We start from the raw sequence: 237,478 nt of genomic DNA, 5'->3' as shown, positions 1-237,478 counted from the left end.
ATTTCCTCTCGGGACTCCTCTGATTACCTGTCACCCCAACAGGCAGATAAATGAGCTAAAAGCAGCACTGTTTCGAAAGGGGAGAGGGAGGGAAGCAGAGTGCTTGCTCCTTGCACCCATGCCCCATGGCAGTCACTGAGGAGGCTTCTGGGAAGGGATGGCAAGTCTGAGGCCATTGCAAAATAAAAGCACATGGACAATCAAAGGGAGCTTCAAAGTGCCAGATATCTTTTTAAACCTTGAAGTGAAATGAGATTGATAGTAACTTGGAGTGGAGAAAGAAACTGAGGTGTCATTGGGATAGTTAATGCATTTCTTTTGTCTGATCAAACCTTAGCAAAGGCTGTTAAGATAAATTGCCATTGAAATTTGGTTTTTAAGATAGTGTCACTTCATATACATCCTTCAAGCAATTGGATTGATTTTTACTGAGACTGTTTTAAATTTGGAGTCTGCTTAGGTGGATTACACAGAGATTTCTTACTGTTATCAGGGTAAAGATGCAGTTATTGCCTTGATGTGTTTCCTGTGTCTGATTAATTGTTGGTGAGTCTCCTTTGGTAAGGGACAAAAAGCAGCTGAGTTTTGAGAATAAGAGAAGGCAGCCCAAAGTTTCTCATCCTTCTTTAGCCATGGAAAACCAGCTGCTTCTCCTTTCCAAGTCAAAACAAACAAGAGCATCTCTTTTTTGGGGGGGGGAGGGCTGTCACTGTGTGCAGATAAGGAAAGTGGTGTGGAAGAGATGCTGCCTTCCCCCTGCATCCAGCCCTGCACCACCCAGATGCCTCCTCTTTCCCTTTTCTGCTCTGGACCTTTACCCACTCTTGTACAACGGCACCTCGTTATCGAACCTCCAGCAAATACTTTGGCAGGGACGAGGCTTTTCCACTGTGTCACATCTGCTCTGGTATCTCAGAGCAGATAGTGACTTGTTTGTGCCATTTTCCAATAAGTACTTACATAAACCAAACAGTTTTGGAAACTTCTAAGCTTTCCCATTCAGCATTTGAATTTAACGTTATTCACCTTCTCTTCTGTACATCATACTGGTTGTGAAGGATAGAAGAGGGAAAGATTCCCCATCTCAGGGAGAAAGACACTGGCAGTGCACTCAAGGATGAGGTGACACGAGGACACAAATGTGAACCAAGGGCAACGTTGGAGCAAGATCAGGGCAGGCTAAGAGGTTCTACATGTACTGACTCCCACTGTCTCCCCTCCTTGCTTTCCACCACCTTCCTCCCTGCAGGGACACAGTTATTTCAGCAAACTCTGGTGTGAGTTTTTCTGATTACCGCTGTCATTTGTCAGTTAGTTCCTAGCAGAGACCTCTTCAGCAGCAGGATCCAGCTCACTCTTGGCTCCTGTTTTAGAGATTCTCTAAAAGATGGATTGGGGCAGCTATCCCAGCAGGGCTTCCTCAAGCAGGGAAAGAAAGACTTGGGTTTCAATTGTTATTAAAGCCGTGATATTTTGCTTGTCTCTCTGCCCTGCTCTTGGTGGCATCTATTGCCTGAAAAAGGGAGGTACAGCTGAAATTCAGTTCTTGGTGCTGCTCCCTAGCGACTGTCTGAGGAACTGGACTCTGCGGCACAGCAGCATCCTGTGGTCACGCACAGCACAGCTCATTCCTCCCAACTCTTCTGCAGGCAGAGTGGCAGCGAGGCCCAGAGCCAGGCTGGGGAGAGCAGTATCCCAGGGCATCGCTGGGGCACCTGGGGGGTGCAAAACGAGGCCCTGGGAGATATAGAATCACAGAATGGTGGGCGTTGGATGGGACCTCTAGAGCTCATCCAGTCCAACCCCTTGCTAACGCAGGTTCCCCTCAATCAGGTCACACAAGAACATCTCCAGTCGGGTTTGGGAACATCCAGAGCAGGAGCCTCCACACTCTCCCTGGGCAGCCTGTGCCAGGGCTCCCTCAGCTCAACAGAAAAGAAGCTTTTCCTTATGTTTAAATGGACATTTTTGTGTTCCAGCTTATGTCCATTACCCCTAAATTACACAGTGGAGAGGTTGGGCAGGGCTGTTACAATGGACTGTGGGTGTCCTCAGGGCCCTGACAAACATTTGTACCAGTGTGTCAGAGTTCCTGGTTTTATGTCACATAAAGCTAAAGTATTCTGGTTTTGACAAAGCAGAAGTGCCAAAAGGAGAGGGACAAGCGTGACAGTACAGGAATACGCTTAACAATGGCTCATTAGGTACTAACTACCACACTGTGCTGACAGATAAAGAGGCAGGGGGAGCAGGGATGGTAGCCCTTCTGCTCATTTGGAAAAGGATGACTCTCAAGGCTGGAAAAGGTCTCTGGAAAAGCCAGGCTGAGGATGGCAGGGTGGGAGGTGAGCAGGGCACAGCCCCAGGGAGCTGCAGTCAGGGGTAGCTGGGAGCTGCAGCCTCCCTGCAGCAGTGCCCACACCAGCACCACCTCCACACCACCCCCTACCAGTTAGGGTTACTCAGTGGATGTCTGTCCTGACTCTAAATAGCATTCTGTCCTACTGCTGCCAGATGCTACAGCACCAGAACTTGTCTCTGGCTCAGTTCAAATGGGACCCAGACAGCACAGATAATTCTCCAGGCTGGACTTGCTCTTCAGGTCTTCCCACCTAGGAGTGAGCACTGGGTAAAACCCTGTGTGTAGGCATTTTCCTTTACTGTATCCACAGAATACAATGTGTTGTGAAGTGTTAACAGATTCATTGATCATATGTGGGCAGGCAACTTCACACACCCTACCAGAGTTTACTGCACCAATGTCAATTCCATATTGTATCTGTCAGTGTTGTGAATCAGCCAATGTGTGACACTAATTATCTGCATCTATCACTGTGCAAACTGACAGAATGACCAATTATGGAGTAACACAGCAGTAACTGTTTACTGAAGCACAGAACTCATCCCACACTTTTCTGAAATATTCTGGAGTTAGCTTGTGCATGCTTTATATGCACAAATCCTGTTTATGTCCAAAGGTAACACTTCCCCACAGCTGAGAGGTGCAGCATGCACAACTCAACATCAGCTCCAGCAGCGATGCCGCGTGCAGGTTCCACACACGGCTCACAGATTCTTTGCCAGTTCACCTCTTCTTGCAAATGTTGCTCTCTGAAGTTCCCAGGAAATTGCTTCATGCCTGTCTCACTTCCTTTGTTCACCCATAACTGGAAACTTCAGGTATTTGTCTTGCAGTTCAGATGAGCACTTTCAGGAATGCGTGAAAATGAAGTGTTGAAGGAACGCAGGACGGCTGGTCTAAAAAAAAATGGTACATAGGCAGAAAAGCACCTTCCAGAATGAAAATGTCTCTGGAGACAGGGGAAATCAAGCCTTGGTTCCTCAAGCCCACTGAAAACAGGGAAAGAAAAAATATTCTAGGACAAATATTAGGAAAAAAACCCCCTAATTATACAAAGCAATGATTCTTGGAACAACACAAGAAGGTTTGGGCTTCACTAGCCAATCTGTGACTTTAGGATTCAGAGGACTGTCTTAGGAGAGAGTTACAGAGCTGGAAAAAGCCCTGTGGCCAGCCATCCCATCCCATCCCATCCAATCCCATCCCATCCCTCAGACACTCCTTAGGCAGAAACAGATTTGTTGTGCTCAAAAGGTATTGCAGGGCAAAGGAGTTCCACAGCAGCTTTGGAGAGTAACTCCCAAGGAATGTCTTTCATTGCATTTTCAGAACTGGGGTTTCCCTCTGTCCTTGTGCTGAATTCAGCACAAATAGGCCTTTGAACAGCACTAACACATCTCTAAAAGCCATTCATTTCCACGTAGAGGAATGAACATGTCCCAAGCACTCTTATCTGAAAAGCAAAAGAGACAGGCTGTGGAAGCATTTTGTCTGGAAATAAATCTTTTGAATAGGAGGCGAGTCTGGATGGATTGTATAAAGATTTGTGTTTGTTCATTTTGATGCTGTTTTCAACTTTGGCTAAATGACAGAACCATTTTTTTTAAAGTCCAGACTGGGTTTTAAAGGAAGTATACAAAGCACATTAATCAAATCTACCACTGCAGTAAGTGGCACCAAGGCTGATTTTACTGAGTGCAGTTTTTACTGTAGTAGCTGCCTTGGTCTAATGCAACTGGAAGCTGTAAAAATACTTCCCTTGGGCTAAATCCACCTCAATCAAAACCTGTATAAATCTCTTAATATGAAGAATCCTACAGCTGCAAAACCCAGTAAGTACTTTGGTTACATCAGGCAAGACAAAGTGATGGGTACTCAAACTCAGTGTTTTGGTTTGTTGCCACATCATTGTATATTAATACACAATGTGTATGTGTGTAAATACCAGAAACAGGTATATAGAAAGGTGCAAATGTCCATGCAGAGAACAGGCATGTGTCTGCCCATACACTGTATCACACCAGGTTTCTGTAAGCAACAGAGGCCGCTGTAGCACAGGACAAAGCTCCATTTTGGCATCCACTACAGTCATCCCCCAGGCAGTCCCACATCAAGCACCAGCACCTTTTGTTATGGCATTAGCTGAACATCAGTCATGTTTCTATGACAGTGATGGAACCAAGACATAGTCACAAATAGCTTTACAGGAAATGTCCTTGTTTGGGAAACAAGTGAGCACTTGCTCTGGAGATGCTGTGCTACCAGTGACATGCCCATGGTAGCACCTGGTAACATGAAAACTCTTTCTGTGAACCCAGTTTGCACTGGGCCTTTATACACATATCTCTCCGTGCTTTTCCCTGCTGTCTTTACCAGAAACACTTTCACAGAGCAGGCCAGCCCTCCTCTCTCCCAAATCCATTCATTCATTCATCACTTAGGGCTCATTTTGGCTACCAATGAACCCAAAGGTTCTGCAGATAGGTTCTTTTTCTCTAACCAGCTCTTTTTCCTGTCATTCCTTGAATGTATTTTCTGTGTCTGGAACATCAGAGGGGCATAACACAAAAGAAGGCCCCACTTACTTGCTACAGAAGACTTTATTTACTAGCCTTTCTTTCAACACTACAGCTCTCCATTTGCTTTTGCCTTTCTGTAGTTAAGGGGAAAAGATGGCCTTGTTCCAAATGTAGGTTGTTTCCACACCTCTAACTGATTAGGAGTTCAGTATGAGTGTAACCTGGTGTATAGTGCTGAGCAGAGGTGTTAACCAGTACTTTCTGCTGACTTACAAAGTACACACAGTGCAAAGCTTTCATACATGACTTGACCCTCAGTTTTTTTCATGTAACTAAAGTACATACCAACATGAGATTGAAGCCAAACACATGCCATTCATGTCAACAAAACAAGTTATTAGGACATAAAATGAAGATGAAATCCACATTTTCTGTGCTTTGTACTTTAGCAAAGAAAAGATGTCTGGCAGCTCTAGAGGACAAATAGTATATAGCACATTCTTCTCCCTGATCTCTTCCCTTAATCTTTGGCACTTACTTAATCATTTAGGTCTTTTTTTTCTGAACACAAGCAGCCTTTAACATGGAAGATATCTGAATGTGGAATCCTATGTACAGTAAGCTTCACCTTAAAAAAGGAAGAAAAGAGACACATTTTTGTAGCTTGTAATATCTGTTCAACATTTGTGCTACTGTCTGACTTGCATTTTTAGCTAGCTAATTAAAAATGCCCTTGAAATAAAAGTGCTCTTAAGAGAGGTTAGGTCCTAGGTCCTTTTCCTTGCCCAGACCGGGTTTGTTTTCTTTAGATTGCAACAGCATCTGATGACCTCAAGTTTCTTAGCAAAATTCAAACATGAATGTGTTCTGGTATGAGTCAGAGAACCTGGATATTGAAATATGAGGCCATCTGAGAGAAACATCAGTATCAATGTGTAGCAGAATCATAGAATCATTCTAGTTGGAAAAGACCTTTAAAAATCATGGAGTCCAACCATTAACCTCACATTGCCATCAGAATGATGCTGAGGAGCTATTTGGTGCTGAAATTACTCATGCCAAAATTAAAACAGAGTAAAGTGGTCTGAATGGAGCCACTTGAAATGCAAACAGCAACCTGCTTTCTTATTTGGCTTGATTCTTTTGACTGTCACCTTCAAGTCAGTCAAGCTTACCTCCTTTCTTGTGGACCTGCTGATGAAGAAGTAAGCCTCCTCCACATTCTGGGGCTGCAGATCATTCACAGCCACTAAGTGGTCTCCATGGTTAAACAAACATCCGAGTCGAGAAGGGCCAGTCCACTGGGAGACACTAGAGTGTTGGGGGGACAGACAACAAAGGAAACACACAGGATGCCCTGTTACTGCTCCTGGAATGGCTGAACGGGATTGCATTCATGGTACTGCCCTCTGGAAACAACACACAGGTTGAATGGCTTCACAATGTTTTGATCTGGTTCTAGCTGAAACCAAGCTGCTCCATCTTTCCCAACAGGTCCTTCTAACAGCGCGTGACGCTGACGTTGCAGCATGTTAACAAGTGAGGCTGGTGCTGGCAAGGTCCCCAGTGGCAGCTGGGGATTCCAATCCAAAAGCAGCAGGCCAGACTCTCAGTAGGTATTTTAGCTTGATGTTTGACTGACATGATTTCTGAGGTCATCCCAAAAGACTGAAGTTAGAACTTTTTATCATGTATTGTATCTATGACATAACTGCAAGGATCAGAGATCCACTGCTGCCCTGAAGGGACCCTTATGCAAAGTCCAGTATGTCTTTCCTGCTGGTCTCTGATAGACTCTCCTTGATGACACTCTAGGATTAGCTGTCCTGACAGTCAGACCTAGTGCTCTGTTCCCTTCCACAACAAGCCCCAAAGTCTTTAAATATGACTTTCCACTGAGAAGGATCTGTAAACTTAGATACAGATGCAATTGTTGAAGTGGGGTCCTATTTCCAGTCCTTTTTGCAATGATATTTTTTCTTCTTGTTGAAAGTGGAGGAAACAAAATGACAGTGTACACAGTGCACCTGATTGGTGTGAATACAAGCACAGCAGTAAAAAGCAGTCCCAGTGCTGCGTGGCAGTGGAAGATCAACAGGAAATACAGGAGAAAGCATTGAGCATTTTTTTCTGCTCCATCCTCTGTACCTTATTGATATTGAAGGTCTAGGGAGCACACTTATTTCTAATGGGACTACTAAGAGGACGTATGTGCTCTGGTCCATAACACCTACTTGGGGAAGTCTGTCTAGAACTCACTCCTAGCACTGAACCTCTGCTGGGATTAACTTAGAAATCATTTTCTGCTCACATCCAGCTCAAGGCAGCTCGAGGCCCTGTTTACCCTTTCACAAGGTATATCCCCTCACTGAATCTCAGACAGACCATCACTGTGGTTCACCAACCTAAAGGTAAAATTGATCAGCAGTAATTGGGTGACTTCACACCAGTATTAGAATAATAGCTCTTGGGGTGGGACTTCATTGCTAATTATTACACAGCATGCTGAGGGATCTCCATTCTATACAGCCCTTTTCAACAGCAGGTGATAATGAAACTCAACTTCATGAAGAGACAGAAAGAGCAGAAAGCAATCATTGCCCAAACTGAACACACGTGTGTGTAGTTGTACACTTGATTGTTACTCATTCATATCTGACAGGCACAAGCACAAGACATCCAGAACTTACCATATTTGTCCTGCTGCTTCAGTAAATTTTAGGTAACTGTGAATATCAGTCAGGGGGATGAAAATATCCAACTTCTGCAGCTGGGTCTCATCTGTAACTTGACTGTGAGAGAAAACATCGGAGACCATAGAATCTTAGCCATAGAATATCTCAAGTTGGAAAGGATCCATAAGGATCATCAAGTACAATTTCCTGCTCCTTGCAGGACTACCTAAAACTAAATTGTATGTCTAAGAGTGTCATCCAGACACTCCTTGGACTCTGACAGGCTTGGCTCACTCAACAAGTACCTCAACTGAAACCCGTGAACAAGCCTGTCTCCTCTGCAATGTAAATGGAGAAGATACCTACCTGAGCAGTACAGACAACTGAACAATGGAAAGTGGCAATGAATTTTGCCTTCTCTGGAGGGCTGGCTGCTGGCTGGTGCTGCTTTCTGGGAATTTTAAGTCTCTGTTTGCTTTCAAGTCTCTTGGACATGCCCCATTGTCCTGGCATTTGGGAGGAGATGGGAGCTCATCATGTCTGCATGTGAGCTGGCAGCTCTCATCCAGCACCCTACTGAAAAGGAACGGTGATAAAATATGAATTGGTTTGACCATTTCAGGCATTCTTGTTGTGTTTGAAGCTGGATCAAACAGCCATCAGCAAAGTAAAGAATAACAAGAATAACAGCAATATCCAGTGGACAAAATTACAGCTAAGTAAAATAAACAGTCCTCCTAAAAATGGATCATAAATCCTCAAATAAACCTTTTCAGCATTTAAAGACTATTTATTAAGACAGAAAACACAGATTGTTGGCCCTGTCTTCTGCAGGGCTTTAACGCTGTCCCCAGGGAGAGACAATAACTTCAACTCATTTTAGGTTTCTCTGATAAGCCTTTTAATGCCTGGAGCCAACACCTCTCCATGCCCCAAACAAGACTGCGGTTAGTGACAAAAGCTGCTCTGGTATACTTTAACTGAGATGGCATAGGCTTGTGAGGCTTTTATAGTCATTTCCTCCAGGGACTCCCAAAGACACAGACAAATTACTTGGAAGAAACTGCTTTGTGGGTCTGCATTTCCAATTGCCTGTCCTGTGGCTCAGGAGGTATGATTTTACCATGTAGGAACCCTTCTCTTCAGTATACTGTGTGATACTGTGGAGGTTGTAAAGTTTCCTTCTGATACTACAATTGTGACAGAGTTCAGGTCTATCTCTGTGACATGCCAAATGCTGCACCTTCAAACTATGAAGCATGAGACCTGTTCTTTGGATGGAAAGTGGAAGAAAGGAGATGGCCTACTCAGGATTATAGAACTTCTGACCAGTCTAACTTTATCTTTGAACCACTAGGTAATACTGCCTGCTTTGCAGAATACCTGTCTGAAAGGTTGTTAAAGCTTGGATGCAGTCTCTAAGTAAAGTGGTGGAAAACCTAGGAAAACCATGCAATGAAAACCTAGGAAAAATATGAGTCATCAAAAAGTGCTGCATCCTATAGCTACAGCCTGTCTGAATGCACAAGTTTGCAGTGTGAGTTTAAATTTCATGTTGATGAGTTGGAATTTCACATGGGTATTCCCCTGACTTCTCAACTTTCTGAACACCAAAGAAGGGCTCATTCAGACAAGATGCAGCCTCTAGATACTGTTCTGTAAATACCACAGATGCCAACACTGTCACTTTTAATATGTAAAACCTTAATGAAATTGTTACTTACAGTGATTTCATTGGCATATAAATATTCTCCTGTACTAGGCCCTTCTGCACTGGCTTCTCTTGCTCAGGGACATCAGACTCTGTTGTGATGTCAGGCTTTGACATGTCAGTAGCGAACTGTTGGAAACGTGACAACATAAGACATCAGCATCATTGCTCTGCCTATAGACAACACTTCTTCATTTCCTTATAGTGTTCAGTGCTGTTTGAACACATTGGCTAATATAACTTGGCTTTCCCCAAACAAGTCAAATCCCAGAAACTAGGTGCTAGAAAAGTGGTTCAAACCCACCAGTTAATGCTGCAGAAGCAGGGCCACCTAGATCAGATCGCACAGGAAAGTGTCCTGGCGGGTCCTGGAGAACTGAATACAGGACTCCAGATGAGGCCTCACCAGGACAGAGTAGAGAAGGAGCAGAACCTCCCTTGACCTGCTCACCACACTCTTCTTGATGCATCCCAGCATGCCATTGGCCTTCTTGGCCACGAGGGTACATTAGTTTATTATCAACCAGCACTCCCAGGTGTGTCTCTGCAGAGCTGCTCTCCAGCAGGTCAATCCCCAGCCTGTCCTGGTGCAGGGGGTTGTCCCAGTACTACCACAAAGGCTTTGTTACTTTTTAAATTTAAACAGGTTGAAAAAGAAAAAAAAGAGTCCTGTACTCTGTGTGTGCTTAACTTCAAGCACTTCAGATGATATGACAAAATCAGATTGCTAATGTCTTTCAGTCAGCTCTGCAGTCTTGGAAGACAGCTTGTGGCTTCTGCAGAAGACAGACCACTGAGCTTCTCATAAGCACGGACTACATGGAAAGCTTAAAGAAATTAGCCTCCTGAACTAGGCATCAAAATATGTTTGAGATTACTAGTAGGATTCCTCTTGCTCCCTTGTTTCACAGTGAAGGTTTCACTGCATTTTTAAAGTACTGCTTTGTTTTATGTAGCTTACTGATGCTTCAACAGAATTACATTTTAAAACATTTTTAAGTATTGTACTGCTACATTTTCTATATGAAGTTTTCACTTTCAAAAAAGCCCACAAACCCTTGACCACCTGTTATACAATAAACAAGAGTTCTTTACAACGAAACAGTCAATTTGGGGAATTTCAACAAAATCAGCAAGGTTTTTTTTCCAAAATGCCACTTTCTACCAGAAAGATCCTTTGAATGAGTGCAGTGTATCTTTTCTTGCACAAATGAAAGCTCCATTACCTATTACCTTATCTATGTATTTCTTTTGTAAGGTACTAGTGGTTCCTGATAATGAGCCTCTTGGCTCATTAAATGTCTCCTGTCTCCTTGAAGCTGTTAACAAACCAGCAGAACTTACAACAGACAAACTACCTTTGCCAAAATACTGCTGGGAGTTTGGTAATAATCTTCTTCTTCTTCTTCTTTTTTGATGTCTTCATCTGTATCTGACAACTGCAGATTTTCCTCACTCTTGCCCAGATTTTTATCCTGTTAACATAATGGGTTCATATTTAAGAGGTTCATTTATACATGTTTAACACGTATGGAGAAGGAATAAAAGCAGCAAATAACTACAGAAGAAATGGGAAGACATGTATCTTCTTGAAGTGATATATGCTCAGAGCCAGCCTGTTTTATTAACGAGGTTTCTGTATTTCTGCACCTCCTTGTGTTTTTGAGATCCACTGTGACAGACAAAACTCTCCATTGGTATTATCACTTCTTATGGATGGATTTGTGGTAACCAGGCAGTAGCAGATCATTGCATGTTCACAGCCTGTTATTTTGTTTAAAAACCAAGTGGGTTAAACACTTCATGTATCACTCTGCAAGCAGCAAGGTTCACCTGTGTGGAAAAGACTATTTTATTTGTGTTCAGTTCTAAAGTCCTTATATGAGGAAAAAAGTCTGTAGGAATTCTAGAAGTGGCTCGGGATATATTTTTCCTTTTTACAGTACCTTTTAATTGCTATCAAGTAAAGACTGAATTTGGGACTTGCCTAACTAATGAGAAGTTTATTATCTTATACTTCTCCACAAATTAGAACATACCCCAGAGGGATGGAGATCTGACATCAAATCCTTTGTGTCCTGAGTGATACTCTGCCTTCAAAAATACCCAAAACACTAAGCTTGTGGGAATTTGATAAGTCAAGGAGAAATTAATCCCTCCACCAAGTTTACCTTTCTAAGCCACAAAGGTAAATTATTTATTTGTATGCCTCCTTGTTGACTTCACTATAGAGCAGAGTATGGTAATTAATATTTAGCTGCCTCCCAATGCAATTCTCCATGCCATGTTTGTGACGTGACCATTTTTATCTTCTTACTCACATCCTTGGTTTCCATGGTGATCATTTTAATAATTGCTAAATATGCCACAGAACATATAACTGTTTTCAAGGTAAAAGAAATTAAACTAATTACTCTCTTTCATGTAAAGAGAAAAAAAAATGGAATTGAATAGAAATTAAAGATGATGAATAAATTTTTGATCCTTGTTGGTATAAATGACATAAAAAGCAATTGATGCAGCAGGAGTCAGAAGAAACCTGTGAATGGTCCTTCAGGGAATGCAGAACAAAACCACAACAGTAAGATTGGTTCTGTGGTCATGATCTAATATCATGAATGAGTTTCCTAGTGACTTAGAGATGCTTCGGATCAATCAAACAAGTAAACTCCTCGGGAGAAGGAGGAAGAGGAGGTGAATTTATGGTCCTCCAACCCATAGGGAAACAGAGTCAGAATAAAGACAGCACTCATCAGCTTTTCAAACTGGGCCTTCAATCACTGACAGTGGCTACCTTTTGCCAAATGTGTAGTGTTTCTTTTTGGCACCATTGCAGTTTATAGAGACAAAGAGAAGGAAAAGGTTAAGCTGCAGCAGCACTGAGTTTCCCCAAAGCAGTTTGACAGCTTCTCTGTTCCTCCAGGTGCTCACAAGCAGAGAAGTGCAGTTAACCTCAGTGTACAGTTATTCTCCATGATGTGGATTTACACTAAAAAAGTAGAAGAAATTAAGAAAGTGGAGCATGGAGAAAATTGGCTGCAGCACAGGATGAAAATGGTACCTGGAGAATAACTGAGTAATCATTGGTTATAGGCTCCTTGTGGAAAGTTCTTTGCTGTCATTGGACAGAAGAACTGCTTTCAAAAAAATCAGGTGTGTCTAACAAATCCCAACAAGGATGCCTAGGAGCCTGCAAAACAGAAATGTGCAGTAAAGAGTAATGCAAGTCAGAGATCCCTATTTAGATGTATTTCAGCTATTGAAAATTGTGTACCAAAATAGCTGATATGGAATTGCTGAGTCAAATGTTTGGTAGCTCCAAAATGTGGGTTGAAAGGAAGCTAGGTCTCCAGGTCCCTCCAGGGCTTCTGCCTTCGTGACTAGGCTTGGCTAGCGCTGTGAGGCCTGTTTGTGTTTCAAGGGCCTGGATGAGGAAGCCACTGACAAAAACCAAATGAATCAGATACTAGAAATGTGGAGTCATACTTCTAAAAGGAAGCAAACACAAAGGATCAATCTGTAAGTCAGCTGTCTAGACATCACTGAGCAGAGAATAGATGCAGAGATGTTAACAGATGCTCAACTTCTGAGGCAAGTGAAATATTTTTATTGAATGACCAAACATTTTTGTTTCTTGTTAGCTCTATGGCAAGGTCATTTATTTTTCACACATGCCAAAACAGAAACATGAGCTTCCTGCTATTCCCTCTGCTTCAGGCTAGAAAGGTAAAATCCAGATTCCGTATCTTTTAACCCTCATAGTCAGCCTGTCCCAGTCCAAACAGCTGCATATCATAGTTGCTCTTTGAGGCATTGAAAGTATGAGAAGAATGAATGAATAAATACAACAAAAAAGGCATGCACAAGAAAGAGAGCCTTGGTATGCACTCAAAGCAGCACTAGTTAAAAATGAAACAAAGGGTTAACTCAATGCATTTCAGACCTCAGACTCACAACTGAAATTTTAGAGCTTCATAAAATATAGTGCCCATGGCATTGCAACGTGATTTCAACCACTTTCATTTCTTTCCACTAAATTCAGCTGTATTATCTCACACTTGCTGCCAGCCTATATAAATAGATGGTGCCTGCAGCAGGTGATTTGCCACCCTGTTAGCTTTTCCCTGTATCTCAGACACTTGAGATCCAATGCATAAACTGCCAATAAAGATGGCTTAAACTCAGCTGCCAAGCTGCATACTGGTGTGACCTTGGTTGTAGCTTCTGTTGACTCTGCTATAAGCCAGGGCAGAGGACAGGTGAAAACCACCCAAAACTGCTGCAGATACTTGTTTAGAGAACACATTTTCATATCATTTAGCCAATACTAAATGATAACATTCACCATTGTATTTTTTAAACTATTCCTAACAGATAGAGAAGCTAAATTACTTGAAGTCATATTTATGTTAACAGAAGGTCAGTCCTGAAGTGTGCCTCAATTTAACAAGCCCTTATTCTGTAGTTTGGTTACATTGATTCAATTGCTGTTGGCAGAGGCTGCAGAAAGAAACAATTTAGGAAGAATGTGATGGTCCTCAAGCAATACAACTTCAGGGTTTTCTTGATAGTTTCTGAGAGCTGCCACAAGTTGCAATTGCTGCACAGAAACTGAGGATCTGCCTCCAAAACCCAAAGTAAACAAACAGTAATATTTCAGGCAAGTTCTAAGAAGGTTATTTTTAATGCTAAACAAGACAACAGAGTAAATATTTAGGAAACTTTCACAGTGAAAACCAACTCAGTGTGCTGGGAAAGTGGGTGGATAATCTATAGTAACAGGTACTCAGATGAGACAAGAGTCAATAGTCAATTTATTCTGCTCACCAGGCTTGGAAAATCTCCTTTTGGTGGGTCACAGGGAGATTGATGAGGGCCAGGGTCTGAACTAGGTCTGCTCTTGTCTTCTGCATAACCATTCTCCTGCATGCAAAAGAAAAAAGTTGACTCCTCCTAAAGATACTCTGGAGGTGCTTCACCTGCATTCAGCTTCCTCTAGGTTGGGCTTTTGCACACAGCTTTGTCACTAGAGAAAATCAACAATTACTTGGCTGCTAGTCAGCCTGTCACCAGAGGACAAGGATTTCAATTGCTTTGGGACAGCAGCAATGCTTTCCTTATTTAAATACTGAGGGGGAAGATGTGAAAGGAACAGAGGAACCAGATCTGAACTCCCCTCTAAGCTTTACAGCCTGAAGAGAGAGACAAAGAAAAGCACAATCACAAAACAGGAGGAATGCAGCTAGGAGCTGTCAAAATAATAATCACATGGCTTTGCAAAGGCATGTCCAAGCAAATCTTTGAGGGCTTACTTCATGCCCACTAATCTTTGCCAGTCGATTGAGACAGCCAATGAATATTCTTTATCAGTGCCATCAACACTTGCTTTTATTTTACATACAGACTCAAAAGTCTTCCCTTTGTGGGGACTCTGATGTTATCATCCAGGTCCTACTCAGGAACCCACCAGAGAGCAGAATAGACCATGTAAGCACTCATTGCACAAGCTCTGAAGAATTTTTGATGGAAAAAAGCAACTACAGAAATCAAATTTCACACTCATCCTTAGGAGCAATCTCATTATTAAGGATGGCTAATTCACCTACCTTCTGGTAGCTTTGCCTTTCCAGGAAGCTGGTCCTATCTATAGAATTTGGGAATAGTGGCAAAGAGGAGGGACGGCTTTTGACTGCTGGATTTGGAAGATCTTGGTTCTAGAAATTAGGGAACAGCTGTGTAAGAAAACAGGCACCTGATGGGCATGGGCTGCAACCTACCAAAATATCCCACCAGTCCCAAATGTTTAATGGCTCAGAGAGGTTATCTACATGGCATTTTTCAGGCAGACAAACATTTGCCCTGCTTGCACTTTGAGCCGACTAGAAGCTGCAGAGATGTAAGCAGCTTAGTTCTGAGTCTATCAGTGGGCCTGGCTGGCTGATAATGTGCAGAAACTTGGGCCCAAGCTTGAAATAATGGGGCTGCCAGATGATTCATAAAACTGAAAGATCAGATGAGGACTGGGTAGTAAAACAGCATGTAAATATGACCAAAAAGTACACAGCAAGATTAACACACAAGTTTTCATCCTGACACATCAAAGGTCCAATTCATTGCAGCATAATGTCAATCATCTCCTAATTTCCATGAGGCTTGCTCTTCAAAGAGATTCCTTCAATGTAAAAATCAATCCCAGCACAGACAGACTGTGCAATGTCTGCTTAATGCATAAAGCCAGAGTTTATATGGGAAATGAATTTATGATTAACCAAGGCAAGAGCCAACGTGCAAGGCAAAAATCAGGAAAATTATATTGCACAGGTTTCTAATGAAATTGCCAACTTCTTTCTTTCTAAAATTAAGTGCAGTAATGTGTCACCTGAGGGCAGCATCCATCTCTTTTGGCTTCCCTGCAGACTGAAGATATAACAGCAACCCAGTCCTCTGTTTCCTGCCTGTAAGTTGAAACAGAAGAAATAAGCACCTACTCACAAGTAAAACACTGAAAGCCCATCTGTCTAGCTCATTCTTCCTATGGAGCCCAAAGTAACACTTCCTGAAATCAATGGGGGAAAACGTGCACCTTCATTTTAAGAGAGTGCTTGGGTGGCCATAGCCAGATGGCAAAGTTTGACCTCAGAGAATTGCAGCCCAGGTTTGGGAGACAAAAGGTGTGCAGGGGGCTGTGTGTGTGCATGTGCAAGAGACACAGAGAGGAAGAGAGACAGAGAGGTGGGACAGTGCTTTCAGCTTCATTTTCTCTGTGTAATGTTGCTCTGCCTAGTAATGCCATAAAGACAACTAACAAGGCTTGGGAATGTGTTTGAGAGAGCAGGATAAGAAATATGTCATGAAAGGACCCCTGAAGCCCCATTTCATGTTTGTGGTGGATTTAGTTGGATTAATTCTAGAAGCCTTCCCATTGAGCATGGGCTGTGAGAGCAGTGCCCTAGGGAAAGCATGGGGTATGCTCAAGTAACACACAGGTACGTGTTTTTCTTCTGTGCTTACTTATCAGTATTTCACACATCAGCTGCTCTTCTGCATGAAAGCAGAAAACCCCTGACATGCTTGTGGCTGGGAAACTGAAGGGGAGAAGCTGGGAAGCAGTAGCAGAGGAGCACTATGTCAAATGTCCTCTCTCACCTAACAAAGCTCTGTCTGATCACCCTGACAGCAGCAGTTTCTGCCCTTGCCAATGATTGCAGCCTGGGAAAGCAGGGAGTACACCACCCTGCTGCAGTAAAGGCCTCAGTCATTCCTTTTGGGATCTGTTTTCCCTCGGGGGAATTCCCCCCTTCAATCTGCTTCCCTTGATGAACAACCTACTTTGAAGAGCAGGACTATTTCCTGTGATTTATCCATAAGGAGCAGAAGCTTTCCTAAATCACAGGAGCTGCTGGGTGAGAAAAGAAAGTTCTTTGCTCTTCCTTGACCCTTAACCAGTACAGTGTAACATGGCACCACCACATAGATGTACTGCTGCTGCCATTACCACTGTCAGCCTCATGCTCCCACTACTTTCACACATTAGATGCTGTAACAATGTGGCTGTAGGGAAGGTTAGCTCACCTGCCTGAACCAGCAAAAATTAACTCAGCCACAGGGAAAAACCCTGACATAAAAAAAGAGCAGTTTTTCATTGGATCAATCAGCTAAATCATTTCATCCCAGACCTGTGCCACTGGTTGCTGAGGCAGAGGAAGGGATGGAAGAGGCTGTGAAGGAACAGGATCTTGGGGCAGCAGCTTAGCATTACATGAGCTTAACTGTACTGTCACACTGCATTTTCACAGCTTTCCATGCCTACCTGCTGGTCCCAATGAGATAGTAACACCTGTTTCCAGTTCTGATGGACATCACCTGTTCAGGAAGGCATTTAAACATCTTCCTCACTGCCTCCATGACTTCAGAATTGCTTATGCCAACTTCAATATTGATGATGCTGTTAACATAACCACATAAAACATCCTATATAGCTATACAGACATACAACCACACACACATGTGTGCATTTTACTCTAAACATATCAGAACATGATGAGGTCTGCAATAGAAAAGGTTCACATTTTCACCATGGGAAAAAAAATCTCAAGAAAACAAATGTAAGCATTCAAGCTAGATGGTCTTTCAATGAAGAAAACTTCCAAGCAAAAAACCCCCTCATCAGCTTTTGCAAAGACTCATGTTAATTTTGCATTATTGTTCTGGAAAAATAATAGGGGCTGTTGATCTAACACAGAATCTTGGAAAGAAATGACCCTAAAAAAAATTCCTGGCAGGTATTTTTGAAGCATTACAGAACAATATATTTGATTTGAAACTTATTGTATGTTAACAGTATTTTAATGGAGTAGAAGAGGAATAGACAAGAAGCACTCTTAATTGATATTTCAATGGAAGTGTTACTTCCATTATCTTCTAAGAAGTTAAATTAGTAAAAACAATAGCAACCATAATGATGGTGATAATGTAACTACACAGCATTGAGCAAGATGGATTTTTTTCAAAAGCTTCACAACATAAATCCTTTTAATGAAAGAAGCACAACAGCAATGTGAGCCTAGTGACCTCCATGCCTAGCAATTCCAAGAGCCTGGAGTATTAATTTGATATAGTCATGACACCCAGCCTTGCTGCACTGGGCATTCTGGTGAGAGAAAAAAACAACAAACCAACCCAAACAGAACAATTTCTTGTCAGAGTAAGAGGCAGTGGGGGAAGCCAGCATCAGCCCAAAGGGCTACATGAAAGCCAGGAGACCTCAGTACAACTTGCAAAGCACTTTGTGAAGCTGTAAGATGTGAAAGGTTGTGTACCTCAGCTAAGAGTGGCATAGGCCATTCTTACATATGAGAGAATGCATAGCACTCTCCTCACAGGAGATAAAATCTCTTCTCCTACAGCAATACAGGCTTTGGGATCACGGTGCCAAGATGTCTGCTTTGCAGATACCACATCACCACAATCCCTCACATGACTGTATCAAGTTTCAGCAAGGCAATTTAGGATTTTTATTTTGACATATATGCTCTAGCACATACTGTAAATTGCACCCAAAGCCTCCAAAAACCCAAGGGAATCTTTTCTGGACTTGAGCTGGATTTGGATTGAGAACCTCAATCAGGAACAAGTGTCTGTACAACCAGAACGTTGATACGTGACTTAAAGTAAAAAGGTGATGCATTTGCACTACATACCGATCAACAGCTATGGAGCCTTTTATGTTCTGGCCTTTCAGATACTTCAGGATATAATTACCCTTGCTGGATTTGGACAGGATGAAAAAACGCCTTTTCCAGGAATTCTGCCCAAGAGAAAGCAATTTGTCTCTCATTAAAAGTCAAGATAGCAGAAATAACAGATGCTTGTTGAGATTGCTGAGATATGACTCATCTGTGCTAGCATACCTGTGAGCTGAAAAGCTGAAGTGGTGGTGATTTGATGAGGAAGCCATGCTTGCAGACTCCACCTTCAGGGCAAAACACATTTTGAGTTCTCTCTAATCAAAGAGAAATGAACGGCACCCGTTACTTAATTTGTTGCCAATTAATCTCTAACGGGATCTGCCTGAACTTGAAATTCCTGCTGAGCATTGAGTTTCTGTGCTTAAATGGCTATATAACACATTACAGCTAGAAAAGACAAATGCAAATCAAGGCTATAATACATTGAGTCAGGCCATACTTCCTTGATGTCAATGTTTCTGCTGACAACTGGCCCAAAGTGTAAATAAATAATAGTGACAATGTAGAGGGCTTGAAAGGTATCATGAGACTCTGTCTTATTTAACAATTCTTATTTGACTTCTGAAGTCTAGCCTGATTTAACTTCAAAAGTAGTGATCTGAAAGACAGCAAACAGCCACCTAATGAAATCTGTAGGTGGCATTCCATTTGGGTAGCTTTGCAATCACAGCTAAGGACAGATCATCTTTTACTGTGAATCACGAGGTGACAACAGGAAGAAGTCTTGTAAGAAAACATGACCTAAAGCTCTGGGGGGAAAAAAATACCTCAGTGTATTTGTTCAGGACCGTGCATAATCTGTGGTCAACTGTAGTTTATGATTCACATTTTCTAATCATTGGTGGATTTCTGACAAAAATCTGAGTTTTATTAATGCCCTTTAACACCCAATGAAAGGACTGGCAATCTCATTCTGTTTTTTAAGCTATAATCCATGCAAAAAAAGCCAAGATCTTTTAAAAATCCAGTGACTGAAAGGAGCACAGTCAACCTCATTTTGGATCTTCCAGTAAGGGATAGTAGAGAATATACGGATGTGCTGGGAAGTACCACGTGGCCAAACTTCGTGGTGATGCAAAAACTGCTTGGTTCTGAAATCCTATTTACTGCTGACTTCAGTGCAGGTAAGGTTTCATCATCAGTGCCTTGGAGATACTGGTTCCAGGTAATTTTTAAGGATTTTAACTTTTTTTTTACAAATGCCAGTTCAACATCAGTGTCAGGGGCAAGAATAAAAATCTGCTACAAAGGGAAATGTTGCATTTAGGAAAGATTCTTTAAGGAAGGAAGCAGGGGAGTCAAATTAAGACACAGGGAAATCACCAAATGTTTCAGTATGTTGTTTTCCCTCATTTTTCATCCATTGTTTACCATAAAATCCTTCGCAGCTGGAGGGCAAAGAGAAGGGTAGTGTATAGTGATAAGAACAGATTGAAATCTGATTCAACTTTACTACTGATACATCTTAGTAAATTAAGTTTTGTACCTGCAGAATTTCTTTGACTTGTAGAAGCCATCCCAATTGTTTCTTCCAGCCAGATAGTAAAGAGAGAAAAAACCTTGAAGCTAATTCCTTCTGCTTTGCTTGCTGCTGAGCAGCATTTCAATGGATACACAGTTGCCTGAGAAAATAACAAACATCTTATGAGTGTTTATTGTCATATTGATGATTAAACTATCTAAAATAAACAGAAAAACCTATAATAATCTACATAAATAATGATAATCTTCTGTATTATAAATTACACATTATAAGGTAGGTCATAACATATTTATTCTAATGTAATCCTAAAGTTATAATTGATAATAAATTATGTAGGCCAAAGAGATAATTTTCCTGGTGAAGTGGTGAGACCTGCCGACAGAACTTCATTTTGCCCCTTCCTTTGGACTACACACAAGATCTGTAACCTAGGAATATTGCATCTCATATATGTTTCTGACACAGCCTTAGTAGTGTCATCAGGATAAAATATGCATAACTTGGCCTAAAGAGTTTAAAATCTATTTAGAAAATCTTCATTATAATGCTGTGGTAATTATTATAATTTGCAAATGAGTAGTATTTATACAATGCCCTCTGAGCTATTTATGAGCAGTGATGAATTAAATTCCACAGCTAAGAGGTAGATTAGTATTGTTGTTCAGAGGGATAAACAGTGAGCATCTGGTTTTATTTAAATCAACTCATTTTTGCAATGTCTTCTCCAATATTACTGGGGAAATGAGAATTTCATTGTAAACCTGAGAAGAAATTAAATAACCTGCTCATTAGCATAGGCAAGCTGTGGTAGAGATGGGAACAGAGCCTGGCAGGGAGGCAGAATGCACCCTGGACTTCTCCTAAGTTTTGTTAAATAACCCTTTAACAAGGTGTGTAGACAGCAGTCTGCAGGATTTTATAAGGGCAAGGACACAGTAATAGAGCATTTAGAAGGTAAAAGTGGGTTTGTTAATGGATTTTCATTGCAGTTTTTTTTAAGGTAATTTCCCCTTCAGTGGTTTCCTTTGAGAACAGCATTTAGGTGTCAGGAAAACAGAGCCACATCTCCAAAGCATTGCTATTACTTTGCAGTTCCTATGTGAGCTCTGCACCCCTCCCAATCCATTGCATGCACAGTACTTATATTTGGCATGCTAGATAATTCTTTTATTATCTCTCGTGTGCTTATTTATAGCCAGATCCAGCTTCTCTCATATAGTTACATTTCCAATTTGTAATACCATATCTGTCTGCAGCATCATTTAGGAAACTTTTCAACATGTCCCTTTGTCTTACCCCACAGCTTTCATTCCTTGCAAGATCAAATCTTGTCCTTTTAGTAACTTTGCTTGAAGTTTTCTGTTAGTTACAGTGAAGTTACACAGTCTCCAGTGTGTGTCACTTGAAGCTCATAGACTCCTCTGAGAAAATCTGGACTGCAATTGCTGTTCTCTAGTTTTTTGCTGAGCTCCCTGGCTGGACTGAGAGATTTAAGGAGTTTGCTTTGTTTCTATTTCTTCAGTGATTCACTCCATGGTGCCAGAAGTAAACATCATAGAGTCAGGAGGGGTGGTCAGCAATAGATGGTTATTTTCTGGCCCCACTCACCTGACATGGAGTGGGTTTACACACAAAATTTTACCTCTGACACAAAACTAATTGTAGAGTTTCACACCTCTTGTTCCAGGCAATACCATGCTGTAAATCAGAATGACCCACTGCAAAGTTAGGCCCACCAGAGATCTCTGCAGAGCATTTCTGCCTGCATTTTGGATGGGTTTCTTTAGGAGGAGAAACCTTTGTGACTTTTGCCTTTTTGGGAGAAAGAGATTTGTTGTATAAATGCTGCGATAAAACTGTTATAAAAATTACTTCTAGGGTTTTCATCTATTGCCTACCAAAGAAATGGACAAAAAAGCAATTTCCAAAACTAAAGATCAGTGCAAACAAAGTCAAATTGTTAGTGTTGATAGTAGGGACACACACCTGGGCTTGCAATGAAAGGCAGTTTTTTATTCTTTTCAGTGTGACTGTCAGTCACCATGATAAAAACACGATGCAATCCTCCTAAAGCAAGAGCCTATGACAGGATAAGAGTCTCTTCTAAGTCTTGGTAAAAGTCAAGATTTCCAAGTTGGAAGGCAAAAAGCTGTGAGATTACAGTTGTGTTATCTCACTCTGCATTTTGGGGAAAGGTTTTTATTCATGGTGTTTAATTGTCTTTTAATGGAAAGCAACATTTTAAACAGGTTATGTCTAATTCAGAACAGACAATGCCAATTCCATGATTATACCTTCTCAGATTTTTGTATGCCTGGCATTAAGAGATCTGATGCTTCGAATTATTAAGATGTAAGATATTATAAAACTTCAAAAATATAATAAGAAGATAAGGAAAACAAACTGTGTTAATACTTACAGGCAAAATGTCTTTCTGGTGTAGCAGGTTTTAGAGAAGCACACCTTTCAATATATCCAGATTCCCTGCATTGCCTCCTGCAGCAAAACACAATGTGTCCTTGCCCTGCTTTGTAACTGCCTTCTTATAGTCTGTGTAAAAACACAAACACCCTGAAACATGACCCACAAGGAAATTCTTGCTTCTGCCACGTGAAGCAAATGAAAAACTATTCTGAAAGGGGAAATCCAGAAGATTAATATTAACATTGAAGTGATGAAAAACAATGCCCATTTGAGGCAGCCATAAACATCTCCCATGCACAAAAAGGTCTGGAGGCAGCTTGTTTTTGTTGGCTCAGCTTTCTAAACAGTCCCTTCTTTTCCCCCCGAGCTGTGTCCAAAATGTATTATCCACCCATGACTGGACAAAAAAGCAACGTTAAGAACCCTAAAAGATCAGAAAATACCATAAAATGTAACCAAGTTTGGATCTGAAGAGCAGCATTTACCAACATATCCAAGGGTGAAATGGCATCTTATGCCTCCTATGTAATCACAATGGACTTTCATTTTAGGGTCAGTCTCTGTCTTGGTTATAGGTGACATTTTTGAGTTCTCTCCAGAAACATCCAGTGTATCGTTAATGATCATGAGTTTACACACTAAGCCAATATAATCTTACAGATGGCAAATGATTTGCATTTAGACAGAAAACAGTTATAAACTTGATCAGGAAAGAAGCTAAAACGCCCTATAGCTACCTGGCCTTGCTTAAGTGAAAGGGTCAGGCTTCCTTTTTGACTGTGTTGCTTCAGGCTCTGGAGCTGGTGCAGCCGTCAGCATGTAAACATCACTGGTCAGATGGGATGTCTGTCAGTGGGAAATTTTCTTCTTAAATAATATTAATGTTTTTTGGACATGCTCCACTTAGCAGAGACACTGCTCCCCACATAAAGGAATGGCTGTTCTTCCTTCTTTCACTGCAACTCTGTCTTTCCAAGTTGCTTTCCTCTCTGGTATTGTCTTCAGGTATTTTATGCTGATCTTTGTATATGTCATAAACTACAACTAGGCCTAAGGTTGTTTAAGATTCAGCCACAACTTCTTCCTTTCAGTGCAAGTCAGCAGCAGTGCTCCTTTGTGCCATATTACCACCTTTTTCCAGGAAACCTTTGGTCCACCAAGAGACCTCTTAGAAACATTGAGTGCACTTTGTTGGCTTGCCACTTCAGAACACTGAAGAGCTTCAAATAACACTACCACTTTGCCTTTTTTCTCAGACAGGCAGCTCCCATTTCACCTATTAGTTGGAAATTCCCAAGCTGTCCTTATTTAGTGTTTGTCATGGTAAATGTACAACAAAATCTGATAAAGACCCTCTCTGTCCATGTTTGGGTTTACTTTCCCCTTAGTCATTATGTCCAATAGGGCAAGAGCTTTTCCTAATCACAGAGGAAACTCACTAATATTATCTCATCTGATTCTTTCCCAGCAGTTCCCTGTAGACTGAACCAGGCATTATTTCTAGGGTGTTTTTTTGGTCTGTTTTCCCAAGGCTTCTAAACTTTAATAAATTTGCTATAGCTTTTAATAAATACCATTCTCAAAAAACCTTTAAGAGCACTACACAAGACGAAATGTGCTCCTTACCTGTTAGACTATTAGCATTCTTTGGCATTATTTTAAAAACTGAAATGACCTGTTTCAGAACCCTTACTCGCTTCTCTACTGTTCCCAAGGCTCTCTGGCTTCAGAGCTACAATGTATCTGAGTAAAAGCAGAGTTTTGGAGACAGGGGAATGTCAGAAATTTAACAGAAATTTAAAGACAGGCTAAACCTTAAGCAAATAAACAGTAATGGACTACAAAGACATGAAAGAGCTTCTAGTGGAGTAAAGAACACGGAAATGTTGACTAGACACATATCTCATGGTAAAACAGAAATATCTCCAATGCCAGAAAATAGATGAAGATGGAGCGATTTGCCAGAAGTAATAGGAGCACCATTTGCATATGAACTGCTAGACCACTGTGCAGTTTGCTGAAAAAAAGGACATTTTATACAGAGGGCAAGATTGAACACTGGCAGAGCAGGATATTTCCATCATAATATTTTCAATAATTTTGGTTTCCTCTAAGAGAGGACATGGCCTGCCTAACCCAGGTCACCCGATGCCAGCTTACTTGTCTAAACTACTTTTCAACGGACACTGTAAGCCTCATCTCGAAAAGATGACCAAGACCATCTACATTCTTAGCTGAGAAAGGTTTTGGGATGTATTTCCATTGGTTTTCATTTCATCAAACTGACAAACATGCAGATATTCGTAGGAAATTAAAAAAACCCATTTTTATTGATTTCATGCTGAAGACATCCATAAGATACTCATTTAATTCAAACAACTGAAAATTTGACTTATGAAAAAAATATATGCCCCAGTATGTCACAGTATTTGTAAGAAAATAAACTTAATAATTTGGTAACTTGGCTTTAATGGCACGCACTTATTGTTTTAAAAGATTTCAAAAGAGTACATTAAGTGGGAAAAGGCTTTATCAGTTTATCCAAACCATTAAAGTTTCTTTTTTGAGCTAGCTACCAACTGTAAAGAGAATATAAAAAGTAAGAATATAAACATCACTGACATAACTCCAAAATAGAAAATGAAGACCCTACAGAAACTAAAAAGGCACTTCTGGTTTCTGATTCAAGTAATTATTTCCAGTCTTTGCAAAACTCATCACAAATAGAAGTTATAACTAAACATATATTTGTTACTGGAACATACAGCTTGATCATTTCAACATTAAATCTTTATGTTTTAGAACAGCACCTTGGCATTAACATTCTGTTGGTTAAAAACATCTGAATCAATAAGCAGACATTTTTATTTCTACGAGCAGTAAAACTGCAATACCTGTTCCAGGCTGTTCTATCCCTTAATTGTCAATCTTTACAATGCCTCTTTAATAAGGCATCACCCAATTACAGTTTGCCAATCCTTCACCAAGATTTTCGTTTTGATTCTTCTGTTTGTCACATTTCCATACTATTCAGGTAAATCACCTACAAATACTGAGGGTTTGTTTATCCATCTTACACTAGAGTGCTAAGTAACTGATTTCCAGATTGAGCACAGAGTAACCACTAGTCTTCATTTATAATGTTCATAAAAAGGAAATTAATGTATCAGGTAAAAATCCTTTTAAATAGGTACAAACTTTTATCACTGGACATATGCCCAATACTTCCAAGGAAGTTATGGTTCCATGAGCTAGTAGTGAAAGTAAAGATGAAATCACCAGGCTTATTTTTTTTTTTAATTTAGAATCTGTTTTCTGGAATAAACCTGAATGGGTCAGGTAGCTGACTCTCAGAACATCTTCAGTATCCATAAACCATGACAACCACACTAAGGGAAATCAAGATGCCATAATTAGCATTAGCTGCCAGGTTGGCCCACAGCATTTATTTCTTCTTTAAAATCTTGCATACTTGCACATTGTCCATCCATCAGATACCCCAGCTTATACAATATAAAAAACCTAGTGTAGTTACATTTCTGTTGTTAAAACTGTATTGCTCCAGTTTACAATCAAATCTCCACCCAAAACCATATTCTGACAATACACTTTCAGAAGTAAAGTTCTTTAGTGAGCATAGAGACCACGCAGGGAATCTGCTTCTTCTCACTGAAACGTGGATCATCAGACTGTGATTCAAAATTCGTGGCAACCACATAGTTGACCCGTGTGAGGATCTGCATGATTTCAAGTTGTTTTCCATGCTCATTTAGCACAGAGCAGAGAGACTGCACAAACCAGGAGCCTCTTCCAGGATTCCTCCAGGAGTAATAACCTTACAGGAAAGACAGAGAAGAAAGTACATGAGGTTATTTTCCATCCTTTTTTTCCTGATTATCCTGTGCTGAAGAATGGAATGGCAGAGAGATACATATTGACTTGTGTGAAAGATTCTGGGAGAAGAGTAACAATACACACAAAGAAAGTTTAATTTTTATCACTTGTGTCATGTATTCTACTTCTTCAAAGCGGACAACAATATATATTAGCTGTCCAAACCTCAAACTACTGAAGTACCATTCTGTATTTTTGCATTTGAGAAACTGTAAGAAGTAAGATTTCATGGCTTTCCTCTCCTAGAACTCTGACTTTTCCTTTTCCTGTCTTCATCACATAGTCAACATACTCACTAAACTGAACCACGGAGGGACAGGATTCCCAGAAAATAGTACTGCCTTCACCATCTCTACCGGCTGTGCCATTAAGACTCACTGTCCAATCAAGTCAATACGGGTGATATGTTTTTAGGCTTCTGTCCCCACCCTGGCTCCCTTTCCTTTACCTGGAACTGTCGAATATGCAAACAGAAAATCTGCTTCTACTGGGATCTTGTATCTTGGATTGGCATCTGTTTCCAGAGTGTCATTTGCAGGCCCAGAGTCAGTTTGTATACCTTCATCAAATTCAGAACCTCTGCATGCCTGAGAGGAGTGAACACAAAGAGAACTTGTTCAATAAGGAGAAACAAGGTGTTACAAAAATAAGTATTCATTAACATTCTTTAATGGCTACAGTTTTATGCATGTATTAGAAGCAGAAATGCTATTCTCAGTGACAACTAATTGCTCTGTGATAAAGTTACCAGCTTACCCATTTTAAAATACACATCACTTACAGTAAAGGCAGGTCATGATGTTACAGGCTGTAGATCTCAGTGGGATGTCAAAGTGCCGAGTCAGCATCAGAACACAAGTATTAACACCATGTTTTTTACAGTGTTACTTGCAGACATTTTCTTTATAGTGGACTACACACTGTCTCTGGTTCCTGACACACTGCTGTAGCACCACATCTCACAGAATGAACTCACAGAACTCACATCCTTTGATCATCTAGTCCAAACCCCCTTCTCAAGCAGGGACAGCTACAGCAGACATCTGGGACAGTGTCTAGTTGGGTTTAGAATATCTCCACAGATGGAGGCTCTACAATCTGGGCAACCTGTTCCACTGTTTGACCACCTATTGCATTTTTTTACATTTTTCCATTGCTCTCTTTTATTCTTAATTTCCTCCTGATTGTGTGGTTTAGCTAAGGGCATGCTGGGATCACAGTCCAGGTTGGTAAGTTCCAGCTCCAGATCAGCAGCTTTGACTGACAGCTCTTGCAAAAAAATGCCAGTCTGATGGGCTTAAATCACATGAGTTGGTGCCTTTATTAAGATAATTTTAAAGGCAAACAAGTACCCATTCCAAACTTTTATTTAAAAGAAATATTGCTTTAATAGCATGAAGAGTTTAAAATAGATACAGCTTTCACTTTGAGGTTGAGGATTAATTGACGGAACAGCTTAGGGAAAATCACATCTGCTGCAACTCCCATACATAAGTAATACTGTGATAAAAAAAGACAATTCAGACCCATGGTGTGTTAGTCAATACTGTCTGAAACAGGTGTCTTCAAAAGCTTAGGTAATATGCAATTAATTGTATGCTAATGCAATAATGCAATATAAATTTTTAGGCTACCAAGGGAGAGAAGAAACTACTTCTTTTAGCAGAATGCAGTAAGCTGTAGAGATGGCCTTTAACTCAGAGACCTGGACAGTATTATTTCTATTGACAATCAAACACTGTCCTCAGCTTTGTCTACACAAGAGGGAGTTTATCTTTCTGCATTGAAGTTAATATACTACCATGCACAAAGAGAAAACATGTACAAATTTTCAGTGACAGTATATTCACAGGGCTCTTCCAGAGCAGACAACCAACATAGCCTGTTTTTCTCACTACAGCAGTTGGAGAATATATTTACCTTAGGGTTATTACCTGAATGAAAAATAATTTGGGTTTGCCTATAAGGCTTTTACACTTGTCTCCTCTGAATAGCGCAGTCAAACTCTTGATAGCCATGGGTCCATCAGTGCCATAGATGAGGCCTTCTTCCCCATGGCTTAGAAGGATACAGGCAAAACAAGCGGCATCACTGTGGTTCTCCTCAGCAGCTACAAAACAAATACCTCTTAGCCAAAAAAAGCAACATTTTAAATGAAAATTGCACATTTTTTTCTGAGACTAAATATACATTGGGCCTCTACTGCAAAGCATAAGGAGTGGATAAACATGCCACAATCCACATTTTAACAATGTGATGAGTACTTTCAATACATGAATGCATCCTTCACTTGACTCTGAGTCTAGCCCACTGGAGCCAACAGGCTGGACTCTATGTAATACAACAAGGGTCTCCACCTAATCCACAGGACAAACACTTCACCTAGTATGAGAAAAAATCTGTGTCTTTCTGAATTGATGTTGGAAAAAGAAGCAGGGAATTAAGTGCATCTCATTCAGAGGCTGACTCCTATACAGAAAATGTAGTGGGGCCTAAGCAAACCGTTCTAATTTGACCTGCTCTGAGTGGGGAGTAGATTTGGTGACTTCCAAAGGCCTTTTCTGCTCTGAGTTATTCTATGACTGTAAATTTTTACCTCGCTTCAATAATTTTTCCATATCATCACGGCTTCGGTCGTTGTAGGTGTAAACATCAAAACCTAAGTTTCTAAAACTCTTAGCTAGATCTCCAGCATCTTTATCAGTGCCATTGCGGGTACCCATTCCTGGCAGAAAACAAAGAACACGATTGATTGGCACATTCCACAGTTCAAAATAACTCACGTGTTCAAAGGTAAATTTTTAGGTTTATAATTCATAAATCTAAACAATGTCATGGTGACAGGAGTTTCAAACGACCCTCGAGCAGCATTCTCGGCATTGAGAACAAATTGTGAGATTCATTTGAATGCAAAATAATACCAGGCCCAATGTTAAACATGATCTTATCCTGAAAAATGTAGGCATGTCTCCAGCACCTTGCAACATAGGACCTCTGAGGATGAGTCTATCTCCTTTTGCTTATGCCATGTTACACGTGCATAAAGCACCCCAAGAGAAAACTGTTGAAAAGGTTAAACACAGAAAAGAAACTGATGTAAATTCTTTGGAGTAAACAATCAGCATGTCTGCCAAGTCTATAAGAGAAGACCTATGAAGTTGACTATACCACAAGTATCTGTCTGCTTTGAAACTGCACACAGCCTGAAAAGTTAAATGCAAGACTGTGAACAGAGCCCAGTTAAAACTGTGCTAACTTTTGTAACTACCTTTTGTTTACTACCTTTTGTAGCTCATGGCTGTAGCTCAGGGACAGGGAAGTTAAAATATGGGCTGCGGATGCCAGAGTTCACGTTTTAACAACATAGTCTTAAACTCTGGGACAAAGGTTTACTTTAAAGTTGATAGAGCAAGGTGACATGCTCTTTGAAACACATACTGCAAAGAAGGTGCAAAGAGCTGCTCTAACATAAGTGTTAAAGAAGAGGAATAAATTTCTAACAAAAAAGAGAAATACCTTCATTAAAATTCCATGTCCTAAAAATAAGATGCTTATTGATTAATGAAAGTATAAAAATACTGAAGTCTGTAAAGAGTATCATCAAAGGAAGAACATTACCTGTTTTGTCTTCAAAATTTTTGTTGTTTATAATAATACATTTGCCAACTTTCTTGTAGTCCATATTATACTGGAAAGTGGGTGTAACAATTCGGTACTGATTACTGAGAGAGGACTTTGGCTGTTCTTCTTCTCCATTCTTCTTTTTTCTAAGTAAATAAAATGAAATTAATGTTAGTGGCCAGTCACATGCTGTATTGCCTATTTATCTTAATTCAAACTATTTGGGCAGCCTTGCTTAATGTTTTTTCTTCTCTGATGTTTGTTTTCTTCCTTCACATTTCAGATTGGGGGATAAAGATCTTGTGATTTCCATGAAGTGATTACTATACACAATGAGATTCTGACAATGGTTAAATGGCCCTTTTGAGTGAACTGCATCCAACAGGTACAGATCCTGACCCACAGATAAAACAAACAGCATAAACATGAAGTCAGACTGGCAGTAACCTTCACAAACTCTGGTTCTGGACATATTTTACTTTTCCTATAAGTAATTCATGGAAGGACAGACAGATCTCTTAATAACTATTCCAAGCACAGGAAGATATGTGGTTTGCCCAATAGTGTGACAGGATTTCTTTACTGAATGACCATCATCCCTAAATTTTCTGAAGATTAAGACAAAGCAGTAGGTAGTTTCCACTGATAAAAGTTAGTGTGAACAGATCACACATTATTTTGGTGTGCCAAACAGTGGTCTGAACCTAAGCAAAAACTAAGCATGTTTTAATGTAATTGTCAATACCCGAACCTCACTTTAAAAGATCCCAAACAAACAAGCCAAAATGAGTTACAAATGTTCTCTGTTCCCAGGACTGTGAGAAATCGAATGAAATTCAACAAGGGCAAGTGTAGAGTCTTGCATCTGGGAAAGAATAACCCCATGTACCAGCACAGGTTGGGGAATGAACACTTAGAGAGTAGTGTAGGGGAAAGGGATCTGGGGGTCCTGGTGGGCAGCAGGATGAGCATGGGCCAGCAATGTGCCCTCATGGCCAAGAAGGCCAATGGTCTCCTGGGAGTATTAGAAGGACTGTGGGCAGTAGGTCGAGAGAGGTTCTCCTCCCCCTCTACTCTGTCCTTGTGAGACCACATCTAGAATATTGTGTCCAGTTCTGGGCCCCTCAGTTCAGGGAGCTGCTAGAGAGAGTTCAGTGCAGGGCCACAAAGATGATGAAGGTAGTGGAGCATCTCCCTTCTGATGAAAGGCTGAGGGAGCTGGGGCTCTTTAGCTTGGAGGAAACTGAAGGGTGACCTCATTAATGTTTACAAATATGTAAAGGGCAGGTGTTAGGAGGATGGAGCCAGGCTGTTCTCAGTGATGTCCAATGACAGCACAAGGGACAATGGGTAAAAGCTGGAACATAAGAGGTTCCAAAGAAATACAACGAAGAATTTCTTCACTGTGAGGGTGAGGGAGCACTGGAATGGGCTGCCCAGATGTGTTGTGGAGTCTCTTTCTCTGGAGACATTCTAAACACATCTGGACTACTTCCTGTATGATCTACTCTAGGTGGTCCTGCTCTGGCAGAGGGGTTGGACTGGATGATCTTTTGAGGTCCCTTCCAACCCTTAAGATTCTGTAATTCTGTGTCTATCTATTGACCTTTCTGCAATGTGCAGGAGTCTTAGATTGGATTAGAATGAGATGCACAGGGATAGCACAGATATTACACACCAATTTATTCTAAATGAAGTATGAAGAATAAATCAGTTACAGCCAGCATGCCCATCTGAAGGATGAGCATGAGGAACTCAGCAGTACTCGCTTTTAAAGGTAGACTTTCTGGTCCAAGCGCAGGTGGCTTCAGATGCTGGTAAGAGCTCTTCAGGCAGAACCAAAGCCAGTGAGGCCTACAAGGGTCTGATTCAGCCTCAGAACTATAAACAAGCTTTGGAGCAAGCCCAGTTAGAAACAGTGCTCAGGAAGGGCAGAGGAAGTTATCAGCATCTCTCTTACTTATTTCATCCAGTATTCTGCTTCTAATAGTGTTTATTGCTGATGTCTGAGAGGAAAACATCACCTATTTTTGCAGCACAAATGAATATATAATACAGTTCATTTTTAACAAAATTAGATTTTTTCAATAATCTAAATTAATTTAAGTACTTTCACTATTCTCACTCTGACACCTTTCTAAAGAATTACTAAGCTATCTGCTTCAATAATAGGCTGTGGACATGAGATTGCTGCGAATTGATTAAATGTTGTTTGTGTAATCTACTTTCTTACCTTCCTGATTTAGCAATTGTTATCTTTTTGCTTTAAGTGTCCTCTTTTTTATTACTAAAGGACAAGACTAATTGGAAACTGTAACAAACCTTCTCTAGATGATTAATTGTGTTCAAATGCTACTGCAATTTCATTTTAAAACAGCTTCTTCTTATCTTTGAGTGTCCTCATGTTCTGTTATAAAGGAACAAATTAAACAGCTGCACCTAACAGGTTTTCTCTTTTTGCATGTGACCATCCTAACATCATCTACTCTGTCAGACTTCTCTTAGAGACTACAAAACAAGATAGTGAATCGTATCTACTTTAGGATTTTGTCTGATACTCTGGAAACACAGAGTATCAGAGTATCTGGAAACACAGTTTTTTTTCCTGGCAAATCGCAGCTATCGGTATTCTTCTTGCATATTGCATATTCTTGAGGGCTTTGGGAGCAATAATTAAATATGCTTTGCCTCAAGAAAGGATTTTAACCATTTTACAGAATTAACCACAGCTGCATGATGTTAATATTACATTTGACTTTCAAAGAGATCTGGGTTCTTATTCTAGCTGAAAATTCCCCCCGGACCTACATTACTATACAGCTCTCTGGCAAACAGGGAAAAAGACACTTCAAAACAACAAATAACCACTCAGGTCAAGTGTAGAGGCTATCTTTTTCAGTCCACGCTAGATGCAAGTTTCTACAAACTTCACTGACAGAGACTGTTACATATAAAAGAGTATTTTCTAGGCGATTGTACACAAATTTCTTCATAAGTCCAATCCATAAACAGTTGTGAACACTCAGGACAGATCCCTGTGAGCAGTATGGTATCATGTTTGCACTGCCTGCTCTCCTAAAATGCTAACTATAGTCCAGAAGTCATCCAGCCATGTTACTCCCACAAAAAGCCTCACCGAAGCAGCAGCTGGGCTTAAGTGGCACACTAAATGTGAAACCTCATACTTCTCTGAAACCACTTCACTTCCGAGTTCAATAGTTTGCACTCATTCATGCAGAAATACTTGGGACTATTGGTATTCCCAGAAGTATGATAAAAGCTCTATGCTGGTCAACGTCCAATGTCACAGTCAAGCCTTGTCAGCCCAGTAACACACATAACTATCATTTCCCCATTCCTCTACAAAGGACAGCATGGCTTTGTTCTAATGCTTCCTTCCAAGCTGAACAAGCTCATGAGATACTAAGCAAATACAGCATGGTTTGTAATCATTTCTTCACTGGCAGACAACAAAGAGTTTCAGAAATCTTTTGGTATTTGTCCAAACCGAATGAATAAGGAAGCAAAGGCTGTGGAGTATACATATCCTGGACCTGCAGTCCTAGTTTTTGAAGATTCTGGGTTTCATGAAAACATATCACAACATGGGTATTGCCTGACTGGGCTAAACTAACAGTGTAAGGTCCAACTTGCCAGTTTCAACAAGATAAATCAGACCTTGCAATAATGACTAATAAAGGAACAAATATGTAATAATCAGCCCTTAAGATAAATGCCCTGTCAGTGACAGGGCTGGCTTATGACTGAAAGTCTAATGCTTTCCAGCCAAGTTTTTATTTTCCAGGCTTTGAACAGGACACATGTTAATAGAAATGTTGACTGCTGTTGTTCTTACTAAGCTTTCTAATCACTGTGTTTTCCAAAAAGGTTTCCACAGGTTAGTTATGTGCTGTTATAAAATGTTTTAAACTATTTGCCCTTAGTTTTATTTCATCCTGCTTCTCTGACATCCAGTGTCTTTAACTTCCCGCTTTTGGGATTCAAACTTGCCCAGACTAAACAGAAACTTGAATTTTATGCCTGTTTACTCTTTCTTCAGCTGTTAATTACAACTGTGCCACAACTCTGCCACTGGTCACTGATCTTTCCCTTAGACAGAAGTATTCTTCCTATGAGTGCTCTCACATATTTCCTGTTCTCTCCCTTTGGTCAACAGCTCAGCAAAACTGAAACTCTACTCTGAAACCCTCATATTGCTTCCACACCTCCACCTTTACTGTGTCTTTAAATCCCGGCTTGACAACAGTATGTCTGGAAATATGATTTCATTAAGCCTAGACTCAATCATTATCCACCCTGGGAAAATCATTATTGTAAACTCACTTTTCAAATATAAAATTATCCATACATCATTTTGTTATTGAAGTTTTAAATAGTAAAGGCCAAATTTCTTATCACCATGAGCAGGTAAAATTCTGTCAGTCAATGGAGATACATAACTTGCAGCAGCAGTGAACTCAATTGTCTAAAGAACTGTGACTGATCACAACAAACCTTCTTTTCTGTTCACTTTGGGTAAATTACCATTTCAGTATGTATGGATATCAACATTTCAGGATAAAAATGGCAATGCTTACATTTAACTACACTTAAAGATTACTTTCAGATTACAATTTTACTGAAAGCAGTGTTTCCTAGCAGCTGAGATTTCCTCTCCTTTGGCCTCCTTCTGCTGGAATCTTCCTGCACTTTCTTTGCTACTGTATATGACATACCATGACATTGAGAATCCACATGCAGAAGAGTTTCTGTCAGTGTTGCAGGGTCTCATCATCTCTCCCTACCTGCTACAGCCAAGCTCTTGGGGTCATGCCTACCAACTCTCCAGAGTAACAAGCATTTCAGTGTGAACTAGCCGCTTAACTTCAGGTGTGGTGTGATGTATTTCCGTAGGGAGGGCCTTCACTTTCCATCACGTTACATAATTCATGTCAGCTGTGGAGTCTGGTATTGCCTGTCTTTGAGCAAGGTGTAAATGTCAGCCAGTGAGTGTACAAACTCCTGCTCCAAGCAAGCTGCTCTGCTGTAATTACACGGACTGTCCTTGAAACAGCAGCAGCATAATGCAGAAGTTCTCAAGAGCACAGTGGATGAAAGGGAAACAATAAGAAAAAAGTACAGTTTCTAGGGCAGAAGCTGTTACACCAGTCCATTTACTGAACCTCAACCTTAACAGGGATTAAAAAGGATGACAGTAACCCACAGACAACAGAGCTCTTCTGAAAACATGAGCTGCTTGGCCTTAAAAGTAACGTGACTTAGCACACAGACAAAACAGCCCTCTCTGGAAAAAGAACACTTTCTTAAATGGCCTTATGGGCAGAGGATTAGATGAATGAAGACAGATTTCACTGTCTTCACGTCAACACTCATTGGATGTGAGGAGTTTTCTATTTGTTTTTTTCACGATTGTTTGCTTTTCTAACAGGAAGTTAATGTGTTAATCAAAATGAACTCTAAAATGATATTAGAGAGGGATATCCGGGCTTCAAAAATAGTTACAGTTCCTTTCTTTACCAGGAAAGTTAGGGACTTTTGTTACTGAAAGATGCAAACAGATTAAAAAGTTCTATAATTATGACATCGTTCAATTTCAGGAAGCTGACATTAAGAGGTGGGTGGAAAAGGCTAAATTGATTACATTCATTTCGATTTGAAACATACACACACAAAAGAAGGTAACTGTCTTGCTCTATGAAGTTCAGTAGATTTGGGCTTCACTTGCGAAAGAATATTACAGAACATTGTGACAGTTGTTTCTCTGGCATGCTTCTTTAATAGAATGTGAAATCCCATAGAAATTTTTAATGACTCATGGTTTTTGTTAAAATTTGCCTTAAAAAATATGCCTTAAAAACCCCAACATCTTGGGATCCTGTCTGGAGTCCCCACGCTTTTCAGCATTGGAGAAGATTTATTCTACTTTCCATCACATTATCAGCCTTTCTGTTGAGTCCAGGTAAGAAGATGATACTAATGGTACAGTGACAAGGTTCATAGAACAAATCTCAATTAATCCATCAACATCTACCAGAACTTTATCATAGAATCATAGAATGGTAGGGTTGGAAGGGACCTTTAGAGATCATCTAGTCCAATACCCCTGCAGAAGCATCTCCACCTAGATCAGGTCGCACAGGAACATGTCCAGGTGGGTCTTGAGGACCTTCAAGGAGCCTCCACACCCTCCCTGGGCAGCCTGTGCCAGGGCTCCCTCACCTCAACAGTAAAATAGTTTTTTCTTATATTTAACTTTTTGTGTTCCAGCTTCATCCCATCACCCCTTGACCTGTTGCTAGATACCATAGAAAAAAGGGATGTCCTAACCTCCTGACATCCAACACTTAGATATTTGTAAATGTTAATGAGATCCCCCCCTCAGTCCCCTCCTTTCCAGACTAAACAGACCCAGTTCCTGAAGCCTTTCCTCACAAGGAAGATGTTTCAGTCCCCTGATCATCCTGGTGGCCTTGCGCTGGACTCTCTCCAGCAGTTCCCTGTCCCTCTTGAGCTGAGGAGCCCAGAACTGCACACAGGACTCCAGATGAGGCCTCACAAGGGCAGAGTAGAGGGGGAGCAGAACCTCCCTCGACCTGCTGGCCACACTCTTCTTGGTGCACCTCAAAATGCCACTGGCCTTCTTGGCCATGAGGGCACTTTGCTTACATATACTTTACATTGTGGGATGTAGGGTATCTTAAAATGGCAATGTTCTTCATTCTAATAAAATCAATTAAGATATTTCCCTCCTGACTTTTTCATTTGTGACCCCCTTTAAAGGTTTCATTTGAGTAAATTCCCCATTCAGTTACAGTACTGTGGAGTAACTGTACAGGACAATACATTATTTTTAAGACTTCTGAAGAACTTTATTTAGTCCTTATTCCTGATTTAATTTTATGCAGTTTTGTGTGGCTCTGTGCTGCTCTTTTTGTCTAAAAGCCCCCCTGCCTCCTCTTCCATTATTACAAGCACAAGAAATCCTGGATTGGACTTCTTTTTAAAAGGGTGGTTATAGACAAGAAACAATGAAAACGCGGAGAGGATTGTGTTTGAATTCACAAAGCATCACCAAGCTATATGTAGTAAAAGTAAGCATGGTGGAGACCAATTCAGAGTTATTCTTCCAAAAGAAGTGAAGAGCAAACAGAATTTATAAATTAGACAAATCAAGGTTCATTTTTTTTTCTATATTTCTACTTTATTCTCAATAATTAGTGGCCTATTCATATGTCTGATGCTTTCTGATGATCATGCATTAATATGTCTTACTCCTACATAACCTTCTCTCCAAACTGACAGTTTTAATACTTTTATCCAGGTTTAATCCACCCTAATTTCACCATATTTAGCACACCTCTAATTACTCTACACTCTCCCCTCTTTGATTTCTTTTTCTCTTGAAATCTATTGGCAATAACATGCACAAGACACTTGTTAAACCTGACTAGAGCTTTTAAGTTCTTTAAGGCAGGCTCTTTGTTCTTTGTCAGATCCATTTTGGTAAAATGTCACACAGATTTAGAGCTGCATGCAAATAATAGATTATCCTGTTGACTTTTCCCATTAATATTGAATCAGGTTAGCAGAGCAGCAACATTTCTGGACAAGAAAAATGTATCACTACTTGAACTGTCTTTTATTAAAGTGAATATTCTTTTACTGTTAAAAATCAGAAAGCATAGATTATATGGGATAAGGACTAAGCATTAAGCATAAGGTCTAGACCAAACACTAAAACTGTATTACACTGCATTTGATGGTGGGATCCTGGGTCCCACACTAAGCAGGCAGCATGCTAGAATACTGAGGCCTATGATACACACTGACAGGAGCCACTGCAGAAGACATTGGCACTTGGGAGATCTCATTTCTATTTCCAATGTGACTGTCACATGCTATGGATGCACAAACTTTTTCTCCTGAAACATATCAAATGGATAATATGGGAATGTTCTTACTTATCAATGAGATATAAAGTCTGTGCACCCTTTGTATCTTCATATACTACTCTAATGATTAAATCTTGAAAGCCATTATTAGGATGGGATGGGATATAATAAAGAGAAATGGCAGGTGTGCTTACTCAAACACCACAGGTCTAACGAATGCACCCCACTTTCCTCCTACCGAGAGAAACAGGACTAGGTAGGCAGTAAAACAAATGTCTGTTTGTAACTGCTCTCAAGATCAGGCCCATAGTAATTATTTAGCCCCAGCTTCTTGTTGAACTGCCAATTAGTTCATGACTTCTTAAGGACATCTTTGGAATTAGACTGTCAGCTGACTAAACAAAGCCAGTTTAAATATCACCAGAGGCAATGTCTTTTGCTTGAATGAATATGAAACTAAGAAGCTAATGGAGACGGTACCTCTTGTTTCTTTGGAAACCCATGTCCTGAGTCCTCCTTATAACAGCAAAACCATACTAATTTTGAAAGGAAAATACTGCTGTGGCAGTCTTGAAAGAAAGGAGTTAGTCACTTACGGGATTATTTCCTTGAACTTATAAAGATAATAACAGAGCAGGGAGGGAACTAAGCTATCATTAACAAATTCTTTGCCCAAGACTGAGGACTGAATTTATTCATCCAATAAAACTGTACCATATTAAAAACTTACTTTTATTCTTACTATGACACACGTAGCAGCACAGTTACAGATTTTGCACAAAATTTGCAAAATAGAATGTTTTCATTTTTGAAAGATATCTTGGAATTTCCCTACATTTTCTGTAGCATCCTATTTCACCTGCAACAACAGAATACAACCCTTAAAATACCATTTGTTAAGATTATATGCTAGTTATTATTTGCTCAGTTAACTTGATGAAAAGTATTAACCAAGATTAAATGCTCAGTTGGGGAGATATGTTCTGGTCTCCACTAAGAGATGTTTAGTCGTGCTCTGAATGGAGAACTGAGTGTGAATCCTACTTCTGCCACTGAATAACTTTGGGAAAGTAACTTCATAGTTCTTGGGCTTACCTTCTCCATTACAAAATGGAGCCTAAACAAATTTATTTCACAAAGCAATTTCAGATCTTATAGCTTCTTTGCAGGGGGACAGTAGTGTACAGTAAAGTAGAGAATGGATTTTAAATCCACTGTTAAGTAGATCTGTACAATGTTTACATCCAAATGTGTAAGGAGCTAACTGCCACATGCCTCCTGCAAAAAAGTACTTGGAAAGCAGAGATTCTTACAGCCCACAATGGAGGTTTACAGTGGATTTGAGTCCAGAAACAAATTCCTATATCTGGTTACTGCACATTAGCTTGCATACGATTACTTACAATTGCTGCAAAATGTCAGGGTTGGAGACCAGAGAATATGGCATTTCCCCAAAGTATATTACAACCCTAAAGACCTCTGGGACCTTCGCTTACCAGTCAAGATACCGTAACTTATCACATTGCAGCTACTCAGCTGAACTACAGCAACAGGTAGTTGTTTGTTCCTTTGAAACTCATACTATATTAGCTTGAATCACATTAAGGCCTCTCCTACCACAAAGCTTCGCAACTGCAGGAGTCTCAGAGATGAACACAACCAGCTAGTGAGCTGCAACACAGTAACTGCAGTAAGGACTCACCTGAGTGTCAGCACGTGTCATTGAGTCTCTTGCAAAGCCAGCCACAAACGCCTACCTGGTAGTTTCTACAAACCTGCTGCTTCTGTTTAATCTGCAGAACATATTTGAGATTTACACCCAACCTTTTTTATGGATCCATTGGACTGATTTATTAATTCTTTGCTTCCAAGAAGGGCCTCCTATCCTCTGATCTTCCATCATCTATATATTTGTATAGTGCACTACACAGCACCAGCTGATTATCTCTCATCTTTAGTTAAAATAACTACACTTTACACGTCTCATTATAAGACAATTTTCAGATCCTGAGCTATTCTTGTAGCTTTTTTGCCCCAGTTTAGTTTCAGGCCCTTCTCCAATTAGGATGGAGAATCTTCTCTAATAACTTGGAAAACAGAAACAAACTGTGTAATGAAAGGAGTTGAGCTGTCTGCTGCCTCAGACTGCAACTTCTGGCATACATTGTATATTACATATGCCTTTGGAGCTCTGATACTAACATCTAAATATGTCTTCCTCTCCTTTTAACTGTGTGCTAGGGATGGCTTTAACATAAATCAAAACCATGGCTGCAATTTTATTTGTTACATACAAATAAAGCAGATAAAGTGCATTGGGGCTAAGCCAGATATACTTTGTAAAAAAAGTTTCAACACAGAATAACATGTTTAGTAAAGTCCACATTTCACAACAGTTAAAAAAGGACAAGAGGAAAAAAAAGAAGAAACAGGTAGCAGTATCCTTTGTGTACTTAATATTATATATATATATATTTTAATACTTTAAAGTCTCATCTACAGCCTACATGACAATTTTGTGGTGTAATGCTTGCAGCAAATAAGACCAAAACAATAAGTTCTAAACTCTCGACCATCAATTTGTAAATAATCTACAGGTACAGGCCCCACAATACTGTGTGCAACATAATATTCCAATAACACTCCAAAAATTGTACAAATAAAGAATGTTGGTTGCTGAAAGGCTTTCTGCTCATTTCTGGAAAACCTGCATGTACATACCTTCCATGGGTATTCTGGAAAATCCTAGGTAGTATAATGTACATAGGCAACTGCCAATTATATGAAAAAAATGAATCCCCTCTTACCTATTATAGGTACTAAGAGCAATTAACAGTTATATATATTGCTATATGGACTGCTTGGAAAATGACTCAAAATAAAGCTAGCCCACCCCCAAATAATGTTTCTCAGAGAACACTCTGGCTAAGATTAGCAACAGCAAAATGCCAGTGGAGTTATAATTAGCTTGTTATAAACACTGAAACCGAAATTGTTCAGGGCATTCATTCATGAGATTTCCAATCAGGTGACAGAGAAGGAAGGAGACACAGAACATTCTACAGTACCTTGGCTCATCATCAAATGGTACGCCACACTGCATCTGAAAACAGCTTCAGCTTGTCCTCAAGAGCAAGTCTAATCTTCTTTGTTAATGCTAGGAGCCCAACATGCTCAGGGTTACATGGGAGAATGAAACAGGATGCTCTCTATGCTCAGGCCCAAAGATTCGCACGCATCAGCAGTGGGTCACGCTGGACTTTTCTATGGGGCTATTCAAACCCTCATAGCTATCACCCTGTAAGCTGAGGTCATGCAGGCCTGATCTACCTTTGCTGACAAGCAGAAAACACGATCCCATTGCTCTGATTCTATCACTGTTCCTGTGTAGAGAGTGTAGGAAAATACAGCAGATCTTGAGATGGAGGTGTGACAGCAGACTTCACTTTGTAATACATCTTTCTTCCTTCTCTTGAAACCTGATCCACCATTACTACAATATTTACAAGGAACATTTCTCAGGAAATAACACAACACACGCAGTTTACAAAACCTCTTTGCATTCTCATTCATACAACTATTTCCTACACATTTACTCTTAAACATTTTTGGTTTATTACAAATTTGGCTTAATTTGGCTTTGATTCCTTTGAAAGCTAAAAAAATGACACTACATAATAGCTTTCCTCCAAATTTTGTATGATGACAGCCCAGAGTTTGCTGTAATGAAGGAAATAAATTACTACACTAAAAAGAAATTAGTATACTTGACTCACTGTTGTGATTGCTACAGATACAGATCATGGATAACTCAGTGTTGGCTGTGCTTCACAAGGAGACTGGAAATAAACACTGACTGTGAAATAATGAGCTCTCACACTCTAGACTAGATACTATTTCAAGATCATAGAAATCATAGAATGGTAGGGTTGGAAGGGATCTTTGGAGATCATCTAGTCCAACCCCCCTGCTGAAGCAGGTTCACCTAGATCAGGTTGCATAGGAACACGTCCAGGCGGGTCTTGAAGACCTCCAAGGAAGGAGCCTCCACAACCCCTCTGGGCAGCCTGTGCCAGGGCTCCCTCACCTCAACAGTGAAATAGTTTTTTCTTATGTTAAGTGGAACTTTTTGTGTTCCAGCTTCATCCCATTCCCCTTTGTCCTGTTGCTAGCTACTATAGAAAAAAGGGATGTCCCAAACTCCTGACACCTACTCTTTAGATATTTGTAAATGTTAATAAGATCTCCCCTCAGTCTCCTCTTCTCTAGACTAAATAGCCCCAGTTCCTGCAGCTTTTCCTCATATGAAGATACTTGAGCATTTCCTGTATGGTACATCCAGTGAGCATCCAAGAGAAAGTACAAGCATTAACCACAATTTCCACTAACTGTTAAACATTCCTGCAATGTTCTCCAGAAGCTGAGGTCCAGATCTAACAAAAACTGCAAGAATAAATAAACAAAATGTATAACAAACCTCTGGTTTAAAGAGTAATGAAAATGAAACATGCCTGCTGATCTATGTAAAAATCTCTTTATCATTTTGGTAGGAATTAACTTTAACAGGCCACAGATGCCAGAACCTATTGCTTTGGAAATGTTACATTCAGCACCTTGCGGGAAAATAAAACTGATATTTAACTTGTGCAAAGCAGAACCTACAATCTCCAAAGAAAATGAAAATGATATTGTGCTAGACTTTGGAGTTAGGATAGTAAGAGGAAAGATGATCACCTATTTACAGGACAGACTAAGGTGCACCGTGATTTATTTAGAGACATAAAGGAAACATGACACTGAACCAAGAGTTCAGTTCAGAGCTCTGAACTGCAGCCCAGAGCATAACTTCAGATAATGACTCATCAGCTGTTATTTGTTTTAAAATAACTTACTATTTTTACTCTATCTAAGGATAAAAGGGATACTTTTCTTAGTGATATTTATTTTTGAAGGGTCTGTAATATTCTGTCACTGAACAATTTGTAACAGAATGGCATTTTTCATCTTAAAATTGTAAAAGTTATGGTAAAAAAGGTGAGTTATCATTCCAGGCACAACCTACATTTGAACACATTAATTTCAAGGCAGGGACAGCTGACATTCATGCAGAGGCTAACAGAGTTTCTTCACAAGCATACAGTACTAGCAATAGTACTTTTTCTACAAAGCAAGCAAATAATTTATAAGATCAGAGTACTGGGTTTGCTTGGGAAGGTTTTGGTAGCAGAAGGGCTACAAGGGATGGCTTCTGTGAGAAGGTGCTAGAAGCTTCCCCTATTTTTGACAAAGCCAGTGCCAGCAGCTCCAGGACAGACCGACTGCTGGCCAAGGCTGAGCCCATCGGTGACAGAGGTAGTGCCTCTGGGAGAACAGACTTAAGAAAGGGAAAAAAATAATAGCTGGGCAATAGGAATTGCAGATAATGGGAGGAGTGAGAATATGTGAGAGCAATAAGTCTGCAGACATCAAGCTCAGTGAAAAAGGAGGGGAAGACATGCTCCAAGCACAGAGCAGAGATTCTCCTGCAGCCCATGGTGCAGCCCATGGTGAGGCCCTGCCCCTGCAGCCATGGAGGCCACTGTGGAGCAGAGATCCACCTGAAGCCCGGGTAGGACCCCACCTTGGAGTGAGTGGATGCTCAAAGGAGGCTGCAGGAAGCCCACATGGGAGCAGGCTCTTGGCAGGACCTGTGAATCCATGGAGAAGGAGAAGCCCATGCTGGAGCAGGTTTGCTGGCAGGACCTATGGCCCCATGGAGGACCCACGCTGGAGCAGTCTGTTCCTGAAGGACTGCATTGCTCAGAAAGGACTCACAAAGAACTGTAGCCTGAGGGAATGACTCATGTTGGAAAAGCTCATGGAGGACTGCCTCCTGTGGGAGGGACTCCAAGCTGGAGCAGGGGGAGAATGGGAGGAAGGAGCAACAGAGACAACTGTGATGAACTGACCACAACCTCCATTCCCTGTCCCCCTGTGTCGCTTGAGCGGAGGACGTAGAGAACTCAGGAGGTGGGGGGAAGCTGTTTTAAGGTTTGGGTTTATATCTCACTATCCTGCTCTGATTTGATTGGTAATAAATTCCCTAAGTCAAGCCTGTTTTGCCTGAGACAGTAATTGGTGAGTGATCTCTTCTTGCCCTTGTCTCAACCCACAAATCTTTCATTGTATTTTCTCTCCTCTGACTATTTAAGGAAGGAGAGTGATAGAACAGCTTTGGTGGGCACCTGGTGTCCAACTCACCACAGATTAGGCCCAGCCTTTTCAAACAGCCCAAAAAATACAAAATGAGCAACTCTGGAAAATACAGGTACCTGCATCACAGTGAAACTGTTCTTCATAGAATCACAGGATCATAGAATGGTAGGGGTGGGAAGAGACCTTTAGAGATCATCCAGTCCAACCCCCTGCAGAAGCAGGTCCACCTAGATCAGGTCGCATAGGAATGTGTCCAGGCGGGTCTTGAAGACCTCCAAGGAAGGAGACTCCACACCCTCCCTGGGCAGCCTGTTCCACTACTTTCTCAATCTCACAGTAAAATAGGTTTTTCTTATATTTAAGTGGAACTTTTTGTGTTCCAGCTTCATCCCATTACCCTTTGTCCTGTTAATGTTCTTCATTAAGTTCTACCTGCAAAACAGCTTCTTACAAACCAAACAAAAATAAACTGTTGGTAATCAAAAGCAGATGGAAAAGCTCCCCAAAAGACAGAAGAACAACAGCAGAGCAAAGCTGAAAAAAAGGCATCTTTCCACACCTGTTATAGCTCCAAAGCTGAGACTCAGCTGAGGCCGAATCTCAAAAAATTAATGTTTATTCTTTGAAAGACAAGGCTATTTATTTTGAGAAATGTGGCTATACTGAGACAAGGATCATTAAATTAAAACATATTGCTGTGGTAGCATCAGTGCTTCCCTACTTTGATGTCCTGTAACACAAATAAATACTATAAAAAAATAAGGAAAACTTACATATATGTGAATCTTTTTGATCTAAATACTATACAACCCTGGTAGATATCATGATTATATATGACAACTACTGAACAACAGAAGGTAAGACAGACATTAATGTTTCCAGCAAACTTTCAAATAAATTAAAATGAAAAGTCTCAAACTTTACAGTGGCTTGACTTGCTATAAATAAATACCTTATGTATATTTTGGGTTTGCAGTGTTAAACAGCTGCAGTACTCTTGGTGACTATATGTACCTTACCAGACCTCTCAAATTCCTCTGTGGGATTTTCTCACACTATAGTTCATGTTTCTGCATTAAGAGCACAGTTTCAGTTATAACTAGGTATTTATAAAAAATGTAAAATATATATTTTGGTTATGTTTTCTCTTTCCATATGACAAGGAGAACACTAGCTGTAAAATAAGCCAGTAGGGCTGGAGTAGATAAAAATAACTAGAGAACAAATGGTTCTATACAATTAAATTAGAATAAAACTGGTACCTCAATATAACTAACAACCACTCTCTTCAGCATTATGCTTCTTCACTGAAGCCCACAAAAAATTTCTGTGGGAAAAGATTCTATTCATTTCTAACTATCACATAAAGAATATACACATTTGAAATCCTCAGTTCAAGTTTTGTTTAACCATGCTCTAAAATTTTCTTGCATGCAGCCTTCCCAGAGCACATCCTGTTGTTTCTGCTTTCTGAAGCATAACTTTTTGCTTAACTGAAACACTCCCTAATTCTGCAGCAAATAAAATTGATACCCGCCTGCCATCTAGTGGCTAAAAATCCCCAAACCAAACACCACCAGCAGATGTTAACTCAAAATTTATTTCCTTCAACTCTTTTTTTCCCAACAAACAGCTTTTCCCCACCAATACTGGCTATGTAATAGCACTTCTTCAAAGAAAAGGAAATATGTAGAATGTAATTCCCCTAAGCTGTGGTGCAGCCAGAAGAACCTGCCCAGTCCATGGCTTGTTTGGAGCCTTGTGGCCTCCACAGTAAAGCAGGCTCACAGACTTCTTGGAGAAAAACATACATCACTGAATAAGGTTTTCACTTATTTATACTTCATGCTCTTTCTAGATAAATGTCCAGTCACAGAGAATGGTGAAGCTGTGAATCTGCTAGAAACCAGGTCTTCTACATGGCTTTGAACTCAGTTTCTCACTCTCTTAAATGAAAATTAATGTGCTTATTTAACAATGCAAGTTAATTGTTTTCCTATTGAGATTACATATTTTAAGCAATAATAAATGAAATACAATGTATAATTTTGTTGAAAGTACTGCACAGCTGGTAAAAACTGGGTTGCTAAAAAAAACCCAAGTGATCATAAAACTGTACTCAATATATAGTTTTCTAGACATTTTACTTTACAGGTATTATTTTAATGTTGCCAAAACGAAGATTTGGCAATCAAGACAGAGTTATGTTGGTTCCAACTAAAGTACCTCTAACATAGTATTGGTGCTGGCTAGTAATGAGTTTTTAGGAAAAAAAACAAAAGAAATTTGATATAGAACATATGCTCACAGAAATCTCATATAAGAACATCTTGCACCAAAGACATTAACATGTCTTAACATATTCTCACTGGACATTTCTTCCATAAATAGAAACACTTTCTTCTAATCATGTATGAAATCTTGACACCTGCATATCTCGTGACTTTAGGTTCTACAATTGCATTCTGTGCTAGGTGAACACCACGTCTTACCAGTTGTTTTAAAGCTACTGCATGAACTTTTCATTGGATGTCTCCTAGATTTTCTGCGAAGCACAAGGAACAATCATTCTCTATTCAATTTCTCCTCCATTACAGTCAGGACTTTAGAACAAATCCCATCTCCCTTTATTGTCTCACATTTGTCTCCTATGTTCCCTCAGGCAAAAGAGTTTTAGTTTCTGTAAGACAAAGAGCTTGTCACTGTGCTTGGATTTTTAAAACCTTTGTGGTCCACCAGCTCATTTCTCTTTAGGCAGTCATCACCTCCTTCAAGAAACTCTGATAGATTTCTCAGACGTATTAACTTCCTACAAAGCCTAAGTTGAATCTTCTCAATTACCTCATACTTAATCTGAGCAATTTTTTACTTCTGAAAAATATGTTTCAAACTGTGTTTTCAAGGAGTTGCCAAAAAATGAATGCTTCAAACTGATGAATAGCCAAGTTAATTTTTAAATTTCTTCCACAAAATAAAAAGAATAGGAATGCTGATTATTGCCTTTCCTTCAGGAATGACTCACTTTGAGTTGTGTAATTTAGTAACAATAGTAGCATATCACCTCTTATAAAGAAGACCAATTTGGATGTTAAACCACACATTCTAAAAGAAACCTTTGCAAAATGTTTGGCATAATTTAGAAACAAATTTACATTGTATATTTTGCAAGATGTGATTCTGTTAAAAATTAATAGTACAGACGCTCATCATAAAATATATCTGACGAATGATAAAATGAGACAGAAAGTAAACTGACTTGCTTAACAGCACATCAAAAGTCTTCTAAGCTAAAGCATCTTCACTTCTCTCACAGATTTGTTACGTCCATTGGACTCATATAGTTGCAGCAAAAATAAAATTACATTCTCCATGTACTTTATCTGAATACCTTTCACTTGAATATGAATGTCTAAGTAAAAGAAATTCTAAATCTCTCTGTAAATACTAGTCTTTGCAATAAACACCTCTAATAAAAATCTCTCTATGAAGCTCATAATGTGTAGACATTCAATAGATAAAATAAATTTTGCACGCTCATTTTTAATCTTTTCCATTTTCAATCACATTTATCTAATGTTTTCACTATGTACAGACAAGCAGTACATAGTTCTTGCTTGCTATACATTTAATGAAGGTAAGCTTACACTTCAGTGATACCACTATGTTTTAAAATTAAAGGCTTTTAATTTGTTCTGTAATGGGTTACATCTCTAGACTCAGTGAAGCTTCTTTGTGCTACAACCTAGATGGCACATCCAGGCTCTGAAGTAACTTAAAGAGTCAGCAGGGGATTCCAATGATGCAGGAGATTAACTGAGCTGAATGCTGTAAAACAGATAATTAATGGCATATTTAATTCCCAGCTCCACCAAAGGGCAATGTTTAAGATGAGGAACTGTAATTGATGCTAAATGAACTTAATGGTCTCTTGACTACCAAATAAAGCTTATGGGAGACACTATAGAGAGATGTTCTGAGGTACAGACCAGATACATTAAATCCATACAACACAAACCATACATTGTGGATATGGCAAACTGATCATGAAAAAGCCATCAGAAGGATAGTATGGCAGCTGATACAACAATAATAGGAATAAAATCTGTAACTTACTTTCCAAAAAGTGAGAATCTGCTACTTCTATCTGGCCTTGCATCAACGATGTCATCGTGATCTTCATCACCTCTCTTTTGAGCCAAGCTGTCAACACGTTGATCTCCTGACATCTATAAATAAAAGTACAAGAATGCAAGAATCTATCAGTGAACACTATCCTTTTAGATATACCTCGTTAAACCAGATACATTTGAGCTTGTTAGTCAGTTACACTATATAATACTTCATCAAGTAAGAGTGGCTATAGATTTCTGGCCCTAACATGACATTGCACATCCTCAGACATCTGTATTGCCTTGTTGCAGTTACCAAAAGTGACTTGTCTAACATCTCTCTCAAAATAATAATAAACAAAATAAACAGAAAATAACCAAAAGTAAAAATAATTCTAAGGTGAAAGATCTTATGAGTAATTCACAGAAATGTCATGGTTTGGAAAGAAGTATGGTGGGAAGAAAGCAAGGACAAGTAATATCAAAATATCTGTAACTGCAATCCTATCCAGTACTGAGACACCCAGAGAGCTCCTGTGTTTGTATATACACAATCAATTGTGCTTAAGAGAAAAAAAAAAATCCTGTATTTTCCTCCATGGATGGGATCTTTGGTTTTCATTTCTCTGTTTTGTCTATATCAACACTGAACACAAATTTTACATTCTTCTAATGATTAATCAATACATGCATACTGTTGTGAAGTGATTCTTGGATATTAAAAGGTATTTTCATTACATGAAGCTGCCTCTTACACAAATTGCTGTATTTCAGCAAATCAGCCGATTTTTTTTCCCCATTGCTCCAGTGTAAGCTTGGAACGTCTTATTTCAAAAGTGACATGAGCCACTGGTAGCCAACAAGGCTGAGCTGGTCTAATGACTTTTTCCTGATGAAAAAATAGTCTCTCCTCTTCTTGCAAGTACCAAGTTGCTCATTTAGGGAGTTTGTTTAGATCATTAAGATGGTGGAAAACTACAGGAAGAAAGCAGTCATATTTCTGGTAGTGCAATCATCTACACCAGCTCAGTGCTTGTGAGAAGAGTAGTGGAGAAGACAGTGGGAGACCCACACCTTTGTGGTGGAATATGCTGAGCTGCCTTGTTCAACTCCACCTCCTGGTTTCCATGGGGAAAAGCAGCAGCAATTGCCGTGCCTTCCCCACAAATAGGCGGATTGAACTTGCTTTTATAATACATTTACTCAGAAGAACATACGTCTACACCCAGTTTGAAAACCACCCCGGTGACCTTGCAGCAGCTCAGAGGCTGCATTCCCCTACCCAGAGTCCAGGACACTAACTGCTACCCTAAGAGTAACAATTCCCAAAAGCTGGGGTCTAGATTTGTCTTAAACAAACCAATATATTTTTGAATGACCCTAGAGGTGAACGGAGAGCAACCCCACACCAAAGGAAACCACCACCGCCAACGCTACCAACCACACTGCCCTCTCAGGAAGTGGCTGTGTAGCCGAAGCAGCCACCTGAAAGGCCCTGGCATCTAGTGCTGAGGAAAAGCCGCTTCCTTTCAGTCCTCTGCCCCTGCGAGTCAGAGAAAAGTAGCGAGCAGGGTGGCCAGGCCCCAGGGATGCAGGGCAGACGGGACAGTCCGGGGCCGGGAGACGAGAAGGAAAAGGGGAGCGCGAAGGCGGCGGCCAGCTGAGGGCGGGAGGCGGGAAAGCGGGAAGGTGGCGGGCCTGGGGCGCTGGGCGGGAGGCCGGGAAGCGGGAAGGCGGCGAGCCTGGGGCGCAGGAGAGCGGAGCGAGCAGCAACGACGGCCAGCGCGACGCGGAAGGGCAGGGGATTGGAAAGGGGAAGGGGCTTGCCTTGGCGCTGGGCTCCGGAGCGTCAGAAGCGAAAGCGAAAGCGGCGGGGGAGGTGGGGTGGGGGAGGTGGGGTGTGCCTGGGCAATGGGGCGGAGCGGGCTTGGCCCGCCCGGGCCTGCCCCGGCGGCGCCGCGCTTTCTGCCCGCTGCGGCGGCACCCGGCAGGTCGCGTGTGGGCTGTGGGGAGCGAGGGCTACTTCTGCTACGCTCCCCTGGCTGAGAGGCTAGGGTGCTGCCTCAGGGACCTCCTGCTTCCCCGGTAATGACGGCTTCAGCACAGCAAAAAGGAAAGTGCCACTTTTTAATAGCTGTGCTCCATCATAACCTCACCAAAGAAGAGCCTTAAGTGTCATGGTGACACGGGATTGTCTAGAGATAAGGAATTTTTTTCCCTTCTATAAACTTCAGTGGCATTTCCTTATCTTTCCAATTATTCAGTGTGTTGCATCTCTGCTAATTATGATATCCTACTGTGTAGCTGTTGCATCAGGCCCAGCAGTCCAGTACACGGGCTGAAGATTGGCACAGTCTTGCTAATTACTTCTGGATGCAGGCTCGAATCCTGAAAAATCATACATCTACCCAGCAGTGCGTGGTGTTCAACATTCACTACCTGAAGAGATTTACATCAAAGCGACATTTTTCAGTGTAACTGCCTCACAATTGGCACAAAACACAGGCATGGTAACAAACAGCCTTTTGCTTCACGACAGGTCACTGCTTCGATGTGGCGGTGGAGCATCTGAATGGTGTGATGGGTCTTGCCGTATGTCTGCATGCTGCTACTGGGGCTGATCTCTCCTTCATGGGATTGTGCCTGTAGCTCCTGGTTGGATACGTAGCCAAAGTTTTCTCCTGAAAATCAAACTGACAGAATCCCATGGTTCCTCTCATGCCATCTGTTAGCTGCTTTTTTTTTTTCAATAAGACAGCACCACTTCCAAATCCATAACAAATCATTATGGACAATATATAGGAAACGTATATATATAGCAAGGAGAGGAATTGATGGAGACTGTGCCATCACCAGTGATGTCTGGTAGTGGCACTTGAACTGAACATCCAAATGTGCTTTCCTGATGATGTGTATGGGGTTTATCTAGACATTCCTTAAGCCATTTGCCAGCTCTGACCTCTATATCTTGATGAAAATGTTTATCCATTACTATCTATGTTTATCCATTACTATCTGTTTCCCACAGCCAAATTAGCAGACCTAGAAATGACTTTTTTTTTTCCTAAAAGGCATTATATTCCTATTGAAAAAGTGGTGTTGTATCTGATAATGCTTACCATTACAGAATTGAGTATGGGCAATTTCTGGCTCAAACTGTTAATGAAACCACTGTTTCTATTTTCACATTGGTTTCTGATATTTACAAAGAGAAAGGTTGATTCCTCAGTGTGCTGCAATACTTTTTGTAACTATATGTTAGATTAACTAGTTTTAATGCCGTATAAGGTGCTAGATTTTACAGAATATCTTCTTATCAGTAATGAGTAAGGGAGAAATAAAAAAGATAGTAGGATGAAAAGAAAGTATCTTGCTTCAGGGCATAGAGTGATTGCTACCTGGTCAGGAAGGGAAAAATGTCCCATGTATAATATTGCACATCTGGCTATATGTATTACTGGGCAGGAGGAAGAGCCAGCAATGTGATACCTATAGCATCAGCATTCCTTTTCTCATCCCTGAAGATTTACTCTACTCCCTAAAAACATTAATAATGAAGCCTTTGACTGGATATTTGCATTGCAGAAAATAAGTGTTTAACTACTACCTAAGCAGTTGCAGGATGACAATGGAGCATGCCTCTGGGAAATTGAAAGGTTGATGGCAGGAACAAACTAGAGGCCTTGAGGCAACTAAATAGTACCTGTCTGGAATAATAACTGCATGCTGTGTTCTGCACAACATCTGTGAAAACAGGGATGTATGTGGCTTTGCTGAGTCCAGGGAGGCAGGTGTGAGGATACTTTGAGGATGGAGGATTTGAGTGACTCACGAGGTGTACCCTCCTAAAGAGAGTTGTTTGAATTTGATATATTTTGCAAGAAAGGATAGATGTCTTTGATACACTGCATGGAATACTGTGCAGTGGGATTTGGCACACAGTAACTTTATGAAATTTGGTGGAATGGTGAATCAGTCATCTTGGTGTATGTTTGGGTGGGATTTCTCTATTAAGAGAGACAATACATTGCATGTGCAGTGTTTTAAAAGTTTTAAACTTGGGTCTTTTTTGGGTTATGATAAATGGGCATATTTGGATACTGGAGGGTCTCGTATGCATGTGGGCTATTCTGTGCTTGCTTTGCACACATTTCTTCAAACTTTCAGCTTAAATTGTAGCACATCCTCACCAGTTGTCTCTGCTCTGTAACTGCAAGTGATGCCTTTTTGACCTGTTGATTCTTTTTTTTTCTTTTTTCTATTTCTCTCTACTCTCTCTCTCCCTTTTTCTTGCATTTGCAAAATCCCCACACTCTCAAGTTTTCCTGACACTGGTAACAAAGGGAAAGTGTAAGCATAAATCCTTTTAGTCATGAAATGTAAATAGTTGTTGGTTGGTTTCCAAACCAACAAAAAATGTAAAAAGCTGCTGTAGAAGTTTGGAAGGCAGTCCCTTAGAGATTTTTCTTCAGGTCATGGGACACCTTGATGCTGATAAATATTTTCCATCTTTCTTCCAATATTTTTGCATACTGGATTTGTTACTATGCTAAATTTGATGAGCATGGAGAGACTAAAAGAAACAAAAGTCTCTGAACCCAGTTAACTAACTAACCATGAGGTTCAGAGAAGATTATGGTGAGGCTGATCTAGTGTTTGAACTCTTACAGACAACTTTTAAAAGTGGATAACACCCCCAGTTTAAGTAGTGAAGCAGAACTTTTTTGAGGGGGAGGGATTGGGGAAAATTGCCATAATTTGTGATGTCAGGCTTCCTGCTATTCCTGTGGCTGAAGGGCACAGCCCTCTTCAAGACTGACAGAGAAGGTGGCTCTGACTCGAATGTCTCTTAGAGGTTGCTTTGTGTAGCTAATATGTGCTTTTTAGATTAAAATTCAGGATGCTAACATGCTCCATGTTTTCTATGCATTTAATTCAATGAATTTAAGGAGGCTGGAGAGGTAACAATGTATCTTCCTACTAATTTGCACTTTCTAGGTACTGTCTCCTTGTACTTTAGAAACACCTTGATTAAGGTTCTACTGTTAAGTAAAGCCTTTCAAGTTTTTCATTGATATAAAAAAGCCTTTATGGGGCCTTACTAAAGGAGGGGAAAAAAGCCATACTGAGCTTTTAACTGAAGAGGAAATGTCTTGCTAAGATTTGTCAAGATAACAAACTTAGGCTAGTTTTGTGATTTAGTTCCTTATGTGATCAAAATGCAGTGTGTACTTGTAATGAGAACATACAATGCTTGTTTTTCAATAAATTTCCTTTCTAGCAGCAACTCAGTTTTAATCCAGGGTGGTGAAGAACAGACCATGCAACAGGACAGGTTTGAGGTGCTCAGAAATGGGGTAAAATTAAGTAGGCTCCAGCAAAACTGGTGCACAGTGGATGTGAGGGAAGTCGCATGGCTGGGAAAGACAGTAGCTGTATAGGGCATTGGGGCTTACTGGGCTTCTCTTCTTGAACACACTGTAACTTGAGAGGAGCAGGACAACTTGGAAAATGTGTTTGCTGACTTCCAGCCAAGCCAGTAATATGTGTTGCTGTCAACAGAAACAAACAGGCTTTGTGTATCTTGAAGTAAGTTTTAGCTGTGAAGGCAAGGGCTTCTAGCTGTCTGACAGGCCACTTCGGAGGAACACGTGGTCTAATTCTTCTCAAGGACCTCTAATGTGCTCTCTGGGTGCACAGTACTTATGAGCTGTACACACTGATGCTCCAGGCTGAAGTCCTATCCAGATCATTGGTGTTCAGATGACTCCTGGATGAATGATTTGATCTGTCGTTGCCAAGTCTTTAATAAGTTTTTGTGTGGTTCAGGAATGTCCTGTTTTCAGCACCTCTCAGAACTTGTTTCAGGAGCACCTTAAGCAATATGTAGTCTGTACTGGGACAGGAGCAGGTAATGCATCTGCTGTCTTGCTAAAGTATGAGACAAGGAATCTAGCATGGATTCAGATAGAATGAAGACAACTAGGATTTGTTAGAAAAGACATAATGTTGTGACTCTTAGAGGAGATGAACACAAAGAGGCAGCAGTTGGTTGTGTGCCCAGTGCTAAATAAGGGGACAGCATGGCCACCATGACCCTAATATAGGTCACTTGCATAAACAGAATGGCAATCTGCCACAAGATGAAAAGCTGTGTAAGAAGGGAACTGGAAGACTTCCAAACTATTTTGGTTCTCAGGTGTGAGCAGAGTAAATATTATTGTGATGTAACTTGGTCAACATAAAACTACTCCTGATCCCTAAATGAATAACATGTGGTAACTCAGCACTTATTTTAATACAAGAAATTGTGCTCTGTGAGCATTTTCTAAAATGAAAATATGTCTGTTTATATACTGAGATTAATTACTTACTTTGAAAGGCGTCAAGTGCTTCCAGGATTTGTGCCATACCCATTGCTTTTCAGATTAGAGACTATTTTCAGCACACCAGTTGCTGACAGAAAATTGTGCCAGTACATTGTCAGCATTCAGTATAAGTAGTAATAATAAGTTAAGCAAAACTGTGTATCTCCATGGAGAGAGGAATAGGAGTCTCTCTAAGCATACCCAGGAGGTTTAGGCAGAAATTATTTTGATCAAATTGTTTGTAATTCATAGAAAAGGAAAGTGCTGAGCAATATCCTGGGACTGCTGCAGGTGTGGGAAGTGGTGTGGATGCATGGATGACTACGTAGAGTTTTACTTGGATTGAGATAACTCTTAGCTGTGTCCCAGGGTTATAGAGCTCTGCAGCTGGAGGTATTCTGATTAGGTGAGATATAAATCTCAAATCCTAACCATTTGTAGCCAGTAGAATTTAATAGCTTCTTTTGTTCAGAACAGACTTCACAGCCCTAATAACCTCCTAATATTAGGCATAATAATTCCTTATTGTTATTTTGCTAAGGAGTTTCCGTATTTTGATGTATCCCAGCCTAGTCTTTGGGAAAGCTGTTAAATAGCTGCTTTGTTCATTTTATTCAAAAGTGATTCCTTTCTGAAGTTTTTCTTGTAGGAGATAGATGTTTGGGTTTGTACCCATCATGTTTAGAGCTATTTGAGATAAGAGGCTCTGCTCATTTCACCATGTGTCCTACTGGAGGTACCTCCTTCGAATGTGAGGCTGTTCCTAAACACAGAGTAGTCCCCCATGAGGTCACTTGCTGTATATCAGAGTGAGGAGAGGCTATGATAAGTTGCTGCTGCTGCTATACATACTTTTCTCTTCATCCTGGGCTTATGACAACTGGCTTTACAGCAAAACTGAAATACTGAAGTGATCAGACTCTAATGTTCACATGAACATGATTCGTTTCTGTGAGCTCATTCTTCTATTTAGAGAAAGATATTGCTGCCCTCCCTTACGCACTGACACAGTTGCCAAAATAACCGCTCTTACTAACTGGCAGCTTTAAAAGCCAGCCTGCAGCTGACTTTGAAACAGAAGGTCAGCAAATGGAGCAACAGACTTCAATTCAGAGCTTTAATGGGAGCCATTGACCACAGCAAAAGGCCCTGACTGGAGTGTCTAGAGTGCGCTTTGCACAGGCCAAAAAGTCACTTTCATATTCTTTGAACCTTTTGTATAAACCTGTATATTTTTTACTCTGTGGATTTCAAGATGAATGTGCAGCCGTGTGCTAGATGTGGCTATGGGGTTTACCCTGCTGAGAAGATTAACTGTATAGATCAGGTCAGTTCTCTTTCTTTATTATTTTGGACTATAATAATTGTATGGATTGGCACTTTTAACACAGTGCACATCTCTCGGTTCCAAAAATTCTTTACTCATAACCAGGTTCAAAACTGAAATGAGTTAACAATGGGCATATATTTGAAGAAGACTTCTTCAAGTTGGTGAAATGAATGTTAAGGATCAATACTGGGATTTAAAACTCAAAAGAATAATTATGAAATACAAGTCATGTTTTTTTGGTTTCTGTTTTGTGCTGTTTCCAGACCTGGCATAAAGCTTGTTTTCACTGCGAAGTGTGCAAGATGATGTTAACAGTAAACAACTTTGTTAGCCATGAGAAAAAGCCTTACTGTCAAGTGTAAGTGTCTTTCCCTTTTTTTTTTTTAAGCAAAGATTTAACTCAGCAATTTGGTTTAATGTAATAGAAGATCACCATTTGGACAACAGTCTAGTGCTATGTGTGATGTGTATTGTTAGTGCCTCTGTGCATATCTTTCGATTTCTGTGAATCACAAATGATGGGAAGCTCTTCCTACTGTATATAAAGCTTCCTTGTTTGTCTGATATGTTAAAAGATACACAGTTAAGTTCCATTTCAGTATTGTGGGAAGAGAATAGACCCAACAAAAAGATTTTTACTTTCCAAGTCAGTGGTTAAGAGTTAATAATGTTGAGTTAATCATCAGGAAAGTGTATAAAATGCAGATTTTGGAGTTGGTTTGTTCTAGGAAGTTTTTATTTTATAATGATCAATTCCTGTCAAATTTGTCAGCAGAAAAAGGAGAGATGACAGTTGTTTTTTATTCTATTATTCTCTTTTGTTATTAGAAACACAGCATTGATATGATGATCATTAAAATTAATTTTGCTCTAGGCACCTACTCCATACAATAACTTGAATGTAAAGTGAGATCTGTGTGTGAGTGGGGGAAAAGTTATGTATAGAGGGGCGGAGGCTGGTATTGTGTTTTTGAGTGCTCAAAAGGAACCTTTGTGGTGGGCTGGCTGGTACATTCCTAATATCCTTTTACACTTTCCTTTTTTAGGCACAATCCAAAAAACAATGCATTCACAAGCATATTTGAGACACCAATAAATATGAATGCAAAAAAGCTGTCAGAAGTAGTAAGTGAGGTAAGAAGCTGGAGGGACAAATGTACTCAGCTCTGTTTTACATTTTGATATCCTGTTTGTATCTTGTTTTAGAAACATAAATATGTATTCTTTACTTACCTTCCTGTGTTTTTTTTTACAGCAATACAATCTCAGCTTGGGTTTGAATCATGCTTTTTAAATTGCACTCACTCACACGAAATAAATATTAGCTCTGAATTTGCTTCTGCATTCAGTCAGAAAAATTGATAGGAATTTCTTGCTTGCCATATCTGATAATCTATGTGAAAGCATTGTTTGCATAAGCTTCCCAGAGCTATATAAACTTAGTAACTAAATCAAGGGAGTTTACACAGCCATTGGAAACAAGAATGATCTATTTGTTCTATGATCTCTTCTGAAACTGATACTAAAGGGCATGAAACAATAAATTCTGTCTCAGTGAGATGTAGACATAAGTTGTCATAAATACTTTGTCAAGTATTTCTGGCAAACCTGAGATGAGAAAGCATGAAGTCCAGGGAGCTTTGCATGGTTTTACTGAAAAAGTTTTGCTAATGCATTCAGGCTGGACTGGCTCTCCATGCCCTTCTAGCTGCTTTTACCCTTTGAGAGGCTGCAGTGCCCCGAAATACCTCTAGGGGTGCTCAAAGTCTTCTTTCTTTTTAAATGCTGTTCTCTTCATCCTGGATCATTCATCGAGATACATTTGTTTCAAACTTGCATTTCTAAGAATTTCGTGAAATGAGAAATACAGAAAACAGACAATAATCACATCTCACTTTTATGTGTAACACTATTTTCTTGTGTGTCATGTCTTTTTATACTCACTGCCTGTGTTTAGTAGATAAACTAATATGTTTTGATGTGATTACCCATCACTGAAATTTCTTAGATTATAGCATGCTAAACTCATTCTGATAGTCTGTGTTAGGTGTACAAAGCTAATGTACATTAGTAGCCTTTATCAGACACTGTATCTTTTATCATTCTTGTACTGTATTTATATATACATATATCGGTTTTTGCACTATCATGGGCAGTAACTATGTCAGCATCACTCTTGCTTTAAACTGTGCGTGACATATCTGGTCAGGAATGAGTTTGGAATTACTGCAGGTTCTATTTCTGTGTTTAGGCAGTGATATGAGACTCTGATACTTCCAGTGCTTGTGAATACACGCTCAAGACAAATTATAGCTCAAAGATCACTCTCCCTTGTTTTTTACACCTAAAGCACCTTCTGTCCTTTTCAATCACATAATGAGGTTCTGCTCCAGGAAGAAAGTTGCTAAGGGTAGTGAAGATACTGATTCTGCAGTGCTTACTTAATTTCAAGTGCAGGAAAACTTTTTCCTTAGTAAGTGTATAAAATAATGCTAACTTCGGAAAGGTTTCAGTTGCTACTGTAGTTTTTTGGGGTTTTTTAGGTTTGATTATTTCTTATGCAGAAAATGTAATGTGTTTCTTCGATCCTGACATGATGTTCTCACATAAGTCTTATTTTGAGACACTGACTGGAATGCGGAGTTAAAAATTGAGCTCACTCCCTCTGCACAGAATTTCTATGTGAGCAGACAAATCATTCATCTCTCTGTATCTCTACTTAAATTACAGAATGAGAATAATAGTACACATGCTTGGCAATTTTTCTCCAGTCAGTTCAGATTTTGCACTCTTCAGGACAGGAACTGTTATTTTTTTGTATCTGTAGAGTGAGTTGTATAACTGAGCTCTGATTTCAGTCGGATTTCTGTATGCTGTGATGATAAAAGTGACAGTTGGAAAACGATGACAATGAACTAAATATAGTAGTCATTTACATTTCCACAGTCATGATAATTCATGGACACTGTGCAGGGAAATAGGAGAATAGAATATTGCCCATCAGGTGATAGGTCTTTCATCTAATGCTTCATTGTCATGTTCTGCTTAAAATTTCTTAGGGATTTCTATTCTTGTGGATTGTCTCCATCAGAAGTATTATCAGAAGACTGAATTATTCTTTCAGAAGTTCATGACAGATTTTAGGTGTAGTATGCTGCTCCTTTACAGATGTGCAGCTCCAATAATAGCAGAAATCTTAGATAGAAGCTTGGTGTGGATTAGAGAGTAGAGTTTTGACCTTAGGGCTAAATGCAATCTTCTCTTCCATGAAAAATCCTTTGCCAAGAATGAGTGGCACTGAAGAAGTACTTACATAGTCTTCAAATGACATAGAGCTACAGGCTCTGTGGCCTTTTTGTACATAAGCAAAGTGTAAGTGGTGTTGACCTAAAGAGGGAGAAGGTGGAAAGATGCAGAGTTTTGCAAGCTCTCAGAAGATAGTTGGTATTTTCTTGTGGATTGTGAAGCTTGGTGGATCGGATGTGCTTGTCATAGTCCTTTTTTCTGGGTTCATATCATATATAAATGTGTCTTCAGGGTGAAATGATTACTTAGCACTGAAAACTAGCACTGGTCTGTAGCAGCTGGAGATCTAACACACAAACACAGCTAAACATTATGACTATAAATAATCTTAAACTGAATTATGCTGATGCTGCCACGCAGAAAGTTAGTTCTATGCAGTCACATTGTTCCTCTGTTTCTCATGTGTTGGCACTGGTGATTTTTGCAATGAGGCAAATGGGGCAATGGACATAGCTGAAAGCTAACAATGAAAAAGCCTATATACTAATTCCCTGATGTAATTTGCCCCAAGGCTGCCTGTCTGAGGTGTCAGTGTGTGACAGACAAGAAGAGTTGCCTAAGTAGGGCCACAGGTGGTTTTGGAGGTAGCCTTCCTTTAAACTGGTTTTAAGGTACAGCTAAAACTAGCAGGTATTGTAGTGGATTTGTTATGGTGGGAGTTGCTCTGTTGTTGTTGTTTTTTGTTGTGTTCATCTTTTTTTTGTTGCTGCAGTTCATGCAGACTTTGTATCACTGCACACTGAGAGAGTATTCACCATGTTTATCTCCCTTTGTGTTCTTCTCCTAAGAGGGGGATGTGTTACTCTGTACTAACAAACCACTAATACCAAGTCTTTTTTTTTCAGATAAAATATCGAGAAGCGGGTGAACAATTCAAATCAGTCTTTCAATGGGATGTAAGGTCCAGAGAAATTGAAGCTGCCTATAAAGCCCAACAACTGGCCACGCAGGTAGGAAACATCCCTCAAGTCTCCAGGCCACTAGCCTGCAGGAGACCAAGGATTGGTAGGGTTTTAGTGACAGTATTTCAATGCTAAAAAAGCCATTGCCTCTCACTTGGCTAAACTTTTCAGGGCAACATAGCTTCGTTATAGCTTAAGGTGTAAGAATCAGAAGATGAGGAAGGAAGGGTTAACTGTTAGACAGTTAACTGTTTGGACTGCTGTGTGTAGAGGCACAGTCAATGTATCTTTTCACTGGCACTAAAGCTTCACAACAAGTGATCTGATTCCCAGGGGGAGTTATTTGAGTCTTATTCCAGGATCTTTGTTCCTGGCATCTTGATGTCAGTTCTTGTTATACAAGTTCTTCATATTGTGAAGATATGTGAGACATAGGCCTTGTGCTGTACGCTGCAGAGAATATATTTCACTTGCACAGCGTTGTGTGTGTTTCCTTTTTTTTTCCTATCAGATCAGTTTGTGTATTAGAACAAGGATGAAGATTGGTAGTTATTTATGTTTTATTTTGTAGAATGCTTACTATGCCACATATGAGGAAGGGAAATCGTGGTATTCAGGAACCATCCCAGATCCTGAAATGGTCAAGATAACACAGGCACAGAAGACCCTGAGTGATGTAAGTGGTCTGATGCTTGGAATCATTTTATTTTCATGATCTATCACCTTCTGAAGACTTAACAGTGTATCAAAGCCAATCTTTGATAAGATGTTACCAAAGGAGAGACTGACAGGTTTACTTTGTAAATAACAGTATTTAACTATGTAAGTGATTAAAGCCACATAGCAAAGTTATTGCCTGTCCTGGAAATCATGAGTTTAAATATTTAAGAAGCACTTCAAATATTGATCAATGATATTTGAGTCACTTGAATCTAGAAGGCAATGCTATTTCCCTCAGTAGAGCAGAACTCATGATGGAAAACGTCTTGCCTTCCATAGACTAGACATTTATTGACTGTATTTCTGATGAAAATCACTTCTAAATTATGACTGATTGCTCATACAATGAGTTAGTGACACAGTCAACATAGACAATTAATAGTCAATAATTGAAATGAATGAAGAATGTTTTGTCTTTTATGTAGGAAATATTTTTGACAGACTTATAAGGTGTAAGTTCTTTAATTTATTTACTTTTAAATAAAGTGATACATACCTTTAGGAAGCAGGCATTAAAAGAGTAATCACAATAAACTGCAGTGAGTTTGAATGAGAATGAAACAATAAATGTTCATTTTCTAGTTTCAATATACAGAAGAATATGAGCCACAGAGAGGCAAAGGCAGCTTTCCTGCTATGATCACTCCAGGTTATCAGGTTGCTAAGAGAGCCACTCAACTAAGCAGCAACGTAAGTCACAGCTTTTTTAGTTGTATGTTAGACTTCTGAATTTGGAGAATCCTGCGTTTAGGCCAGTCACTTTAGATAATGGGTTCTCTGATGAGTATTTGTTATACTATTAATTCTACAAAGTGAGAAGATGTTGCAGACATGGTGCAGGTTACAGCATTAGCAAACTACTTGGCTTGGGAAGACAATCATATAGGATAAATGACAGTATAGATATTTCCTGAAAGATGTAGCAGCTTTTGCTGTATTTTATCACAACTTGAAAAAGATCATGAATCACTCTAAAATCTTTCTTGAATGCATTATCTTTATTTTAACTTTATAGCTTTATTAATCTCTTTATTTACATCTGATAGTTTTTGTTTTCTTTATTATTTGAAGCTAAGGATCTTCAATATTGAATTTCATTCATATACAAGCTACTTTAAACATATGCACAGAAGTTTACTTATTTATTAAGTAACATTTCAACTGAAAACGGTCAAGTAAAAATAAATAAAGTAGAAATGATTTTCAAGTATTGCATTTTTGTTCTGCAAACACTGTCTGCATGGACATTGCAGTATGATCTTAATTGGGCCAGTCTCATGATATTTTAATCAAATATATGACTCACATAAATCTAGTATGATTTGAATATTTTGTTATCTGGGTCCATTTCAGTCTGCTTCTGACATTCGCTTTAAGGAAATTGGCCTTCAATATACTGATAGTTTGACTGTACAGTGAGGAGTGTTGTGACTGCTTATTTTCTGTTGAAACTTCTGATAGAAAGTTCATATTTACTGCTTATTGTTTGTAATATGTTTTTCTATACGTTTTTCTCCCTCAGGTAGAATATAAGCGGGGTCATGAAGAAAGAGTTTCAAAGTTCACCTCTGTTGTAGACACTCCAGATATACTTCATGCAAAGGCTGGAGGACAGCTTTCAAGTGATGTAAGTGAAGCAAAATATATTGACCTGTTTTTGACTCTTTTGGCTCTTAGGACATTTATAAGTCATTTAAAAATATGAACATAATGAACAGTACAAAATTAATATTTTAAAGGCAGACTCATTTTACCATTAAGGATTTAATACTTCTAGTTATAAAGACCATATTCAGTTCTAGGCCATTTTAGGGACTGGCTGGCTGACAGAACTGAAGGCAGAGAACTTTTCTCTTCTATACCCAGCAACAGGGTACCATGCAAAGTAAAGAAGGAAGCTGCCTGACTCTAATCTAAATAGAGCAGGCATTTTGCAGAAAACATTTTCTTTAAAGAGCTCTGATCCATCCTATATGCTGAATGAGTCACGGAGGTCCTGCAGAAGGTACGTGATCGTGTAGTTAAATATGGCATTGTAAAGATTCAGGCTTCATGGCTGATCTTCCTTTAGGCAGATGACAGCCATCGAATAGCTGACTTTGCAAATCTAAGAATTGATTATGTGTGCAATCAAGATACTTTTGATCTAATTGCTCCTGAACTGTCTTGGATTTTTACAGTTGAAATACACAGAAGACTTTGAAGAACGGAAAGGGAAAGGCAGCTTTCCTGCTATGATCACTCCAGCTTATCAAATTGCCAAGAGAGCGAACGAGTTAGCCAGTGATGTAAGTGTCCAAAGCAAAGTGTCTTTTTGGGAAGAAAAAAACAAGTTGTCACACAAATTTTGGATTAAAATGTTGACTGGCAGAAATTCTATGAGCATTGTGGAGTTAGGCTAGCAGAGCACTTCATAAACAGATTTTCAAGTGTTTGACTTTTGCAAGGACAAAGTTGGGTTTATGCACAAAAAGAAAATTAGGCATTTTATTTCTGAATCAATACTTTGGATTCTTGTGGCAACAGCATCCCCTTTGCTCAGCCTCCTGGTGCACACAACTGAGAAGAATCACCTTGTGTCAGAGGAGGAGGTGTTTGCAGAGCTCTGCTTTGCCATGATTTTCCATGCTGCCAGTGAATTCTTAAAGTTTGTTCTATTCCTTCTCTTGTTTGCAGAATGAAGCTTTTATGAACACAAGAAACTGGCTTTTTGAATAGCAATTATATATATACAGTATATACACAAAAACATGTATACATTTGACACAAGTATAGATTTAGAAAATATAGCTTTCTATTCCACTCATTTTACTCTCCTACTGTTGAGGTTTTCTTTTCAACTCCTTGGTGTACTGATCTTTGTTGGCTTTCTTTTCCTTTCCAAATATAACAAAAACACAACACACCTGTATTCAGTATTGCTTCAAAATGTACAATTATTTATGTATTTCATTGGAGACTGAAAGGAAAGCTCTTTTTGTTGGAGAAGATAACATTTAGTGCTAACTCAATGGAAGCAAATTTAAAACATTATTAAGAGTCATTGAGGAAAGTAAGAAGGGATCTGTATTTTTGAAGGCAAAAGAAACTGACTGTGGAACATTTAATGTTTTTGTTTGCCTTTGATCTGTGGAAAACCCTTCATTTGTGTCAGCAAACACACATGGTGATTAAAGGGTAGCATCGGGTTACAGGCATTATTTTGGCTGCAGCAAAGGTAGTGCAAATCTTGGTCTAAACTTGAGGTTTAACATTGATTGCTTAAAATTCCCTTGATCACTGGGAAGATCAGCATCTTTCAGAAACAATCCCGTTTACTAGGGGCACTTAGATGACCCTGTGGTAAAAAAAGTGCTTACATTACAATCAGTTCTATTTTTTTAACCTGCTGGTGCATCAGGGATTAGCCATCGACAAGCAAGTGGTGCTAAACACACTGAACTAATGGTCTGGGTTGAAATGGCAAGTCCCATGTTCCCAGTGCATTATTAAAAAGTACACTGCTATTTTGGGGTTTATGTCTTCAAGTGGCATATTTGACTTCCGTGGATTGGTGACAATTGGAATTTTGTCAATCCTTTATTCTCAACATATGGATGTTGTTGGTTATCATTTGTCATGCATCACCTGTGTACCACACTAAATTCATCCACATGACTCTTTTCTTTTTTTCCTGTTAGGTAAAATATCATCAAAGATACGAAAAAGAGATCAAGGGAAAGGCCAGCCATACAGCTGGAACTGATGTTACTTTTACAAGAGAAAATGTAGATCAGTATGGCCAGGTACGCAACATCTAAGAGATATCCATGCTGATGCTGATCATTACTGTGACTGACTTCTTCATTGCATAAGACTTCAGAAACTGCAGTGAAATCTATTTTCACTTTGCTTTCCTGCATGAGGAAGCAAAGTCTCAAAGGAAAAGATGGTGTGCAACAGCAGCATGGTCTGAATGTGTAATATATTTGACATTGGCACTTACAACATGAGATTACAAGGTACATGCACTGCCACTGCATGATCCTTATGGTAGGGTCATTCCAAAAGGTAAGGCTCACCATGGCAAATTTTATCTATGTATATGTATGCACTATACATTTCTACTGTGGTATTGTTACCTACCACACTGAAATGCATTTACTTGTGGAAAATTTCCCATTCCATGAGAAAGAAAATGTAAATTCAGTTAGAAGAAAACATGAAAGGGTTGCGAAATGGTAGAAGGTATTTTTAGAAATCTTAGAAGCTTTGCAGCTCTAAATATGTGCAAGTGGCTCTGAAGATCATACAGGATGTCTCAGACTTCAGGTCTCCTACAAAAGTGATATTGTAAGCTTGACGAGTTGTAGGTGTGCATTTGAGGAAGCAAATAGGCTTTAATTCTGTTCTGGTCTGTGGCATTCCTTTTGCTTGCATTTCATTTTTGAGGGAATGCAATTATTTTTGTGGTCTCCTCAAATGCATTCAAAGTTCTATTCCAATTAAATCAGGGAAATGGTACAGATAAATAAAACTGAATACAGCTATAGGGAACTGGAAAGGAAATGAATAGTGTTTTTGTAGAAACAAAACTGTATGGTTAGGCTTAGGTTTTTCATCCTTGCTTCTTGTGAGACCCCTATACTTTGGAGAAAGGAAGGAACATGTCCTAAGACATTTGGGATTTTTACGTTTCTTCATTCCTCTCCAAACTTACATTTTGTCATGTGTGAAAAGGAAAGCATCCTTGAGGAATGTGAGTTTAGAATGTGTGTAGCATTGAAGTCTTAATTAGTTTCTGTCTTTTCAACTACAAGTTTTAGCAAGTATAAACAAATAAAATTAATTTGAAAAAGTGCTAATTGCATTTTCAAGCATTGGAATGCTGCTATCTTTAGAATTAATTTAAGGGTTTTTTTCTTTGAAAGTATCTTTGAAATTTCAGTCACAGACTTCAAATTTAATGTGAGTTTTAATCTTCATAGATTGAATTCTGATATTTGAATAAAAATATAGAGCCACTGAAATTAATAGATCTTTCTGAGTGAAGCATGACTTTATATGGGTCAGGGGATTAGATCTGTAACTGTCACAATCATGAGGGTACATCATGCAGATATACATATAGCATGAGACAGTTTAAGGAATCTTACTGTAAAATTACTGTGTCCTGAACACTTCTTTTGTTCATGTTTTAAAATCTTAGAAGTGGCTAAAGTTAATTACCTGGAACTTTGAAAGTAGTTTTTTGTATATATGAGCAATATTAGAAATGGCAAGTTAGTCTGAAGAATTCAGACTTAGGAATGGCATTTTAGGAAACTGACTCAGCTGATTAGTCAAGATTATTTTTTTATTTTCTATTCCTGTTTATAGAATAATTTAGATGTAATAACTCTAATTACATTATATTGTTCACAATCTTATAATATGACCTGTCTTATCGTGTGATATTGATGGTGCACAAAATAACCTCCAATGGATTGTTTTGAGAGGTACTCCACATATTTACAGGTATTTCTATCTGTGCTCTCCATGAAATTCTTGACATGTCATACTTTTTTTTTTTTTTTGCTTAAACTGGCTCTTTACTACAAAGGATTTATAGAATATTAAAGAGAAGATACATTACACTGTATCTTACTTTTATATATACTCAGCATATTTTCCCCAGATCTTGCCATGGAAAGCTTTGGGATGGTTATTGTGTATTACCATTTAAAAAAAAACCTCCATTATTTTGTTATTAAAGTATCAAAAGGCTATTCAAATTGTCAAACATTTGCAAATTTACACATCAAGTTATCTATAGATAGATTTAAAAGTATTAATTTCACCACAATTGTTTTTTAAACCGAGCAAACACCTTAAGGAGTTTCTCATTTTACTATCTAAATATTCCTGCTTCATTAATGAATCCCTCTTCAAAATATATCACTGCACTAGAGAAATACTATTTTTGGTCAGTTATGGTGTGAGAAATGGCCATGGAGAGATCAAGATACTTCTGTCATGTCACAGAGGAAGCCTGACCCTAGATAAACTTGGAAAGCTTAAGCAAATCTGGCTGCCTAGACATTTTTATAGTTTTCTAGGGAAACAAAGAGGACTAGGAGATATCATCTGTGTAAGAACTGAGGTGAGATTAAAAGGATGTATATCACTGTGTACTTGAATGCTACCTTGACAACAACTAATTGCTAGCTACATTTCTCTTGCTATGCAACCCAAGTAATTTTACAGGAACGATTAGTTTAATGAGTGATTTTAGTCTTGCAGTTGGTCATTTTATTCTCTTTTTCATTAAAAAAAATATAAAATGAAGCAGTGAACTTTCCTATTGACAAGGAATATGGGGCTTTGTGAAATCATCCATGGCCCCCTCTGCTCATGTATGATGAGTAAACACTGAATTTTCTTCAGGATTATATGGATGAGTATGAAGAACGCAGAGGGAAAGGAAGCTTTCCTGCTATGATCACTCCGGCTTATCAAAATGCCAAGAAAGCAAATGAATTGGCAAGTGATGTAAGTATGAAACCTGAATCAATACAATTCATAAACAATTAAAACCAGCAGTTTGTCACATCAGTGCCTGGGAGGAGAATGCTAAAATTACACTTGACAAGTAAACAACAATGACATTTCACTGCATTGCTGGGGACTGGATGGCTCAGGGGATTAATAATATCTGTTAATAGAAAGGGACACAGCTCCAACTTGCATGAGGGAGGAGATGGATGTAGCAACTAATGGGGATCCCTACTGTTAGGTTAACCCTCCTGGCAAATCTGCACCTGTATTATTAATGAAACCTTCAACTGCCTTAATCATCTTGTGGACTACTGTGGTATTCCCAGTAGTGAATAAATAGAGGATGAATGAGCTAGACTGGTTTTGATATTTTGATGTATCAAGCCTCTAGCACAAAGCAAGTCATATGGAGGAAAAGAAACCATAGAGTACACCAATGAAGCTTTGTAAGACTGAGCTTATTTCTAGGCTGAGGATTTTTAGTTTGGGTTCGTAACCTAAAGAATTGGCAAAAAAAGTGGTGCGTGCAGGTTGTTGATTAAAGACCTTCAGTCCTGTTTGAAGAGAACATTTCTGGTAGTGACAAAAAATGGATCAGTTTGTAGGTCATTACCCTTTGGCTGCTGTGAAGGATTCCTGTGAGTGACTACTTTGGTAGTCTGGACACCCTCCCTGGGCAGCCTGTGCCAGGGCTCCCTCACCTCAACAGTAAAATAGTTTTTTCTTATATTTAAATTGAACTTCTTGTGTTCCAGCTTCATCCAATTACCCCTTGTCCTGTTGCTAGATACCGTATAAAAAAGGGATGTCCCAACCTCCTGACATCCACCACTTATATACTTGTAAATATAAATGAGATTCCCCCCTCAGTCCCCTCCTTTCCAGACTAAACAGCCCCAGTTCCTGCAGCCTTTCCTCATAAGGAAGATGCTCCAGTCCCCTGATCATCTTGGTGGCCCTGTGCTGGACTCTCTCCAGCAGTTCCCTGTCCCTCTTGAGCTGAGGAGCCCAGAACTGGACACAGGACTCCAGATGAGGCCTCACCAGGGCAGAGTAGAGGAGGAGCAGAACTTCTCTCAATCTGCTGGCCACACTCTTCTTGATGCATCCAAAAATGCCATTGGCCATCTTGGCCCTGAGGGCACATTGCTGGCTCATGTTAACTTTATCATCAACCAGGACTCCCAGGTCTCTCTCTGCAGAGCTGCTAACTCACCCTGCTCTTAAGCACATTGAAAATATTTTGTTAGTTTTTACATTGTGAATCTGATCTTTGAAGGAGTAACAAAAGATGAAGAACAAAAGCATCTCCTTGTATGCGAGAAATATTGAAATATATTCCCAAGAGTATTTTGGGGGGATTAAGTTTGGTAAGAGGCCAATATAAGTATTATCTCTCTTCACCCATCCAAGTCCAATTTAAGTCAATAACCTGATGTCTAAATTAAATGAACAGATTCTTTATTTCAGTCTTGATTTGGTAGAGAAATATAATTCCTTTAAAACATTGTAAGTGCAAAAGATATATCTATTTTAAAAAGCTAGTTTCTACAAAAGGAAAAGTTCACAGAGGACTTGATGACTCTAACTGTCTGACTAGAAGACTAAAATTAGAGTACTGAGAATTAACTTTGGTAATAGAAGAACACGTAAGATCCAACCAGCTATTAGCCAAGAATCTGCTAGTTAACTAAAGCTATGAGCAACCAGTGTTGTTCAACCTGTGTAAGAGATGGATTTTTAGAAAATGTTGTTGAGTGAAGTGGCTTGCCAGGGGTTGTTAGGGCTGTCATTTTGTACGTGGTTTATTTCAGGAAGTAACAATTTGCATTGTTTCCACTTCTCAAGTTCTGTTTGCTTATCAAAACTAGAATAGGACAAATCTTATCTGGACTCATGAAGCCAGACTAAATAGCAATGGTGAAAAGGTAGACATCTATTTTGTAATTTTCCCTACTTCTTTTCAGATAAAGTACAAGAAAGATCTTTCCAAGATGAAAGGTGCAGCTCACTTTCACTCCCTAACAGCGGAAGACAACTTAGTCCTTAAACGAGCCCAAAGTGTTAACAAGCTTGTCAGTGAGGTAAGGAGTTGAATTGATCTGTTAACAAGTCTGAGAGCAGCTCATACAAACACTTGTGTCTGATGGGTAAGGACTACACATATAAAAACCTTATTGTCCTGTATGTAACAAAAATGATCTGTGTATAGTACAGAAACTGGACAGAAGGATGCAAAAGCAGATCTTCAGGTGCTGATATCTGGCACTTGCAGTGATCCCTGTGGTAGTATGGGAAATTAACCCCAGAAGAGTAATTCTAATTCTACAAATCTTAAAAAACCCCTCTGAATTATGCTCTTCATGTGTTGTGAAGTTGTAATCACAAAGTGCTTTAGGATGACTTGGGTGTGTACCCTGGGGTGTTCCAAAGAAGGTGCTAATTAAAATTAACCCTAACAAAGGCAAAATTTGTACTATTCTGTTAATGCATGTTTCCCTTCTTCCACCACGTGAAGGACTGTGAGTTACTGATAGTGCATTCTTCTGCTGCTTGGCAAGGGGGGATTGCTAAGGAATTCTCACTTCATTCTGAATTATTAATTTATTTATAGTGTCATGTCAGCTATAAAGCTATTAATACATGTGAGTTTCTAGACCTTCCCCATGGCAATTTAAAAACTTATACTCTTGAGATGTCAAAGTATAAAACCTTCAATAATGAAAAGCTCCTGGAAGCAGGACTGGAAGGGGCCTCTTGGGCTAATGTTTCCTGATGCTGTTTCGGCACTGTATCATATAATCCTCTTATTTTAACTTCTAGCCTACATTGGTTCCTGTCCATTTTATGACTATTGTGGTTTGTGCCAAGATTGCCTTTTAGTTTAAAGTTCTTCTGCCTGCATGATTACCTTTCTGAGATGGGTACAAATGGGTATAATTTTCTTCTCCCTGCCTTTGTTTTCCTAGACTAAGCAAGCCAAATTCTTCTTGTCTCTCAGTCTTTCATTGCACCTGTTGCAGGCTGAGTGCGTATTCCTTAAACAGCAATGACTTAAGAGTTCTTGATGAGGTCTTACTGGAACCTGGTACATAACTGCACTTTGCAGTGCCTACCTAAAAGTCTCTTGCTCTTGCCTTGGGCTGCATTTGCCTTTTTTGCGGCCGTGTTTCTTTGGCATCTTGCCATCTTTCTGTGGGCAGCCTACATGTGAACAATTTTCTCTTTTTTAGCCTTTCCAGGTGATGAGCTCTTATAGCCAAAATTTTTATGACTACTCCCTGTGTATATTAACCTCTACATTGCTGAATTTAGCCCTATTTCTATTACCCCTTTTAATATCAGCCCCGGCACTCCTACTTCAGAGCAAAGATGCTTCAAGAAAATGTTAATCCAGTTCTGTAGTTAAACTTCCTCTGTCGAATTCTGCTGGTAAACTTCCCCCATTCAGTCCTTCCTGTTGAAACACACCCATTGCTTTTTCTACTTTTTGCTATGCACTCACCTTAAAATTCCTTTGTAGATCCTTCGGTTTTTAAATAATTTTCCTCATGACACTGTCTCATACACTTTGCAGAGGTCAAAATGGATGAAACCGATTGCATTTCTTTGTCTATGAAATAAGGACTGAGTATATGTAAATTGCCTTCATATTAATTTTTATCATATGCCATTTGATGGAAGCCATCTATCAAAATCTCTGAACAGTGGGTTTGGCCAACAGAAAGTGTCTGGAGGAGCTTGACAGAGGAGGTTAATGTTTTAACATATCTTTCCCTTGTGCATTTTTGTCACTAAGGTGGCGTATAAGAAGGATCTTGATAACAACAGAGGCTACAGCATCAACTACTGTGATACTCCGCAGTTCAAGAATGCGAGCAAGGTCTCAAAGTTCACCAGTGATGTAAGTTTTCAGTACCTCATGTGTGGCTTACTTAGCCTGGTAACTGCTGGAATCACAAGTCATCTCTGTGTGTGTTTCAGAACAGTATGCCCTGGGAATTTGATTATAACTGATTTTAACCTAGATCTATACAGCACCTATCCTAGTCTGTCCTGATGGGTAACTGAGGCTCATTTTATATAGGATTTTGAAAAGAACTGTTATGGTAATAAGGAAGAGATGTTAAAATGAACTGCTAATCTAGACAAGTAGCTGTCAGTTGTTATTGTTACCATATCCTATTTCCATAATCATTACTTATTTCTTTGTGTATGTCATTTCCTGACTGGAAAGGTAGGCAGAAGCTAACTACCAGAATTAATGTCAGAGAGGAACATGTGTGAAAGTAGTCAATATTAATAATGATACTGCTTGTATCTCATGATACTGACATATAATTTTGCTTTGTTTTGCTTGCTATCATCATCTGAAATCCAAGAGGAGTAAATCTTTTGCTATACAGGTGACATGGTAGAATGGTTAATTTATCTTGTTACCAAATTCCCTACTCTGGGCTCGGTGAAAGCTGCACCAAAACAGTTTAGTTTTGGTAGATTATTATATGTTCATTTCTTAATATACAGATAATGCTTCCCTGCAACTTCATTCTAATATTTGTTTCTGATTAAATAATATACATCAATAGAATGCAGAGGTATCTCTTTTACGTGGCATCCAGGTGATCTGAAGAATACGTAAATCACATCTTATAAAACAGGAGACTCAGAGAAGGTTTTAGCTTTTATTTTTTAAAGTACCAAGGTTGCTGTGGACTCATGAGTTTCCATACTGGTGCAACACTAGTAGACCACAGCTGTAATAGTTTTTGTCACTGCTGTAAGATATGGAAACTATTGGAAAAACTGAGTATGTTTTCTCAGGCTATTTTTGCCTTTTTTTTCTTTTTGGTGCAGGTTAAATACAAAGAAACCTACCAGAACCAGATGAAAGGTCATTATGTAGGTATTGGCATGGACAAACGGATGCTCCATGCCATGAAAGTTGGCAGCTTGGCAAGCAATGTAAGTCGTTTTTAATCACACTTGTATGGTTGTTCCTTTCATGTCTTTAAGTTTAATGAAGTTGGTCAAAAACTTTAGGTCATATTGTACTGGGGATCTGAAGGATGGATATGTTGAGAGGAGGGGAAATTCTGTAAACTCTCTTGTTTTGATTTATAGCTCACTATGTGGAAGAAGTTAAAATGGGCAAATTCAGTGATCTGGCAACATACTGAGCTCCTTCAGTTTTCTTTGACATCAGTAGGATGCTGAAGGTTGCTTGCTGCCACACCCAGGGTCAGACCTTTGCTGAAAAAACAGTCTTTAATGAAGATTTCAGGTTTCCAATTTAATTTACTGGGTTAGTCAAGAAGCTATTTCATTACATACCATTCCTTCAAGTACGTTATTTACAAATCTGTAAGAAGCTTGAGAACTAAGCAGAAAGATAAAAGAGATGTGTCATAGGTGGAAGTTAAGTTAATGCTCCCACTGTTGGCACTGGATTAATTGAGGAGCTGAAAAAGAATCAATTAGTGGCTAAACTATGCAAATAATTTCATTTTCTTTGTCACTCATGACATTGAACTAACTTTGTTTCCTGCATTTAATATTAATATTATTGTTTCTCCTTTCCTCTTGACTGATAATTATTCAAACAAATGACAGCTTAAAAAAAAGAATGATTTTTTTGTTGTTGTTCTCTCTGTGTTTCAGATAGCCTATAAGTCTGATTACAAACATGACGTTGTTGACTACAATTACCCAGCTACTCTCACTCCTTCATATCAGACAACAAGGAAGTTGGTCCCTTTGAAAGACGTAAATAATTTTATGGGCTTTTTTTTCCCTATGACTTGCATGGCACATCATGTACCTGTAGGAGAGATTGTGATAGATTGTTTTTGTCAAATAATGATTTAACAAACAGGTAGTGATAACAAAGTTAAAACAAAAAAGTGCAGGGAGTCAAGAGGGCTCAGAGGAATAGAAAACACTGCCACCTCCTGTCATTGGCTTCTGTTCAGCACGCGTTTCACAGCCATGTTAAATGAGTTCTGCCCTACCCCTAGTCTGTGTTGCAAAATGTCTCACCATCCTGGGCAGCTTCAACAGCATCATCAAGCACTGAAATGACTCCTCCTTTGTGACTGCCCTGAAGATAGTTGTTCCCCTTTGAAGGGGAAGTAATTGGGCACATAACCTTCCTCATGTCTGTGGTCCATGCAAGAGAGGTGCCCGCTGTGCTTGCAGCTGAGTTACTGATGGAACAATGTGAAGAAATTTGTGTACTGCTGTGGTTATATGTGCTCTACAGATGAAAAAATACAGACAATGTCAGACTGTAGAGAATACCATACTTTCACCTCTCACAAGCGTTAAAGGCTTGATTGATCTCATCTACCTTTGGGAACTTAACCGATGCCTTAGTTAGGAGCACAGCCATCAGCCATTACTTACAAAATCAACAGGAAGAGAGCAGCATCTCTGCAGGGCATTTCTGTCTACCTAAGATGTATATAACCTGTCTTTCCATTGGAACTGCAAGAAATAAGGGGCAAGATGCCTTAGAGAGGCCATTACCATTATATGAGATTTATCTGGGCCTAAATACTTCTTCCAAGAAAAAAATGGTAGCATGAAGAGGTAGAATTGAGTACCCTGGTATTTTTGAGGAAGTACTTGATATACTTCAACTGTAAGATACACTATTGCCTCTTCAGGAATTTCACTTTGTTTTATAAAAAGCTTAAAAAGGAAAGTTCAGTGTTTGATTGCTTAGTACGTGAGAGAGCTGTATTCCTAAAGAGTTCAAAGTAAGTGTGAGTTCATGTCCAAAATTTACAAATAAGTTCTATCCACTCTATAAACATTTCAGCTCTACCTGTGGCTCTACAATTCAGAGTCAGCATATGAGTTTGGAGCATGTAAGTCTGAGATTGGCCACAGTGGTTCAGGTGTGCTAGGCATGATCATCATCTAATAGTTTGAAACAGTCCCAGGACTTGTCTGCTCACTGATAACCAATAGGTTTACTTGGAACTCGGTAAGGATACAACTCTCTCACACACTAAGCAATCACAAGTAGCAATAAAAACACAGTTTCAGGTAAAAAGAAATGATCTCTTTCTGTGGAATTAAAATTCTGTCTCTGTAAAGAAGCAAATGAACTACAGTGAATATTAATTAAGGCCTACAGAGAATAATAATTGTGTCCTACAGTGTAGCACTGGGTCCTTTGGCAGCAACAGGTTTGAAAGAAAGCTTCTCTATCATTTTTTTTTAACTTTCATATTTTTAGAATTTAATATCTTTATTTTATAGCTTATTATTACTGCTACCATGTTAGCTAGGAATTTAGTGGGCTCCAATCCTACTAGTGGCTGACATTAAAGTGACTTATTTATACCTTAAATATATATTTTACTTCTCTCATCGTCCACTCAAAATTCTTACACATAGAGAAATTATTTGGTTAATTATTACATTAAAACTCTAGTAAAGACAAAGTGTTAAGACTTTCCATTTGCTCTGTGCAGCATTACACTGGACAGACCATTACAGTGTTTTTTTAATAAATATATGTGGAAGAGTGGCTTACACTAAAAGGTCATGTTCCCATCAGTGAGATAAAGCAGAACAAAGCAGAGCTGAAACTGTAAAATATGTTAGGTATGCTTGCAGACCTTAGTGCACCAGCTAATAAGCAAATGTAGTAATCTGGCCAGCTGCAGATGGCACCAACTAATCTTAGGCAAGGACGATGTATCCTTGGTGGTTATCTGTAACTCATAAACAGGACAGATGCCTGAGAAAAAGGATCTGAGAATGTACTTTGTAAACCACAAAAATATCTGTCTTATGTAATGCCCTCAGTTATATCAAACCAATCACAGTGTGTGTATTTCCATATTCATGAGTTAGAGTTATATTAATCAAGCGTAGAGCTGCAATAAACGAATCATGCTTATCGATCATATTGGTCGTATTTGATTCCTCTCTGTTGCAACAAAGATAGAAGTAATCTAAGTGATGGTTAAGAATATTAGTTTTATAAGAATGCTTTGGGGGACCAGCTGAAACTGGATCTTTTTAAGAGTTTGTGGTTTTAAGGGGGAGGGTTTATAAATGAAGTTCAATTTTAAAGTGGAATAAAAACTGTGACCTCACACTACGAAATTTTCAGAGCATTAACACAAATCTCATTAAGAGATCCTGGCATTTTCCTTCACCTTTTATTATGGTTCAAGTGATTGTTTATCCAGAGTATTAACTAACAAGACTTTGTCTACTCATTTTCCATTATGAACATTTCTTCCTTTGTGAAGTCTTTTTTTAATTTGATCTTAAATTAGGTAAACTACAGGCAAAGCATAGACAAGCTGAAGTACAGCTCTGTTGCCAGCACTCCACAAATGGCTCAAGCGAAAATAAATGCGCAGCAGCTCAGTGATGTAAGTTCTGTCATCATTAGCCACTATTATTTATTAGAATTATGAGAGAATTCTTAAATATTTAGATGTAAATCCAGTAAGTAAATCCAGTATTTTCCTTCACTTTTAAGATTTGCATTGGTGTGCTTTGTTAGGGATTCATTTTCTGTGTAGTTATTAATGCATGCTTTTTAATAATATATTTTCTACTTCCAGATAATCAGTAACTATTTTACTTCTAGAATAATTCTTCAACTAGTACCTAGTACCTAGTTACCTAGTACCTAGGTAAAAGTTATAATTACCTTCTTGCCCACATACTTATGTCAATCATACGTATGAATGTATCTATAACACAGCATGAACAGCCTGAAATTCAACAGCAGTCAATCAGTGTAATGATCATATTTTTAGTGACTTAAAAATAACTGAGATTGTTGTTGACTTTTTCAATGTCTGACAGTTGAACTACCGAGCCCAGTACGAGAAGACAAAGACAAATTACACTCTACCTCAGGATGTACCTCAGTTAGTCAAGGCAAAAGCCAATGCTGAGCTATACAGCGAGGTAAGCCAAGCTATGTGGAAACAGTGGTATTCATGATGTTGTTAACAAATAGGTATGAATGCAAAGAGGATGACACTGTTTCTGGAAGCATTTGGCATTTACCATCAGTCTTTACGAAACCACATGAAACATGTAACCAGAATAGATCGGGATATGATCTCAAGTACTGTGAAACTGCCACGTTTCTTTCAAGACCTTTTCAGATGATTTGTTTAGTAAATCACTGTTCACAGAATTAACTGTGTGATGTGATATTTGTATGAAGATTTGTATTTACACAGTTCTAATGACTCACAGTGACTTCAGCGAATCTGGATCCACCCCAGTGTTGCTGACACTGGGCAGCATATTAATGACAATATGTAGTGATTTACTTAGAGGCCTGAATGTTAAAATCAAGCACTTGCAGGAAAAGTTTAAGTATTTTTTCCAGGCCTCCATTGCTGTAGATGGTTTTGAAGAGAAAAAAGCTTAACATGAGAAATAAATGCAAAACCAGAAAAACTCCAGCCTGCTTCAACTGATGTGACTGTTATTTTTGAACCAGTTTCATGACTTTTCATGGTTGTGAATTGGCATTACTGCAGTTTTTCCTGGCATATTCATACCTTGTGTTCTTCCCCTAAGTTTTATTTGAGTTGCATTGGTGGAGTGATGTGGAGCGACACTCTTTATGGCTCTAATATGTTGGGATGCATGCTCGTTGTCAGACACTAGTCAAATATACCCATATGAAAAGCCAAATCCAGAAATCAAGGCTTCCTGGATATTTCATTAGGTACACACATGAAGGCATACTTGATCCTGCTCTAATGGAGTTTCAAGTGGAACCTTGAAAAAGAGCTTAAACAACTAGTACTTTAAGTTCCATTCTTTCAGAAGTTGAGCATGTGATTCTTGTGCATTTCATCTGCGTTTGTGATATAGTGTGGCTCATGAGTGTGCTTTTGAAGCAAATCCTGATCATAAGGGTTGCTTCACTGAGCTTTGCTTCACATTCTGGGGTGGTCTCAAAGCACAGGAGCTGGATTCCTTTTGAATGCAGCCAAACTGAAAGATGCTTTCCAGCAGCTCACATAAAGAACTGCAGCTACAAATAGGTATTCAATGCATGGGACCTGACTAGCTTCAGTTTCAGGGTGGGGGAAGAAAAATTCTGAACTGACTAGTGTGATGTCTGATGCTGAGCACCAGCTGTTCTGCGCTATAGATCAGCTTCTATTGATCTCCACTCTTTCCATATGTAGGCATGAACCACAGGCACTTTTGAAAAACCTTCCCTCCCCCAGGTCTGTTTAAAATTGAGAGCTATTGGTTCCTGTTCTGGGATTTAAAGTCCCTGTAAACTCCAAGAATAAAACCGTTGGCTCAATCTTGGCCAATTAATTAGCTCAAAATGATAATGAACCGTCACTTAAGAAGATTCCAGTTTGTGGACTGAGCATATTTATACTTCTGGTTTGCTCTTAGTCATTTTCATGTTAGTTTGAAGATCTTTGTGTTTATGCTTTAGTGACATGTTACTGTCTTTCCTTTCTCAGATTAAGTACAAAGAAGGCTGGGAGAAGAGTAAGGGACAGGGCTTTGAAATGAAACTTGATTCTCTGCCGTTACTTGCTGCCAAAGCTTCAAGGGATCTTGCCAGTGATGTATGTTATATTTAATTACCTAAGAATTATTCTTTATATAGGTTGCTATAGTGCAGGGAAATAAAGCTTATCTCACTTCATCTAGATATTTAAGGCCTGCATTTGGCTGTTCATCTTTCTCAATGGCTGATGAACCGTTGGAAACTTTCTCAGACTCTGCTGTGAAATTTCGCTCTCTGAATATTGTTTTTCATAAATACAAGTGTAAAAAAGGAAGGAAAGTTTGCAGAATAACCCCATAGTAAAATTCAATGTTTTGAGTTGTTTACAGCCTCAAAAATACTGCTGTCATCCACTGCAAAGGGAATGCATATTTCTTTACTCTGCTTCTTTAACATAAACACATCTATATAAAAAGAATTCCAAGTGAACTGATTCTTAATCTGCAGAGAGGCAGAAAAGGAAGCAACTTTTCCTGCAGCTGGAAATGGTTCAGCAACGATGATGAATCTGAAATTCCACTGCATTAAGAAAATAAAATCTTAAATACCTTGCTTGACTTTTACATGATTCATTTCTTGTGTTTTGCTTTAAGAACCAGATAATTTAGCTAATCAGAAGACTTTAAGTTCATAAGCATATCCACCTCAAAGGAGTAAGCCTTAAAGAATGAGATTAGACACAGCATAAATGAGACTATCCTTTCACTTCTGTGAATTTCTGAGCAAATGTAGGAAATCTGAAGCGACCAAGTGAGAAGCAGACTAAGCCCTTGTGAATTTTTGACCATCCAAATTGCCAGTAAAAATATATTGCTTATCTTTTGGGTAATTAAAAATGTTCTTTGACTTGAACTTTTTTTTCACAGATTAAATATAAAGAAGAATATGAAAAAACAAAAGGAAAAGCAATTGGAACCAAAGATTCAAGGCTTTTGCACTCTCTGCAGGTGGCCAAGATGAATAGTGAGGTAAAATATGTATTTCTCCTACTAAAAAGGTGGTTTTCATAATTATCAACCTTTCAGCAGCAATATGTAATCTACCACTGTTACTGCTTTCACTGTAAGAAATTCTTTGAAACATTTAACAAAAATTGGTTTCTTCCCTCTGTTAATCTGCAGTGATTGCACAGTGTTTGTGTTTTCATAGGGAATTCTGCGTTAGTGGTGTCCTTATTTTGGGGCAGAAAAATAACGTCATATTAAAACCCCAATATAAAACTTTCAATCGCTTAAAAATGTATTTAAAAGAAAGATGTACTGTCATAGAGAAGATGTCTCTAGAGTCTGCAAAATTCATCCTGCCACCTTTTTTATTGGATGCTTTATAGGACCTGATCTCTACATGTTTTTTGCCTAAACACATAACAACCCCAACAAGAGTAGAAATTTAAGATAGCTTTGGCTTTGCTATGTGCTGACAGAGACAACTTGTTTTTCTTCCCTTCTATTTCTAGATTGCCTACAAAAAGGATTTTGAGGAGAGTAAGACCCATTTCCATCTGCCTATGGATATGATAAACCTGAGACATGCTAAGAAGGCCCAGGCACTTGCTAGTGACTTAGATTATAGAAAGAGGCTCCATGAATACACGGTGGTTCCAGAAGATATGAAGACCATATGGGCAAAGAAGGCTTATGGTCTCCAGAGTGATGTAAGATGATGTTTACTCAGCTTAACTGTCACAAGCAGTATGAGTGTTCATAGATGTTTTCAGTTTGACTTTAATTCTTGTTTCATATGTTTGATTTTCATTATGACTTTTAAAGAAGTCTTTGCTATGTCTTTGAAACTGGAAAGGGTGCACATGTTCACATGAAAACATTTTGCCTGTGTTCCCCATGCCAATAAATGTAATTTTCCTCTACAGCTTCGCTACAGGGCAGATCTGATGTGGATGAAAGGAGCTGGGTGTATCACAGAAGGAAGTCTTAATATACAACAAGCCAAAAAGGCAGGAGATTTGGTCAGTGAGGTAAGCAAAGTGCTCAGGCTTCTGTTTGTTGTTTATTCTATGGTTTATGCGTATGAATTCCACTACATTGTGTGGAATAGGTAAGGAATTCCCGTCACAGAAAATCTGAGAAATGGAAGAACTGATGGACATTGTCTAGTTATTCCACGGTGTAGGAGATTCTGGGTTAGAGGTTAAAATATGTCTTCCCATTATATGATCATTGCGCTTCCACCTCTTTTCATTCACCTGCCCATTTTGCAGAGTGACACAGAAAGGAGTTAGACTTTCCTATGGTTGATGCTACACGAAATGCACAGAATTTTAAGAACAGTGTTGGAAAATTAGACATTTGTTAGCTGTGTTTGGAAATTTCCTTGCTATTCAGCAAGTAAAGGCTGTGACTTTACTGGCAGCTTCAGTTTGTGCTGCTTTTGATTGCTTTCGCTTGATTAATTCATGATTTCACACTGCCATTAACCTTATGGAACTACAGTTCCTCAGCTGCTCAGTTATGGTTGAGTCATCTCACTAGTGCTAGGAAAACTAGAGGACAGGTAGAAGAATAAATTAGGGAAGTTTGACAAGAAGGATAAAATGCCACTTAGTGCTGGAGGAAGGAACAGAAGCCAGTTAGTTACTGGAGATCACACTCTCTGATACTTTGGGTCTCTGACATCCTCTCACTACTCCTGCAAGGGGAAAAAAATACTTCTTAGAAACAAAAGAAGAGCAGCTACTCTCAGATCTAGTGTCTTGCTAGAGATAGACTGACATCTGCTGCTGTGGAGTGCTGTAGTAATAATCACTTCCACAAATATTTAATCCATAATGATCTGCCTTTTCATTCCAGTGCTGTGTAAGGCCAAGAGATGGCTGACAGTCACTTAAACTGGAGACTGGTGGATATTATTTTAGAGATCTATATATTGCCATACAGAGGTTGGCATTTTGTCATTTCTTCGCAGAATGTCACTACATTGTGTTCCAAGCAATGTGACAAAACATGCTGGTTTTAATCTGCCTTCCTCCCTTCTAGGTTCCTAAAATAAAGAGATGAGCACCTCTTTGAAGTGCTGCATGCTTTTTTAACTTCTACTTTGTGTTCCCCTAGCAGAGACACAGTGTAAATTGATCTCTTCACCCATCAGTTCAAACAGAAGGTTTTCTCTCCTGAAATGCCAGATAATGAAAAATATGTATTTACATCCTTCCTAGGTGGAATGCCCCACTTCATGGTTGAACTGTTTGAATAGGAATTTGACTAAAGTATACAAGTGTTTGCTTGGTCTCTCCTATTATATTGTGGTCTTGAAATAGGGTGCTGCTTTTCCTTGTACTGTCTCAAAGATAAAAAGAAATGCATAGCTTGCTCTCGAATGAGTGATGCAAAAGGCTGAGGCACAGACACTGATTCAAAACAGGCCTGATCTAAAGCCTGATGAAGTCAATAGAAGTTTTTTGTTCACTTTGGTGTGTTTCAGATGTAAAACAAAAAAAGTATGATAGAATAAAAGTAAAGGCAGTCTTATTTACCAAACTAGAAATGTTAGTCTCTATACAGGTTTGTCCATTCAAATAGACATTATATAAGTACTGGTGCCAGAGGATGAATGAAGCATGATTTTTTTTGCCACATCCAACACTTGAGCCTTGTGGGGGCCTCTTATAGCTGTAGCTCACAGCAAGGCTTGGCTGCAGTGTCTACACTAGTAACTCTACTTTGGAAGGAGCTGGGAGATGGTAGGAAATGTTTTGAATTTAGGTTACTTTCAGGACACTGAAATTGCCTCTCCAAATTCAATTGATAGTTTAGAATTAGCTTAATAACTTAATATTTCACTAAAGTATGTTCAGTGATTTGAATGTGTGCATAGGCTTCAGAAGTCTCATGTAAGAAAATGAGGTAGTAATATTGACTATGTGGCATATGAGCTCTCTTGGGTTCTGACTTAAGTCATACCTAGTTTGTGAAAGACACTCATTTGTTGGTGTGCAACCTCGATCTTGTAAGATATGGAGCTAGTACATCTGGCCAGTGTCAGCAACAATGCATTTGGCATACTTTTGCAGTACCCTTCTCACCTCAAAAATATTAGCACTGGGTAGTATTTGGAAGCCTGTTTGGTTGATACCTGTGCTAAAACTGTCCTGGGAACGTACAGGGGACTTTTGGCTCTATCTGTTGTGTACGTTTTGAAAGCAATACATTTCTGAGGGAAGGTAAATATTGTGGAAACTTTTGTGTAACCTGATTTAATTTAATGCAGAAAAAGTACAGACAGAAGGTTGATGCTCTGAAGTTCACCAGTGTGGCTGACAGTTCTCAGATCAAGCATGCCAAGAAAAGCCAGGAACTGCAAAGTGATGTAAGTTGACTGAATTTCTGTCATGAAAATAGTTTACTCATAACATGGTCATTCCTGAGATATGTACACTGTGATGGAAGGGAACTCAGTCATGAAACCTTTCAATATATTAAATATATTGAATATATTCAATATATTAAATTTCTTGAAATTTATTTATAAAGGTTTTTAATGGAAATAGATAAATAATGTCAATTATTTGACATTATTGACATTGGAAATTCATAAATAATGTCAAAGGCTAGGGGTTGGGGGAGTGCCTCTACAAGACAACTTGTGGGTAGTGCAGGCTGGATTCAAGCATGGCTGAAATGCATTAATGAGAGGATACCTGAGATATTGCTGTAATCTGCACAAAAACTGGTTATCCACAAGGCAGTAAAAGTGAGGAGGGAAGCTGCAGGGAAAACACAGTATTCCCAGCTGATCCTCAGGCAGTGCTTCAAAGCAAGGCAGACTTTAGCATAGGGACATCCGTCCCAGATTCTCTCCACTGAGGGCCCTGTCAGGCTACTTAAAGCTGTATCAGCCTTGTTAGATCACGTGTTCTTCAGCTGTTGCTGTTAAAGCATTTTAAATTTACTAAAGTACATTAAGAATGGAACTGAATAGAATGGAGTAGAATAGAATATTTCAGTTGGAAGGGACCTACAACGGTCATCTAGTCCAACTGCCTGACCACTTCAGGGTTGAGATGGTTCTTCAGAACCCCTTGGCAGGGCTTAGCTGACAGCAACTCATTTTTAAGTTTCCAAAAGAAAAGGAGCTTGTTCTGGAACAGTAATGGCTTGCCAAGCTTTTTTAAAAATTACTTTTAATATATTGTGTCTTGAAATGAAGATACTGTCAGCTTCTCAGTAGTTTGGTGAATGAAGTATTATTGCTTCTTGATCGATCTTTTCCAGGCAGCTACCATGTTTCCTTTTTTGCTTCTCTCGATCAAGAAAAACCTGACACTTAGATGATTGTTGTGTGTCTCAAAGATGACACCAGATTGAATCAGAGTAGAATGCTGGTTTCCTGACTCCCATTACTTGTTTCCTGGACAATCCTTCCTTTCTGTACATGTGTTGAAGTCAGAATAGTAACCATGAATTGAGAGCTTTACAGTAGAGACCTTTTTTTTTTTCCTTACAGTAGGGACCCTTTTTTTTTTTTTCTTTTTCTGTGAGATGTAAGAAACGTAACACTTTGTGAAGCAGGACATCTTTTCATAGCTTTTCAACAGCTCTCCAAATGTTTTATGGGCTTCTGAAAGAGAGCAGTTCATTTCTCTGTTGATGTTGCCCTGGGATATAAAATGGAGATGTTTTCTACTTGGATCATAAAAGATCTTTGATATTTTCATTTAAAGTTGGAATGACATATTCACTTGAGTATTATGTCAGCAATTCCATTTAGGTCACCATTTTTCTCTACAGATTCATTTGTTTAGTGTTATCCATTTCATTCCCAAAACTTACTATTTCTGTGTCCTATTAAAGACTTTCATTACACCTAAGAAGTAGCTGCAGTTGAATATTGGATGAAATATATTCTTGCACACATTTTGTACAGAGTATAAATTACTGTCAGCTTTATAGCCAGTTAAATTAAAACTTTAGTAAAGACAATGACAATATGTCAATATGTGTTCTATTTCTCTGCTTCTCTGAAATGTAACTAAGAGTAATTTGGTCAACCTTACTCTGTGGGTCAGCTTTGAAATTCTTATTTGAAAAAAAAAAGTTATGATGCTAAAGACTAACTAGCAAATAAATTAGCCCTAACAAATCCTTGAATATTTGGGTTGTTTTAATCAGGATGCCTTCAATATTAAACACAGACTGCTGCTTCTTAACCACGCTTTGATTTCTGTGGACAGGTTGCCTACAGGTCAGGAAAAGAGCAGTTTCTTCATCAGTACACCATCAGCAAAGATGATCCTGTCTTCATACTGGCCAAAACAAATGCTGCCAATATCAGTGAGGTACTGTGTAAGACAGAGGTTTGGGTTTCCTCACTTTTGTGAATAGTTACAGCTGCTGTTGGCATGTTTGTTGTGTAGGTAAAAGTTAGGTCCTTTCTCTGAGAAAGTCCAAATGTTTTAGAGGTGGAAACTTTGAATTTAGTTGCTTTCTCTTAATTAAATACTAGTCACATCTGCTGTTCTGAAGACTTGTCACTTTTAGAGTTTGAAGCTGTGTATTTTCCACAAGCTTCCAGATGACTGCCATATTGACAGTGAGAACCAGTAGGATAATGGGTTACAGTGTCCAGAGTTATATCACATAAATGAAGACACCAGGATCTGATCCTTAGATATATGGTTGCTAGGCATGGAGTGCACACTGGTCTGATGTTACTTGAGAGCTTTCACTGTGACTATAGAGCAAATAGGATATATTGATAGTAATAAAGAGACTGTGTTATTGTCATCTCTTTAGAAACTCTACAGGAGTAGCTGGGAGAAGCAGAAGGAAAAAGGATTTGTGCTTCGTCTGGATGCTTTGTCATTCTTGACAGCTAAGGCAAAGAGGGATCTGGCAAGTGATGTAAGTATGGACCCCAACAGCCTTCTTTATTCTTAGGACAGCTGTTGGGGATGTGTCACATATGTCTCAGTGCCCTGAGCCACCCTCACTTGATTTGTGCCACGAAGCAACGGAGGAGTTGTCTGAGTGATTTGCATTCTGTAATTAGTCAGAAGGTTTGCTCTGAGCAATTCGTAGTTTTTCACCACATGCTGATTGTGTTTTCCTATTCTCATTTTGACCCAAGAGTGAGTTTTGAGACTCAAACCAAAGTGGAATCTCCTGTGAAATATTATAACTTAATCCATTATCTATGCCTGGCCAGAAAATTCCTGAAAGAACCTTCTAATTTCAATGCTTAAAGAATGTTGTTTTTCCTTGAGAGAACTAAAATGATTTCTTACAGCTTTTTGTGAACAAATTATTGTTGAGAAATGGTTTATTCTTTATAAACACTTACAAATTTCTAAGCCATTCCCGTGCTTTTTTGCAAATGGACTTTTTACTTGCTTGTGTTGAAGACCAAGCATGTCACGACACTGATAGACTGTTGCTTTACTACTAGCAGAGCTATCAGTTTGGCAGCATACATCATGATGGTCCCTTTTCTTCACAGCTTAAGTATAAGGAAGGTTATGAGAAGATGAAGGGTAAGCTGATTGGAGTAAAGGCTGCAGAGGAAGATTCACAGATGGCTCATTCCCTTCAGATGTCAAAGTTGCAGAGTGATCTGGAGTACAAGAAGGCATTTGAGGACACAAAGAATCAGTTTCAGGTCTCCATGGATATGGTTAACCTTGTCCATGCCAAAAAGGCTCAGAATTTGGCCACAGACAGAGGATACAGGACAGCTCTCCATCACTACACAGTCCTGCCTACTGACAGGAAAGTGGCATGGGCCAAGTGGGCCTACGGATTGCAAAGTGATGTAAGTCTAGAGATTAAAGTATTTCAATACTCTTTCATTCAACCCCTTCAGAAACGTAGGGATTAGCTTCTTTAGATGTTTATGATTTTAATGGCATGACATATTTATGCATCTGTTTTTTCAACAATTAAACAGTTAATATTAAATCAGTAAATTAAATTAAATTAACCACTTGTTTGCTCAAGTTATGTTTAAGGTGTGCAGCATTCTTGAGGAGAGTTATAATCCTGCTGATCAGCATGGCTTCTTCAAAGCCTACTTCAAATATTAGGTGCAGAGAGGTAAAATAAACTATGGTGATAAAATTGGTGATAAAATTCCATAAGGAGACCACATGCTCAGCTGTAACCATCAGATGAACTGTCTGATACTCGAAATAGATACTTTAAGTTAGCTTCCATTCTGGGGTTTTAAGTCAGAATTTTTCAAGGAGACCAAGATAGATATATGTTCAGGTCTTGTTGAGGTATAGCTACTGAAACCTTTCTGACTCCTTTGAGAAATGCAGCTGTAGTGCTTGTATAAGCTTTTGGAATTCCTTTGACTGTTGATAGAAGAGATTTTGTGAGGACAGTGATAAGTACTGCTGTACTCTTCCTTCGTAAAGACACTTGGAAAAAAACAGAACAAAACACTTTCCCTCCAGTAGAACAAAAGGAGTTGAAAAATGCTTATTATAATTGTCTTATGGTTGCAGATCATTAATGATGTTTTAAACAGTGCACTATGTACAATAAAACTGAAGTTTTTGCCATGTTAGAGTAAAAATTACAGTTGACAGTAAGGTATAGACTGATTCTAAAAATTACCTTGCAAAGCATATTGCACAAGTGCTGGTGAGTCCTAATACTTCTAGCTCGTTCTGTATGTTTTTTTGCTTTCCTTGCAACTGTGCAATACTGGAAAAAACAAAAACAGGCACTAATTTGACTTGGTTGTTGTTCCTCATAGGTCTGAATCTTTTAATGGCATTTTAAGTGTATGATCACCAACAATAGGGCTTTTTTTTTTTCCTTTGTCAGAACCGATACAGAGCAGATTTGAACTGGATGAAAGGAGTTGGATGGATAGCCACTGGGTCATTAAATGTGGAGCAGGCTAAGAAGGCAGGAGAACTCATTAGTGAGGTGAGATTTCATGACAGCATGTAACAGAATTTGCTGCATAATGCGTGCAAAATGTCTGTATAAAATTAAAATAATTTCCACTCAAAGGGGAAAGAAAAAGGCATACCACATGAAAGCCCTCAAAACCAAGGATAGGACTGGTAATTAGAGGGAAACCAGATACCAAACACACACCAGTAGGAGTCCATATAGCCTTTGCAAAAACAAAGTAGGTGACAAATGATATTATGAATAATAATGGCAATCAAACAGTGCTCAATTGCTACCCACTAGCCTACCTTTTTAATGAAGCAAACCAGGAGAGATGATGAAAAGATACAGTCATTGGACCCAGAACTTTCTTTTTTAATAGTTACATGTTCCTTCTTGCTTTGTTTTCATATACATATACATTCACATTAGCTATTGAAATTCATATAAGTATCTCTGGCTCTAGCAATCTATTGGTCCAAATAGTTTTCATCCTTATTTCTCCCTATAACCTGGATCATTTACAGGAAAAGATGAACTCTAGAATCCTTTGTGTCAGTCCCATGAGGCCTTCAAAGGAGATCCTGGTGAAAATGGTTAAAAGATTACTAGTATTCTGTTTCTGTTATTTCAGAGGAAGTCCTACAGGCCAAATCTGCAGCAGTAGGAGACTGAATGCTGTATATTTTAGATAACCACTGGTGATGGCAAGAGTCATCTGTCCATTCGCTTGATGAGAGTAATAGCATAACCACTGGTGTAATGTCCCAAAAAATATAGTCATCCTTTCACTTTTTGCTGATTGATAACACTATTATTATCCTGTGTAATCGTCTACAATGGTGAAGGATGACTTTTTTGTACACAATAAACTAGATCTTCAGCCAGTCCATAAACCACTTTTGTCCCCAGTTAAACTTACTAAGACTGATAATTTTTAAAGGAATTTCTCTCTGAAACCAAAACATTGTTCATAAGCTTGTCATACCTTAAAAGAGTTAATGTATTTTACATCAATGTTTTGAGTCCCCAAAGAATCAAGCTGTTGCCTCAAATAAACACCTGTAGATCACAACTCAGTTTAAAGGTGAATGATACGCCTTTAGACTCAAGCACTGCGATATCAACAGTTTCCAGAAGAGACATAAACATGTTTATTAACTTATGAGTTCATCATAGGCTTTAGAAAATTTAATGTGCACTATTTGGAGAAAAGAGTATTGACAGGTATAGGACAACTCATGCAGAGGAAGGGAAACTTTTAGTGACCTGGCCATATGGAAAAAGTGTCCTTTTGCCATCAAAAAGCCTTCATCTTCATTGTATATAGATAACAAGATCCCTCAGATGCTACTATGGGTCCTTTCAAGCAAGCAGAATTAATATCATTTTCTAGAAGATATAACAATTAGGCACAGTGTTCATGGCTGCAAAGATTTGCTGTAGGTATTAGGAGGAAAGCTAAACCCTGAAAACAGTAAGGTAAATGGTTGGCATTATTTGCACGCTACAATTGTATAGCATTTCTTGCTTAAAGAAACTATAAATAAAAAATATGATCAATCCTACTGTATTTGAAGTAATCTGAAAAAGATTTTGAAATCCCGAGTTCTGGAGTTTTTAGGTAGGCAGAATCAGATTTTGAAATGTTTTCCTTATTTTTAGGGAGAAATACTTTAATATGAATCAGCAAAAGGTTATTGTTAAATTGAAACAAATATTAATCTGAAAGTACCTAGGACATAAAGATGAGGAAAGAGGAATAATAATTATGTTCACAAATTCACTCTAATCTCCAGCAACCTATGATTTTTCTCTTTCAAATAGCATGAAAGAGCAGCACAAAATTCACAGCTTTGATCTTTTTCTGCTCAACAGAAGAAGTACCGTCAGCATCCATATGCTTTGAAGTTTACCAGTATTAAAGACACTCCTGAGATGATCCAGGCTAGAATTAGTTATAACCAGGCTGTGGATGTAAGTTATAATATATATACATTATGATTATAAGAGTGGTATCCTCTTTGAACGGCCTGATTGAAGCACTGGCTTTCTCTCTCTTTCTTTCTCTGAGATTATCCATGGGCACCATGAAACTTCTATGTTCTGGTGTGGTGCATCTCACAAAGTGCACATTTCTAACCTGGAATGGGAAGTCATAGTGATCCCACTGAAGTGAATGGGAATTTCATGTAAAAGGAGCTTTCTTATTTTTTCATAAGTAAAATTTAGGAGTAAGGGTGACCTCTGACCTTTAGAGACTTTCAGTCTTGTGAGATCATTGACGAAGAACACATTTGAGGTCCTTTCTCCTTTTCAAACAAATCTTTCAAATTTCAGTTTCTGCATATTCTTTGGAAGCAAAATGTAAGGCAGCATGACAAGGAAGAAAAAATAAATCATTTCAAGCTGTCATCCTGCTGAGAGAGAAATCCAGGAGGGGAAACCTTAAAGGGAAGAATTGAGGCTGTTTGGTGTTTAAACATGTTTATTTTTAATAGAAGAGCGTTTTAAAAATATTGTAGACTTAACTGGGATAATACAGAAGTGAATAATAAGCGAAAGTCACTCAAAAAAGACAAGTTTCAAACATGAGAGGATGTGTTATTGTGAAAATAGATATTTTTAAAGTGGAAAAGAAGATGAAAGACTTTGTGTAAAACACATGCTATTGTAATACTTATAGTGTCTATGTCTTTGGTTTAATTAATAAGATCCAAAAGGCTTACATCTCAGGCAGGATAAATATAAGTCATTTTGTTCCACTGAGCCACAGTCAAAATCAGTCTGATGCTCTACTTCTTCACACATGGAGTTCTCATTAATTTTCCTCTTATGGAGCTGCAATACTAGTGGGCCTACTTGCTAATGAAAGTGGCAGCAGGGTGAAATGGAGAAGTTGATTCTAGTCTCGAGGGTTGTAAACCTTCATGCAGCAATAATAGCCTGGGAAAGGCAAGTCAAGTGGTCAAGACATGGCTCATACCTAAGGCCAAAAAAAAAAAGTAGCTATCTGTCCTCATCTGAAAATTATGGTGTCAGTACGAGAAGAAACTAAGGTAAGAAAGAAAAATAATGTGAACTTCAGCTCCCCAGATTTCCGTGGAATTTCAGAGTGTTGGTGGGCCACTCATGGCTGCACCTTCTTAATAAAGGCTGTTTATTCTCCCTGTCTGTATTCACATATGTTTGAAGTCTTACCAAATTAATATTCAAATATTTGAATTTTCAGACATTCAAAACTCACCTGGATGAGTTCCTGTGTGACCTATTGTATATGGTCCTGCTCTGGCATGGGGGTTGGACTGGATGATCTTTTGAGGTCCCTTCCTAACCCTTAAGATTCTGTGAAGCTATGATACATGTTCATTTATACACTCAAAACTTCAAGGAGTTCCTCTCTAGCATACTGTAGCTGATAGGTATATCAGACTGCCAAAGCTTTTTGAATACTTTCTGACTGATACAATTGCTTGTATCTATTAGTGCTGCTGTCACTTTTCTGTAGTCTTTGCTTTCCATAAGCTTATTTGTCTGAACTAGTGGTTGAATGTATAGTGATTATTTACTGCTGAAATTCATCTCTATTTGCAGAGGCTGTACAGGGAGCATGGAGAGAGTGTAAAGCATCAGTATACACCAACGACAGATCTTCCTGAAATCCTTCAGGCCAAATTAAATGCTATGAATATCAGTGAGGTATAAATCTGACCTTTAATATTTTGAAGGAAATAATACTAAACTTCTTTCCTTTCCCCAGTGTATTATCATTCTGTGGTCTATTTTTTTCTGAAGTTATATGAGAAATCAAACTTCTTAACAGACGTCTCCTGAGTTAGAAAGATTAAGAATGAACAAATATAGCTTTATAATGGACATTTTTCATGTGATTATTTCTGTTATGTATTGATAGTTTCATTTCTGTTAGAATAGAATGAGACTAATGTAACATTGGTAGGATGGCAGTAATGTCAACTTTCTGAACCCAATAATGCTGCAGTGTCAATCCTCTGAACAGCAACTCTTTTTTCATTCCTGTTCTGTATTTCCTAGATTCACTATAAGGAATCCTGGAGAAAGATGAAGGATGGTGGATATCAACTGAAACTAGATGCCATTCCCTTCCGGGCAGCAAAGGCATCGGGTGAAATCATAAGCGATGTATGTTAACTCAGTGCTGAGATCATCCAGTGGGATATATCAGTCACTCCAGATTGTTTCTGCTCTGCTGAGTGACTCTTGATGGAAACAGCATGTCCAGCCAACATCTGGGAGACACCTGGCCTCAGTCTAGTTAGTTGTGTTTTTGGAAGTGCAGCCACATGGAAGTGGTTTTGGTCCTTAAACAAAGATTTGCAAAAGCAAACATCTGTTAGCAAAGTTGACCAACTTACCTGCTGTAGTAACCAGACAATCACAGATTGTTCAGGACCTCTCAGCTACTGTTTGCTAGGCAAGTTGGAGGAGAGCGTACTCAGGAAGTTCTACCCTTTAGGGGTTTGCCTTGGGTATCCTTTAAAAGTTGTAGAGATATGCAGATTAATGTCAAACATAGGAGACCACATGCTCTGGTTTTGCTAGAGAGCTGATGGAGAGAGGCTCCTTAGAGTTTGATTCTGAGCACCTGCACCAGGTTCTTATCTTCCACCACCTGTGTAACAGCAAGTAACTAACCCAAGCTATTTGTAAGTGTCTATTGATGTGTTTTTGTGGGTTTTTTTCTAAATAGGAGAAAATGTTTGCACAGCTGAGATCTTTCTAATATCCTCTAAAAGTCCATTCAGATTTATTATCATACTAAATGTAGCCAGAGTTTGTTGTCTATTGCACTCTTTCTGTAATAAGAAAACCCTTTCATTCAGATTTCGACTAATACTTACTTCACTCCTATTGACATTTCTATTCTTATTTCCTTTTTAGCACAAGTATAAGGGGGCATTTCAGAAAATGAAAGGTCAGATGATTGGCTCATGTGGCCTGGATGGTGATATCCATATTGCTCATTCAGTCCATGCAGCATCTCTGCAAAGTGATGTAAGTACAAGAAAGAAGATATGGGCATTTTTGAGCTAGTTTCCTAACAGTGGGTAGCTCCTCATGGACGAAGTACTTAGCTGTGGACTAGCTGTGGTAAGAGCTTACTCTTATTACCACTATTTTTCGTTATTTAGAGTAACATTAAGAGGACAAAAAAAGAGGACTATGCATTCTTGCACAACACCCTGTTGCATACCACTTTTGCCTAGCATAGAGTGTTTTACTCCATAAAGGTATCAGTCAGAGACGGGTCTAATTGAGAATTAGTAGTGGTCTTTGTATGGAAGTAAACTAAATGTGGTTGAGATAGCAATTTATTCAGTGATTATCTTCATTTAACTATTTTCTTGAAAAGCTAAAAGAGAAATGAGTTTATGGAATTTGAAATTGGACTTTTTTGATTGAGGAATTGTTCCCACTTGCTCTTGCATATGCTAAGAATCACATATTGTGTTTGATGTCTATAAGAACTCTAACTGCTGGGTGCATTTCGAACACTGTGGTTTGATCCAGAAAGCAGTGAAATATATGTCTGACATTAAGCATAGAAATAATCTAAGAACTATATATCCTATTACCAAAACTGTCCATAACAGGCCTGGTTGTGGGTACAGATGGGAGAGTGTTCATGGATTTCAGTGAGTGCTGGGCTTGTACTGGGAATTCTTTTTTGTGTGGTGTTATGTTTAGGCATACAGGTAACACCAAGTGTCTGATGAATTCATTCATCTGTCCGGTTACTCCAAGCCAGTTTGATGACCATCAGTAACTCTGGATATTCATTATATGGATGAACACCCTGAACATGTCTAATTTGCATAGTCTGTTAGGGAAATGTCATGAGAAAAAGTTCTTTGAAGATTTCCATGCCTTTCTTTTCCTGGATTGAGACAAGAAATGAAAAAAAAAAACAACCCACCACTAAAAGTCACATTTAAAACTATGAAGTGAAACTGGCCAAATCAATGGAAACCATCAAATATTTTGAGTACTAACTCTAACATGACTGTTTGCATTTATCCTCAGGCATTAGTTTCACCTTTTGTTGTGCTTTCTAGAAATGTAGTGGATTCAGATTTCTTTTATTAGTTTAGCATCTATAGATTAAATGTATCCAGCTTTAACAAAAAGTATAAACAATATATCAGCTTAACTGAATATAGTGTAGAGGACAATGAGGAGGCTGCCACGGAATCTAAGTGTTGATCATTCACACTCTAGTTAAACAAGTTAGGGAACTTACTTTTAAGAAGAGTAATTCATACTGGAAAATTATAGAAATAGAGAGAATGTCTCCTCTGATCAAAACCTGAATACTAATTACCATGCTGTGATACCTTCATCATCTGTTTTTAATTTGATAGGTGAAATACAAGCAAGGTTTTGAGGATGCAAAGACTCACTTCCACCTGCCACTGGATATGATAAACTTGGTACATGCCAAGAAAGCCCAGTCTTTGGTCAGTGAACAAGAATACAGACAGCTGCTACACCAGTACACTTCTTTGACTGATGATATGAGGCTGCGGTGTGCCAAGAATGCACACAAACTGCAGAGTGAGGTAACTGCAAAATATCCCAGTGCTATTTCCCTCCTGGTTCTGAAGTGAGATAGCTCCATTCCAAATCATAACAGCTGACAGTATGTGTTTGAGCAGCAGCTGAAGGATAAACAATGTCTGTTCCCCCTTGATTAGATTCAGGAATGTACCATTTATCTTATTGGGCAGCAATACAATGTGTGTGATCACACTATACTGACAGATAATGTATAGTAGTCTTTGATGATCGGGCAGAAGTGTTGGCAAGTGAGGATGATTCCACTGTTGTTGGTGAAATGCTTTTTTTAAGGTCTTGCTAACCACACAAACTGTGCAGCAGCTGGTATTTGAGTTGGTTTGCATCTGGGTGAAGTTCACATGTACTTCAACAAGATGCCTATTGTTAAAAATATGATTTGTTAAGAGACACGTAAATTCTGGCTCAAGACATAACCACTGAAATTCTAAGAAGGATGAGTTTAGCTGCCTATGTGATCCTGAGTAAAATTAGTTGGATAATGCCTTACAAATTCAAGGTAGGAAGAGCCTTGAACAGAGGCCTTCTGCTAGATTATATTGCCTCTGGAGACCAAGGGAGGGACTGTGTCTTAAAAACATATCTGGCCCCGAAATGCTACTGTATATCAGTTTAAGACTTTAAGCCTTAAGGACAGCAGACTATGTTCAAACAAGTCTAAATGTCTGCCAGTTAAGCTGTCCTAACTTGAGTGAAAATACATGTAATCAGAGATTCTGGGGCAGATTTCCATGCATGCCTCTCTTGAGCTGGCAGTGAAATGCTGATTGGCAACAACACATCTCAGAGTACAGAATTTACTCTCATACCAGCTGGTGCTCATAGTTGTCAAGAGTTGAGGACCATGCTCTAGCATTGTCCTCTTTAACCTTCTGGCTCACAAAGGGTATTTCCTGTATGTGACACCACAATGCCTTTGAGTCCAGAAGTTAGCACTGGACAGACTTGGGTGCAAGAGGAGCTGGTTCTCTTCTTCTAGACAGCTGAATAAAATAAGTGGTTGGCTGAACCAAAACGCCTTGTTAACTAAAGCTAGGCCTTCCCTCGGTGAGCAGTAGCAGTTTCCACATATCCATCAGGTAGGCAAATCTGTGGTTTACTAGTTGTTTGGTCTTTATAGCTCTTTATAGCAGAAAATAAGATGATTCTCCTCATCCTTCTCATCATCAAATGAAATATCTACTGGTAACCTATTGGTAACTTCTGAAGTAGTAGTACTTAAAATGAGCCTCTGCTGGGTTTGGTGGTCTGGAAAATATTGTAACAAAGTGTACAATGGCTGAAGGCTATTTTTCCTAGTGTTCCCTACTTATGACCATTCAGAATAGTTAAAAACTAAGGCTATTTCATCTGCAGTTGCATTTATTACAAAGTTACCAGCTTTTTTTTTGGTACACCTTTCTAAGCTGGTCTTATTTTATATATGTTTCTAAACATGGAATATCTAATTGTGATTTATGTCTTGCGTATGAATAAAATTAATGTATCTAGGAAAAGATTTGTCAAAGTTACAGTTGGAAGTTAGGAGTCCAAGTGTCATTCAGTGTCTCCTTGGAATCTTGCATCTGTGCTGTTGATCTGTCAGGGCTCGATGCACAAGGACATATAAATAAACATGAGAACATAGGGTAATGTGTATGAACTCTTTGTGGTAAATACTAATTTTAATGGGTTTATTTGTATACCATTATTAGGTGGTTTTGGATGAATAAATATAGGGCATCTCAAATACAAACTTCCAATTACTTCTGCTTGGTTTTCCTTAGAATTTATACCGGTCTGACATGAACTTTATGCGAGGAGTTGGATGTATTACTCCAGGGGCCCTAGAGATTGAAGGAAAGAAGAAAGCTTCTGAACTCATCAGCGAGGTAACAAAAGAGGGTTTTGATTTCTCCACTACAAACAAGAGTTTGCCAGATGTCCTTCTATTAAACTGGGCTGGCAAAGTGACTCACTGGATAATGTTCATCTCCCTCCCCTTGCGTTTGATCATTCCATTCGTGTCCTAACTGCAAATGGGTGAATCTGAGAGAGTTCAAGGTTTTGCAGACTTTGCTAACTGTTTTTGCAAATCTTTTCTCTTGTGTTTCAGACACAGGGGGTTTTTATTTTATGTTATTTATTTTAGAATGAAAGTGGGGTTTTTTTTTAGCTAAAAATAAGGTTGTTCCTATCTCTAATAAGAACCTTCTACTGTTCGTCCAAAATTAGTGACCTGTGCAGTGCCCAATATGTTGCACTGTCCTCAGCACTGCTCCTGCTTTACAGTTGTAGCCTGTTTTTCACTTGATGCTTTTGTGTGCTGTTGTCTTCCCTGCTCTGTAACTGGATTTTTATGTCCTGTTGTATTATCTTCTTACAATCTCTCCTAGTTTCAAATCTTGCATTTACTGCTCATATTCACATAGATGTGAAATTAATAAAAATAAGAGTGCTCTTCCTAGTTGTATGGTAGTGAAATGATCCCTGCCTGCTGTAGTCTTGCAGTTATTTTGTTCACAATTCTGACACAGGACCACAGCCCGGGTGAAACCTCATTTTTCTCTAAGAAACGTTCAACTGGGTTGTGCAGCACCTTCTCTCTGGATTGGATCGCCTTGACTGTAATTCCACTAGCCAAGGTTAATGACACCAAGGAGTGAAGTAAGCTCATTACTGTATTCAGCATAGCAGGACTTTTTCCCACCCTATTCCTTATTTACTTTTCATTTCCCCTGTCAGACTTGAATGCACCAAATCCAGAGTAGCAAAAGATAAATTAGTCTAATGGTTACTAGACACATACCCTTTGCATAGTAAGACTTTTGAGCACAAGAAGCAATACTAGGCCATTGGTATTGGAAGAAGTCGCTTATCTGACAGGAAGATTTAGTTATTCTGTTCCTTCTTCTTTGTGTGTGAACTCAGAGTAAATATCGTCAGCAGCCACATTCCTTCAAGTACACGTCGGTGACAGACTCTCCTGGCCTCCTTCATGCAAAATTCAGCAATATGATTGCTAATGAGGTAGGCTCTCCTAACGTGAATCAGAAAATATGCCTTTCAAAATGCAGTGAGCTGGGGATGGAGGAGTAGGAAAGAGACAACCCTGTTCTGAGAGCAAAATGCATCAAAAAGAAAACAGCATCATTGATTTGTGCTTTTTCACAGTTAGATCACATTTTTATTTTTCCAATCATTGAATACTATTTTCAAGTCAATCACTTTTAAAAAACTTAAATAGTAACCATACAATAGAGTTCTTTTATCAGGATTTTACATGAAACAGAGCCTCAAAAGATCAGGTCTGTGAGGTGTTCTTGAGGGAGCTCATTTACATTTTGTGGTTCTATTTAGAGAGCTCCTAAAAAAAAGAATTACTTTTCTAATTTACAAAAACCCCAAGACTAAACCCAAGATCAAAATCTTCTATAATAACATGGGGAAAAAATACAAGCTACAAAATATAGCCAGTTTACCAGAAGTGCCTACCTTTATATTTAACACACATTCATAATGCCCTTAACATTCTTAGGTCTACTTTTGGCCTGCTGGAAACGAAACAATGCAAAGCTAAGAATGTAGTGAGTTGGTATCATGATATATGTATAAAATTGAATATAAAAGTATTTTATGCCCAGAAAAGACCTCATGCAATTGCAGTGGTATGTTCTTAGCTGGTTTTTGTGCTGGCTGCCTATAGTTGTCTTAATGAGAAAGAACTTAAGTACTGCTGTTATGTTATTGAAACAATAGAGAAACAACATTGCAGCTGTGTTTCTGATCTCTTTCTTAGCGCCTGTATAAAGCGGCAGGAGAGGACAGTCAGCATCACTATACACCAACACTGGGTCTGCCTGAGTTTACACGGGCAAGAATAAATGCAGCCAACCTCAGCGATGTAAGAATTTGTTCTCTATTTCTTCCACTTATTTGGGATGGAGGATGAATTGTGCAGTGGCAAGGAAGATGAATAAGTACAGGACTTTTTGGGGTCTGTTTTATTTATGCTTTCCCTGATTTGATTCTTATGATATTTCTCTCCATAAGCATATATACGGTTGTGAGTAAATTAAATCTGCATAAGGAACGAGACATGTTTTGTCTGAGTTAGTAGGATTTCCCAGAGATAATTTAAAAAATTCCTTTGATTGTGAAGAATGAGACTGTAATGCAGAATAACAAATGAAAGAGGGTTCCTTTGTTTGTTCCTTTGTGCATTTAAAAGTGAAACGGCAATCTACATGTGCCTTTCCTACTTTAGGCAAAATACAGAGAATCTTGGCATAATCTACGTGCTCAAGGCTACAAGCTGACAACGGAAGCACTCCCGTTCCAGACTGCCAGGGCCTCCAGAGAAATTGCCAGTGATGTGAGTTGAATGATTCAACCTTCTTTCCTGCCTAATTTCTGTTAACTTCATGTAAAACAATGTCTAAAGCAGATTTTACTGAATTAAAGCAACTCCATAACCATGTGAGACAAGTGTGAGACAGAATATATTACTTATGAATGAGACTCTTTGTGTGAATTAAAAAGAGGGGGGAAAAAAAAAAACAGAAGAGGAAGAATCACTGCTAATCGGGAACCAAGCTCAGTTAAACATCTTCCAGTGGGAAATAGCTTCTGAATTAAAGTATTTGCAGTCAGATAAATTGGAGAGATTCTAGTCCTTTCCAGGCTTTCAGTTCCTCGTATCTTAAAGTGCCCACTAATCTTGTCCACCTTGCTTTGAGCTTGCTTTTGGAAGTGCTTGGTGCTCTTGAATTGAAACGAAGTCAGAAGCTGAGTGTTCTTTGAATTTCTGAAAATCAGGAGCTTCCTGTCTGGTTAAGAAGTGAAAAGCAGTGGATGTTCCTGTAAATATTTCCCCCCTTGATTTCTGAAATAGAGGAAACAAAAACTTCACCCTTAAAAATATCATTTGGTTTGTCATTTGGTTTGTTATTTGCAAAACACTCAGGCATGGTGGCATTCATTTCTCAGAAAGACTAAGTTCATGATCCCACCCTCACAAAAAATGTAATAACTTCTAGGAAAAACTGACAATTAAGCTAAATCTAGTTTAAAACCTCTTCCTTTTGTGTGGCATTTAGTTGCATATTTTATCTCTAATGTGATAAAATATGAATATATTTCATGCATATTTGTTTTATGAAGCAACTATTTCTAGCTGTAATTTAGAATGTATCCTTAACCATATTTTGCAGAGTGCTTTTGGTTATGGCTTCAGATCTGCTCTAAAGGGTACAAGTCCATAATAGAATTACATCCACTTACAACAGATCTGAATTTGGCCCTTCATCTTTGAAGCACTTTATAAACATTAGCTACTGTAATTTAATCCTCACAACTCTCTTGTGTGGTAGATAAGTGTTATTATCCCATTTCAACTACATTATGAACTCTTCAGGGCCCAGGCGTTCCCTTTAAAGTTCCAAGTACCCTGTTGATGCTGTATAAATAATCATTATCATCATCATCACTATTTCACAGAGAGGATAAATGCAAGATCATAGGGAGAGTCATAGTCCCAGCTAAGATGAGAATGAGGGGTTGCTGGTGTTTATTCTTGTGTTCAGACCACCATCTTAGGCTTCTCAACATAGTTATTGATCCAGGAAAACTGAATTTACTCTTTAAAATAGCTGGGTGGCATTTGCAAATCTGAAGGCTACAGAGTGCACAATGTTTCTCTTGTATAGATTTTTTTTCTTCTGTCTTTTGTTTGTTTCTCTTATGTTCTCATTCCTAGCAATGGGAATAAAATTCTATGAGAGAGATAATACAAGTACAGGATCTGAGGTTAAACATGATCAATGTTTTGGGCATATTCAGAGAATGTATTGAGATGTAGCTGACTTTAATAATGCAACTGCTATGGTATTTAAATTTGAGAACAAGGAGGGATTCAAACAATTACTTTCTAGTGCTGCATGCCTTGGTTGTGTTTAAGGACAGCATAGGTGCTTCAGTGCCTTAACCTGTGTTAGTTGACTAGAGTAGCCAGGCTTAGACTGTCACTATTTCACTTTTACTATTTTTTATTTTTAGTACAAATACAAACACAACTTTGTGATGGAAAGAGGAAAACACATCGGTGCCAGAAGTGTTCTGGATGACACCCGGTTGCTGCATTGCTTACATGCTGCCAAGTTACAGAGTGAACAGGAGTATAAGAAGGGATCCCAGGAAGTGTGGTCTCAGTACCATCTGCCCATGGACATGGTGAATCTTGTCCATGCCAGGAGAGCCCAGGCCTTAGTGAGTGATCAGGATTACAGAACAAGACTCCATGAATTTACAGCGCTCCCAGAAGACATGAAGATGAAGTGGGCCAAAAGAGCCCACATGCTACAGAGTGAGGTAAGGAATTTCCTTCTGTTAACTGCAAATTTAAGTTAGCAATAACAAAGCTTTGTGTGACTGGCACAAATTGCACATTGACATTGGGAAGAAACTCACGCATATGTAGCAGCAAGGGGTCTCATTGCTCCTCTCGTGGAATATATGTGAGTGGAAGGTTCTCCTGTTATGAACCTGGTGGAAAATCACTGTGGTCTGTGTTACTCATTCTAGAGCTGGGAGATGGACATAACCATCTCTCAGCTGTTTGGATCACAGCCAGTCAGTGGTTCCACAGCCACTGTTCCACATGCAGAATTCTTTGAGCAGAAGGTTGAATGCTCAGATGTTGATTTGGGATACGTTAGAAGCTCATTTTACAAGCAGAAATGGTCTGTCTTATCAAATAACCAATTGTCGAGCTGGGAAACTGCAGAAATTGCTCATACAAATGTGGGTTCAGACAAGCTTGATGATGGAATCTCAGCATGGGCCACATCCACACTCACCTTACCTTAGCATGTATCTTTGACAGGGACAAGCCAGTGTCTGCACATGCTTTCAAACTGATGTAGATGTTGAGTCCATATATAAAGCTACATGGATGCAAGCAGCTGTATTTTGGCAATTCAGGGTCCAGTGTCATTAGCTGCTCTGAAGCAGGAAGCTCTGTCTGTGTGTTTTCCATTTTGTAAGGAAAGAGACTGCATCATTCAGCAGAGAAGTGAAAAAGTTTGTTCAGAAAGTTATGCTAACTCTATTGGCCTTTGAAAGCTGAACATTTACTGAGCTTGAGGTTTTATTGTAAGACAAAGTGATGGGGTATTTCGTGGATTTAGTCAGATCTTATGAGCAGATATTCCAGCTACAAAAGTCAGAAAGGCAATCAAAGCACCACAGAGCTTGTATCCTTCTTTCTTGCTCAACCTACTTGCTATCTGTTATCCCAAATGTCCTCTTCATTGCCAGAACATTTATTGGATATTCTTGGGAGGGTATAAAAGCTGCTGCTAGATACAGTTCTTTGTCTTTCCATCTCATATTCCTGCCTTCTGTAATGGCTAAGAGATGGCATACAGGTCCAGGAAGACAGAACTTTTTACTATTTACTGATGAGCAATGGTGACTCTCATGATGGGAAAGTAAGAACCTCGGCACCTGGCTCTTTGCCTTTAGACTCCACAGGTTAGGAATCCAGAGAAGTGATGAGGTTTTGTGTGATGGTAGCGTGCAACATGCTTGAGATAGCTGGCTGTTACATTCTTTTGCGTAAGTCTCACAGTGACCCACTGCCACTTGAAGGAGAAGTCAGAATTGTTGAGATTGTGGGTACTTTACTGGCTTTCACTTTTTATTGGGTCTGCCTTGTTTTTTTTCACTGGATGAGGAGGTAGAGCAAGGCTTTAATGTGAGTAAAGAAAGAGTAATGTGTCCTCCTAGAAATGGGGTTAATGAGGAAGCATGCACCAGAGAAAATAATTAGTATTCCTGACTTGAACTCACCTCAGAAAATTATTTCAAAAGGGATTCTTTTACGCCCAGTACAAACAGGTTATTACTTACTGCTTTGAGTCATACTAATTCACTCGTGGGGCCTTCTCTTGTAACTTGCCTATGATACATTATTTAATTCCTGGTGGAATGAACAAATGCAAACAGTTTGGCTTTACGATGTGATATGTGCATGGCAAATGAAAAACCTCAAGATGTTAATACGAATCAGGGAGTCTTTTTAAAAAACCTTAATAGCTGTGGATACAAAACTGATAGCTAACGATTTTCATTTTTAACAGCATCGCTATAAATCAGACCTGAACTTCATGAAAGGAGTTGGTTGGATGGTTCTGAGATCTCCGCAGATAGAAAGTGTAAAGAAGGCTGGAGAGCTCATCAGCGAGGTAACTGATAAATCTTTCATGGGATAGCATGTCTGTAGGAATTGTTTACCATCAAGGCTCCTCGTTACATGACACTTACGAATGTAGCTTATCATTTCCTTTTGATGTGGGAGCCTGTTTATACAAGGTGTAAGTTACCAAGAAGCGGTACAGGAGATGCAAGTCCACTGTGTGACACCTGCTGAATATTTTCCATTCTGAATGAAACACAAGTGTATAAACAAAACGTGTAGCAATAAATAAATGCAGTAAACTCCATTATGAAATTCTAAGCAGGTGGTTATGGAAGTCATATAGAAAGATACGGCATTGACAACCACACTGAAGGGGCATTCGCCTGCTCTGCATCATGCATTAATGGAGAAAAATTATGAGCTGTCAAAAGTGTAGTATTGGAAAGCTTTTTGCATGTAAATTTTCAGTGGGAAATCCTTCTTGTACACACACAAAAAACACAAGTTTCATGCCTGGGCATCAGAGCAGTGGTCCAGCATCATCTCCATTCCCTAGCTGAAAGAGCAACTAAGTCCAAAGCAGAACAGCCTGTTTTTACTACTGTGACTTCAGGAAGGTGGCTTTTATGTTTTACTCCAATTATCACGCACTTGGAATTGTGATATATCATTAACAGAAACATCCTGTGGGGTGTTTTTTTGTCCCTTTGTTTTTTGTTGCCTTCTCCTCTTCTCAGATAAAGTACCGTCAGAAGCCAGAAAGTTTGAAGTTCACTGCTGTGGTTGACTCTCCAGATTTGATTCATGCTAAGAAAAGCTACCTCCAGTGCAGTGACGTAGGTTTCACTTTGCTATAAGTGATCTTAACTTTTGTTGTACTATAATGCATAAAACAATTGATCTTGACATTGCTTCCTGTATTGATTGCCTTCAATGACTTTTGACTCCACAGAGACTGTACAAGGCTGGAGGCTGTGAAGACAGGCACAGATACACTCTGCCTCCTGATCATCCAGATTTCATCCGAGCCCGCCAGAACGCGCTTCACCTCAGTGATGTACGTAAGCCTTTCGCTTTGGGGAGTTGGCTTGGGAAGCCTGCTTGGGAATGAAAGACTTTCATGTAGAAGCCAGGTTCTCTGTGCTTGACCAAAACTGTAAAAAGATGGAGGCTGTGGACAGCCAACATGTTGCTAGGTTTGGGCTGAAGGGATCAGGAAAAGTGTATTGCTTTTTCGTTTGAGGATTGGTTCTCCTTTCTGAGGCAGGAAGCTATTACTAAAGATTTCAGTCCTTCAGTGTAGGTATGGTTAGTTAGAAATGTTATGGTTTTACTTATATTTGAGTGGAGGAGTACAGAGAATCCTCTTTCTTTGACTATATATCTACCTTTGTGAAGTTGCACAACTCTGTTGAACTGATCTGTAAGGCATGGTTCATCGGCAGCCTGAATGCAACTGAATCAGTGAGTGGAATTGGTTTGAAGGGCTTTTGTTTGCATATTATCCCAGACAGAAGGACTCAACCTATTCCAAATCTACTCTTCCCTGTTTAAATAGCTGTTGTCTTTGACTGCAGGGTCAGAGTGACCTTAGTTTGGAAGAAGCTTTGAGTCCCTTGTATGGTGATAGGTGCGCTATAGGTGAAAGAAAAAAATAGAGGAGAAGGTAAAAAGGCAACGGGGTGATGGCACATAGATGAAAGGTCAGCCCTTAGACCTGTTAGCAGGGAGTACAGTAATGTTTGCATTGCTTCTACCCAGGCTGTGCTGCAGGATTTCTAGCATCTCAGTTTACCTTCAGATTTAGCACCACCTAGCACTAAATTCACCAGTGAAACAGAAAAATGTCTTTTCAAATGTGAAGTGGATTTTGTGGTTGTTTTCATATGGTCACAAGCCCCAGAAAGAGTGTGTCAAAAACTTATGGAGAGCAAGTGAATAAAACCAGAAAGGGACAGCCAAAAGTGCTAGCTAAGTTACCATAGCTGTGTAGCAGGACCTGCAGATTGGAAGCTATTTTAAGAAAGCTACCAATGGAAGAAGAACCAAATCTAGAGCAATTCCTCCTCAGCATGTAAATGTACTTCGCATCTTCAAAGTCACATTAAATATGTTAGAACTGACTGTAATTCCATGTGAGTTAATGAAGTCACATGTGGCTGGGGATAGGGATGAGGTTCATTTGAAAGGCTTAAAATAACTGGTATTGAAATTATGATGCCACGAAACCCAAGACACTGCAAGTGGATGCATCAAAAGAGAGAATAAGGGCAATATCAATGCAATATTGATGTGACTGGTGCATCACAGTTTCTAATAGAAATTAAATCACATCAAAAACAACCACATTCAAGTACAAAAGGAAACCCTGGTGGCACTTTTCAGATGAGGCATTTTATCATTATGGTGAATAGAAAAGAAGTTGAAATGCTATAGAACTGGATCAAAACCTTGGAGATGGTACTGATGACTCTTGATACAAATAAACCCAGTAGGATAAAACATTTATTATTGCGGTTATGGGACGGCGTTTAAGAAACTGCAGGGGGAAATGACTGTTCTGTTCTTTTCTTTTCAACACAGAAATTGTATAAAACATCTTGGGAACAGACAAGGGCATCTGGCTATGATTTTAGGATTGACGCCATCCCATTCCAGACAGCAAAGGCTTCGAGAGAGATTGCTAGTGATGTAAGAATTGTTCTGTTTCAAACACTTCCCAGCCCTCTTCCCATGCCATTCCCACCCTGTGAAAATGGGTGAATTCTGACGTAAGTGAACCTTATTCTGATGTGGGAAACTGGTGATCCAGTGAAACCAAATGCTAGTTAAATGCAAAGATTTCCAACTAAAGGCTCCCACTAATAATGTCCAGTACCAGGCTGCTCTGTTTGACTCCAGGTGGCATATTATGATGTAGTCAAATAAGTACTAGGCTATGCATAGTGAAAGCATGGTCTAGAATTAAGTGGGTCACCTTTGAACACAGAAGACCATGGAAGTTGGCAAGAAAGCTTGAAGATGGAGGAGCTTCATTGCCTGAGCTGCCTATTGGGTGTGCCCAAGATTGAAAAAATAAGAGAACCTTTGATTGCTTTTGAGAGGAGTATTTTTGGGCTCCCTAAGTCTTCCTCCTGCTTTAAAAATTAGCACCAAGGGCAATCTTCTAAAGTGCCTTATTAAATTAGGAGATGTAGTTTGATATCGAACAAACCCTTGGTCTTTGTGCACTACAGGAAGTATGACTGATAGCTAGGGGAGGGCAAGTTCTCTCATAATAGAATTTGAAGGTAATCCAAATGTGAAAATGAGATTTTCCTCTGCACTTCCTTCAGTACAAATACAGAGAAGCCTTCCTGAGAGACAGAGGCCAGCAGATTGGTTTCCTCAGTGCGACTGATGATCCCAAAATCAGGCATGTCCTCAGAGTGGGGAAACTCCAGAGTGACAACCAATACAGGAGTGGATATGCCCAAAACAGGGCACAGTTCCAGAGTCACTTCAACCAGCCAGGATTCCTTCATGCTAAGAGAAGCCAGCAGCTTGCAAGCAACATTAACTACAGGCAGCCTTTGCACCAATACATTTGTGATCCTGAGCAGCTAAATGTGAAGCACGCAAAGCAGGCCTACAAGCTGCAGAGTGATGTAAGTACGGCTGAGCGACGCTGTCCTTCCAGCTGCCAGGTCTGTAGCCCTGTCCTTCACAGACCTTACCCATCAACAAGATCACAGTCTTTAAAAAAACAACATTCTGTTTGCTGGAAAAAGATTAATTTGTTTATTGCTGACTCTGTTGCTCTTCATATGCTCTCTCTTGAGTAGCCAGTGTGTGTGGTTTGATTAGAGCTAAACAAAATAATCCTCACGGGTGTATGTTTCATTCCCTCAGATAAAATACAAGTCTGACTTGAACTGGCTCAGAGGCATTGGCTGGACCCCTCCAGGTTCCCACAAAGTCGAAATGGCAAGAAGAGCTGCTGAGCTGGCGTACCTTCGGGCAATGGGATTGCAGGCGGCTTCTGCTCACTACGGACCAGGAGCTGTAAGTAGAGGAAACCCTTCTTCTCACATATCCCAACAGCTGTGCTCTCAGAAGGCAGAGAGGCACACATCCTGTTGACTGCTTTTGAACGCTCCCTGGAGTCTATGGTTCTTGAACAGAATAGATATACTTCACTCACAAAGCTCTGTGGCTTTGGGTACACCTTAATTTGAAGGAACCTCTCAAGAGAATGCAGCACTGCCATGGCTGAGGAGTTCCCACAGGGACTAGGAAGTGCAGTGAGGTAGGATTTATTTGTATTATGGGATATGTTTCCCTCAACTTGCGGATGTTGTCACATCTCCAAGTACCTCCAGAGAATGCAGGAGCAGAGGTGGAAGGAACTTGCTGTAGAACTCAGCTTCTCCTTTCCTAATTTCAGCCAGACACCATGCGTTGCCATGTCACTGTGTGCAACCACGTAACCTCCACTAGCGAGTGTATCAACAGGCCCAGCGTAGACCAACAGTGTAACGTGTGCTGTGAGAGGCTCTCCAATACTTTGGGAGGCTTTTTGCAAAGGAGGGATGCTCCAGCCTCCTCCATCTCTGTCCAGCTCTTAAGATACAAGAAAATGCAAGCTGGGATCTTCCAGGTTTTCCTTCTCCCTGCCTCTGGACTCCCAGCCTGCAGTGTCGCAGCACAGCAGAGCAGAAGTCCGTGTGGGGACCTTGTAGCTCCTACAGTGATGAAGCGTTAAGTTACAACAAATTGAAGCTCTGAACTTTAAATACTTAATTCACTTCAGTTTTAACTGTGGCAACAAGTCAAACAATAATCCAGCCTAAGAGAAACGGGACACATCCATGATTTACATTCCCATCCCATTACATTCCCATTTACTCCGGAAAGAAAGGATAACTCGGGTTGAGTAATGCAGGCAGTGGGGACTGCAGGCAGTATCTTCTTAAGCCCTGCATATGACAATGAAAAAGCCCTACATATGACAAAGGAAATCTGCAGGTGTGCAATCCACCTGGAATCCAGGAGTTTGCTGGTTCGCTTTTTATTTAGGGCTCAAATCAACGACTAAGACTTGAGCACATGTGTTCCTTTGATATTTATGGTACCTAAGTTACATGAACAGCTCCAGTTTTTGCCCTTTTCCACGGCATAGATTTGCTCAGTGCAAAGCAGTGATTTAGATTTTGCTCATGTTTCTCAGGTGTGGTAATTATTAATATGAAAACATTTTAATGGAATAATAGTTAAAACCTCCTCTTGTCCACTGACTGTCCTCTCAATTTGCTTGGGTTTGATTTTACAGGACCAATTGGAGACGGAAGGATCTCAGCAGGTCACAGTCAACCCTGATGCTTCAGAAATTCTGCAAGTCAAGAGAAGAAAAATGCACCTGTATCAGAAGTAAACAGAAACATTACACAAATCCTGTAGCTTTTCCAGATTTCTGGGAGGCACGATAGGTGGTGTCTCAGAACTTTTTGTTTTAAAAAGCAACCTAAACACTGCAATTTAGAACTGATTGCTTAATTTTTGTGTGGATACTTTGGGATTTATTACTGTATGTATTACAGAATCTGGTATTTATTTAAAGCTGTAAAAGAAATTAATACTAGATGACTGGCAGGCTCAGCTTTGTTCTGCAGATGAATGAACCTGATTGGTAGAATATAAAATAATTTGTAATGAATAAATCTGATTAATCTTATTCCATACTTGTAATCTTTGGAGATTTTTACATTCCTGGATTATTAGCACCATAGATGTAAGAGAACACCAAGGCGTGATTCAGGTGATTTAACAGATGAACAAGGCCAAGGCCAGAGGAAGCAAAGTTATCATTGCCTCACCAAGGGCACACCTTTTAGAGGACACCAGAGAGTTTGTGCTTGGTTAATGGGATGTATTCAGGTCACTAGTAGTTCTTCAGTCTTTTTCAGGTCTTTCAAAGCAAAAAGTCAAACTAATTTTGATAGAAATTCTTGATGAATTAGGTAGGTGCTTAGAGAAGGCTGTAAACCCTGGGATTCAGATGAAAGGGGCAATACTAAGTTATGGAACCGACTCTTCAAAATATATCTATTCTTTATATCCTGATTTAATACTAATCCCCTGTTTTTCAAACTTCTGGGCAAAAATTACACAATTTAACTTGCAAAACTTAGTGAAAACCCAATAATTATCCAGTAGCTTTAGACACATATTTTTAATCAGATTTAAGAGCCTCTAGATCTCTGGTATTGAAGTGAAGCACATTTATACTGTTGTCAATCTGGAACATAATAAGTAATCATCCTGTAATCAGGAATTAAGTGGATAGTTTGAATATTACTCTTTTTGCCTTTTCAATTTGCAATGCATCACTGGTGGAACTTGTGGTTGTTTGCCCTACAGAAGTGCTTTTGAGAATAACTCTCCTGCCTGATCCTCCCTCCTCAATTAATTCCGATGGCTGCAGTCTTGCAAACGTAGGCACGTGATGATGATTTCTATGTATGTGAAAAAACATATTTGCTTTGGGAGCTTTGAGGTGTTGGGGTGTGAAGAGCCTAAAAGAACCACACCTTAGCCAGAGGCATGAGCAGAAGAAGGAAAGGGTGGCAGCAGCTCAACCTGGAAAAATTTTCAAGGCCTGAAAACCAAAACTGGAAATATTGGCAGCTGAGGCTCCGATTGATTTGGGGAAGAGTGGAGTTGTTTTACTCTCTGTTTTGCCTGCAAAATGGGGGCTTATTTCAAAGCCCCCAGCAGGGAAAGTGTCACTGACATTCTAACAAATGCTCTGAGGCCATTTTCATGATGGTGATGAAGGATGCCCCAAGCAGTTCAGGAGGAAATATCCATAAGGTTTTTGATTGAAGAGGAGGTGTGTGGGGAAATGATAAAAAAGAATTGTCTCAGGCTTACCGTTTGCCACTCCAAAGCTGTCTCCTAATGAAGTGTCCTTGTCTCAGACCGAATTTTAGATTTAATCCAACTGAGAAATGTTGTCACCTGAGTATAAACTCCTGGCTTGTTTTTTTGCCCACACTTATCACCCCAGCTCACAAGGCCATAGACGTAGTAGGAGCCGTTTTCTACACAAGTCAGTGGGCCTCCGGAGTCTCCCTGAGGAGAGAAAGCACACGTGTTCAAAACATGAAGCAAAGCCATAACCAAAATATGAATGCTCCCCTCCCACCATAAGGCTTTGAAGCTGTAATGCTGGGTTTTTTTCCCCTGTTGGATGTAGCATCAGATACTGCTCAGTCCTGGAGTAGACTTGCAGTTCTGGAAACAGGCCAAACCATACCAAACTTTTTGGATGTATGTTTGTTGCTTGTTCAAGTCTGTGCTGTGTATCTGACAAGGTCACATGAAATTTCACACGCAGGAAAATGCCAAGCATTAAGGACCTGAGCTCAGAAGGATAAATATGGGATCCTTGGTGCAAATGAAAACACTTGATCTCTCCCACACCCCTCAAAATAACTTTATTCTGAGCTGGTTGGTCTCATTTTTTGTTGCTGTTTTATCAGTGATTTCTGCTGTAAGTGTGCTTGCAGGGGTAATTTGCATCTCAAGAAGCATTGTTCAATCTCTTCCCTGTCTGAACAACAGTGTAAACATGAACTTGCTTAACATTTGCACTAGCTGTAGTGAAGTATCAGTCCTGAGGTTCCCTGCAAGTCTTAGCTCTGATAGTGATAATCAGATCAGAATTGGTGCTCACAGCAGAGGCCATAATAAAATCTAGAGAAAAAAAAGGCAATTTGACAGATTACTGTCTAACTGCTTCAGAAGCCACACTTTCCAGGATAGTTTCGAGCTTCCATAGATCTACCTGTTGCTGACAGTGCCAACATGATCTGTAGAGATGTACATCTCAAATTGTAATGAAGAATGACAATCCTGTTGAAACACATCGATGGGAGAAACAGATACACACGAGGCACCCTGCCAAAGCTGTTACTCTGAACAGCCTGGCTAGTTACACAAAAAGTTGGTGTTCAAACACAGAAAATGCAACAGACCTGGCAAGAATCAGCTCTGGGTCTCCGAAGATTCCCTGCACAGAACATGCTTTCGTCCAGTACGTGATCATAGACACTGGGTGCGTTGCAGCTCCTCTGTGAAATCAGCTTGACATTGGCATCTAACAGCTGATGGGATACTTCATCTATGGGATGTGCACCAAAAAAAATGGAGTCACCTTCCTCTCAGTCCTGCTACCTGTTGCCTTTCTTCAAAATATGAGCTTACTTGCCATTTGAATGGGAAGGGGGAAGAGCAAGGGGGATGCATGTGCTAGCCTAGGAAGAGAAGTACCTGTCTGAAATGATAAAGGTTAGAGTTGGAGCCTGGAAGCTTCACTCAAGACACCGAGTTGTTGCCTGAATGAAAGCAGAGTCAGGTGTTCAGAATTTGGCTCTGATCAGCTCTACCCATACAATCCTGCTTTTCAAAGGTGCTGGTTGTCTGCAGCTCCCACGGGTCCCAGCGGGACTCAGAGCTGCTCAGCACATCTCAGGCTGCTGCCATTAGATGTTTTAACACACGAGCTAATGAAACAGATGAAAACTGAAAATCATGCAATATTTAAGGGCAACGATTAATTACAGTGAATCTAAAGACATAACTTGACATCTAAAGGCAATAGCCAGAGTTTCAAAGTGCTACATCTGTAGATAATTAAAGGTGGTTTATAAGTTTGGTTCTGCTTGAGTTTCAGGAAATATTCCATTTCTGTGGTGATTTCCTGAAATGCTAATAATAGCTCTGCTCAAAGAAGGAGCCGTCTAGTTTGAACACGTACAGGGTACTTGACAGTCTTTGTTGGGGGAAGAAGAAAAAAATTTCCCCGTGCCCTTTTCAAGAGAGACTTTTTATTTGGAACTTTTAAAAAATGTCTATTAGATTCTGTTGGTGCATCCTGATCAAATGAACACGCTTGTCTCTTGTGGACTTCAAGGAGAGTTACATCAGAAGGGAGAATTTGGTCCTATGTATCGCATCGGGCTGTATCAGTCACAAAGCACTAGGACACCTACTGCAGCCTCAGTGACACATTTTCCTTCTGCTGCTTTACAGCAACACATCAATCAGAACATGAGAAAATGCATTTTGCAGAAAATTGCCATTATCTCTCCTTTTTTTTTTTTAAGCATAGTAATTTCTCCCCTTAGGATCTACTGAAAGGTTTTGGATAGGGCTGCTTGAACTTGAAAAGCTTTGGATTTATTTTCTTTAATAATTTTTCAGTGCATCTGAGGATCCAGATGCTGCTGCTGAAAAGCTTTATCTGACCCAACGGGCTGGAAAACCGTGTGAAAGTTCCCATCTTTCTTGGTCCTGTCTTGAAACGCATAAACTATACAATAGCCTCTCTCTTGATACCTTCTTGCTTCTCTTGCTGACTTCACACAAAACCATGACATGGTGTGTCAGGTGCCAAGCAAAAAAAAAAAAAGAGAGGTGTGGGGGACTTTTTTCCAGACCTCTGAAAGGTTTGGTTGGTTTAGCAGTTGGAGATTTCTGCTAATGAGTGATTTCCATGGCAGCGTATAGCCATAGTTTTGAATCCCACGTTTTGGTTTCACTGGGTGTTTAGGTCCACATTTGTGTGTGGCAATTGCTCCTGAAAATACCAGCCCACCTTGCCAGAGAAGTACCTACCAAAATCCAACTAGCCCGCAAATACCTGTCTCTGTCGCACCCCATCCAGAAACGAAGCAGTCAGTCCCAGCAGGAAAGAAGAAGTCAGGCAGACACACTGTTTTCACGTACTTTGTTTCCACTGCACAGTGACCATCGACTTGCTTCAGTTTAAGTAATGCTGGAAAGAAGATCAACAACAACAAAATGTATCTTAACCATCATTAGAAAGCCAATGGCATCCTGGGGACATTCAGAAGAGTGTGGCCAGCAGGTTGAGGGAGACTATCTTCCACCATTACTCTGCCCTGGTGAGGCCACATCTGGGGTACTGTGTCCAGTGCTAGGCTCCCCAGTTCAAGACTGAGAACTTCTGGAGAGTTCAGCACAGGGCTACCAAGATGATCAGGGGACTGGAACATTTGTTTAACAAGGCTCTGGCAGGAGAGTTGGACTAGATGATCTTTCGAGGTCCCTTCCAACCCTTAAGATTCTGTGATTCTGTGAAAGGCTGTGGAACATGGGGCTGTTTAGCCTGGGGAAGGGAAAACTGAGGGGGAATCTTATCAACGCTGATAAAGGGTGGGCATTGAGAGGACAAGGCCAGTCTTTTCTGTAGTGCCCAGTGACAGGACAAAGGGGTAACAGGCACCAACTGGAAGACAGGAAGTTCCACTTGAACATGAGTAGAAATTTCTTAGCTGTTCAGCAGAGGGAGCCCTGGCACAGGTTGCCCAGAAAGGATGTGGAGTTGCCTTCTCTGGAGGTTTGCAAACCTGACGGGAGATGTTCCTGTGTGACCTGATTGAGGGGAACGTGCTTTAGCAGGGAGTTGGACTGGATGAGCTCTAGAGGTTCCATCCAACGCCCACCATTCTAGGATTCTGTGATTATCAGTGTGACACAACCCCATGCAGAACTGTGTATAACCAATGTGCTCTTTACACTGCACACTGGACTTGTCCCTGTTGTATTGCTTCTCCCACACAGCAACTTCTACTTGTCCATCACATTCCAACAATTAAAATGAGTCTAAACCACAATTTGACATAATTATTTCCAGAATATAGCCTCAATGGGAATTTTACAGTGACTTTAGTTGGAGAGAGACACTTCAAACAACTGAGGTTGGAGGTGAGGCACACAAATATTCCATACAAAGGATTTACCAATATCATTGTGTGGGACCCCATCCTTCTCTCTGTATTTGGAATGTACAAAGATCTTCTCCACATCAAATATTTGCTCCTGATGCTCTCGCTTTTTGAGGTTTTGCTTTCCAAGGACCACTTGGAGATTTTCCACTGGTTCTCTGCAAAACAAACAAACAAAAAAGCACACAGACATTTTCCATCAGTGGTGGTGAAAATCTGCACCTCTAGTATCTGTAAATCAAGATAGTGGTTCCTGTTGTAGAGCATGGCCAGAACATTTCCTACGGTTGTTATAGGAGGGCTTAATCAGGGGAGACATGGTGTTAGACAATTATATGTGCTGATATCTTAATTTGTTGCAGTCATGAAATAAAGTAATGCAAAGCCATGTGAACACGGTTTTCTCTGCATTTTAGGGCAGAGTAGCAGTGTGCACACAGTCTGTTACTGTGGCTGTGATGATGAGTGGCAACCCATGGAGCCATGGGAGTACAATTGTCTGCCATTGTCTGAGCATACTTAAAATCATCTGTGGTGGAATGATCTCCAGAGGGTAATTTACCAGTTTCCAAGGGTGGTGGTTTCCAAACTATTCAACAAAAAGGTTGAAGGGAATGTCATATTCCAAGCTATGTGACACATAAACAATTGAAAGCAAAATGCATATTTTGGCTGTTCTGGAGATCTTGATGCAATATGTGATATTGTTTATGGTATCCCAATATCCCCTGAAGTTCTCATGCAATTCTTGTTTTGTACATTGCAAATCCATGTTACTGTCCTCCTTTTTTCCCCTCTCACACAACTACCAGCTCATTTTAGGTGAGTGGGGGTAAGTTTAAGTTGTTATTCCAGCACACACCATTTTCAACTACATACATTTTTTCATGTCTATGTTCGTTTTTCCCCCCACATATATGTTTTTCTTTCAATTTAATTGATTTGGATTCTGTCTTTAATAACCACCTGACTTTTATGCATTTCTCTACCCTTGGCACAGGACATGCACCTACTCGACGCAGTGCCCCGCTGTAAGAACCCAGCATGCTTTAATTAGCACTCCACCACAGAAATGTGAGCTCTTTCTTGCAGTCTTTAGCTGCAGAGATGCCACCCAGGGATGTTTGCCAGCTGTAGTCTTAGCTCCACCATAGATCCTTTTGAGAGTCCTTGGAATTTCTGGTTGTCCACATGTTTTGAATATTTCATTTGATCCAGGTGGGTCTGTTTGGCTGTCAGTTGTCCACAGGTTCTCTTCACCTGGGTTGGAACAGACAGCAAATATACAATGCACAGATAATATCAGACCAGAAGAGTCAGACAGGGAGTTATCTGCTGCTCTGGACCACCTATATGCTGGCAGACATTTCACTTCTAATGCTTTACCTCTTTCTGAGCAGGGTGAAACGTCACAGAACTCCCACTCCACTTTGTTATTTTTTCTGATGTAGCACCAGGGTTTTATATCCTCATCAGGATTCCTGAAGGGAACAGTGGAGACCATCAGCCAGAGGGAACGAGGAAATCTCCACAAAACCAGGGAAGGAGCTGAGGATGCCTAAGGGAGAAGCATCATGCTCCCACACAAGAGCCAAAGAAGATGCTTGGGAAAAGAGAGGGGGGATATTACCTGCAGAAGTTATGTTCCCCGATGCCGTAAGAGTCAGCATCCTCCATAAAGGCATTAATAGGGTTGTCCAAGAGAACATGGGAATTCCAGTGCAGGCAGGTCTTGCCATTCACTGCATGGTTCACGCTTCCTCTGTACTTGGAGGAGAACTCTTCGTAACAATCATCCAGTCCTGTAGGAAGACAATGCCCATATGAAACCAGCTTTTTTCTTGTCCCTGGCCCAAAGTGGTTCCTCTTCATTCTCTTCATTGTCCTATATTCATTTTATGAAGGATCAGAAGGATCTACTAGGCCATGTAATGATATCTCTTATCCTACATAGGCCAGAAATAAGAGCAATGTCTCAACATCTGTCCAACTTGAAGCTTGATTGACTCCAACTGCCTGAAACCTCTTTGCATTGTAAAGATCAAGCAGCTACGAGATGTCTAAATGCCAAAGCAGGATCTCGCTGTCAGTGGCCTGAGCAAGAAATGGTATCAACAGGACCAGAAGTGGGCACAAAGCTGCTGTCATGCTAGGCCAATGCATGTGCCAAAAGGAAGGTTGTGGACATAATCATTAGGCAAAGTAGAGGAAAAGTCACCTGCAATGCAGAGCATGCAGTAGTACATGGAGTCTGAAGTGCAATCAACTTTTAAAAGAGAAAGAAACAAATCCTTCTTCTTGGAAAGATGTGTGGAGTGTGATGCCCATGGTGATGCTGCAGAGGCAGAAGGTTCCCCATGCAGGCTGAGGTAATCCTCTGCCCTCGGCCACCCATCCCTGTAGTAGCAGCTGTCCCCTCAGCCTGGGGAATAACAGGCAACTGGAAATGAATCTTCACTACATTTTGCACGTTGAAGTGAAGCCCATCGTTCCTTCCCCATGGGATATGTGCAACCTTTGGGGACTGTGTGCTCACTCATTATGAGTATATATAGTGGGACCTTGCTGAAACATAGGTAGAAAATATCAACGTGGGAACTGTGTTTGAGTCCCTTTGCCAATGGTGTCTGCAGAAGCCATCATCTTCGTCTAACACTCTCCCCAAAGAGGCTGGTGCCCCAGGTGCAGTCAGGCACTTGCTGTGGTGACAGCACCAGTTGTTCTGGCTGCAGGGTGAAGCCAGATCTTGGCTGTGTGGAGGCTTTGCCCCTGCTCTGTCCCCCAGCACTGTGACTTACCGATCTCACAGAATCTCCCTCTGAACGGTTTGGGGCACTTGCAGGTGAATTTTGATCTGATTCTATGCCTTATGCAAGTACCTCCATTTTTGCAAGGGTTTGGTCTGCAAGGTGAAGATCCTGTCAACATGGAAAACACAGAACAGCCTTGTCACTCTTCTGAATGCTGCATCCACATGCCCATTGGAAACTGAGGAAAGCTCCCACTTGACCTTATCAGTTCTTGAATAATGCTTATCACCAGGGGTTTAACCAGCGACTGCACCATCACCCTGTATATCAACATGACTCATCCCTGATCAGCCCCACGGACAGGAGCTGTAGCAGACTCAGGTTGGACAACCAGGGCAGAGGCACTCTGTGGTGGGCTGCATGTGATTGCCCAGCAGTGATAGCCACACTGACCTGACCTCACTGTGCTCTCCCCACCACAATCTGCCCTGTTCCCAGATGAGTGCTCACCTCCTTTGCAGTCAGGGGTCTTGTAGGGATGGTTGCAGCTGCACTCAAAATAAGGTGGGGTTAATGTAATCAGGCAGTCTCCATTATGGCACCTCTTCTCCAGACACCTGTTCTTCACTGTGGAAAACAGAGAGATGAAATACTTCATCAGCATTTGTGTGTGCACAAGAGCTGTGCCGTCAAGGGGATCACAGCAAGACACAACAGTCTGAGGAGGCTTTCATTTGGCTGGTGTGAACTCAGGGTTTTGATTTTTGTTCACAGTATCTATTGCAGAGAATCTGCAGGACCAATGAGCAGCTGCCCAGCTGGCAGGGGACAGAGGAGTGCTTCCTGCACGCCTGAGCTCTGTTTTGCTGGGTACTGCTCTAGACAGACCTTAGTCTGGGCAAGGAGCTGTGAGACCTGTGAACATGACTGTGAGGGGCTGTCAAAGCCCTTAGAACAGCAGACAGTGTGTTTGTAAAGCCCCGTGCTTGCTTCCACTGACAGAGCTGTCACAGTAACATGAGTTGCCAAAATCAAGTGTAAGTTAACAAAAGAGTGATTACCTTTCTCACACTTTGTCCCAGCATAAGGCTCGGGGCAGAGACAGCTGAAGCTGCTTCCTCTGTTTTCACACCTACCATTGTTCTTGCAGGGACTGGAGGAGCACGGGTCTGATGGAGTAAAGATGGAGATCTTTTAGTGTTACTTTCTTCTTCTTCACCTCCATCACTCACTTGCTTTTTCTTCTTGCATTTCCTGACTGCAGAACTCTGCCTTTCTGGGCACAGCATCCTATGGGATATGTACTGTACCTATGCATGGGCTCAGCAGCCACAGGAGCAGCTATGAATTGCTGCAGAGCTTAACAGCTCATGACTTTGAATCTGGAGCTCCTCAGCTCCCTTTGCCATGTCTGTGATGGAGCTGTAATGGGGCAAGTCCTTCCCTTTACTCAGGGACAGATTTAACTCTACTGCAGCAGTAGAAACGGATGCCTTAAGGGTCAGAGCAGGCCCTTGGCACCTGCCTTCATGCACTTAATGTGGAGGGGTCTGGCTCTGGCATTGTCATGGTCACAACAGAGCACTACATCTTCCCTGGAAAAGCCATCCACCACTATTATACTGTGTACCATTGGATGGCTATTGCTCCAACACATCTGCTGAAGTCACTTGAGTGCTGCTCCTTACACCACACTCAACCTCTCCACTCTGCTTCAGGCTGCCAGGAGCAACTGAAGTGGGGACAGCCATATATCAGCTCTGCTTCTTTGTACCAGGGAATATTACAGGCAACATCCTCAGTTCTCCTTTTGTGTTCCCTGAGCAATCTCAAAGATCCTTTCCTGCTCTCCTAAAGTTTGGCAAAACAGAAAAAGAAAAGAAGAAAGCCTGCATCTGAGAAAAAAGGAAACAACAAAAAAAAGGAAACCTGCTCTACATTTGGTTCCCAGCATAAATACAGAACATATATCCCATGCAAACAGCAATTACATCTTACAGTGTCTATAGACAAATAAGCCTGTGCTTTTTTTTGTAGTAGCAATCAGAAATGTTCTGCATGATCAGAATCTATCCTGTGAAACCCAGAGATAAAACACAGGCTCCTTACAAGAGAAATACAAAGGAGAACACTGCAAACAATCCTCCTAACTCATCCCTTTGATGCAAGCATTTCAAGAGCAGGCTGGCAGCTGAGGCCTGCCACGCTCACACTGCAAGTGTAGGACTAGGATTTTACCCCTTGCTCACCTCCCTGCCCAGCCCTCAGAGGTACCTGTTATGGTATCGCTGAAGCCAAAAAATGTCTCAAACCAGTCAGGGTCTTCGGAGGACTGCCAGAGGAAGGGGTCCTGCTCCGGTTGTATGTGCTCGTCTTCGTACTCATAGACATCAGACTCCTCTGTAGGGAGAGGTGAGAATAGAATGAAAGAACAGAGAAGTTAAAACTGCTTGAAGGAGAGAAGATATGAAAGAACTGATAGCTTGGACAATCCTTTTCTCCTTCAGCTTACATGGAATGTCAGCAGGTCCAGAGCTCGCATCATCTCGAGTACCAAAGGTGCCATTCAGCAGGGCCTCTGTGGGCATGGCCATGAGGCCTGTGCCAGGCCACAGCCAGGGGAGATGCTGATGGCTGGTACTGCCACAGCAACAAAAGGTGAATTAGATTCCTATAGGATGAAGGATTTTTTGTTTGTCTGGGGTTTTTTTCCAGAGGATTTGATCACCAGCATCACCTCAGCTGTAGTGTGAGGAGAGGCCTTCAGTGGCATGCAGGTACCTGCTGCCCGTGGGGGCACAGAAATCTGCTTCGAGGGAGATTGGAGGGGAGCAAGGCCATTGCACACCTATGTGTCTTCCAAGCTGCAAAATCCCTTTTGAGGAGTGAGAGTTGGGCAGTGCAGGCACATCCTGAGCGGCACATCCTGGGCAGCCCATCCTGGCAGCCTCCCAGTGCCAGCAGACTCCCCAGGAGCCTGGCGCTGGTGGCACCCGCGGCTTTGCCAGCCCACGTTTAGAGTGGTGGGTTGATTAAAGTGGGCTGGCAGCTCCTTGCACAGGTAAGGCTGCTGCCAGTGGAAGCCACTCGGGTGTTTCAAAGACAAGCTATGGTAATGAGCAAAGCTAAGCGACATACAGAGACATTTTAAAAAGCTCTCCCCTAGGGCTGGACCGATGGCCCTATGGATAATGCTCTGCCTTGAACTGATTATCGACTGCATTATCTTAGTTTTCTCTCCTCATTCATTCACTTGCAGCCTTTATCTTTATTCTTTCTTTGCTTCTGACAAAAAAAAAGAAATTCCACTTTTGTACAATGGGTGTTTTATATTTCATATTAAAATAGAACTGTCTTTTTTCCTTCTTCTTTTTTTTTTCCTACATGCCAACTCTCGTTTCTCACCAAAAAAAAAAAGAAGAGGAAAGTTTCACCTCATTTATTGCTATGTCAAGTCAAGACTCCTTTTCCTCAGCTCATTATTTCCACAGGAGCTGAGTCTCGACAGTGTGCAAGTGTTGCAGAAGTGTGTGCCTTGCTGAGGAACAGAAGGATCTCGCTGGAAGATAAGGACGTTGTCTACAGTGAACAAAATTAAATTTAATGTGATGTAGTTAAGAAAGGAAAACAAAAAGAGGCCTTTGCCTGAAATGCAGCCTGCAAGCTCACTTTGTTGGAAGGGAGGATTTGCAAGCGGACTTGAGTTTCAGGGGATTGTCTGAAGGAGTCTGATTTTGTTTCCCCTGTTTATTTTCAAAATCTTAGTGGGGAATGTTGGCTTTTATTCCACAGATGCTTTAAAGAAGTATTCTGAGGGATGGGCTAGACCTTTGTATAGAACAGCTATACCTGTTAAAAGTTATGCAGGATGAAAAGGGAGCTACAGCTGCCAAAAGCAGGTTGCAAACACACTCTGTGCTTTACAGAGGCTGCTGAGGACTCTCTTCAGTTGACAGAGGAAAAATAAGTGCCCTGAACGAGCACAAACAGCTAAGCCTTTGTAGAAGCAACTACTATGATTTTTAAACCAACTTCTCAGTGTAAGGATGGTGTTAAGAAAGCACGATGCTGTCACTTCGCTTTGCTCCATTGGCATCATTTCTTTGCCATGGATTAATCGTTTACTTTAGGAAATTACACGTTGACCCATAATGGACTATTCTAAGTGCATCTCTGCAGTAAATGCCAAGTTGGCCAAGATGCAATTCAGGTTTTGCAGGATGTCTGCTTTGGTGGGTCTGCAAGATGGAGGAACAGAAACCCTGGTTTGCTCTGGTGGGGCAGAAGACCCCCGGGCAGTTTTGGAACAGGCTGATGCACACTCAAGGCCAGGCTGGCATGAGAAGGGCACCTTCATGAGGCCAGGACTGAGCAGGTGGTACTGAGCCACCCCTTTATGGGCTGGCAATTACCATTACAAGACATGTTATGCTTATGGCATAGAGTTAAGGGTGCATGTGGAAAGGGCTTGGAAAACACCAGCCAGTTCTTCTGGGTATGGAATAGTGGGAGTCGGGAAGCTAAGCTGCCTGGCCAGGAGACCAGCCACGGTGACATGAGTACACAGCCAATCTGAGAAATCACCAGCATCTCTGCTTTCTCCACTCCTATCCCTCTTTGTGAAACTGAAAGAGAAATCGCTGCTCTGGTTCATGTGAGTGATGCTTCTCATCTCCCAGCTACTTCCCATGTCCTCCTCAGCTGCACGAAGCAGTGAAAGACAAAAAGCACAAACTCCTGACGTGGGTACATGACATCAAACTAAAAGATGTCTTCTTACTTATCATTGCTTCGACACTAAATAACTATTTGGCTTCCACATCTCTTATTTAAGAAGTGTTCTCATTCATTTTTTTAATTATTCATAACAAGCCAGAGGTTTAGTAAAGCAAAAACAACACTTTTTTTTAATCTGAGCACATAATTAATGCACTAAGTCTGATACACTGGTTGATTTAAACATATTACTAAATCAGAGTGCTCACTCTTTGTAAGTGCTGGAAAACCTTGACATGCTTAAAAAAAAAGCAGTGATCTGACATTTGTCACTGAAATGTGACTATTACATGAAATTAAATTAGACATCCTGCATGCAAATTTTCAAAGAATAACTTTCCTCTGTGTAGTACAAAAAAGTCCCCCCATAATTGATAGGCAGAGATTGACTTTTAAAGCTTCAAATCAGCTTTGAGGTCTGGGTGATCTTTTAAACTGCTCGAGCTTTCATCTGCAGTTTTTCACATTGCCAAGAGCTGCCAATCAAGCGATGGATTTCTGATCAATATCCCCTTGTTCATTAGCTTACACGGGCTCTCTGTTACGGAGAGAACAGATACCCCAATGCTGGCAGTCACACTGTTTTCAAAACCTTCGCTGGATCTAGTCATGACTAATGTTCTGAGTGGGAAAGTGATGCATTAGGATGCCATCGAGTGACCTGAATTGGGAGGTAACTTTGTTGGACTGCAGTTGTCAAGATGAGTGATGTGCAAAGTTAAAGCCCATTGCCAACACACATCAAGAGCATCAGAAAGTACCCAGCGCTTATTCAGGCTCTCTGAACCTCTGGGGATTGACTGAAATCTGGCCTAGTTTAAGCAGGATGAGTTTTTCTACCACCTCTCTAAATACTTTTTGTCTCCAGCTCTGAGAATAATGTAGTGTTATTTTTATGAGGCTGAAATCCTGACTGTATTTTAAATAATGAGATGGCCCCCATTTACTTCTGCAGAGATGAGACCTCATGGTATTCCCTCCCTTCCATGCAGGCTGTGGCTGGGGGTTATCTGCAGCTTCAGAAAGAGATTGTGAAAGAAGCGAGAGCAGCTAAAAGCAAAGCCAGCAAACCTTTCAAATACTTTTGTGGCTGTTACTCAAAAGCAGTTTTTCAGCAACTTTTCCTGGGATGGATGCAGGGCAGAGGTGGCCAATTATAGCTGGAGGGGGGAGTCACAGGAGGATGGGGACACAGGAACAGGGAGGGACAGAGGTAAGGACCACAAAGCATGAAGAAGGGAATGAATTAAGAAACTGAAAGCAGTGTTTTACCATCCATCCAAAGGCAAGTCAAACAGTGCACACAAGGCTTGTGTGTAAAGCCTGAAGCCAAGTGCATTATTCTGTGGCCAAATATTTGCAGAAGTCAAATATTGAGCTCAGAAGAACAAATGATTTAGAAATGTGTTTTTCTACATACATCTTGTTAAAGCAGCACTGATTCAGGGAAGAGGCAGTGCTGTGTGAGCTACAAGGCTGCTGGCCTTGCAGGTTTGGCCAGTAAGCCAAAATGCCAGTGAAACTAACAGGAATGCAGATGAATAATGAGTGCATAGTAAAAGCCATGCAGGAAAATGAGCAAAATTAATATAATGCTCTATTAGCTGTAAATTATGAAGTTAAATCTGAGAGCCACTGCAATCAAAAAGAGGAAGGGCAGGGCTTACCCACAAAAACACTGAACTTACCAATAAAACCATGTGGACCAAGCAGGCTGTGAAAGGATGTACAAATCCTCACACAATCTGCCCATTGTCACACAACATTCATCACAGCTTTTCCCTTATCAACATCTTAATACTTCATAGCCTTTAATGATTTCTTATTTCATGAGCTTGTAAACACTTTTTAAACCTTCTTGTACTTTGGACAAAACCTTGAGGGGATAAGTTGCAGCAATAGTTGCACACTATAAGGGAAAGTTAGCCTGCATTTTTTTGACCTTTGATTTTCATGCACAACTAGGCTGTGCTCATCCTTCTGTGAGGTCTACAGCCCATGAGCCACCGTGTCACCCAGGGATCCTTAAAGCTGTGTTATTGAGCACATGAAGCTACAGAGAAATCCTGGCTGTGGAACAGAGCTGTGGCTTGCAGGTGTGGTCTAGAAGTACCCCAATATCAGCTGCAAATCAGCATTGCTGCTGTTCTGGGCTCCAGTGTGCCAGACATGCTCCTGTCTGGGACTCAACGCAGCCTTGTCTCCTGCACTGACACAGAGCACATGTGGAGGTCTGAAAGCGCTCAACGTATTCCTTCTCCAAAGTCAAAGAGATTCTACTTGATCACAGGCCTTATTTTAAGCTCAGTAAGCCTGTGAATGAAGTTAGCAAAACTCAGTGCTTGAGCACAAGCAAATTCTGTGATTCTGTGACCAGGTCACCAGCCTCTCAGTTTTGCATGCAGAAGTTAAAATGAAGAGATCGAACTTACCATTCAGCAGGTCAGTCAGGAAGAAATGGGACACCTACATGAGAGGAAAAAAAGTCAGCTCTGGAAAAACAAAAGCCAGCACAGAGCTTGGTTTACAGCACAAAGTTTCTGTTTGCCCTCTGATAAGCTCATTACCCACCTCAGAGACAGCTGGGTGGGTTTTAAGAGCACTTTCAATTAACAAAATGTCTTAAAATACCCACTGCTCCCAACAGCCAGAGTGGGAGCTCTGGCCTCTCTGAGCAACCAGCTGCTGGGCTGTGGGAAAAGCCTCTCCTGAACAAGTTAAATTATCTCTTTGGTTGTTTCAATGACCCCACACTGACTATTTGTCCACCTTCTCTGAGATCTGGAGAGGGGCCACTGCCAAAGCTGGTGGCTGGGATGTGCTTGTGCAGTGTGGCCGTGGGAGCCTATGCCTGATGCAGCCTGTGGGATCTGCACCTCTGTGCTGGAAAGCTGTCAACAACTTTTGGATGGAGGAGAACATTCCTGGCCCTCCCTGTGAGGAAGTGCCATGTGTCCCATCTCTGATGTGGGGCTCCAACCTTTCCTGTTTGGCTCGTGATCAGGGGCAAGCGACAAAAGGGAACAGAAGGGGAGGAAAACAGCTCTCAGCCTTTGAAGAGCATGGGTGAGGTTTGTGTGAAAGGAGACATGCTGACTCCACACTGGGATGCATCACCTGTGTGACATTTCAGCTGGCTTTCCCTCTTGCTCTGACTCCCAGCTGTGGACAGGATTACCTGCCTGTGATGAGAATAGTGTGCTAACAGCAGGTGTAAGGAAGGAGATTTTCAGCTGCTATTCTTCACCCCTCACACGATTTGTTAGAATAAAATGCATTTCCAAACAATTTAACACATGTAATACAGATGGCATACATATACACACAGTCATACATTATGTGCACCTACACTTTGCTACAGATACAACTAACTGCAAATACACTCCCTGTTTAGTTGTGCATACATATAGAAAGGGTGTATAGATGAAATTCTCAGCTAACACAGATTGTGACTATGAACAAATGAATTGGAAGCAATGAATAGGAAATGGGACAAAAGCTGCTCAGAATTCACATTTGCAAATATGAATCTGGAATATATAGATGAGTGTTTGCTTCAGGCACATTTGTGTCCCTCTTGTGTTTGAGCCAGTGAGAACAGACACTCCAGTTTCCCCCTTCCCATGACTTCTGATGAGAGCCATGTCCCCTGAACCGCTGAGCAGAGCCCCTTCCCAGGTGCACTGAAGTGAGCCACACACATTCACAACTAAATCCTTTGCAGCTGGAAGGACATGCACTCACACAATTGCTCCCCTGAATGCATGAGGAGATGAGGGTAAATGAGCAGGCTGCAAAAGCTCTGCCCTTGGACTATGTGTTTCTTGAGTGCAGGTACAGGGTTTGTCAGATCCTTTGCCAGACCCCAATGGAGACTCTATAAAGAAAAGGTCTAATTGCTCCATTTACAATTAGTGGTAGCATTCATCCATAAACACAGACCAAACCAAACCCAGTGAGTGTACTCCTTTCTTTTGAAGGAGCAGAGGAAACAAAGAACAAGGAAGGAACAACGGGAGCAGGATGAAGCATTGGAATGCTGCTTCTCCTCCCTGGTTCTCTGTGGTGCCCAGTTGTGCTGTTTGCCTGAATTGGAAAGGGTTTGAGGGCAGAAGGGTTTGACTTCAGCGAGGTTGCCTCAGCACTTGGGGCAGCCCTTGGCATCTCATGGGGATGTTAAAGAGTTTTAGCCCAGGCTGAGCAAGGTCCGGGAATGGGACTGCATCATGCTCTTCCGTGCCTCAGTTTCCCCAGATGGAGAGAAGAGATGATAGTCTCACAATACCCAAGGGGATGGCTCACTTGCCAAGAAAAGAAGAAAGATGAGAGATCTAGAGCTTTGTTACATCACTGTCTTTTCCAGGTGGCTCACCTACCCCTCCTGCCCAAACACCCCATGGGCAGAGCTGACTGCAAAAGGGCAGATAATCTAAACTCCGTCTTGCAATTAACTTTTGCCCTAGAAAATGTGCAGTTTCAGGAACATCTTCCAGAGTAGGCAGTGGCTTGCACTCTAGGGTGGCTGAGTCTCGAATTTTGGGTGAAAAGCCTCTATTTGCTGCTACAGAACAAATGTCACTGGGAACAAATGCTCCTGGATCACCTGACATGGAGATTCCGAGAGTTAAATCCAGTCTTTACTGTAAGCCTCTGATGTCCTGTTTTGTTCTGGAGCTTTCTCCCTCCTGAGCCTGTCGGGGCACAAGGGCAGAGCCACAGGGTACAAGACCCAAGGCACCTCTGGGTGCAGCAACTTTTCTACTCCCTTCTGAGGTCCGCTAGATTACTCAGCAGACCATGCTGCTTTTAATGCATTTCCATCTCTGCTAGCCAGCATGGGGCCAGATGTTAGCCTTTTGGCTCCCTGCATGAAGCCTTCCGTGGTGGTGTGCAGCAGAGGAAAAACACTCACCTTCTTCCCTCCTACCCTTTTGAACTTGCACTTTCCTCTGCACCACGAGGGGATGTGGGATGCGGGATGCAGAATATGGGATGCAGGATGCAAGAGATGGGATGTGAGATGCAGGAGGAGGCTGTTAGGAGGGAGGCACAGGCTGGGGGGTACAAAGTAGAGGGTCAAGGAGGGGGGCTGCAGGCTGGGAGTTGCAGGAGGGGGTGAAGACAGGGGCAGTGGAGGCAAAGCCTCCCGCCCACCGTGCCGTATGTGCTCATGGCCAGCAGAGGAGGATCTTGTCCTTCCGACGAGGTGCAATACTGAGCCCAACCAGGAGCAGGATTCGAACAAAAGGAGGAGTGGGGGGTGGGGGGGGGGGGGGGGTAGTGGTGTATGTGTGCGTGTGAAGAGAAGAAATTAGACTGTGGGGCTGGTTTCACCAACAGTTTCCTTGCTGCAGCTGACACCGATACTTTGTGTGCTCTCTCAAGAGGGAATAAAATCTCTGGATCCTGTTGGCAGCAGGTCTGCAGAGACGGGGACGGAGCTGGAAGAATTTGTTGAGAGCAATTTTACATTTTATTACTTTAGGCTCATAAAAAAGGAAACCCTGCAAAGGAAAAAAATCTGGGAGAGACATTTTATGTGGGTATTGTTGAGTGTGGAGTCGATTACATGTATCGAGGTCCTAGAAAAAATGGTGGAGAAATGTCTGAAATTCAAAATATCCTAATTTCACTTGACCTTTGTTGTCTGTTGTCATCATCATAATGATTAGCACTTCACTAAAGCCTCTCTTCTCTATAGAACCAGCAGAACTTTGCTAATTATGCTTTGTACCAAGGTTAAACACTGTGGACCCACGTTACTCTCCATTTTTCCATCTCGGCTCCTCAAGAAAGAGAAACTAATGAAACGTAATAGATTTCAAACAGTAATGCCAGAGCCACGATTGCTTTCTTGGTCTCGGGACAGAATCCTACAGCTCCTTCTCCGTCCAGTTAATCTCTGGTGATTCTTTCTGAATAAAGCCAGGAAGATTTGACCCTAAATTCAAGGGAAATCATTTACAGCTGTCAAGGGCATTCTGCAGCTGAACTGTTGACTGTGTCTTGGGTACATTTGCTACTCCTTATTACAATCAAAATGAATAATTAAAACACAAAAGCAGGTGGAGGAACAGGCAGCACAAAGGCGACAGCCCAGGGTTAGGCTGTGAATTTACATGTGTGCAAAACAGAAGTAATTCCAGAGAAAACAGTGCAGCTACTCAAGCTGGCTTGACAGATGAGCAGAGGGATGAAAAGTACCTCTATACATGCACACACCTCTCAACAAAGCACTACAGGAGTTCAGACAAAGCACTACAGGAGTTCAAACATTAAACTGCATTGCTAGGAATTGGCCTAGTCACTTAAATGCACTAAGTTGTGCAAATTCTCCCACAACTTGCAGCAAAGTGGCCTCTATGGCAGCAAAACAAATATTGCCCCTTTCATTCGTTCTCCTGTGCAGTCACAGCTTTGCAGCCGTGAAGGAGGTGGGATGGCGATGAACTGGAGAACCAGGATGGATATTTGATCAACTTCCATCCACGGCTGACATCAGGCGTGAAGGAGCCATGAGGGCAGACGCAACTACTGCCTTTTCGTAGTGAACCCCTTGATCCTGCTGACAGCTCTCAGTGGGAACCTTTGTCTGGGCTTCTCGCCAAAGGAGGAGGGAATCGACAGTTCTGATGCTCTTACAATCGGCCAGATTTTTGCCTGCAACCATCTTGGGTAGTGACAGTCTTTGAACTTCAAGGGAAAGTGGCTTTTCCAGCAATGACATTGTATTTCTCAGCCAAGGCCATGGTTGCAGTATAATGAAAGCAGGGCACATTATCATCTGGAGCACACATGCAACACATGTTGTATTTTTAGCCTGGGAAACCATTCTCTGAAAGGATTCCACCAAAAACCTCTGAGTTCTTCACCTCTCTCCTAGAAAGACATTCTCTGCCTCCACACTGAACTGCAATGTGTGTCTCAGAGTGACATGTTCCTTATTGACTGTTCCCAGGCTACCCAGAGAAGTTTACATTTAAAGCCTTTATTTTGCTGATTATTTAGTTGTGAACCTTTCCCATGGTGGCACCTGATCTGTAAACCACAGGGATCCAGGAAATAAGCAAGAGCCCTTGGAGATGCTGCTGAAGCCAGCGTGGTTCTCTGCAGAGTTACCTGCTCCTGTTTTCCAGGAGATCAAAGTCTCCAAATTAATCTTTGCACTGTGAGAGATGGCCTGGTAGCAGCTGGCTGGTTTTAAAGTTGCTTACTGGTGGGTGAGGTGTGTGCTTGTGCTCTCAGGTGGAAAACAGGGTCAGCCTTGGACGCCACAGCGAGGGGAAGCTACAAAACATGTTTTAGTGGAGGCTGCAGCAACCAGCCTTGTCACAGTCACAGGAGCTTGCTGCGCTATCAAACGCTTTTGCAGCCGGTGCGGGGAATGCGGGTTATGCTGTTAGACTTAAAGCTTATGCAAAGTCATTAAGTCCCTTTAGTTACATGGGATATCAACCTGCACGCTTCAGGGCATAAGCTGATTGCCTTCAGGGGTCAGCGAGGAATGCTTCCCTCTCTGAGATCCGTGCACAATTAGCTGGGGGCACTCCCAAGGCTTTGTGGCTTTCCTGCTGCATCAGGCAAATGTAGGCGAGTGCTGCAGAAGGGCATTGCACCTGATGGGCCACAAATCCAGGCGGGCCTGACAGCGTTCCCTTCTCCTGGCAGAGATCAGTTCCCAACACAGTAGAGCCTAAAGCACCTGTGTGAGCCGTGCAGCACTGGAGAGAGGGTGAGGGGAGCAGAAGTGGGAATTTACTCTAGGAATAGATCCACTGGTGGGTAGAAAAAGATGTCAGACAGAGCTGAACCCTAAAATGTTGGTCTCCAAGCACCTGAGGGAAGGAAAGAGCTGTACCGCTGCTAACAGCTTCCTATCTGGTGCAGGCCAGTAAGGAGATAGGCACAGATGATAAGCTTTCTTTGCAATTGTTTGATCTTAATGTGATACTTTAATTCTTCCCTTTCTCCTACAAAATGTACTCAGTTATTAGCCTAGGTATGGCAAGTGACACCTAAACACTCTCCATCACAACCAAGCATCAGTGTTTTGAAGCTCTGAAGTATTCAGTGAAGAGCCACCTCCGCTGCTCTGCACACTGCGTGTCTTCCTTTCTGGTGCCAGGGGTGTTGAGTTTGCAGGGGACTCTTGACAGAAATGAAAAGCCTGATTTGAACAGCTGTTGATTTAAAAATAACTTTTTCTTTTCCTCCTTGTGAGTCTGCACTGAAGCACTTTAGAGCAGTGCTAAATGGGAGCTGTAGCCTGGTGGAGGAGCAGCTCCGTCACTGGAGTGTTGTGGGATTCAACTCTGCCTTGTTCTGGTACAGGTTTCTCTGGCCCAACCCAGAACAATGTTTAAGCATAACATTTAAACCTGTGTGTATTTCAGAGAAGTTGTTTCAATTAAATTCTGTGTAGAGAGATACACAGCTGCATTGTACATCCTGCTGCAGCAGAGCTCTTTGGATTTCTCTTTGGCTAAGTAAGGAACATTTAACAATACCTTGTGGTAGGCACTTCTACTACAGTATCTTGATGAGCAGAAGTGTAATTAAAAGTGAAAAAACACCCAAAAACCCAGCCTGAGAAGATCTGTCATGTCTAAAGCCAATCTTTGGTGCAGTTGCATCATACAAGCTGAAATAAAGGACCAAGTTTTGTTCTCACTTGCACCCATCATGCAGCTTTGTGCCTTTTATAGAAACATTTTCAACATTAATGCAGGTCAAATCAATTTCTCTTTGGGTAACACAAAAGAACAGAATGGAACTCTTTGCCTTAGGGTCCTGCTCTGAGCCCACCAGACCCATGAATGTCCAAATGCTTTCCTGTTCTGTTTTGACTGACTCGATAAGAGCAAAGTCTGCCTAAATCTGCATTGGACCAATAATATTGATTAATCAGAGTCTTACTTAAAAATCCTCCTTAAATCAGATTAGAAGCAAAATGAGAATTATGGATATATAGTTCTGGGAAAGAACAGGAATAGAAACTTAAGGGTGTTTTCCACTGTTTCAGCAAACTGAAAACTCTATTCTTTTTTCATTCAAACTGTTTCAGCATAACTTTCTCTTCAGAAAAAAACCATTAAGGCAATAATGTGCTCTCATAGCATGTTTGTCATGCAATGGTCACGTCACAGCAACTCATTCCTCCTTTTTTTTTTGCTGGGATCCATGCCAAGTGCTAAGCCAGAAAACCTTGTTATATTAATTATGAAGAAAAAAACATGTTTTATTAAAAACTAGCCTGCTGAATATTCTGTCATGCTGCTTTTCAGTGACAGCAGAATTGCTTATGCATTTTAGCAATGTTAATGAATTTTCAGGGGCGGGAGGAGATACAGACTGCATTTTCCACAGCGACATTTAGAGTGGAGTCAGATTAGGATTGTCAAAGCTAATGAATCAATCTAACACAAGTTAGGAAAAATCTGGGCAAGACTTGTTATCTAAGACTTTACCTACATCTTCCTCACTGGGTGTGAATTAACACAACAGATTAATTATGGGCTTATTTATATTAGATTGGGTTCCCACAAGGTCTGTAAAACTAACATTGAACTACCCTAGAACTGTTCCCCCCTGTAAGCTGCCACATGTACCAGTGGATCAAGCGTTGCCATATCCATTGTCATCAGCAGATAAGAGCCATGATGATACACTAATTAATAAATACCCTATTGTGTTGTGAAAATCACTGATTGCAAATCCACCGAGCTCTTCAAAAGCGATTTACAACCCATTAAAACACTTCACTCTATATTTTTCCCAAAGGACTCAATTTAAACTTGTCAACATCTGAAATTTTGCAGCTCATTTCAGTAAATTCAGAACTTGCCCATGTAGGAACAGTCATTAAGAAAGCAGGGGTTTGAAAGAACCTCATATTCCTTCATGAGAAAGTCTTGATCACAGTGCTTGGAGAAGTAAATGCTTTTAAAACTTGACTTTTAACTTTGCATTACAGGTGATTCATTCAGTCTTCTTTAAAGAGGAGATGGATAGATTTGGGAAAGTTTATAAAGCTCTGCTGGAGCAGTACTCTGGCCATCTCTAGCTCATTGAATATCTTGCCATTAACCTTCTCTCCATGTTAGCAGCAGTGATAATTCAGACATCTAAAACATATGGCCAGGATAAATTTTACCTTTGACGAAAGAGCTTGCAAAACCACCAAGGCAGTGTGTCCCCCTGAACTGTTTAAGCTTATATCTAGCCCCTTCCCCCAAAAAACACGAGGCTTCCTTCTCATGCAGTGTTTAGTTGGGCATCTCAATGTCCTGAAATGTGAATACTCTGCTAAATGCTCCAGCTGCCTGGGAAGGATTCGAGAAAAGCAGTATAAAAACATACTCACGCATAAATGTGTGTTCCCTAGAAGAACGACCAGTGGAAGAACCTGAAGGGTCAAAGCACTTTTAACCATCCTTATGCTCCTTTTTCTTTCTTGAAATTAGCTTTTTCTTCTTGCCTATGTTTCATTCAGAGAAGCCACAACCATTTGAAGGTGAGCTAATTCAGTGCAAATAATTAACCATGATTCAGACATTGTTTAATGTTCAACGGATTGCACCGATCAGATCAGTGCATCCTGTCCAGATGATCGCTGCATTGACCACTGGTAAATGTTCCAAATCAGTAAGTATCAAAGATGGGAATAGTATAAACTAACAATGAAGCAAAGTATTTCCTTTGTCTTAACATTATTTTTCTTCTATTATTGTCAGTTTTGAATCAGATTTGCTGCTCTTCCTCCCACCTAAAAAACTAGTGAGATCTAGTCATAACATATCAGATTTTTAAACACAAAAAGGTGTGTTTTAAATTATTTTCTGGATTTCAGACATCAAGGTTCATGTTCTCAAACTTTCTTTTTGCAAATTTGAGAAGCTGAAATCCTTTTTCTAAATAAGAGCTGAATTCTTGAGTAACCCCCAGTCTTCAGAAGCTGAAGCACAACAGCAGCAACTGAGGAGATCTCATTGTCTTTGCAAGAATAACCGACCCTCTATTGCAGAAATGCTGACAAATTTGACTGATCAAATGTTGTTTGTGCTACGTGTTGTGAAAACAAGTAAAATGACATACTCTTTCTCCCAGATAGTTTAGAGTAGGAAAGAAGGAAGAAGGAAATAGGAATATGTTTTCGGATCACAGCCCAGATTTGCAAGAGGTCCCCAGCAATATATTTTCTCTATGGTTATAAAGCAGATAAATAGGATAGTACTGAGCATGTTACACACCAGGAGGAAAATGAGTGTGGCTGTCTGGTCAGGAGGACCTGAATAATGTACAGTAAATAAAATGGGTGGATGGACTCTCCACATGTTGAAATACGAGGAAGAAAACAGGGAAATCACAAGGGCTTCATCTTTGCCCACCCTGAATGGGATTTTCTGGTGAAAAAGCCTAAGATATGAGTATTTGCCTACAGGCTCTGTGACAAGGGCTGAAATTTGGATGTCAGGGAACCTTATTTCTGATGATTCCTTACTTTGGAGCCTGAATATCCTAAAGGAGATTTCATATATCAAAAAAACCACACAAATACTGTAAGCATGCTAATTATGCCACACGTGCATAATTTAAGCAGGTGCCTATTAGCAAAACATGTTTGAGATTTAGTATGTTGGTGGCCACACGTAAAAGTTTAAGAGATTCCAGATTCTTTAACTAGTTAGAAAGGCAGCAAGATAAAAGGAGTTAGATAACACACAACTTTATGTAATGTGTCCTTGAGTAAGCTGATTTGCACTGAATTTTAATAGAGCCCTGATTCATCAAATCTCAAACAGAATTAAGGTATGGACTGGATCCTAATAACATCATGCTTTATACCCATGAAAGATAAATTAAAGGATGCAAAACTGCTATTGACAAACATTGATTATATGTACTTTGATGGACTTTGAAGTTGTGCCAGATGAGCCTTGTCAGCCTCCAAAGTTTTCTTTTAAATCTCATTGCATAAGGCTTTTACTTTTTAATTATTTTTTTTCCCTCAGCCTCTTTGATCAAGAAAAAATGTAGATCATATTTGCCTGCTGCTATTTCCTATGCATTTTATTTAGATATGCCCCTGTGCACAGCTCATGATATGTAAAAATGTTACATGGCACGTAGTCATCTCACCCTGTTATCCTGGGTGCTATTTAACATTTAATTGACCTTCTCAAGCTGCTGCATGAAATCTTGCCATGTTCAGAGGGTTAGCACAACTCTCATATCTTTTTGTCCCACACAAATCTACAGAATAAGATGGAAGACACAGGATGACCAGGTCTCTCCTTGTTCCCAGCATTTTGACCAGTGAGAATGTTCTATAGATCCATTTAATTCTACCCCTCTGTGGCAAAGTGGTCCTTGTGTTAGACCCTATGGAAAAGCTAACTTGCTTGTAACTTCTCTTGATTTGAGAAGATGGACTAAAGTTTAAACAAATAAAACTCCCTCTTTATATGTGGGAATGTCTTTGTCAGTGGGGACCTTCAAGAAACTGAAAGAAGATTTAGAGCTATTTTGATTCCTAAAAGTTATGAGCTCACACATACCATCTTGCATTCCTTGTCCATCAGGATATGGCCAACACTTTCAGGGACCAGAAGTATATAAAGTATGGTGCTGTGCATGGCAAAAGGCTTCAAAGGTGGTACAAGATTTGGGTGCAGATGTTCAAACTCCAAGTCTATCTCAGTCATGATGGCTTTCTCATCAGACATAAAGAACTTTACTGAGAGAGTCTAGGTGTTTTCAAACAACAAATGCAGAGAAGTATAGAAGAACTATCAAATGCTTTTAAATTGAAAACAAATAGAAGTACTGGAGCAGAGCTGTGGTGGACTGGGAGGTTTCTGCACAGATGTCTATATTGCCTCAAATAATTCCTTTAGTCTCAGAATTCCTTCGTTTCCCACCTGAAGAGTGTGAGTAATAACTTCTCTTCTTTCACTAGTGTTGGCTGTTTAGATACTAAACTCTTCTGGCTTGGTATTTTTTCCTATATTAATGAGCAGCTCCAGGCACAAGAGGTGCCTGGTCTTGGCTGTGCTGTCTAGTATAAAAGAAGGAAAAGAATAACCTAAAAGACTGTAGTATCAATGATTTATTTGGAATTACTACTAAGTATTGTACTCTACAATGCTTGAGTAGTTTTGTTTGCCAAAATAAACAGCAGAAACATTGCTTTGTGTTTTTGCTTTGGTTTTTTTCCCCCAAAATGGGAATTTCCACTGAAAAAATATTTCTCTTGGACATTGCTCTGCCACCGCATACAGCACTTGAATTCTGATCCTGCAAAGCATTTCAAGGCCTTCCTGGCTGATAACTCTTCTCCATCCTCCAACACAAACGACTATTCTGTGCTGGATCTACCTGTGTGTGTCTGGTGTGTGTGGATTATGACAGTGTTAGACACACGGACAGCGGATCTGGTTATTAACACCAGAAGAAGCAAACCTCCACAGCTGTGAGCAGACAGAGAAAGTTCCTAAGGTAAAAGAAAAACACCTACTGTGCAACTTTAATAAAAACAGTGGTTCTAGGAATCCGTGCCCACATCAGCCATCAGCAGCATGCCCACAGTCTCTCTGAGGGTCAGGACATCTTTCTTCCCTCTCAACAGCAATGCCCTGGAAAACGTGCAGATCGCTGCTTTGGCTTTGGCTTTTTCCACTGCTACCATTTTGTGACTTTCTTTAATTAACCTAATAACTCAAAACCCTATACAAGTTTACAATTCCTTTTTAGGGTTCCCTCCATTTTCATTAACTACAGGATCTTTCCAAAAGGCAAATGAAATTAAGAAAGCAAAAGCCCTGTCATTCCTCTTTATGCAGAAGGACCAGAGTTGAGTGAGAGTATAGGGAACTGACTTTTAATATACAATCTGGGGAGGGGGAGAAGGATATTCTCTTTGTGAAATTCATCTTGGTGCAGAAAGCCAGCATGAGGTCTAGACACCACTTAAATCAACGTTTAAAGTGTTGCAGTTGCATTTTGTTTCATAATTCTCTCTAGCAGCACATTCCCAGTGATGGTTTCAATTCTTGGGCTCAGATCAAAAACACAGTAAAAATTTAAAGACAAGCAAACAAACAAAAACCAGAATAAGTACAGGCAGCAGAAAGTTCTGTTGGACGTGCAAAAGGGCTCTTCCCCTGTCCCTGCTGCTATTACCCAGAAGTAACTCTTCAAAGGCTCTATGTAAGCTCAAAGCTAGTGCAGGAAGAGGCTCAGCTGGTTAGGGAGAGAGGCAATCTCGCTCCAGCAGTAGGCACCAGGACCAGCAGCCTCTCTCTGACACTGATTTGGTACCAGGCTTTTCCTCTGAATGTTCATGAACACCACTGAGACCTTGAAGAACAACCTGCCATGACGAAGCTTTCTTCCTGTCCTCAGTCAAAGACTGGTGTGTGCCCTGGCCAGAAGGTCTTCTGTCTCCTTCTGGCCTCTTGAGTGTTCTTTTAAAGCTCTCTTGTAACAGCTCTGGCTACTCATATTAGCTGTGCAGCTTTCTGAGCCCACTTCTGTGTCTTGGAGCTGCTTGCTAAAAGCATTAAAATTGTAAAGTGGTGGACAAAAGAAGACAGTTTTGCTTTCAAGTTGAAAAACATGCATCAAAGCCCTTGTAGTAAATTTACAGAGTATTAAAAACAAACAGAATCTGACCGTAGGGTAACATCATTTTAGGAAAGATATGATGGCCTACCTCAAAGTCTGTGTTTAATGTGCACAGCTCTCACTTAACCTGCCTAGGCTACAAATCCCAAGAGCCAAATTCTGACCAACCATCCTAAAACAGAGATATTTCTACACTGCAAACGTAGGGCTAATACAGCCTTTCTGCTCACGTTACCAAATGCCTCCTCCACAGGCTCTGCTCGTCCTTGTCCAGACAAAATGCAGATCAGGGAACATCAGTCCAAGGGAAAATGTACAAGTCATGTCACCATAAGGTAATATCTGATGGGCGAGTTAGAGGTGGGAACAGCATCACAGGAGAGTTGGCAAGAGCTGATGGTGCTTTTGGGGAAAAGATGGGTTTTCTTGAAAGCTGCAGCATTTGGCTTTTAACCTGACAACAGCAATAAGAACATAGGAAGGGAAGGAGAAGCTGTAACAGCAAAGACTAGATAATGCTACTGGGCCTGAAAGAGCCAGGCAGTAGGGCTTGGCACTGCACCCAGGAGGATCTTCTTCACTAGGGGCTGAGGAGAAATAGCACACCAGGCAGCAGCTTGTACAGAGAGGTACAGACCTATCCCATGCTTGTCAGAGCCAGCCACTGCACGTGCTGTTGGCACATGCCAAATAGCAGCTGTCAGGTCAGCTGAAGGTAAGAGCCTCTGCCTTGCTTCTGAAAGGTGGCCCTTGTAGCACAGTGGCACAGACCAGCCGCCATGGGCTGCATTCAGTGGCCCGGTGTGAGGTGGTCTGGCCCATGGACTCACAGGCTGCACAGGACTGAGAGAAGATAAAACGGGGTTAGACAGAGGCACATGGACTTTCAGGGAGTTTCTACTTCCTTTCTGTGCTCTAAGAAAGGCACAGAGCCCACTGGGCTCCCAGGAGTGCAAAGCTGTGACGGCTGCAGCCCTGGAGCTCCTCCAGGACACCCAACTGCACGAGCTGTCACAGACCTTGGTGCCACTTCAGACAGCATCCGGGCCTTTTTTCCTCTCACACTGCAGTGTAGATGACACCACTCTCATTACTAATTTATGTTTACAATCCCCAAACAAGCTGAATGTAGTGAACACTATGGCAGCCACATTTTTTTCTGTAGAACTAAAGCCGTAATGAAGTCTGACTCCTGTGATTTGTGCCTGCATTTAGAGGCAAGCACAAACTAGGAAACACTTGGATTTCAAAAAAATTGGGCCTCCAAAATATGTCTTAAAAAGATATAATTGCAGCCCTTTTGATGATTCTCCCTCCCTCTCTCCCCATTCACAACAGTGTTGTTACTTTACACAGGAGTCACACGTTGTTCAGTGGCACAGAGAGATATCATTTGTTTCCAGGAGAAGAATCCTGCAGGAGCCATACAGTAAGATATATAGTAAATATCTGGGAACTCTGGCAAAATGATTTAGTATGCTCTTCAACTGAGTGTTTAAATGACTAAAACAACAGATAAACAACTTCAGGTGGAACTATGCACAAGTGCACAAGTGGGTACAGCTATGCAGTTCTGATAGAGACAACAAATCTTACGTAAGATCTGTACATCTGTTTGACTCTAGTGTTTACTTTTCCTTGTGCAGCACTCTGATTAAGGATATAGAAAAGATTGATTTTCATTTAGTTACTCATGTTCATTAGTACACACTGACAGAGGTAGCCATCTGAATGGCCAGCTGAAAGGATGCACAGCTGGAGCAGCACATGGCTGTAGCCCCCGACTTACCTCCTTGTTTCTCATACGTGGAGGTGATGAAATGTGGAACAGCTCTAGTACTTGCGTCATGTTTATCTTGGCTTTGTGTTTAACTTGGCTGGCTTAGTGTGATGAGCAGAGCCAATTTGGTTGAGCATAAAGATGCTGATTTCAGGTCAAGTACAGGTGCCTCAGATTATAATTCCTCTTTTTGATCCATCATCTCAGATCTGTACTTTGACCCTGGGTTTTCTTTCTGAAAAGCGCTTTTTCTATGTACATTGGTCCAATATTCAAGTTCATTTTTTACACAGTTGAAGTCAAACCAGTATTTTTTTAATTTAAGTCTCTGAAACTTATAACAGAAGCAGCACAGCACTGTTTGCACTTTTCCCCGTGTAGCAGTGGCAACCACAGGTAAAATTGATTACGGTTTTTATAAGACTGCCTGGGATAAGAAAGCTGTCTCTTGAGCAGCATTGCTAAATGTGAGCTCCAGATCAATAACTGTGGGACTAATAGCTTGTAAATTAGTCACTGGAATTGTGAGCAGATCCTAAGGGATTTTGTGTCCTGCTCCCACTGAATTCTCCCTTACCTTCTTTGAAAACCCCAGCCACCATCCTTCACTGCATTCAGCACTATTTGCTTGCTTCGCTCCGGTCCCCTTTAACTGCTCCTTTTTTGAATAAGCTGTTTCCAAATCTCTTTGCTCACTTTTCCACTCTCCACTTCCTATTCTTCTCATTGCAATCAAACCAGTCATGTTGCAGTCTTTAAAGTTACTCTGATGGCAAGCACCTCAAGCCACATACGGAGAAAGAGATGGGAGCAAGATGCAGCCCAGAGAGTCTTTGCCCACACCACCAGCGCAGTCTCTGAAGGGCCAGACTGGGAATGGACAGATCCAGGACAGCAAAAAACAACTGCCAGAGGTTAATGAAGAAAAATATAGACTCTGTCCAGGAAGATTTCTCTCTTTAACAGCTAAAAATCAGCTCACTGGAAAGTCAATGTGATTTTCCTGCTTTAGAGTCCTAAACCAAAGCCTGAACGTTTTTAAGGTTGGGTAATTTTGGTATGAGCCTACCATCACAATGTCTCACAGCAGCAGCAGTCAAGTTCCTCCCCTCCTAACCCTTGTGGAGTTCCTGGTTGGCAATCTTCCCGTGGTGCATCATAGTCTCCTCCCCAAAAAAGAGGAGGAGAGTCACCATGCTCCTATGAAATGCCTCACAAAAAGGACATCAGTGACTCCTTTTGGCTGTTGTTTAAAAGAACTTTCTGGAAGTTGGCATTTTGTGTGGAAAATGGAACTTTTGATGCAGTGTGTTTAGACAGACACCTAACTTTTCACTGCAAAGTATGGATGCTGGGGGGCAGCTATGGGTGGCAGCATCTATCCGTGTTTACATTGAAAGTAATTATGGTGGTATGATTATCCCTAAGCTGGGCATTGCAAAACTGAAAAGTCTGTTGTTAACTTAATTCAAAAGTGCTCCCAAGTGGATCTGATTCCTGATCAGCCTGAGCTCAGCTGTGTAATGACATCCTGAAGCCAGTAAAGTCATAGAATCATAGAATGGTAGGGTTGGAAGTGACCTTTAGAGATCATCTAGTCCAACCCCCCTGCAGAAGCAGGTTCAGGTCGCATAGGAACATGGCCAGGTGGATCTTGAAGACCTCCAAGGAAGGAGCCTCCACAACCCCTCTGGGCAGCCTGTGCCAGGGCTCCCTCACCTCAACAGTGAAATGGTTTTTTCTTATAAGTGGAACTTTTTGTATTCCAGCTTCATCCCATTCCCCCTTGTCCTGTTGCTAGATACTGTAGAAAAAAAGGGATGTCCCAAAGTGATATGATAACATTATTTTAAAGTCTGTGACCTGTGCCTAAAGTGTGCCATTTAAAAAACATGTGCTATTTCCTCTTTTCCCTTTCCCATTGTGCCTTCCACAAGCACAAAGATTTCTCCATGGTACCCATTCCTAGACATCCTCTCTTCTCCCCTAATACTTTCACCTTGCACCACAGCTCTGCTACAGCAGTTGCACCTCAGTCCCTCTCCTTTGGGCTCCTCTTCTTGCTGCACTCCACACATTGAACCAAAGCTGCCCCACACGCCAGGCTGGCTTGAAGAGTGGCTAAGTGGAGGCAGTGGCTCACCTCCCCAGATCCCAGAGGAAACCTGACATGTATTGTCCTTGCCCATGCTAGTGCTCTCACTTGTGCATCTAATTGAGAGGGACCCAAAAAGTTGAAGTGAATGTCATGTACAAGAGGTTTTGAGAGAGAAGGCTCTACGCAGGAGGACAAGCTGGAAAACCCAGCTCCCCTAGCCTCTGAAGCTGCCCCTGAAGCCAAGGTTCCCATGGGAGAGCTGCTCAAACCCTCTTGTCACATCTAGCAGAGTCTGAGACAGGCATTGTGCAAAACCCCTCTTTGCACTGCATGTCTTTGGGATCATCCTTCCAGCAACAAGCCCCATGTACTTGGTGTTAAAATGAATTCCCAGGGAAGGAAAAAGCATGTCTGAAGTTACCCCTTCCTTCTCCTTCTCTGCCCTTCCCTCCCCAAGCAGATGTATACGCTCAATGAAGAACTTTTTTCTTCCTTGAGTGATTGTTGTACTCCGAAACAGCATCATTGAATTTTGCTTAGTTAAGGCAAGACAGATCATGTCAGAAAATGTTTGCTAGATTGGGTCTCATTTTGTAACATTTCCCCTCAAAGGATCATTCAATGATGCATCTTAGAATCAGATTCCAGAGAGGGAACTAAAAGAAACATCAATAAAAAAAAGAAACTGTGAGGAAACTAAATATAGAACAGGCCAATATGAATTAAACAACATCCTAGAAATCTTCACACAATAATTGATTTGCTCATTTGTACTTCTTTCTATTCTTTAATCTTTCAGCAGGGCTTCAATCCTCCCCCCATTGCTTTTTTAATATTCTCTGTTCATCTGTTGTCTACAATATTGTTTCTGATCTCTCTCATCCCATCAATCATCTATAAAAAGAGACTAGTCCACACACTCTGGTCTCCAATCCTAATGACTGTAAAGAACTAATCACCTAAACTGAGTGATGTTCATTGTTGTAAGTGTCTCTTTGATTTATTAAACATCTCTGTATAAATTCCTGCATGTTTTGCAATTTGTTTCCTAGAACCTGTACGAAGGCACTTTGAAATCCTAAAACTGTCTGCTTGTGGGGTTTTTAGTTCACCTAATAAATGGATTCTTGTCATGAAAAGTGAGCTTTTACTTAAGTGGAAAGAGCAGTCAATTCTAAATGCAGGTCAGATCCTCAGTGTGGGCTTTCTCTGACTGCATGGCCAGCTTGCAATGGCCACTCATATGCATTTTATATTAATGTGAAAACACTCTATACGTCCCTTTGGCATGTGTGCCTGCTGATAGAGAACACCATGGACTCTATGGAAATACTCCTAATGATGGCATTTTCCTGAGCTCTCCTTTCCACATGCTGTTGCAAGCCCTTTGGTTGAGCAAGGAGACTCCCAACTTGATTAAAGTTTAAGAACTGAACATGTTCACACTTTTGTCCCAGTCAAAACAACATATTCAGCAGCATGCTGTCTACATGCAACCATTCCTCACAGTGACAAGGCTGGATAAGACTGTTGTAGTTGGCTTCTTTGACCAAACATCAATGGTGAGGCTATCAAATCCCCACCAAAGGATCTGGGTCTCACAAAATGTGCAGGTTCTCAAAGGGGTGCAAGATCCAGATTTTGCCAGTCACGTTGAGGACTGTGTCCCCATCTATCCTGGTCTCACATGAAAGCAAAAGAGATATTAAGGACCGTGCAGAAGTCAACATGAGCAAAGTATCTCTGAAGATGCTGTAAGGCCTTTGAAACAGCACACAATATGGTATTCTCATAGCTAACTGTGAAAATGAGAACGAAACAAAATATTATGTGGACACAGCTGTTGGTAGACCCACACTCAGGGGACAACATTCAAAATGGACAACCAGGATGACCAACAACTCATCTCTCTGTCTGTCTTAAGACTTGTGCTATTCATGATTTTTTCACTGGCACTTAAGACTAGAAAGAAAAGGTATAAAGTATTTGAATGATGCCACTCGGGGAAGGATTCTTTACCAATGAGACATTTGTAAGTTCTGTTCCCCTTTCCCATGCTGGTTTTGCACAGAATACCGAGTGCCTGCTAAAAAGAAATGTTTGCCACACTCTTTACAGAAGCTGCTGCTAATGAACCAACTACTGATACAGGCGGGTGAGTTTCATGCATTGATTGCTTTAGTGCTCCATACTAAGTAAAAGAGATGTTAATAATCTTATTATTACAGAAACATCATGGAAACTCATAAATATAGATTCAACAGTTAACATCACAAATCTTTGAAAGCCCTTTTTTCAGCACAGTATGGGCATAGTTATGTTGGCAGGCAAAAGAAGTGGGGGAAAATTATGTATAATTTATTCTATAGATTTGCCCACTTTTTCTGTTTACAAGATGTGCATTAATACCTTGCAGCTTTTGTGCTCTGTAACCATTAGCAAACCAGTCTTGTACAAGCCTCTAGTAAGGGTGGATTAAGCTGTGCTGGTAAATCTTGGTTTAGCGTACAGAGCTCATATGGCTTTCCTTTTCACTGGCTGATTAGCAGATTGTCAAGTGTTACTCTTAGAATGAGATTTTGTTTTCTTACATTCGCTTTAGCATTCAAAATTTGCTTTCTGCACATAGCTCAGGATCTCATGCAGATGTCAATGTTTTTGTGATTACTGTTGTCAGCTGGAGTGGCCACAGAAAGCAAATGGTTCCCCCACAAGTGCATACACCCACAAAGGGCTGCAAGATAGAAGCACAGTATTTCTCTCTTTTTTGAAGAAAAAAAATAATCAAGTTTTTTTCCCTCCAAAAAATGGAAAACCAAAGTAAATTTAGATACTTGATCAAGCAAATATTCATGGCACTGATTAGTGAAGTTTAAAATGTCCCCAGCACCCGTAATCAGACACATAATGTTGCTGTAAAAAGAAATTTCTATTAATATCAGGTGAGGGAACTCCATTACCCAGTCATGAGAACATAAATAAATAATAGCCATCCACAACACTGGTGTCAGCATCTTTATCACAGATGCTGATTTGGGCTAGATCATTTCCAAACTCTCAGGAACGGGAGACTCATTTCTATTCTGAGAGGCTCCTACTCAGAGGATCATCACTCTAATGGACAGAGATTAGGAACAGCCGACAATTTCTACATATGTGAACTCACTGCGCTACGAAAAAGACTGCAGAGAGAAATGCTTTTAAAGAGCTTAAGAAGTAAAGCACAGGCAGGGTAGAGGCTTTACTTTGTGAGACATAAAGCATGAACAGGACAGTTGAAAACACACAAGAATTTAACCCCCAAGCTAGTCTAACCAAAACATTTACCCAGAGTCATATCACACCACTCTGCACTTGGATCACCTGCATTAATACAGTATTCTTAAAATATCTGCTGATGACAGAGTCTGTCTACACTTTTGGTATCAGTAGTTTCACTGGGAAATAGTCTGTGATTATTCTCTGCACAACAACAACTCTGACAATTTGAAATCTGTTATCTCAAGACCTACCTCTATCTTAAAAAATGAATTTTTCCTCCCTTCTCAAACAAACGATTCCCAAACCTCTGTGGGAGATAATACAGGGATGATTTAACTCGTTTTACAGTCCATTGGGCTTTAAACACTTCAGCTCATCTAAGAATGGGTATTATATATTTTGCAGCTCTGATTTGGAGGAAAATCCTACATCTTGAAGAAAAGAAACAAAGACTTTTCTGATTGGTGAGTTGGGGCTTTTTTTGTTGTTATTGTTTTTGTTTGGTTTTGTTTTTCTCAGAAAAGTAGTTGCTGCTTGAGAGGCACTGAGCAGTAAAGAAGGCTGGAAGTAGTTAGTCTTGGTGGAGGTGAACTGTACAGTCAGAGGGCACAAAAAGAGGTCAGAGGTATATATGATCAATACAATATTGCACAGGAATTGCCACAGTGGACACCTTGTACCTACTTTGTGTGTGCACTTATAAATACCTGTCCGTATTGCCAATCCCTGGCTCAGCTGAAAAAGGTTCTGTATCTTTGACGTGAGGCAAGAAGATCTCCATCCCCGCAGTTCTACTGAGATTACTCAGCTGTGAACAGATAACTCGATACAAAAAAGAGGAAGAAAAAGCAAGGAAAAAAGTAGAAGCAGACAATTTCATAGAGCCCAAACCAGACAAGACTCTCTCTGATGACCAAGGGAAAAGCTTTGATAAACGGTAGGGCAGCTCCTCAAATCCAGGTCTCTGAAAGTGAGGGTGGAACACTGCAGGAAATAATATGAGAGTCCCTGCTGTGGGAGTCAAGGGAGACAAGGGAAAATAGTTCAGGTAATAAAAAAAATGTTAATATTAAAAGAGTGGAATGCATCTGAGTATAATTCCAGACTTTTAAGTTCAGTTTTCAAATCTTGGAGAAAGAAAGAGACAGCCTGCTGCCATCTCACTGGTTTGTCACGTTGGCTTTAAGGTGGGGAATAAATCAAAACTTTTTTTTGGGGGGAGGGGAACATGGTACAAAGACATGTATTAATAATACCTGAAAAATGTTCATCGTGTTGGTGTGCATCAGTGGAAACACTGTTTTAAAGAAGCTATGAGCAACGCATGAAAAGACTTGACCTAGGTATGGCTTGTGACGTGCTGGGGTGGGGGCAAAGAGAGCATCTCTCTCACCCACTGATGTGCTCTATGTGCCACTTCCCGCTTGGGTAGAGAAGTTGGGTTCCCAAAGCAGGGATGATATTTTTTCCCACAAGCTGAGCAAGGAAGTTGAAATCCTCTGAGCCATCCCCTCTAAGTGCATTCAAGAGGAACAGAGAGAGAAATAAAACAAAGCCTCCCAGCTAACTGGTGGTTGCCTTGCCTTTTCCTCCTCTGCATGCTGAATGTTTAAATGTCTAAAGACTCTGATATTTGCTGAGAGCAGCAGTCATTTTTGTGCTTGGTTCTGCACACTGGAAGGCAAAGGACTGGGACATACTCACATGCTCATACCCTGTGCCTTTCAAAATGGTTTTGCTTTCCTTCCCTTTAAGCTTCCAGATATGCACTTTTAAAAAAGATAATAAAAGTTGCTCTGATTAAAAGTATACAATTGCTATTTATGGAAGAGCATAGCTGCAACAAATATTTGTTTCTAAGCTAGCTGAATGTATCAGTAATCAGAGTGTGGGAAAGATCAAGAGAAGATAAATACAAAAATGACATTTGCGATTGGGATTGTGGTAGCGCCCAAATGCTTCACACAGAAATGAGGCCTCTTGGAGCCAGTGCTGTACAGGCAAATACTGAGATTTTCTCGTCTTCTGAAGTGCCAGCAGTCTCAACAGGCAAATTGGGCCCAAGAGGGATGAAAACAGACAATTTCTGTTAGCAACCAGAATGAAGAAATGCTCATTTGCCAGGATATCTGCTCCTGAGGCTAATTCTGTTTGCAAGAGCTGTGGGCATCCTCTCCTCAGATGGTGATATGGTGACAGAAGATATTTGGGTTCCAACACCTCTGTGCATCTGTGAAAGAATCCTTCAGAGACCTTAGGCTTTAGGAATGCAAGAGCTTTGATTCCACCAGCTCTTCCAAGAACAATTCCTGCTCTCAGGGCTGGTCAAACAGTTGAGCTGGACAGCTTGCTTCACTTGGTGGAGGGGCTGGGGGCCAAAATGGATGGTTACTTGGCTGGGCAATCCCACACTCAGTCTCCATCATACTCTGCTCTCCCATGTGTGTTGAAGGACGCTGCAGCCATGCCCAGGTAAGCACAGAGGGAAGAAATGTGCTCTGCATCATGTCCTGGTGGAAGGAGGAACAACAGATGATGGGCCTTCGTGGGACACTTTGCATGCATTTCATTCCTCTCTTCCACATGCTGCTATTCCATCACTTTGCCTCTGGTGAGCTGGAGGAAACATGGTTGCTGTCGGACCATGTCACAGGCCACATATGGGGACACAGCCATGACCTCTTTGCAGCCACAGACCTCTTTGCAGTGACCTGCTGATGGCCATCACTTCCCCTTTGAACCAGCACAGTAATCATCAGAAAACCCATAATCCTGAGTGAGGAGTGGCTTAGCCTCCAAAAATTAGCCTGTCTTTCGCTGCTGTACCCTGATTTTTTGGTGGAGGGTATGGGAAAGAGGGAATTCACTGCTCCAGTGGACATTCATTGCATCCCTTATATACCCTTTAAGCCTGCTGTCACCATCTTCATTTATAGTTTTGTGAACTACTTTTGCCTTATTTAATAGACTCTCACAATAGGAAAAAAGACCCTAAGGAAAGAGAAGAAAAAAATGTTACTTTGCTAAGACCTTTCCTGGCAAGTTTCAGCTCAGACACCCCGGAGAATGCAAAAGAGATTAATGGAAATGCTGAGAATCATCATAATAATTCCAACTACCCGCACCAGTGTCAGGAGGCTCAGCAGGGCCTGTCATTAGAAAATCCCCTTTTAAAATGAATGTCCCTCCTATTAGTTAAATTATCTAGACTGTGGCGAAGAATATTCCAAGGTGACAGAAATCCGAACAGTACAGGCTGCCATAAATGAAAATCAGATAATTGCTCATATATTACTTCTGGGGTCTTTCAAGATCTTTCAGTCTTGCTGACTGAAAGGCAAGTCATTTGGAATGCAATAATTAAAATAAAAGCTGCAACATACAGGAAGGAAGATATAAAGAGATATATTGTACCTGCATAAATTATCATCTGGTTTTCAATAGCATCCTGAATTTGCTCTTATTCTCCTTAAAAAGCAGATAAGGGTGAGAGCCTAAGTATGGAGACCAGCTCTGTCTCTGGTCCACAGTCTCCTCCCTGGACTTCACAAGTATTCCAGCCAGTCGAGAAAAAGGGGCTGGATATTCATTGACCTTCTTCACAGTTTTTCCCTGGTGCTGTATCTGGTTAACACTCAGTGGCACCCACCCTTGACACCAGGGACATGTAGACCTTTGAGGGTGGCATGGCAGCTCTCAGGTTCCCCTCACGGCTTCCACACCTCCTGGGAGGGGTAGACTGCCTCGCTTATGTGGGTTGAAGGAACAAAACAACATTTCCTCCCTTAGGATGGGAACTCAAGGCTTCACCAGGAAATATTTTAAACAGAAGTCCTTTTCTCCTAATTTTCCACATCTGAGGGTAAAATTAATGCCACTTGATGTTCAGCAGAGCCACCTCCATATTATGTTTTTTCAGTAGTTTTAGATGAAAGCTGCTTAGAGACGGAAGGGGTGCTCTGGTGAGAGGAGGGTCAAGACACAATCACCTCTTCAGCTGTGTTCTCTCTTCTTTTTCTGATCATCCCACACAGCTACCAACTGTTTGGAGGAAGACAGCAATGTAACTCCACCAAATGTCTGTTAAAAATCCCTTTGACACTCATTTACTGCTGAACACATTTGGTCTAAAAACATTAAGAAATTATTTCACCCCTCTTGGCATTTATTGGACTACATGGAGATGTTTTTTCAGACTTTTTTTTTTTCCTGAGCCAAACTGTACTTTGTTAGATGCCCAGAGGACTTCATGCATGGGCTACTCTATAAATAAGACTTATTATTCCCCAGTGGTAAATGTGGTTTCTTTCTGAGAAGTTGCATAATAGCTCAGGTGGGAGAAACAGGAATTTTCTGATGGTGTTAAGTTTCACAATTAAACAGGGGACAGTTCCTGCTGTGAGAGGGGTAGCTAAACAGTTTTTAAACAACCTTTTTATTTTGTAATGAAGCCAGCAAGTCCTCTGCCCACAAGTTACTGCTGGGCAGCGAGAGGGGGAGTACATGAGCCACCAACTTGTGAGTTGTACTGATTCTCCAGAGATTAATTTGGTTTTTCCCAATAAAATTTATGGCCAAGGACTGCATCAGTAATTGAAATAGCCTCCAGTTGTGCCAGATAAGGTTTAGATAGGAGTTTAAGAAGAGCGTTTTCCCTCAGAGGGATGTCAGCCCCTGTCCCAGGCTGCCCAGGGAGATGGTGGAGTCCTTATCCCTGGAGATATTGCCAAGCCATGTAGCTGAGGTGCTGAGGGCCATGGGTTAGTGATGGGCTTGGCAGTGAGGGCAGTGGTTGGAGTCAATGATATTAAAGGCCTTTTCCAACCAAAACAATTCTATGATTCTATGAAATACCCTGTGATGTTTAGGGGTAGGCAGGAGGCAAGTCTGTGGAATGGTGACTGCAGCATGAATGACACATTCTGTTTCTGGTAAGGAAAATGGAACATTTCTCTCTTCAGAGCTGCTTCTCTGAACATTTTGCCAAAACTAAATTAACCTCATGAACATAGAACAAATGTACTTTCATGAATAAGGGATGCCAGGTCACCTAACCTCAATCCAAGTGAGCAGCACAGGAAGGGAGAGAGAAGTTACAGTGAGGAGGAGACAGATTTACTCACAAGTGAATCATTCAAAACCCCAATTTGTCAGAAAACAGCAAATAACACACAAATTTAAATGTGTTTCATCAGTTTGTCCTCAGCCTTGGCACTGCCAGAATCTTCTCTAGCTGCCTTTTGGAGACCTTGCACAGCAGAGATGCTGCAGCCTCCTGGCACAGCCCCTTCCAGTGTCAATCTCCCTGCAGCATCAGACTTCAGTGCAAAGGAAATATCAGGGATAATCTTTCCATTTATGACATAATTTCCCCACAAATGATCCTTTGCCCCAGTCCCATCACCGAAATCTCCCTTAACACCTGGTGATTTAGTACAGGCTCAAAATCTCCATGAGAGTGACTCTTTATCATTCTCCCTGCTCTTTAGGCTTAGGAAATATTTTGCATAGGATTCAAGGCATGCAGGTGAGAGTGTTCTTGCAGGCTGACCTTTCTATAATCTGTAATTCTCAGTGGTCATGGTTTCACCTTTATCTAGAAACTTACAGGGAAAAATGTCTTTTGGAACAATGAGGAAAAGGCTGGTAAAATAACTGTCCATCAGTTTCTGGTGTGTGTGAGAAGGTTGATTATCCCTCAGTGAATGCCTGAAATCAGCAGTCAAGAACAAATAAAGAGGTCATACTCCTATTTTATGACTAAATCTCAATGTTAGATTGAAATTAAGTCAAGTATACTGGGTGGTACCTGAGCCTTTCAGAGTCTGACCACAAAAGGCACCGTGGGGCTGCTGACTCACTGAGGTATGTGTCTCCAGTGCGTGCAGCCATTCGTACACAGTTTAGGGGACAGGGCTCCTAGCTAAATGCATTGAGATGGACTGTGTGCTGTCATTGTGCACAAAATTTGTGTGTGCAGCCCAGCAAGTATCAGATTTATTTGTACACAGGGGAACGTGGAAGTCTTTCAGTGCAGAAACCTACTGGAGAGCAGAAGGGTATCAGGCTACAGAGCTGCTATTTTATGTCTGAATTCCAACATTGCCAGTCTCACGTGCTCCTCTTAAATCTCCCTTCTCCTTGGCCACACTGTTCCTGTATACTCTCTGCTGAAAAATAGTTATGTGAAAAACGTTCAAAAGGCAGAAAGGTTACAAAAACTGTCAACTGGGCTAAAAATATTGAGCAAACCTTTTCCAGCCTCTGTGAAGTAATAGATTTCTAGTGCTGCTTACTTGGGACTTCTAGCAGGCTGCTGTACTCACAGGAGGGTGCTTGCTTAGCTTATTTTACACGTCAGCTTCATGTAGAATAATTGTTTGCTCCTGTAAGGGAAGAAGTCACATTTTCAGGTGGAGATTACCTACTTCAAGGACAGGCTAAATGTAGATCTTCAGCTTGGAGAACATTAACTTTTTGTGCAATTTAGCTAGCAAATGTGAAAACGTGTTTACCTCTGAGGAGTTTCTTCACGCTGGAGCAGATATATCCTTAAACAAGATTGAAAATGCTATGACATTGAGTACTTGAACACATATTAACCTAGCTCTGAGAGCTCCATTCTCATGTGTTTTTTGAGAGGTAGATCTTTACATTCATCTGACTACTCAGACATGGCTTCATTTTCCTCCACCGATAGCAGGAATTCATCTTTTTTTCAGATAAGCATCCATCTACCTAAATATCTGTGTCTAAAACTGGGACTATTTAGGGCTGCCCTCCCACAAAGTAGTCTTACGCTTTCCATCTCTACTGCCTCTGCCCAACAGCATGATACTCATCTCTGCACCCAAATGAACTGAGCCATATTTTCAGTGAAGAAACAGTGAAGATAGAAGAGTGGATGTCCTGCTGTGCTGGCTGAAAGAGAAGGAATAAAGAGAAGAGGGAGAGAGTGAAGCCACCAAATGCAGCTGCAGCATGTGACATTGGGACAGACAGTAGAAAGAGGACAAGTACTCCTAGGATGGAGCAAATTACGCAGTTTGTTTACCCTGCAGTGATGAAATACAAAGGTTAGTTTCTATATACTCTGGCTTATAGGCTGGCATATATGATTCATATATATGTATTTTAAGTCTCCTATATCTCTCCAGCTCAGGCTGCCACTCGTTTCTACTCTTCTAACAAGCAGGCTTTTGAACAGCGTTCACGCTCACTTTTTAAGTTTTGAAAGAAGCGTCTCTTGCTGTAGAGGCTGCTGCTAATGAGAGATGAGGCAAAGTCAGGAGACAGCACTGCTCTGGGTAGTCCCTGTGTTGTGCCATCCTGCGCTGTGTGAGCAGATGATAGCAACGCTTTCCACCGCCCTGGCTGCACTGCGTGGGTCAGAGTCTGTGTTAGCACACAAGTAACCATTAACCTGGCCTTTGCTGCTGCCTTCCAAAAACATTTCTGCGCATTCACCTTGTGTTCTGAAAATAACAGTTGCATTCAAGGAAATGTCAGCCAGCAACAAGATAGGGCTCGCTAGGATAGGAGTCACAGAAAAGCAAGGTCGTTGCAACACAGACTTCACTCCAATCTGGACAAATAAAGAAACTCTCTCTCACTGGTTTGATGCAAAGGGAGCTGCACAGGGACAGGCAGAGCAATGGTGCATTTGTGCTTCAGCTCACAGCCATGGGAACAGGCTGTGGCCACAAAGAACCTACACTCTCCCCACCACTGGGCACACACTTGACATTTCAGTGGTGTGACCTGCAAGTTTGGCTGGTCTGCACCAGCAAGACTTAATGAGATGGAGCTCAACATCTCTTAGCCTTTGGTCCCTTGGGATTTTATCACAAAGCAGAGAACCAACTCTCTCCAGCCTCTCCGACTTCAGACTCAACACTAGAGGTATTTGAAATATTGAGGTCTCAAAAGAAGGCATCCTAGTATGTACATGAAAGGATATCTCACCTTGTTTTATGACTTACAAAACACAGGACTGATAAGTGTGTGTATGCAGTATTATTATTAATGGAAGAGGCAGAGATTTCTGGCCAGGTTTGGTCTTGTTAGAAATGTTGCCTGCTCTCGTGGCCTCATTTGCTCCTCTCTGCCCTCTTAAAAGAACAAATACACTTATTTTTAACATGGCTGCCAAAGCTTGGGGCTTGTGAAAACAGAAGTGCTGGCAGTGCTGATTCCTCTCTTTTGACCTGCACTAGCCCAGGTCTTTAAGCTGTGGACCCTGACAATGGTCCTCAAGTCTGTTTTTTGATCCTTTCCCCAGTTCTGCTCAGCAGCTCCTGCAGCAGAGATGAATGCTGTCAGGTCCTAACTCCCAACTCAGCCTGCAACTCTGCTGTAGCCCCAAAACTCACCAGCAGCTCCCTTGAGAGTCTGTCTCCAGGAGCCAACCCATCAGGCAGTTTTGTGCTTTTTGACAGGAGTGAAATATGATGAAGATGCTGGCAGGGCTTTGTTTAGGAACCTAGCCCAAAATCTAAGTTGCTGCCTTCTAAGGTAAGAGTTTTGCTGACACTGAGTGAAAACATATCCCATGGTGACCCTGCATGATCCCAACAGAAGAGGCAGGGAAGAAAGGAGGTCACCCTAGTGATGACTAGCAGTGTAAGTAGTGAATCTAGCTCATACTTGTGTGAAGTCACATAAAGCTTCCCACTGAGCAACAAGGGAGAGCAGAGATGAGTGCAGGTGACAAGTGCAGGACTGGGGACCTCTCCCTCCAACACCTCACAAGGAATGGAGTTTTCCCCTCGGGAAAACAGGCAGAAGTGGCAGCTACCTGCAAGTCACTGCTGCTGTCACGGTACTACCTAAGGATGCCTCCAAGCCTGCCTCAGTTCCACTGACACTTTGTAGTGCCTGACCAGTAAGAACCAGCACAGACACAGAGAATCCCAGTACCTCTCTTCCTCCTCTTTGCAAAAACTCTAAGAACCCTCCTCACACCAGGAACATCAGTTCAGTATCAGCACCAGTGATACCACAGCATCTTACTGGGAAATTCCCACACCTTTAGAGGACATCAGTAATAGAAGAAAAACTCTACCCAGATGCAGTCTGGCTTTGATTTGCTGTGTCCCTCAGAATGAAAAGTGATGTCTACACAGTTTCACAAAGACTTGAAAAACAGAGGAAGAAAAACCAGCCCTTGCTCAATTAAATTTTTCTAAAAACCAGCAAATGTTCTCTGCCTGCTGTCTCTTTCTCAGCACAAGGCTTCAGGGGCTGGGCAACGCACTGCTCGCTGAGACGGTTATACTAAACCTTGAGCAAAAGTCTTTCTCATTTACAGCTCTCCTACCTTCAGCAGCACTACAGCAGGGATCAGTTTCACCTACCGTACAAAGCTGTGCAATTTGTACACCCTTCTCTGTCTTAAAATTCCCAAGTTGCAGCATATAAGCAAGGAAGCAGTAAAAAGAACAGTGCACAGACAAGGCTTACAGGCTGCACTCAGTTCTGGTGCTGTAAAAAATGCCTGAAACAAGGATCTGAGTTTCACATCATTTATTTAACTTACCAACATCATATCCTTGATTTTATGGTGATGGACACTATAAAAGCGCCATGAGAAATAGATGGGTAATTATGATGGTGGTTTTGACTTGACTACAGTTCTAGATGATGGTAAGAGTAAGAAGACAGAGGTTTATGCTTCTTGAGGTGTGTATTTAAATCTGTTTTGTGTCATAAGTGATCTGAATGTAACGCTCACAGCTTGACTTCTAACCAGACTTAGATAAGTTACTTCAATTTAGAATTAGATGGGGCTTTCCATACCAGAGCCCATATCCAACATGGTTTAGTACAAATCAGTGTGGCTGGCAGAGGGTTTTGGGATGAGGAGGGAACAAGAAACTTAGTTTCTGATAGAAAGTTGTAGACGGTGATGTGCATGGGAAGCTCTCTTGGCATCTGCCTGTAACCCGTGTGTTCCTCAGGCTGCAGTCCCTCTCAGCAGCTCCAAGCACTGCTGTTTGTGAGAAGCAAGAATTGGTTTGAGAGGAAAGGAAGGGGAAGGCAGAAGAGGCTGGTGGAAAAAAAACCCCGCAAGAAGAGAAAAACAGACAGGGAAGCTATTTTAAATGGCATGTACGTGCAGATCACAGGGGAACTTTGAAATGCACGATTAAGTATTGAAGTGGCCATCATACAGTCCATAACCCCTGACTGTTACAGAAAACTCATGCAGGTAGGAACCGCTCGGCTGCAGCGGCCTTTGATGTCCACGGACATGACAAGAGCGTGAGTCACTGCACGGCGAGAGACCCAACAGAGCAGCTCTGGCCCAGGAACGGGGTCAATCAGGGGCAAGAAGCCCCTGTGGAGCCACCCCCTCTGGCGTGGGCGGCCTGTGCCCGGGGTCACACGAGGACCTGCGTGTGTGGCCCCAGGGGGCGGCGGCAATGCCCATGTGGGGTTGCTGTAGGGTGCTGCCATGCTGGGCCCTGTCGAAAGCACGAAGGTGCTGTGGGGAGGGAAGGTGTGCCAGCTAGGGGGGAGGAGGCTGCGTGGGGACATCCCTGGGTGGCAGTGTCCACACGTGGGGCTGCCTGTCCTCCATGTCCCCGTGGCATGTGTGCCACGAGAGGGCACTGAAACATAACCAAAGCGCTGGAACGCGCTCGGGCTCCCGCAGAACGGGGCTTCTCCCGACTGATGCCACTGCCTTCCCCCTAATTACATCTTTAGATAAAATTCCAGAACAAAGGACTGATACAAGGATATATTCATTGCTGTGCATTTCAACTGTCCATTATGAGGTCTGAAACAAAAACAGGGTTCATAAATACCTCACAATGAAACGCTTCATGCGTCGGCAGCTCGCTCGGTGAAATACGACTTTCTGTTGTAGCTGTTTGTCAGGCTAAAACAATAATTGTATTGAAATTCATTTTTAATTAAACTGTTTGCTGCGCTCTGGGAATCTGCATTGGCGTTTAGGTAGTGTCCATCATCGCTGTATCAGTGTGCTTTATCTGCACAATCAGTTAAGCTTAGTATATTTTAATTGAAAGCCTTTCAGTCTTTCAGCTGTTATTTCCCCCTTTGGATTATCATTCATACTATAGCTGCATTTCATGCTCATCCTATCCTGCACGATTACAAGAATTATCCTGCCATTATTTTTAATTCTTCCCTACTTCCCCCTTACTTTCAGAATCCCTTTTTACTCTAAACTCTTGCTGTTAGGAGGAAATTCGGTGCAAATCAGTTCACACATTGATTTTTTTTTCAAACTATAAACTAGAGGCAAGAAACCCCAACTTTAAAACCATGCAGCACTGAAAGACTGTCGTTCTTAAGAACTGAAAATATGCCACTAAATTAATAAGAAATATTTTAACATGCAACCAAAATATGTAAGATACGAGTACTGAAGCGATTTTAATAAAATATACCCTTAAAATTTCCAAGAGACAACCTCATAAAAAAAAAGGAATGAAAACAGATCCTGTTACTGTCTTTTTTTACACAATATTTCCTTTCACTTCATGTAAATTATTTTTCTGTTATAATTTTTGTTAAGTGTTCTTAGCTTATCTTACTATTAAAAAAAAAGGAAAAGAAATCAAGACATCCATGTGTCTCTTGCATGGAAGAAAAAGGCTAAAATAAAAATTACTTTTAGAGAGCAGAGATTTTCATTTATCCAATAATTCCAATATCTTAACTTTGTTAAAAAAATCAGTTCTGCAGATAGTTATATCAATTAATAGCAGATAGCTATGTCAATTAATACTTAAGAGTATATTTTTTGCAGAAACCTCTGGAAATACATTTAAAAAAACAATCTCTATTTGATACTCATTGTCTCTCATTTCACTAGCATGGCATTATTTACTAGTTAAAGTATAAACCTTAGTGCTGAAACACCTGATGGAGAACAGCCTGCATTCCTAACCTCTGGTAGAAACAAAAGACACAGGATGTGGAGGGAAGCTCAGAGGAAGGAATAGCACTGGAGTTTGTTTTCACTGAAGCATCACATAAGTAAGACTAATTTGCGTGAATAAGGTTTCACAGGACAACAGTCCAGATCCCACACCGGCAAGGGAGAGGATTTAACCCAATAGGTTATTTCTACATTTCACTGCCACGGGCCTAAGTGACAACCACCTCGTTATGCCTGAACAAGACATTTATTTCAACTTCTGTGAGTTAAATCCTTCCCGATCGTAACGGCATCGCTCTGGCACTCGCTGTGGACCAGCAGCATCTGCAAGGGCCCTGGGAGTGCTGCTGTACCAAGTAACCCACGGGCACCCATTTAGGGGGATTACAGGGAATTTTGCCATTCCTTCATCAAACCTTTAGACTTCAGGAGTTTTTATACATCTAAGTCCAGACCACTCATGTGAGTGTGTGTGTGCCAGTGTGATGGGAAGGGGGTGGGAAATCCCTTCTCTAAGAATCTGTATTGCCTGGTGATGGTTTTCCAAGGGCAAAAAAAAAAAAATCTTGTTTTTTGTCCTGGCTTGTGCTAGATTTCAGACAGCTCTTACCAAGGTAAAAGCGCAGCAGGGACACCTCTTTGTGGCTTTAGTGTAAGCTGTGGAAAATTTCCTCTTGTGCTTCCAAACAGCTGATTTGCATCCACAATGTGTCTCAATATATAGAAGAAATATCTAAACACATAGGGACAATACTTGCATCTATCAGAGCAGTGTATTATCTGCAATTCTACTGTAGATCTATACATGTGTGTATGCATGGAAATTCTGCCTACCACAAAAGAGGAACAAAACACTGAAAGTGCATCCCAGTTTAACCTAGTAAATTCCTGGTTATATCAGTTAAGGAGAGTAGAGGTTTGTGTGGCTCCTGGGCAGATGTCCAGTCTGTAGCACACTCAGTATTTCCCAGCTTTAAATCTCTCTTGGCCCACAAAACCCCTTTGCAAGTAATTCTTATTGTTAATGGCGATACCTCCCGATGAAGGTAGAGCTGGTCTGGTGAATTATTTCCTCCCACCAAAGTACCCAGTGAAGCAAACCTGACATTAGCATACCCATCTAAACACACTCCTCTCTGCACTGCTGGGAAATATATGGTGTGCTGTTTTGCCTGTTGGGAGAAAACTCCAGCCCAGCAGTGCTGCAGACACATTCTCCTGCAGCAGTGTGTGTGTGAGGAGGGGAAGATTCAACTTCCTTCCTCACCTTCTTTTTTTCCCCCCCCTCTTTTTTAAATGTCAGACTCCTTCACAGTTTCTTTGAAAGCTGGAACAGTTAGTTAGATCAGGCTGGAAGCAAAACAACTGCAGCACATTTCACCTCTTGCAGAACTTTCCAAGAGTCAGTATGCATTTCAGAGCGGTGACTATTCAGCGTTTAGCTCTCTGGGGCTGGGGTGTAGACCTAACATTCAAAACATTTTTTTTGGTACATCTGTGCCAAATGAGGGTTTATTTCTGATTAAAGGCCGAATTTTCAATATTAAATTCCTTTTTCAATTGGTCACTGTTGTATTTAAGGACATCACATGGAAACTGGTTGTCCTGCTGTAGAATTGCTCACTTTGCTTAAGGTACAAGTTAAGTGGGTTGTAACATTTCTGATTTTTCCTTCAGCTGTGTTTTGCCTGAGGTACAGCCTATGACAACAGAGCCTAGACTCTCTGACCTACTTGTGGCATTGTCTTTCACTGTTTGTGCTGGGAGATGCTCAGGCTGCTGTACTTTCCTTTGTCCTGGTGCTTGATGAGAGGTTCAGCTCCTCTGTCTCTCCCTCCTTGGCTTCAGGTGATCAGGGGAGACTGGGTGCTAGAGCATCCCGCACTGGTGGCACAGCTAAGATAGGGCTGCACAGGCAATAAAGTACTTTTGGATATAGTGATCAGGTTTTGAACCCTGAGATTTGAAGAGAAGCTGCTTTTGCCTCCACCTTGCCACAAGATCCTAGCTAAAGCAGTGATCTCCACCACCTAAATACTGTATGTCCAGTGTGGCCAGTGGAGTGCCATAGGGCAGGAAAAGGTCCTGCCTCCCAAGCTAAGTGAAAGCAGTCCATTTATGAGTAATTGAAGAGGACTTGATAGTGGTTTATATTTGCCACTGAGCAGTGGTGGCTCCCGTTCCCCTGGACCAGGGCTGTCACATCTGCTTGCCAAAGTCAGGGTTGGGAGAAAAGGAATGTCTCTGCTCTTCTCTCTGACCTTCATGACCAGGGTCAACGTGGAGATAGAATTTATGGCACAAATTTAGATGCATTGAAAGGTAAGGTGGTGTTGTGCCAAAGTTAATTGCACTCATATCAAGTTTCAGCAGCTAAGTTGGGGAGGTGAGGGCATAGGTGGAGGCTGGCAGCAGACAGGCAGCATGCTGAGGAGCAGAGTTGCCTTCTGGCAGAACCACTCCGATTGCCTGACATGGTGGGGTAGTGGGAGGTGAGTGACAAGGACGTGAATCACACCTGCACAACAGTGGTGATCACAATATACTGCAAGTCATCTCTGGCAGCACTGCTTGTCTAGAGATAGTTGCTGAGTCCACATCCCCAGTGTTTTCAGACTCTTCCATATCTGGTGTTTGTACATGCCGAGACAATGAAGAATTACAGTATTTAGTGTTTTTTAAAGGAAAGCATCATAAGGCTTAACAACCTAGAAAATATGATGATTTACCTATCTGCACTCACTGGATCCACCCACCCCTTGTCAAACTTTGTTATTCTCTGTCATCATCCATCATGCAAGAGGAATGACCAAGGACACCTTTTTCTTAGCCCCCAAGCCTAATTCTGTGGCAGCCTAACATTTCACCTTAACTCTTAGCTCTCCAGACAGAATCCTCTCAGATCTGAATTTAAAAAAAATGACAGAAGCACTAAACAGAAGTGTCCCTCAGTAACAACTGTGACTTCAGAATAAGTGGTATCTTCTTCTCAATATTAGCAACACAGAAACACGTTTGCTACCCAGCTCAACCCTGTGTACAGTCTGTGTGTAACCTTTTAAACAGCTTTTGCTGTAAAACACAAGTCTATGTTTGCTGTAACAGAAGCGTTTCATTCCTCACAGTAGAATAAAAGAGTTTGCTGAAAGAGAAAGGGCATTGCAAGTCCCTGCTTTGTGCTCTGAATTCTTTTCCAGCATCTTCCTTTTAATACATCGCAAAAGGGGGAGAGAAGAAAAAAACACATTAAAAAAAAAAAAGTGTTTTAGAGTGTTTTCCCAAGAAATATCACACACTGAATTGAAACACCTTATCTACAAGGAGGTCCTGGTGGCAAGTGCAGAAGCAACAGAGGAAAAAAATCAATACAGCCTGCAGAGATTAAAAACATACTGGAAAAACATAAGAAAAATGCAACAATTAATGCCAGTTGTACATATAATACGTGAAAACAAAGTAGAGAGGCATTAGTGTCTACACACAGATCTATTGGATAGGTAATGCTTTTATCTCAACTTGAAAATGGAAGCTTTATTAGACTGCTTCCCATCAGGAGGCATCATACCAAGAGCAGTGTAAAGCTCTAACTAGCTAAAAGCCTCTTTCCCCCACACCTTCCATCCCAATCACTTTGCATACGGGTGAAATTCAAATGGTTCAAGCTCAGACTGAGGTGTTGTCAAAAAGGGGTTCAGATTTATCAGCTTGGATGAAACCACACACTCCCCCTCCAGTGGAAGACATGAATCAGCCAATCAAGATGCCTTGTGATAGGAGGCAGCATTTGGTCTGCAATTCAAAAAGCCTCTTCATGAAGTTACAGCTAGAGATTGTCTTACTGTCACATGGTGTTATGCTGTGTTATCTGTTATTATATGCCTGACTTGAATAAAAAGATCATACACAGATTTCAGCTGTGGAGGATTTCATAATAAAGAAAGACACTCATACACAAAAATTAAGTAAACATTTAAGGTGTGGCTCAGTAGAATGATTCCTCAAGACTCCTCATATCTAACAGCCCTTGCTTACTCCACTGCCTAATGTTAAAGTATATTATGAAGCCGAAGTAGAGCATTTGCATGTTTAGTTTCCTGCATGAGGAACAATAAAGAACAACATCTTCCTCCTCACAGACACGTATCATCAGGACAACTTTTAGTAAAACTACAGAAGATGCATAGCAGGGATACAGATATGGATAAGCATTGGATAGCTTGGTGATACTGGAAGAATAGTACATTAACCTTCCTTTTGCTACCATCCCATCAAAATAAACCAAGGTTAAAACCTTTCCCTTTAAGCCCCAGAAACATGACTTGTGTTTTTTCTCCTTCCCTTCCTGACACTGTCAATAAAGAGGCAGGTATAAGTCAGGCACGTGCTGGTGGCATGGATGCTTGGTACTAGAAAGCAGCAAAAGAACTAAGGTAACTAAAGTTCCTGAGAGTCCTTCCAGTGCAGTGACTTGAAGGACTAAGAGAGCATAAAACATCCAGGCCTCTAACTCACATTTGGTGCAATTTATATCCAGATATATCCACTGTACTCTAAGCATTGCATAGAGGTCAGCAGCCTTTAATGGAAGTCTTTGCTGGACAGACACAAACAGGGACAATACACCCAGAGCTATGGTTATGCACTGCTGCAAAGGGAGGGATTTTGTGGAGTTAGGAGCTGTGTTTCACATGGATTTCACAAACAGCTCTCAGAACTAAGCTCCTGTTTTGTCCTTGCTTTTTGTGGCAGGGGCACCTCATGCTTTGGCCAGGCTCCCGTTTTAGCATCGTATAAATCCAAACAGATAAAGAACATGCTTGGGCACTGGTGTTCCCACTACGGACAGGCTGCTTGCCAGCATGGATAAACAAAAGTACTTTTCATTTATTAGTTACTACATTTCATTCAAACTCCCAGAGCGCTGATTCTTTTACTTTGGATCACATCCCGTGCTTCCACTGAAGCCAGTTGTAAGATTCTTCTGACCGTGATCAGAGCAAATTCATTTGAAAAGTATTTTAAAGGCTCAGCTCTGCCATTCTTACACGAGAAGGTGTAAAGTGACTTCAAGGGGTAATACCCAAGGATGACTTTGCATGAGCCAAATTTGCAAGATTTTAATGAGCCTTGAACAAAACTGCTAGCTTTTGCTTTTCTCCAGTAATGCTGTCTTCTCTGAGAAACAAGTAATAAACATTCACAAGGTCCCATGAGGCAAGAAGTTATAGCTGGGCCTACTTTAAGACGCATAATCTGCAGAAAAGCTATTAAGGCTTCATAGCGAGCCAGCACTCGCAGTGCAGGCAGTCCCAGCTCTTAATGCACATATGAACCTGTCAGTGCTAAGGTTCAACTTTGTCCTCTCAGATGTCTTAAGTGTTTACTAAATCCAGATGGCCTGAGGAAATAAATGAGATTAAAAAGAAACTGTTTCATTCTCACACTTCCCAAAGCCCTCTGCAAAGTATTGAGTTGCTACAGATAACATATATGTGTGCAGGCAAGGGTACAACCATTTTGAACGTGGACTTCGTTTAACTCCTCTCCTCAGCAAAGCCTGAAAACCTTTAACACTTCCATGCCCATAAAGAAAAGGAACTTGGCATTCCACCTTCTCTGTTCATTTTGACAAATGCTGCCTAATCTCTGCTTTTCAGCCATATAGCACCTGGGAAACATTTTCACTGACATCTTCAAGAGTCCTTGGTAGCATTTCCCAAAACAAGGAGGATATGGGGGATCCTAACCTCTTTGGAGGACATGGGAAAGATACACAGGGTACATGGGCTCTGCAGATGGAGAGATGGCAAATGGAAGCTCAGAGACTCCGTACTCACACTCTAGTTACAGCAGCATACACAGATGGACTGGAACTTGCCAGCTCTGCCCAGAAACAGAAAAACATGGATTTGCTTAGTCTAGCACAAACAAAAGAGACAAAAAGGGTAAAGTCTTCCACATATGAATGGCTGTTATGAAAGAGAAACAAGTAATAACTACCTATGTTTTCCAGGGAAGTGAAAACTGGTTGAGTTTGGGCCATCATACCTCCTGGAGCAGCAGGAAGCTGTGGCATGGACTTGATGGAGCTGTTAGGGAAGAGCTCAGGACGATGTCCATCCGAAGAGGTCCAGGAATGCTCAAGGGGGACTAAACAGGCTCCTGAAGCTGTCACACAGAGTATTTGTAAGGACAAAATTAGCCCTGCTGCCCTGTATATAGGGTGCAGATGGATCAATGAGGAACTTTGTGTCCACGCAGATTATAAAATAGCACCTGGCCATGCTCAGCCCTGGCTCCCAGGAACATGACCTTCAACCATGTGTGCTTCATCAGAGAGTAGTACCATGCAGGACTAATCACTGCTGTGCTTGTAGGCACAGCTCTACAGGGTGGGCTACAGGCACCAGGAAGGCACCCAGGGACTGAGGAAGAGGGGACAGTCTGCTCGCTCACCTCCTGCATGGTGGCTGTGGGCATGGACTAGACAAGGAGAGGAGGTCATCTTTGTAGCAAAGATGGGCAAGACCTTAATTTTTCACTTTCATCAGGGGTTGGACTAGATGATCTTTGAGGTCCCAACCCTTAAGATTCTGTGATACCTGTTACTTTTAAGCTCTTTTCATGTCTCCCTCCCTATGACTCACTTCCTTCTGCATTTTAATCTAATGAAACATTTTTCTTTTAGTAAAAAAAAAAAAAAAGGCATCAGGTTGAGAGGTCCATATAGAACAAGAGGAGGGAAACATGCTCAGGGTAAAGGGTTGCAACTCAGGGAAGCACAGATAACTGCTACTAGAGACTTGGACAGGTCTCCTGCTTGCTTCACGCTTCAGCTTGCCGCTTGCAAGTCAGAGATAACAGACTTCTTTTCTTGCAGCCATTTGTCTGGGAAGATTTGGGGTTACTGAACATCCAGCAAGAGGTGGCCCAGGCCTCAGCGGAGATGCCAGCACTTTACCATTGTACAAACAATAGCACCTCTGAGAAGCAAGCCTTTGCTTTGTATATTTACTTCATTTCTTGTTCAAGCTTTGTTAGGGAACCAAGGCACTTAGTCTGGTTACTAAAATAAAGGAGTGCTATAAAAAGAGATCAGCTCTTGCAAGGGATTCCAAGCTGCAGAAACATGAACAAAGATCCACTGAAAGGCAGGGTTAAGCAAATACAAATTAATTTTGCATAGCTCCAAAGTCCTTCGGTCAATACCTGCCTGTTCTCATTATCATTCAATAACCTTTAGCTAATACATTTGGATTTGCAAGCCCAAAATTTTCAAACATTTTTCTAAATTAGCACAAATCTTCTGCCGTGTCTTTTCTTCATCTGCTGTCAGTGGAGCAAATAATCAGAGAACAAATAGATACGCGCTCCACTTAGAAATTCTTCTTGCCAAAGACTTGACCTCTAGAGACTTGACTTCACGTTTGCTTTCCTGTAGAATTTAACAAAATTAGTCAAGTGCAATTTGTTGCTTGTTTGTTTCTTCTCAAATAATGGCAAAGCTCAGAAACGTCTAGCTCCGGTGATTAAAGGAATAAGAGAGATTTTATTCATAATGTTTAAGTGGAAGGATATTAGAATGCCAGAAATACTTACTAACATCTTCCACCTGTAGGTAAAAGCTTATAAAATTTCATCTTCTCTCAAGACTGAGGTCATATCCCACTTAACTGCCACAAAGTCAAAAAACAAGGGGACAAATCCTAGCCTCAGATACCCCTGCATCTTCTTGGCTAGGCTGAATATTATATTTCATAACAGAGTAATGTGCAAAGCACATGCATCATGTGGCCCTACCCCGAGGCACAGACAAGCTGAGATGATTATGTATCATCAAAAGCGCATCCTTTTCTCTCTTTCTCATTAGAGCTGGAGGAACGGACTCTGACTGAACCATTTGCTGCATTCGGTGCAAGAAGGAGGTATCTGCATTTCAATAGGATACTTGTCAAGGTTGACAGCAACTGGAGAGCTACTTGTTATAATGCTGTGTACTACAGTTGCCACATCTCTACTCTATGTCTCTGTTTACTGCAAGAACACTCTTCATCTGGAGGCCTTTAAAGCATGTGGCAAAAGGGGCTCAAACACCACAGGAAGGGAGGAGAAGCAGAGGACATGTCCAGTTTCTTGAGTGTGGTTCTGTCTTTTTAGTCTCAAATGATAATGGAAAGTTTGGAGATCAAAGGTAATTTGATTTATGGAAGAAACCTAAGTTTGATAAACATACTACCTGGGTATGTTTTAAGTCAGCAACATCAGGGAAATTGTTCAGTTAATGCCTTGAGTCTTCCTTTGTAAAAATCAAGAAGTCAGAAACCAGCCAGCCTGTTCACTTGGGAGGGGCTATCCAAGCTGTCCTACATTGGCCAAAGTCAGCAGAGCAGTGAGGAAGACACCTGGGAAAAGTTCTAGCTGTTAGCACCTGTCAAGACATGGTAGATGCTCACTCAAGTGGTAAAGAAGTATTTGGTTTAATGGAACAGAAATCATGCATAGAGAATGGTCTTCATGAAAGCACTATGTGTAATAAGTATTACCTGCTAACTCAACATGTCAGACATTTGCAGCCATGCTCACTCTGGTTTTCTATCTATAAATCAAAAATGATTCAGACAGTATTTTGGTATTTCCAAGAGAGAAAGTTACCCTGAAAATAGAGTTAGAGGCTCTTTTGCAGGTCTCTGACCTGGTACTAAAAGGAGCTTCAGCATGACAAGATGACACTTCAGATGAGTGAACCCTCTTAATTTCACTTAAGCCAGAGCCACTATGATGGACAACATCACCATTCGCTGTCAGATTAGAGGCCAGTTGGATCATTTACCATTTTTCTTTATGCAAGTGGAAAGTGGTTCATTCAAATCAACATTAGCACTTGTGTTGAGTGAAACCAGTATCTGAAACCAGTCTCCAATCCAGTAGCTGCAGTCAGTTGCTCTGACTGTATAACTGGAACAGAACAGCTAATAAAGTCTCCTCTGGAAGTACATCCTAGTACCAGTGACTAAGAGCCAGCTGTCTGGCTCTCCATCTTTTTTTTCATCTCCATTTCTTCCATCTTCTCACCTACTCACCACTTCTTATCCTCTCATGCCCTGCCTTTCCTCCCACCTCTTACTTTTGTGACACTTTTCTATTGCAACCTTTCAATATTCAGCTTATTTTCTCCTCATTCCACTCAGGATAAAACAAAAATTCATGAGCTTACCCACAGGGCAGGATGAGCATGGTAATCTGCTGTGTTTTTGTACTTTTTTTTCTTTCCTGTATTTGACTAAAGGGAAGTCCTTGAACTGCTAACTATAGGCGACAATTCCTTTGCTTGACATCAAATCTTCTTCTTCTTTTGTAGAGAAGTTCTTAATTTCCCAACATTTTAAAAGTAACCAATTCTGCTGCTTCTCAAAACACATGGGGAAAAAGTTTCTTGCTCTCTTCACCAGGCAGTGCTGAACTGCTGAAGGGGAAAACAGTTGGGCTTTGCATTACCCAGGTAGCAAACAAGTAAACTGGCAAAAAAGTGTCTTTTTACTCTGTACCAAGACAAGCATCTTGTTGGAACAAACTTGTTCTAAATGAACAAGAGACAAACTATAGGAGCACATCCTCTTATATTCTTTGGAGAGGTATAGACCTAGACAATCATGTACTATAACCACTTCATTAAAGCCACAGATAAGTTTAAGCCTTTCTTTTGAAAGGCAGACCAAAAGACTGACCTGCATAGCAAAATGAATCTTCCTGACAGTAATCAGGATGCATTCTTATATTTCACTCTTACAGCCCAGTGCTCACCAAAGACACAAATGTTTGGTGAGATGCAGCTTAGCTCCTAGGTACAGCAGCTTGTGTCACCCCCCAGGACCAGTAGTGTCCCTGTGCTCTAGGCCACATGGAAATGCTGCTGAAGGGAGGATAAAAAGTATGGGAGCTCAATTATGGCTTTACAGACCATCTTTGATCCTGGGAAAACTTAATAAAAAAATAGAAAAAAACCATGCAGTGAGCTAATCCATCAATGCAGACAGTTTTTTCAAACACATCTGGGTATCCTCAAGACAATGCTGATGAGCCCTCCTTAGCCTCTCCTGATGAAGCTCTGGTATTCAGCAGCTGCCATGGCCTAAAATGAGGTTTCAGGTTAGCTGAGACCTACCTTTTCCTGATTTGAGACCTAAATAGCTGGGTCTCTAAGCACATCCATCACTTTCCCTACTGTGCACTTTGGGAGCAAAGGGCGTCCCTGCAAAGTGTGTCCCTTCTGGCTTTCCCAGGTCTTCTGATGTTCCTCAAGGCAGCAGCAAACCATCCTGTCTTTTGATGGATTGAAATACCCAAGAACTCTTGGTAAAAAAGCACCACAACACAGATAAAATGTTCAAAAACATTTCAATAACTTTCTGCATCTGGAAGCCTAATTCACATTGGGGGTTTCAAGATTTTCACCCTGATATTGGATGTAGTTGGCACCAAAACAAAACTTTGAAACTGGGTGTATTTCCACTGGCCTCAGCATGTCTTGGATCAGACAGATATTTATGTTTGAAATAACGTAGTTGGGAGCCTATAATAAGTGAATCTGTTCTGAGTATTATCCCAGTTATGTGTTTATATGGAATCATTGGTCTCCTGTGAGTTCATTGAACATCCACTTATGACCAAAATAGCCACTTTAAAAAGACTCAAGTTGTCCAACTCCTCATGGTAGATAAAGGTATCTCTTCACCCAGGAGGTGGCTGCAGATGGCTCAGAAAAGATTGATTATTTTAAATGTTTTTCCTTCAACGATAAAAATCACTTATCCTTGTTCTTTTAAAAAAAAAGCTTTTTAGGTTTGGTTTTGTTGGGTTTTATTATTTTTTGAGAGATGCTTTGGTTTTTTTTATAATGTCATGATTTGCCTTCTACATCCTTATGAATAAAAACATCTTAGAAAGGAAACCAAACTAAAGATTCTGCTGTAAGCTTCAATGAGTGTGAAAACACCAGAGGCTCAATCTGCTGCTCACAAGGAGTTAAGCTTGCTTGGGAGAAATAGCTAAACACCTTCCTAAATAAATAAATAAATAGAAATCAACAAATAAAAAGTTTGCCTGTCTTAATCTTCTGTGTTATCACTGTGTTTGCCCAGAAAGCTTCTGTAATTTTAATAATGCAAAAAATAATTTCTTTGTCCTTATGGACAAAAAGCGTTTTCCAGCTCATTGTATACTGGGAAAATCTCGACTATAAGGTGCTTTGTAATTTAGTTCTGATATACACCTTGGCTCACAGGTGTAATTAAAAACCCATTATAATCATCCAACGAGCAAATCAGAGCGGTCCCGAGAGGAGCTGAGCTGCGAGAGCCTCTATTTATAAAATCATATTTAATGTAGTCTTATCTCCACACTGAAAAAAACATCTGTTTAACATACTGTAAACAAAAATATTAAGGCTCCCTGGCCTTTTTGTCAGAATGACTTAGGACATGATCTGCAACATATGCAATTAAGGTGTAGCAGAAGAACTGCCTAATTTCGATGGAAATAACTACAAAAATATTGTATCTTTGCTCCTGGTTGATACTTTCAGTTCAGGAGGGAGAAAATAAGGGCTGATATGGGAGGATCTGGGGGAGTTTAGAGAGGGTTTGGTCAACAATTTGAGGCAGGTTTTTTTTCATGTCTCAATCCAGGCAAAATAGAGGTGCCAATATTTTCCCCACCCCCCATTATGATTTTGTATTGATACTGCAGGGAAAAACAAGAACCTTGCCTCAAGTGTTAATGAGCTCAAATTAAAAAAATCAACCCAAAATCAAACACACAAACCAACCACTACCAGCACCAGAACAGAGTAATAAGCATATTTGCATAATCCACTCTCTCCCATGCATTTACAGATAACCATGCCTTATATATCCAGAAGAAGAGATGTGGTTTGTGCTGCCACGAGGATAAAAATGGGAATATAAGCACTTTACGATTTAAGAAGTTGGACTAAAATAACACAATAAGACCAACAGAAATTGGCCATCAACTGCTGTCAGCATCATTCTAGGAAGGTCAAGCATGCAGTTAAAATCTTTTCCATTGCCTGTTAATTCATGTCCAGCACCAGTGTAGTGAATTTAAAATTAGTGGGTAGACACTAAGCTGCATGCCAGCATCAGTATGGGCATTGATGAGGAGTGGTGCTGTGCTCAGATGCTGCTCTTCCTGGGACCAGGATCAATCTTAGCAAACACCACAGGACAGTGAAACCCAAGGTCAAAGGAGAACATACCAGCACAGGCAAAAGTGCTGCACAGTCAGGTTGCCCAAGGAGCTTCACAGATTGGAGTGGGGTATCACATTTGAATCCACATATGCATCAAAAACCAGAATAAGGGTCAGTGCTGGATCTGGCAATGCTCTGAGCAGGTAACCTGAACTTTATCCTAACCTGAACCAGCTGCCATAGAAACCTGGCATGAAGGCTTTTCTTACACCTCACGTGTAGTGCCTACCCTCTTGCTTCATTTTTGTCTCTGTGTTAGGTCAGAGAATCCCATTGCAACTACAGACCTGGAATAAGTTAGCTTCTCTTTCAGGATAAAACTCTGCTTCCCTAGGTTGTTGTGGACAGCCTTTTACAGTGATGTTTTGAGTAAACAGATAATTGCTTCTGGTTACATACTGACAAAGAACAAGATCCAGATGAGCAACATCCCAAGAACCTGAGGAAAGTAGATCAGAAAAGCCTTCACAGCAAGGACATAGGTAAAGACAAGAAAGGAACAGAGACATCCTACACTGCCTGGTATGTTTGCCTCCATTTTCCACTTGGACACAGCATCAGGTTGTTTGTATGGTTTCTGCTTGCTGGAGATGTTGGTTTTTGGTATATTAAAAGGTCAGCATACAAATGAGATGCCTCTCATATGCAAAATTCCAAAGCAATCAGTCAGATAGCACTCCAGGTTCCCTCAGAAATGTCCAAATATGGTAAATGTGTAAGATACAAATGCCTTGCCTGGGCAAAAAGGTGTCTATGATCTTGAAAGCTGAAGTTCAAGAAGTGCTGAATTAAATAACTAGAACAGGAAAGCAAAACCAACACAGGGGAAAGCAGCAGCATGAATGAGTTCATTGGGAACATGTCTAATTGTAACATTCCCAAATCTCAAAGGCAGTAGGTTTGCTGTGCCATCAAAGCTCTCCTTAAGTAATCCCTTGGTAAGTGCCCTCGAAGCTGTGGCTGAAACTCTGCAGCTACTGAAGTCCATGAAAAAGCTCTGACCCATGTAATAGTGACAGGATCCTGCAACCTCTGTAACATACCCGTGTTAACACTCCTCTGCACAGGGAGACAGTTAATTTCCAACCTCTGCTCCCATTGAGAAGTGGTGCAGAGGGTACCTTGATTCAGACAGAAGCAATTGATAATTATCAGCTCTGGAATCATCCTGGTTGATTCAGCTATAGCAGCAGAATTGCTGATCGTTCATTTCCAAACAGTTAAGCTGGCAAACAGACAGCGTGTGGCTTGCTTGAGATTACATGATTATAGTCAACAGCAAGATATACCTGCTTAAGAGAAATTCTAGGACAATCCAGTTTACAAGTGCCATTTTTCCTTTGAAAACATTTCTAACCAGCTCTAGCTACGTAACTGAGCCATTTCCCTGCTTTCTCAATAGCACAGTTGAGTGGAAAGGGAAGGATTTCCTCTGATGTTCACTTGAGCCAGGAAAACAAAACCATCTCTGAGCTGAATTTACTACCCTTTCACAAGAGTATCAGAAGGGACTGTCTGAGATCACAACCGACACAAAAAGAAATTAATTTGGTGTTGACACTTCGCAGTGCTTTGAGATTGTAAATCAGAGGCTACTTGGCAGGTAACAAACACCACCTCCCTTAAACACAGGAACACAGCAGCCAAGGAGACCTTTCTGAGTCATCAAGCTCAATCCCCCACTATCATAGTTTCCAGCATCTAATATCCCTGCTTCTCTAATAGCCCTCATTATCACAGCAGCTAAGCATCTGGCAAAGTACACAACACTGGCACTGCCCTCCCACAATGATCTGAGCCTGTGTGCGTGCTAAGAGGAAGGAGATGTTCATTCCTACATTTTGATATACCTGTGAACTTTGAAAACAGACAATAGTCACTTACAGCCCAATGGAAATCTGGGCAGGAAAAATCTTTGAAATATTTCTCAGATGGTTGAGAAAGACAGAAAGAAAGTAAATTATTCTATTCCACTCTTACACCTGAAAGGATAAGAGTATATTTATGCAACACATTCCTTCCATGCAAAAATTTAGTCCCAGACACTAAAAAGAACAAACAAATCTTTCTAGCCTTAAAGAAAAGTCTGTGTACTCAGCTTAGACAGGCACACAGCAGTGTCAAGTGGAACATGTATTCCCTGTGATGATAAATCTCATAATGGAAATCAAAGCCAAGTCGAACTGCACATTAGGCATTAAGTGTCCCAAACTGCTCATCTCACTAAACCTTCGTAATAAAATAACATTACAGTCTATAATTACACAGTGTAATGATGCCACAGGAGTAAAGCTCAGGAAAGGCTTAATTTTCCAGGCTTTGCAACAAGTGTGAATTGGTGTGAGGCTTAAAAGACATTCATGGTCTGGATCCAAGCCTAGGTGCAAATAGAACTATCAGATGTGACATAAACCAGACAAATGGTGTGAGTTCATGCTCAGAGTTGCTAAGCAAGCACTGGGAAGTTCCTGAAAGTCACCCAGATTTATTGGTGTAGCATGGCAGCAGTAGGTGCCTGTTGTACCTACAATGTTTGTTTTTCTGACAGGACTGAACAGAGGGACCTAGAAAGGCTGGGAGAGTTTTTGCACTGTTGCTTCTGACAAACTGTGAAACAGCAGCAACTGAAACTGGGAAAGGAAGAAAGATTTCAAAAGTATAAGTTTTACTTTTATAAAGATCCTTTTTTTCCTAAAGTCTCCAAATGTAAGCATCTGTGGTTTTAAAATGCAGGGCACTCTTCCAAATTAAGAGAATCTCAAGAAGTTTTTGGCCAACACTGATCTGGTAACTCAGAAACAAAATGCAACAAATTACCTGTAGTTATCCTGCCAGACCATCATGGCACTGAGATGTCTTCAGCAGCCAAGAAGTCACCCCAGGTACTGTTCTCAGAGTGAGCTGCTGCTACTTCAGTAATTGAGTCATCTCCCAGGCAACATCTCCTGCAAGAGGGTTTGTCTCCCTCTTTTTCTTGCAAAGCAAAGTCACCCAAAGTTTTCAGTGCTGTCACCTGATATTCTAAAACAAAATAAAACATCTGAATGTCAGTTTTAAATATTAATGTCATAAAATTACACTTCAAATTGCCTTGTTGAAAAAAAAGCAATACTTTTTTTAAGACAGTGTTTTATACCTACAGACGGTCTAAACACTCAGATAACTCTATTACCTCTCATTAAAGTAGCAATCTCAAGGAAGGGTCCCATTTTGGCAATGCAGACTGGCTGCTCAAACCAAGTGCAAGGCTTAAGTCTGTTGAATAAAACTACAAAGACACGTTCTGCTATTACAGAATAATTTAGGTTGGACAAGTCTTCTGAAAGGCTCTAGTCTAACCTCTTCACAGCAGAGTCAGCTTTAACAGGTCAGGTTGCTCATGACCTTGGTCCAGTGAAAGTCTCCAAGGGTGGAAATTTCCCAGTCCCTGTCTTGGTGCTTGAAAATGCTCACTCTGAAAATGGCTTTTCTTCCATCTAGTCCCAAACTTCGTCTAAATGTTGTTACTTGTCCTTTTGCACAAGGCTTCTAACCTAATCTAGCCATATTGCCTCCCTTTATCATCCACAATGATGGAAACAGTCATCTACATTCTTGTGGAGAAAAATAGCCCATGCTCAATCACTTCAGCATAGGTCAGACCATCTCCTGGAGTGAGGCCTCTTTTTGTCAGCACCTGAGAGGGACCCCAGAGGATCTGTGCAAGATTTCCAAGTTTCAGAACACAAAAGTTTAGTGAAATCAATCCTTTTACTCAGCTCTTCCTTCACCTTCTGTTGGAACTTCTATCCCACTGTTGTGAAATCAATACAAGATGTTGAAATATCAGAAAGCTCATGGAACAAATTGTTCAGGAACAAACAAACACAGTCAGAAGTAGCAAAATATTTCATTTCAATATCTGACTAAACCAACATTTTGGGGATTATGACAACATTTAACTTTTGTTTTTGCACTGACCTGAAATATTTAATTGGAATCAATACATGTTAAAACCAAAACCAAATTAGATCAGTGTTGTACTACCCTGAAATAAAGTGCCTTATTTAGAGACTCCAGAGAGACCAGAATTTAGAAGAAAAACAAGTTTTCCCCAATCATTTTGATCTTGTAATAGCATCACCCTCTCATTAAAATAACTTTCTGAATTCTCTATTGAGCTCTATGATTGGTGAGATACTAAAATATTAGACAACTGTGTGGATTTTTACTTTCATTATACCCATGGACCAGAATTTAACCCTGGAGTCCCACTTGAAATGAAGTACCTGTAAGTATTTCAGTAGTCCACCTTAACCTCAGAAGTTGGGGGGTCTTTTGTGTTTTGGTATTTTAAACCAGACTTACTGAACAAAAAAAAAAAAAGCTACAAATAGAGATTCCATTTTACAGAGCTAAAAGATAATAAGAACAGATATTTAAATATTTATCCCTTAAGTTATCTGTGACTTAAGTGCACAGGAATTACACACAAATCAGGAGGTCTCATGTGTCATTTGGATGCTTTCTGGGTATTCTGCACTGTTTTTCTTCACCAAACTTCTGTTTGAGGAAGGAGTGAAGAACAAGCAGCAGATCCAAAGGATGGCTGGGTTCTGTGTTGCAGATCAGAAGGGATAATTTCAGCCTGCAATCCTAAAGATGATGGAAAGACACCACAGCAAAGAATGGCATCAGAACTAAAGGCTCTGGGTTTGAAACCTGTCTGCAGAGTTGGAGGAACCAGCCTTGTCTTCTCTTCCAGCAAAACCAGGGCAGTATTACTAATCTGCCTGCCTCAATCTGTTCAAGACTTCTATCAGCAAGAAGTAACAAATTAAATGTTCTGTGTTCAGGCAATCTACAAGGCAAAAGTTGATAACCATTTCTGTTTTGGAAAAAAAAAAAAACCTCAGCCAGCTGTAGTTTCATTAATTGTTTATACAGGGTACAGTGGAAGCTGTATCTCTTATGTATTGATAGAGAGATATTATGCAGCAGCTTTGTAAGGCTTTGAATGCTTTACATGCTAATCACTCAAATGCTTAAGTTCTTACCTATGACTTGGTTTTGGATGTAGACAAGGGGAGCACCAAGTATATGTGTGGACATACGTACATAAAGTACATATGTGGATGTTTTTAATAATGGATTAGATTCACCATTCCTCAGTTCCTCTACACTAGTTGCTATTTTTCCTCATGTTGCAATAAAGGTACAAGCTGGTGGATCTCTTAGCTGGATTGGGGTCACAACACTCACCTTGGTTCCTTGCTCTGACCAGTAATGACTAAAGGCATAGGCGGACAAAATCCTGACCTTAAAAAGTCCATTATAAAAAACATCCGTTGACTTCAAAAGAGACAGGATTTCAACTCTTTCTTTCCTGTGGTGCTCAGGTATTGCCACAAATGCTCTCAGACATATCCAGGGACCTAGGTCTCTTGAGTACCAGTAACTATTTTATTTACAGACATGTAAGACCCATAAGGGTCACAAATAGCAATAGGGGAATGAAAAGGTCGTGGTTCTCCCACAAAAACTCTATCTATTACTAGGCACACAGCGCCAGGTCATCATGGTGTCCCCTGAGCCACATGGGGACTGTACCAGCTCGCTTACAAACTGCAGCTGTGTTGGAAAAATTACCTGTTAAAACATATCACTAAATACTTTTGTGTAATAGGATGACTATGAGGAGTAAGTACACCTACAGAGTTCTGATACGCTTTTCCCTCACCCACCCTTCAGATGCTTTTGACAAACGGTAGTGAAAACAGACTCTTGAGGTGTGGGGTTAATTGTTCTCCCTTTTGTGTTTACAATAAGTATTCTGTGGACTGAGAATTGTTATTCCAGAAATATACATATCAATGAAAACTTTCATATCCCCACACCTCATGGAAAATTTCAGAGCCCAAATCATCTGGTTTGCAGCAATTAAAACAAAGAATGCTTGTTCTAACACATTGTTTTCACACTAGAAAGCCCAGTCTGCCTTCAGCTGTCTTTACCAACTAGGAATTCAAGAAGAAAGGAGCTATTAAAGTTTCTTCTACCCAGTTTAAATCTGGCACAACACACATTCCTGGCCAACTTTTCAGACTAAACATCTTAGTAAATTCTTCCTGACAATAGTTAGTGACAAGCACGTCAAAAACAACAATCTCAGTCACATATAAGGCTTATCAATAATTTAGTCTTCCCCCCCCCCCCATGAGAGACTATGTGTTTTGCAATAATGAAATATATGATTTTAAAAATAAATAATAGGCTGTTGTCAGGCCGATTGTAGCTAGAAGTTATGAATTTGATTGATTGATTGAACATTTGACTTCATTCTCTCTAGCAAGATCAAAGCGAAACTCTTCCATTTGCCCAAGGCCACTTGCAATTTATTTAGAGATTGTGTTCATATCCCAGCAGGTAGCAATATTGGACTGAGGTACACAGAAAATCATCTCTTTGAGGTTTTTTCTGAGTCCAAGGGATGCAACAAATGAGATTTTTTTAGTTCATTAAATCATTAACCACTTAATCACTAAAAAACACAACATCAGTTGCATTTTCCCTTAGCTAGGTCTAACAAGAAAGCAGTCATGGTGTTGAAAACCTCATTTTAATATTGGTGCCTTTATCAAATATGACAAGCCTGTATTTTTTATTTGTATGGCTATTTGCCCCCTCCCTCCTTTTTGGTTTAATTAGCATGGCAGGAGGCAATGACACCCAAAAGCGACAGGCATACAAATTGCAATGAGAAATCTTCCTAAGAGCAACATGGAAAAGACACATACATGTGCATAAAAGCACATGGAAGATGTTTGTACAGCAAATATCCTGTTGTAAGAGAGTCCCAAACAAGTCAGCCCAGACTAATGTGAAACCTTCAGTCACCATGAGACGTAGCCAACATCAGCTGCTTTCCCCCCTTCCAGACAGCATTCACATGCCGACTACAGAGGTTTGTGAGGCTTTCTCGCCAAAAAAGGAATCATTCTTTAGCTGTCCTGTATTTGTCCTGCACAAGATTTGGGGATTAGCAGCATTAAAAGAAGCAAAATCTAAACCCAACCAAGGAGGGTCAGTGTGGGCGGCCCAGCAGCAGCTTGTTGGCAGCGATGCACACGCATGCAAATCAGCAGTGGCTGTGCACGTGGGACCTCAGCGGGGGCTGCCAGCAACAAAGAGCCAGAAAGCCTGTACAGACATAAAGATAAGGATGAATGAGTGGGGGAGAAGGAGGACTTACAGCAGTTGGGTAAAACCCACCTGGGAACAAGAGAGAGTTTGTAGGAAGCATAGCGGATCCAGTCCTGGGCTGCACTACACTAGCGGAAAGGAGGAGTGCAACACTGCAAGTGTTTGGGATGCCTGGGTCAAGTCTGCAACAAATCATTCTGCTTGTGACCTTAACGCCTTTTGCCCATGGACAAGACCTGTATCTCCCATTTGAGTGGCAGAAAGACACTTCTTGAGCCAATGACAACTTGGCTGAGGTCTAGACTCAAAGCACTGGTTCAGTGTGCCGTCAAGGGGCTTTGTCTACACTAATGAGAATGTAGATTTGGAGCAGAGACCCATTCATCCTTGGGTTAATGAGCAGTGGTTGTAGGGTCTTCTCCAGAGGGCTTGACACTATGCAGCTGAAGGGCAGGGTGCCCCCAAGGTAGCTGGCATCTTGTGCTGTCTCTGTGACAGTGCTCCTTGAATCCTTGAACCACGGCTAACAAAGGCAGAAACCAGGAATTTAGAGATTTAAGTATTTTTTCTTGAAAAAAAATAATTAACTTGCAAAAGTGACCTTACAGTGAGAGTTGGGAACACGACCAAGCAGCCCCAATTCTCCTGTCCCCAGTTCTCCTGCTCAATAGGGAACGCAAAGTTACTCCACCTGTAGAGAGATACAGATAGATCAAGTAACACTGGTTGCCAGAATAGGGCAAAAGCAGCCTCAAGGTTTATGAGGGAAAAGTGACAGCTATTATCTGCTCCTGCTACCTGGAAGGTAAGGGAAGGAAAACTGAACAAACACAGCAGTGTCAGAAGGGCTTCCCACATACAGTAGATTTAATGTAAGTATGGAGCTGACAGGAAGGAATAGAGAGTATATAGTTTCTCAAAAAACAAACTTCATTAAAGTTTCCCATAACAGGCCTATGCCACAAGTAGACAAAAGTCCAGCTAAGTAATACTTCAAGACAGACATATAAGGCGTTTACCAAAGGCTACACGGGCTCTACACAAAGCACAGTTCCTTACAGTGATCACCAGTCACTAGAGGGCATTTATGTCCATGAAGCTGTCAGAACCTATTTTTTTCAGCAAAGGTATAATTAGTTAATGAAGCTTGACAGTTCCTAGAGTTCAGCTAAACAGCTGAACATAATCATGTGGAAGCAAACATGTAAGCACAATTAGCAGAGTTCTTCACAGACTTTCAGAAATGTTGACAGTGAGTTACAAGAATAAACCTGGCTAGTTTTCTTTGTGGTACAGCCTGAAGGGGTGAAAAACCAAAGGATTTCAGGGTCTCAAGGCAGAATTAGCAAAGATTCAGCTTCCCTAAGATGAAGGGATAAGAGCAGAGGTTCAATCTGCCTGCAAAAATGACCTAAAGGCCCAACCAGACCTTGATTCAGAAACAGGAACCTAATGTGAAGAATTGGGAATAGTCTTTTGGACCTCAATGGGTATGAAACAGTTGATCTGGCCACCTCATAAGGTAGGAAGTTCATCAGGAGCTTACATGCAAGTTCCACGGTGTCATGACTTGGATAGAAACACTTCTTGTATGAATCAGATTTTATTTTAATAACAGACTAGGAGGACAAGGCCACAGGCAAACCCAGTCAAAGCTTAAGAGCTACTTAAGACCTGCCTTGAATAATATGAAGGAGGCAGGACAAACGCCTTCCAAAGCTATTACTTTTTAAAAATTGTATTTCCATTCCACCTAATCTGCACGACCTTCTTTTTAATAAATGCTAATGTCCAGGTGATTAACTGAAGGAAAGGAATCAAACTAGATCACTGACACCCTCTGGGACATAGGAGGAAACTAGAATTATCATTGGAAAGCTAGATAATGAAATTACTTTCCCATCAAAAGCCTTTAAACACTTTTACCACCTTCCCACCATCAACTACGGTTTGGTTTTAAACTCTCCTGATTTCAGTGACAGATTGCAAAAACTTGTGACATGCAGGTTGATCTCCTATGCTAACACAGATGGTGAAAGGAGTATTTTAAGCCAGAGTCTAAGACAGAACTACAAGGATTAATTCAGAAAGTAAGGCTTAAGGTAGTGATCAGAACAGCTGCTATCCCTTTAAAGAGAGGAAAACTATTAACTTCACATCACATAAAGTGATGGAGTGACTGGACACATCTCTGTGAAAGACTCCAGCATTTTTTGCTATTTGTGCTGGAAATATGTTCTAAACACATCAACAGTTTTGAATCCATGTTTTAAATTAGCTCTCTCTTTTCTCAGACTTGCTCAGCTATTATTTTTTCAATCCTGAATAAATATTCTGAGCAGAGAAAAAGAAATCAACCACTGAATTGTGGCGTAAATCTCAGCAAAATCAACATAGTCTTTAAAGTCACTTCCTAGTTTATGATCAAAATTATTAATGACATCACTGTGGACTTGCTAGTCTAAGAACACAAGCAAGACAACAATAGTAAGGAAAGAAATTGCCTTATATTAAGCCAAATGATTTTGTCTCTCCTTGTAGACCTTATATACTTAGTCATGGCTACAGCATGGAAGGCAAAATTCACTACTTGAAAGGGTGACTACTGAGCATGAGATAGATTAACAGCAATATCTGCTTCTAGCTGGCTTAGTAAAAAGCTTTAGTTACTCCCACAAACTGTGTGTCATTAGTAAGACAATGTCATCTTCCTCACCTGGGTAGTTTTGTTCCATTTCAATCCACCCTTCTGCTCACATATCCCTTAGCCAAGGCAAAGGAATGGAAGTTTGGGGTTCTGGATTGCCTACCTGGCTCTGAAGTGATCTATAAATGAAAAAAACAACCAAACAAAAGAGATCCAATGCATAAAAAAAGTTCCACCATCATCTAAGAACAGATGAAACCATAAAGAGGCTGCTCAGCATTCAATGTCCAAGGAGGGGCATGCACTTGTAAAACTGAATTGAAAACTGTAAAACAGAACAGAAACACAGTTTCAATCCAGAAAAAAAATTGTAGGATTAAGGCCTGATGAGAGTTCCTTTGTAAAAAGATAATCTGAAGTTTTGTAACTGAGGAAAAGAAGAAAGAAAAGTCACACTGTGCTTCAGTGAGGTTGAAGAAAGTTCCAGTTATCTCCATTGGCAGGGAAACCGTAATTAATGAAAATCACTCATGCTCTCTGCCTACTACCAGCACTGGTTGACAAGCTAAAATTGGCACATAGTGATAGGCTGAAAAATGCTGTATGTATTGGCAGCTCTTACTCTTCCTCCTGGTATCCCCCAGCTGCTGAGTTTATTTTTAGCTTTAGGGATTTTGGATTTCTTCAGTCTCCTGTCATTACTTTGGTACTACAGTGTAGTGGAGTCCTAGCATAAACTCCCAGGCATTAAAAATAAATTAATAAACTAGTTGTAGTAGTACTGGGAGGACTAATTCTGAGTAGCTATTCATGTTTATCCAGTGACAACAGCTGGACTTGCTTAAGCAGTCATCCTAAGCATGGTGAGGCAACTTGGAGCTAGTTCCACAAAGAAAGTTGGTCTTGGAGAAGAGCTGCAACTTCTAAGTTTTTAGATGTCTAATGAAGGTGATAGTCCAGAGTTAACCCTGCAGGAAAATCTACCCACCTAAAAACAAAAAACATGAAAATCAAGGCTGTGATTGTGAGCCAGTGGCAAGTGCTAAGAAAAGGTTTTGGAACCCTACAGAAAAGGTGCAGTAAGCATTTCAGCTATGTATCTACAAAGCAGAAGCCTCTTGTCAGGCTTGCTTGCCCTTCCCATCTGTAGACTCAGTATCTTTCCTCTTTTTCACCCTATATATCTACATAGTTTGCTCTCCATGTCATACAGCTGCTCCTCCTAAGAGCATTTGTTGATGTGATAGTATGAAGCATCATTAATAGGCTCAAATCAGAGCCACAAATAGAGCTTCCATGAAAGAAGCTGTATATGTGTAACAGAGACAAATTTGCTCCTTAACATCCATAAAATACCTTGAAACATTCAGATAAAAGGCTTTACAGAAGTTGACAGAGTGATAATTAAAGCTGACTGCTCCTATCTCAGCCTAAGAAATCCTGACCTTTAAGTTCAGGCATGGAAAAGCTGGTAGTCAAAGCATACCTAGGTAGGTGCTGTGCTAACCAGGAAGCTACAGCCACCTATTACAACACTAAAGCCCACAGTTGAATTCCAGAGTTTCTCCTTCCACCACATTGTGAAACGAAAAGCATGTGGGGCTGGAAAACCAGCCACTGTGCTTTGTGCTGAAGACCTGAAAGGTCAGTGACAAATCACCACGTAGGATACAGCTCTTGTCTCTCCACTTTTGTTTTGTTTTCCAGAGCACACTGAAAAGAAATCAGTGAACCTACAAATGTGCTGATATGACCTCTTACATTGTTCCCTTGGGCTTAGACACTAGCGCTGCTATGAAGCAGCTCTGCGCTGGTATGGCATTGTGGCATTGACATGCAAATGAGCAAAGCCAACAGAGTATCTTCTGGGCCTTATGAATACCTGATTTTTTATTATTTCTTTTTAATAGGTTGTATTTACTTTTTGATGCTTTCATAGTCCCCCAGAATAACAGATGTATTCCTGCTTTGGCTGCTGCAATTTTTTTCCCCAGCAGACTTCGAGCCTTAGCGTGTGTTTGTTTATATGTACATATAGATGTGTGTAAATTCAGCTTACTTTAGGAACAGGAATATTTTAAGCATTTCAACCACAGGAAGAAAAAACCATAGGATGATTCTTTGAAATTCCTTAGTGTAAAACAACTGCAGCTGCCCCTGCCTTGCTTTAAAATAGTTAGAAAATATAAAACCTAACACCCAGCAATGATTATTCAGCTCCTGTGAACTGACAGTCTGTGCACCAGAAAAACAAACATTTCCCCTTTCCTCTTTTGACTCATCAGGGGTGATCCAAAAACCCAACAAGCAATAAAACTTTTACTATAAAATTGTTCCAGAAATGCAATTTTTGCATAGCTTAATTGTCTGGGTTTAGATCCCCCAGAGCTGAGAACAACTCCCCTGACCCCTTCTAGCAGACATCTACAAGAAAAACACTGAAATCTTCAGTGAGTTTATCTTACAATAAAAGATAGAGAGCAAGGTTTACTCAGTCTTCCAAGTGCTTAAATCCAGAGTTCTGGCTGATGACAGAGAAGACACTGGAGTTCAGGGTGCAGTTTACCTTAGAGATGCACAGTGGACGACTGGATCTTTTGCACATAGGCTATAGGTGAATCAGGAACACATTCATCTAGTATGCTTGAGTCAAAAAACTTGAGCAGGCTTCCCCCCACCCCTGCCTCCACATCAGACATTGGTAACACTGAAAGCAATAGAAAGGTTTCTCCTGCTGAAACAGCTCACTCATTTTCAGATGCGGGAGATGTGGGTTGCCCCAAGATGTGCTGAATGCTGTTGGGTGCTGTTTCAAAGAGCAAGGACATTTGCACCCTCCCAGATGCTTGCTGAGTGCCATTTCTACTTTCTTCCACCTATTCCTCCCCAAATAGTCACTTTTTTTTTTTTTACACTTATCTCAATTAGCAAAAATGAAACCTGACAAACGTCATGAACTCTGGGACAGATTTCTCATGTGATCTCTCACTTGGTGCAAAGCTAAGGAAGCATTTTTAGAATTTGGACAGCAGGACTAAGACCTCATGACCAAGACATGTATTTTAAGGCTTCATCTGTGTGCATTTGTTTTTAGAATGTATAGTGATAAACATTAAAGCACTCAGAATAGCTGAAAAGCCTACCATTGCCTAATAATAGAATTTATTTTAGCATCTTTGGCTATATATGGGATCTTGAGGTTCACATCCAGGGGGAAGGTTTGTTTTGTTTGAACCACAGAACTGCGGTACAGTGGCCCAGACAGTCCTAATTTTATTTTGCTTAGAAAAAAAAAGCAGGAGACAAAGTGTTTTCATCTCCAAACTTCTTCAATAAACCCACGGTTTATTGCTAATACCAGAGCTCTGTGAATCTCATCCTCAGGCCCAGTATTGCTGTTGATTACCCTGAGGTTTTCAACAAACTTGCAGTCCATGATTCCTCCAGAGGAGGATAAAACCAGACAATAAATACGATGGGTGGGGTAAAGAGGAAGGGGACCTTTCATTTCAGAGGATGCTCCACTGTGCACAAATTGGCTTGAAAGAACAGGAATGTAAACGCACCACCCTTGGCAATGAGCAAGTTAGCAAACAAAAACACCCCAGGGCTTTTTGTAATGGTGCCTGATAAGTATCAGAATGGCCTTAGATTTCATTTAAATGTTAGCACTGAATGTGCATCTGAAAACAAAGGATAAACATATTTCTTCTGACATTTAATGTTGTCTGATGACATGGAATTTCATTGCTTTTTCTTTATGATGTAATTTTTGTAAGTGATACCAGTTGTCATCAAACGTCATAAAAGCCAGACTTGCCTCAAGTCATCAATATTTATTGTTCTCTTGTAACAGAGCCTGTTTTGAGTTTGGGGTGCATGGCTTTAATTGTTTAATGGAAGAGTTAAGCCCAGCCTTTCCTAGTATAAAACATCAGGCTGAGATGGATCTGTTGACATGATGCAATTGAGATATTCTGGCAGCTGCTGCAGCAAATGACCTTTAAGGGGAGGAAAAAAAAAAAGAGGGAAGAGACAGGGATCTGGCTGGATGAAGGGATTAGTAACAGGATACTGAGTCTTTTGCCTCTGGGTCAGTCATTCAAATCCTCCCCGGGTCAGAAGCACCCACCAGCCCCAGGCTACCACAGGGTCACTGGATTCCTCCCACCAGGCTGGGCTGGCAGGTGTCCCCAGCTTTACACGTGGCATTAATTCATGCCATGATGTGCTAGTGAAACCAGGAGAGACTGGTGTGAAACAATCCTACCCTGGAGGGATGAGTGTGTTGAGAGACAAGATCAGCCTGTGCAGCTGCTATGGCCACAATGGTCAAGGAGACACATGCAGCAGCTCCTGGAAAGAGCAGGCTCTCCAAGCAGACTCCTGCTCCTTTAGCCTCTTCTGTGGGCCTCAAACTTTATATGTGATGGGAAGAAAACATTTTTAAATATCTAAAAGGGTGGGTGTCAAGAGGATAGAGCGAGTCTTTTCTGTAGTGCCCAGTGACAGGATAATGGGTAACGGGCACAAACTGGAACACAGGAAGCTCCACTTAACATGGAGAGAAACTTCTTTCCTGTTTAGGTGAGAGAGCCCTGGCACGGGCTGCCCAGGGAGGGTATGGAGTCACCTCCAGAGGTTTTCAAACCCAGCTGGACACATTCCTGTGCCTCCTGATTGAGGGGAACCTGCTTTAGCAGGGGGTTGGAGAGGATAATCTCTGGAAGTCCCTGTCAACCCCTCCATTTTGTGATTCTGTAAAAACCAATTAAAAACACCCCAAACCATAAAACAAACCCCACACACTCTTTGCTACTGCTTGCTCTTCCACCTTTGTCCAAACCTTACATATTCGAGGAAATCATGCCCCATCCCTCAGGCATCACAAGGGATGCTGACCTGGAAGGACATCTCATCCCATAGACACTACAGCTCCAGCCTCCCACAGACCCATCTGTTGTTTTATTCTCTCCTTTCAGGAGATTTCTAGGACTCTGTGCCTCTCTCCTTTTGTCAAAGTGAAGCAGTTTAACACTATAGCTGTTTCAGGGACTGAATGTAAGAGAAACTTTTGACTACGTGCAGTCACTAAAACACAAAAACGAACAGCAAAAGCCTGTTTAAAGGCGACTCAGATTATAGCAGTGGAAGTTTGACAAGGAGAGGGATGCAACAGAGAAAGCAAAGATGACATTTTTGGAAGGAGCTCTGTGAGCTTCAGCATCTGTGGAGAGCTGCATAAAATTCACTGGAGCAGCTGAAAGCAAGGAATAAAATTCACCTAACTTGTCAGGAGAACGTTGCTCACAAACCCCTGCTAATTTGGCTCTTAAAGCATACAGACTAACTCACATATGCACAGGCTCAGACTGAGGTGCTGCTGCTCACTTCACATGTTTAGTTTTGCTGGGTGGGTTTTGGTTTATTTATTTTTATATAGATATATTTTTATCCATACAGCTAGTAGAGGAAGCCTGCAACAGCTTCAGCTCACATTTGTCTTTGTGAATATTTTATGCTACCACCCAAGGATATCAGTACTGGCTCACCAAACCACAGCACAGGTGCTGTAAAACTCAGATGTGCCTGGGATTACACATCCTAAAAACCTCCTACTCCAGAGGAACAAAAAAGAAAGGAAGAAAAACTGAAATGTCAAGACTTTGCTTACAGTTTTAATTGGCTCTCCAAGTCTCCTCACACATGGCATGAGGCAGACTGGATTTTACTCATAAGCCTGCAACATAGGGAGGTTTGGTCAGGATCTATTAAAATCTGTTTTCATCACATGCTTAGCTTCCTTTAGCATCATTTGGAGACTGCATGGTTCTATTTATTTGTTACTTTACATTTACCCACTCTGCACACTTTGAGCACATTCATTAAGAAAATCTCACAGCTTGTCTGTGAAGTGTGTTGCTACTTCTGCTCATTTCACACATACAGGTAAACCAGCTGAGCAGCAGCTTTAGGTGCTCAGGAAGATTTCTGGCACTGGTGCCTCTAAGGAGGACATCAGGAGATGGTGAGGAGTCCAGCCCTTTAGAGGAAGCTTTTACAAGAACACAGAGGCTGTGGCAGTCATCCAAGTGCCACCTTCCTGACTGTGCTCAGGGTACTAATGTGCCGATGTGAACTGATTAAGCCACTGTGTTGCTTACTGTTGGCTCCCCACCCATTTCTGTAGCTGTAATGGGGCTGTAATGGAGCAGGACTGTGTTGAGCTGACATGAGGATCCCAGAGAGGGAGTCCTTCCACAGCCAGCCACTGGAAATCATGTGGGGCTGAGCAAGGATACCAGTGTGCTAATGGGGTGCAGGTCAGACAGTGCTGAACTCAGACATCATCGGCCTGCTGACTTCTGTTGGCACAGAAGCCCAAGACCGGTTGCTTTCATCAACATAGGGCTGCTCTGTGCAAGGGGAAAGAAATCCAGAGCCCTAAAGGATAGCAACAGGGTTTCCAGGCTCATTGCTTAAAGCATCAGAAATGATTGCATGGCTCTGCATCTCCATTGATACCTCCTGGGCTTCTGGTAGACAACAGTAATCTACTACACTGTCACAAAGACTACCATCTCAGAGGAAAGAGCACTGGGGCCACTCTGCCATAAGGCCCCTTGCAAGGCTCTCCTGCATACTAAGAACAGAACAACCAAGTCCAACAAAAGAAAGAAAACACACTCTTCATTAGACCACATGCCAGAACCTAGCCTGAGGATCTCCCCTTCCTTATCCAGTTAGGGGCAGGATCTCACCTCTCACGATTTCAGCAGTGTGCACTAGGAAGTCCTAAAGCCCCAACCACTGAGCCCAAGCCTCCTCACCTTTCAAAGTGATGCACTCCAAAGCCTTCCTGCAGCAGCAGCAGCTCAGCTTCCTGCCAGGCTCAACTATATGCCTTCTCTGCAGCTGTGCCTCCTCCTAGATGAGCAGCACCTGTCTGAGGGTAGGACTCACCTTGATGGAGGGGAGGGTGTCTATGTCAGCCTGTTAGCTAACAGTGTGTGAGGAGATAACCCAGAGGGACCAGTTGCAGTTGTCACTTTCCCCCTTCTGCTCATTAGGATTGTCTTTGATAATTTCTATGTGTTTCATGCTCTTATACTGTATTTCACATGACATTATAGTACTGGGGGAAAAAAAGTTTCTCCATGCTAGTCCCAGCTCTGTGATAAAGGCTTGCCTCCCAGAAATCTGCAGAGACATAAGAACTGTGTGTGCAGGTGGTGGTACTAGGTCTGTTGGGACACCAAACTAACTTAGAGCTTTTGCTTGGCTTGGAGCCTGGTTGCAGACATCTTGTATCTGCTTTCAAAAACCATACAGCAGCTCTTTCACCTACTCTCATTTTCAACTCTTGATCAAGAAGCTAGTGTTTTTCTACTAAGAAGTCCTGCTGCAGAAGGTAAAGCAAAATATATATTTATGTTCCTGACACTTCATATCTGCATGTTTTTAACCAGAAGGGAAAGGACTGAGCAGAGAGCATGGTCTTTGCTAGGTCACCTACTCCAGAAGGCAGTGTAGCCATGAGATTTTTGTTATGTGATTCCCAAGAGGAATGATTCTTTTGTTATAAATGATTTTGAACTTTGGCTGAAATGTTTAAATTTTCCACTTCATTACCAAACAGAAGTTTTTCCAGCTTAGAGAGAATAAAAGTCTCTTCCTGGTGCATAGGACTTTAAACTTAATTTTCAGATTCCAGGTATCTCAGAGTTGTCTGTATGTGCAGGTCACCTATCTTGGAGAACACTCTCTCCATGCTACTGGAGGACAGCCTCCAATACAGATATGACTTAGTAAATAATATGGAAGAGACCAGATGAGGAGTTGGAAACTTGTGGGATGGCCTTAAATATAAGTTTGAAGAAAAGCATGAACTAGAGGGTGATGTGAATACTGGCTGTGATTTGATGCAATGTGTTTGTCTGTCCTAATGCCACCATTCAATATGGTTCCAATTCAGTATTTCTAATGATGGAAGGTCATTATGCAAATTTCTAACAGCTCCTGAAGCATCATCCAGTCGAAGCAATACCTGGTGATCTTTCATTTGTTACAAAGATCTATCTGCACAGAATAACACATTGAATTTAGGGTGAGTCTTATATGATGTAAGGATTCCTTGATTTGGTCTGTGAAGATTAATAATGTAGGGTTTGAGAAATTGTGGAGCACAGAGGGAAAAAACCAGCACTGACTGCTTTTATTTGCCAATGGAAATCAACGTTTTCTGTCCTGTTAAGAAAGCAGACACAATGTAGGGAGATGTTATATATGTACCCTGCACCTCTCAGAGGTGTGAGGCATTTGGAGTAAGGGTATACAGCAAATCTTTTCTTAGTAGAAAGAGAAGAAGAAAACTCACACAAACCTTTTCAACAAAACACCCTCTGGCAGGTGCAAAGGAACCTGTTTTCAAATGATTTTTTCATCTCTTTAGGAACATTAGCTGTCACCTGTGTGTGAGGAGACAGGCTGCAGTGTCCATGGGGAGCTGATGCAAAATCTTGGGATGATAATTGGCCTTTACAAGAGCCTTCACTTAAAAAATCTATTTGTCCAATGCTGGTTTAATATTCCTTGCTTAAGAGAGCCTGGGCATGACCAAAGACAGTGGTGTTTTAATCCAGCTGTTTAAATATCCTCGTGACTGGAGCACAGTACAACGTGGTCAGCCAGCATGAAGGAGGCAAAGTCATGGAGTTTGTTAAGAAGCAAACAGCCTCTTCTGCTCCACGTTTGCAATCTAGGGCTGAGCTGGGACTCATTTAGCTCCTGATCCAGGAGTGCCTTTGAAACTGGGACCTGTGGGCTAATTCCCAGCTGAGCACTGGAAAGTTTAGTTTGTGTTGGCAATGCTGGGTCCAGAAGGTAAACCCAGTGCCCTGCCTGCTTTAATAAAGCAGACCTGTCTGTATGCACGTAACCCGCCCAGCTTCTTCAGATCCTTTCAGTTCCTTGGATGACACTGGCTGAATGCCAGACCTCCACTGCTCAACAAGCCTGTGGCTAAAACCCACAGGAGAGGCTGGAGCACCTCGCAATGTTGGTAAAGCCAATTCTGCTGAAACATCCAGAATTTGATCGTTATCCAAAACATTGCTGAGCTAGACCAAAAATACCATTAACTATTTCCATTCTTATCCCTAATGAGCACCCTGAAAAGAAGTGAAACGCAATGTTAACACACTTGGAGTTTTTTAAGCCATAAAGAAGGATTTTCTCTGTGCAGGGATTGCTCTTGTCATATCCATCTTCTGTTTGGAGGATTTGATCCTGCAGAGCTTGTGTTTGTCACCACCTGTGATGGTGAAGTTTTAGTTATCTAATGAAATAACACTCCCTTTCCCCTCAGTTTTTCCTTAATCTCAAAGCCATTGCTAACGTGCTGTTTGACATTCCATTTGGAAAGATATGGTACTGGAAAGGCTCAAGACATGAGCTTGGGAGCCTCCAGCTCTGGCCCAGGTACCCAGTGGACCACAGACATGGTGCTTAACCTCCCTGCCTTCGTGCTCTGTGGAGGAATGGGAGAACATTGCATGATTCCATGCAGCATTTTCCGCTTTTGCAGTCTGGAATTAGTGACTACCACTGTGACCCAGGGCAGCTGCACCTTCAGCTGAGTGACCACCTATTCACATGTACAAAGTTACATTTCTAGGTGCATGGCAGAGATGGGTCCATGCATGCTTCTCAATAGTAAATGCAAACACAGTTCCATTGAAACGAAAAGGAGGAGGAGAAGGGAGAGCAATACATTCAGATGTAGATGACAAATCAAGTCAATGATAGAGTATTGTTTCCAGGCATCTCAAGTCAGTCAGTGTATGTGGAAGTGAGTGGTGTGTCCTGTCAAGAAAAGATACAGGACAGAGTTTATAATGTGAACCCCAGGAGCACGTGGCTTAACACTGACCATTAATAATCTCATTTGTTCCTCCACACAAGGGTGTGGAGCATTCCTGCTAAATACCCTTTATGGCAACATCCACCTTGGACAAACTAAACAAGATGCAGTGTAGTGCGCCTGTAAACACATTGGTCAAATAATTACTGCAGCTTCTTGTCAATAGTCCAAATAAGGGGGAGGAAAAGGCTTCCATGAAGAGAAGAGACACTGACCTTCATGCAAATACTTCTTTCCTCTGCTTATTTTCCCCCCTTCCATTTTCCACCAATAAAACTGTTTTAGATGGCCAGGAAAGGGTTGTTTGGGAACGGAGGGGCTGTGCTTTGTGTTCTGTCGTTTGGTTTGTTTGGTTTTTTTTAAAAGAAAAGTCTATGTAATTTCACAATTAGCCTACAGCAAAAATTAGCCCTTCATGTAGATTCACACACACAAAAAATAGACTGTTTTTGCTGGGACTGTAGTAAACATTTCTAAAACAGACGTAGCCTGAGGTGAAGCTATTCTCGTACTTGTGTTTAGAAAGGAAGGGATAAAAAAAATCACAACATGAATCATTCCTGAGTGGATTAAAACTGTAAATGCCTGTTAAAAACACCATCTCTGATCATGTGGGCAGATGGTGCATCCTCCTATGTAACATCACTACCTGGCAAAATGAAGTGCAATTTAATTGACAGACATTTCCAAACCCACAGTAATATGCCTTACAATGAGTGAGTTGGAGCCTGACACTGTAGCCCTTATTCTTAGGAGTAATCTTTACTCACTAGAGTAGTCTACTGGTTTCACCTTTTACCAGCTTTAAGCTGGGGGGAAAATAAAGAATATCCATGGAGAAGTTTTTATCTTTGTGAAGATGACACATTCTCTTCACCCATTCAAGAAATATCGTCCTCTCTTATCACCCTCTCAAGGTCTTCAAGTACCTACATGGGGAAGAGATTTCTGATGGAAGAAGGGTCTTTAATCTAGCAGAAAAAGGCATAATGAGATCCAGTGATTGAAAGCTGAAGTTAGACAAATTCAAACTATCTTATCTAGGAGCTTGGTAGATTCCCCATCACTTTTGAAGTCTTTAAGAAGATATTCAGTCTTGATGTAAAAGATATGCTCTAGATCAAACAGAAGTTATGGGTTTGATGCGAAAATTATTGGGTGAGGTTCCGCAGTCTGTGTTATGCAGGAGGTCAGGCAAAGGAATCATAATAGTCCCTTCTGGCTTTAAAATCTGTGAAGCCCAAACACGACTTCAATAAGGAAAAAGCAAGCCACCCTGACGACCTCTTCTGCCCACAGAACTTTAATTTTGGAAACAGAGGCTGGTTAAAGCAGTTCATCAGCCTTACCTGGACTCTGCTTAGCAGACTATTCGTAACACCTCAGGTTCTTTCAAAGAAAGAAATTTGAAAACAGTCTAGTTTCTCTTTAATAAAAGTAGTTGGGAAATGCTGACTGGTTTCTCAACCAGCATACAGCTATTTCTTTTCAAATTATAACAACTCTATTTTTTTTCACAGCAAATCTTTTACATTGTTTCTCATCATTTTCAGCATTTATTTCTTTGATGCTCCCTATGACATACTCCTGCAAATGAAAAGGAATTCAATTAATTAGGTAAAATTCCTATTTTAAATGACATTTGTACAGATGCTATAATTAATACCTTATAATATTATTTTTATTGCATTTCTACTATGCAGTTAAATTAAGAAATAACTTTCACATTGCCAACAATACCAGCTTTCACAGCTTTATTCTTAATCTTGAATAATTTCCCTTAAATTGCCAGCTCTGGGAATCATGTGAATATATGAAAATCTTGACATTTCTTTAAAAAAAAATGAAAAATCACTCACAGTGGTTGCCAGTATCATTTGAAAACATGATGCTCATTCCTCAAAAGACTGAAGCAGATAGATAAGTAAAAAAACACCTCCATTTCTTTTTTCATTTGATAGTTTTAAAGCAAATCCCCTGATTCTGGAATTTAAATATTTGGGATTGGCAGTATCCAGGTGTATTGAGACTGAACTTCTGCCATCTGGAAGCACAAGCTGGCCAGGTGAAAAAGGGCCACCTTAGTTTCTGTGGTAATGCCTTTAAAATCCTTATTTTTCATAAATAAAGCCTCAAAATTTATGTGCCAACAAAAAGCAAAGAACCAAACATAAGATGAGCACTTGGAGATACTGACAGCCTGATCTGGCCAGAGGGACTGTGTGCCTTCTCCTGACAGCACCCTTCCCTTCTATAGTGGGAGGGTGACAGCTCCATCGGCCCCTTGAGCCATGATGAATATTTGGGTGAGGATGCAATAACACACACCACAGCATTGCCTCCCTTCCTGGGCTGCTGGCAGTAAATATTTGCTTCAGCAGCAGCCAGATGTTTCCAGCACTGGTGACAGTAAAGAGGCTAAAACCAGTTTTCTGTGTCACTGAGATGTTTTATTTGCGTGGGGCTACTGCCACTCTCCATGCAGATTTTGGGCATGGGGTTTATCCCTTGCACTGCTCCTGGAAGTGGCCCCTGCCCACAGGGACACAGGGGTGGCCAAGAAAGTCCTGGTTCTGCTGGGAGGGGACTGTAGGGGACAGAGGAGGCTGGATGAGGTGAGATGGAGTGGGAAGAGGACTATCCCCACAGCGGGGCTGGGAGCCTGACAGCCATTAGCCCAGGAAGGTGTGTGTGGGTGCAGGATGGGTTCCAGGTGACTGAGGAGATTGTGCAGCTCATGTGCACTTCTCTCAGCTTGTCTGGTCCCCTTGTCACCTCAGCCTGACAAATATCCAGTCTGACTTTGTGTTGGTAAGGAAGAGGAGCATTCACATAACTGCAGCTGAGCATGAGCCTTGAAATCTGTCCCTCGCCTTTCCTCTGTTTGAGCTTTTCTCTCATTCATGCACACCTGGTTTAGATGGGAGCTCAAGTTTTTTCTGGAGAGATTTCTCTGCTTGGACAGAGTCTCAAGCCTTAGACTGTCATATCTTTGTTTGAAGAGTAACAGTAAGGATTGTCAGCAAGGAGGGCAGAAACTCAGGGCTTAAATGTGCTTAAATGATCACATGGACCTGCTCACTCTGGCAGCAGCAGGGTCCACAAAAGGGCTATGGTGCAGAAAGCATGTGAGAAATGGCAATAATATGTAAAAGCCTCTTTAAAATCTCCAGTCCTTAAAGAGGCAAGGACACCCCGCAGGCTCTCCAGCTCTTTTCTGTTGTCATCTCACTCCAAACTGTCACAAGATGTCAGTATTTTCAGATGCTCCTGCTATGGCTGAGCAAACAGCCTCTGTTCTGTCTGGCTGACTTTCAATGGCATAAAATTCATCCATAAAATTGAGCCATAAGGTTCACAGCAGAGTGGTGATACCACAGAGAACCTCAGTGTAGGCACCACAGCCGAGTTGCAGCCTCCAGCAGCAGGATCGAGGCGCAGTTGCTGTTTCCCCTTGGCCTTGGGATAGCTCTAAGGCACCCAGGGCTTGAGCTGAGGTGGATGATGTTTATTTGGAGCTTGGTGTCAGCATGGAAGTCCTCAGTGCATAAACACAGCAGCGTGAACCAAGAGGAGGAGATATGGCGAAGCAGCAGACAACTTTGTCTTTCTGTATGTGGTTTGACATGTGCTACAGGGTTGCCTTTTTGGAGGGATCCTAGGGACTCTGGGACAGGCCATGCTCTTGTCACAGCCTCCTCATGCTGGCAGTGTGACAGACAGAGGGATACTGCTTCAGCACCTAACTTGCTCCTATCAAGTACGATGCAATGAGAAGAAACAATGCAGTGGGAAAGAAAGTGTCTGAGTGTGTTAATGCGATATTATCTAGAAAGATGGTGCTTGGGCAGCTCTCAGGGCTAATGCATTAGGGTTAGTGCAGCCCTGATTTTGAAGCAGATCTTGACTTTTTTCTTTTTCTTCTTCTTTTTTTTTTTCACCCTTAAGAAATCCTTTTGGGTTGCTCTGGGATTACGACAAGTTTCTTTTAGTTTGGAAATTTGTTAATGTCAGATTTGCCTCCATGGCATGCCAGCCATGATGACCTCTGGTGAGGTCATCTCTGAATATCCTGCCTATTGGTTTTTTTCAAGGTCTTTTTACATCCAAAGATCTTAATCCAGACCCCTCTTCATTCATGTATACATGGAAGAATTTTCAGGGACCCACTGTCATCTGCTTTTCCCAGCAGATACAGAATGTGTACTTTTGTATCTACAGCTTTCCCTGCTGCTCTGGGGCATGGGAGTTGTAAAAAATGGTGAAGCCTTGTGCTGAGAGCCCTGGGCCTTATCCTCCCAGTGACTGGTAATCCCTATTAATTGGAAAGTCCACTTATAAAATTTAAGAGGAACACCTTGACAGGAGAGGCATCTACATTTACAGAGCTATCTTCAAGGTCCTTATAAAAGCAATACCTGGGTTATAAAATCACCATGGGATCCTACTTTGGAAGGTTTGAATTAACCTTTTAGAGAGTCACCCACTGCCATCATCTAAATAAGAAAATAATATCTTACTAGGCAACTGATAAACTCTACCAGTTGGATAGCACTGATATCTCCTTGTCTCTCCAAACCTCCCTGCCAATATTCAGTGACCCCTCCAATGGGGACATATGGTGCTGTATAAGACTTTTTTGTTTTCCCACCTTCTTTTTGTTTTCACTTATGAAAGCTCAAAGTTGTGAGGTTTTTTTTTAACAGAGATCTCTGTGGAGTCTGCCTGTAAAGCCATGAAAATTAGCATGATTTCAGATGGAGATGTGTTACTTGGAAAAAAAAGTGGGCTCATCACATGGAAAACTCCTAGGAAAAATAGATAGGTTATAGCAGTGTTTGTGACTCAAACCAATCCATCTGAGTTGAGTCTTTTGTGTTAATTCCAAGGTATTTATTTCAGAGAGATGTTCTATGTTGGATGTTTCTGTATGAGAGGACAGCTGATTTACACCGTGATTGTTTGCCACCGAGCTGTCCTGCTGCCTCTCAAGCCTCACCCTTTGCTGCCATCCCGAGGTTTGGATTTGATTTCCCTTGAGAAAGAAGCTTGTGTTCACATTCCCTATCCACCTGTGTTGCCTCAATACATTATTGTATGTTTCCTGCTTTTTTTTTTCCCTCCCTTTCCCCCTCCCCAAATTTGCTCTCGTTGAGTGGCACGAAGGAAAAAGGGTTTTTTTTAAAGGAGTCCACCTCCTACTAAGAGGACTGAGACCTGGGGAGCCAGCGAAGAGGAGAGGCCGTTGCCTCTAAAGTTCAGAAATGAAAAAAATGACTCGTTCTTTTGAGCTTGCTGTTCCCTGATGTGACACTGTGATCAGTATCAAATGCTTGGTGGCAAGGATTTTTGTCAAGCTTTCCCAGCTAAAATAGATTTAACCTACCAGTTGCTCTTTGTGGGTTTAACAATGTGTGTGACAATAAAGGGCTGCTGCCGCTGCATTGTTAATACATGAATAGTCCTGGTTCTCTGTATTTACTATTGTGCGCTGCAGATTTCCAGGAAGGAGTGTTTGGCTCTAGCTATTGACACAGGTCCTGTTTTGCAGAGTGAGCTGAATCAGCCCCTCGGTGATTAGTCAATACGAAAGCACAGTTAGGATTTAACTGAAATTAAGGAAAGCACCCGATTTGCCTTTGAACTGCTCGGGGATGATGTGCCTGGGTTTCATGCTTTGCTGTCACAGCCTCTGGTTGCAAGGAGTTCACCCTGCGGGCAGGAAACTCACAGAACAAAATCAAGGAAGAAATCTGCCTCTTGATAGCAGTTCGTGGTCTGCTCTTGGCTGGGGCTGGCCAACAGTGTGATGGAGAAGAATAAGAAGCAATGAGAAGGAAACTGATATACTCTGGCCTCTTGGAAAAGCACAATCAGACAGGTCTGAAGGAGAGAGGAGAAATGCAGACGCCCCTGAGAAGGCTCCTGGTGACTCCCGTGCATGTTGTTTATCCTCGTCTTGTGCCACTCAATGCTGCAAGCATGCAGCTGGGACTAGGTTGCCTGGAGCAGAGTAGGATGGTGAAGGCTGGCTGGGCAGGGTGAAGGCTGGCTGGGCAGGGTGAAGTGGGGTGCTGGCAGCATCACCGCAGGTCCAGCACGGTGGGAACTGACTCCTGCACTACACTGAAAGGTATGTCCCCATCACTGTGCTTTGCTTCACGCACACAAACTGCCCTCACAACCTCCGTGAGATAAAGAGGCTGCCCATGAACCTTAGCCAAGCCCGCGTGTGTCCCCCCAGGAGCAGATCTCAGTGCTGCCTTTGCTCCACTAAGCCTAAGCAAGCCCATCGGGCAGTGAATCCAACTCTCCCTTGGACAGCAAGAGTCCGCAGTGGTCTCAGAGCTGGTCACCTGGGTGGGAAAGGAAAGTTCCTATCAGGTGCTGGAAAAACAAGGAAAAAACCTCCAAAGGGTCAAACACCCCTCCATCCTGGAAGCGATCTTGGCTGGTGTTTATCTTGGTTTCATTTCCGTAACAATCAGCCACTTATTATTAAATCAGAGCTGCTGGGGAAATGGAGTTAAATTAAGGGAGATCAGAGGCAGGAACGGAAGCAACGTCTATATAAATATCTGCTTATATTATATAGAGTACTGTAGTTAATCAATCTTGAGAACAAAGAGCTTGGATTGAACTAAGAAACAGCCCCAGCCAAGTGAAGGAGCCCTGCTGCGGTAAGCAAGCAAACAGCGCTATCGACAAGGAAAATGTTTCTAAAGGCCTCTCTCCCACTGAAGGAGTTGAAAAAGAAGGGTTTTCAGCCCCTGGGGCAAGCACCAGTCCCCTGGCTCTTTGGGCGAGCTCTCCTCTGAAGGTTAGCAAGCGCGGGAGCCAGATGAGGGGACAGCAGCTCCTCTTAACCGAGGCAAAAAACTTATTGATTATACGTTCAATGAAAGGTCAAACCTCCCTTTGAGGGTCACTGCAGTTGCGGTAAAGCTCTTCCCAGCCCCAGCCCTTCTCCCTGTCTGCTGAGTGTTCCGTGCCAGTCTCTCCAGGTGGACACCTGGGGTAAAAGTGAGCTGCAAATGAGCTAATCATCATTAATGTGTCGGTAGAACCTGCCAGCCTGACATCCCTCCTAATGGCTGACAAATGTCAGGGTGACTTGTATGCTTTTTTTGTTAATTGAATTGGTTAATTAGGTCCCAGAGGCCTGGCTGCTAATTATGAGCTGCAGTGGAATATGGGTTTTAAAAAGAAAAAAAAAAACCAACCCAGCAAAACCCCACAAAAATGCCACAACAACAACAAAAAAAACCCAAACAAAAAAAAACCCCCATAAAATCCGATGCAAGGAAGTTAAAACAAAAGGGAGCGATGAGGGGAAAAATAGCACTCCCCCCTCACTCTTTCACACACATGCACACACACACAAAACCTCCTTTGTGTTCTTTACAATCTGTACAGTTACCTTCGCTTAATTTCTGACCTGCCACATGCTACTGCCTTCTTGATGTGTTTTTAAAAGGAGGGTTAGAGAAATTCCAAATCTGCCTTTTTTTGACGGGAGCATCTGCTCAGTCAGAAACACAGTCATTAATTTTCTGCCAATTAGCAAAAAAAAAAAAAAAACCAAACCCAAAACAGAGAGAGAGAAGGAGAGAGAGAGGGAGGAAAAAAAAGAAGAGGGAAAAATCCCCTCCAGATTTGCATCTTAATTTGTTACTTTGTAAAGATGTTGTTTTTTTTAAAAGTTAAATACTCCCTCCGGTTTGCCAGTCACAGAAAGTGAAGAGATGATAGCAACTTCCCACCAAGAAAAGGCAATTAATCATTATATTTTGCACTTCTATAGCAGCTTTCATCCCCTGATCTCAAAGCGCTTTGTGAAATTATTGTATTAAGTCTCCTGCCAAGCCCCGGCGAGGGTGGCAATGTACCAGCAAACTCCTTGGGGCCAAGGTGGTCTTAATCTGCGTCTGCTGAAGTGTGCCAAGGACACTAATAAACTTTATAACGAATAATTATCAGTCTACCTGTTTCAGGGAGAAGTACGCAGAGGTGCAGAGAGTGCTCGGGGGCTTCCTGCAGCAAAATGACCCGGGAGCTAGAGGAAGCATCTTGAACCCCATTCCTCCAGTCTCAACATTCCCACTCCTTCTTTATTAACAGCCTTCACTGGCAGCTACATGCAGAAAGTTCTCTAGCATTGCAGTAATTAAACATATTGGAGCTATAGCTGGTCGGGAACCTGTTTTTCTACTGTGCAGGATACCCCATAGCTTATGAAAACTGCATCTGCTCTATCCTGAAACAGAAAATTTGGGAATTCTAATGTTTCCTTCCAGGTAAAAGCTGAAAAGAATCCATCCAATCACTTGGAACAACTATTAAATAAACCATATTGTTTTGCACCATGTCTCAGCATTGTAAACTTCTCCATTTCCACCTTCCTAAAAGAACACCTATTTTCCTTCAAAAATCAAAGCTATTTCTTCTCAATTAAATCAGAGTGGGGTTTTTTTTTTGTTGGTTTTGCCAGAGTTTTTTAAAATCAGATGCTTCCCTCCAGAACTGGTTTGTTTCATTTTAAAGCAACATGTCAAAATCCATGAATTTCCAAAGAAAAGGAAAAAAGATCCAATCAACGCTGAATGACTACTTACAATAGCCTCTTCCTGAGCCAGTACTGATGTGGGAGGCTCAGCTGTTTGTCTGTTTCCATGTGTATTTTGGATTGATGGGCATTTTTTCTTCCTTCATATGACAGAGGGTTCTCATTGACCCAGAAAGTGGAAACTCAGGTGGTTGATCACTGATGTTATTTCTGCTGCAGACTTGTTGCAGCAGCTGGAGCCAGTTTGCCTCAGTTTCCCCTTTGTCCCCTCAGCTTGAGATCTCTCCCATCCCCAGTGGACATATGGTACCCCTCAGCTGCCTCCTTGCCAATGGGGCATGTGCCCTCGCTCCCTCTCTCTCTCCTCGCCTCGAACTCTTACTGGCACCTCAGGGCTGTCAGGAGGGGAATTTTGTGGATACTAGTGATGGACTTGCAGCCCTCAGGTGAAGATAAAATACGACGATTATCCTGCTTGCTTCCCCACCCCCCTTCCTGCCGGCTAGCAAAGTTGCCTTGTGAGTTAAAATAAATTGCCTCGCGCTCCCCACTGAAAGCATTTTGACTTTGTCTTGAATCGCGTATTCCAGTAGTCATTATACTTCAGCTGCTTCTTCTTCTTCTTCTTAGCATATGACATATATAGCAGTTCAAAAGTTGCAGCGAGCTGCTGCCAGGTCACATTCAAAGGAAAGTATCTGGGAAGCTGGCAGCTAAAAGTATCTGATAAGTTGGCACTGTTACTGCTCAGCGGGAGGAGGGAGAAGTGAAGGAAGGAAGGGGAGGGGGAGCCAGGCATGGGGGAGCAGCGAAGGGGAGAGATTCAAAGGGCTTTTGTTTCTGGATCAGATTCTTCCAGACTCTGAAACTTTTGCAGAGATGTATGTGCCAGGGATTTTTTTTCCCCCCTTCTCTTCCTCCTCTCCGTAGTTTAATGCATTAAAATAACCTATTAAAAGGCCTATATTTGCTTTCAAGCAGACTCTGAAAGGCGCTCAAGATGTCACTATTAAAACCGGCGCTGTGCTTTGTAGGCGAGGGTCTGTGGCTAGGAGAATAAAGCAAAATTGATTAGCTGCTCCGACTTTGCCAGCCTGACAAAGGCTGCCGTGTGCCACAAGTTGCTAAAGAACAGATCAGCAGCTTCTAACTAGCCCTCCTGTATACAAGAGTGAGTCGCTCCAAAATCCAGCTTGGTTTGGCAAAGCCCGACGCTGGTCCAGCATTCTATGATTCCCTCTGTGTCCCCACATTTCCCCTTCCCGATGTCCTACTTTCCCCCCTTTTGCGAGTCGTTGGGGAAGCGTCAAAACTAAACCACCATGAAATTCTCTCTGAACTCAGAGAACAAAATACCCCCCTGAGAGGCTGCGGAGGGTGTTCGATCCAAGGAGGCCACGGGACCCCAATGCAAACACTGCAGCTGTTGCCCCAAGAGGCTTGTTCCTGGCTACATAATTGACAGTGAATATTAGAACAAACAGGCTGGAAAATGTCAGCAAATGCTGCAAATGGCCAAAAATACAAAGCCAAGGCACAAAGGTAAAGAGGGGATTGGAGCCCTTACGTTCTGCATAGAAATGATCTACTCGGCACCTTTGAAATTAAGGAACGGAGTTAGTGTCATGCCATGCATCAATCTGACAATCCACCCCTGAGTAGTCATTGTCATTATACCACGGGTCACATGTGTTACAACTCTATTAATGTGTATGAAGTTACTCCCAGTCTAACACTGGTCTAAGAAAATCAGGCTTAATTAGATTCTCCTTGTAATTAAATGCAATTTATTCTTATGCTTTGTGTTATGCTTCTGGCTTGCCCATACTATTGTCTGCTGATTATTAGAAATGTATTTATGGAAGGTGTAACAACTGTGTAAGAGCTGTGTTTATAGCAAACATGCAATTAGCTATGCTTGTACCATTCCCAGCACAGCAGGGGCTTGGTCCCTGAATACAGCTTATGATGGGAGTACTCTGCAAATAAATAGTAGGCACAGGAAAACCTGATCTCATTTGCGTTGGTAGGTTAAGATTGTACCATATAAAATCAGGCTCTGTGTTCCACATTTATACCTATAATTCTCCCCAAGAAGAGTTCCCACTAGCCCTGGCTAGTGACTGACTAACACCTCTGCTTTTTCAGAGATTTGCATGTGATTATCAGGGTGTTAAAAACTGGGCCACTGACTTTAGCAGAGACTACATCTAGAGCAACAGATAAGCACAAGTCAGTCCCTAAAGGACTGGGACCCTGTGTTATTCATACCCATGTAACTTGGTGGAAAACACTGTCTTCTCCCTTCACAGTTTTGCCAACAGCTGCCCCAAGGTACAAGCAGCAGAGGAGGTCTAAGGAGACACAGGGCTGCAGGAGCAACTTCGCATCAAGAGTTGCTCTCCATGAATCCCTTCACCAAAGGGTTACCAGCCACTGGGTTCTCATACTTTGTTTTCACAAAAGCAACTTCTGAAGGGTTCTTCCATGCCTACTGAAGTCAACAGAATAAGTGGAGAATAATCCAATGCTTTCAGTAATTTCAACATAAATCAACAGCAAACTAGGTGTAGGGAGCAAGACAGGTCTTCCCTGCTGCCACTTAGGATATTTTAGTAGAGGGAGACACTGTTGCAGGTGAGCTGGCTCAAGGAGGCTGAGTCCAGAGCAGGTTGTGGGAATATTTTCCCCCATCACACGCATGTTCTTGAATAACCTGATTATTCTCATTAACACTCCATTCAGGTGGCTGCAACCAAATAAAAGAAAGCTGGCAAGGCGGAGAGGGGAGCGGGTAGTAAATCCTCCATATATGAATATGGTGAGGTGTTTAGGCAGTTCCCTCCCACTCCTGCTAAAAAAACAGTTTTAATCTTGGCTGCTCCATGAATATCGACTGGCTGCATATTGACATACCACCTGCTGGGGCTGCTTCAGCTATTGATAACCAATGCCATCACGCATAGAGTTCAAAAACCAACAGACGGCTTTCATGTTTGTAAACAGTATTGATCTGCATAAATAAGCTTGCCATTAGACTGCTGGATTAAACAAGGACGAAGACAGAACATTTGCGAGATTAAATCCGGAAGCAGTTAATTAAAAGCTGAGCGATAAACCCAAGCTGTAAACAGCAGCCAATTAATTCAAGCGTCTGTAGATCTATGAGCGGCCTTTCCTCATGCTCCTGCCTGTGCCCCGCGCACAGCCCCTGTCTCAGCAACAGCATCCTGCCCAGTGTTGCCTGCTCTCCTACACCTACTGCCAAGCCCCGCACTGTGCTACTTCTTGAAGGTGTAAGGATACTTCTTCTGTGTATGGAGGTGGAGGGGGAAGCCCTTGAGGCTCTCTTCTTCCAAGTAACAAGTGATAAGATGAAATGGCCTCAAGATGCGCATGGGGAGGTCTAGATTGGAGATTAGGAAAAGCTTTTTCCCTGAGAGGGTTGTTAGACACTGTCCCAGGCTGCCCATGGAGCTGGTGGAGTCCCCATCCCACCAACTGCCGAGCTGTGCAGCTGAGGTGCTGAGCCCATGAGTTAGTGGTGAGCTTGGCAGTGTGAAGACGGTGGTTGAACTCGATCTTAAAGGTCTTTTCCAACCAAAATAATTCCACGATTCTCCCTGTACACAGCACAGTGGTGTTACAGTAGATCTCCTGCATCTGCCTTGTGAGCAGTGATAGTCTGGACCTGGGAGAGGACCCAGGGATTCCTGTGGTCTAAATGTCTCTCCTAACACTTGCCCCAACTTTGTGGCCTCGGGGTCATCACTTCATTTCATTTTCCCCAGCTGCAATTGGAGAAGATGAGGCCTTGGGATATTTGGCCTCTTCAATTCAGCCATACTTTCCAGTCATGAAAAAACAATTTCATGAAATAGAAATGTCTGGTTTTTTTATAAATTGTCATTTTTAAACCAAAAAAACCCAACAATCCCAAAAAAATAACCAGCAAGGTTTAAAGATTTCGAGGGCTTTACTCTTCCTTCACTTTTTCTGGTGACAAAATGAAAAAGAAGACAGAGGAGAATAAAAGCTGTTTAAAGGAAGAAAGAAAAGTTTACTTAACCAAAAGCAAACAAGCAAATTCAGAAACATAAACACAAAAGTTATTTTAGATTTTCCCTAGAAAAGATTCCCACATTTTCTAACCAGCTCTGTTAGCTACATGTCCTCCACACGTGCCTTATAGAATTACAGTGCAATTGGCTGCATTACAGATGACTGAATGGTTATTTTAAACTGCATATGGAGAACTTGTAGGCTCTAGAAGGCAGTGCAGTGTGAGTCCATAACCAAGTGGGACACAAAGGGCCATTGCCCTCACCAGGTTCAATTCCTTAGCAACTCCACTTTCAGAAGTGGGGAGCTGGGGCACAGAAATATTCGTGTAGACTAGGAAACAAACTCAGACCTCTCAAAACCTTGTCCAACACCATGACCACTGAGCTCTTGCTAGCCAGAGGTTTCTCCACCAAGTGTTAAGTGTTAGCAGATCTGCACTAGCCCCAGGGTGTTATTTTTTTTCTGTCCTGGTGCTTCCCCTCACAGTTTCATACTGATTTTATTGAAGGGAACTGCATCCTGTATTAGCAGATGAACAGATGAATGTTTTCTTACAGTGTCTAACTATATTCCTATGAATGGTACCAGCAGATTTTAAGTGACATCAGCGGACAACAAAAACACCTTCACTTCCCCAAAGCTGGGTTTGTGATAACACAAAGCCAAGGCTTCAGCACAGCTGAGGTGCCACGTAGTGCTCCAGGAATATGATGTGGTCTGCTAGGTAAGATACCTGTAGCTTAGATCCTTCATCCATTTTCTCAGTTTTAAATTACAACAAACTACTCCCTTTGAGGTATTCCACTTACATTGTTCTGTCTCTTATGGGAAGGATGGGAGAGAAAAAAACCTGCCGAGCAGCACTGGAAATTAAATGCCTGTCACTTGATTATTTGCAGTAGTGTTCTAATATCATGCCCTGAGTCTTCAGCTCTGGACAATGGCAAGAAAAGAGTAGGCAAAATATGTTTGTGTGTTGGCCCCTTCTAGGGGTGACAGTTGCCTACCAAGTGTATAAACAAATAACATGCAACAGGAAGATTGAACAGAAGGGTGAGTGAGAGTTCTTTCTTTGAAGCCCAGCATCAGGATTTGATATTATCACATCAATAGTTTTAAACTGGTGAACTGCAGACTTTTAGGAGATCGGGGATTACTCTCAAGAGGTTGATTTTTGTAGCAAATTTTTTCCTGTCTGCAGAAGTCACCTCACTTTAGTAAGCAAATGCCCGTGTCACCAGCACCTTGCTAGCTTTGCTGTAGTGATGTGAACCAAAACCAAACCAAATCAAATCAACCCAAACAAAAAAAATCTTATTTTGGAAAGTTTCAAGTTGCTAACTGCAAAATCCCAGTTTGCAGCATGATGCCAAGATGCTTCATTGGCATAGCTGAGAAGCTGTGAGCAGGAAGGAGAGAGATAGTGCCATGAAAAGTGACAGAGCAATTCTGGTGGGGTAATTGACAGTGCTTTAAATGTTTTGAATGTGATTTTTGCTACTGCTGTTAATTTGTGTGAATTTCCCATGCACAGGGGAGTGATGTTGGAACTGCTGCTGTGCACAACCGAACCTCTGGGTATCAGTATGTATGTTCAGCATGGTACCAGTAGCTCTGGTGGACATTCTCACAAAGTACAACACTCTGGAGCAGTGATCAAAGCAAATGGAAAAGAAGTAGTAAAAACCATATGTGACTTTTCTTATGATTTGGGTTTGGGTTTCTCTCCCTCTCTATTTTCAAGAAAATGTCATAAATTCCTCCCCACAGTGGTTCAGACTGGTCTGGTCGGTATAAAAGATGCACTTGTTCTGCTCCCTGTACCTCAGAGAGCAAAGCTCACCTTGAAGATGCTGGATGGAAGCCAGAGATTCAGCCACTGGTGACTCTTTCCTTCAGACAGCCCCCCTGAAGGGTGTCTCTAGGCTATCTGGGAGTGTGGGTTGTTTAACGAACAGAAACTCAGGTGCTGAGAAATTAACTTTTTACAAGTCTGCACATTGACAAATATGGTACAAATTACTGTTGTCAACAGTGCCTCCCTCCTCCTGACTTGGTCTGCCCAAGGGCTTCAGCTGGAAGGAGAAGACAGGTCAGGGCTGCTTTGCTTTGGGCACCCCTGACTTGGGGAGAACTTGAGAAATGCAAGTATAATGCTGAATAATGAGGTGAATTTAAAACAACCTCTGAAAGCTCCTAAACCGTTTTCAAGACCTGATGTTGCTCTGTATGGAAGGACAGAAGGACATTGTACCAGACAGGAGGGGAAGGTGTGGGGACTAAGCAAGACGTAGACTTTTCTTGCTCCTCATCACACCCCTGTGTGCTGTGGGCCCACGTTAAGCAAGAACCTCATTCCTTTGATACCTCTCCACTTCACTTAGGGTGGAAGGCCATGTACAATTCAGAATCAAGAGTTGTAGGGGGCAGCACAGCCTTTGAAGACCCTTCTACTTGGCCTCCCTCCAAGGTTTCATTAGTATTTATTGCTTCATTATGTTATTGTTGGTATTTAATGCTATTATTTTGGCACTTTACTCGTATGTCAGATCTCTGTCATGAACCAGGACCCTACAATATTTAGATGCTGTACAGCTCCACTGGAAAAAGAAAGGCAGCACTTGTCCCCAGAGCTCACAGCCTAAATACAGTAGTGTTACAGCCTTTTCCCTTCATTCAAAGCCTGGTTTTTATCCTTCTGGATTCAGTTTGTAAATTCAAGTGCAAGGACTGGGTTTTCCTTATGAGAACTCAAGTACCACTGCTGACAACCAGGAATGATTTCTCTGGTATTACCAGTCTGCTGACCACAATACCCCATGGAGCTCAGGCACATTGACCCATAGCAGAGCAGGACCTCTGAAATCAATAGGTGTTCTTCCCTGGATGGAGTCAGGCTCGGGATAAGATGGCTCAGGAAAATTTCAAATGCCTGGTGTTTGGGGAGACAGAAGAGAGTTAAGGGTGCTGCTGCTCCCCAAAGGCCATGAGTAAATGAATTCTTCTCCAGCTGGAGACTCTTATGAAGAGCCTTCAGTCCAAAGAACGAGCTCTGTTTAAATTACAACAGTGTATGTGTCACAGTATGTAAGGACCTGTTTGGATCATATGGAAATAACTATTCCTGGAACACCCAAGTCTGCTGACATCACTTCCTTCAGAAATAGATCCAATTACTCCCACTGAGAGACCAAAACCTGGGAGGGGGTGGGGGAAGAAGCAAAGCCCTGTCAGTAGAAGGTCAGAAAACTCTGCAGGTGGAGACCCTCTCTCTTTTATTTTGCTTTTCAGAGTTGTTTCAATTCTTCAGTATAGAGGAAGGAAGGATGGTCTGGTGGACAAAGGTAGCCCTGCTGTTGACATTTCAGAGTTGGCCCCTGTTCCAGCTCTGCAGCAGACATCCTGTGCAACCCTCAGCAAGTCATCACCTCTCAGTGCCCTTCCTCCTCCTCTTCAAAATGAGGGTAAAGCCATGTTTACTTGCCTTTCTGGGAAGGACCTGGGGCTTCTCCCTGCCTCAGAGTTTGGAAGGGTCTTGCAGAGAGGAGAGAGAAAAATGCTGTGTGCCTTGCAAGGGGAGCAGAGCCATCTCACACCAGCTGAGAGGCTGAGCTCTTTCTTTCAGCCCAGTGTCCTGTGGTTCAGCCTGCACTACGGGTGCTTGCAAACAGAGGCAATGTGATGGGGCTTTGGTTTTGGTAGTTGTGATCAGCAAGATAAAAGGTGGATTAAGACAAAATACATGCAGCAAAAACTATATGCCTGAGCAGAGTTGGGGCACAAAGCTTTCTGAACAAGACAGGATTCTTGTGTACCTCTCCACAAAGTAAATACTACCACATGTGCATTAAAAGGCTCCTATTATTTACAGAGTGCTGACATGAAACCCCCTGAAAGAGTTAGTATTTTGTTAGGTAAACGTTTTTCCCTCTGAGCGTTTTCCTCTCCTCCCTCTCCCCTCCCCCTCATCCAATAACTTACAGATGTTAGAACAATAAATTGAATGAATAGTTTCCCACACTGGAATGCCTGCATGCTGAAGAATGCAGAAATGATTTCTGGCCAGTTTCTGACACTGATCTACAACTACACTGCATATATTCTGTTGCTCTTGTATCAAGTCTTGAGTTGCTCTCTGCCAAGAATTAAGTGCTTGTTCCATAAACCTGGTGTAGATTATCACTTAGCTGTATAGATGTATCTAATAGAATTAAATAGTTTGGCTCCTGACCAGTAACAGATGTGCTACATATAATGCAATAATAATGAGACTGAAAGCACCATGTTATGCCAAGGGAACATTGTGAGATAGCTCACATTTCTTCTGTTGCCCAGTCAAAGCTCTGTGAAAAGTAAATCGAAAGTCTTGTGTTTATATGAACAAAACAAGCTTTGGCTTTCTTTCTTTTTTCATTTTAATCTTACAATGGGTTTGTTATCCAGCCCATGCACAAAGGCAAGCACGGGGTCAGCTTTCGTTTCTTTGGAGCAATGGATTTTCTTTACATAGTTTTACTTTTCACTGAAATTCTCTTGTAACTTAAATGATTATAATGAAATAACATTGAACCAAGTCATAACTATCTGCCTGGGACATCTGAGTCCATGTAATTTGACCCACTGGGGACAAAATGGGTTGGGTAGGAGGAAGAAGAGCTCAGCTGTACACACAAGTGAATCTTTTATTTTCTGAAACAAAGCAAATGACAACCAAGCTGGGGCATAGAACCGCCATCAAGTACATGTTTCCTACCAGGCACCTGAGTCCTCCTGGTTTCTGTCACAGAGGAGGTTCTCAGTACTCCAGGAACAAGCTTCTTCATCACTTCTGCAGGGAAGGGAGGAAACCGCTGGGAGATGAGGTGGCCAGGCCAAGAGCTTTGCCCTCAGAGAGCAGTGGGGCTGGGACACTTTTGCCTTCCTGCACCACCGCTGCCTTGCGGCAGGTTGGCCGGTGGCAGAGGCTCAAAGGCAGTACTGGTGGTGGGATGTGACCTGAACTGAAGCTGCATTATCCACCATGGCTTTTGATCAGTGCCACAGATGCCCAGTGGCAGGGCTGGAGGGGAGAAACCGCTCCGCCTGAAATGAGGACAAGCAGACGGCACGGGATATCTGGGGAAAGGGCAGAGAAGGTGTCCAAACAAGCTGTCGCTGGATGCTGGCAATCTGACTGTGTTGCTTCTGTTCTGCAAGTGTGGGCATGGTTAATGAGAAAGTTGTGAAGGGAAGTGAATTCCCCCAGCACCTGACTGTCTCAGCCTTTCTTGACCCATCTTGGTCTAGGTACAGACGGAGTACAGCACAGAGACTGCACTGCATGGGCAGTCCAGGTTACAGATGAATATCAGGGCTCCAAGATGTTATTGTTAGATCTATCAGCTGTCTTTGATGCCCTGAGGTATTGTTGAGTTGCTTTTGATCCACGGCAAGAATAGATGGGACTGTGCTCTGCTCACTTTTCCCTTAGCTTTCAGAGAGGCCTCAGAAGGTAATTTTGGATAACTGCCCTAATTTATTGACCTTCAGGGAATTCTACCTGATGTTTCATCAGCAACATACACAAAATCAGTAGGGGTGATTAGTGAATTGATACTTTTTTGTAATTCACTGGGACAGACAGAGCTATTATTAGCATTGGACAAGTACCTCTGAATATATTCTGCCACCATCCATTCAAATATAAGCTGAAAAGGCCAGGCTGTCATAGCAATACTCAGACAAAACCAGTCTCTCTGGCTCCAGTTGGAAGACCACATAGGAGAGTTTTAAGAAGGCTGGTGCTGTTAACAGAGAGGAGTTGGTCCCTTGGGAGAAGAAGTTGAGTTAGTGCTGGCTGGTTGCTAGAGCTTGGATTCAGGACCTGGAGAAGATACAGATGTAACTGCTCTTTCTCTCTGCTTTTGCCTTTGGTAGGCAAATGCGCTGAGTGACAGAAACATGAATGTGACCATCCTTTTAAGATACAGTAATGGAGAATTCTTGCAAAACTGGATCCCCAGAGTTACAAAGCCATGCAACTGCCCTGCTTGAATTTCCAGGATCAAGTGGCTGTAACACATTGTACAGACCAAGCACCGATATTTCGTGATGAGAAATTTTGGACCAAGCAACATAGTCAAACTATACTTGCAGACAGTTCCAAGGCACAAGAAGCAACAGCAGCTAAATTTGGCAAATGAATTATTCACCCAGCTCTATTAAGAACAAAAGAAAAGGACAGAAAATAGCCATCTGGGAAGCAAGGAAAGGCTCAAGACAATTATCCTCCTTCCTGTACATCATCCTCGCAGTAACACTCAGGGAGAGTGTGACAATTGATTAAAACTAATTGGAGGTTAAATTAAATGATAATTAGCATTAATCAATAGCAGTGCTGGCATGCCAGCACATCTCTCCTTTAGGCAGTTCACCTCCAATCCCCAGCACACCAATAAGGCTGGTGATCTGCGAGCCCAGCATGTGCTCCTGCCATCAGTAAAGAAGCAAGTCCCAGCAGCATTGACCTGGAGGGTTGGAGGGAAGAGAGCATTTCAATGAAAGACAGACTTGCCATCACTGGAGATGGCTGCTACGTTACTCCCGCAGCTAATTGCAGCCAACATCAAAGACTAGGGTGCCCTCAAATGATGGAGGCTGGTAACGACAACTCAATGCCCGCCTGCTTTCAAACAGCACATCACAGTGAGCCTTGCCTTAACATATTATTCTGCTTTTGTTAAGCTCGTTTCTCTTCCTCTCTCCTTTTATTTCTTTTCTTTTTTTTTTTTTTTTTTGGTGGTGTATTATTGTGTGGCCAGTGCACAAGGAATAGCCATGATTGTACAGCCCCTGCTAAAGCAGTATTGCCTCTTTGCAAAGGACTGGTTCAGATGGGCGGTTGGGGAGCAAGAGTTTGCTCCAAGGATGCCACGTGCAGACACACAAGTTAGAGAGCTTTTTGCTCTGATCTTAATGTTGAGTCCTAATTTGTGGTCGTGTTTAAGAGAAGATGAAGTGCTACTTTGTCATTCACCCAGAGCCCTGGTTCTGCTTGAGTAAATAAAATGCAGGCACTTTTTATGAGCATCTGAACAGTGAATGCATGTGTGTGCACGTGTGCCTAATGCCCTGCACACATCCACCAGCTCACCAGCATGGCTGCCAGCAAATGGTAGAGACTCAGTCTGAGGCTGGAGGATTTAGGACCAGCCACACAGGCTCACTGAACCTCCACCTTCCTCTTAACCAAGTGCTGCCAGTTCCCATTGCAGTATTGAAAACAATTTCATCTCAGGAGGCTTAGAGAAAGGATTTGTTTAAACGCTGTCAACATTTGGATGCCAAATTTGACAGTTCTTGGGAGACTTTTGGCCTCTCATGCTTCCCCAGGTATCTCCAGTCAGAGCCTGGAAGCACATGACTGTACCAAGTGGACACTTGCAGGAAAAAGAAAGAGGAAAGTGTTTCAATGCTGCTCACATCTCAGGCAGTGCTTGGGGTGAGCACAGGGAAAGGAAACACAACTGCTTCCTCTCCCTTTTCATGACCAGTTCCTGCCGGGAGCAGCTCTGGAGGGCAACAGCCTGTGCAGAGCCACTGGGGAGTGTCTCCACTATCACTTACCTTTATTTTTTCTCGTAAGCGATGGGCAAAGACCATTCAGCTCAACTCAACTAGCTTCTGGTCCCCATCCTCAAAGCTAGGGAACCAGGAATGTGAAAGGCAATTTTACCTGTCTTTCGAAGTTTCATCAGCACAGCTCACAGAAATGCAGTTCTGTACTCAGTGTAAGGAATGCCAGTATCAGCATTTTTATGCCAATGATAGGGGAATTTTGTTGATTTTATACTGCAAAACTTTGCTTAGAAATGTTTGGCCAATCTACATGAAGTAGTGAGGGGAAAGAAACCTCCTACCTTATGCTAACACTACCATGCTGTCAGAAATCCTGATGCCAATTAGGACTGGGACAAGATATCCTGCAGTTAAGTGTGGCTCATTCCTATGCTTTTAGTCCTTGCATGTCTGTCAACTGTGTGTAGATTTACCATGGGCTGCCACATGGTCTTGTCCTCAGGTGATCACCTGAAAGCAAGGCAAATATGACCATACCATGGTTTTGGAAACCAATTCTAGTCCACCTGCTCCAATCTGGGAATGAGTGACTTAGCCCTGTTGGGAATGGATATCCTGTGCCAGGCCATCAGAAGAACTCTACTGGCTTTAAAGCACCATTTACCTTCAGTAGAATTGCCAGTGCGATGGTCCTAATTTTACCTTTTCAGTGCATTTAAATATCAGCATGTTTATGCTGTAAACCTTGTCCACACCTTGTGTCCTGCACAGTTATCCAGCCTCTCCCCAGATGGAGGCTGTAAAGGCTGTAAGCTGTCATTTTCCACCGGGTTTTGGAGAAAACCCGGTGCTGGAATACATCTCTAGGCAGCACACCTCGGCAAACTCTTCCCAAGGTCTAAAGGAACTAATTCTGATCCAAAACCTGGAGATCTACTCCATTACACTGCAATCCTGAAGTCGTTAAGTCATTTGCTGAGAAGAGGCTCATCAGCTCCAGCAAAGTCCTAGGCCACATGTTCAGAGACGTCTTGCCTCTGAGCTGCTCAGAGGACACACAGTAAGCATGAGTTTCTCTGCAAAAGTTTGTAGTAGCTGTACAGAGACAACTATCTTGTCTTCACTGCTCCATTGGCATGAAAAGGAAAGGGCTGTGTAAGCAACCAGATATTTAGACAGCACCCAAGATATTGGGAACAGGACAAAGAGAAACATCTCTCCAGCGTAGAGGAAAACATGGCTTTCCTTGCACTGACCACACATGTTAAGAGTCTTTGATCAGGGGAAAAGCAGGTGGTAAAAGACAGCACAGAAAAAGCTTAGTCAAGCCTAACACGTCCCTTTCTAGATCAATATATTCTTGTGAAGATATAATCTTCCTGCTGTAATGCTGACAGGTTAATGACAGCATGAGTTATCCGCTATCTAAATGCCCACATCAGTACCTGAGTTAGATTAACCCTGGACAGACTTAACTACTCATGCATGTGACTCCATAACCTGTCATCACAACCCCCTCACTGGTGGCTTTTCCTGCCTTTTATTTATTAAACCATCATGCTGCAGGCCTTACCTTTCCCTGCCTGCATGATGCCTGGTGTGGAGGGCTGTGCTGGTGGCCAGGGAACCCCTCTGTCTCGTCCTCATAGCAGCCTGGGCAGGTCCACCTGGGAGGTGACTCTCTCCAACAAGGACACCTCCAGAGTGGGGACACTGTGGGGTGAGAGGACCTTCTTTGTCACGGGGAGAAATGGACAAGTGGAGATACCCGCCCTTTCAGTGCAGCTGGGAAATGGAATAAAAAGAATGACTTGTCCCTATAATTCCCCCACCATGTGGCACTTGTAAGATTGGGGCAGATCTTTTAAAAATTGAGACTCAGATTTCTGTCTGTGTATTTTATTGGGTTTGGATTTCAAGTGCAATCCAATCATTCTCTCAAAACAAAACAAAACAAAACAGAAGTCCAGAGAGCATGCTATAATGGTGCAGCAGGTTGGAACAGGGATCCTGCCCTGGCTTTGGTCTAGAATTTGTGAAGTGGATTACTACAGCATGTAGCTGGGGTCAATGTCCAGCAGCATTTGTAATGAGTGGTTTGCACTGTAGCTGGCCTGAGACTTGGGGGATTTAGGCTCTAATCCTGCTTCTGGTGTTGGTCTCCTGGATAACCCAGAAGAAAAAGGCAGAAGGTGAAAAGTTTTAAAAAGAGAACTCAAATGTATTGGCTTAAATTTCAGTAGAATAGCCCTGCCACACTCCCATCAGCTGCCAGAGAAATGCCACTATTAGCTTCTCAATTGCCTCATCTTCCCCATTTTTAAAGCAGGGATGAACCCACTGAGCTGCCTGGCTGCTAGATCTCTGGACCTGAGTGCACCCACTGCACTCCTACAACAGAAAAAGACAAAGAGGGCAAATTCAGATGGGCAGGGTACGAACATCTGCTTCTCCTGCCTGCTGCATTTGGGCTGGAAAGAGCCTGCACTGTTGCCTGGGAATATTAGTAGTTTAACATGTAACTGAATTAGCCGTGAGAGAAAACAAATCACATGTGACTGAGACTTCTGACAGAAGCAGCTTTGATGTCCTTCTGGTCGGGCTTGCCTGCTTCTCAGCCCAGCCACCCCCCACCTGCACCCCACCCCACCCTGTCAATAAACTGTTTGTTTAGCCTCTCACAGATTATTCATTTCTTGGCACGGAGCTCTCGGCTCCAAAGAATTAACATTTGGATTGTATTTACTGGCTAGCAAAGTGCCAGCAATACAGCTGGGATTCGTTGCACAAACTATTTTGATGGGGGAAATCAATGACAAACTGAGAAGAGGAGGATCAAACAGTGAACCCTTTTGCAGTCCTTGTTTGAAAACATCGTGTTGCTGATATTCAGAGGTTCTAAAAGGGGGATGAGTGGCAAATGGGGTGGGGTAGCCCTTCCCCTGGGCCCTCTCGCTGACTCCCACACACAACAACCTGACCCCATCCTGGTTCTAGAATAGATTAGTCACAGGATATTTCATTTTAAACCCAAGCTTATGGTTTGGGTTGTTTTGTTGTGGCTTTTTTTTTTCCTACAGAAGAGGAGACTCTCTGGATGTTTATTGCTATTTTGCTCAAATTTCTTTTTGGTCAGAGAGGGATTTGAAAACTAAATATGTTTCCTGTTGGAGGCCAAGGGCTGTGAGCTGCAAGGAGAAGCATAGCCTTTGGCTTGGTTCAGCAGTAAATAATCACTTGTGTTCCAAAAAGTCATTCACATTGGCAAGGGCTCCCAGCACCTGCAGATAGAAGCGCCCGGGGCAAGTCCAAGCACTTCATTTAGACTGTCCCTTGTTATGATCAATCAGACCCCATTCCTCTTAGCCACAGGAAATTCTAGGCTTAATCCACATGCGTTTTAAAATTAAAAGGGTGGAAAGATGTGAAGTTAAAGACACAGCAAAAAAAAAAAGAGATATGGGAAAGGAGAAGGGTTTTTATATGTTTGCACCAGAAACTTTCTTTTCTCACTTCAACCCTCCATGTGAAATGTAAGCACACAAAATCACCTTATCAGTATTGTTATCCTTGGAGAAGTCTAGTAGCTTGCCTTCACCTCTGTCCAAATTGTTTGCCTTTTGTGTCATCTTGTTTTCCATAATACAGGCACACAGAGAGGAAATGTTATATCTTTGTCTCCATATTTTGTTTTGTTTTTTCTGTTAAGCTTTTAATGCTGTCTGTGTTAACCAGTTTGTCCTTAGCTCTCTGGCCAACAAGTTAATATAGCAGCACCATCCGCTCCCAGGGATAAAATAGTGCAAATAGTTATTAAAATAGTTAGTGCTTTACATCCCTAACCTACAGCAGTACACTGAATGACTTCTCTTCAACAGACCTTGGATCAGGACCTGAACAGCAAATCTGTGAGGTGTGTGGATGTGGATGACTACACGAGCGGGGTTGGGGGTCATGTCTGGCTATGCTCGGGATACGCTCCCATTTCCTTACATCCGAGCAGAGTACAGTTTCACACAATGTATTTCCCAGCCCAGGTGACATAAGACAAGTGCTGCCAGCAGTCACTTTGTGCTCTGCTATAGCTCCTTGTAATCTCTCAGATGTTGCCAGAAGAAGTGACAATATTTTTTGAGACAACAGGGTGAATTGCTTGCATGGAAAGCCCTGTGTTCTTCACGCTTGCAAGTCTGAATGCTCTTCTTCTCTTAACCACAGCAATGCAGAGGGAAAACGAGGTGTGGGCTGCTCTCTGTTACAGATAGAGGTCTGACTCGCCTGGGATCTCTCCTTTCTGGCTGTCTTGGGCCCACTTGGAGCATCCTGGTGCTATTTTTACCAGTACTTGGAACATTGAGTTCAGACTTGTGCTGCCACCAGCCAAACAGGAGCTGGTAATGCCTTTGGGAGCATGACTCAAAGCAGCTACCTCAGGACTGTGGTGGCCCTGAGTACCAAAACAATCAGGGATGTAGGAACATCCCAGGCTGAAGGGGGAAAACATGACCCACTGCCATCACAGTGTTAGTTTGTTTTTCTGTGCAAAGATGGCTTACAGCACAACAAAATAGCATCTGCTCCTCCCTGCTCTGGAGACAGTAAAGGTCTTTAGCCCTAGGACTCCAGCCTTGCTTCATCTGCTGCTGGATTCTGTGCTAATGCAGACCTTTCACTGCCAGTGCTGGGCTGTGCATGCGCTGCATCACAGCAGAAGTTCACTCCAGCAGGCCATTGCCGTGGGCAATTAGGCTGGAGCAAAGCTCTCAGTCTCTGTCTGAAACGCAATGAAAACACTGGAAAGACAGTGCTGGGTCCTGCTCAGGCAGACTCCACAGGTTCTTCTTTAACCAAAGTGGAGGCTGCCATCACTCCTGCTGCTCTGTGGGCGTTGGGGGCACCAGCCATCAAAAGAACACCTGAAGAACAGTCCTGTGTCAGCACCAGCTGCCAGGACCAGGGAAACTACCATCCGCTGCTCAACAATACAAAGAGCTTCTTTCCTCCTCCTCTACTAAGTAAACTGTTAAAGACCATGACCCCTGGCAAACATAACAAGAGCAGAGAAATTTACAGTTGTGTGTTACAGGTCAAGGCATTGAGCGTTTCACAACCTTGTGATTCCAGCCAAAAGCTCCTCTGTCTATCTGCTCTGTGCTGGGGAGGGCTGAAGCGTCGGACAAAGCAGGAGCCTGGTACAAACCAAGCAGAAACGACCAAGGAGTTCTTGGGAGCTTCCTCCTCGTCTCTGTTCAAACCTCACCACAGAGTAGAGGTGGATTTTTCTGCTGAGCCACACATCTTCTCCTTGGAGGGGATGTCAGGAGCCTCAAAGCTTGGGACTCAGCAACCTCACATTAGCAGTTTGAACATAACACAAGGCAGGGCTTTGACCTACATTAATGATCCTAAAAGGGTGGTTTGATTAGAACAACTAGAGAGAACAAGTTAACAGCTTTTTGCCTGTTTTAGCAGGACTTCTTCATTTAAATGCCTAATGAGCATTTGAGAGAGAGGACTACTGTGCTAAGTACTGACCACTGTATGCAAACACTACCAAAGTCTCCTCTCAAGTAACCTAGAAAGATGAGGTATTACCAGTATTGTGAGAGAAAAAAAAGTGAATTGCAAACCTGCCCTTTAACTAATAAAACCTTGTGAAAAACATAGTGAAAAAAAAGGAAAATCTTTAACTTCCCAATTAAAACTCACATATATGTATATATCTCTTAAGTAAGTGCTACTCCCTGATCTTCTGAGTTCAAAGCAGTGCTGCTGTACATTTTTGTTGAACCATTATGAAAGTCTCTTGTTGACGTTCAATAGTAAGGCATGACTACCCCTGGACTTAAGACATAGAACTGGATTCAAACACATCAAGGTGAATAGAGAATAGGCTTTCCATGAGGAGGGATCATGGAGATTCTTTGAAGCACGTGATAGCCTGCATGGTTCACTCCTTGCTGATCTCATCGCCAAGACTCAGCCATCTCTCTCTCAGGATGAGGCCCAAAATACCATCACAGGGATAAGGAATAATGTGGGCTACATAATTACTGATGGTGGCAGCTTGGTTTCAAGTCTGACACAGTTCTAGTCATGCAGTGGAAGAGGGACCAGAAGGGCCATGGTCACAGGGGAGCATTGACAGAGCAATTCACCATGGCCACACAAGCCAGAAGAATTTCTCTGATCTGTGCACTTAATCTTCTTCCCTCTGCCACGGCCTAGAGCAAGGCACAACGAAGTTTCCCTAAGAAGTTTCCTATGATCATAGGAAATACACATTTTTCTGCAGCATGCAATACTGGAACAAGCCTCCAATATATGTAGAAGTTACTTTGTTTGTGTGTGTGTTTTAGTTTACACATATTTATAGTTATACTTGTGTGCAAAGGACTAAACATAAGTTTTGATGCATAAGCATGAGGATGAACAACAAGGGATCAGCAAATTCTTAAAGTCAAATTAGCCAACAAGGTACTTACTCCCTTTGTCCAGGCCTACCACCACAAAAGAAATGCAGGCTGGTAGCAAGAGCTTATGTTTTCATCCTTCTTACATCTCCAGCATCTCCATGTAATAATTTCCAGTAATAAAAAGTCTAGCTGCAGCCAAGTAAGAGGCCATCCCTGCCATAAAGCAGAGGAAGTATGTTCTGTTCTCACAGTACAGAGTCTGTAGGAACATTTGCCAAAGTCCTTGGTGGAAATGTGCTGGCAACATCTCAAGGGCGGAAAATAACTCCATGCTGTACCTGCTTCCCCACCTTCCCCTGCAGACATTTAAACACGCAGACACAGCTGGAAAGAGAAGTGCAGATTTAAAGAAAACTCAAATTAGAGGCGGCAATCCCATGTTTTGGAACACCTCTGTGTAACTCCCTAACATGGCTTCAGTTCTGCAAGTATCAAAGGTAATGGGGTGATCACCATGCAATTGGGAGGTGTTTCCTTCCAGGGCATAAGGTACCTGTGGCTGGTCTCATCTGAGCATCTCATCCCATTGTCACAGAATAGCTTCTACTAATCCAGGCATTTTTTTTGCTTCCAGTGCAGGATTAACAACTATTTCCAGTTGCACCAGCGGCTTGTGGGATGCAGACACCTTGATGCTAATATCCAAAATGGCCTATCTAAGTACTGACCACTGAGAAGCCATTGGGCAGCAAGCACATCCTCCCTCCTGCTGCTCCACTGAGTCCTGACCTACTGAGTCTGGGACAACACGGATGCCATGGGAGTGAGGCAAGTGTGGCAACAAGCCAGGACAGTTCTGGATGCAGCTCTGAGCATGGCCTGCGTGCACCATTTGCAATAAGAAGACATGCACAAAGGCTTTGAGTACCTTCTGTTTGGGATCCCAGCAATCAGGGAAAGAAGTGAGGTGCCCATTACTTGAAGAATCACTGGGACAAATATGGTGTTATGTCCCAACCTCCCTCCTAGGCATTTGTTTCAGGTTGCGTCCAGATCAAATTTTCCACTAATGTAATGCTATCACAGGGCTGCTGCTCCAAAGCTTTCCACTGGTCTTCCTCTTCCAGGACATACTGGACTGTAGTTGGAAGTGCCTCTATGAATCTTCAAAGAATTTTAGTGGAACTGCATTTCTTTTCTCCTTAACAGAAAAGAATGGTGGAGTCTTTTTTAATGATCTAAGCAGCATTTTTTACTTCTTCACTTACATAAGCAAAACAATTTGCTTCAGTTTGCCTTTTTTAAATCAAACCAAACCAAACCAAACCAAACCAAATCAAACCACCCAAAAACCTGAAGGAGAATTTTCTTTCAATGTATTACAAGCAAAGTCTGTCTCAGACCCATGGTGATAATTCTGTAGCAATAAGTAACATGAGTTTCTGGTGCTATGATCAGGGATTTTCAAGGCAATTCAGGTGATTTGATCTTAATACAGACTACAACCACAGTCTTAGGACGGATTTTAGGTCAGTCCATTGCACTCTGCCAGTAAAAGAGGATATCCTGCCCTCTGCCCTGCTCCTGCTGTTTTTCTCAAGAATGGGCTGATTTTAGTGATTAAAAACTGATCCTCTTTTCTGATGGATCAGCAAGCTGTCTGCATATCCCCCCTGCTGTTGTGTGTGTGGAGCTGCTGTGGGTGGGTGGGTGGCCCTGTGGCCAGGATCTGACAGGGGTTTGTCACCTGCTGCAGGAATGGCAGAGAGCTGCACTCGAGACAGCTACACTGCACGTTGTGTCTGCCAGCACTGAGATCTGCAGCCTAAACTACTGATGTGGCTTTAAGTATTTTTTTGTCAGGCTTGTAGATTTTCTTTGTTGGTGGTCTTTATTTATGGGGCAGGCCAGCAGTGGTGTGGGACTCCAACGTGGAGAGAAAAGAAGAGCAAGGGGAAACTCTTCCCACTCTGAAAGATTCTTCTCTTTGGTTTAGGGTGCACAGAGGCCAACGTGAGTCTTTCTCTGGATTTCAGGGCGCTTTGGATCAGGCCCAAGGTGCATCATTATCCCATGACAGAATAAAGACGCATACTCGTTTTTATGAGTGAAAACTATTCTTTCTCTCCAGTGAATGGCTGAGATCTGAACACAGCTGCTATTTTGCTCAGTGCAGTGAATCACTTCTGATTCTTAAGTATTGAAACAGTGACATGCATTCCCCCTGCCTAAGATGGGGACCTTTCTCCATTATTGTACCATGAGAAGAATATAGTAATTCATGCCATCTTAATATTTTTAGCTTTAGTATTGCTGGGATTCCTTTCACTCCAGGCTGAAAAAGCAGGCAACTGGGGAAGAGAGAAATGCTGGCATTATTTTGAAATATGTAATATCTGAGAATGGGAGATCTCCAAAGGTTCTGGAGTATTCAAACATTTCCTCTGCTGGAAAGCAGGAAATGCAGCACTGGTTTCATATGAATTAACAGGGAGATAGAACAGAAAAAAATCCACTTTGTATTAATTGTTTGGTTGTGGCAGATTTTTGCTTTAAAGATGACTTGGGTGTTTTGCTGGCAGAACTGGCTGTACAGAAGAGTGTGCACCCCTCTCCTTGTCCAGGAGCACTGGGGATTTGAGAGCATCTATCTGACAACTGTTAATATCACACGGCAAGACGGAGGTGCAACAATTGTAAAGCGTTTATGAGACATAAATAAGAGTGATCAGAGGCCTGGGGAACGGGAGATACTAGAAGAGACAGAAAGAATTCCTTCTAGAGAAGAGGTGGTTTAAGGGAGACAGCCACAGAAAAATAAGGCTAGGGGTTAACTTTGGAGGTTGCTCTATCCATTCCTCTCCGCTGAAATAATCTCAGCAATATCTACATCTCTCCTGGTAGATATTGCTTTGACCTGTTCATAGAGAACTCTACTGGTGCATAGTCTACAAGCTCCTAAGGCAACCTGGCTTACTGCTTCATGAGTGTCACTAATATTTTATTACCTGTTAGTGCTACAGTATTTTCTTATCTGCTTATTCTGAATCATTCTTTCTTCAGTTTAAGGCCTATAAGACTATCAGCCATGGTCAATTCCTTTAAAAAAAATTAACAACATTCATTTCTGTTCACCATCTCTGTATGAAAGGAAATAAAATGACATGTTATTTTTTTCTTGGCGAACCCACACCTGCTGTTGTTCCTTTCCTTTTCCCAGGTTCTTCCAAACAACTAAATTACTTGATGTTTCCTGGAGCTGAAAATATAGACAAGCTGGTCTGTAATTCCTCTGTTCCTCTGTTTTCCCTTCCTCTGCATGAAGACAGGTACCACATTTGCCCTTTTCCAGTTTTCTAGTACCCTGCTTAACTTTTCCTGGCTTCTCAAAGGTAACCATAGGTATCTAAGATCACTTCAGTCCACTTTCAACATATTCTAGGATGAAGTTCATCAGGTTCAGCCAATTCTACTACACGAAGCTTATATAATTTTCTCACTTCTTTCCTTATTCTATGCAGAACTCATATTCTTTTTCAATTCAATTTCCAATCCTGTTAGCCTCCTGCTCTCAACTGATCTTTTAAATGAACAGTGATACCAAAAAAAAAAGACTTTAAATGCTTCATCCCCTTGGTATCATCTGGTGCTACCTTTCTCTTTTCATCTTATGATAAATGTATTGGTAGAACAATTTCTTGGAACTCCCTCTTTGTATATGTAAAAGAGCTCTACAAAAAGAAAAGGAACATGCTATTCCTCAGAGTCACCAAGGGCAGGACAAGAAATAATGAGCTTCAAGAGAAGGCTAGACATTAGGAAAAGCATTTTACCTGTTAGAACAGCAAAGACCAAGGATATATTATCTTGGGAGTCTGCAAAATTTTATGTCATTGATGGTTTTAAACACAGATTACACAACGAATCTGTAGTCTTTTCCAGTTTGTGAACAAGTAATGTTGCTCCTCACAGGGCTCCACATACAGCTAGTTTTGCTCAATGCTAACAAGTTTTCTACCTGAGATGCTCATTGCCCCAGAGGTGATCCATAAAAATGTAAAACTCAGTGGGCTGCACTTTAGGAATCCATGTATTAGACAAATATATGTCAGGAAGTTGGTCAGGGGTTCCTGTCCATCTGCTTTTCTGCAGTTCAGTGATCCTCAAATTTCATTTGTCTGTACTTTTTAACGAACTTGATAACAATTGTTTCCTTTGCTTTACAGACCACTTAATTAATGACTGTTAATGTCTAGTGTATTACATCCACTTCATAGTGCTGCAGGTCATGCAATGATGCTGGAGCAGAGCATAGACAGACCTCCTGAACTGCCTTTTCCTCCTCCAACCTCCAGATCATTCTCTTTTCCTTACATCTCATCCATCTGTATAAAGGGAGAAGTGAACTGATGTTTGGATAATTTGCATATGCAAATCTGAACTAAAGAGAAACTCTCATGGCTACTGCATAGAGGCTTGTGTTAAATGTTATAAATTGAAATGCTTTCCTCCCCAAGCTGAAATAAAAAGTGCCCTGGAGGGTATATTTCTGAAGGGTTTGTAACTAACCTGATTAGTCATCCTAAATTGTGATAGATGGAAGGAAAAAGCAGTTGTCAAACAAGGAGGAAATTCCAATAGTAGAGTAAATTTGAGGATGACAGTGATGATAAATTCTTACAAGCCTCAGAAAAGATCAGCCTTTTGTGTAGCTCTCACAAGGACCATTGAGTGCTCACTATATAATGAGATGTTGTTTGGATAACTGTAGGAATGCAGTGGTTGGTTTTAAAAAGAAAAAACCAAACAAAGCACACCTCATGTCCAGGCTGAGATGAGATTATTTTAACATACTAAAACCTGAAACTAAATTTTTAAGAACTCCTTTTCCTTGCTGCTCCTGCAGGTGAACTTGAGACTGCTAGGATAAGGAGATGTACTGCAAGAGAGGTTAACAATCATGGTTGGATGACTTCAGATTAAAGCCAGGTATAAATTTTAAACAGTTATTACTGGGAAAACTGAAGTTTCTGCTTCATTTTGGTCATTGAACACAAGTCGGATGGTTTTCTAATATGTATGTTCTATTTGCAATGAGAACTAGATGAGTGAAGAACAGAGAAGATGGTCACAATGAACTTTTTGAGACTGATTATTGCTGCATGCTTTCTTCCTTTCTGAAATACATAAACAATGGTGGTCTTAAATCAAATATAAGAAGGCAATCAGTTTTTTGCTCTTCTCTGAGCAAATGTCATCCTCTGGAACCAGTTCAGCATGACACGGAGGAAGGGAAACTAAGCTATTTCCCTTCCTCTGTCCAGAAATGGTTAGCATTTCTTTAGCTGGCTGAAAACTGAAAACAGCAATAGCATTGCATTCACTGATATTTTTCAGCATTTCAAATTTTCAAATATTGCCAAAAGTTAACAATTCCAGCCATTTCTAAGATCAATATCACATGGTGAAAACAAGGGGCTGACATTGACAGAGTAATAGCAGTTGATTAGTTTTGGAACAAATAAACAAGTGCATGTAGGATCAATCTGTTCTCTTTTCTGATTAATTTGTTTGCTTTGGCATTTAAATTCTTGCCAGTATATGCACAATAATAGCACCTAAGAGCTTCAGTCATGGAACAGAACAGCATTTTGCTAAGGCTATAATGTACAAAAAGGCACTCCCTGCACTGAAGAACCTACATGGCTGTCATTCAACTTGACATGAAGTCTTAATGGGTCTGGTTAGCTCCTGGCTGTGAATTATGTGAAGTTTCAGCCAGAGAAAGCCTGGTGTTTTCTTCAGTCAGGACTCTTTCCCTCAACAGTTGACCTCCATATCTCCATAATGTGGTCATTTCTGATCAATGAAATCAGAAATAGTAACTTCTTCCATCTATGATAAATGAGTTTAATTCTGAAGAAGTCATGAATTCTTTTGGGGAGTTATAAAGATTTCAGACTGTAGAAGTAAAATTGCAGCAAGATGGTAAATGAATGATGCTGTTCCAGGGCTTGGAATTTGTTTCACAATACCCAGACACCTCAAACACCTTCAGTTCCCTCAATAGCATTTTCTTTTCCTGACTTGAGACAAAATACATCAATCTATACTATAAAACTGCAACAGGATGCTCAGCACACAAAAATTTTGGACACTTGTCATAATGGACAAAATACTTTGAGCATCTCTATGGAGATCACAAACACCACTACAGCTCAAACAAACTTTATCATCTTGCTGACTTAGTCTGAAGTGGGAAGTAGATGAAATGTCATAAGAGAAGCCTGTTTTTGTGAGATTTCAAGTCCCCAAAACTGCAGTTTTAAGAGGTGTATGTGCCTTCAGTTACTATGTTTCATAAGCTCATTGTATTCTCAGCCATTTGCTGGATAAATTGAGAACTCTAAAGAGTTCTTTCAGCTAAACCTGGCTCTTGGTTAAACTGGATAAGTGCTCTACTCCTGCTACTGTATGTGCATTTTTGAGCAGAGAATTAAAACAGCATGCATTTTACTCCATCCAACATTTGGCAATGTCCCTCCAGAACAGTAGATTAAATCAGTATTTCCCAGACTTCCTGCTAGATGTATCCTTCCCCAATAAAAGCTTTTTGATTTGTTTATTGCTTTAGCTCATTTCCACTAAGAAAATGTCTCTTTTGTCTAATTGTAAATCTCCTGGGACTGTAGTGTGAGGGTCATGTATAAATGGATACACTACAGGAGATATTTTTCTCATGTTTAATGTGACAACATTAAACACAAAATACAAAACAAGATCCATGGGATTCCCTCTTACTTTCAAGGACTGGTAGTAGTGTCTTTCCCCAAGGAAAACTCCCATTGAAGCAAAAGATTTTATCAAGAAGACCAACAAAAGCCAGTGGTACTTTGGCTTATGTGAGAACTGCAGCATCAGATGCAGCAGTGGCCATCCTGGCTAAAAACACATTGCAGACATTATCTGTAGAAAGATGAACAGTTCTTACCATCAGCATATACTTTTTGTTGCTTCTGCTCTGAATGGCCGGGCAGAATTCCCTGTGATGTTTGCTTTGGTAGGAGGAAGGGATGACAGCGTTTTAAGGAGCACTCCAAATCACAGTCTTCTAAACAGAAGGGGTATCAAAAGAGTTCATGAGGTCAAAGCCAAGTCCTTTCCATCAGCATCTGTACTGAAAGCTGTCACTATTTGTGTTGTTAGTAGGCAAAGCTACTGATGCTAGAGGGTTTCTTTCTGCCTCTCTTTTCTCCAATTTAGACACACCTCCCTCCACTGAAAAACTGGTGGTGAAGTTTTCACCCCCTGGTTCAAAGGCTGTAGAGTTTTAGCTGAATTCCTGTTGTTTCCACCAACTGCTTCACAACTGACTTCTTTCAGGTATGTGAGAGGAGTGGTGCCAGTTGCAGTCTGGAGCTACAGGGAGGTTTCACCCACCTAATGGTAATATAAATGATTTCCTCATCTAGTTAGACTTTCCATTGCTCCAAGTGCATGGCAAAGTTTGGACACAGAAGTCATCAAGAGTTTCATTACTGACCAGTGCAGGACCAGGCACGGTGGAAGGCATCACTCCAGCTCCTATGCACATTGCTGGTTTCTAAATTAACTGCTGCTGCTTTGGAAGATAACCAGGGCATTGCTGCACAAGGTTAAGTGGAAACCTCTCCCTTTGCAGCAGAGAGGAAAGAATATACTTCTTACAAATACAAACCACGAATCCTTAATATGTAAACACATGACAAAGTGTCTTCAGCAGGACAATTAAGGTGTCTCAGGCTTAATGACTGGCAACTCTATGTTTTTAAAGTCATAGAATGTCCCTCTAAACTTTCATATATCTCTTCCCACAAAGACAGAATATGGATTAAACATGGTTGCAGATAAAATAGCAGCACTCATGTCTTTGGTAAATACCCAAGAGTCTCCCCTGTCCTAAAAAGTCAGAATCTTGCTTTTGCTAAATGCCTTGATTCCAACACATTTGTAAGCCTTTCCCTGGAAGATTTTTTTTTGTATGGAGAGTAAGGATTGCTGTACATACTGACCAGAGGCTTCCCTCAGTCAGACCTAAGACCTCCAGATAAATCTTTGCCTGACAAATAACGCATCCTCCCTGCCGAGCGTGTGGAAGGGATGATACATCCTTGAACAGCACTTTCTTACAACAACATGTCACAAAAGCTAATATTGCCTTTAGCGGTGCATGCATTAGAAATATGGCAGTTGATATGCTAAGTGATTTTTTAATAGACCTTGTTAAACATGTTAGCTTCAGAGACCTCAAGCTATCTATCACTAGAGTGAGTCAGGTTTTTTTTTTAAGGTTTAGCAAAGTGAACTACTTTTTGCCTGTAGACTTACCCTACAAGTTTATTTTTAATAATACCAGGCCCCCTGAGTGGATGCCCTATCCACAGCACTTCACAACAGTGGGAGTTCACAAACATATCACCTGCCATCGTAACTCCAGCCACAATGGGAGGTGGGGCAAAGGACAGAATGTGGCAGCTTAATGAGGGAAACTAAACTAAGGAAAAGATGAGAACAATTCAGAGAGTTAGGAGTTTGTCATCAGCTGGAAAGATTGTAAGGCAGAGGAAAATAGAGTTTGCTTTCCTTCTTGTGGGTGAATGCTACCACCTCCTTCATGAGTCATGTCTTGGTTTGAAGTCTCCTTTTTTAGAGTCTGTTAATAGCATATCACCTCTACTGAGGATGAAGCACACCCCTATTTGTATCAGCACAGCAGAGACTAAGAATGGATTTGTCTTCCCTGTTTCCAAAGCTGATAGCATGTTACTGGAAACGTGGTAGAGTGAGTGAAATTGTATCTACACTGGAGTTCTGTAGCTAAACTCAGCTTTCAGTTCTCAGTGTGGACAAATTCTGAGCCGACAGAAAATCCTTCCTGAAGTGAGGAGAGTAGCAAAGAAATTCAGGACACTTCTCCAGTTGGCAACCACATTGGTCTAGGGTAAATTAGAGCATAAAATACAGGATGTCCAGCTTTTCTAGCAATAAGCCAAAGCAAAGAGTTTAGAAATGTAGGTGGAAACTAGCTTCAAACCAAAGAAATCCACTGGATCCCAGTACAAACATGTAAGCAGGGTTGGGAGAGTGGCTTTACTTCTGGTCCCTGGAATTGACAATATGCCCCGAAACTATATAATGAAATGAGAGGAAAGGACACCTTCTCCCTGTTACTGCTGACATGCAATTAATATAAAATAAGAAGGCCGTTTGGTGTTGGTTCGAAGTGATCCATCCCCACCAATACAATGAGAGCTAATGAACTAAATCTGAAAGCATCAGCATAAGATTTTGACAAATGCATTGTTTGCCTATTGAGAGGGTAGAAAATGATTATAAATGACAAGCTGAGCTTGTTTTCAGGCATGGACACTCCAGGAGCAGCAGCATTATGGCCTCAGTTGGCTGTTCTCTGTGTAAATGATTTCACACTTCTGCTACTGAATCAATTGGGTGTTTCTCCATTTAAGAATTGCTGAAATAAAATATCTCTTGCTCTACAGTCCAGGCATGTTCTTGTCTCCCAGGGAGGAGGAAGGGTTTTGTACTTAAAAATATCTGGGTTTTGTACGTAACAATGAAGTGTTGGTCTCAATATAGTGCTCTCTCACAATTCAGGATTCATGAAGACAGTGAAAATTGTAATCAAATTATTAATAAATATGGTGGAAACACAAAAGGTTGTACTATAAAATTGGACAAAAAAAGAGATATGTTTCATGTGTTTCTGTTCTAGGTGAAAAGGAGAAGATGTTTAAGCAAATATTTTCTCTGAAGAAGTCCAGAGAACAAACTAAGGTTAAGGCTTTCATATAATATACAGATCTTATAATAGGTAAATGTAAATTAAATTCTGAAATATCTTATCCCAGGATTTCTCCCAAAGAAGATAATGACTTATGTGAAGATAATGACTTACGTAGACATCTCACAACCTAACTTTGCTTCTTACTTCTCTAGTCTGTCAGAGAGGGTCTCTGCAGAGATTCAGTAACAGCTTAAATTCCCCAATGAGGCAGAAAATGTTATAGAGAAAGCAGGAATGAGAAGAGTTTTGGCTGATTCGCTGCTCCCCTTTGCTCAGTTCTGCATATATCTGTGCCATTATAAACATAATGAATAATGAATCCAAGCTCATTTTTAGGGCTGCATCCATTGCAAGTAAAAATACACAAAGGCAAAGGATTTCTCCTTGGAAAGTCAGCAAGAGGGAGTTTTATGTAATTCTTATGAGACTTAATGAAATGCTGAAGATGAAACAATTCCTATTTTGCCTTCATGGAAGCAGACTTAAGTGAAATGGTACCTTTCATTCCTCTTTACAGAAGGAGGTTCAGAGCATCAGCAGGTGGGCAGGTTTAAATCAGCAAAGTGCAAATCTCACAAAGGCTGGTGTCTAGGCTCAGCACAGGGAAGCCACGTGAAGTTTGGATGCTTTTACAAAGCTGTGGAGTGCCTATCATGAAGCAAGTAGGTGTCCTATGGGCTTGCCCAACTTCTACACTCCCAGGGACTGGATTCCAATTGAGGAGCTCCTTTGAGTTGTGTTGACTTGACAAAGCCAACCTGTAGCTCTAACCCCAGGTGTGGGGTTGTATGCATCACTCTGGCAGCATGGGGAGGCTGTGCAGCCAGCAGCAACCCCTCTGGTACCAAACACCTCACAGATCCCCATCTCTGCTGAAGAAAAGTTTGTGGGCCCCACGGGACTAACATTCAGGCCAGATCTAGACTGTGGAGTGGCACCTGGACTGTTTCCACTCTATTTGAAGTTTCCAGAGAACTAAGTGGTTTTGGTTTGGCAAATATCCAAAAGCATTTTGAGAAAAAGATGATTCAAGTTTACCAGTGAGGAAAAATATGTGTGTGTATGTGCATATGTGTGTGTGTGTGTGTTGGAGTCTAATCAACTGCACCCATTAGTGATAAGATCCCATGCAATGCTCATCCAACAGTGCCATAAAAGTCAGCCACTGAAACCATGTTTTTCCTCTACTCAGGGGTCTTCCCCTTGAGATGCACTTTGTGGTTTAAGTCTGATTTCCAGTTAATCAGTTCATAATGATTTAAAATACACTTAAATATTCGGATCAATGAAGTAACACAATTGCTTATACATCGTTTTTTATATATTGTGCTCCCTCTTGAACTCTTCAGAATCTCACTGTTTCTGCCTTTATAATGGGGAGTTTATTATTGTCCCTGGATAGATTAATTTTTTTTTTTTTTGGTACAAATTGAGGGCTGTTTCATTTTTTCCCTCTTCTAAGGAAAAAAGAATTCCCTTGAGTATGAAAAGCATGACACGAGCCCAAACTTCATTGAAGTCAGTCTGCCTAATTATCCTCAGATTCCTTTGCAAAGCTTACTGTTAATGTTTATAACTTCCTTATACTGACACCCATCATTGCATTTTCTTCATGGTCTCAAAGCACTGCTGAATAAGATTATAGCATTATTTTCCATTTTTTCATGCAAGGAAACAGGACAGAGAAGAGACTTGAGAAGAAGAGATTCGCCTTTCCTCCATTCCGGGAACTTTGCCTGTAGATTTCCCACAGCTGGCAACTCTTTTGTTATCTACTGACCAAGTATTTGCAGATAGTCTTCCCTAATTTTTCTTCAGGGAACACCTTGCCAAAACTTTTGTACCTATTTTCTCAGGGTTGGATTAAACAGAAACAGGCAGGGATTTGTAACCAATTAAATACGGGGAGAAGGCTCTTGGAAGGAGGAAGCCCATGTGATGTTGAAGAGATCCAGTGCTGCCTACTAAATGGTCATGTGCACTAGTTGAAATCTTACTAAAAAACCCTTCCTCACTAGTGGCACACTCTGCAAGCTGTGGGTGAAACAGGCCTGCAGAAGTGTGCTGATCATTCATCAATCCCTCTAAATCAGGATGTTGAGTTGCATAAGGAGTATCCTTTACACTTACTACTTGTTACTCTGTGTCTCTGGAAAGCCCAGTAGTTTGTGTTTCCTTCCCTGAACCAGCACACAGTAACGTCTAACACACAAGCTAAAAATTACTGGTGTTGCTTAGCTTTGGGCAGTTCAGGTCCAAATGAAGTTACTAATTTGTCATTTGTGGGAGACCTAGGAGAATAACCTACTAGGTTTGTCAGGACTTTTACACGTTCCAGAAATCCAGTGAGTTTGATGTGAGTTCTCCTCCTCCCTGCAGCACGTTTGTGAACCAGTGACACCAGCAAGTGCCACACAGAAAAACAGAGGTGGAAACCTCTTGGCTTGACCCTCAGACATAATCTGCAGGCCAAACTCTACCCTCACAAAGATAAAGTGGAGGAAAGATTATTTTTTTTCCCTACAAACTTCAGGCTGTTTCCTACTGTTGTCTATTGTCTCAGGTTCTGACACAGGGTCCATTTTCTTACCCTCTCTTTCAGCCATGCAAATCAGGCAAAGCAAAGCGCACAATGAAATGTTAGCATCTTTTCAGATCAGCAGTTCTGAGTCCCCTTGAGAAATCCATACAGGCTCTCCCTGGAGTGTTTAGCAGATAATGCTCCCTCTTTCTGCCTGTGGTGTTTTGAAAAATGTAGCCCATAAAATGTGTCTGACATTGTACAGCGAGCTTAGCTTCCCTGCAAACGCCACGGCCTCCTCGGGATGAACACGGTTCCCATTGTTAGCCCTGACTTGCTGAATGCAGTGAGGCCAGATGAGATTTCTATGGCCTGCACAGCAATAGCACATGACTTGGAAGGGAACTTCTCGAGGAAAGTATATTTGATCAGTCATAAAAACCTTCCTGGAGATACATGCTGAACTCTGTGTGTGTGTATTATAGTTGGCACTGTTAACAACACCTATTGCTAAGCTTGCGTGAGACTTTCCCACTCAAGACCTGGTTCGGTTCCTTGTAACCTATTTGATCAGGCTTTAACAGTTTGGACTCAGTTTTTTTCCATGCAGAATAGTCGCTTCAGGAAGAATATATATTGGAAATTTCTGCCAAGACAGACTAGTCCTTTTTTAGAGTAGGTTTACAGGAAAATACATTATTTTTGCCCCTGTTAAATCTTACAAGGATTTTATTGAAAAAAATCCCTCTTTTTTTACCTCATTGCTTTGGTATTTGTAAGGAAGGCTTCTGTTCTAGAGATATTTTTCAGTGATGTTGTTAACCCTCTGTTCCTCCTTCTTATGCTTGGGGCAAATTGCAAGCTTATTAAAAAAGAGCACACTCTTCAGACATGCTAGAGTTTGACAAAAGGTGTTGTGGAGGTTGGACAGGATTTTCCTTATAAATATATCAGCTGAGATGTTCTCACACATGAAAGCAGAGAGCTGGGAAGCACAAAGTTCCGCTTTCTACTGTCCAGGCAAACACAGTGCCCAAAAGAGTGCTGGAAAGGTGATTTGGGAAGAAATTGCAGATTTCAGTTCAGTCTCCTTCTGCTCTCTCTCTCTCTGACAGAGATCATACATTCAGATGAAAGGGGTTTAGCCTCCAGAGGAAAGGGGTTTAGCCAGCTCCCTCAAACATCTCACCCTCACCCATCCCTGGTTCTCAAATAGGAACACGCAGGAGTGTAAGATGAGCTCATGAGGGTCAGGGCTAGCCTTTGTTTCACCTCCCATCCATTACTTCACTTCCCCTATATCTCAAGTCCATAACCTTTATCGGCAATGGAACGAATTGCATGAGAAAGTTGAGGGGATGGCAGGAACATCTGGGCCACATACTGTACGTGCCACTGTAAGTTAACCTCTCACACGCTGTCGGATGCTCTGCGAAAGTATGTCAGGAACACAGCTGTGCACAGGGCTTCACACGCACACACGGCTCCAGCAGGCAGGAGCTGCCTCAGGAAGGAAGGAAAAAGAGGAAAGAGACAGAAAAGAAAGAGGGAGAAGGGGAGAGGAGACAGGAGACGGAGGAAGGCAAGACAAGGAAAGATATGATGATTTTTTTTCAGCTAAGGGATGATGCATCACAGTCAGTCAATGCAAGGATTCCTCAGTGCACTGGTACTGCTCTTCATGAGCCAGAGTTGGTTTAAATGGAGACAAAAGGGGAGAAATACAGTGGGAAACAGGAAGGAGGGAAGGAAAGGTGCAAAGGGAAAGAGACTCTCAGAACACTGAGTTTTTGCCGGCTCTCCCCGACCCACATAATCATCAGGGCTCAAGCTGACAGCAGGGGATTTAAACACTTATAGGGAGCGCTCAGCTGGGTGTCTCAAGGGAAAAAGGGTTGGGAAATACTGTTGGGTAGAAAAGAGAGTGAGAGAGAAAAGACCTGTGAAGCAGTGAGAGAGACATCTGCAGCATAGCTGTTCATTTCCCTTACTCTCTGCTCTGAGCTTGCAAGGACAATGAATGAGAAAATGTCTTCAGCATCCTGATTCTCTCCAGAAGAAGTAAAGGGAAGGAGTGAGGGAGCATGAGTTGGACAGCTTGGGGCACCGGCAGCCCAAGTCCTGGGCTGATCTCAAGGACCAGACATGCTGCCTTGCAGGAAGATACCTCCCCAGCTCTGTAAACTGATTAGAGATGCTGTCCACAGAACCATGTCCTTGCTTTAGTTTTCCATGGCTGTGTGGGCCAACATGCAACATTACAAGGCAGATAGGTAAAAAATAGGGCATGGGTCCATAGGAGAGACTTTGAAACTAGGCCACTAATGAAATGATGGGCCACTGCAGTTTGTCACTGGGAGGAGAAATGGTCTATTTTTCAGACAGCCAGCTACCAGAAGACAAGAGGCCTTTTGGTGGCAGAGCTCCATAATAAAATTGCCAAGTGAAGATAAGTGACTTTGTTTTAAGATGAGATTAATGATCCAATCGATAAATAGGCCTCCAGACATATTCTGAGCAAACAGACACATTTGCAAAGAAGGGAAAAGATTTGCAGAATCTCTGAAAACTGCCTCCCTCTTGAAACTGCACCCTGGATGAAGGGACAACATCTGTTCTCTTGTCAGATAACGGAGGATGTCCATTCTGCCCCTGCTCTGCCCATCACACACTATTCAGTCTCTTCTACATTTGGATGTCTTGTGGAATCATTTCCTTTGTAAAAAAAAAATAATGAGGTTCAAGAAAAGGTAAAGGATAGAGATGGTAATCCTGGGATATTTTTTCAAACAATTCACTTTTTGTTTCAAGAAGGCTTTGGGTTTTATGGAGGCCCAAGTCTTCCAAAACTCTGTATCATTTAAAACGTATTAAAAGACATTTAGAAATTTGATTATGCCATTAAACATGTCTTTTAAAAATACCTGCCTTCAGAAGAATACATCTTCATATTTGGCATTCAGAATCCACTATGCAAGTGAATCCACATGCAGGCTTTCTCTGCTGCAGCAGAAGTGTACAATTCATATATGCTCCAAATGCAAACTTTGCAACAGCACTAGACAAAGACAGAACCAGAAGAATTTACCCACACACATGCACAATTAATTTCCTGCTTGCAAAGCAAACAAATGCTTTATTACTTGTCCTTTCTGCAGCTCACAATGCTCATTAAAACGGATTTTTTCCTACCTAGGGTGTTTTAAAGCAACAAAAGAAAAGTGCATGGTGACCACAGCCTGTTAGAGAAGAACAACAGCAGCATTTGGAAAGAGTGTGCAGAGTGTGCAGGCAGACTAGGGCACCCCAAACTGTTCCCAGTCCTGCCATATTTTCAGGGAGTACCTGAGCTGGGCTTGGGTCAGCTGCAGCCTGCTTTCTCTGAAGAGCTGTGTAGCTCACCTCTGACTTGCTTAACACCCTGTAAATGTGACCTACAGTATTGTTGGTTTAAGTATACATCTTTAAATGCACATTTACAAAGTGAAAACTTCCCTAAATATTCTTGCAAACAGGACTTCTACCTGCCCAAAGCACCATCGATGAGGGCCTGCCACTCCTCCCTGCACCAGCTGTGACCTAATCACTCACTAGTACTGAAAAGGGGTTTTGCCTGTCAGTGGGGTCAGCCAGTTTTTGTGCAACAAGACAGGAAGTAATCCATTTAACAAAAGGGATAGATTTGTGTGGCTTCTGGAATCACTTCCTTTGCAAAAACAATAGGGTGAAGGAGCAGGAGGGGGCAATCAAAAACCATTTTTTTTCAAACAATGGACCTTTTCTTCCAATAGGGCTTTAGGAGCTTATGGGAGCCCCAAATCTTCCAACACTATGTAACTCAAAACAGTTAAATGCACTGCATGTTAGCTAGGATTTACATTTTCTGTTTGCTTACGTTGTTTGCACTGCTGCCTACTGATGCATCAGGTGGCAATGCAAAGTCAATGCATCAGGTGCAGACTCCATGGAGAGCCCCAAAGGCATCACCATGGCCTTGGCACTGCTAGTCCCTGTGCAGTCTGTTTCCAGGCCTATGTTGGGTTGGGGCAATCATCAGATTACCTCCTTGGCTTATGAATTATTTTATATTGTGATTGAGGCAACATCTGCCTTGTTCCCTGGCTTTGATACAGACTGCTGGCATCGGGGTCACCTCACTTTGGAGCAAGTCTGTACCTGCTCTTCTACTCCTCACCCTGTCATCGCTGCAAGCACAGGTCACTGAGCTGCTGTGGTCCCTTAGGACCTCTTGGCATTCTTGAGAGACCCTCTCAACCACTACAGACATCACCACAACTCACTCTGACAGATATTCCTCCTCAGCTTGTAAGTTTGTTCATTTTTTTCCTTTCCTTGGTCCTTGTGCACAAACCAGCACATTCATTTTGCTCAAAGCAGGCAGATCACAGCTTGTTGGTACCTACTCTTTCATCTGCTGCCCATACCCAGCACAGAGCCAGACCCATCAATGCCTGAGGGCTGTCCCTGGCTCGTGTGTGTTGCTTCTGCTGAACGAGGCCACTTCACCCTGTGCTGTTGGTGAATATGATGATGCCCAGGACAATGTTTCTGGCTGAGCCAGCTGTTCTGGGGACAGGAGAAGGCTCACTATGTGCCCTGAAGGTGCCACATGGTACAGGGAGGTGGCAGGTAACCTTGGGCAAGTGACACCAAAAGGCTTTTCAGCAGAGAGCTACCAACATGCTGGGCATGGAGACTGCCAAAGAGGCCTGGTTTTAATATCCATTGAGAACAGCATGTGTTGTTCTAACAAACTTTGCTGGTGACATGCACTAGTTTTTGCTGCAGCCACACTGGTTGTGGCTGTAACAGGGACTGAAGCACAGCCTGAGCACAGGGGTCAGTGAGGGAACTCACTCCAATAAAGAGTGGCAAATAACCTAATATATAGTAGGGACACAATGTATAAGGGATAGTAACAAAATAAAGCTCATTAGCTTCTAGAGCCTCATAAGTATTTCCACCTGAGGTAGGAAATAACCTGCAGAAGGGTAAGCCAGATGGTGCCCACCTAGAGCTTCTCTTGGGTATACCCCATGTGGGTGTGACAGCATCCACACAAAGAGTTAGTAGGAGACTAAATCCATCGTACCTAATGGTTTAAACTAGATTAAACACATACTGCCCCATCCTGTGATGAGAGATTACCACTATTGCTCTCACCACTGACTTTAAAACTCCTTACTCCAAAACTGATCTAGGGTAAGGGACACAGGAGCATATACACAAGGAATTAATACATCAGTAGTTAATATGGAATGATGCCACATATAGGTAAGTTGCCTCTCCCAAGACTGTGACAAATATGGGGGAGAGGAGAGAAGAGAATGTAAAGTATCTTTAATTCCTTTCTCTCCTGCTCCCTGTATTCTGTGGCAGCTCTACCCAGCCCTTCATGCAAAGTGAAAGGAAGCTTTAATAACAGCTGTTTCCTCCAGTACCCAAAGTGCTCTGCAAAACAGCCTGTGATTACATTGCCTGGCAATCTGTGGAAGAGGAGGAGAGCTAACCTGGAGGTCCTGCAGAAAAAGCCTATGGTGACTGGGGTGGTTGCAGGGCAGTCTTTGCAAGAGGCATGCTCAGGGGCCGCTTTCTACTGCCAGAGTGCTAGAGGGAGAGCTCCAGCCCAACCGAGAGCTGCCTCTGATTTCCCAGCCAGGTGGTGGTTTGCTGTGTAGTGCTTGAAATGGCCGTAGAAGCCTGTACCTGGAGAAGGAACAAGCCAGTTGTTAGAGGGAGAGTTTTTACAATGTCTGAAGCATACTGGGTTCATCTGCTCCTGGACAGCAGTGCTTGGGAGGATGATTTTATTCATTCCCTGCCCTGTCTGCTTTGGAAGAGTCCCAGGCAGAAACAAAATTGCTGGTATACAGGCAGCAATTCTATCTCTGTTTACAAGTCGAGAGGGGCTTTTGTGCAAAGCTACCTACCTCCCTGCAAGGGAAGTCTGCTCATACAATGGGAACCTAACAGACTGCATCTGTTTTGTCTTAGTCTAAAGCATTCCTTTCTGGTGCTAACTGGGAACAATTTAGCTGGAATTTCCAATTGAAATGAGCTTTTTAACTTCTATATTGACGATTTAAGTTGTTCTCAGGCAGGGGATCTGCCCTGTATTTTACAAATAGGCCAAGCCAAATCTTGATGTTTTTACAACGTTTTACTCAGACCAAATCTATTTATTTTTCTAAAGTACTGTTCTTTTACTCAAATGTGGATTTCAATGCAATGTCACAGAGGATACCTGGTAACAGCCCACGCTGCAAGAACTGGGATTTATGTCAACTTGATGAGGTTGAGAAGTTGGGTAAAGGAATAGTCTTGGAAAATCCTGCTTGAGGAAATTGTTTAGATGCATCTGCAGTTATGTGCAACACGACCCACACAAAGAGGACAACTTTTAGGGTTATTTCTATAAGAACAACTGGACTAAAGGTCCTGCCTTTCCTGACACAGAGTCTCATGCTCTGGGAAAGCATGCAAGTAACAGGAAGATTTCTCCTACAATTTCTCCTTCCCCTGTTGGCTTTTGCAGCACTCACTTTGTGAGGTTGTGGCATGTCACCCTTTGATCCTTCGTATCTTCATCTAATCCCCTTTTCTGACCCATTTTCCTTCACCTCACCCTGCAGCAGTGAGCATGTCTAAATACAAAGTGCACAGGCTACAGAGATGCCCGTGTGGCCCATGGCATGGCCCATCACCCAAGGACTCCTCCATCCCAAATCCCAGCGACCTTCAGGACAGCATTGAAAGGATCTGAGGTAGGGCAGAGGGAAGAACACCCCTGGTTCTTGTCATCTCAGGAAAGGCTCAAACATTGTAGAGCACCAAGTCTGCTTAGAACCTCTCTGCAAAATCAGTTCCATACCAGTGAGAAAACGCTGGTTTGGAGCTGAGTTGAGGCTAAATACAGTCTGAAAATTATGGCCAATTACTAAACTTTGATTACAGTCATAAGTTCAATACATTTCTTTAAAATCAAGCAAGCCAATAAGCCTTTGCAGATGAGTGGTTAAGAATACAAGCCAATTTGTGTGCAACAAACAAGGAGTGTACACAGCAAAAGGAAGCCATGTTGATGGATAGGGCATAGCAGAGTTAGAACTGAACCCACATCTTCTAAACTGTATCCCAAGCTTTAAGTGATCCGTGATGCATCAGTCTGGGTATAAAAGGCATACAGCAGTCTTGTAAGAATAAATATGTCAAAGATTTGGAGGTGCTTGGGGACAGGTACCTTAAGAAAATAGTATGAGGTTAGAGGAAAACATAAAAGCTTCTGCACAGGAGAAGAGCAGGAGGAGAAAATGGACTACAGAGGCAAAAGGGGTAAAGAGAAAAGGAGAGGCAATTAAGTTATTCAAAAAGCTTTGAGGTCTCTTATGACAGCAAGCCTGCAGGTGCCACTCTGGGCTCTGTCCCTAAGCAGGATCTGATGACACTGAAAAGTCTCTGCTTGTTTGCTAAGGATCCCCATGTCCAAGGGCTTGATAAATCTATTCCTTGAAACCACAGAAACAAAATGGTTTGAAAGGCTTCCTTCTCCCTCCTCTGCAACACTTCTCTGGTTCTGTGAACATCTTTATCAAGGGCAATTCAGGTGCACCCTCAGTCAGTTGCCGGATGGCACCAAGTTGGACAGGGTGTTGATCTACTTGAAGATAGTAAGGCTCTTTAGAGGGACCTGGACAGGCTGAAGCAATGGGCCAAGGCCAGTTGTATGGGGTTCAACGAGGCCAAGTGACAGGTCCTGCACTTGGGCCACAACAGCCTCAGGTAACGATACAGGCTGAGGCACCGTGGCTTGAGAGCTGCCTAGAGGGAAAGGACCTAGGGGTGCTGGTTGACAGCTACCTGAACATGAGCCAGCAGTGTGCCCACGTGGCCGTGATGGCCAATAGCATCCTGCCTTGAATCAGCACTAGTGTGGCCAACTGGACCAGAGAAGTGATTGTCCTCCTGTTCTTGGCACTGGTGAGGCTGCACCTCAAATACTGTGTTCAGTTTTGTTCCTCTCACTACGAGACAGACACTGAGGGGTTGCAGCATGTCCAGAGGTGGGCAAGGAAGCTGGTGAAGGGTCTGGAGGACAAGTCTGATGAGGAATGGCTGAGAGAACTGAGAGTGTTCAGCCTGGAGAAGAGGAGGCTGAGGGGAGACATGATCACTCTGCCACTCCCTGAAAAGAGGTTGTAGTGAGGTGGAGGTTGGTCCCTTCTCCCAAGTAAGACGCAACAGACAAGAGGAAACATCCTCAAGTTGTGCCAAGAAAGGTTTAGATGGGTATTAGGAACAATTTATTCACCAAATGGGTTGTCAAGGGCTGGCACTGGCTGCAGAGGGAAGTGGTTGAATCACCATCCCTGGAGGTATTTAAAAGATGTGTATTTGTGGCACTTAGGGATGTGGTTTAATATTGGACTTGCCAATGCTGGGTTAATGGTTAGACTTGATCTTAAAGGTCTCTTCCAGCTTCAAGGATTCTAGGATTCTGTGAATCTTACATTTTTTTCCTCCCTTCTTTAAGGCTGATTCCGTTACATGAGGAACACAACTACTTCTCTGCTGCCGCCTGCCCTATCTTCAGAGCACATTGTTTACAGTTGGGATCTCTGCTTAAAACTGATGGGCCCAAAGGGTCATGTTCCCCTCAAGGCTTGAATCAGGACCTCACTCCAATGAATTCTACAGCTGTGCCAGAAAGTCCCAGACTCCTGCCTAATTCACTACCCACATGTGCAGGGAGGAAAAAAGAGCCACTTCCCCTTGCCAAAAAAATTAAATAAGTCCTAGGCATCAATCACTCCCTAACATGCACATTTGTATTCTCAAACAGCTTCATTTAGAGTGTTTTAATATAGAACAGCCTGACAGAAACAATGCCTCCTAAATAGCTGTATGGGACTCTTTAGTCAATAGTACATACAGTAAATATTTATTATAACGTAACACAGGTTCTGTTTGTTTCTGTTTGTTTTTGCTTTTTATACTTTGCATTTGATGTGAGTGGGAGACACACCAAATATTGTAAATATTTATAAAGTATTCAGATTTGATATTATTTGCTCAGGTACAAATGGCTCCAGTTACTAGACTGTCACAAATGAAAAAACCACAAATACAGAGCAGCACTGAATGAAAACACAGTGGAAACATGACATAACCACATCTACGGACTGCAGTAAACATTCCTCACAAGAAGGAACTAAATAAAGGTGCAAATACCTTTTTAAAGAGCTGTTTTGGCAGATATTTTAGAGATGTCAATTTAGTGACAGGGTTTTTGTTCCTCACCTTCTAAGTGTCACAAAAATATCTTGAGTCTAAACTTACATGCAATTAGCTTTTGGCTATTTTGTTTTTAAAGAAAACCTCAACCTGGAGAGTGTAGATAGATGGATAAGATGAGGTGGGGTTCTTTTTTAAGACATTCAGTCTTGCTTTGCAAAGTAAACATCCCTTTAGATAAGTCCCCTGAAGAGTCATGGATTTTGTTATTTGCGTAAGACAGACCATCAGGAGGGGCACAGACTTGCTATCATTCCCAGCTCCTGCTAGACCTGTCCTGCTAGTGAGCAATGTATGGTTTCTTTAGCAATTTATTCCACCTCTGACATCCATAAATCTTTCACCATTTCAGGTGAAACCTCTTGGGTTTGAATTGGAGGATCTAACACCAAGGCCTCTCGTGCGATGACTGTTTGGCCATGCCAGGAGACCTTCCCTCTCCCAGAGCAAGCCCAGCATTGTTGTCTCCTGGCCTTACATCAACTTGTCAGCATGCCTCTCCAAACACAACTGAGCCCAGCAAAGCCAAGGCCCATGTCTGCCACTGTGCAACACGACACAACAGGTTCACACAGGCGTTTGGAATTGTCAGCTCCGTTGGTGGGGGGTTCCCTCTCCTTCCACCCCCTCCAATACAGCAGCACTGAAATCCAGCACCACAGGACTGTTGTGGTCTTGGTTTCCCAATCCATCACAATTATTTTTGTCGAGTCTTTTCATCAACCACTAGTCAGGCTTTTGTAAGACTGTGTTGGTTTGAGTCATAACCAAGGATCTGAACTGTGGATGGTTTCAGGCTGGTTTGTGTTTTATCTGAGCTATTTGCCCAACACTAGTTTCTCTTTTAAACTTGCTACAATCAATATTTTTTCCTCACCAATCACTCTTGATATATCATTTATTTCCATGGAATAACCCCTCTGGATAAAGAATGATGAAGTAAATACCAGACACAAAAACCATCTGGAATATGTTTTTATCTCCAGCTGATTCATCATTTCAAAATGTACTTTAGGCTGAGCTGGTAGCCTAAGCAAGACTGTATTTTGATCATTTTTCCTCCTTTTTTGATATTGTACTTTTTTTAAATAATAATGTTCTCTTTTTCCCCTTGCTAGAAACTTTCCTCTTGTTCTACACTTCTCCCCATGACGTAGTATCAGCCTTGTTTTATTGGCATGGCCTATAGTTCAAGGTCGTTGGCATTTCTTTTTTCAAATGTATCCCTTACAGGGTCCAAAAAAGTAGTTAATAATAGCCTTAAAACCATCTGTGAATGGTCATTTAAATGCCACATTTAAATTAACGATAAGTAATCTACACCTTCCCAAAAACCCTGACTGATGGGTAGATTTGCTTTCTCCCCTTCCAAACTATAGGCTAGGTACTAAAAATAAAGTGAAATAACACTCAGGTGCTAAACAGATTATGACTCACAGCTGGAGGCAAAGAAATTGCAACTCTATCCCAATTACACTAATTTAATTGGGTGTTAAAAAAGTCCTGGGTTGCCAACAGTAGTAGCCAAGGCAAGGCTGTAGACGTCTAACAGGCAAGGGAGACATCTCTATTTTTTTTCCTTCAATTTTTGTTTTAAAATGTTCTTCTAGTGCTGAAAGAAATGCCTGCCTGGGCATGAGCTCTTTCATGTGAAATTAGTACTTAACAATAATGTTTCTCCAAGCAGCAGAGCAATGCCTTCATGTGGGAGGTAAACTCGCAGCCCTGTTTGACGCTGGCGTTGCTGCTACCACTGTGAGCACGGGCTCTGTGCTGGAAGAGAAGGAAGTGGGTGCCTCCAGTTTATCCCCTGCATCCTCTAGGTTCCTGATGATGGAACAGACTCTTAGCATAAGGAATAAGGGCTTTTTACCAGGTTTTGCCACTCTGGGCACAAGGACATTAATGCTTTACCATCCTCCAAAAATGAGGATGGCAGCACTGGTAGGGTCTCAGTATCCAAAGCAGGTGTGCTGACCTGCGCTGGGGAGCACACATACTCACCCCCAGCCCATCCTGTGAGGGCGATGAGCCTCACCAAAGTCCCAAAGGGGCTGTGAGGACCTTTAAACCCACCCCTCGTGGGGTCCCTGTGCGGTGTTGTGGCCAGAGACAGCAATGAGTCACCCCGCTGGCCTGGGGAGCAGAGAGATGAAGTCAGGATGCGCTCTCCCGCTGGCTGGAAGAAAAGGGAATTACTTCCTCCCAGGGAATACCCTCCTGAGGCTTTTTCCTTCCCCTTTGGTAAAGATGAAAGAAACACAGTCCACCTCCTGTGCAGAAGAGTTCCCGTTCCTCCCCAGCCTCTCCTCTCTCTCTCCTTCCGCTCGGCTTCCCGAAAGCAGAGAGCTACTGGCAAGAGGAGACAAGAAGTAAATAGCAAAGGTTATGGTGAGGGAGACTGTGCTTTTCTCAAGCACCTAGAGAGAGGCTGTCAGAGGGATCAGCTGGGAGCCAAGATGGCAACCCACGGGGAGCCATCTCCTTGTCCAGCACCCCTCCTTGCTGAGCACTGCTTGCAGAGCAGCCTGCCCATGATGGGACATCACCTGGGGCACCTTGCAATCACCACTCCCCTTGGGTTCAGAGGGAGGAATGCATTTCAGGGATTTCCTCTCAACAAATAATCAGCAAAGGTCGCTCTGGCCTCACACATTAATAACGGGTTTGGCACCAGGGGCGTGTGTTTCTCTTTGGCTTTTGGTTTCCGCAGATCCAGGCTCCTCATCGCCTGCACCAGCAGGGCTGTGCCGCTGCCTGGTAGCCGCAGCGGCCCTTCAAACAGCCTCTGTGAGCGGCACGTTGGAGGGAAGCCTTCACTCACCAGGAGAAGTTGCAGCCTGTGTTGTGACAATTTCCATTGTGCCAGATGCTTCTCTTTCAGTCTGGGGTTTAGATTTAGTGAAAGGGGACAACCTAAAAGACATTCATTCCTTTAGAATATAAATAGCAGCGACCAAACTTTCCATATCACTATCTAAGGGGAATAAATAGCTTCAGGCCAAAGATTTGTAAAACCCTGCAAATAAGAATTATTATTAAACCCCACCAAACCGTGATGCAGCTAATGCAGAGATTCTGGTAACAAATGGTTTGCAAAGGGGCTGTTAGTACAGAAACTGAATTGCAGAATCGACAGCTTGTGAAGAACTCAGAATCCCTCTCCCGACCCAGCTGGCTTGTCTCTCACACAGCGTGTGGCACCGGGTACAGCTCGGGGTGTCCCCACGCTGCCTCCCGCACTGGGAGCTCTCAGGCAGCTTTTTCCCTTCGAGCCTCATCGCTCACCATTGCCTCCTATTAATTACTCAGAGACGTGACTTATGGACCACAGCCCAGGACAACCACCCTGGAGGAGCATCGCAACCTATCTGTCCTTTCCCCGAAGAAAATAAAGCGCGCAGCCGTTTGTTTTCTAGCGGGAGCATAACGGCGGGCCGGCGGGCTCGGGGGCAGCGCACCCGGAGCGGGGCCGCGGGGCAGCGGGGCCGGGGCAGGCCGGGGGTGCGGCGGGGCCGGCCCGGTGGGTGCGGCGGGGCCGGGCGGCGGCGGGCCGGGGCTGGGGGACAGAAGGTGGCAGTGCAGTATAATGTAGCAGCCGCCGCCCACCGCCAGCGCTGGTGGAGAGCCGAGGGTGTCTGTCTAGATAAAGTACCGCACTTAGCATTTGTTTATCATTCCTGAGGTCTAGGC

General features: G+C 41.5%; 4 protein-coding genes across 9 annotated transcripts; 1 reads left to right on the top strand and 3 right to left on the bottom strand.

Annotated features, from left to right (window-relative positions):
• Positions 1 to 2,857: 2,857 nt before the first annotated feature.
• On the bottom strand, positions 2,858 to 22,552 carry PLEKHS1 (pleckstrin homology domain containing S1). Of its 5 annotated transcripts, none has more exons than XM_062001385.1 (15): positions 22,418 to 22,552; positions 20,002 to 20,137; positions 18,678 to 18,769; positions 18,468 to 18,574; positions 17,078 to 17,212; positions 15,647 to 15,722; positions 14,874 to 14,981; positions 14,095 to 14,190; positions 10,626 to 10,742; positions 9,281 to 9,396; positions 7,923 to 8,132; positions 7,572 to 7,673; positions 6,057 to 6,192; positions 5,420 to 5,509; positions 2,858 to 3,351 (listed from the first exon to the last, which is right to left on the bottom strand). In XM_062001385.1, the coding sequence occupies exons 2-14, from the start codon at positions 20,030 to 20,032 to the stop codon at positions 5,420 to 5,422; spliced, it is 1,416 nt and encodes a 471-aa protein (XP_061857369.1). In that variant the 5' UTR covers positions 20,033 to 20,137; positions 22,418 to 22,552; the 3' UTR covers positions 2,858 to 3,351. The 5 variants fall into 5 exon arrangements, with proteins under 5 accessions (XP_061857369.1, XP_061857370.1, XP_061857371.1 ...); XM_062001386.1 differs by having other exon boundaries at positions 7,923 to 8,129; XM_062001387.1 differs by having other exon boundaries at positions 18,678 to 18,739.
• A 2,267-nt stretch (positions 22,553 to 24,819) lies between these two features.
• On the bottom strand, positions 24,820 to 50,025 carry CASP7 (caspase 7). Of its 2 annotated transcripts, none has more exons than XM_062001237.1 (7): positions 49,982 to 50,025; positions 48,159 to 48,271; positions 29,935 to 30,083; positions 28,913 to 29,041; positions 28,251 to 28,426; positions 26,765 to 26,903; positions 24,820 to 26,257 (listed from the first exon to the last, which is right to left on the bottom strand). In XM_062001237.1, the coding sequence occupies exons 2-7, from the start codon at positions 48,269 to 48,271 to the stop codon at positions 26,034 to 26,036; spliced, it is 930 nt and encodes a 309-aa protein (XP_061857221.1). In that variant the 5' UTR covers positions 49,982 to 50,025; the 3' UTR covers positions 24,820 to 26,033. The 2 variants fall into 2 exon arrangements, with proteins under 2 accessions (XP_061857221.1, XP_061857220.1); XM_062001236.1 differs by lacking the exon at positions 49,982 to 50,025 and adding an exon at positions 49,640 to 49,960.
• A 5,752-nt stretch (positions 50,026 to 55,777) lies between these two features.
• On the top strand, positions 55,778 to 106,901 carry NRAP (nebulin related anchoring protein). The gene is made up of 42 exons (XM_010202878.2): positions 55,778 to 55,849; positions 56,116 to 56,210; positions 56,899 to 56,986; positions 60,004 to 60,108; positions 60,632 to 60,736; positions 61,363 to 61,470; positions 62,303 to 62,407; positions 62,961 to 63,068; positions 64,461 to 64,565; positions 67,186 to 67,290; positions 69,264 to 69,380; positions 71,096 to 71,200; positions 72,154 to 72,261; positions 72,958 to 73,062; positions 75,597 to 75,695; positions 76,138 to 76,242; positions 77,784 to 77,891; positions 78,700 to 78,801; positions 79,290 to 79,487; positions 79,704 to 79,808; positions 82,058 to 82,156; positions 84,021 to 84,125; positions 84,583 to 84,690; positions 85,286 to 85,597; positions 86,620 to 86,724; positions 88,573 to 88,671; positions 90,289 to 90,393; positions 90,748 to 90,855; positions 91,615 to 91,728; positions 93,096 to 93,293; positions 95,076 to 95,180; positions 96,220 to 96,318; positions 97,088 to 97,192; positions 97,556 to 97,663; positions 99,346 to 99,657; positions 101,430 to 101,534; positions 102,226 to 102,324; positions 102,441 to 102,545; positions 104,072 to 104,179; positions 104,824 to 105,135; positions 105,380 to 105,532; positions 106,800 to 106,901. Exons 1-42 carry the CDS (start codon positions 55,778 to 55,780, stop codon positions 106,899 to 106,901), a joined length of 5,214 nt encoding a protein of 1,737 aa, XP_010201180.2.
• Positions 106,902 to 108,424: 1,523 nt separating this feature from the next.
• On the bottom strand, positions 108,425 to 132,511 carry HABP2 (hyaluronan binding protein 2). The gene is made up of 15 exons (XM_062000727.1): positions 132,365 to 132,511; positions 131,308 to 131,324; positions 130,171 to 130,255; positions 122,240 to 122,273; positions 117,306 to 117,431; positions 116,093 to 116,200; positions 115,542 to 115,658; positions 115,080 to 115,199; positions 113,912 to 114,083; positions 113,668 to 113,762; positions 113,295 to 113,535; positions 112,297 to 112,439; positions 111,174 to 111,308; positions 109,507 to 109,652; positions 108,425 to 108,601 (listed from the first exon to the last, which is right to left on the bottom strand). Exons 1-15 carry the CDS (start codon positions 132,509 to 132,511, stop codon positions 108,425 to 108,427), a joined length of 1,863 nt encoding a protein of 620 aa, XP_061856711.1.
• Positions 132,512 to 237,478: the final 104,967 nt, after the last annotated feature.

The sequence above is a fragment of the Colius striatus genome, chromosome 8, assembly GCF_028858725.1.
Source record: "Colius striatus isolate bColStr4 chromosome 8, bColStr4.1.hap1, whole genome shotgun sequence".
NCBI lineage: Eukaryota > Metazoa > Chordata > Aves > Coliiformes > Coliidae > Colius > Colius striatus.
Note: the sequence above shows the minus strand (reverse complement) of the source record. Positions and strands in the feature narration are given on the sequence as shown.

Coding starts and splice junctions, on each gene's coding strand:
- PLEKHS1 (XM_062001385.1), bottom strand. CDS start 20,032: ATGGCTTCTACAAGTCAAAGAAATTCTGCAG. Junction 15,723..17,077: donor TATCTCATTGGGACCAGCAG/GTAGGCATGGAA, acceptor TTCAACTTACAG/GCAGGAAACAGAGGACTGGG. Junction 8,133..9,280: donor TATATGCCAATGAAATCACT/GTAAGTAACAAT, acceptor GTTCCTTTTCAG/TAGGGTGCTGGATGAGAGCT.
- CASP7 (XM_062001237.1), bottom strand. CDS start 48,271: ATGTCAGGAGATCAACGTGTTGACAGCTTGGCTCAAAAGAGAGGTGAT. Junction 30,084..48,158: donor AGATTCTCACTTTTTGGAAA/GTAAGTTACAGA, acceptor TTATTTACTTAG/AAAAAAGAAGAATGGAGAAG. Junction 26,904..28,250: donor CCAAATTATTTTTCATTCAG/GTAATAACCCTA, acceptor CACTCCTCTCAG/GCATGCAGAGGTTCTGAATT.
- NRAP (XM_010202878.2), top strand. CDS start 55,778: ATGAATGTGCAGCCGTGTGCTAGATGTGGCTATGGGGTTTACCCTGCT. Junction 95,181..96,219: donor CTTCTGAACTCATCAGCGAG/GTAACAAAAGAG, acceptor GTGTGAACTCAG/AGTAAATATCGTCAGCAGCC. Junction 97,664..99,345: donor CCAGAGAAATTGCCAGTGAT/GTGAGTTGAATG, acceptor TTTTATTTTTAG/TACAAATACAAACACAACTT.
- HABP2 (XM_062000727.1), bottom strand. CDS start 132,511: ATGACTGAGATAGACTTGGAGTTTGAACATCTGCACCCAAATCTTGTA. Junction 117,432..122,239: donor CCTGACTGACCTGCTGAATG/GTAAGTTCGATC, acceptor CTCTCCCTACAG/AGGAGTCTGATGTCTATGAG. Junction 113,536..113,667: donor TTCACCCTGCTCAGAAAGAG/GTAAAGCATTAG, acceptor ACCCAGGTGAAG/AGAACCTGTGGACAACTGAC.